Raw genomic sequence first — 288,358 nt, forward strand, 5'->3', positions numbered from 1 at the left:
TTAGAGTGAACCGGCAACCAACAGCGTGGGAAAAATGGTTTGCAATCTACCCATCTGACAAAGGGCTAATATTCAGAATCTACAAGGAACTAAAACAGATTTAAAGGAAAAAAAACAAACAAACCCATTCAAAAGTGTGCAAAGGACATGAACAGACACTTTTCAAAAGAAGACATTTATGTGGCCAACATACATATGAAAAAGTGTTCATCACTGGTTATTAGAGAAATGCAAATCAAAACCACATTGAGATAGCACCTCATGCCAATTAGAATGGCAATCATTAAAAATCTGGAGACACTAGATGCTGGAGAGAATGTGGAGAAATAGGAACACTTTTACACTGTTAGTGGGAGTGTAAATTAGTTCAACCTTGTGGAAGACAGTGTGGTGATTCCTCAAGGACCTAGAAATAGAAATTCCATTTGACCCAGCAATCCCATTACTTGGTATATATCAAAGGATTATAAATGTTCCTATTATAAAGACACATGCACATGTATGTTCATTGCAGACCTGTTTACAATAGCAAAGACCTGGAACCAACTTAAATGTCCATTGATGATAGACTGGGCAAGGAAAATGTGTCACACATACACCATGGAATACTATGCAGCCATGAAAAATGATGAGTTCATGTCCTTTGTAGGGACATGGATGAATCTAGAAACCATCATTCTCAGCAAACTAATGCAAGAACAGAAAATCAAACACCACATGTTCTCACTCATACAGGGGTGTTGAATAATAAGAACACATGGACACAGGGAGGGGACCATCACAACTGGGGTATGTTGGGGGGACGAGGGGAGGGACAGTTGGGGGTAGGGAGGTTGGGGAGGGATAACATGGGGAGAAATACCAGATATAGGTGACAGGGGGATGGAGGCAGAAAACCACATTGCCATGTATGTACCTATGTAACAATTCTGCATGATCTGCACAAGTACCCCAGAATCTAAAGTACAATTATATATATACACACACACACACACACACATATACACACATATACTAGATATTATAGTTATTATATATATCTAGTATATATATGTGTTTATATATATATATAAACTCTCAATTATCTAGGTATTGATGGAAAGTATCTCAAAATAAGAGCTATTTGTGACAAACCCACACCAATATCATGCTAAATGGGCAAAAACTGGAAGAATCCCTTTGAAAACAGGCACAAGACAAGGATGCCCTCTCTAATCATTCCTATTCAACATAGTATTGGAAGTTCTGGCCAGGGCAATCAGGCAAGAAATAAAGAGTATCCAATTAGGAAAAGAGGAAGTCAAATTGTCTCTATTTGCAGATGACATGATTGTATATTTAGAAGACCCCATCATCTCAGACCAAAATCTCCTTAAGCTGATAAGCAACTTCAGCAAAGTCTCAGGATACAAAATCAATGTGCAAAAATCACAATCAATCCTGTAAACCAATAACAGAGAGCCAAATCATGAGCAAACTCCCTTTCACAATTGCTACAAAGAGAATAAAACACCTAGAAATACAAGTAACAAGGCATATGAAGGATCTCCTCAAAATGAAGTACAAACCACTGCTCAAGGAAATAAGAGAGGACACAAACGGATGGAAAAACATTCCATGCTCATGTTAGGAAGAATCACTATGGTGAAAATGGACATATTGCCCAAAGTAATTTGTAGATTCAATGCTATCCCCATCAAGCTACTATTGACTTTCTTCACAGAATTGGAGAAAACCACCTTAAATTTCATATGGAACCAAAAAAGAACCTGCATCGCCAAGACAATCCTAAGCAAAAAGAACAAAGCTGGAGGCATCATGCTACCTGACTTCAAACTATACTACAAGGCTACAGTAATCAAAACAGCTTGGTACTGTTATCAAAACAGATATAGACCAATGGAACAGAACAGAGGCCTCGGAGGCAACACCACGTATCTACAATCATCTGATCTTTGACAAACCTGACAAAAACAAGCAATGGGGTAAGGATTCTCTATTTAATAAATGGTATTGGGAAAACCGGCTCTCCATATGCAGAAAATTGAAACTGGACTCCTTCCTTACACCTTATACAAAAATTAACTCAAAATGGATTAAATATTTAAATGTAAGACCTAACACCATAAAGATCCTAGAAGAAAACCTAGGCAATACCATTTCAGGACATAAGCATGGGTAAGGACTTTATGACTAAAACACCAAAAGCAATGGCAACAAATGCCAAAATAGATAAGTGGGATCCAATTAAACTAAGCAGCTTCTGCACAGCAAAAGAAACTATCATTAGAATGAACTGGCAGCCAACAGCATGGGAAAATTTTTTGCAATCTACCCATCTGATGAAAGGCTAATATCCAGAATCTGCAAAGAACTTAAATAAATTTATGAGAAAAAAAAAAACTACACCATCAAAATTGGGTAAAGGATATGAACAGACACTTCTCAAAAGAAGACATTTGTGTAGCCCGGAAACATATGAAAAAAAGATCATCATCACTTGTCATCAGAGAAATGCAAATCAAAACCACATTGAGATACCATCTCACACCAGTTTGAATGGCGATTATTAAAAAAAATCAGGAGACAACAGATACTAGAGAGGATGTGTAGAAACAGGAACACTTTTACAATGTTGGTAGAAGTGTAAATTAGTTCAACCATTATGGAAGACAGTGTGGTGATTCCTCAAGGATCTAGAAATATAAATATCATTTGAACCAGCAATCCCATTACTAGGTATATACCCAAAGGATTATAAAACGTTATATGATAAAGATGCATGCACATGTTTACTGCAGCACTGTTCACAGTAGCAAAGACTTGGAACCAACTCAAATGCCCATCAATGATAGATTGGATAAAGAATATGTGGCACATATACACCATAGAATACTATCCAGCCATAAAAAATAATGAGTTCATGTCCTTTGCAGGGACATGGATGATTCTGGAAACCATCATTCTCAGCAAACTGACACAAGAACAGAAAACCAAACACCACATGTTCTCACTCATAAGTGGGTACTGAGCTATGAGAACACATGGACAGAGGGAGAGGAACAATGCACAATTGGGTCTGTTGGGGGCTGGGGGCCTATGGGAGGGATAGCATTAGGAGAAATACCTAATATAGATAAGGGGGTGACAGATGCAGCAAACCACCATGGCACACGGATACCTATGTAACAAACCTGCACATTCTGCACATGTACCCCAAATCTTAAAGTATAATAAAAAAGTAACATATACATGATTAAGTTAACATGATGCCAACAAGAACTGTAAAAAATAAAAATAAAAAATAAAAAATAAGCTTTCCTTGCATTGAGGACCTCTAGTGTTCCAGTTTCCCACTTCAGGGACTGCCACCATTACTGAGTTTTATTTTCCACCTATCTTTCCAGAAACATTATAGAAATAGATAAACCACATATTTGCATATCATGCACTGTTTTATATCTCCCACTGTATTCGGGTTCTCCAGAAGGACAGAACTCATAGGACATATGTATATATGAAAGGGAGTTGGCTGGGCGCAGTGGCTCACGCCTGTAATCCTAGCACTTTGGGAGGCTGAGGTGGGTGGATCACCTGAGGTCAGGAGTTCAAGACCAGCCTGGCCATGATGGTGAAACCCCATCTTAAAAAAAAAAAAAAAAGGGATTTATTACGAAGTATTTGCTTACATGATCACAAGGTGAAGTCCCATAATAGGCTGCCTGCAAGCTGGGGAAAAAAGAAGCCAGCAGCGGTTTAGTCTGAGTCCAAAAGCCTCAAAAGCAGGGAAGCTGACAATGCAGCCTTCAGTGTGTGGCCAAAGGCCCAAGAGCCCCGGAGAAACTACTTGTTTAAGTCCAAGAGTTCAAAGGCTGAAAAATCTGGAGTCTGATGTGCCAGCTGCTTTGCTGTAGCCTGGCTGGCAACCAATTGGATGGTGCCCACCCACATTGAGGGCGGGGCTTCTTCTCCCAGTCTATTGACCCAAATGTCCATCTCCTCTTGCAACACCCTCACAGACACATCCCAAAAAAACACTTCACCAACTATCTGGAATCCTTCAATCCAATCTAATCAGACTGACAACTAATGTTAAACATTACACCCATCGTCCCACTGATAGGTTAAAAATATGTTGGAGATTGTCCCATATTATCACATACAGAGATGTCTCATTCTTATTAACGTTTCCATAGTATTCCTGGATGAACTAAAATATGTTGAACCTGTCATCTACTGATAGGTATTCAAGTTGTTTTCAGTCCTTCGCTTTCACCAAAAATGCTTGTACCTAATTGTTAACACACTGATGCATTATATCTAAAGAATAAAATTCCCAGAAGTAAAATTTCTGGTTTAAGGATATTATTATGAAATTTGAACTTTTTATGGGAAGTAAACACACTTAAGGGGAGGGGCAAAAATATATGTGCAGGTTCAGTGAATCATTGCAAATGGTACACTTGTGTATCCAGTGCTTAGGTAAGATTTTTGTCTTCACAGAAGGCCTTTTCCTGTGTCCTTCTGTTTCCCTTCTCTATTTCAATACTACAGTATAGTTTTTCTTGCTTTTGAACTTTACACAATTGATTTACAGTGTGTAATTTTGTGTCTGGCTTCTTTTGCTGCTGTTTGTTAGGTTATCCATGTTATTTCACCTAATTGTTGACAGGTCGTTTTATTGGTGTACATTATTCCATTCAGTGCATATAGCACAATTCATTTATCCAATCTTCTGTAGGTGGACATTTGTTTTCTAATTTGGCTATTTTGTGTAATGCTTCTATGAATACAACACCATTGGGCATATGCCTTTATAAGTGTATTTCATATCACCGGTTCTATGTATGTTTAATATATAATGCTAAACTGTTCTCCAAATTTCTCTCTGTCTAGATGATGGGGTCATTAATAACCCCAACCTCGGCCTCACACAATATACTAATGTAACAAACCTGCACAAAGTATCCCCTGAATAAAGTTGAAATTATTTATAAGTAAATACAACAGTGATATTACTATTTGCATGAATGTAGAATTGTGAAATTCTTATTAATGCTGGCATAAATATGAGTTTGAGAATTGTTATTTGCAACATGAGATGACACAATCCAACAGATCCACTCTCATTCTTATTATTGCCTTCTTGCACCCCACTCCTATATTCATTCTCTCCCAAACTCTGGGATAATTCCTTATATTATTTTTGTGCTCACAGGTAGTCCTCATTCAGGAAGAATTTCTTGACATCCATGATTGTGTACATTAAGTACATAGTAACCTGTGAAATCACTGTTCTTGTAAATTGATCATCCTCTCTGTCTCATAAAATTTCAATGCACTTGAGAGTAAAAAAATGTGTTGATATCTCAATGTGGTTTTGATTTGCATTTCTCTAATGTGATCACTTAAAAATATGGAAACAACAGATGCTGGAGAGGATGTGGAGAAATAGGAAGGCTTTTACACTGTTGGTGGGGGGTGGGGGGTAAATTAGTTCAACCATTGTGGAAGACAGTGTGGAGATTCCTCAAGGATCTGGAACTAGAAATACGATTTGACCTAGCAATCCCATTACTGAGTATATACCCAAAGAATTATAAATTCTTCTATTATAAATAAACATGCACATGTATGTTCATTTCAGCACTGTTTACAATAGCAAAGACCTGGAACCAACCCAAATGCCCATCAATGATAGACTGGGTAAAGAAAATGTGGCACATATACACAATGGAATATTATGCAGACATTAAAAAAAAGAATGAGTTCATGTCCTTTGCAGGGACATTGATGAATCTGGAAACCATCATTCTTAGCAAAGTGACACAAGAACAGAAAACCAAACACTACATGTTCTCACTTGTAAGTGGGGGTTGAACAGTGAGAACACATGGACACAGGGAGGGGAACATCACACACTGGGGTCTGTTGGGGGATGGGGGGCTAGGGGAGGGATAGCAGTGGGTGGGGAGATTGGGGAGGGATAACATTAGGAGAAATACCTAATGTAGGTGATGGGGGGATGGAGGCAGGAAACGACCAGGGCATGTGTATACTTATGTAACAATCCTGTAAAATCTGCACGTGTACCCTAGCACTTACAGTGTAATAAAAAAAAAGAAAAAAAAATATGTTGCATTGATTTATACATTTCAGAGCCTACTTCAGAATAGAAGAGCAGAATGAATTACTAGCTTAACTTGATCTCAAAATAACACATTTTCTGAGGAACCATATCAAATTCAGTACTGAAATTAGGAAATGCTGTCATTATGAAACATTCATTGGCAATGATTCCTCTGCAGCAGGAACTACACAAAGGTAGGGTCCTAAAATTTTGTATCATAAGATCAACTTTACAAATAAGAATTATTGTGAATTATATAGGTATTATTTCAAAACTTTTAATTTTTAAAAAGATAGGCAGTTTACTCACATCTGTTTATTTCAGGGCAAATATCATATAATCACCAGTATTACTAATATGTATCACCATATAAAGAATTCAGTTATTCTATTGCTACTGAATTCAAAATTTGATTAATAGCCAAGTAATAAGGCATTTTCTTTAGTACCACATAAAATGTTCTAAGTCTTCTGTCTTACTTTTCTACATGCTAACTAAAGTTTTATGTCAGCATTCCTCTACCTAGTGTTTCACTCCAATATTTGAAACTGTCTTGATAATGATGACGAAGTATCAGATAAAGGTTGAGTGTTATCAATTTTCTCTGTGCTACTTTTTTAGGAAATTAAATGTATTAAATCAAAAATTTATGCTTATGGTCAGTCTCTGAAATAATTAAGTTTGGAGAGAAAAATAATAAATATTGTTTCCTTAGAATGCAGAGTCCCTAAATCCATGTCAAAATATCACGTGAAAATATATTAACATGTTTCAGTCTTTTTAATTAATGAACTTATGTCAATCCTTAATTTTGCTTCTCTAAAATATGTTCACTTACAGCTATGAAGTATAACACATTCTCCTCTATATTATCTGCATGCTCATTAAGACAGACAATTGCTTTGCTCCACTTTTGAATTTCTCACTCAGTAAGATAAATGAAACCAGCAAGGAAGGACTTTAAGAACATAAAACTATTCACTAAATCCTGAGATAATATTTCAGCTCACATACTCTATAGTTTTTTCCTCCTGCTTGCTGGTATTGGCTCAACCACATTTAATTACTTCTCTCTATTCTAACTCACAGTACCAGGTATGGTGCTGGCACATGTGGTTTTCGTGCTTTCCTTCTTGGACAATACAAAAGATATTACAATCCTCTCCCAGGCCTTTAATAATTTGTCCTCCTCCTCTACCCAATCATTCACTTCAAGTTGAAGTTCAGCTTATTTATGGATTTTTTTCCCCACTTTTCTTAGATATAGCCCACATTAATTCATTAGATAAATCTTTCTGATAGCTCATCAGAAAGAAAGATTTGTGGTTTTTACATATGTTATAGCTTGCTATAATAATCATATATAATTTAAATGCAAATTAAATAACTTCTCAGAAAAAAAAAAACTAATACTTCTCAGGAAAAATAATAGAACACATTTCGAAAATGACCAGGCTCTTAAAGAAACAGTGTCAAAAAATGATCTGTTTTTAACTCTAGAGATCAAACAGGCTTTGAAACAGCAATTTATCGGGTTCTCTGTAGGTATAAGGAGGCTTGCTGGGTGAGCAGATTTGAAACCACACCTTTTCTCAATTATTTCTTAGTCTTTGTTTCCTTTATGGTAAGGAAAAACTATCCTGTTAAGGGAAAACTTCTAGTAAAGGAAAACTACCAATCTGCTAGTAAGACATTTCTCATTATTAAAACTAGTGAATGGAGGTGAGACAGATTTACAAAAAATCTGTGCTTTTCCTGGGTCATAAGGAAAAATGATTTCCTGAGTAGAGGCTATAAACACAAAATGAAAAATGTTAACAGGCCCTGGCACACTCCTGGTTTAACAATGTGCTTCTCAGGACAAAGGAATTTGTTAAACTGAATATTCCCAGTTAACATTGGTCAGGATATGTGCTAATGTCAAGTATACATTTGCTTGCATATAGAAATACACTGAGTAAGCCACAAGTCTCAATATTTTGGGAGTTTCTTCCTAGAGGTATTTTCAATTCAAATTACTCCAAATAGTAGAAAATGTCATCAAGTACTAGGAAAATGTCATCAAATACTAGTTTATTACAACTAAAGTTGTAAAGCTTTTTGTAATGACGGTTTTTGAATTTTATTAGACGACTACAAAGAAGTTAAACTCAAAATTGTTAATAAAGAAAAATGTGCTTATTTTTGTCAAACTAATTCAATCTTGGTCTTAACAGTGAGTGTAGGTACAGAGGTCCCTTGGTGATAGCTAATTAGATACCGGTGGCCTTTGAAGTTTAGTTGAATCTCATTTCTACTGCATATAAGTCATTTGTATTTAAAATAAACAAACAATTCTTTGGGATGTAAAGGACACCCCAAAAAATTGTCTTGAAGAAAGAAGAAAACTTTATTAATCAGAGGAAGCAATTGAATAATTAGAATAAAATACACTTGACCAGAGAGCTTGGGCTATTTTACTTCATAATTATTACTTCAGTGTATGTTGAAGGATAATTTTGTAAGTTTAAGTTGTTGGAATAAATAGTCAAAGTCCTCATCTTCAGTCTTCCATATGACTTTTCTACTAGTTAAATTATGGATTACAAAAATAGCAAGCAACCTTATTTGTGGGTGTTCTTTGACCAGTCACATTGCTAGACACTGGGGTCATAGCAGAAATCTGAACAGTTATTATCTTTGCTCTTAGCAAACTTATAAATCTAATGGGGTAAACATATTTGGTAGTCTAACATTTCTTCCCTCAGAAATTTAATATTTGGTCTGCTTTGATTTAATTAAGATATATTATAGGCAAATATTGAGCATTCACTATGTGCTCTATTCTGTCACAGGCAAAAAAGCACTTTAATCAATTTGCAATTTCCCACTTCCTAAAATGGTGTAAGGCAGCAAGGTTGTTTTTGTTCAATTCATTAATTGTAGCAATAAAGATATTGATTATTGAGTTTTCCCCACAAATATGCCTCAAGTAATAAGTGAATCCCACTATTAAAACTGGTAGCTTTAAAGGTAAAACTGTTTCTGTAGCACCAATTTTAATTAGTTTTTCATATTATTCATAATTTTTACAAAGCTGTAAGTATGGACATATTTTCACTGAATCATTATCAATATATTAGGCCTGATTACTGAAAACAGCTATAATTATTGTATCCTTTTATCTTACAGGTATTTTTGTACATCTGCTATAAACATTTTTAGTTGAAACATCAAGGAAACTTCCAGTAAAGAAGTTAATAATCAAAACAATACAAAAAAAAGTCTTTATAAGCACTGAGAAATCAAAAATAATTCCAAAGAAACACAGTGTCTGTAAAGCTATTTAAGCATAGACTGTCTTACTCTTAAAATTTCTGTACAGAACACCATTCTAAAGAATAATAGTTTATTATTTTCAATTACTTCCTTGTCTTTGTCCTAAGTTCTAGTGGTTGACAGCACTACTGTACAGAGTACAGTTAATGAGAATTTTTGTAAATTTCAAAATAGCTAGGTTTGTAGTATAACAAAAACAAATAAATAATACATGTTTGAGGTGATGGATATCTCTATTACTCTGATTTTCTCATTACATATTGTGTGCCTATATAAATATTACAAGTATTCCATATATATATAACAATTATGTACCAAGAAAAAACATTCTTTCACATTAACTCAAAATGTTCTTCAAGCTTGTCCTCTACTTTTATTTTTAACTTTTAGACTGGAGCACCAAAACTACTTCATAGCAACAGTGCTTAAATTAGTGGTCATTAGAATCCCCTGGAATTCTTAAAATACAAATGAGACTCAGGAGCCCAAAGATATCCTGAGAGATTTTGAATACCAGTCTGCAGGGTTTCCTAGGAAGGTGTATCAGAAGATCCTCAGATAATTCTGTCAGCCATAGAACTACAGGACCACACATACTGCTGTCGTTATTTTCATATTAAGCATAATTCATTGATACTTGCTATGTGTAAATTGACATAATTTGATATGGTTTAAAACCCAAACATTTTCACTAGTAATGACCTTAACTTCATGCTAGTGTCATTAGTAATAATTTATATCATTCTACGTTAAGTAAATATAACTAGGAAGAATGTAACATCTATCTTGGAAATCTTCAGCATGTAAACTGTGTGAGTCCATTCTCACATTGCTCTATGAATTACCCAAGACTGGGTGATTTATAAAGGAAAGAGGTTTAATTGACTCACAGTTCAGCATGGATGGGAAGCTTCAGAAAACTTACAATCGTGGCAGAAGGCAAAGGAGAGGCAAGGCACCTTTTCCACAAGGCAGCAGAAAGGAGAATGAACACAGAAGGAACTACCAAACACTTAAAAAACCATCGGATCTCGTGAGAACTCAATCACTATCATGAGAACAGCATGGGGGAAACCCCCCACCATGATTCAGTTACCTCCACCTGGTCCCTTGCTGGAAACGTGGTGATTATGGGAATGACAATTCAAGATAAGATTTTGAGTGAGGACACAGCCAAACCACATTATTAATATATCTTCACTTACACTTAAAAAAACAGTTTTCTACAAGAATATTCTCTAATTTCTGTTTTTATTTCTCTCTGTATTTAAAGCTTTTTCATATACACAAGTGAAAACACCTGTCATTTATTCTCAAGTTTCCGCATTAGGATTCTCACATGTGTTTATCTAAAGCTATAGCCATTCTAAAACAATATACAACAACTATGTAAATTTTAAAATTAGTCTATAAACAACTAATTTTATTTAGGATGGAGGCTAGGCTGCTATAACTGACAAGCACAACAAAAAATTAAAGTAAGAGAAAATTTTACTTTCACTTAACAGTTTGGTCCTAAGAAGTCCAGGCTGGTTTGCCAGCTCCCTGAGATCAAACACCCAGGCTCTTTTCCCTTGTTCCCATTTGAACCTTCCCCTAGGTTTTGCCCCCATGTGCACAGTCCAAGAAAGCTCATCCTCACATCTATATTCCAGCCAGTGGAAAAGAAGCAGAGGGAGGGGAAGGTGCATATCTTCTTTTGAAGGGCATGACCTGGAAGTTATACATATCACTTTTGTTTCCATCTCATTCGCCAGAATACTGTTACATTGACACACCTGGCAGCAAGTGAAATGGAAAAATCTAGCTTTTAATTGGGCAGTCACGTACTCAGTTAGAAACCTCATTAAGGAAAAAGACCAGAATGGACATCAGTGGGCAGGTAGTAGTCCTTATTCTGCCGTCCATCAAGAACAAAATATGTTAACTAAGTAGGTGGAAAATTAACCCTTTATAGGATCATAAAAAAATAGAAAATAACATCAGTATGATGTTACTATGGTAATTGAACATATTTTCTTGTATTCAAATTTAAAAGTGCTGCTCTATTACTATGTACAAGCATGTTGCTAGGTGCTAAAATGCTCTCAAATATGTATGTTATAGTTATGACACTCAAGGAGTTTGTAATAACGGCTAAGGTGTGTTGGGAGGCAGAAGACAAACACAAATGTTTACATAAGCCAGTCCAAAGGCTGAATAAGTGCTGTTAAAATATGTGCACCGAGGCTAGGGGGGTTCAGAGAAAAATAAAAGTTCAAATTTAGTTATGGGATTCAATAAAGGGTAACACAGCGCTTGAAGAATGAGCTGTAGATATTAAGGCAGTGATGATGGAACAAGCAAAGGCATATACCTACACATGAAGATGGGAAGAAATAAGACCATTTGGTGAATAAGAAAATCCGTGCACCTCATGAAAGTAGTGGTAAGAAATGAAGTCAAATTGCTGGCACTAAGCATATTGTGGCAACCTTAAATACAAGAGCGTTGTTTAAGTCAGTTAGGTGTTAGTGAAAGGTTCACAAAACAAAAGGTAGATTGTAAACGGAAGGAAATAACGTATACAGTGATCATTTCCAAGACAAAGTGCTTTGAATCGGCTTAGGTCAGCCAACTACAGAAGAAACAGGATGTACTAGGCCCCGGCTTGTATAGCTGATGCCTGCCTGTCAACCTCCCTCTCTGCCTCACTACTCCTTAGTTGCCCTCACCAGAACCAAAGACGTTTAGTCTAAGATAAACGTTTACTAGCCTGTAAAATAGCTCATTTTATCTGTCCTTATCAACCTGCCCAGTTACTTAGGTTTTAAGTCAAATACTTGAAAAGCCCATAAGCTAGCCAGAATCGCAGTGCATTGCGAGCCGCAACAAAATGCAGCAAGACAAGCTTTAAAAAACTACCTAAATCCCCTACCTAACAATCAATAGGCAATGTCTGGGAAGATTGAGACCCCATAGTACTCAGCCTATGAGGAACTGGGGGAGGGACCTGCACCCTAGGGGATGAATTGCTTGTTTAAACTGTGCTGGGTGTGCTTGCATATCAAACACCTGATCTTGTAAGACCATCATTAAAAGTCTCACTTTTGCTGTTCTCCGAGTCTCTGAATTCATTCTTTGGGTTTGGATGTGTAAGTTTGTTTCTCACGTAAAACACTGAATAAAGGAAACACTGAAAAGAAAGGACATATCTTATTCGTCTCTGTGTTTCCAGCTCCTAAAGCAAAGCCTCATGTGCAGTACCTGTGAGATAAAACATTTGTGAACAAGTGAATTGGTGATAAGACATGTACCTTCAGGAAATTAATCTACAAGTGATGTGTTGGATGAACTGAAAAACAGATGATAACACTACTTGCAAATTTTTGATTATTATCATCATAGCATCATACTATTAACGTTTACTGAGAACTTTTCCCAGAAGGTGTCCAACACCTTGCAAATGTATCTCAGCTAATATTCACATTAACCTTATGAGGTGAAATACAATTTTTAACCCATTTCATAGAAAAGGAAACAAATCCAGTGTCAGTAATTTATCTAAAGTCATATAGCTTGCAAGTGGTATAGTCTTACTCCAAGCCCAGATCATTGACTTACATTTCCCAGGCACTTAATCACTAATACTGTGCTCCATACCTCTGAAATTTATCTGTCTTCTCACATACAAAGAGTTCAAGCAAAGTAAAGTCAGTCTTCTCACTAAAGCAAGAGGTTACATTATAAGCCAGGTGTGAGTATATGAATGAAGACTTAAATCTGTGGAGAGCGTAAAATCTTGATCTGATTCTATGAGGATTTTATAAGAACAAAATCCTGTTGTACATGTGGCCTAAATGACATAAAACAGTATAGAATCATTTAAAATTCAACACCGATATTTTCTAAAGCAGAAGTTGAATTGCCCTTTGAACACCAGAACAACTGATGTCAGAAAAGAGCATATAAACATTTTGTAAACATAATAGTATTTCAAATAAACTCATTCTGTGTAGGCAAAAATCAAAGCACTATTAATTTTCACATTTGTCTTTTTGAACAACCTGCACTTCCATACATTATACCTGTGCACACAGAAACGTCTATGTATCCACAAGAAAATGTGACCCTTTTGAGCTATAACACAGTGGAGTTTATTTCACTGTAAGCATGCCTTATGCAATTAACTGAAGATGCTACACCATTATTTCTTTCTTATTTACATGAGGATGTTGACACGTATGATAATAAGAAAAGTGTTTCTCACTGCAGGAATGCAATCAGTAAAAACCAGAATGTAAAAAGCTATGGTATAAATAATGCAGTTATTTCAACAAATTAATTGCAGGGAAAGTTAATCACAGAAGGAAGAATCTATAGATTAAAAATGACATAGGAAACCTGACATCCAAATAGAGTGGGTGGACTTGGTTTCCAAATTTATGACAAAAACCTCAGTATCACAGACCACACCCACACCCACTACACACTCTACGTGTGGGAAAAAATAATGTATGATTGTATATATATGATATTTTAAAATACCTAATGTTTTAGATATAATATAGTATTTGGTTTTACTTATTAAAAATCTCTTTTAAACATGCATTGAATATATTTAATAATGAAATAATAAGTTGTATTGGGTTTGATTCAAAAATTATAAAAGCAGTAAAGTGGGTATATAATTTAAATAAAATCGGCCATGTGTGAATGATTTATGTAGCTAGGTTATGGTACAAGAAAATTCATTGCAATATTTTCTCTACTTTTTGGTTAGTCAAAATTTCCCAGAATAAAACATATAAGTACACACACACACACATACACACACACATATGTACACACACACATACACACACACAATATAGCTATGTAAAAACTGAAACTCCCTTATAAAATTCAAGTTTGTTGCTAGAGTTTCTAAAGAGAGATAGAATAAGAATATCTCTACATGGTGTTACCTGTCAGTAGGGACATTACTTTTGAGAAAAGGGATGAGATCATGATGGGGGTAGGCATAAGTGTTCTAGGAAATATAGATATTTGATTTGTGATAATTCATTAAAGCAAATATCATACGTACCTCAGGAACTTTTCTGAATGTGTTTTACCTCAAGTGGAAAATGATTTTAAAAGCATAGGCTTCATAAATTTAACTCAGTTTCTAAAATAATGCATATTAGGTATCCCAGAAGCAATGAATCTATAAAAATATATGTGATACTTTTTACATTATTCTTATAAATACTTTATGGGTAGTAAAGTATGATTTTATGAGAAGTTATTATTATTTTCTCCATTTCACAGTGGGAAATTGAGGCATATCAAGATGTGCTAACTTTCCCGAAGCCACAAAACAACTGATGTAGAGAATAAACACCTCAGGCATACTATGTTTTGTAAATTCGTTTCTTAAAAACCATCTGAAATGGCATATTTAATATTGGAAATTAGAAACTAAACTATTATATAAATCACTTTTCCACAAGCTAAATAATATACTGCACCATAATTGTTTTTCTACAAATGAATCATGCAATCGCTATTTGCAGCTCCACTATGTCCTACAATTTATAAACTGCTTTTAATAACTTTTTTCAAAAAGTTTTCTTCTTTCTGAAAATCTTTAAATCATCTTTCTTTGCTTTCAGCAAGATTAAATTTAAGTCTCTCCATCAACTATGTGACAAACTGGAACCAACTGGTAAAAATACATGGGACAATTAAACAGTCCTTTTTCTGCAGGCATAGGATACACTTTATGTATATAGGAATATAAACTGGGAACTAAAATGGACACCTAACAGGTTAAATCAAAATTCTCCCTATACTTCTGGAGATAAAACATTTATATATTTCAAATATATATAAAATAAATAGAAATTATGACAAAAATAAGACAACACATCTCATAAGGTAACTACGAGAATTAAATTGAGTAATCCATTCAAGGTATTTGACACAGTGCTCAACATAAAAAGCAGTAAAAAAAAAAAAAAGTTAGTCATACAAAGAATGTGTTTTAAGAAATGATTCTTGTATTTGGAGAAAGACGAATAGAAGAAAATAATTTGATAATAAAGGGGTGCTATTTATTTTTGTAGGATTTCATGAGTCCTCCAGTCTCAGATTTCAGAGAGTTTCTGTAGTCCAAGCCATGATTGAGTTTAGCCCTAAATGATTACATTTACATATGGGTGACCAATAAACCTGAACATCATTAAGTAGAAAGAAACCAGGAAAACTAAAGAAGGTTGATTGTGAGAAGTCTGGGTGTAGACTGACAGAAATAGATAACCAAAATTTGGGTTCATTTATTTAATTCTGTCATTCATTCAAGTACAAATTTTTATCTTCCTAGAAATACTTATCTAGACATTGTGTTCACCTTAGCCTTAAAAAAAAAATCATGCCAGAGGATAAAGAGCACAATATGTGGAAGAAAAGAAAGATATCAGGGAGATTTATGAATTTGTCATTGGATCAGTTTTGTTACTGTAATACAGAAATGATACTCAACCATACATTTCCTTCAAGAGGTCAAAGATTCAGCCAGCCTTTTTTAATAGAAACTTCTACTTTAGCACAATAATGTAGTTTGTGAAATAGCTAACTGGTTAAGATAGGTCTTCAAATTTTATCATATTTCTGTTGTAGTTAGTAAGACAGCGGGGAATGAAAGGTTTCACATTGATAGCAGCCAGCAGTCATCATTCCAGGGAGATGATGAGGGCAAAAGAGGGCTTTTAAGTAGGAACCTTCTGATGGTATAAGGCTTCCAATTGATGTCTACTGAAAATAAGTCACGTACTGTGGGGTAAACTATTTCTTGGAATTAACAATAACAGTCTAAAACACTAGAATTAGTCATAGAAAATCTGTCCAGATTCAAGAACAAAATATGAGTAGATTTCCAAAGTAAAGAGAAATGGAATATTATATAACCACTAAAAAAAGCCAATGCTGTAAGACATAAGCAGGTTTTGTAGATAAGCATTTGGCCACAATGATCCTAAAATTGCAACTATTTGAACAAAACTGGAAGCATCATGCCACCCAACTTCAAACTATACTACAAGGCTACAGTAACCAAAATAGCATGGTACTAGTACAAAAACACACATATAGACGAATAGAACAGAACAGAGAACTCAGAGATGAGACACACAACTACAGCTATCTGATCTTTGACAAAACTGACAAAAACAAGCAATAGAAAAAGAATTCCCTATTTAATAAATGGTGCTAGGGAGAACTGACTAGCCACATGCAGATAAGTGAAATTGGACGCCTTCCTTACATCCTATATGAAAATTAACTGACAATGGATTAAAGACTTAAATGTAAAACCCAAAACTATAAAAACCCTAGAAGAAAATCCAGGCAATACAATTCAGTACATAAGCATGGGTAAATATTTCATGACAGAAATGCCAAAAGCAATTGCAACAAAAACAAAAATTGACAAATGGGATCTAATTAAACTAAAGAACTTCTTCACAGCAAGAGAAATTATCATCAGAGTGAAGAGATAACTTACAGAATGAGAAAGAAATTTTGCAATGTGTTTATTGACAAAGGTCTAACATCCAGCATCTACAAGGAACTTAAACAAATTTGCAAGGAAAAAAACAACCCCATTAAAAAGTGGGCAAAGGACATGAACAGATACTTCTCAAAAAAAGTAATTCATGTGGACAATAAACATAAAAAACTCAACATCAGTGATCATTAGAGAAATGCAAATCAAAACCATAATGAAATACCATCTTATGCCCATCAGAATGGCGATTATTAAGAAGCCAAAAAACAACAAATGCTGGAAAGGTTGCAAAGAAAAGGAATGCTCTTAAGCTGTTGGTGGGAGGATAAATTAGTGCAATCATTGTGTAAGGCAATGTGGCAATTCCTCAAACATCTAGAGGCAGAAATACTATTTAACCCAGCAATCCCATAACTGGGTACATACCCAGAGGAATATAATTCATCCTATTACAAAGATACATGCATGTGTATGTTCACTGCAGCACTATTCACAATAGCAAAGACATGGAATCAACCCAAATGCCCATCGATAATAGACTGGATAAAGATGTGATATATATGTACACCATGGAATACTATGCAGCCATGAAGAGAAACAAGATCATGTTCTTTGCAGGAACATAGATGGAGCTGGAAGCTGTTACCCTTAGCAAACTAACGCAGAAAGAGAAAACTAAATACTTCATGTTCTCTCTTGTAAGTGGGAGCTGAATGATGAGAATACATGGATACATGGAGCGAAGACAACACACACTGGGGTCTGTTAGTGGTAGGGATGGAGGGAGGGAGAGTATCAGGAAGAATAGCTAATGAATACTGTGCTTAATACCAAGGTGATGGTTTGATCTGTGGAGCAAACCACCATGCACATATTTACCTATGTAACAAATCTGTACATCTTGCACAGGTACCCTGGAACTTAAGCAAAACAAAATAAATAAAAATCATAATTCACGGCTGGGCGCATGGCTCATGCCTGTAATCCCAGCACTTTGGGAGGCTAAGGAGGGCGGATCACTAGGTCAAGAGCTTGAGACCATCCTGGCCAACGTGGTGAAATCCTGTCTCTATTAAAAAATACAAAAATTAGCTGGGTGTGGTGGCACACGCCTGTAATCCCAGCCTCTCTGGAGGCTGAGGTAGGTGAATCACTTGAACCCGGGTAGTGGAGGTTGCAGTGAGCTGAGATTGCGCCACTGCATTCCAGCCTAATGACAAAGCAAGACTCCATTTCAAAAAAAAAAATCATAATTTGTTTACGGATTCAAGGTGGTACCTATGAGCAGGACAATTTTAAAAAATAACAATATGATTAACACTATTCATAATTATCTTTCGCTTATTTTGTGCCAGATATTATGAGCTCTTCATACATGTTTACTCATTTAAACCTCACAATTATCTTATGTTGGTAACTAATATTATCATATTCATTTTTCGGATGAGGAGAAAGATTCAAATAAGTTAAATGACATGTTCAAGATCACACATCTGCTAAGTGGCAGAGATACGGTACTAATATAGCCAGCCAGAGCTGAAATTTGTGTAGTTAGCCAATATTCTATCTTATACACTGTTTTCAGAGTTGACAAGATCTTTTGGTTCTTCCTTGTTACCACCTCAGTTCCATGCTACCTAATCCTTTCAGAGTGCCATCCTGATCTTGGCTCCTATTCATAATACTGATTTTGGTAGTAGGTTCACCTCCACTTCCCTAAGCACTTGTACATTTTCATTTTTATATTTAATAATTAGCTTGCCTCCACCCTACTCTTCTGGCTTTGCACTCAGGTTTAGTCATGGAAAATTGGTAATTAAATCTCTGCATTATTTTTCAAGTATACCCTTTTCTTCCAGGAAAATAAAAATGTTATTCACCTGTCAAATAAGCTTGTTGGACTATGTTAATTCAAAACCAGCAGTTAAACAGTCTTAAGTATATTTTGTTAACTCCTTATATTCCATAAGAAACCTCATGCCTTCCAAGTTTTAATTAAATTTCATGATTTCCTACTCCTCACAGTATCCTTAGTGTACAATGATTGAAACAAATTTTGGGGGAGGTGCCTTGGTGTGTAAACTTCAGTTAGTATATATATATACATACATAACGTAAATCATTAGTTTTCTATTGGCACATTGCAAGTTATTCCAGAACTTAGTAGTATAAAACAGCAACGTTATTATCTTACAGTTTTTTGTGGACCATGAATCTAGGTGTGGCTTAGGTGGCTCCTCCAGGCCTGAGATTTTCACAAGGCTGCCCTAATCTCAGAGCTTTACTGGAAGGATCTACTTCCTTACTCACTAATATAGTGGTTGGTAAGATTCTGTTCCTGCTGACTTGTAACTAAGGTTTCAATTCTTTACAAGCCGTTGGTCAGAGGCCCCACATATTTCCTTCCACGTGATCCTTGCCCAGAACATCTCACAATATGATAGTTGGCTTCATCAAAACAAGGGCAAGAGTGTCAGCAAGAGAAAGGGAGATGGAAGTCAAAGTCTTCTGCAATAGAATCATGAAAGTTACATCCCATTACTTTAGCTATGTTCTGTTTCTTAAAAGCAAGTTATTAGGTTCTTCTGACATGCAATACAAGGGGATTATGCAAAAACATGGATGTGATAAAGTGGGGATTATTGGGAGCTTCTTCAGAGCTGCCTGCCAAACTAATTTTATATGTAGCTGAATTGAACATTTTTAACCCCTAACTGCTACTTATTGGGAAAATTCTTTTAATGATCAATCTAATTTAAATATTTATTTTCCAGTCATTTTATCAGTTTGCTTAGGTAGTGTTCAGGCTGATATCAAAATGATTAGACCCTCCTATGGCCTGGCCCTTCCCTTGCTCATTTTTCTCTGACATTTTTCAAGAGGGAGGACTGGGGTGCTGTTTAATTGAGACATGCACACGACCTATGTAAACTCAGGGCAGTTAAAAAATGTCTAAGTTATCAGGTGTAGCCATTTTTCACCTCCCTTTGAACTGATGTCTCTTGTACATTAGGGTGTTGCTGCCGTTTCAGCTGAATATTGTAGCTGATGTAATTGGTAAGCTTGTCTCTTTTGACTTAGACAAGAACTAGTAGCATCTCTTTGTTTAATCTGTCTGAGGTCAACTGGACAGAGACCAATCAAATGTGGCTATATCACCTATTAAACCCTGGCTCAACCAGCTTATTATGCAGGGCTTTTATACTACCACCTTACTCTGTGTATGGAGAATGCTGCTTAAAAAAAAGAACATCACCCATGGTGCTGTGTCAAGGTTTTGTGGAACTAATATGGCTCAAGAAGACTCAATGTAGCCATCTCTTTCGAGCTGCCCAACTCACACTGTCCTGCCAAATATACTCTGATGTAGCTGTGTGCCCCAAAAGAGGACTTCCTTGATAAAAAATAAAGAAAAAAGTCTTTCATAAGCAATAATGTGAAAATTAATGAGAATATAAAGATTATCCAGGAGATACACTGGAGACACAAAACTAAATAGAGAAAACAAATTTGATTTGCAGCACTCCAAGGAGCCAGTGCAGAACTTTACATAAGACAATTACACAGATAAGAGATCATTTGTGGCATATTAGATGGAACTGGGAGATAAAGTGATCTAAGAAAAGTTAGTGATGAACAAGATTGAACATACCATGCCACAGGAAAGAGAATATATATATATATATATATGTATCTATATGTATTTATATATCTGTATATATGTATACACATGTGTATATATGTGTGCATGTGTATATATGTGTATATATATGTGTGCATGTGTATATAGGTATACATGTATATATATTTTACATCAACTCGGTTTCTTCACTTAGTTTGATTTCGGTAATAGTGTTATTTATTTTTGAAGGAGAGTCACCATGAAAATTTTAGACTTCCATCAAAGAAAATTAAAATTAAAAGGTTACATTACTCAGAAAAGTCAGTGACTTGTTCAGAAGTACTGAGAAGAAAAGAAAAAAGTTACTAATCACACACTCTCTAGGCATTTAGTATTTCGGCCTCTCTAATTTTTGCTTTTATCAGCCCAAGTTCTTGCCATGGAAATCACAGTGTATTAACTAATCTAATTATTGATAGAACACATGGAACCAACAGGATAATTTCAACAAAAATGTTTGAATCCTACCCAAGTATTAGTAAGCACTAAAAGAAACATTCCATGATAACCACTATTTTATACTTTGTTAATTATGTTAAGATTTGCTATATTTTTAGGGTAAAATGATATCAAAGGTAATTATTTCAGAAACGTAAGTTTAATGATGACTAATAAGCAACACATTAAGGAGTGGGGATGAAGTTCCCTTTTTAACTATGATATCTTTGGGTACAGAATATGAATAAATCAATCAACTTCTATGGGCAAATGTTCTTCCAAAGTAATTGAGTCCTAAATGCCAAACCAAAATAGTTTGCCATAGATTCAATGAAAATGTTCTGTTCTAAAGAATGTTCTGACTGATAATAAATTTAATAACATTTTTAAATGTCAAGTTGAATTTTAATTCCAAGTCTGTATCTTCTAGAATGTAATGTGTTACAAAGTCAATATCATGAGACCATCCTTCCTCAGCTTTTTGGATCTTAGCAACAAGAAATTCAGAGAGCAAAGAAAATCAAGACTTTATTTTGCTTATTTGTTTTAGAATTTCAAACAATTTGTCTGAATTACAAACCCACAGAAAGCTGTTTTAAAATAAAAATAATAAGAACATTTAGATTCATAAAGTCTAAATCAGGCAGCTTCTTAGGATATCAGATAATTCTACTATATTTTTAGCCTCAATCTAGACCAACCATAGGATAAAAATAAAATTTAATAAATAGTAAAACAGCAATATATTGGTAAATGTTTCAACTGTCTACAAAATATATAATTTTCAGTAAATGTTTATCTTGCTTGATAATAAAAAAGTAATTTAGTTAATATTAATGAATTCATAAATGGATGTTTAAATGCCTTAGCTATGTAAAATAATAATTCACAGATACAAGGGGCTGTAGTTTTATATTAACAAAACAATCGATCTTGATAATAATTTAAGCATTTTAAGCACTTATTTTGATGTCTATGTAAATATAACTTAGCATTACTAAAAATAAGTTACATTTGGGCTTGTGTATTTATAACCTATAAAAGATGAGGCTAAAATCTGAAAGGTTTTAGAAAGGTTTTCTATTACATGTAAAATTTAATATGTTACTTGATATATCGAAAGATACCATTATTTGCCAATGCCTCTGTTATATATTTTGTGATCCCAGAGTCATTAACAGCATAACAAAATATCCTGATGTTCCCAGCTCCCTCCCTGCCATTCCCAAAGAAAACAGGAAGTTTTTCTACAGGATTTAACCATTTCTCTTGAATAAATACTCCTTGAATTTTTGCAGGCCTTCTTAGTTGTTCCACAATTCTGAAAAAAAGTTGATTTCAACAAGTTTTGCCACTATTATCAATTGCTTTTATTGAGGAATACATTTTCTTTTTTTTTTTTTTTTTTTTGAGACAGAGTTTCGCTCTTGTTACCCAGGCTGGAGTGCAATGGCGCGATCTCGGCTCACTGCAACCTCCGCCTCCTGGTTTCAGGCAATTCTCCTGCCTCAGCCTCCTGAATAGCTGGAATTACAGGCACGCGCCACCATGCCCAGCTAATTTTTTGTATTTTTAATAGAGATGGGGTTTCACCATGTTGACCAGGATGGTCTCGATCTCTTGACCTCGTGATCCACCCGCCTCGGCCTCCCAAAGTGCTGGGATTACTGGTGTGAGCCACCGCGCCTGGCCAGAGGAATACATTTTCAAAAGTCCTTACTCCAGTGTTCTAGAGGTGCTTTTATATTTGGTGATATTTTAACGTTATTTTTATCGCAATATCTGATTTTTTATTATTTGCATAAAAGAGTGTGATTAAGTTTTATATATTGATCTTGTATACTATTTTCTTGCAAAACTTGCCTATTAATTCTAGCAATATGTTTTTTGTGTATTTTTCACTAAAGTTTCTGCATAGGCAATCATGAATTTTTGCTTTCCAAAAAGCCTTTTATTTCTTTTTCTTGCCCTAGTGTACAGGCCAGGTCTCTAGTAAAATGTTGAATAGAAATGGTCAGAGTATACATACTTGCTTTGATTCTAATATCTAGAGAGGAGCACTGAGGCTTTCACCAATAAATACTGGATATTAGTTGTAAATATCCTTTATCAAATTGAGGAAGTGGGTGAATTTTTTATTTTTTATAAGCTGGATACAGGAAGTTGCCAAGTGTCTTTTATGTATTAAGTGGATCATGTTAATATTGTTTCTCTAGCTATTTTAGCATACTGTATCATTCTATCATTTTACTTTTAACTTGTATCTTTTTATTGAAAACAATATTGTAGACAGCATATAATGGGGTCTTCTTTTTTTTAACAGATCTGACAGTTCATATCTTAGTCTATATTTAACATAATTATTGAAATCGTCTAGTTTAAGTTTGTCATGTCACTGTTTTATTTTTAACCAATCTTTATACTATTTAACTTGTATTCTTATCCCCTTTTAAAACTGAGTGGGCAGTTTAATAATTTATTTTTAACTTTTATGTTGGTTGATATAGGGATCATATATACATGTTTAAAAAAGAACACATCACTTTATGTCATATAAGAACCTTAATGTACTATATTTACATGTGTCTTTCTCAGGCTTTATGCTATTATTAAAATTCATTTTGCTTCTTCATATGTTTCTTTGTGGACAATAACAGACAATTGTGAAAATCTTTTACTTTCAAGAAGAATACTGGAAAAAGAGATATAACCTCCACAGCATAATTACATTTAACTTTAAAAGAAGTTACACAATTGTTAAATATACTTTGAGCTTGGCCAATCTTTAATATACTTTTTTCTTATTAGTTATTTTTGTGATGAAAAGACAAGTATTTGTATTTCTCGTAATATTAAGAACTGCTTTTTCGACTTTGCTGGCTCTCTTTCCAGAAGAGTTTTTTCTCTCTATAGGAAGCTCCCAATTAAATATCAGTTTCTGCAGCATCTCCTTTTCCTTAACACACAGGAAGCAGCTCTCAAACTCTATACCATGTACTGTTTGTGATTATTCTGATGAAGTCTTCCTTCTCCAAGTGATAAAATGCTACCTCTGAATCGTAGAAAGAGTAACCCATACAAATACAGAAGAAATGAATATTAAATGCTTAGCCTTGGGAGGTGCCAGCTTTTCTGGCAGAATATTCATAGCGCTGAAGTTAGAGGCTAGAAGCATGAAAAGCATCGTGTGTTTTAGCTGATCCAATTGAGTTCAACTGATCCTTGCAAGATGTTGGTCTGAACTAACTTCCTCCACTTCATATTCATCTTCTTCCAACTACCTACCCTGCCCACTTATCTACTACAGTGGCATAAGGACAAATTCTTATAACAAATGTATTTTCACATGTAATATATTTATATATCAAAGGTATACAGGTCTATTTATACTGATATATTTCTATATAGTACATTTGTATATATATTTATGTATGTTTTAGGGAAATCGCCTTTGAAATGCTTAATAGAAATATAAATGGAGATCTCAAGTAAGCATTTGAATATGAGAGTCAAAGTAAAGGTAAAGATGTGTATATGTTTACACATCTATCAATATTTATGATTTATATATATATTTGCATATCTCTGAATACATAATTATACACCAAAATCACCTCACTTCACATTGCTAAATCTAACTGTCAATATTCAATTTTTTTCCTTGTGTTTTTCTGTTTATTGTATTTATTGTACATGATCTGACAGCAGAATATGACCTGGATGATTTTTTTCCTCTTTATACACATCACATGGCTTCCAGAAAATTTTATGTGCATTTTTACTGCTTCCCCTCAGTTATGCTTGATAATTTCTCTATCCTTTTTGACCTCTTAATGGTAGAGTGTTTCATGTAGCAGCCCTTATATAGCTTATTTATAATTACTTTCTTGTTTATGATTAGTCCCAAAGTCTTAAACAGTCTATATATGCCAAAGACCCTCAAATTTATAGCTCCAACCTCAAATTCTCTCCTTTACTTTGACTCTTATATGCAAATACTTGAGATATACATGTATATGTCTATTAAGCTTTTCAAAAGTAATTCTTCTAAACTTAACTAATGATAAAACGCCTTCAAATCCATTCCCCTAAATGTTGCCCCATCAATGACAACTTGATAATTTTTAGTGCTCTGACACAAAACTTTAAGTCATCATTCACTCCTTTCTATCATACTTCATGTGCATTCAAACAAGAAATCCTGTTGTTCTACCTGTTGTGTCTATAGTTTAACCACTTCTTCTGCTATCATCCTAGTCAAAACGACTGTCATATTTTACCTGGATTGTAGCAAAAACCTTCTAATGACTCATGTTCATTTATCCTTTTCATCCTACAGTCTATTACCAACCCAGCAGCCAGAGGGTCCAGAAATATGGCAGACAGTATAACTTCCCTGCTGCAATTCTTAAGCCAGCCAAATATCAGGCAATAGATAATGAGTTAAATTGTGTAACTAATATTCTTTATTAAAAATATATATTATGATTGTGGAATTCTCAAAGATTCTGACTAATATAGAATAAAATATTAAGCTTTTGTAAGACAAAAAATATTAACTAGACATAAAGAAAAAAGGAAAAAAAATCTTTATATACTTTTTAGTTGATTTGTTGTATCTGTGTTTTTTTCCAGAAATGTTCATGGTTTTAATCCTTTTTACAATTTTAGTTTCAGGGGGATACATGTGCAGTTTTGTTACATGGGTAAATTGCATGTCTCTGAGGCTTGTGTACAAATTATCCTGTCATCAAGGTAATAAGCATAGTACCTGATAGGTAGCCTTTCAACCCACCCTCTCGTTCCCCCTAAAGAAGCCCCCAGTGCCTATTGTTCCCTTCTTCGTATCCATGTGTATTCGATATTTATCTCTCACTTCTAAGTGAGAACGTTCAGTCCTCAGTTTTCTGTTCCCAATTAGTTCACTTAGAAGAATGACCTGTAGCTACATCCATGTTACTACAAAAGACATGATTTCATTTTTATGGCTGTGTAATATGCCATGGTGTACATGTACCACGTTTTTCTTTATCTAGTCCACTATTGATGGGCATCTTGGTTAATTGCATATCTTTGTGATTGTGGATACCACTGGGATCAACATATGTGTACATGTGTCTATTTGGTAGAATGATTTGTTTTTCTTTGGGTATATACCCAATAGTGGGATTGCTGGGTTGAATGGTAGTTCTGAGTTCTTTGAAAAATCTCCACACTGCTTTCCACAGTGGCTTAACTAATTTACATTTCCACAGTGTATAAGTGTTCCATTTTCCCCACAACTTTGCCACCATCTGTTTTTTTTTTTTTTTTAAGAGCTATTCTGACTGATATGAGATGGTGTCTCATTGTGGTTTTGATTTGCATTTATTTAATGATTAATTATAATGAGTATTTTTTTCATGCATTTATTGGCTGTATAAATGTCTTCCTTGGAAAAGTGTCTGTTCATGCCCTTTGCTCATTTTTTAATGGGGTTGTTTTCTGTTGGCTGATTTGTTTAAGTTTCTTATATATTCAGGATATTAGACCTCTGTCAGATGCTTAGTTTGCAAATATTTTCTCCCAGTCTGTAAGATGTTTGTTTTCTCTGTTTCTAGTTTCTTTTGCTATGCTGAATCTCTTTAATTTAATTAGGTCCCACTTCTCAATTTTTGTTTTTGTTGCAACTGCTCTTGGGGATTTAGTCAAATTCTTTGCCAAGGCCAATGTTCAGAAAGGTATTTCCTAAGTTTTATTCTAAGGATTTTATTGTTTTCAATTTTACAATTAAGGTTTTAATCCATCTTGAGTTAATTTTGTATATGGTGAAAGGAAGGGGTCCAGTTACATACAGTCTTCTGCATATGGCTAGCCAGTTATCCTAGCACAGATTAATTGAAAAAGGATACTTTCCCCATTGCTTGTTATTATCAACTTTGTCAAACATCCGTTGGTTGTAGGTATGTAGCATTATTTATGGATTATTTATCCTGTTCTATTTGCCTATATGTCTGTTTTGTACTAATACCAAGCTGTTTTGGTTATTGTAGCCTTGTAGTGTACTTTGAAGTCAGGTCATGTGATGCTTCCAGCTTTGTTACTTTTTGCTTAGTATCACTTTTGTGATTTATACTCTTTGTTGGTTCCATGTAAATTTTTAGAATAGTTTTTTTTCCAATTCTGTGAAGAATAACATTGGTAGTTTGATAGGAATAGCACTGAATCTATACATCGTTTTGGGCATTATGACCATTTTACTGATACAGATTCTTCCTATCCATGAGCATAGAATGTTTTCCATTTGTTTGTGTCATTTTTTATTTCTTTCAGCAATGTTTTATAAGTCTTCAAGACAACATATATCCAAATCTAAGTATAAAGTGCAAGGGTAGAGACATAAGTATCCTCTTAGTGAGATATAAAATTGCATAATGTAAAAATTTTTAAGTTTTTAAATCAGTGACTCACAGATTTATCTCTAAATATTCTGACAAAGGAAATGGGAAAGTTGGCCAATCACAGAACTCACATAATTTTAAAAATATAAGATGAAGAAAAAAAAGAAGGAAAGGAAGGAGAAAAAAAGGAAAGGGATAGGAATAAGAAGGAAAACTAATATGAAACCATATCTTAACATAAGCACTATTCTCAGCAACACCATTAGAGGAGACATAATACATCATTTTACATACTTTGTTTGCTTTTTTAAATAATTTTTTATTGTACTTTAGGTTCTGGGGTACATGTGCAGATCATGCAGGATTTTGCATAGGTACATACATGGCAAGGTGGTTTGCTGCCTCCATAACCCCATCACCTATATCTGGCATTTCCCCCCATGTCATCCCTCCCCAACCTCCCTACTCCCGCTGTCCCTCCCCTGGCCTCCCCAACAGACCCCAGTGTATGATGCTCCCCTCCCTGTGTCCATGTGTTCTCATTGTTAACACCTGCCTTTGAGTGAGAACATGCGGTGTTTGATTTTCTGTTATTGTGTCAGTTTATTTAATTTTATTTGTTACCTAATAACCCATAATAAAATCTGACAACATTATATCAAAGAAAAACTCATTTAAAGCATGTATAGTCTGTTTAAAAACACATTTTATGTCTTCTAGAATAAACGTAACTGTGGAATATATATATTGCTCTTTCAAGCAATTCTCTTTAAGTTGTCTTTGAGTAGTTTTTGAGAAATAAAGAGTTCATAGCCTGGAAATTCCATTATTGAATGAGAGCTGATAATGCATTTTCATTGTTGCCACTTGAATAGTAATTTATACATTTGATGGACAAAAAAAAAAAAGTGGAGTTGTTAGTTATTGACCACTTAAATCTAAGAAAATAACATATGTCAAATACCTAAAAAATAAGACCAATTGATCTTTTGGATGTATAGATTGTCATTTTGTCTAATAATGATTGCATGATACATGAGTCTGTATAATAATAGAATCATGATGAGTATTAGGACAAATTTCCTGAACTGGTTCAAATACATGTTGAGTTTTCAAGTTAAATAGAAATTAGACCATTAGGCTTCAGATAAGCATTTTAAGGAGAAAAGTAAAGAACATAGTATAAACAAATTGTGGATGGAATCAAGAAGAAAAACAAAAACTGGTGAGTGAAGATAAACATAAATACTAGGTTACAGTACAAAGTGCAAGGAATGGAGTAACAAGAAGAGGACAGAGAATTAGGTTTGGCCAAGACCACATGTAAATGCAAATGTGTGAAAGGCAGCATTTTATAATGTTCAGTAGCATAGATACCAGAGTCAGACTCTTTGGGTTTGAATACGGACTCAAGCACTTACTGACTGTGACCTTGATCTAATTCCTTAACTGTGCTTATGATATTTAAGCTATCAAAAACTGCCTCCCATTCTCTCAGCACCTGCCTCCTCACCCCACAGCTCAACATAACAGAAGCTATACTCCAGGCAGGCAAAGCTAAAAACATAAGACTTGCCATTCCCCAAATCCCAATTTCTATTCTATGATTATTATAGCTCCTTGGGAGGAGAAGACCATTAGAATATTTCACTCATACACCACCGCACACACACACGCTCATGATACATAAGTTCTATCAAAAGCAAGAATAGCTATGAGGTCTGGAGCACCTTACCATCACTCAGCACCCACTTTTAACGTAGAAGTTCTACCCCAATCATGACAGCCCAAGAATGCTAGACCTCAATGTCCTGCACCACAGTGTCCTCATAAGGCAGAGGTTATACAGGGGAGGCAAACAAAGAAGATGAAAAGTCACTGCCCCGTCTATTGACTCTCATAAAGCAAGTGTGTTACTTCATGATAAGCATATCACTCGCCCTACAATCATATCCACAGCAGTGACACAGAGGTTTTGTCAAGTGGAAGAGGCAATCTCTAAAAACAGAAGGCTCTTCTCATAAGGACTACACTTATTTGCAGCAATCGTGGGGAATTTAAAGCTGTGATGGTTAATTTTATTTGTCAATGTGACTAAATTAAGGAATACTTGGAAACTAGAAATCTGGTAAAGCATTATTTTTGGGTGTCTGTGAGGGTTAAGAGATTGGCATGTGAGTCTCAGTTGTCTAGGTGTCGATCTGCCTTCAATGTGGATAGGTACCATCCAGTCAACTGAGGGCTCAGAGAGAACAAAAAACAAAGAAGCAAATATGCCAATTTATTTCCTGGAGCTGGGATTCACTTTTCTTATCTTGTCCTTGGACAAAAATTCCAGGCTCCCCAGCTTTCAGACTTCAGGACTTAAACAATCAGCATCCCAAGTTCTCAGACCTTTGGCTTCAGACTGATAGTTATACCATTAGCTTCTCTGGTTCTCAGACCTTCAGGCTTGGACTAAGCCATGCTACTAACACCCGAGGGTCTTCAGCTAGCATACAGCTTTCATGAGACTTCTCAACATCCACAATCACGTAAGCAAATCCCACTAACAAGCACTCTTTCACACATATATGTCTAGCTTTCTCTCTCTGTCTGTCCTCTTGGTTCTGTCTAGAAAACCTTGACTAATACACAAATTTAAGAGAGATATCAAAACAATGAAGATAAACTCCAGATAGGAAAAACAGAAAGAGATCATTCTCCACAATACACCATATACAAAAGTTGAAAGTCAAAATTAAAAACAAAATCTTAAATCTTTAAATTAAAAGAAAATAATGTGTTATGTACAAAGTAAGCACAACAAGATTAACAGGTGACTACTCAAAGATGACAAGACAAAGGGATAACATATTCAGAATGCTGAAAGAAATAACCAAGAATTTTATACTCAACAAAACTAACTTCCAAAATGAAGCAAAATGAAGATATCCTGAGGTAAACTACAACTGAAATTGTTTGTTATAAGATAACCTGCTTTACAAGAAATATTAAAGAATGTTCTTCAGGCTCAGGGCAAGAATTTGAATCCATATGAAAACAAAAACCAGTAAAAATAATTATGTAGGTAATTATAATTGTACATCATATAATTGTAATATAGTTTTTCTTCTTTTAATTGACACAAAAGCACCTCTATATACATATACAGGAAAGAAAAAGAATGTTCTGTTATATAATGTATACTAATGTGATATAATATATTTGACAATAAAAGCACAATGGAGGCAGCTGCAAACAAAGCTATATTAAGTTATACTGGACAAGAAATGGCAACTTGAATCTCCAGCACCAAATGAAAAGCAACAGAAATAGAAAACACGAATGATAGTAAATACTATATATACAGACTTTTATTTTATTGTGCTTTAGGTTCTGGGGTACATGTACAGATCATGCAGGATTGTTGCATAAGTACATATGTGGCAAGGTGGTTTGCTTCCTCCATCCTCCCGTCACCTATATCTGGCATTTCTCCCTATGTTATCCCTCCCGAACCCCTATATGCCCCACAGTCCCTCCCCTAGTCCCAGCCCCAACATATCCCAGTGTGTGATGCTCCCCCTCCTGCATCCATGTGTTCTCACCTGAGTGAGAACATGCAGTGTTTGATTTTCTGTTCTAACGTCAGTTTGCTGGGAATGATGGTTTCCAGATTCATCCACGTCCCTGCAAAGGACATGAACTCATCGTTTTTTATGGCTGCATAGTATTCTATGGTGTATATGTGCCACATTTTCCTTGTCCAGTCTATCATCGATGGGCATTTGGGTTGGTTCCAGATCTTTGCTATTGTAAACAGTGACACAGTGAATATACATGTGCATGTGTCTTTATAATAGGACCATTTATAATACTTTGGGTATATATTCCGTAATGAGATTACTAGGTCAAATGGAATTTCTATTTCTAGGTCCTTGAGGAATCACTACACTGTCTTCCACAATGGTTGAGCTAATTTGCACTCCCACTGACAGTGTAGAAGTGTTCCTATTCTCCACATCCTCTCCAGCATCTGTTGTCTCCAGATTTTTTAATGATCGCCAGTCTAACTGGGGTGAGATGGTATCTCAATGTGGTTTTGATTTGCATTTCTCTAATGACCAATAATGAGGAACTTTTTTTTATATGTGTGTTGGCCTCATAAATGTCTTCTTTTGAAAAGTGTCTGTTCACGTCCTTCACCCACTTTTGAATGGTTTTTTTTTTTTTCTCGTAAATCTGTTTTAGTTCTTTATAGATTCTGGATATTAGCCCTTTGTCTGATGGGTAGATTGAAAAAATTTTTCCCATGCTGTTGGTTGCCAGTTCACTCTAATGACGGTTTCTTTTGCTGCACAGAAGCTCTGTAGTTTAATTAGATACCATTTGTCTATTTTGGCTTTTGTTGCCAATGCTTTTGGTATTTTAGTCATGAAGTCCTTGCCTATGCCTATGTCCTGGATGGTTTTGCCTAGGCTTTTTTCTAGGATTCTTATGGTGCTAGGTCTTATGTTTAAGTCTTTAACACCTCTGGAGTTAATTTTAGTGTAAGGTGTCAGGAAGGGGTTCACTTTCTGCTTTCTGCACATGGCTAGCCAGTTTTCCCAACACCATTTATTAAACAGCGAATCCTTTCCCCATTGCTTGTTTTTGTCAGGTTTGTCAAAGATCTGATGGTTATAGGTGTCTGGCATTGCCTCCGAGCCCTCTGTTCTGTTCCATTGGTCTATATCTCTGTTTCAGTGCCAGTACCATGCTGTTTTGATTACTTTAGCCTTGAAGTATAGTTTGAAGTCAGGCAGCATAATGCCTCCAGCTTTTTGCTTTTTGCTTAGGATTTTCTTGGCTATGCAGGCTCTCTTTTGGTTCCATATGAAGTTTAAGTTGTTTTTTTCCAATTCTGTGAATAGGGTCACAGGTAACTTGATGGGGATAGCATTGAATCTTTAAATTACTTTGGACAGCATGGCCATTTTCACAATATTGATTCTTCCTATTCATGAACATGGAATGTTTTTCCGTCTGTTTGTGTCATCTCTTATTTCCTTGAGCAGTGGTTTGTAGTTCTCCTTGAAGAGGTCCTTTACATCCTTTGTTAGTTGTATTCCTAGGTATTTTATTCTTTTTGTAGCAATTCTGAAAGGGAGTTTGCTCTTGGTTTGGCCCTCTGTTAGTCTGTTATTGATGTACAGGAATGCTTGTGATTTCTGCACATTGATTAGTCTGGTATACTAAATAATTTAAACATGCAAGACTGTGGCTGAGGTGGCAAGGAGGAGTTTGCCCCTGACTGGTATTAACATGCTGCACTCACAACATTTCTTGGGTCAAAGAATGAAGGTGTCATGTCTGTGGCAGCTGGGTGAAGGGCAACACCAAAAAAAGTAACTGCACTCCAATCTGATGATAAAGGCTGAGTAAATGTTTCCCATAGACCCATTGTGAAGCACTTGGTCAAGATGTAGCTAAAAGCTACTTTAACATTTTCCCTAAGAGAGTGTTTATGGGGCTGAGATATTTTATTAGAGTATGCTGTAAAGCAGACAATGGGAAAATCGGGGAAAGTTGCTGACAGAAGGTAGGCATTTTTTGCATCACCCAGAATGACAGTGGAAGAGTTCCACCTAAGGGAGCCTCCACAAAGCTAACACAGGTCCCCGAAAGTGAAAGGGTCAGCAATTGTCTCTCTTCACCCAGAGGACCCTAAACACCTAGTGTAACTGCCTCTATTATGCATATTTTGTCTCTTTTCATAATTTTATCTCCATTGGCCCTATTCAGCAAGTTAAGAAAGGAAGTTGAATGGAAAGAGATGGAAGGATGACAGGCCTTTTTTTTTTTTATTTTACTTTAGGTTCTGGGGTACATGTGCAGGTCAAGCAACATTGTTGCACTGGTGCATACTATATCCGGCATTTCTCCCCATGTTATTCCTCCCCAAGCTCCCCAACCCCCTGCTATCCTTCCCCTAGCCACCCTCCAAATGCCTCCAACGTGTGATGCTCCTCTCCCTGAGTCCATGTGTTCTCATTGTTCAACACTCGCCTATGAGTGAGAACATGCGGTGTTTGGTTTTCTGTTCTTGTGTCAGTTTGCTGAGAATGATGGTTTCTAGATTCATCCAAGTCCCTACAAAGGACAAGAACTTATCATTTTTTATGGCTGCATAGTATTCTATGGTGTATATGTGTCACATTTTCTTTCTCCAGTCTATCATTGATGGGCATTTGGGTTGGTTCCAGGTCTTTGCTATTGTACACAGGGCTGCAATGAACATACGTGTGCATGTATCTTTATAGTAGAATGATTTATAGTTCTTTGGGTATATACCCAGTAATGAGATTGCTGGGTCAAATGGAATTTCTATTTCTAGATCCTTGAGAAATTGCCACACTGTCTTCCACAATGGTTGAACTAATTTACACTCCCACCAACTGTGTAAGAGTGTTCCTATTTCTCCACATCCTCTCCAGCATCTGTTGTCTCCAGATTTTTAAATGATTGCCATTCTAACTGGCGTGAGATGGTATCTCAATGTGGTTTTGATTTGCATTTCTCTAATGACCAGTGATGATGAGCATTTTTTTCATATGTTTGTTGGCCTCATATATGTCTTCTTTTGAAAACTATCTGTTCATATCCTTCACCCACTTTTGAATGGGGTTGTTTGTTTCTTGTATATCTGTTTTAGTTCTCTGTAGACTCTGGATATTAGCCCTTTGTCAGATGGGTAGATCGTAAAAATTTTTTCCCATTCTGTTGGTTGCCAGTTCACTTTAATGATGGTCTCTTGTGCTGTATAAAAGCGCTGAATTTTAATTTGACCCCATTTGTCTATTTTGGCTTTTGTTGCCAATGCTTTTGGTGTTTTAGTCATGAAGTCCTTGCCTATGCCTATGTCCTAGATGGTTTCCCTTCATTTTCTTCTAGTGTTTTTATGGTATTAGGTTTTATATTAAAATCTTTAATCCATCTGGAGTTCTGCTACAAGTAACCTACATCTTTGAACCTTTGGCTGGGCAAATGAAAATATTGCAGATAAATCTATTTACTTTTGTTTATTATCTGGACCTGGCCTTTTTTTAATTTGTTAAACTGTAATACATGGACAGAGAAGTGTAAAACTGTATATGACATTCTGGAAAAGGCAAAATCATTGCTATAATTAAAAATTAATGGTTTCCAAGCATTAGAAGAGAGCGATAGATAAATATCCAGAACACAGAAGATTTTTAGGGCATTGAACATATTCTATATGATACCATAATTGTGGATACATGTAATTACACATTTGACCAAACCTATAGAAGGCACAAACCAAGAATGACCCTTAATTTAAACTATGGACTTTAGGTGATAATGATGTCTCAATGTAGGTTTAATCAGATTGTAACAAATGTACCACTCTAGTAGGGATGTTGATAATGATGGAGTCCATGCATGTGTGAGGGCAAAGGGTATGTGAAAATTTTCTATGCCTCCCTCTCAATTTCCTGGTGAAACTAAAACTGGTCTAAAGATATAAATACTTAAAAAATACTATAAATCAAAGTAATTCCTTATGGTAAAAGCTGAGATCTGTTGAGACATGTTGGTGTCTACAACTCACCTGACAGACTCTAAGCGTAGTCTCCTATGCCTTGTAATTTTCTGTGCCTAGAATTTGCTGACATTTTATATTGTTTGATCCAGGGGTAGGCTCCCCTTTATGTGAAACTTTAAGTGACTGTCAGAATATCAAAGGCCAAACTTTAAGTGTATTAAATAAATATAAGCCCAAGTTAGAATATGTCTTCCAAAGTTAAGAAGAGAGAATGATTGGCTCTAAAGTACTTAGAATTTTGATAGTTATTTACAGGCAAACTATACACACTGCAAAGAAATTATACTTATTTTTAAAAGGTAGAAATATCAAATAGCAGTTGTTATTTTGTTTTTCTGTTTAATTTACATTAGTACGTAGTCCAAGGACAATGATGAGGTTATGAAGATTTGGATAGGTATTCCACTGCACTGATTTTGACAAGTTGATATGCTCTAAGCAATCTAATAAAGTAAAAGTAATAAGCACTATCAAAGCTAGAAAAAAAATAGTCACAGCGTAGGCTGAAAATCCATTTCCTGTTACACACTATCTCACCATCCAATGGAACTGTGACAAATTCATCATTTAAATCCAATTAATTAGCAGATTTTATAAGCAAGCCACTGTATTTTTAAGTGTGTTAATATTGTAGATGATTTGCACACATATACTTTTATCATGTAATCTACCAGAAGAAAAGCAAAAATTGCCTCAAGAGTTTGAAATTTCTAAACTTAGTATTAATCTTCCATGGAAATTTATCCATGGATACAAATGATATGTCCTGTTATTTAAGAACATTTTCTTACTCATATTTTGTAGCAGAAATTCAAAATAACAGACAGCTTTTTAAAATGCCAATTTCTAGTTTCAAAATAACCACAAGCACAGTTGGATATATAAACTTTCAGTAAATTATCAAGTAGTATCAATGTTTCTAACATAATATTTGCAAAGTATTAACCCACCTAGTTTGCTTTCAAGTAGTTTTGATATACATTTTATATATTTTTAAAATAAATAGGCTTACTTTATTCTGGTAAGTATTCTTAATGATTGACATGTATTAACTCTTAACCCTCACAACAAACTATGTGATAGGTACTATAATTATACCCATTTTACAGATGAAGATGAAGAAAGTGAAGCGCAGATTTAAGTAGCCTGACCAAAGTCATTCAATGAATAAGTGACTGAGCCAGGACTTTAATAGCAGGAATTTATACTCCCGGTCACTTGCCGTGACAAAATGTGCTGTGCTATGCTATACAAAACGTAATGTGGTGACCTCTAGCCATCTGGTTCTCCCAAAAGCAAATATTTTAATAGGTCATTATAATAACCTCCAAACCAGTACATTCACTTTATATGTATATATATAAAACTTCTATCTCTCTCTCTCTATATATATATATATATTATTGTATGTATATACTCACTAATATTAATGTGCTTTGCCATATTCTGCTCCTTTTCAAAACAAAATATATTCAAGGATTGTTGTACATTTAGATCTAAATGATTTTTTAATGGCTTCACAGTCTACTTCCTTGTGAAAGTTTCTGATAATTCTTATTTTAAAAGAAGAAGGAAAGGGTGGATATATAGTCAATACTATTCTTTTACATTTAAAAATGTTTTAAGTAATCGGTAATTGATATGTTTATTCTTTCTTTTTCTGGGTTAAGGTAGGTCATTTTTAATCCTCTGACATTTCCTCTATTAAATTTAGACATTAAGTTTATTTCAGTAGGAGGAATTTTATTCTCTACATAGTGCCTTTTATCATGTCATTCTCATACTGCTTAGCACCTGTAAGCTTCCTATACACTGCTTAATACATATACCGCAGCAGCCTGCAATTTGCAAAGACATGCAGTGTGGTTTTCATTACTGGCATTTTATTTTTTCTTGTAAGAGTAACCTTTGAAATCTGGGGAATTGTATTTTTCATCTCATTACAAATATATGCTTATATGCAATGCCAGAGTACTCACCATTTATTAGATTCTTAAAGGAGTTCATGCCCAAGAAAATTAAGCACTACAGACTTGGGACCAGTTCTTTAAAGCTGCTCACATGAGTCACTGCCCTAGTCTGCTAAGCAAGGAACATCCTTCAAGTTCGTTCTTTTCCATTTATCCTCTACTCAGCCTCTAAACATTTATCTTTACACTCTTTTTCTTTAGAGTCTTCAGTGATTCTCTATTGCTCTGAACTCCTTAGTTCAGCACACAAGACATACGACTCATTCCTACATTTTTTGGTTTTTACCTTTCACCGGCAGCCTTCTACGAAGTTCATGACTTCATATGTAGTGTTTCCTTTCCTTGGAATACCATTTTCCACTAATTCATCCTTTAAGTAATACTATTCCTCCTTCCAATGTCACATTCTTTAGGAAGAATTTCCTCTTCCAAGCCTAATTTAAGTTACCTTATATGATGTTTCTCTATGCATATTTCTAACATAAGCACCTGCCACACCCAAGAACCACAGATTTTACATTTTTTTGTTTTGTTTTGTTTTGTTTTGTTTTCCATCAGCACATGGAAAATTCTCCAAGATAGACCATACATTAGGCCACAAAACAAGTCTCAACAAATTTTAAAAAATCAAATCCAGTGAAATGAAACTAGAAATCAATTCCAAGGGGACTTCAGAAACTATAAAAATACATGGAAATTAGCAACATGCTCCTAAATGATCATTGAATGATCAACGAAGAAATTAAAATAGAAATTAAAACATTTTTTGAAATGAATGAGAATGGAAACACAACATACCCAAATAACTGGGATACAGCTAAAGCTGTGCTAAGAAGGAAGATTATAATGTCAAATGCCTACATCAAAAAATAGTAAGATCACAAATTAACAATCTGATGTGACACTTCAACTAGAAAAACAAGAACAGACTCAACTCAAAGCTGTAAAAAATAATAATAACAAAGATCAGAGCATAACTAAATGAAATTGAAAACAAAAGAATACAAAGTATTAATTAAATATAAAGTTGGTTCTTTAAAAATATAAGCAAAATTGATGAACTGCTCACTAGACTTATCAAAAAAAGAAGAAAGACACAAAAAAAGTAATTAGAAATGACAAAAGAGAAATTACAAATGATACCACAAAAATACAAAAAGATCAAAGACTACTAAAACAACCATACATTCATAAACCAGAAAACCTAGAGGATATGGATAAGTCTGTGGAAACATATAACCTCCCACGATCAAACCAGGAAGAAATAGAAATCCTGAACAGATGAGTAATGAGTAGCATGATTGACTCAGTAATTTTAAAAAACCTCCTAACAACAACAATGACTATGAAACAGATTTAGATGGGGTCACAGCTAAATTCTACCAAATGTACAAGGAAGAAGTGGCATCAATTTTTCTAAAACTCTTTCAAAAAATTGAGGAGGAGAGAACCCTCTCTAATTTAATCTAGAAAGCCAATATCACCATGATACCAAAGCTAGACGAGGACAAAATAAATTTGTAAACTATAGGCCAATACTCCCCATTAACATAGATGCAAAAATCCTCAAAGAAATACTAGCAAACCAAATCCAACAACGCATCAGAAAGATAATACACCACAAACTAGTGGGTTTTATTCCAGGCATGCAAAGACAGCTTAACATATGGAAATTTATTAACAAGTGTGATTTATAACATGAATAGATATTTTAAAAAACCATCATATTGATGTGGAAAAAGCCATTGATAAAATTCAGCATCTTCTTTTGATAAAAATCTTCAACAAACTAGGCATTGAAGGAAAACACCTCAAAACAACAAAAGTCATATACAACAAACTCACAGCCAATAGGGAGTAGGGAATAATTGAAAGAATTGCTGCTAAGAATTGGAACAAGACAAGAATGCTCAGCTTCACCATTCCTATTCCATATAGTACTGAAGTCCCTAGCCAGAGCAATCAGGCAAGAGAAATAAATAAAAGATATCCATATTGGAAAAGAAATAGTAGAATTATATCTGTTTAATGATGATATGATCTTATACCTAGAAAACCCTAACAAATCCTCCAAAAGACTACTCTATTTGATAAATGCATTCAGTAAACTTTCAAATTTACTTGATTTACAAAATTTAACATTTATATACATCAATAACAAGGTGAAAACCAAATCAAGAATTCAATTTCATTTAAAATTGCTACAAAAATAAAGTACTAGGAATACATTGAATGAAGGAGGTAAAAGATCTCCACAAGGAAAACTACAAAACACTGAAGAAATTGCAGATGACACAGGCCAATAGAAAAATATCCCATACTCATGGATTGGAAGAATCAATATTGTTAAAGTGACCAAACTGACCATCAAATCTACAGATTTAATGCAATTCATAAAAAATACAAATATTATTTTTCGGAGACTAGAAAATAACAACCATAAGATTCTTATGGAAACAAAAAAGGCCACAAATAAACAGCAATTTCAAGCAAAAAGATCAAAGCTGGAGCATCACATTACCTGAATCCAAACTGTACTATAATGGCATAATAACCAAAACAGCATAATACTGGTATTAAAAAAGACATCAAGGTTAATGGAACAGAATAAAGAACTCAGAAATAAAGCCACATATCTACAGCCAAATGATCTTTGACAAAGTTGACAAAAATATACACTGGGGTAAGGACCCATTATTCAATAAATGATACTGGGAGAATTGAACTGCCATGTGAAGAATGAAACTGGCCCTCTATCTCTCACCATATGGAAAATCAACTTACAGCAAACCACTCATAAAGAGTTAACTCTCAAAATATATAAGGAATACCTATAACACCACAGAAAAAAAAAGATTTAAAAATGGATAAAGGACTTGAACAGACTTTCCTTCAAAGAAGACATACAAATGGCCAACAGATACATATGTAAAGATGCCCAACATCATTAATTATCAAGAAAATGGAAATCAAAACTACAATGAGGTATCATATCATACCTGTCAAGATGGCTATTAACATATTAACAAACCAAAAAATTAGATGTCAGTGAGATGTGGAGAAATTGGAACTCTTGTACCCTATTGATGGGAATAAGAACTCTAGCAGCAGCTTTAGAAAAGGGTTTGAAGCCTTCCCCAAAAATTAAAAATAGAACTGCCATAATACCCAGCAGTCCTACTTCTTGGTATATATCCAAAATAATTGAAATAAAAATCTCTAGGAGAGTCTTTATTCCCTTGTTTGTTGCAACATTATTCACAATGATCAAGACATAAAAGCAATCCAAGTGTCAATCAACAGGTGAATGGATAAAGATAATGTGGCATATACACACAATGAAATAACATTTAACTTCAAAAAAGCAGAAAATTCTACCATCTGTGACAACATGAATAGACTAAGTGAAGTAAACCAGTCACAAAAGGACAGACACTGCATAATTGCACTCATATATGATATCTATAGTAGTCAAACTTACAGAAGCAAAACATACAACAGTGATCAACAAGAGCTGATGAGTGGAGGAAATAGGGAGTTGTTCATTAGGCATACAGTTCAGTTGTCCTAGATGAGTAATTTCTGAAGACCTTTATAACATCCACCTATAATTAACAATATGGTATCGGGCACTTCAAAGTTTAAGAGGGTAGATCTTAGGTATTCTTACTGCATACATACACTCACACATAGACACACACCCAAAACAAACTAACTAAATAAATAAATGGACACAAGGAAACTTTGAGAGATGTTGCACATGTCTATTACCTTGGTTGTGGTGATGGTATCACAGGTATGTCCAAAGTCATCAAACTGTACACATTAAATATGTGCAATTTTAAAACTATGAATTATACTTTAACAAAACCTTTGAAAAAGAAAGAACATAACCATTTTAATCAAACAAAATCTTGATAATGTCATACTTTACAAATTGGTTTTACTGTCACCTATTGATATGTTAACCATCATTCTCTGAAAAAAAGATTATTTGGCCAAATGTCTATTTGAGAACCACTAAAACTTGACATATTGTAGGTTATTACAGTAACAAAACTCTTCATTTGGTCATTGCTTCAGTTCAACTGTATTCAACAGATACCTAACTACAGTGGCTTACTAAATATTGTTTAGAAACAGTAAGACCCATCTATAGTGACTTGCACAGGTCCACAAATTATCAATTTCCTAGATTCATACGATCATCATTACTTATAATTGGTACAATGTACGTTATTTGGATAATGGTTATATTAAAAGTGCAGACTTCACCATTACACACTATATTTATGTAACAAAAAGTACATTTGTACTTCTTAAATTCATATAAATAATTTTAAAAGATGGCTAGTCAGCTCCTTCTATCTGAATTCCAAGCAGAAAGAATAAGGAAATGCATTTTTCTGAAGTCATAAGACTTTCTCTAAGGTTTTATTGACCAGAACAAAACTGACAACTTATTCTAGCTTACAGGAGGCCAGAAAATGGGTTTTGGCTAATCATATTATTGCTGCAAGAAAACATGTTCTTCTGTTAGTAAAGAAGGTAGGTTTATTTGACGTTGAGTGGGCGGCTATTAGTGACTTCCTTTATCATAAAACCATTGTTTAACAATGTGGAGGATATTAACACATCATGCATCATAATTTGAACAGTCCTAATTGACTAAATTTTTCAACTCGTAGGATAATGGTGCTTTTAAAAATAAATGAGTGACTAACTCTGTGTACTACCATGTCCCACATAAACTCTCTAAAATTATTAAGTGTGAAATATTATAAGGCATAATTTATAAACTCCATTGCATAGAAGCAAAGTAAAACTCTTGGAATAAAATACAAATGGAAACATTTCTAGCATCCAAGAGCCTCTTTAAGATGAACAGAACGATTTTGAAATCAACTGAAAGTTGCTAATAAATTTTATAAAGTATCTTTTAGAAATAATTTTTGTTTAAATTTTGTTTAACCTGTATGTATTACAGGTTTATGATAATGTCAATTCATGTTTTATGTATATTTCTGACACTTGCCATAACACTTTAATAACATAAAATTTAAAATATTCTGTACTTCTTAAGTTAAAACTTTAGAAAAATAATTTCCAAGAATCTTTGCCAAGAGTTCTGATACTATGTAACTTCTTTTTAAAGCACTGGGGATGTCAGACTACACTCTCATTCAATTCTGCATGCACACTTGTGATAATCCTCATAGTGGTGATAACCTGCTTCATGCTAGTCGTCTTTATTTTAGAAATGTAGACATTGCTGTTTTATCCATCGTTGTATCTTCACTATATGATATAGGAGATATTTAATGAATATCAGATGAACGAATGCAATTCTTCAATGAATGAATGCATGTGAGACTCAAATTGGACCAATACAACTGTACAAAGCTAATTTCTTCACTATTGTCATTTGGAATTTTGACTATTCTGAAAAAAAAGAAATCTTGCTACTTGTTTTGACAAACAAAAGAAACTATAATTTGAAGAACTACCACTGTCAGAACACTGTAGTTATTTACATTGTTTTCACTATCTGTAAAAGGGGAGCAATTTTGCCAATAACTTCATATTAGTTGGAAATGACAAAGTTTCTAATTTAGTGGTTTATAATGAAGAATTAACCAAAACTTCATTAAAACTTTAAGTTTTTTAACTTATGATTCATTATAATAACAATATGTTATTTTTCTTATTTACTATAAAACAATCTTTTTATGCCAGAGGGTCAGAAACACGTTACTCAGTCTACAATTCAGAATCCTTCACTGCCCTGAAATCCTGAAATCTTTTTTCCCACCAGTTATCTATAATGATTGAAAGTTATCCTTTGAGTTTAGTCTATCAGTCCACATTCAATACTAAAAATAATTACTTTCTCCCCTTTTTATAGTAGCATATATGAAAGTACTTGAATTATGTTATTACAATGCACTACTTTGAAAAGTTAGTAAAGTTGTGCACCATGAAGACAAGTGGGGTGAGTAGGCAGGGAAGACAGGCATGAAATAGTGCAAGTGGAGAAGAAAAGATAGGTCAGAGAAAATGCTTAAAATAGTTGCACTGGAGTAGGAAGAGACTGGGAAAGACTGATAGAAGACACTGGTCTGTTTTAATTTTCCAAATAGAAGTCAAATAAAACTTTCCATTCAAAAACGAAGACAAATTTTACATATATACCAAAGAATGCAATCATTTCTGTCTCTTACTCCCTACCTTGAACTCAATGTCATATACTAGCCTTATTATCAGTTCAAGAGAAGATGGGAGCAGAGGAGGCAATTTAAAATTAGTCATTTAATCAAATGTTTTTGCTGAAACTTCACAATTATTAACATTTAGTATCTTCATTTGTTTCATCTCTGGTAGTATTTAAATTAATAATATTCTATGTATGAATTCTAATATTTACACAGTTGTAGCCTTCAAAATGAAGATAATACAAGCCAATTCCTCACACTCTAAAAAATATATAATTGTGCAATCTGTTTTGTTATGGGAATATATATCAATATGATTTTGAAACTTGGTACTAGAACATTTTTGTATAATTTTATAATTTTGTTTCTTGAAATGTCTACAAAGCCCTTGAATTTATGTGATTTGGAATCAAAACATTCCACTAGTAGTTGCTCTTCATTTAATTGTATATAGAATAATCATTTCTCAAATTTTTCTGGAAACCATATTATGCATTAACAAACAAGTTTATCATAAATACAAATAATTCAAAAAGACAGAAAAGCTTATAAACATTTCTATGTAGCAGGAATAAATACTAAACTTTCTCAAGGTCTCTGACACACATTATTTAATTCCCAAAGACAACTTTAAATTAGCTGTGAGACAGATAAAATAACTGCATGTCTTATAGCAGTCTGTGTAACCAGTGGTCAACAGCATGTAACAGTATTTACAGTTGAAAAAAGAAACATATATAATCACCCGATGTGTGTTTGTTTTTGCTTTTTTTGTCAGTACAGCTTATCAGAAATTTTATCAGAACTAACAATATTATTGCAGGAAATGGCTATGTATTTGACATAGTTATCTCCTGCTCATGTAATTCATTTCACTATGTGTTCTGTGACTAAATTCCGTCAACTGTATTATATGAATAAATATTATGTTCAAACTGAGGTTAGATCTTTCTTCTGGGTCAATCTAAGGTCCAAATACCTGTGAAGTGACGCATCAGCTGACCCACTACAAGAGATAATCAACCAAAGAATTAAAAAATTGAATTTACATTAAACAAATTGGTTTTATGTTTAGGCCAGGCTAGGTAAAATCCTTTATGTGACCTCAGCAAACCCTATGTATGCTTTGTACTGAAAACCTTAAAGCTGAGCTTTCAATAATGAAAAGTAGCTGCTAAATGAAAACAGTTTTTATACCCAAATTTCGTCCTCCAACAGGGTAAGAAAATGGTCACGATGAATGTGCTTGAAGATGGAAATAATCTTGAACAACAACAACAAAATCAATAATTTCTTGAACAAAAACAGCAAAATCAACAATCTACTTCCAGTTTCAGAAAAATGTAGGTGAGGAAGTAATTACTTCTAATCAGATAGTTTAGATTTATTCTGGTGTTGCTGCTCACTAGCTGTGTGGCTTAAAACAAATTATTGCTTCTTAGTTTTCTCATGCCCCAAAATAGAAATACGCCCTTTAAAGTATTATCTAACGCTTACCTCCTAGTTGTGATGGAGCTATCAGAGACAGAACACATGCAAGGTGGTTTAGAAAAAGGCCAGTACATGAAAATTTCTCAATAAATTCTAGATGCTATTATCTTTACCATAATTACAGTTACCAGTTTTTTCCAAATAATCACTTTGGTAGTTGAAAAGAAACTAACTTGTATTATGTGAAGTCTACAACTAGAAGTTAATGGATCCTCTCTGCTTACTCTGAAATAGTGGTGAAGTTAGAAATAGTAAGTTGCGGCCGGGCGCGGTGGCTCAAGCCTGTAATCCCAGCACTTTGGGAGGCCGAGGCGGGTGGATCACGAGGTCAAGAGATCGAGACCATCCTGGTCAACATGGTGAAACCCCGTCTCTACTAATACAAAAAATTAGCTGGGCACGGTGGCGCGTGCCTGTAATCCCAGCTACTCAGGAGGCTGAGGCAGGAGAATTGCCTGAACCCAGGAGGCGGAGATTGCGGTGAGCCGAGATCGCGCCATTGCACTCCAGCCTGGGTAACAAGAGCGAAACTCCGTCTCAAAAAAAAAAAAAAAAAAAAAGAAATAGTAAGTTGCATTTGACTAATGGACCCATGAAGGCCCATTTGACTAATACCCAATCTCCTTCTCTGAAAAGAGGCCTCAAGAGAGTTAAAAGCACAGGTTAATCAGGGCCAAATAAAACCAAAGCACACTCCAGTAAAACTGGATTTGAGCATCAAACTCTAATTTTAGGAATAATGTGGAAATGGGTTAGACTATTGGCTTAAGTTAGAGGATTTAAGGAACTTCTCCTCCTTCTAGCTCTTGACTGAATCTTGAAAATTAACCATAATTTGACTAATAACTTGGAAGAGGGTAGATGATAAAGTAAGATGGCATGATTACAATTCTTTTATTCCCATAAAACAGGAGTTACTATAGATTGGTCGTATTTAAAGACTCCACTTGGGCGATGGTTGTAAATCATTGGAGTGCCTGAATTAGAAAGCCATGAACAACGATATGGAGCTCCTCTCTGGTTGAGAGAAGAACTAATGAAACTGCAGTGCAATTTTTCTCCCTTACTTGCTCTAGAGGACTATGTAAGAATAAAAGAATTACAATACATATCCCCTGCTCATCAAAGTTTATCATATAATTTAGAATTACTCAAATTACAATTACTGTATAACAAAACACTTCAGAATTTAGTAGATTAAAACAGTTATTTTATTATCACAGATTTTGAGAATCAGGAATTTGGACAAGACCCAAAAAAATATGGCTGGAAAGACTAAAATGCTCTCATTGACTTGACAACCTGGGACTGGAATAAACTGGAGGTTTACTCACTCACATGACTGGCAATTTATACTGGCCATTGTGAGGTGGCTAGCTGAGATTTTTCACATGACCTCTGCATGAGGCCTCAACTTTCTCACAATATGGCTTATGATAAGGGGGAAATAAGCATGTATATTTATAGCAGTAATATTTATTTTATAGGAGAAATCACAGTCTAGTACAACATTGTCATGTTATTCAGGCAACTGGGAAGGTTTTCTTAAAGAGCCAAGATAGGTTTTCTCAAATTTCTCACACTTATAAATATATAAAATATTGATGCCACTTTGACATATACTTTGCTAGCACCATGTACATCTATGTTTCACTATTTTCATTGCCATTATAGAAATTTATTCAGTGGCCATTTTTCCTGTTAAATCATAGGCTGATGATATCCAGGTTCAGGAATATTATTTACTGTAATATTTTAACTGTATAATATAGTGTTTAGATATAGATGGTGGTAAATAGATGCTTGAATTTGAATAAAAGAGTAAACCACAAGTTACTAAAAACAAATACATTTTTCTTGAAGAATACATAGAGAATAGATGAATTTGTTGCTTTTCTGAAATCCCAAAGGGAAAAAGATGAATTTAAAATATTTCCTTAAAATATTAGCTTGCACCAAAGAAATCTAAGCACTAACTATATATGACCAGACTTAATGGCCTATATAGTTTCTCAATGTTTAATAACTAAGCCATGCAACATTTATTGCATTTTGATTTATTGTAGAGCTATTATATTAGATCACAAGTAAAAGTAATTACTTACTTATTTAGCTAACTATTAATAAATGCCCCCAGGATCATTGTCAACTTATATGAAATAAAAATGAAATTAAAGTCCTTACCATACACAGCACATCAAAAATAAATTCCTGATATAATAAAAACCTAAATTTGTAAGATGAACTTCATAAAGAAGACCCAACAACAATTACGAATGAAAAATTAGACGGTTCTACTCATTAAAATAAGAGCTTTTTAAAACAAAGACACTATAAAATAAGTAAACACTGAACGTAACAGTTGAGAGATGTTATCTGTAATACAGGCAACTAATAAGGATTAGAATTACAATAATATAAAGAGTACCTATAAATCAATATAAACAAACACAAATACAAAAACTAATCAAGAGATTTTAATAAAACTATCAAAGATGAATAACACCCAAATGGCCAATAAATGCATAATAGCATGTAAGCATTGACAAGCTATATTGTGATATAATTTTATAACCAAGTGTTTGGCACATATTAAAAAGTCTGATAATATAAACTACTGAGAAAGATTTGGAAAAACTGTAACTACTGTTTACTTCTATGGGAGTTTGATTCGACCTTTTTAAAAAATTCTAATTACCTGGAAATATTTATACTCAATGACACAAGTAATTCTACTTGTAGGTATATATTGCAGCAAATTCTTGTACAAATTCACCAAGATAGGGAAGCAAAGATTTTTTAAATACCAAACTAAAATAAACAAACCACAAACCCATCAACAATATAATGCAGAAATAAATTATGGTTGTGTTAGTCCAATCTCATGCTGCTAACAAAGACATACCCAAGACTGGGTAATTTATAAAGGAAAGAAGTTCAATTGATCACAGCTCAGCATGGCTAGGGAGGCCTCAGGAAACTTAGAATCACTGTGGAAGGGGAAGCAACCATGTCCTTCTTCACATGATGGCAGAAGAGAATCATGAGGCATTTTCATTATTCTATTACCTCCCACTACATCCCTCCCATGGCATGTGGAGATTACGGCAACTATAATTCAAGATGAGATTTGGGTGGGGACACAGCCAAACCATATCATTAGTCTAATAATGAGATACTGCGATATCTTACAGTAGAATAAAATGAATAAATTATGTGCAGCAACATAAGTGAATTTCTAGAATTTTATGTTGAGTAGAAATATACAACTTTCAGAAGCATACATTGATTTCATCAATATAAAATTTAAAAATATTCAACAATATCTTATTTAGAAATAAAAAGAAATTATTTTTAAGATATGATAGTGATAAACAGAAAAATTAGATAAATGATTCATCTGAAAAGGAAGAGCTATGGATGGGATTGGTGAGGGGCACCAAGTAAATGATGATGTTCATTTTCTAACTGACTGATGAGTACATAGTTGTTTGTTGTATTGTGATTCTTTTTCCTTATATGTGTTTTATAAGCATTATTTCGTATCTGCTCAACATTAAATAGAAAGTTTCAAAACAAACAAAAGGTATAGCACATACATATGTTCTTTTAATTGGCCCCAAACTTGTGATGTCTACAACATGATTTCCATTATTATCATCTACCAATGGAAAAGGATGTGTTGGTTTCCTGTGGCTTCTATAACTAATTACCACAAATGGTCACTTAAAACAACAAAAATTTATTCTCACAGCTCTGGAGGCCAGAAGTCCAAAGTTAAGGTGTTGGTAAGATCTCTTTCCTCTGCAGCCTCTGAAGGATACTGTCTTGCCTTGTCTAGCTTCTGGTGACTGTTGCCATTCCTTGGAAGTTTATGGCTACATTACCCCAATGTCTCTCTTAGTCTTCACATCATCTTGTGTATCTGTTAATTTGTCTCTTTAAGGATACACAATGATCTTAAACACAATCATATTTTGCAGAATAAAGTAATATTCACTTTTATACCATGTAAAGTCATATTTACATGTTCTAGAGATTGAAACATAAACATACCTTTGGGACCATTGTTCTGCACATTACAGTGTGGGTTACATTTTATTGCCTGTTCATCTCTTTAAATTTCATGACATGAATGAAATGACTTGATAGATTATTTCAGAGTTAATGAAACTAAGTCAAGAATAACATCCTTAAAAATACTATTTTTTTCCTTATACAAAAATGCTGTCTTAGAGCAACGGAGCTACTATATAGTCAAATAGAACCTGATATTCAAATAGGACTTTTTGAAAAAGAATGATTATTTTACTAAACGATGTGCAGATAACATATTAATCATGGGAAAGAGCATTAACTAGAAACATTTTATTCTACTAAATTAATCATTCATTACTACATTTAACAGTAGCAGAGATGGGAAGCTTAAACATCATATTCCCTTGATGCTCCCATGTGATAGTATATATTAGTTTCTAATAAAAATATTTTACACGTTTTTCCTTAAGAAAAGCTTTATTACATAACTGTGCCATGAAGTTATGTTTACCAAAAATAGAAAGAGACACATAAGAACTGTTTTGGGCTATGCTTCACTAACTACAAAGGAAGATAAAATTCAATTTTGGGCCAAGTTTCTAAGAGAAAATTACTGAGAAAGAAGTGTGAATAGAAAAATAAAGAACCATAAAACATACTCTGACAGCTCTCCATAAGAAACCATAGTAGAGCAGTAAATGTCTGCCTCTTTATAAAGTATCAGTATTTTACAAAACTCTATTTAGGTAAAATGACCATAACAGGAAGAAAACAAGACAGCATAGGATTTTTATCTTAAACAGAAAAAAAATCGGCATTTTTTGTTGAAAAAAATATGGAAAGTATTGCATATTCCATTTATTTTTCCCCACATCTCTTGTATATCAGGGATTTGTATATTCCATTCAGAATTCAAAGTACATACAGACTGTATGCATTTTATTATACAATGCCTTGTCATGTTGACAAGTTAATAGGGTTGATCCTGAGAATATTATAAGGAGGAATTTCACCTTTTTTGGGGTGACAGCATTCTTTATTATCTAGTCTACCCCAAGCCAAAAACAATGAGTCATAAGTTTTGGTATGCTAAAGCAAATTCTGCCATATACGGTGTGCTCTGTGCCCTTTGGAAGCAAATTGGCAGTACTGAGAATGTCAATAACTACACCTGGTAACTTTTTGCACCTTTTCTGCATAACCTTAGACAATTGGGATTTAGATGACTATGACAAATATGTTGTTAAGGGCCTTGTAGTGGACACCACCATATCTGAAAGACTCCTAGTACACTTTCCAGACCTCCAAATGCCTCTGCCTGATGACTGTTTCTTAGGATTGTACAAAGCGGTATTTCTTTGCCTTTTCTTCCTCTGCTAAAAGCTTCAAGTACTGAGAAAGTGTTCTCCAGGAGCATCTCTCAAACTATGACTCTTGAGAATTGGTGCATTATAAAGCAACTTTCTTGGCCCTTTGGACATTTGAACATTTTCCCAGATTTCTTCCATGACAGTAAGCTTCAATCATCTATTGGATGGCATATAGCCTTCCTCTCCTTGTATTACCTTCCCAGCTCCTGTCAGGAATCTTCATACTTTCCAATAAACTACTTACACTCAAAACCTTAACTCAGGGTCTGTTTTTATGACAACCCAAATAAAGACAGGCTTTACTTTCTAGGTGAGGACACAAGAAAATCTTCAGAACATAGGAAAAAGTGAAATAGAAAGTACAACAGAGATGGTTAGTACACAGATCTAACATCATTTCAAGATCAGGTTTCACCACATTCTATATTTGATGGTTTGTGATATAATTTGAATATAGGTTTCTGCCAAATCTCATGTTGAACTGTAATCCCCAACGCTGGAGACGGGGCCTGGTGGAAGGTGTTTGAGTTATGGACCCCTCATGGCTTGGTGCTGTCCTAGCAATAGTGTATTCTCACAAGATCTGGTTGTTTAGGTGTGTGTTTCCTAACCCCCAACTCTCTCTCTCTCTCTCACTCCTGCTCCCACTTTATCTTTTGACATAATTGGAATCTTCCTAAGGCCTCCCCAGAAGCAGATGCTGGTGCTATGCTTCCTGTATAGCCTGAAGAACTGTGAGCCAATTAAACCTCTTTTCTTGTAAATTACCAATCTCAGGTATTTTTTATAGCAATATAAGAATGGTCTAACACAGCTTGTCAACTAAATTTTTGTGGTACAAAATTTCATCACACGATACCCTTTCATTCATTATGAGGCATTCACACTAATATAGTTTGAATTCCTACAATATTTCAAGTGCTTTCTAGACTCAGAGCCAGTATACACAATAATTTTTCTCCCATTTTTTACAAGCTTGATTATTTTCATGAGATTTAACTTAAATGTTTTGATAGACAAGGTAATGGTCCCAAAATGTTCACATCTTAACATTAAGAAGCTGTAAATGTTACCTTATATGGCAAAAGGGACTTAAAAGATGCAATTAAGTTAAAGATCTTGAGATAGGGGATTATCCTGGATTATTGTATGAGCCTGCTGTAACCACAAGGATCTTTATAGATGAAAAGGGAGATAGAGAGAAATTTGATTATAAGAGGTCAGAATTATTCAATGTGAAAACTCAACCTACTTTCAATGGTGTTGAAAGTGGAAGAAGACAGCCATGAACCAAGGAACGTGAGCAGTCTCTAGGAGCTGGAAAATGTGAGGAAATAGATTCTTGCCTAGAGCAACCAGAAACACACCCCTGGTAACACTTTGATGTTCACTGAGGCATTTTTGGACTTCTGAACTACAGAAGTGTGAGAAAATATGTATTATTTTAAGCCACTAAATGTGTGGTTGTTACAGAAAAACAGGGCACTAATATAAATGCCAGTCCTTAAAAGAGCCATTTTCTGATGACCCTATCTAGTAAAGGGTCAACTCTGCCTTACCACCACCATTCCCAGTACCTCCATTATTCTACTACGTACGTCTACTGTCTGTTTCCTATGTTACACATATTATGGTATGTAATTGCTTAATATTATAGACTCCAAGTGAGCAGGAATCTGACTGGTCTTCGTAACGTTTACAACCCTAGCCCCTAGAGAAATGCCAGGCACAGATGGGTGTTGAATGAATATATATTTCAATGTCTAAATGACTAACTGCAATAAATGGAATATTTAATTTTTTATCAAGTCTAGAACTGTGTTAATGAATTTTGTTAGAATTATAATAATTTGGGTTCCTCCATCCCTCAAATGTGACTATGAATCTGTTCAACTGTTAAATTTTGATTATTCCATGAAACAAATGTACATGATTGACTAGGGAGGTGATCTTAATGAGTTAAAAAATGATTCCAAACAGTTGAACAGATTCGTGTCATAAAGATAATTCTAAAGTCTCTATTCTGTTACATAAAACTAAGAACCATTTGACAGTAATATGCTAAATGAAATGGACTTCAATATTTTTATACTAAAATCAATCCACTAAGAGGTTTCCTGAGATCTCTTGCTCAGGTTTCTACTAGAAAATCTTATTGACATAGAACGTTTTAATTAGTTGTAACCTTTTGGAATGATATTATATAGTATTTGTGTATATCAATGTTGTCTTTAATCTTCAATGACTATCAATCACTATTTTTGTTGCTTTTTAATTTTTGCTAGTCTAATTTTATTAAGTTGAGGCAGCAATTAATAGCCTACCAACCAAAAAAATCCAGGACCAGTTGGGTTCACAGCTGAATTCTACCAGACGTACAAAGAGCAGCTGATACCATTCCTTCTGAAACTATTCCAAACAATACAAAAAGAGGGAATCCCCTTAACTCATTTTATGACATCCACATCATCCTGATACCAAAAACTGGCAGAGACACATCAGGCCAATATCCATGATAAACATTGATGCAAAAATCCTCAATAAAATACTGGCAAACAGAATCCAACAGCACATCAAATAGCTTATCCATCATGATCAAGTAGGCTTCATCCCGGGGATGCAAGGCTGGTTCAATATATTCAAATCTATAAATGTAATCCATTACATAAACAGAACAAAAGACAAAAAAACACATGATTATCTCAATAGATGCAGAGAAGGCCTTCAACTAAATTCCACAGCCCTTTATGTTAAAAACTCTCAATAAATTAGACATCAGTGGAACTTATCTTAAAATAATAAGACCTATGTATGACAAAGAGCCAATATCACACTAAACTGAACAAACAAAAACTGGAAGCATTCCTTTTGAAAACTGGCACAAGAGAAGGATGCCCTCACTCATCACTCCTATTCAACATAGTATTGGAAATTCTGGGAGGACAATCTAGCAAGAGAAAGAAATAAAGAGTATTCAACTAGGAAAAGAGGAAGTCAAATTTTCTTTATTTGCCAATGACATGATTGTATATTTAGAAGACCCCACTGATTCAGCCCAAAATCTCCTTAAGATAATAAGCACCTTCAGTGAAGTCTCAGGATACAAAATCAATGTGCAAAAATCACAAGCATTTCTATACACCAGTAATAGACAAAGAGAGAGTCAAATCATGAGTGAATTCACATTCACAATTAATACAAAGATAATAAAACAACTAGGAATACAACTAACAAGGTACATGAAGGACCACTTCAAGAAGAACTACAAACCACTGATGAAGGAAATAAGAGAGGACACAAACAGATGAAAAACATTCCATGCTCATGGTTAGGAAGAATCAATATCATGAATATGGCCATACTGCCCAAGGGAATTTATACATTCAATGTTATCCCCATCAAGCTACAATTGACCTTCTTCACAGAACTGGAAAAAAAAAAGTCTTAAACTTCATATGGTACCAAAACAGAGCCTGCATATCCAAGACAATCCTAAGCAAAATGAACAAAGCTGGAGGCATCATGCTACCTGACTTCAAACTATACTACAAGAGTACAGTAATCAAAACAGCATGGTACTGATACCAAAACAGAGATACAGGCCAATGGAACAGAAGAAAGGCCTCAGAAGTAACGTGACACACCAACAACCATCTGATCTTTGACAAACCTGACAAAAACAAGCAATGGGAAAAGGATTACCTGTTTAATAAATAGTGTTGGGAAAACTGGCTAGCCATGTGCAGAAAGCTGAAACTGGACCCCTTCCTTACACCTTATATAAAAATTTACTCCAGATTAATTAAAGATTTAAACATAAGACCTAACACCATAAAAACACCAGAAGAAAACCTAGGCAATAGCATTCAGGACATAGGGATAAGCAAGAACTTCATGACTAAAACACCAAAAGCAATGATAACAAAACCAAAATAAACAAATGGGATGTAATTAAACTTAAAAGCTTCTGCACAGCAAAAGAAACAATCATTAGAGTGAACTGGCAACCAACAGAATGGGAAAAAATTTTTGCAATCTACCCATCTGACAAAGGGCTAATATCCAGAATCTACAAAGGATTAAAACAAATATACAAGAAAAAACCAAACAACCCCATCAAAAAGTGGGCAAGGGATATGAATAGACACTTGTCAAAAGAAGACATTTATGTGGCCAACAAACATATGAAAAAATGCTGATCATCACTGGTCATTAGAGAAATGTAAATCAAAACCATATTGAGATACCATTTCATGCCAGTTAGAATGGCGATCATTAAAAAATCTGGAGACAACAGATGCTGGAGAGGATGTGAAGAAATAAAAATGCTTTACACTGTTGGTGGGAGTGTAAATTAGTTCAACCATTGTGGAAGACCATGTGGCGATTCCTCAAGGATCTAGAAATAGAAATTCCATTTGACCCAGCAATACATTACTGTGTATATACCCAAAGGATTACAAAACAATTATAAAGACACATGCTCACGTTTGTTCATTGTGGCACTGTTTATAATAGCAAAGACTTGGAACCAACCCAAATGCCCATCAACGATAGACTAGATAAAGAAAATGTGGCACATGTACACCATGGAATACTATGCAGCCATAAAAAAGGATAAGTTCATGTCCTTGCAGGGACATGGATGAATCTGGAAACCATCATTCTCAGCAAACTGACGCAAGAACACAAAACCAAACATCGCATGTTCTCACTTATAAGTGGGTATTGAACAATGAGAACACATGGACACAGGGAGGGGAACATCACACACTGGGGTCTGTTGGGAGGTGGGGTGCTAGTGGAGGGATAGCAGGGCGTGGAGAGATTGGGGAGGGATAACGTTATGAGAAATACCTAATGTAGGTGATGGGCGGATGGAGGCAGCAAACCATCATGGTGTGTTAATACTTATGTAACAATCATGCAAGATCTGCACATGTACTCCAGAACTTAAAGTTAAATAAAAAGAAAAAAGAAAAGAAAGAAAATTTTTAAAAAGTATAATAAAATGGGAGGCCAATTTGCCCTCAGCTTTGCCCAGCTTGAAAGGACCCAAGGTATTTTCCTTTCACGTATGCAATGTGGTAACCAATTACAGAAGATGCCAAGAAACCAAAGAACAAGACAAACAACTCCAGTTTGCTGGGAAATGGTAATTTACTAGAGTAAGTTACAGACAGAAATGTGATCTTCGGTGGCTACAAGGTGGACAGATCTCCACATCACATCCTCCCAGACACAAGGCTTATATATTGGGAAAAAAGTATACAGTCTGGAAGAAATATGTAGGTGGCTCAGAGACTGCTACAGGCATCACAGCCTATGACATATGAATCATCAATGGTTGTTTGGGAGATAATGTGAAACTGACACTACATAGGTGTTTCTACATAAGGAGTGATAAATCAACCAAACATGTTGGAGGCATTCCCACTCAAGGCTTGTCAGGAATCACATATGGATTAGCATCTAAATTAGAGTCACTCTTGTCCCCACAGAACAAATGTGGTATTCTGGAAGACTGGATAATTCATGAGGATGTAGCATATTAATTCTCTTTCATGGGTGCACATATGTGAAAATGATAGATTCATATGAAGACTTTTTTCAGAGACTGCTAAGAGAGAGCAATGCTATGAAAACATGACAGCACAGACTGAGGATACCTGACAACAGAGAAGGCTTAATCCTAGCGTGAGAAGTAAGCCTGAAGCTTCCTCTGATTCACATACATAGTCAGGGAGGGCAAGAACTAACAATTAGTGTCATAGCACTGAAATTCTCCATGAATTCTGTTGTGGCAAAGTACTTTGTTAATGCTTTTATAGTTATAATTATGTTTCACCCTAACTTATTTTATGCTTGGCTGTTTCTTTCAGGCCCTATAGGACCATGTTTGTTTAAAAACATCGTGGAGAACAAAGGAGACAATAAAGAAATATCTAAAACAATATTTTTAAAAAATTATGATTCCAATTGTACCATTAGAAAATAAAATGACAACTTTAATTTATGTAAAATAATAGTGACTAGCATAACTAATAATGACTTAACCAGAGTCACAAAGCAGTGATCTTTCTACTTTACTACATTGCTGTTTCAGAGTCTGTTCTAATGCTGGAAGAAACAAAACACTAATATATAATTCTATATTATATAGTAAATTAGAAGGATATAATAAGCTGTAAGAATTAAAGGATATATTCATCCATTTTCATGATGCTGATAAAGACATATCTGAGATTGAGTAACTTATAAAGAAAAAGAGGTTTAGTGGACTCAGTTTTACATGGCTGGAGAGGCCTCACAATCATGGCACAAGGCAAAAGGTACATCTTACATGGCAGCAGGCAAAGAGCAAATGAGAGCCAAGCAGAAGAGGAAAACCCTCATAAAAACATCAAATCTCATGACACTTATTCACTACTATGAGAATAGTGTGGGGAATCTGTCCCCATGATTTAATTATCTCCCACCAGGTCCCTCCCACAACATGTGGGAATTATGGGAACTAATATTTGAGATTAAATTTAGATGGGAACAAAGCCAAACCATAACATTCTACCCTGGCCCCTCCCAAATCTCATGTCATCATATTTCAAAACCAATTATGCCTTCCCAACAGTCCCCCAAAGTCTTATCTCATTTCAGCATTAACTGAAAAGTCCACAGTCCAAAATCTCATCTGAGACAAAACTTTTCCACCTCTGAGCTTGTAAAATCAAAAGCAAGCTAGTTACTTCATATATACAATGAATATATAGGCATTGGGTAAATACGTCCATTCCAAATGGGAGAAACTGGCCAAAATAAGGGGGTTACAGGCCCCAGGCAAGTCTAAAATCCAGTGGGGCAGTCAAATCTTAAAGCTCCAAAATGATCTCCTTTGGCTCCACATCTCACATCCAGGTCGTGCTGATATAAGAGTTGGTTCCCTTGGTCTTGGGCAGCACTGTCCCTCTGCCTGTGTAGGTTATGGTCTCCCTCCAAGCTGCTTTCATGGGCTGGCATTGTTTGTGGCTTTTCCAGGTCCAGTGTAAGCTGTAGGTGGATCTACCATTCTGGGGTCTGGAGGATGATGGCCCTCTTCTCACATGTTCACTAGGCAGTGCCCCAGTGGGGACTCTGTCTGGGGCTCTGATCCCACATTTCCCTTCTGTACTGCCCCAGCAGAGGTTCTCCATAAGGGTGCCATCCCTGCAGCAAACTTCTGCCTGGACATCCAGGCATTTTTATACATTCTCTGAAATCTAGGTGGAGGTTCCCAAACCTCAATTTTTGACTTCTGTATTCCCACATGCTAAACGACATGTAGAAGCTGCCTTCACCCTCTGAAGCTATGGCCTGAGCTGTACCTTGGCCATTTATAACCATGGATAGGGTGGCTGGGACTCAGGGCATCAAATTCCTAAGCTGTACACAGCAAGGGCACCTGGGCCTGGCCCACAAAACCATTTTTTCTTCCTAGGCCTCTGGGCCTGTGATGGGAGGGGTTCCCTCAAAGGTCTCTGACATGCCCTGGAGATATTTTCCCCATTGTCTCGGGGATTAACATTTGGTTTCTCATTATTTATGCAAATTTATGCAGCTGGCTTGAATTTCTCCTAAGAAAATGGATTTTTCTTTTCTATCACATGGTAAGGCTGCAAATATTCTGAACTTTTATGCCCTGATTTCCTTTTTCAAACTGAATATCTTTAACAGTACCCAAGTCACTTATTGAATGATTTGCTGCTTAGAGATTTCTTCTGCCAGATACCCTAAGTTATCTCCCTCAAGTTCAAAGTTCCACAAATCTCTTGGCAGGGGGCAAAATGCCACCAGTCTCTTTGCTAAAACATAGCAAGAGTCACCTTCACTCCATTTCCTAACAAGTTCCTCATCTCTGTCTGAGACTACCACAGCCTGGATTTCATTGTCCATATAATTATCAGCATTTTGGTCAAAGTCATTAAATAACTCTCTATGAAGTTCCAAACTTTCCCACATTTTCCTCTCTTCATCTGAGCTTTCTAAACTCTTCCAACCTTCTGTTACCCAGTTCCAAAGTTGTCTCCACATTTTCAGATATCTTTATGGCAGCAACCCACTCTACCTGTACCAACTTATTATAGTAGTCCATTTTCATGCTGCTGATAAGACATACCCAACACTGAGTCATTTGTAAAGAAAAAAGAGGTTTAATGAACTCACAGTTCCACGTGGCTTGGGCAGTCTCACAATCATGGCAGAAAGTGAAAGGCATGTCTTACATGGCAGCAGGCAAGAGAGAGAATGAAAGCTAAGCAGAAAAGGAAATCCCTTATGAAACCATCAGATTTCATGAGACTTTTTCACTACCACAAGAACAGCATGGGGGAAGCACCACTGTGATTCAAGTGTCTCCCACCAGGTTCCTCCCACAACATGTAGGAATTATGGAAGCTACATTCAAGATGAGATTTGGGTGGGGACACAACCAAACCATATCAAAGTACATCATGTAAGGCATTCAAGAAATACTTCTTGATTAATGTTATCATAGACTTTGCATTGAACCTATAAACTATTGTGAAAAACTGTTTCATCTTGCTATACCCTTCCCCACTCATCACAGCCCCCTAAAAATAGAGTTTACAAATATGATAAAAATACTTGCATTAAAAATTTTTGAAATAATGCTTTAAGATGCATTCTAAATTGTTTTATTTCAGTGAATGGAGGCTTTGACTGAGAAATACCTTTGTGAGCAAATATTGAGAATACATTAATATAATTTTTCCTTCCCCATTGGATTGTATTACATGGGCTTACCTATGCAGCTATAAAAGACAAATATAAGTGTGTTTTAAGATTATTTTCATAGATTTAGAGGCTGGCAGTGCAATTCTATTACATATATTGCATAGTGGCAAAGTCTGGGCTTTTAATGCATCCATCACCTGAACAGTGGACATTGTACCCAATAGGTAATTTTTCAACCCTCACCTCCCATTACCTCTCATCTTTTGGAGACTCCATTGACTTATTTCCCTCTGTATGTTCAAGTGTTCATATTGTTTAGCTCTCATTTATAAGTGAGAATGTGGTATTTGACTTTGAGTTATTTCACTAATGATTATGGCCTCCAGTTTTATTCATCTTGCTGCAAAAGACATGATTTCCTTTTTATGGCTGCATAGTATTCCATGGATGTATGTACATACACATACATGCATATTATGTGCATACATGTGTATGTATACATTTTCTTTATCCAATCATTCATTGATGGACACTTAGATTGATTCTACAACTTTGTTATTGTCAAACTGCTGTGTTTGGATCCTTCTTCACCTACTGAAATAACTGAGTTATAACACTAACCCTCTTTTAGTCTGAATTTTCTTATCTGTAAAATGATAAAAGTACCTAATTAGAAGTCTTGTTGTAATAAGTTAAAAAAGGAAAGCCTTATAATTATCCCTGACAAATAGCAGTTACTTAATGAATGTCACAAAGGTACTGTAATCAACCAAAATGCATGTAATCTTCCCTTTCTCTGATTTCTATTGTGACCTTACTCAACATATAATACATTTTCCCTTTTAATAAATTTTTTAAATCCTAATGCAGTGCCACCCACACATTTTGGAGCATCTACACTGTATTGTAATGGTGAATTCATTGTACATTTATTGAGGGTATTTAATTTCATTTCCCTTAAGGACAAATTCTGTGCAATATGCATAATTGTTTTTAATAAAAGTTGTTAAATGTAATTAATGACTCAGAGACAAAAGTGCCTACATACTGCTCTAGCTCTAGATATTAAAATTTTAACACCTTGAAAACACAAAAGGGCCTCATTTGGGCCGAGAACTGAGAGGAAATTGTTTATTCTATTTAGTCTCTTCTTGGCCCTAAAATGTTGACTCTAAAACTCAAATAAGTTTCATCCAGTTCAATATCTGAAAGACTTATTTTATGAAGGAGATTACAATTACCATAATATTTGAGAATGTCTAAATCAAATTCTAGCATTTGAGTTACATACAGTTTATTTGAGAATATAAAATTATCAGTGGGGTCTTAATTTTCTAGTCTGATACACAAAAAATACCCTTTACCGAATGTTCAAAACTATCATTTCTACATGTAATCAATATAAAAATGAGATACTTTTTTATATTAAATGTTTAAAGTCCAGTGTGTATTTTACATTTAATGCACATCTCAGTTTGAACTGACCACATTTCAAGTGGCCACAGGCCACAAGTGACTGGTGGTCATAGTGGACAGTACATACTAGTATCTTAATATTTACTTATGTTCTTGCTCAAAATAAAGCCTTTAAGTACTGTTTCCTGTATTTTCTGCCTATTCATATCTACTAAAGTTTTTACCCTGATTCAAGATGATCGGCTTCTTTGCAGTTAATGAAATCAGTTTTGTTTTGCTGAAGTTACTTCTATACCTCAAGATTCCATCTTACCTGTGCACTCTTCTTAAGTGGATGTTGTAGTCTCTAATTTGTTAATTTACACGTTTTGGAAATAAATAATTTTGATATTCAGTGGAAGAAGTACTGACCCAATTTTGTAATAATCTTAGGATGCACTTCTAAATAATACTATTAAGTATTCTCCTGGAAGAATTAGTTGATATTATCTTCTAATCAATTCTTAGGAATAATAAATTTTATCCAATTTGAGTTTCTTCAACTCTTGAAAATGAAAATTAATAACTTGTTTTTCTAATATATTTATTAAAAACGTATTGTGTATTTCTAACCAGTGATTTCTGTTACTAAGGCAGCCCAATCCAGACAGTCTCCTTCTGGAACTGGTCATCAGGATGTCTTACTTTAGGCTACCAGTGCTTCAATAAGTTGTTTCTAAACTTTTGAATGATGGGATTTTTTTATTCTAAACACAGTTTTTAAAGATTAAAATCATATTTTATTTAAGGAGAGAAAACAGGATTGCAATTTACTTTCTCATACTTTTTTCCTCTGCGACTTCAGAGAAATTCTATATGGGATCTCCATGGTGGTGAGTACAGTGAAGAAATGAATGGCTTAGATTAAAAATATTACCATACCCAAATCCTAAATTAGGTTTCTCTTACTTCTTTAACCTCCGAAACTCCTGCACACAAAAGGAAATTCCTTGTTACTCAAAATCCTTCAATACCAGTTGTAGGTACATGTGATTCAAAAATCATATCCCAGTCAATTCAGTATAATTTGATATCAGCATAAAGTATATCATTAAATATAAGTAAAAGCATAACAATTATTTATGTTTCATGTTATGTTTATTCAGAAATTCATACCAAATATCTTGTCTTTATAGAAATAGAGGAAGTTCACAAAGCATTACTACACATTTTTCATACTCTACTTTCAGCAAGCTACATTCAGACTCTTTGTTAGGTACTAACTACAATAAGAGCTATAGCACAAAAATATCTTTTAAAATACTGTATAAGGTAGAGAGATAAGGTTGGCAATAACTAATGCTAAGAATATGCGTTCTGAGATAATAGACTCTAATTTCTTTTTTTAAAAATTGCATTTTAGATTTTGGGGTACATGTGAAGAACATGCAAGATTGTTGCATAGGTACACACATGGCGTGATTTGCTGCCTTCCTCCCCATTGCCTATATCTGGCATTTCTCCCCATGCTATTTCTCCCCAACTCCCCACCCTCCACTATCCCTCCCCTATTTCCCCCCAACAGACCCCAGTGTGTGATGCTCCCCTCCCCGTGTCCATGTGTTCTCATTGTTCAACACCCACCTATGAGTGAGAACATGAGGTGTTTGATTTTCTGTTCTTGTGTCAGTTTTCTGAGAATGATGGTTTCCAGGTTCATCCATGTCCCTACAAAGGACATGAACTCATCATTTTTGATGGCTGCATAGTATTCCATGGTATATATGTGCCACATTTTCCCTGTGCAGTCTATCATCAATGGGCATTTGGGTTGGTTCCAGGTATTTGCTATTGTAAACAGTGCTGCAATGAACATTTGTATACATGTGTCCTTATATTAGAATGATTTATAATCCTTTGGATATATACCCACTAACGGGATTGCTGGGTCAAATGGAATTTCTATGTCTAGGTCCTTGAGGAATCACCACACTGTCTTCCACAATGGTTGAACTAATTTATACTCCCACCAACAGTGTAAAAGTGTTCCTATTTCTCCACATCCTCTCCAGCATCTGTTGTCTTCAGATTTTTTAATGATCCCCATTCTAACTGGCATCAGATGGTATCTCAATGTAGTTTTGATTTGCATTTCTCTAATGACAAGTAATGATGAGCATTTTTTCATATGTTTATTGGCCTCATATAAGTCTTCTTTTGTAAAGTATCTGTTCATATCCTTTGACCACTTTTGAATGGGCTTGTTTGTTTTTTTCTTGTATATCTGTTTTAGTTCTTTGTAGATTCTGAATATCAGCCCTTTGTCAGATGGGTAGATTGCAAAAATTTTTTTCCATTCTGTTGGTTGCTGATTGACTCTAATGACTGTTTCTTTTGCTGTGCAGAAGCTGTGGACTTTGATTAGGTCCCATTTGTCTATTTTGGCTTTTGTTGCCAATGCTTTTGGTGTTTTGGTCATGAAGTCCTTGCCTACACCTATGTCCTGAATGGTTTTGCCTAAATTTTCTTCTAGGGATTTTATGGTGTTAGGTCTTATGTTTAAATCTTTAATCCATCTGGAGTTAATTTTAGTGTAAGGTGTCAGGAAGGGGTCCACTTTCTGCTTTCTGCACATAGCTAGCCAGTTTTCCCAACACCATTTATTAAACAGGGAATCTTTTCCCCATTGCTTGTTTTTGTCAGGTCTGTCAAAGATCGGATGGTTGTAGATGTGTTGTTTTGCCTCCAAGACCTCTGTTCTGTTCCATTGGTCTGTATCTGTTTTGGTACCAGTACCATGCTGTTTTGATTACTGTAGCCTTGTAGTATAGTTTGAAGTCCGGTAGTTTGATGCCTCCCACTTTATTCTTTTTGCTTAGAATTGACTTGGCTATGCAGGCTCTCTTTTGGTTCCATATGAAGTTTAAGGTGGTTTTTCCCAGTTCTGTGAAGAAGGTCATTGGTAGCTTGATGGGGATAGCATTCAATCTGTAAATTACTTTGGGCAGTATGGCCGTTTTCATGATATTGATTCTTCCTAACCATGAGCATTGAATGTTTCTCCATCTATTTGTGTGCTCTCTTATTTCATTGAGCAGTGGTTTGTAGTTCTCCTTGAAGAGGTCCTTTATGTTCCTTGTCAGTTGTATTCCTAGGTATTTTATTCTCTTTGTAGCAATTGTGAATGGCAGTTCGTTCTTGATTTGGCTCTCCTTAAGTCTGTTATTGGTGTATAGGAATGCTTGTGATTTTTGCACAATGATTTTGTATCCTGAGACTTTGCTGAAGTTACTTATCAGTTTCAGGAGATTTTGGGCTGAGATGATGGTGTCTTGTAAATATACAATCATGCCGTCTGCAATTTCAAGAACATTTATTGTTATTTCTTTTCTTCAGAATTTGACAGATGGGTACAGCTGTATCTTCAGTACAGCCATTCCAGCAAGTTAGTACATATATGATTTTGTTTAAGATAATTTAGTCCCAATTTTATGGACCAAAAAATAGTTACAAATTAGGGTTTTAAAAATCATTCAAATTAATAAAATCTTTATACATTCAGGTCATTGAAGAAAACATTGAAGACTTTCTTTTTGTTCACATTATGATATTAATTTAAACACACAAAATATATTTAAGTCACACTTTTTCTACAAAAAAAGTGTTGTGCTTTAAAGGAAAATATCAGAATATAAACTATGTATAAATATTTAATTTATATGTATAGGTTCATTTCTGTTGTGCTTTGAAGGAAAATATCAGAATACAAACTATGTATAAATATATAATTTATACGTACAGGTTCCTTTGAACTTGTTCAACCTCTCATCAAAAAGAAAGGCAATACTTAACGGAATATAAATGATATGAGGAAGAAATTCAAGTTCTGATAGCAGAGGCTTAATAAACAACTTTAAAAAAATAAAACATAGGATAATGTTAATGGATTTCATGTTGAAGTGCTGGCCTAAGCAACCAACTGAAAATTTATTTAGTGTTTATATTATATATTGTATCTCCTATATTCCTAATGCTGAAGAGATGAAGTTATAGAGCTCACTCTCTACCCTCAGGATGATTATAAGCATATTCTTCAACTTATATTTTATGTTTCATTTATAAATATACTATTGAGGTTGACGTTAAGGTATTCTGAGAGCAAAACTAACTTTAACAAATGGGTCTCCCTTCTCTGTGCCCTCTCCATGTCATCTTTCTCTCCTGAACCACACACTTTCTGAGGTCTTCATAGCACTTTGCTCAGGTGGGCTAGGGTCTCTTGTAGTTTCTACTGAGAATAAGTGTTATATTAATCTATGAGAAGGGGCAGTTGCGTTTGGAGACCACTTTGGGAGAGAGACACATTGCAAAGCCACAGTTCACAATCTGAACATGAATATGGTCTGATATCTGCAGGTATCCTTGGGAATAGAATCATATCAGAAACCTCAACTATGCCTAGTCTAGCTCTAAGAAGCCAATTAACAGTTTGAAAAAATTACTGTGATGTTCCCACTCCTTAGGATGGAAAAATAGAAAATAGTATTTTTCCTAGTACCTCAGAGAGATCCAGCTACCACAGTGAGAAAAACGTAAGTAAAAACAATAATATTCAGCAAAATAGATCTAATGTAGGAGGCAAAGATGTGTAATTAATAAGATTTAAGAAAAGTCTGTGGCTTGAAAAAAGTCAATCCATTCAAAGTAAAAACCCAAAAGACAATTTAACTGTTAATTCAGTGCACAAGTTAATTTAGAAGATGGAAAAAGTTAAAAGTTGAGTTAACAGCTTGGGAAATTAAGTTAAAGAAATATCAATATCATAAAACAAAAGTAAAAAGAAATACAAGAGAAAGATTAGATTTTGGGGAATACATTAATGATATATAAAGTAAAAATAGTAGATAAATATTAATAAATATAAGAGGTATACATACAGAGAGGTGAAAATTAAACTAAGAATAAAAGAAAATTTTCTTGATATAGAGAAAATAGACTTGCAGATTGAAAATACTTGGACCAAATTCATGAGAAAAATCATATCCAGTTATGTCATTTCTAGCTATAAAAATTGTTTGACCCTAAAAAAATTAACAGAAATAAAAATCTACAAAAACATTAACCAAAAGAAAAAAAATGACATTGGGATTCTTTACTTATCATAGTGGCAGATAAAATACACAACTGACTACCATCAACAGACTATTATGAATGTAGAATGCAAACATGAGATAAGATGGATGAGATGGAGAGAAAATAAAATCATGGTGAAAGAATTTTGCAATATTTATAAAGTTAAATCAAAATATTCAAAGACAAATAATTTCACTAAAACTGCTAAATTAGGTTTCTTAAAACATAGCTATTGTAAACAGTGCTTCAACATACACAGGAATGCCTAAATGTCCAGCAACAGATGATTGGATAAAGAAAATGTGGTTCATATATACAATGAAGTACTATTCGGCCATAAAAATGAATATCTAGTCATTTGCAACAACATGGATGGAACTAGAAACTATGTTAAGTGAAATAAGCCAGACACAGAAAGACAAATATCACACATTCTCACTTATTTGCAGGTCTAAAAATCAGAACTGAGGTCATGGACATAGAGACTAGAAGGCTGGTTACTAGAGGCTGGGAAGCATAGTGAGGAGTTGAGGCTGCGGGCAGGTGGACATGGTTAATGGGTACAAAAAGTTAGAACAAATAAAGCATACCATTTTATAGCACAACAAGGTGACTAGAGTCAATAAAGACTTCATTGTACATTTTAAAATAACCTTAAGTTTGTAACTCAAAGGATAAATGTTTGAGGGGATGAATACCCCAATTCTCCATGATAAACTTATTTCACATTATATGCCTATATCAAAACATTTCATGTACCCCATGAATATATATGTGTACCAACAAAAATTAAAAATAAAAGAATTTTAAAAACTAAACAGCTATTCTTCAGGGAATATTTAGATTAAATTAAAGATTAAAGTTACTAAACTATCTCAAGAAGTTGGAGTGATGTCAAAGAGGGTATTTAAATTATAAAAGATCTAACACCAAAGGTGGAAAGGAGAGAATGAGAAGACAGAGACTGAATCACACATATTTCCCAGTGACAGTCAGCCAGGCCCCACATAGCTTCCTATATGACAGAAAGATGACCAGATATATGTGTCACCAAACACCAGGGCTTCAATGTAAGTCCCCTTGCTTACCACAGAGAAAGCCAATCATTGATACAATGAGTATTGCTAAGAAAGAAAGTTTTATTATATTACCAGAAAGTTTTATTATATTACCAGCCAAAGAGACAGGAGTCAAACCTCAAATCATCCCCATTCTTCAACCAAGTTAGGTGTTTTTATGGCAGGAAAGGAAAACAGGAGGAGCAGGGTCAAGAGTTGATCAACAGGCAGCAGATGATCAAATGTGGGGTCAAGCATCTCACTCCAACTATGTGTGGTAAGACAGGAATTAGTGGGGTGGAAAAAAAGAAAAATTGGTCCAACAGAATTGAGTGTAGTGATCTAAAATCCTCAGCTCCTTGATATCATACAGAAGGCCTGATGGTCAGTTTCCTAAAAAAAGATGTAAGATTAAAATTGGGCTGGTTTTTGTCTCCCCTTTTATTTATCAGTTTCTAAATCATGGCAAATAAGGTCATCAACATTTCTGCCTGATTCATGCTGAGGATGGTTGTCATAGGATAATGAAACTTACCTAGAGTCCTTGTCTGAGTTCTAAATATTAATTTAAGGCCATTCAAGGATCCATAAGACCATGGTTATCCCCTGGAAGAATCCCAGAGGAGCAGTTTTACCCCAGCTGTGAATCCATGGCTTAACACTGCCTGACTTGACAGATGCGTTGGTGGTCAGCAGCACCTAAAAGGGGCTGACCCCATTGTGGTTGCAGATGACCTTCAGCCTGGTGGATTTCCAGGTCATCATCAGGACTGTCCCCAGGTTTCAGAGTGAAGAGGCACATTGTAGGAAACTAGAGTCTTTTGAAAGAAAACTCAGACTAATTAATGTGTCTCATAGTTGTTTCCTATATAATCTAGCTTGTTGCAGAGGAAGAAAAATCCTCAAGTGACAGGTAGTCCAAGACACTGAGAAATGATCTCTCATACAACATTTTGACGGGGCTAAGAGCCAACCCATTTCTGGGTGCTACTCATTCTCAGCAGGGCAAGAGGCAAGACTTTTCCAGGTAAGATTTATCTCTTGGCATATTCTAGAAAGATTTCTTTAATCTCTTATTTATTCTTTCAGTCTTTCTAGAAGATTGCAGTCTCCAAGATGAACATAGTTTCCAATTAATATTCAATAGCTATGATAATTCTGGAGTTACTTGAGCTATAAAAGTGGCTCAATTGTCACCTTGGAGATGGGAATTATTTTCTTCATTAAAGGCTTTGCTTTGATCGCTTTGGTAGATTACTCAGTCCTGATGGAGTAAGCCTCAACCAGGCCTGTGTAGGTCGACTCTGTTGTTGTATCTAACTCCAGAGGAAATGGGCATAATGAGGCTTGTCTGACCTCTTATCCCATAATAGCTGGGAACTCAGTTTTAAGGTTTTTCTGGAGTCCCCTTGGCCACAAGTAGGTCCATTCAGTCAGCGGCAGGGGACTTAGGATTTTATTTTTACTTTATATTTCCTCCTCTTGGCCAAGATTTGTCACAGGCAGCATCAATGGCTAAGCTTTTATTTTGTTCCATATCATTGCCAGGTAGTGTGGCTACCTGCCCCAGGTCCATCCTGTCCCTTAGTAGAAGCCCTATTGCCAAAAGACTTATAGCCAATTAAATATTCTAGGTCAGAAAAGAATGGAGATGAACAAGTACTCATTAACTTTCAAACCTTTTAAGCAACATAAAAGCCAAAACACAGAGTACAAAAGTAAGTTTACAGAATTGAATTCTAGTCTTAGATACTGACTTGTAGCAATTGTCTGTATGAAACATAAGCATTTTGTTAGATTCACTTCTGTTAAGGAATTTAGCGAGGCAGACTTCCTCAGTCTGTCAGCTGTTTAGGAATTTGTGTGCCCATCCTTGATTTGGAGGGCCTGAACTAATTTTATCCCTCAAAATCAGCCTTTGCAATCTTCCATAACAACCTCTTCTGATGGGACTAGAGGAATTGAAAAGTTTTAGTTTTTGGCCCTATGTCTCATGAAAGTAGTTTGTCATCTTCTCCTGAATTTGTAGAAGAGGCTTTGGCGTTGTCAAAGTTCAAGATTTGGCAGGACCTGGGGCCATTTTTCAGGACTCAGATCCTATTAAATTTGACCCAGGAGTCAAATCCTATTACAGCACAAGGATTAGTTAATAAGATGTTTATCAAAGATGTTGAAAGCCTCAAAACATTTGCTCAAAACAGAATCACAGGTTATTATAAAATAATATTTATTTAACCAAAGTGATAATTAAAATACTTTAAAAGCAATACAGAAATAAAATTATAGTAAAAGAGCATTCTATTGATAATGTGTGGGTAGAGACTTATCTTACAGCAAAGTAGTCTATCTGCAATATAAACGATCAAGTATAATAGAAGCACTTATACTAAGAACAGAAGCCAGTGTTTAATGAATGTTTAGACATTAACATTTAGAAATTAGTGGTTCAGTTTACTAACACTACAGAAAGCCTTATTGTTCCAACAAGTCACAAATTAAACATTGGTTTTGTATCAAGTAGTTATTGCCTCAGCACATTAAACCACTGTATTGAAGTGTTAGGTTCCTCTTTGTTTATGTTCAATTGCTAGCATTCTAGTAACAGAACTGTGCTTTATTTTTGGCCAAGAACCTTAAAACTATTATAGCTCTCTATAGTATCTGATGTAAACCAAACCAATCCATTTTTCAGGGTTGGTATGCTCTATCATTTCTGGAGACTTGACAAAAGTAGCTTATGTTTTGAATGAACAGAAAATAATGAATTGTTGGAAATTATTAGGAAACAAAATGACTATTCAGAGAACCAAATAAAAGTCTTCCACTAGAAACTAAACAGATACTTTACATATGTATATACAAGTAAAACCAGAAAAGCAAATAAATGTGAATTAGGAGCAAAAAATAAAGTTAACCTTAAATTTTCTTCTTAATTTACCTTTGAAGCTACAGTGCTACACAGAGCTTTACACACACACACACACACACACACACACACACAAGATTAATATATTTAAGTCTGCCAACATCATCATACATTTTGTGCAATTAAGATAATCACTTCGGGCACATAACCAGTAAGTACTTTAGTGTTAATACTATATGCAGAATAGCAAATATCGTGTGAAACAAAGAAATGCAAACATTTGTGAAATTTGGCTCCATGCTAAATGTGGCTTCATGCTCAACTATTTTAAAGAATTACCTAACTACCAATGTATTTCTTTACAATATCTACTTTACTTTCATTTTAACTATAAGGAATATTCATTAGCCAAATTTCTCCAGTTTTCTATTAATATTTTGTTAACTTTTTTATGTTTTATTTTTCCTGTATGTGCATGAAGATAGACATACAGAAAAAAATATATACTTATGACTTACTATCTATAATATGCTTGAGCTTTCTGTTTTGTCCTAAATTTTCTCTTCATTTTACTTTAGGATACAAATTTACCAAGATCATTTCTCACACAGAATTATTCTCCTTTCTTTATAACCTTCCTTACTAAAAATACATCTTCATATATTCATAAGTTTCTTCATCTTTCTCCCCTACTTGCTGATTCCTTTCTAGCTTGTTTTTTCAAATAACGTTTCAAAGTCCATTGTTTAAATTAACCTTTAGTTAACTCCTGAGTTAGACAAAGTTATTCTTTCTCTAAATAACAACACTTTTTTGCCATGTTTTATTTACAGGATTATATGAAAACTAGAATTCTTAGTCTCAGTAACCTTAAATTTCAGTGAAGACATAGGAAACAAGAAATCCTGAACTGTCAATTTGATATTAGCATTTATAGTTAAGAATATTGCACAATTTTTGAAAACATGTTTTCCCATGTCACAATCCTTTCTTAATTGGAAATGACCTAAACATACAATAAGCATCAAAATTAACTAAGATTTTAAATTATAAAAGTTCACCTACAAACATTTGCCCATCTACATGCACTCAATATTTTACTTTTTAACAATTTATCTAAATCACTTCTGAGAACAGATATTAGACAAAGCTAGCCATTATTTCGAATTGTTTCCTTGTTAACCATTTTTGTAGCCTATGATTATCAGGTGTTCACCTAAGTAACAACCTTAAAGTTAAAGGCATTTTCAACAATAACTCAGAAGATTCAGCAGTTTCTATTAAATCAACAACATTAGTCTTATTTGTCAAAAGATAACACATAGATCATTTTGTTCTTGACTGAGTTTACAGTCTTAAACCTTTGGTGCCAAACCCTGACACCTTAAAATATCCAGCAAAGAGAAATATAAACTCTAGACAAAAATGCATGCGGATAATTCTGAAGACAATTCTATTTTTATTTTACCAATTATCTTAAAGCTTTTTTAAAGATATACGTAACTCATGTGAACTTGAATATATGAACTCTTTTACTTATGTGCCAATTTGGTACCTTATGAAAACAACACATAACACCAAAGATGCACACATATAAAGATCCAATAGCTTTTACCTTGGAACTCTAGCCATGAGATACTAATACAAAATCACTGGTTTATGAAAATGTTAACCTGGCTAAACTTTGTTTGCCTTGATAGATAATCTAATGAGGCTGTGACCTAAAATTTTAGGTAAAGTGGTTTCCATGTAAACAATGGAGCCAAAGAGCACCGCAGAAGAACATCATGTACTAACCAGGTCTGGCCCTGCTCAGAACAGCAGCATATAATCTGGATACGTGGAACTCTAACCTGCTTTTCCATTCAACAACAAAATGAAGATGGTATTACAATTCAAAGACCTTTCAAGATTAGATGACACCGGGCATGTCCACGGTGGTATGGCCTGCCCATGGCCCAAAACTACGTTCAGATCAACCCTGAAGACGGGTTGGAGTTCTAGCCCACCCTTCACTCGGATAGAACTCCAACCCCCCATGACTACATTGATACACAAAAACAATCAACAAAATGCAATCCAACTGCTGCAGCAACAAACAAACCCCAAGATGCCCACACTGAAACAGGGCGCTTCCTCCCTCTGTTAGGCTTGTTCAACTTGCAAACAGAAATTCCTTTAAAACTTTCCAAGTTTTTTAGAACAACAGATCCCACTGTCTGGGCCCACAAAAGACATTTACCTGTCTAGATGCAGATGTTCTTCTGAGGCAATCAGGAATATAGTTGAGGTCCTCAGCAGCAGGGCCAAAGAGAGACAGAAATCCACGTCTGGCCAAAAACGGTTGGGCAACAGCTAGAAGGGATTGCAAACTCTCTGGGCCCACAGCAGCTGAGCCGATAGCAACATGTTCCTGGTCAGGGAAGCAAAATCTGTTACTGACACCAGTTCAGTCTCAAGCCGTTTGCTTGCAACACAAAAAGGCAATCACTAAGATGAGCGCTGCCAGGGAAGCGGCTTTATTCTCTTATGGGTGGCGTCAACCAGAGACAGAAGCCAAACCTCAAATCTGTCTCCACTCTAATCAAGGTTAGCGGTTTATATAGTAATGAAGGAAAACAGTAGGGGCAACAAGAAGAGTTGATCAACAAGCAGCAGGTGACCAAATGAGAGATCTGGCATCTCATTGTATACACGTGCAGAAGGACAGGAAGGGAGGGAAGGTAAAGTAGAGGAATTGGTCAACAGGCAACAGGTGCGTCCAATTGTTTGGGTGCAGTGATCCAAAAGCCTCAGCTTCCTGATATAGTCCAGGAGGCTGAAGGTCAGTTTCCCGAGAAAAGGTATAAGTTTACAATTGGGTCAGTTTCACCTCAAGTAGCAATATTATATATATAGAATGAAACATATAATAAATAATACATGCACATTAAATACAATAACATGTATTACATATAATTTGCCATGTATCACATAACTATATAACATGTATATCTATTTAAAAAATGCATATATATATAGTTTTATGTACACACATATATGTGAGGAGTTAGTGTATGCAAGAGAAAAACAATTGTATTCAATCATGCTTAAGTATGCAAAATAATAATAGTAATGAATGTCTGTGTCTGGATAGACATAGTGTTTATGAAACCCTAACATTTAAGCCTCATTATGTCTATTACTATTCCATAAATGCAGTCATTGCAAATTGCAAAATAGATACAAATTTCTCATATGTAAGAAGATGTGGTCTGTTGAACTGTGAACTGTGAAATAACCTCTTCTATTAAAAACCACTTTCAAATGGCTATGATAAATCAAAATTTTTAGTTATTATAATATTCAAGCTGCAATAAGAATCTAATTCTCTAAGTGTTTGCTAGCTTTGGTATGAAACTCAGAGTGACGGTCACTGCCTTTATCTATGCTTCTGTTCTACACAATTATAAAAATTCTTTTGAAAATCTTATTTTCTTACCTAATGCCCAGTGTTACAAAAGAATAAATGATGATGACAAAATATTTCCTTGTGAGACCAAGTTAATATTTAAGGATTTTTTTTAAATTATACTTTCAGTTCTGGGGTACATGTGCAGAATGTGTACATTTGTTACATAGGTATACACATGCCACGGTGGTTTGCTGCACCCATCAACTCATCATCTACATTAGATATTTCTACAATGCTCTCCCTCGCCTAGCTCCCCACCCCCTAACAGGCCCCAGTGTGTGATGTTCCCTTCCCTGTGTCCATGTTTTCTCACTGTTCAACTCCCACTTAGGAATGGGAACGTGTGGTGTTTGGTTTTCTGTTCCCGTGTTAGTTTGCTGAGAATGATGCTTTCCAGCTTCATCCATGTCCCTGCAAAGGACATGAACTCATTCTTTTTTATGGCTGCATAGTATTCCACAGTGTATATGTGCCACATTTTTAATCCAGTCTATGAACAGACACTTCTCAAAAGAAGACATGTGGCCAATAAATATACGAAAAAAAAAAAAACTCATCATCACTGGTCATTAGAGAAATGTAAATCAAAACCATATTGAGATACCATCTCATGCCAGTTAGAATGGCACTCATTAAACAGTCAGGAAACAACAGATGCTGGAGAGGATATGGAGAAATATAAACACTTTTACACTGTTGATGGGAGTGCAAATTAGTTCAACAATTGTGAAAGGTAGTGTGGTGATTCCTCAGGATCTAGAATCAGAAATACCATTTGACCTATCAATCCTTTCCATTACTGAGTATAGACCCAAAGGATTATATTTAAGGTTTTATAATCAAGCGCTTACTCACTGTTTTTCCTTATATGAGCACCTGCAAGCTAAACAATAATGACAAAGGAAGTATGTCTTAGAAAGTATTAATATTGTTTCTCTCTATTGTTTCGGCCACAGCATAAGTGAAGCAGTATTTACAAATACTTACTCAGCTTTCTGGGAAGAAGTAAACTACATCTTGGTAACGTACATTTATTTAAATAAGTGCATATTTTGTTGAGCTCAATTCTAAGAATCTTTTCTTGAAAGATATTTTTTTATTTAAAAATATATAAGTAGCAGAAATAGCCAGTAAAAATTTGAGCTGATAATTGTATCACCCACTAACAGGTGAATAAATACATATGATATAGCTATAAATACATATTGCTGTGGAAATTTCTGCACATAGTAAATAGAAGAACATTAAATTTTTGTGAGAAACTAAAAAAAGTGGCCCTCTAATTGAAAAACAGCAATTTGTAGAGTGAAATATACAGCATAGATCCCATTTTTTAGGAAAACTACAATGTATGGGAAAGATTGTATAAGTAAATATATCTTTGTAATTGATTGCAAGATCATACAGAGAGTTATAAAATTATCTCACAAATGGTGAGATTGGCAAGATAAGGGGACAGGAATACTGTGGATGTGATTTCCTATGATAAATTTAAAGAACTATTAAACAATAGAGAAAATAACAGAATACATAAAAGTAATAATATAATTGGCACCAAGTTTAATAAAATGTTCTATTTTTCCTGTTATCCATCTTCAGTAGGATACAGTTCATTGAAGTAGTTTTATGTATATTTCTAAATGCATGTCTATTCAAGCCAACTAAACATTTAATGATGATACATCTTTTAAAAAATTATTTGGCAAATCAGAAACTCAAGGACATGTACTGATATAATCAATAATGTAGAGGACCAAAGAATTAGCATTAGCAATAATACAGGCAATGCCAGATTACCTCAAATATATAGCTTTAAAAAACTCATGACTTGAGAGAAAATTCCTTTGTAGACTATTTTTTTCTGTTAGCTACTGTTGATCTATTTCAGCCAAATTTTAGTGAAGTGATATGGAAAGACTAGTTGTATATTTAATAGGAACAGGGACAGTAAAATCATAAATGTTATGCTCTACAATACAAACATTTATATTACTTTCACTAATGTAGCAGAAAACATTTGTCATCGCCTATTTGTGCTCAGTAATCTTCCAAAATATATTTCTGGAGAATATTTAAGCAGAAAGAAACAGTAGATACGAAAACCAGAGGGAATTGTTTTCTTTTATAAAAGAAAAATACTGCAGGGCACATTGGCTCATACCTGTAATCCCAGCAACTAAGGAGCTTGAGGGAGAAGAATCATCTGAAGCTAGGAGTTCCAGACCAGCCTGAGCAACATAGTGAAACACTGTCTCTAAAAAAAAAAAAAAAAAAAAAAAACTTGTGTTTATTATTTTTTTAAAAAAAAAAGGTTTGGTTTGGTTTGGTTTGGTTTGGTTTGGTTTGGTTTGGTTTGGTTTGGTTTGGTTTGGTTTAATTAGCCAGGTGTGATGGTGCCTTCCTGAAGCTCTAGCTACTTGAGAGGCTGAGGTAGGAAGATCACTTGAGGCCAAGAGTTCAAGGCTGCAATGACCTATGATCATGCCACTGCACTTGCTTGGGTTACAGAGCAAGACCCATCTCTAAAATCAAAAAGAGAGAGCAAGAGAGATACCATTATAGAATGTGTAAAGAAAAGCCCTACCAAAACAAGTCTGTTCATTTTTCTAATACCATTCAATAACTGTCAAAGACTTTTAAATATTTGTGTAACTTTGTATGTAATTATTTTAAACAATTTATTGTTTATTTCCCTAAACAAAGATAGCATTTTCATTTTTAAGCACCATTGCTGCCAAAACCTGAAATTCGAATTAACTGTCTAAAATAAACGTGTTAGGATTTTGGATATGGTTTATAAATATATACATGAGAATTATTCATTAACATTTTATTGTGGAAATGGTTTCATATATACAAAAGTAAAGATAATTGTATCATATATTCCCATGAACCAGTTTTAATATTTACAAATCCTCCAATTTCTCTGGAACATTCATAAAATCACAAACTATGTCATTTAACTAGTAGATTTTTCAGTGTATATTTCTGATATAAATCTTTTTTATATATCACAACCATACCACTATCATATCTAGTAAAATGAACAGTTCTTTAATATTATCTACTATCCAGCCCATATTCAAATCAATTGTCTTAAATATAACTTAATTTATCTAAATACAGGTTTAGAAAAGCCCACACGTTGCACATGGTTGTCATGACTAAATTTTCTATTAGTCTCCCCATCCCTCTCCCTCAATGATCTCTTTTTATTCCACTACTTTAACTGAGAAATCAAGTAATTTGGTATGTTTTAAGATACACATCCTGGAACTTTAGCATTAAAAACACATTTTTCTTTATCATATTCAAGGTTCTTTTTGATCATGTTTAACAGTTTCTTCCTTTGGACCTCATACTTGTAATCCAGGTTCCACAATAAAGAATCAAGAACAAACAATTTTCTCATTGTCATCTTAAACATCTAGTTTGCTTGCATAATTTAATATACTTTTTGCTTATCTCCACGCCTAATAACAGTTTTTTGTGATTGCTCAAATGTCCAAAATCACTATTTAGAAGATTATGCATAGATGACAGGAACAATATTATTTAATATTATTTATGTTCATAATTATCTGTGGTCTTTATACTTTGGTAGGATATAAAATCTTTGCTTCCTTGAATATATTGAATAAATTTCTCCAAGTCTTTACTATTGTGAACAGTGCTGCAATAAACATACATGTGTATGTGTCTTTATGGTAGAATGATCTATAATCCTTTGGTTCTATACCCAGTAATGGGATTGCTGGGTCAAATGGTATTTCTATTTCTAGATCCTTAAGGAATCACCACACTGTCCCCACAATGGTAGAATTAATTTGCACTTCCACAACTGTGCAAAAGCATTCCTGTTTCTCCACATCCTCTCCAGCATCTGTTGTCTCCTGATTTTATAATGATTGACATTCTAACTGTCATGAGATGGTATCTCAAAGTGGTTTTGATTTGCATTTCTCTAATGACCAATGATGATGAGCTTTTTTCATATGTTTGTTGGCTGCATAAATGTCTTCTTTTGAAAAGTGTCTGTTCATATTCTTTGCCCACTTTTTAATGGGGTTGTATTTTTTTTTCTTGTAAATTTGTTTAAGTTCTCCATAGATTCTGGATATTAGCCCTTTGGCACATATATACCATGGAATACTATGCAGCCATAAAAAATGATGAGTTCATGTCCTTTGCAGGGACATGGATGAAACTGGAAACCATCATTCTCAGCAATCTGACACAACAACAGAAACCAAACACCACATGTTCTCACTCATAAGTAGATGTTGAACAATGAGAACATACAGACACAGGGAGGGGATCATCACACAGCAGGGCCTGGGGGGTGAGGGGCTAGGGGAGGAATGCAGAGGGTAGAGGGGCTGGGGGGAATAGTATTAGGAGAAATACCTAATGTCAATGGCAGGCAATGGATGCAGCAAACACCACCATGGCACATGTATACCTACGTAACAGACATGCACGATCTGCACATGTACCTCAGAACTTAAAGTATAATAAATTAAATAAATAAATAAATAAATTGCTGTATTCCATTATAAAATATTATTTTCAAGAAATCTTGTACCTATTTGCTTTCTCCCTTTATAAGTAATTATTCCCCCTGGATTCCAAATGTGTTTTTAAAAATCTTTGACTAGTTTCAATGGATTATACCTTAGCATTACACAATCTCAATTGAAATTTCTGTATAATATTGTACTCTTTCAATACAAAGGTTTAAGCAACATTTTGTTTTGGAAATATTTTCTTTAATTACAATTATTAATCTTTGTTCTACTTCATCTGATTTTTTACTTCAGGGATGCCAATCATACCATATGGGATCATCTTCACCTGTCTACTTTTTCCAACTTTCTCTTGAAGATTTCTTTCTTTTTTTCACTTTTAATTTCATTTTCATTCACAAATATTGTCAGGGGTCATATCTAATAATAGTTCCTCCCTTTGGAATTCATAAATGTGATCCAGTTCCCATAATGAAGAATCAGGGACAGAAAGGAAAAAGAAATGTTAGAAATCGGGGGGAAAATATGTATGTTTCTCCACCATCCCCCTCGCCCTGTTTTCTATTTTCTCTACTGTGTCTCAACAATCTATTCAATTATGAACTCCCTTTATATTCACATATGTTAAGTTTTAACACATTATTCAATTGCACAAGCCATTCTGTTAGTCCCTTATCACGTCTCAATATAGGAAGCAGGTGCTTAACTTGTTCATTCCAATTTTTTATTTTCCCTCTATTTTGTGAATAATCAAGTATGATGTTTCTCAGTTCATTGTCATTGCATCTGCAATAAAATGAGTTCCTTGATCAAATGGCATGTATGCAGAAGGTTCATTTTGAACTATTTTCTGCTGTAGGCATTTAATAGCTTTTTAGAGGCATTTCTTTTTTGGTTCATGGTGCATAAATCCAGATCTAGATTGAGTGTTGAATGTGATCAAGGTCCTTTGGTGTCTACCTAGCATCATGGGTAATGGGTCAACGTAATCCACCTACAAGCTATGGTCAGCCTGGATCTGCTCCAGGCTGCTTAATTTCTGATGGTGCTGTTGACAAACAAGGCAATTGTTAGTAATATCATGAGCTTCTGAGAGAGACAGTATGAAACAGGTTTTTTGTTGTTTTTTTTTTTCCTGTCAGTCAGTTTATTGCTTCATGCCTCCATGGCCATTTCCAAAAGACCACTTTCAAAGAGCCAACATGAGCATTCACTTCTTGGTTTCAGTTCCTCTTTTGCATTTGGATGGGCTTCTCTTGATGGGCATCAATATGCCTGATTTTGATTTCTTTTTTTTTTTTTTAATTTTAAAAAAGTGAATAGATCAATTTTATTTATTTAGAATTTTTTTAATTTTTTTATTGCATTTTAGGTTTTGGGGTACATGTGAAGAACATGCAAGATTGTTGCATAGGTGCATACGTGGCAGTGTGATTTGCTGCCTTCCTCCCCTTCACCTATATGTGGCATTTCTTAAATCCTTAAATTTGTCCATAATCTAGCACCTGACACTGAGATTCCTTTTATTTTTCCAGTTATCTAAGGCTCCTTTTCTAAATATATTACTAGTCTATTGGCTATTGCCTTTAAATAGTAAAAACTCATACCATATCATTATTTCTGTAATTATGTTTTATCTGATGCCATGAGGAAGGCCTCTTAATTATGCCCATTCATTGACTTTATCATTTCCCTCTTTGATTTACATATAACCATCAACTAGTCACAGGATAGATGTTTCTGAAATTGCGTAGTAACTTTGCACTCTTGAGACAACATCTGAACCATGTTGTATTTTTAGTGTCCTCAAATTATTAATTATTGGATGGATCCCATTGAGCCAGATGGTTAGACAAATCCTCAGGAAGATTTAATGAATGACCCAAAAACATAGAAACGACATGTTCATTTGTTATTGCTACCTTTATGGGTAGGAATGTTGCATATTCTTGAATATACCATTTCCATTTAATGAGGAAAGTCTGTGTGTAGTACTTCTCTCCCAGTTGCAATGATAGTATAATATAACCCCGGCTATGATGGGCATTTCAGGCCTCAAAATAACTGTATGACATTCACCAATAGAAGGATTTTCAATTAAAGCCTGTTAATCAGCTAACGTTTCAAATGATGTGTACCTTGAAGATGTATCAGATTATTTCCTAATCCAAAATCCCAGTAGTTGCTACTGGGTGTCAGTAACAGACTTTTGCCAGACTTCAGTAATGTGGCTACACAATGCAGGCACTTCCAAAATCATTCAACTGTGCTGGTTGTGAGGCCATAACCAGCTTGATTGCATTCTGGCTTTCTGAAGCTCAAAGGAAGCCTGTTCTGCTCAAAGCTCCATTCAAAATCATTGCTTTTCCTGGTAACTTTATGAAAACAGGCTAGTAACATTCCCAGATGTGATGTGTTCTCTCCAGAAACTAAAAAACAAAATCATGCTCTCTGCCCTTTGTTTTATTTTTGCATCTGTCAGAAACAATTACTTATTTTATGTTGTCTAAAGAATATCTCCAGTTGTTCCTGTGCTAGTGGGGCCTAAGATATTATCTATTTGCTATAAGCATTGTACTTTGGTAAGGTTGATCATCCTCTGGTGGTCATATGATTATCAAGCGTTTGTAATTCATACCTAGCTTAGCCTCAGATTGAGATAGCAACATTATGGCATCAATATAATGGATAACAGGAATTTTATTTTTTATTTCAACTGAATCAAATCTAAGTCTCTTCTTTACAGACTTTCGTATAAGTAGAAGAATGTATATATTCTTGTGGAGCATAATAAATGTGCACTAGAGCCCATTCCACTGAATAAAAATTGAATTTGCTTTCCTTTTAAAATACAGATGAAAAGGAAGGCACAACCTAAATCAATAATCAAATACCAATCTCCTGTACCTTGCTGCATAAGCATGAATTGTTGATATTATATTGTGCACAGCTACCGCTATGTGAAACATCACTGAATTTAGTTTTCTATAAACCATAGATAAACTCCAGAATCCATCAGCTTTTCTTTCCAATTACATTGGACAAGGAATTGCTGAGTACTAATATCTGCACCAAATAGACATTTAATTAAAACGAATTTTTTTTTGCTTTCAATGTATTCTATACATGGAAAATGGGCTTAGGTAATTTTAAAGATTCCAATCTAGCATGTCCAATTAAAACAGGATGAAAAGCAGATATGCACATTCTTTTCCCAAAAGTTTTGGCAAGGGAAGCTCTTTTCCATTTGGATATCACATTTATTTCAATAATATATTCTAGTAAGCATGAGGCAATGACCACAACATTCATTCATAAATTCCTACTTTGAGCAATACTTTTTACTTAAAAGCCTTAATACAGTCAAATTACCACATGCTGCTGATTCTATTACACAACTTTTTTTTTTTTGTACTTTAGGTAATGGGGTACATAAGCAGATCATGCAGGATGGTCGCATAGGTACATACATGGCGAGGTGGTTTGCTGCCTTCATCCCCCGGTCACCTATATCTGGCATTTCTCCCCATGTTATCCCTACCCAACCTCCTCATCCCCTGCTGTCCCTCCCCTCACGCCCCTCAACAGATCCCAGTGTGTGATGCTCCCCTCCCTGTGTCCAAACTTTTTAACTTTTTCCTAGCCATTTTAGGTATGACAGTACATTGAGCACTGGTGTCCAGCAATGCTATTAAAGTTTCTTCACTACTCCCAGGCCATTTTACCTATACAAATGCAAATGACTTCATGTCAGTTCTCAATGACTCAATTCTTCTAAGAAATAGAGATTAAGTGATCTTTACAGTTTCTCCAAAAAAGAGATTTCTGCATACTTTAAGCTATTTTTTTCTCTCCATTAATTTTATTTATTTAGCCATCCAAAGAAAGGATTTATGAAGATGAAGCATTTAGTTTCTTCTAAGCTCAGGAAACCAATAGAGTATATAAACCATTTTCTGAAGGGTTAGTTCTATAAATAAGCTGCATCAGCCAGGCGTGGTGGCTCACACCTGTAATCCCAGCACTTTGAGAGGCAGAGGTGGGTGGATCACAAGGTCAGAAGATAGAGAGTGTCCTGGTCAACATGGTAAAACCTGTCTCTACTAAAAATACAAAAATTAGCTGGGCATGGTGGTGCGCACCTGTAGTTCCAGCTACTCAGGAGGCTGAGGCAGGAGAATCACTTGAACCCAGGAGGCAGAAGTTGCAGTGAGCCGGGATTACACCACTGCACTCCAGCCTGGGCAACAGAGCGAGACTCTGTCCAAAAACTAAATAAAAATAAATCAATAAACAAACAAACTGCATCTTTTTATCAGTTTTCTCTCTAAGATTTCAGAAAGACAGTTTTGTTCATGGGACTGCAGATAACATTTTTTAATGGTCAGGTAACAAAATGTAGCAACCAAGAAAAAGCAGTGGAGAAACATTGCAAAGACTAAGATCAGAATTTTTCAATTTTAATAATGATTTATTCAAGATTTTTTATCCAAAATTGTTTTAGTTGCTTTCCCCTAACATAGCTAGAAAAAAAATCAGTAAGTCTATTAGTCTAGTATTTCCAGAGGAATAATTTTAAACCTCTGGATAAAGGATTAATAACTGCTATGTAGAATGCAAGACACTGAGCTTGGATTAAGAGTCTGCCATGTACCCAAATGTCCATCAACAATAGAATGGATAAAGAAAATATGGCACATATACACCATGGAATACTATGCAGTCATAAAAAATGATGAGTTTGTGTCCTTTGTGACATGGCTGAATCTGGAAACCATCATTCTCAGCAAACTGACACAAGAACAGAAAACCAAACATCGCATGTTCTCACTCATAGGCAGATGTTGAACAATTAGAACACGTGGACATAGGGAGGTAAGCATCACACACTGCAGTCAGTTGGGGGCCTAGGGGAGGGACAGTGGAGAGGGGAGGTTGGGGAGGGATAACGTGGGGAGAAATACAAGATATAGGTGATGGGGGATGAAGGCAGCAAACACCTCGCTATGTATGTACCTATGCAACAATCCTGCATGATCTGCACATGTACCCCAGAACCTAAATTAAAAAAAAAAAGTCTGCCATGTAGAGTGGAAACTGTAGGCATAATTGTCCAAGGTAATATAGAGTTAATATATATAAAATGAAACTCCACTTGTCACACCACCACTGGAACTCAGAAAGATGGTACAAATGAGAGTAAATGTAGTTTTGTGTCACCCCAGCATCATTGTACTCCTGCTAATTTAAGCCAACAGGAGAAAATCTGCTAGGGACAGAAAGCAACATACCCGCCTTCTCTGTGTCTGGGGAATGGTGGTAGCAGTAGCAGAAAGGAAACAGGCAGTGAAACATAGCATAAAGATATTTTATAACAGTTCTCCACCAGTGCAAATATCAGCGTATGCACACACATGCATGCATATATAGTTATTACTGTGTAAATTATACTCTTGTTCTACTTTATTAATATATAAATTTTAAGATATGCGCCAGCAATATAGAACATGCAGAAAATAATAAAATTAATAAAAGAGTTCCAATATGTTCTTCCACATCCTAGTGACCCCTCTCCAGCACTGCATGGAGTGTACGTACCTCATCGGAGACCAGTGTTATAAGGAAGAGAGGCTAAGATTAGACATACTTATATTCAATTAGATGAAATAATTCCTGGCTTTTAAATGCTTTATAAATGCAACTATCCATGGTAGACTTATAACACTTTATTTTTTCACATTTTCAAACTTTCATACAGTTTTATTTTACATAAACTTAAAACCATTTTCAAAGCCCTAAAAGAATTTCAAATCTAGAGGTTCAACTACCCTTGGAATTTTGTTTTTCCATAAAAAACCTCAAAAATAATGAGGCTATGATGGTTTAAAAATTAATAAAATTCTTTCATATCTCATTACTAAACTGAAACCAATTTACTCTATAGATTGGAAAACAGATTTTTTCTTAAAATAAATCTATAAAATTAAGATTGGAATTTCTGTTGAGAGGGAGATGGAGGAGAAGGCAGAAAGAAGAGAGATTTCCTGCCTTTGATCACATAATTATGTAAACCCTAGACTATATTACCATTAGGCATTTGTCTATAGTTTACTAGAAATCTTTTATCTTTTTCTCTTGAGCAGTTTCATCCTATTAGAAATCTGATTTTCAGGTTACTAATGAACCCATCAAAAGAAATACACTCGTAGGTGTTTTGCTTAAAATGTGGGACATAAGGACTCATTTCCTCATAATCAGTGGTGATATTCAAAATACCTAACTAATATGGTAATATAAATTAAATATAAATAATTTTAAAAGATATTTTGTTTATTTTCCATTTTGTTGACATTTTAGAAATTATCGGTGTTTTTGTTTGTTTGTTTCATCCTGTTTTATCCTGTGTGATGATTCAACATAGAAAAACCACATTAGCCTCTTCCAGTGAATTCCCAATTAAATTGAGGCCAGAGAGCATGGTGATAAAGACTATGGCCCCTGCTGTTGAAATATCTAAATTTTAATCCTGCCTCTGACAATTAAGTTTCAAATTACTTCTGTTATTCAGTTTTCTCATTCATAAAAAAGATATTAGTAATAATTATGCACAACCATTTCTAATATGATGTCATCATAAATGTTCCTGAAAGACTTCCATCCCAGAAAAGAAATTCCATTTTAAAAAATGGGGAATGTGGGGAAAACAGGATTAAAGACATCTCTCAAAATTTATGCAACTAAGCGATAATAGCACTAACAATAATTATGATTAGTACTTGGGGAGATGTTTAGCACGATTGGAGACAGCCTCAGCAGATAATAAAATGCACTAACTTCCTAATAAAAAAGTCATCATTCCTTAATTTGCCAATCACAGGTGCACCAGCACCTACACACGCTTAGAACCTCTGGACCCTGAGAAGCTCCATTTCAATCAACTGGAAAATGTATCAATACTATAAATACTAGTGCAGCCACTTCAACACACCTCCTATCAGCTGTGTAGGCAGCCATGGAAGTATTGAAGTTGTTAATAATTTGTTTATAGAGATTATGTGACAGAAATATTTATGTAATATCATTATTATAATTTTAAATTAAATTTTAAATTATGGAAGAAGAATTTTCATATTCATTTTCAAAGCTATTTTATGTAAATGATTACATGCTAAAATCCTACATGTGCTTTTAAAAATATTTTCTGTGGTCTCATCTTTACCTACTATTAATGAGGCATAAATGTAAGTAAAGATATCAGCACCTTCAGTGTACACTAATTTCTAATTCCTCTTTCAAATGATAGCAAATTAATATGTAGCACAGAAAGTATATACAAATCATAGAATCCTACAATTTTAGGGATTAACTTGATTCAATTAGCATCTACAGAGTTCTTATTTCAAGGAATAATTCAGCCATTCTCCAACCTTCCTCTACATAAACCAGCAGTTCTTACGTTTGGTGTTATGTATTTTAATGAGTTTTGAAAAATTATTTTTCTCTCAATTACATCACCTATACCTATTGAATCAATATGGAAAATCCTATTGTTTGCATACAATCAACAGATATCTTTCCTACCATCCTAGAGTTCCTTGAATGGAACTGTATATTATTTTAAAAAACCCTAAAGTTACTGGAATTGCCTTCATTTTTAGCAAATTTGTATAAATATGTTTATTTCTTTGAAAAATTGTTTCCAAATTATTTTGAGGATAAAAATGCAGATGTGGCAAAATGATTATCAACCTCATTCTATGATTCTACATCATACACATATTTAATTTTCTTAAAGTTCAGTGAATATACTTGAGAAACAAAAAAGGAAAGGAAACAGCTGAGAGATGGAAAGAAAAGACAGAGGGAGATAAATAATTTACATTATACAGATAAAACCCCTTCCCATTTCCCTTCTCATTGATTTAGCATATGTCCTAGAGAGGAGGACAGGATTGGAGACAAGAGTCTCAATTTGTCATTCTCAACCCTCATAGTGTAAAAGTTTTCCATAAATATGATTCTAGTGTTTTAAATGCACATTTTTATACAAGCTGAACTCAAAATACAATATAATCTTGTTCTGAGTTCAGCTGCAGAAGCAGCAATACATTCCAAAATTTAAGACCAGCTATTTCATTCTTTAGGAAATATGCTGTGTGTACAAACTATATTTTAGAGCGGATATACAGGACTTTCAAAGGAAACTTCCATGATATGACGTGCTCTTGCACAAAGGCTATACAAAATACTCCCCATGTAAATCTGTGACTATGTTGTTGTGTGTGTGTTTAGAACAATGTGGTGAGAATGTCAACCAATCACCTTGGAGTCAGCATAGTGGCTCATACCTAGCTCTAGTTCATGGTCTCCATCTTTAAATCATAGCTTCTCCAGTTCTCCTTGTGTTGGCCGGGTTTTAATTCCAAGAAATTGTCTGAAGTTTGCTTGTTTGTTTGCTTGTTGGAGTATTTTTTGATTGTCTTCTAGGAAACATTCATCACTGCTATAAGACCCGAGTCCTTGTATATTTGAAGATGTCTTTCTGTTATCTTTATATTCGAACATGAGTTTAATCAATGGATAAAAATTACTTGGAACACGTTATTTCCCTAAGAAGTTTGAAGAATTTCTCAATTGTCTTCCAATGGGTAATGTTGTTTCACAAAATTCCAAGGCCAGATTGACTTACTAAACTTTTGAGTAATTTGATGTTTTTTAACCTGTTACATACAAAATTATTTCCTTATCCAAAGATCTACTAACATCATTTGAATATATATTGACTTTATTCTTTTGAGTAAATTTTGATTACGATGATTAATGATTAATCTTTCTGAATCTAGATTTAGTTTTTCTTTTATAGGGACAGTTTCTTTTCATGCGTATATCACCATTGAGCTGGGGAGTAGAGGATAGGACCAAGGTATTTTCATATATTCAAATGCCATTAAAGCTCTATTTTTATGATTCAGCTACTTTTCCTTAATTAAGTATTGCTCTCATTGCTGTAAGCATTTTGTTAGTTTCCAGAATTCTGAAAGCTGATCCCGATCATTTTTGTCAGTTTATTGATTTTGTGAAGGGATAGTCTTTTGGAATTCTCTACTTCATTTTTGATGACATGACACTCATATTGTATTTTTGCGTAGTTTTTTTCATTCCATTTATTTGATTCTTTTCAGAAACTCTATGAATGTGTTAGATCACTTATTTTCTGGCTATACTTTCCTTTACAATCTTGTTAAATTATTTTATTTTTACCTACTAAGTTTTGTTTGATAACTTTCAAACCTACCCTTCATGGTTTTTTTTGTTCATGTAATAGAAATCTTTTTATTTCTGCATCTAATATGATTTCATTTTTATAACATTTTTTATTCTTTGGGTTTCATTTAATTGACTACTTCTTTAAATTTCTTTAGTTTTCATTTATTAACTTTATTGGCATTTCAAAGTACTTATTATTTATCTGACATTTCTTTATCATGTCTCTTTTTTCTTTTGTATAAAACCGTTACATAGGTTTTAGTAATTTTTTAATTAATTTTATCTTTGAATGTGTATGTGGATGGAAGTTGTTCTTTCTGAGCCAGCTCCTTGCCAAAACAAAAGGCTAAGTTTTGGTCTTGGTGATGGGAGGTTGGGTATAGTTAGGTTGTTCTGTTACCAGTGAACACTTTCTGATGAACGTCTACTCTGGTGTATGAACTTTTCATGCCTTATAATGAAGTTCCCACCTTTTAATTTATATGTAATAATTTGTCTCTCAGATTTCTTTGGCTCTCTAAACCACCAACTGCAAAACTGACAACTGATTTTACCTTTACTGTAAATCATTACAGAACCTATTCTGGTGAAATGGCTTAAATTCCAATGTCTTCATTTAATTTTACTTCTCTAAGCCACCTTTCATTGTTACGTAGGACTCACAAATGTTCACACAGTCCTTTGGAGCAATCATATAATTAGAGTCTTAGTGCTGTGGTTTGAGTTTGTCCCCACCAAAATTCAGGTTGAAATTTGATTCCAAATGGAGTGTCTTTGAGATGGGACCTAGTGGGAGGTGTCTGGGTAAAGGAGGTGGGTGTCTTATGAATGGCTTGGTAGTAAGTTGGTTCTTGCTGTCTGAAACTGGATTACTTCTCACAGGAGTGTTCCTGCCAAGAATGATTATTCTAAAATCAGGGCTTTAGTCCCTAGGATTTTCTTTCTTCGAATGTTTCCACTTCCCTTTTGACCTTCTTTGCCATGTTATGACACAGCACAAACTTGCCAGAAACCAGGGCTATGCCCTTCAAGTTTTTAGCCTGTAGAATTGTGAGCTAAATAAATCTCTTTTCTTTATAAATTAGGCTAGGGTATTCTGGTAGGGCAACATGAAATAGACTAACTCAGCAGACAATGATTGATTTGACTCCTTTGAGTATCCCATTTATTAGGAAAACTATGAACTCTATCAATTTATTCCCTCTTGGCAGCCATCCCCCTTGGCATTAATACAACATTTGATTAGATGAGCCAGTGCTGCTCTGTTTATTGTAATCTGGACTTGAAATTATCCACAGGTTCCACTGAAGTTTTCTTTTCTATTTCTAATATTTTTGTTTTGTGTTTATTTTTGTTTCAGACAGATGAGCAGAGTGATGACATCTTTGAACCATCAGTTTTAACTAGACAATGTTCATACTTTATTATTTGATAAACATGGTTTGTTTGCTTGTTTTCTTAGAAAAATGGTATGAAAATATGACTAAGATTCTAGACTCTGGTACCATATTTTGGATACAACTATGCCTTCACTATTTCCTAGATACTGTGTGACTTCAGATAACTTATTTAATCTCCTTATGCCTGATTTCTTAATCCAAACATGAGAAAAATAATAATTTCAGGGGACACTTAGGACATATAAATAGGTTAATTAATGTAAAGAACATGCTTAGAAGCCTAGAACATACAAGGTGCTTTATGAATGTTAACTATTATTTCAATAAAATCATTTTCTATTCTTAGGGATTAAACTAATGTAGAAATTATATATGTAGTTCCCATTTAGTAAATATTTTATACAAAAAATATATGGTTCAACACAAATACCACAATTTTACTGAGGATGAAATGGAGCCTAAGAGGAGGTAGGGTCAGTAAACTAAAAAGAGTGAGCGTTTCCAGTCAAACCTTAATCAATCAGTTTCCAAAGCTTGTGCTCTTCACTGTTTCCCAGGAACAGTCAAAAATAAATAATAAACGATGAGATGTTTATTGCCGGATAGGCTTCCTCAAAGCTACAACTTACTAAACTGTAGAACTCTAATTTGATAATTAGTATGTAATGTCTGATTTTGTTAAAATATGTTTTGATATTTTTGGAGCTATTACAGTAATATCATTAATATGTCATCAGATTCATTTAGCTAGTCAGTCCATTAGTAAACAATACCAAAGCCTTGTTGAAAGTAGATCTTCAGGTGTGATTTTTTTGTTCAGTAGGGTGCATATTCTCAATCATAGTAAAAAGGATATTTCTTTCAACTAGCTGTTCAGACTCAAAAAACACTTTCCATTTGTCCCCTTCTTTCTCAACATCAGGGAGTTTCTAAGTCAGATCATCTTTCTTTTTACAATTTATATTTTTTAGTATTTCATTTTAAAAGATTTAAACAATATAAATGTAGAAATAAAGAAATGTGTGCGGATAAAAAAATCAGTCATGAACACAATGCTAACACTGATATAGATAAATGAAGTTAAATATCTTTAACTTATGTTTTCTGTCTGTGAACATGAGAGTAATTTGTTACACAATTGAGGCCAGGGTGGGACCTCCACGCACCCAGAGGACAGAGCATCAAGCCACAGATGATAATTCTAAGGCCCTGAAATTTATTAAATTTTTCCTAATGGGTTGCAAACTTGCTTTAGACCAGCGATCCCTTAATTCCTTTCATTGTCTCCCATTGGGAATAGGAATGTCTATTTTGTGTCTGTTCCATCATTCTATTCTGAAAAAAAGATAACTTGTTTCCTAGTTTCAGAGGCCTGTGCATAAAGAGAAATTTTGCCCAAAGGTGGACTATACCCAGAGTTTCATGCATACCTCATTTAGGTGATGAGACAGGGGAATTTTTTGAGTGGATATTTAAATTTTGGACCCAGAGATTGTGGTGGAGAATGGATTAAAACTTTTGAGAATGTTGGATGAAGTGCATATACTTTGCACATGGGAAATACGTGAATTTTGAGGAGCCAGAGGGTGGACAGTTGTGGGAAGAATTGTGTTCCCCCTCCCCAAAAACTATGTTCTAATACTAGCCACTCAGTACCTGTGAATGTGACCGTATTTGAAAACAGGATTTTGAAGAAGAAATCACGTTGAATTTATGTTTGGAGTTGGCCCTAATCACATGACTAATGTCCTTATGAAAAGAAGAAATGTATACACTGAGAAACATAGGAATGATAATATGAAGAACACAGGGAAAACACCACATAATAACAGAGGTAGAGATTGGAGTGATGCATCTATAAACTAGGGAACACCAGAGTTTGCCAAAAGTCAGGAGAAGAGAATAGAACATATTCTCCCTCAGAGACTCCAGAAGGACTAACCTTGTCCATGACTCGATTTCAGAGTTCTAGTCTCACCAATGGTGAAAAACAAATTTCTGTTGCTTTAAACCCTTGGTTTGTGGCACTTTGTTATGCTAGATCTGTGAAAGTAATGCAAATGTCAAATCATACTGCTACAGAAAGGTCAAGAAAGTTAAGGAAGGGAAGTGACTATCTGGTTTAGCATGCAGGTAATTGGTAGGAGAGTACATTGACTGAAGAGTATAACATTTAGTACTTAAAAATTACACTTCGAGTAAAGCAGGGAAAATATTGAGTTTAGATATGTCGTTAAAGCAGCTCACCTAGGAATGAAAGAAGAGATAAAAGTGGTAATTATAAGGGGATGTGGTCAAGAAAGGCTATTTTAATGTAAATTCTTAGATATGTTTCATTACTAAAAAGGGAGGGGGAAGAATGAGATGTTGAAGAGAGGGAAGAAGATGAATGATTGAAAGAACATGTCATACAAATCAAAGAATGGGTTTTAGGATGGGGAAAACCACTGTAATTGAGATAATAACAAACAATGAAAAGATGGGTAAAATCCACAGAAATGTCAAAATTCTTGGCTTTAATTTTGCAGATCAATTGGAGACAGTATCATTTGCTGAGTATGAGAAGGAAGGTGGATAAGAAAGAGATTTGAAGACTTGATGAGAATTTTGGAACTAGGAAATGATTTCAACTCCACATGGAGAGAGTGTCTGGTGAAGTACAAGAATTTTTAAGAAGGACCTGTCAGCATAATTAAGTGGAGGTGCCTTGACTGATTGTCAGCAATGCTCAGTAGCTTGATTGTAGGACTTCAAAACTCACAGAGTGGAACAGACTGAATAAAATTGCAAAACTACACTAATGAAATAACAAAGGAAAGAAGTATAATGCAAGCATAAAAGGGCTAGACTATGATGATCTGAAATTGGTAAGGAAGAAAAAAATATCTCAACATGGTAGGAAACTATGAACATACTAACACTAAAAGTGTGAGAGAACTGTCAAGTAGAAGATCGTTGTCAGAGACAGAAATCTGGAATTTTGACAAGCTCTTCTTCCTAAAAATAACTCCTCCACTAGCCAGCAACACAACCTCAAATTTTACCCTATTACACTTATTTTTGGGAGGCCTGTTATAATAAAAATTCAAGTATGAAGTATACCACACTAAGTGCCCTGGAGTCTTAAGAGAGAAAAACATAATCAACAGAAGAAAAGTATCCATTTTCTTTACAATTTTTAGTATATAATTGGGGATATTGCCAGTAGGTATTCTAATCAAAATATGGAGAAGAAATACCATTTAGAAGAAATACAGTTTTCTAAATATTATAGTTCATAATAAAATAGACAAACTTCTTGGTCATTAGGAATAAATAGTAAGCAATAGTTAGCATTAAGAATAAATAGTAACAGTAAGGATACAAATGATCATAATTTGTATTATGTAGTCAAACCAATTTAGTTTGCTGTTATCTAAAAACTGTTAACACCTTCTCTCAAGGTATCTATTGTGCTTGACTCATATGTCCTCATACATTTGCATAAGTGCATGCTCATACACACTTCCAAGTTTTAAACACCAGAATCTGGGATCCTACCCTATGCATCATTTTCTCATGTTCTACCATTTCCTTTGCCCTCTCTGTTCCTTCCCTCAGTACTCCAAGGCTAAGATTTTTGGAGATATTATAGTAAAGGAAAAATCATAAGGAAGAATTAGGAAATCAACTGAATAGGCTCAGACAAGAGCAGGATCCAGAACCTGGGGCTACAACAAGCAGATATTCCACCAAATTGTCTTTGTCAGAAAATCTCATCTTCAGGTATGAACTCCTAAACCTTCTCATTCTTTAAGGCATACACTTTTGCTAAGTCTTTCTTTTCGAAATTTCATTTCGTCCTCACACACACAATTTTTTTAATTTGATAGTGGGGATGACCATACTTTTAAATATGAACTTTGCCTGAGAGTAGTGAGCTAAAGCGCTCCGTAGAGTACAGAAGGACATAGTCTGTGCTTAGATCAATCTCAGGATATTTATAGAGCTGAAACTCCTTTATTAGCATCCTGGGGGCATATGTATAAATTAAGATTTAAGCATATATTTAGCTACCTACTGATTATACTTGAACTGTTTGAACCTCTGTTTCGTCACTTAAAAATGATTTTTTAAAAGGAATTAAATTTATTTAAAATATTTTCAAAATTTTATTTTTATTAACAAATAATTTTACATATTCATGGGGTACATATTTTGATATGTAAAATGTATAGTGATTGGATCAGGGTAATTAGCATGTCCATCATCTCAAACATTTATAGGAGAAGTTGGCAGAATCCAGAATCCAGTGGGCACCACATTGCCTTACACAGTTTAACACTCCCATTTTTCTCTGTACCTTCCTATTTCTATTTCTGTACTCACTTTAATGTTAAAAAATACTGCTAGACTGTAGGCTTCATGAAAATAGAATTCATATATAACGGCTTCATTGCTACACTCCCAGTACCTGGCATAGCACCTGGAAAGAAGTATATGAATACATATCTAAGAAATGATAGACAGTGAATTGTAACTGATCCCTCTTGGTATGAAGGGATACTCTCAGTAGGTAAGGTAGATTGAGAAGGAAAGCCATGCCCTGAATCCCTGCCTTCCTCTGAAAGGAATAAACTTTTAAACTTCTTCCATTGCCTCTATTTCCACAGTATTATCCTTAGTACATAATCATCCTTATTTTTCTTGACATATTCCCTCTACTTTTGTATAAGCCCAATGAAGACAAAACTGAAAAAATTAAAATATTCTTTGTAAATATTATAAGAAAAGCAACAATAAAATAACTATTTCTACACAACGAAGTAATTTTCAACTTTAAAAATTTGATCAAAACATGCTTAATTACCAAACCACCACATAACCTATTTTATAATCTTGAGGAAGCAGGTGTGTATCCTACAAAGATATATTTTTAATGTCTTTTTAATTGCATTGGGAAAGGAAGAGGCTTTATTTGTAACTCAAGTAATTTCTAGTTGATGAATTAGAAGAAAGAAGTAATCTTTCAAAAGAAAATGGTTAAACCATCGGATTCTAAGCAGAAAATGTGAATCTTTATTGACTTTGCCTATGATTTATCACATATTTTCACAGGCCTCTCAGAAGAAAAGGAAAATAACATTCGATAATTATCATGTTCAGCATGCATCTATTTTGAAGCAGTGTTGTGTCAATGCTGTGTTAATAACTATCAGGTTGCTTAAAATTATTTTTATGCACTAGCCATTTAGTCATAATAGCTGTAAGAAGGAAAACACTATTCATCACTAGGCACCTTAAGTCCATTTGCTCTATAATCACAGCAGATTCTTTGAAGAACATATTTTAAACTGGAAAACTAAAGAATGCAGAAAAGCCAGGCACAGTGGCTCATGCCAGTAATCTCAACATTTTTGGAGGTTCAGCCCTTTGGGAGCCGGAGCTGGGAGGATTGCTTGAGGCCAGGAGTTGGAGACAGGCTGGGCAACATAGCAAGACCGTATGGCAACAAAAACATTTTTTTTTAATTAGCTGAGTGTGGTGGCACTGGTGGCACATACCTGTAGTCCGAGCTACTTAGGAAGCTGAGGAGGGAAAGGATCACTTGAGCAAAGAGTCAAAGGCTGCAGTGAACTATGATTGCACCACTGCATTCCAGCTTGGGTGACAGAACAAAAAGTTTTCTAGAAAAAAAAGAGAAAAAAAAAACAGAATGTGTACAAATCACAAATTGCCTCCTCTTGATAAAACTTGTTGATCAGATCCATTTTACCTAAACAAGTTTAGATGTAATACACAACGATAACTAGAGGGAAGGGTGTTTCCTCCTGCCTGGTGTTGTTAAGGGAAGTCTGTAGAAACTATCCTGTAATTATACTGTAAATTTAATTCCTTTTAAAAAACCATTTTTAAGTGACGAAACAGAGGTTCAAACAGTTCAAGTATAATCAGTAGGTAGCTAAATATATGCTTAAATCTTAATTTATACATGTGCCCCCAGGATGCTAATAAAGGAGTTTCAGCTCTATAAATTTCCTGAGATTGATCTAAGCACAGCCTATGTCCTTCTGTACTCTACGGAGCGCTTTAGCTCACTACTCTCAGGCAAAGTTCAGAAATCAGGTCCTGCCCGTCTTCCCGGGAAACCCAAGTATTTGTTCATATACGGTGTTCTCATCAGTGTGTCCTCATGGTCAAGCCCTGAAAACTAAGGCACCATATGTCCAGAACCCTGTAACCAAGAGCGTGTATTCACAGTGCATATTGGATATGTTCAACCCAGGGAAATGTAGAGATCTGATCTAAGCACAGCCTATGTCCTTCTGTACTCTACGGAGCGCTTTAACTCACTACTCTCAGGCAAAGTTCAGAAATCAGGTCCTGCCCGTCTTCCCGGGAAACCCAAGTATTTGTTCATATACGGTGTTCTCATCAGTGTGTCCTCATGGTCAAGCCCTGAAAACTAAGGCACCATATGTCCAGAACCCTGTAACCAAGAGCGTGTATTCACAGTGCATATTGGATATGTTCAACCCAGGGAAATGTAGAGATCTGTTCAAGAAAATGTACTCCTTGGTATTTGCGATTTACCCTCCGTGTGCCATGACATTCTAACCTGAGCAGAATCCTCCAGGAGAAACCACAGTCTCCATTTGCTGCTGATAATGAGGTCGGAGGGACCCATTTCTAGTGATAGAAATACAGGAAGAGGGAAAACAGGTGGATGTGGAAAGTGGGAGCGAGAGGAAAAGGGATCTGAGACGAGAGACTATGAACACCAGAGCAGAAAGCTGAACGAAATTCAAACCCCAGGGACGCCTAAAAACGTTTGCGTTTGCGGCTGACGGTGCCCACAACCTGCAGCAGTCTACACTCATGCACACTCTCCAAAAAATCAACTAGGATCTTGCCCTTGCCTCGTGGGTGAATGGTTTAAATCGAGCAAGAAATAACAGCCCCCAATACATGTTTGAGAACAGGGACCTCAGCAAAATATCTTAAAGTTAAAAGAAGGCAAAACAATCTTGGAAAGATGTTAATTACAGCCGAGGGAGTGCAGCGCTCCCTTGCGCAGGTCAGCCTGCCAAGCTCCAGCTGCTCGGTGACGGTGACGGGTAGCTACTGAATGAAATGCGAAAGGCGGGATGGAGAGAGGGAGTGCGATCACAGCCAGCGAAGGGGATGGTCAGCTCCGCGGCCCCGCAACGTCACGGAAGCGTGGGACCCCGTGAGAGTATAAAGCTCGCCTGCAGCGCAGGGTGCTCAGTTCTCCAGCCTGTGCCGGGCAGCTGGGGCTCTTGCTGCGGTGTGGGACGAGACAACCCTTAATCTTTCGGGGATCTCGTTCTTTCTGCCCGCCAGAGCGGCAAGCTCGTCGGAGAAAGTGCGGCTGTTGCTCCTTATCACCTGCCGCGTCCCCCTGTTTCCACTTCCAGGCGTGTCTGAAGACCCGGCACCAAAGTGACCAGGAGGCAGAGAACTTCAGAGGAGTCTGGTCTTGGGCTGCCCGTGGGTGAGTGAGTGGGAAGGTCCGGGACTGCAGACCGGTGGCGATGACCACTCTCCCAGCAGCAGAAACCTGGACAGAGGGCGGTGGAGGCGCGGGTGCGGATGCCGGGAACCTGACTGCCTCGCTAGCTGCCGGGGCGGCCGGGGGGGCGGTTGAGACCGGGTGGCTGCAACTGCTGGTCCAAGCTGGCAACCTCTCCTCCTCCAACTCCGTGCTGGCTTCCCCCGCGCCCTCCCAGCCCCGGGCCAACCTCACCAACCAGTTCGTGCAGCCGTCCTGGCGCATCGCGCTCTGGTCCCTGGCGTATGGTGTGGTGGTGGCAGTGGCCGTTTTTGGAAATCTCATCGTCATCTGGATCATCCTGGCCCACAAGCGCATGAGGACTGTCACCAACTACTTCCTTGTGAACCTGGCTTTCTCCGACGCCTCCATGGCCGCCTTCAACACGTTGGTCAATTTCATCTACGCGCTTCATAGCGAGTGGTACTTCGGCGCCAACTACTGCCGCTTCCAGAACTTCTTTCCTATCACAGCTGTGTTCGCCAGCATCTACTCCATGACCGCCATTGCAGTGGACAGGTGAGGAGAGGACAGAGAGGGAGGAAAGAGGGAGAAGGGAAAGGAAAGAGCTGGGCGGTGGGATAAGATTACAAAGGCAACGGTGACGTAACGGGGTCTACAAGAGTAAAGAGACTTAAGAACTTTTGCTGAGAGGAGGACACTAACCTATTTGTAGCCCTCCAGTGTCTGAACAAGCCTCTGCTTCCTTGGCCTCCAACACTCAAGCCTTAAATCACTGAGCCTTATTAAGGATATCTAGAGGGACTGAAGAAGGCTAATGAGGGACATGTGAAACTGACATTCCAAGTAGGGCAAACTTACCTAGAAACGTTTAAGTACTAGCAAACTTTCCCAAATGACTTTTGAACAAAATTTGTCATCTGTAAAGTGCACTTTTTGGCCTTCCTTCTGTCAGTCACTATTCTGGCAGAGAAGTGATAAAGGAGTCCCCCTCCACCCTTCCCTCTTCATCCTTCCCTATTCCCTAGACTTACCCCAAGGCCAACATTGGTCTGGACCCCCAATCATGGAGGAACTAGAAAAGGCCACACACACTCTCCAAAAGACTACTGTAAACTAGCATTTTCCACCACATCTCAGATTGGATTTAATGTTCAGTAATCTGCAGAGGCTATGAACCGAGTAAACCCTGTGTCTGGAAGTTGTAACCAAATTTTTAAAACCTTTGTGTGCATTTGCCTTCTCATGTTGAACATTATAAAGTACAGATGTTTGTGGAAATACAATGGTGAATCCCTACCTGTTATTGAAAGCTGGCTGCACTTTAATTCAACATTATGGTGAAAATGAGCCACAACAGTTGATTTCAGTCTCAGCTTCGTGATAGGCAGTTGCATGGAGGATACATGAGGCTGATGTCACTTTATCTGGAAGTCTCTAAGTTCTTATTCATGAAAAGATCATTTTTAGACATTAACAAACCCATGTAAACATAAGATGGGGATAAATACTAATTCTTATGACATTTCAGCTGTCATTATGATTTAAAAGATAAGGAAAAAAACAGATTATTTCCATAAGTTCATCCTCTGTGTTTACTACTTTGAAATACTGAGCAGTGAGGTATTAGTAACATATATCTCTAGAAAATATTTTCATGTACCAGGCCCAAAGGATTAAATTGAAGGAGGGGAGGCTACTAGTCACTAACTAGAATAAATAAACACAAAATCACACTTATTAAAAAGCCTCTAAAATTGTCATCTTCCCTTTCTCCTTTATCTCTGATTATCCACACATATGCACCCCTTCATTTCTACTATGTATAGGAGTGCAAATGATGAAAAAAATAGACTCCAGTTGGGGAACAAGTGAAATTGCCTCTAATCTTACTACACCAAGATAGAAGTAAGTGTTCTTTTTGCTCGAGCAGCTTCCTTGTTTGTTTTGCTGCCTTTTTTCTTTTTATTTCTTATGGTATATGTTTTTTGATGTTTTGATTAAGGCAAGAGGTATTAGCGTATAATGTTATAAAATTCTCACAATCTTCTTGAAAGGTTAATGATGTAATATGAACTTTGAAGAAAATTTTAGTGTGTGTGAAATCTGTATTTCAGTTATAAAGGGGGGAAAAAGGTCATTTTTTTCTCTTTTCAATTTCTTCCTGTCAACATTGATGGGTTGTCTTGGAGTTATTTCAAATAATCATTTAGTGCTATCTTATTACAATCACTGCTTTGAATTAATGAATATTATTAATATTTACTATTTCTTTATGGAAAACATTAATCATTAATACTATTTAAAAATTTAGAGTATACAATATGCTATAAAATCTGAAGCATACTCATTTTCATTTCCTTATGTGCTTTTTGTTCTTCGAACCACTCAAATCCGATTACTTTTCCCAACACTATCCAAAGAGCGTCACTGAGAAATCCAGTGGACACTTCAGTCTTTGACTTCTTTGACCCGTGAACAATATTCCTCACAGGTGGCTACTACCTGGAAGTCTCACCTCTTGGCTTCTAGGTTTTCTGATATCCTTCCTCCTCTGCCTCTCTTTCATGGCTATATTTCTGAATGTCTGTCTGTGCATAATGATTAAATGCAGAAGTTCCTTATGCTAAATTCTGGGACTGTTTTTCTTATTTCCTGTCCCCAAGCAATCTCATCCAGAACAATGACTTTATCACTTTGATTAAAGAGCTCTCATTTTTTTCTGCCTAATTGGTTTTCTTCTGGATTATAGACACATAAGAATCCATACAATGAACAGACAACTATAAATGAATAAAAAAATAAGATTGGAGAAAAATACATAAATATAAAACAAGACCAAGTTGTTATATACATGAAGCCATACAAAAGTAAACATGTAAAGTAGACATTCTGGTCAAAGAGTCTTAATTTCTTATAAAAGTTAAACTTCAAATATGTCTGAGTTTCCTGATAATCACATAAAAAAGGAAATAAAATTAGTAATATGGTTTATACTATCTGTAAAGACAGTACATACACACTCCTTAAGTGCTAAATAATTTCTGATACTTAAGGAATTATTTGTATGAGCAAAAAGAAGACAATATCTTCAAGCACACTGTCATAAATGCAAAAGCAGGTTTCCTATGGATTTTTATTTAGCATTTCCCCGAGTGGGCCAAAGGCATGGTACCAAATCAGAACTCAGTAAATGACATTTTCAGGTACCAAACAGGTATCTGAGCAAAGTTTCCAGATGATCTGGTTTGATACAAAGATAAAACTGCAAGAAAAGATAAAGCGTATTTTCTACTGAAGTATCTTTTTTTTTTCTCACTTGAGCTTTAGAGAGTTTGAGAAGTAGATAACTCAAAGTTGCAATATATGGAATCTTGGAATCAATTTTATCCCAGTCCCCTGTCACTGATCCTGATTCATCCTCCTGCCCAGTCTTCCACTTAAACATATTTTTTCTTATTCATTGTAAAAGCTACATATTCACAATAAAAATAAAATAAAAATATATATTAGAAAGTTAAATTTAACTTTTACCCCTAGTTATCCTACCCCCCAAATATCACCAGCATGTGACCCTCGCATCCACATTACAATGCTCCCCTGGTTTTTTATTTTATATATACTTTCTTTCTCTCTCTATGCACTCATGTATAGTACATTATATAAAGAGAAGGAGAGAAAGAGAGCGAGATATATTTTTTGTAATTATTAAAACATAACATTATGTCATTTAAATTAACATGCTGTTATTAAACATTTATTTGACAAATTGACATCATGATTTAGAGAGCTGTTTTATTCTATAAAATTTAGTTTAATTTTTTAATATATAATACATGCATTTGGCTTAAAACTCAAAGAAGCAAATAATTCACAAAGGTAAAATTCCGTTGGTAACCCTTCTTTGATGTGTGGTCATGTATACTCAATTACCTCCTTGACATTTTTACTTGGATGTCTGAAAGGCCCTTTGAATTCCACAAAACTCATCACCTTACCTTCAGATATTTTCCTCTGTCGGTGTTTCAATAAATAGTGCAAGCATCCATCCAATTGTTCAAACAGCTTACAAATCTATTACATTTTTTCTGCCTTTACCCCCACTTCCCTAGTCCAAGTCACCCTCATATATTTTCTGGTCTATAAAATAGCCTAATTAGTCTCCCGATATCCAGGTTTAACCTACCCTAACGTATTCATATTGCAACACAGAAACATGTTTTCAAAACATACATGAGAAAATATTTTACACACCCCTATTTAAAATCCTACAATGTTTCTGCTGCACTTATGAGAAGAATAATATTTTAATCCAGTACAATTTCATTAGATAATTCAACTGGCCTAATCTCTGTTTCAACCACTCAGATCCTCTTTCAAGTTCATAAATGTATGATATTATCTTTTTGCCAAAAAGTCTTTGAATCCACAGTTTTACTTCTCCCTCAAATTCTTTTCTTCCAATTCCTCATCAGTTAAATGTACTGCTCTTTTAGATAACAGTTAAAATGTCACTTTTACAGAGACACCTTCCATATAAATCCTCCCAATACAAATTAGTTGTTTCCTTGTAGATTCTCATAGCACATGCCAGGCATAGCATTTTCATATTTATATTTATTTGTGGAATATAAATTTTATATTCCTGTTTAAGAATATTTGATTGATAGTTTGCTGTAAGAGACTTGTATGTAGCATAACAGCAGGCTTAATGTTCTTAGTCCCCTTTATATTCTTATGCCTGTCATACTGGTTTGAACATAGTAAGGACACACTCTAGATTGATGAATAAATGAATTATAAAAGTAAATAAATGAATGAAAAGGCAATGAAATACCACTTTTATGTTTTAAAAATGATAGAGATTGGTAAGAATGCAATGAAAAGCACATTTTTGACACATATTTTTATGAAATTACAATTTTTATAGTTTAAAATTGTCAATTACTATGTTATACAGTTTATCTTAACATTTGGGTATAAATTGGTAAAAATCTCTTATGTGGGCAATTGTCAATGCATACATCCTTCAAGTCATTTATTCTATTCAAGAATTTAATTTTTAAGAAATAATAATAGATTTTAATAAAAACTCATATTTAAAGATATTTTTCAAACCAAAATGCAGAAAGTTAAAAACAACTAAAATTCCCAAGAAAACGATCTAACACATTATAGAACATCCAAAAATGAAATTTTATGTAGAAATAAAAAATTATATGTTTGAATAGAACCTCAATTCACCCAAGTCTCTGGTCCCTTGTGTTTAAATATGGTAACATTAACATGAATATTTAAATTCTGTTCATTCATAACTTTTACTTATAAACCATTTCTTGCTATGGTGTCCATATTGTTTCAGAGCCCCTCCTGAGGATAGTCAGGGAAAGGATAGTGGTAAGAGTTGATCACTAGTATTCTTTAGCACTTTATACGGTTTGGTTCTGTTTCCCCACCCAAATCTCATTTTGAATTGTAATCCCTATAATCCCCATGTTTCAAGGGAGGAACCAGGTACGAGGTGATGGGATTATGGGGCTGCTTTCTCCCACACAGTTCTCATGATAAAGAGTGAGTTCTCATGGGATCTGATGGTTTATAAAACATTTCCCCTGCTCTTGCTCACTCTATCTCACCTGCCACCATGTAAGAAGTGCCTGTTTCCTCTTCTGCCATTATTGTAAGTTTCCTGAGGCCTCCCCAGTCATGCAGAACTGTGAGTCAACTAAAACTTCTTTGTTTATAAATCACTCAGTCTTGGGTAGCATCTCTATAGCAGTGTGAAAACAAAGTAATACAGCACTTCTACAGCAATGTCAACACTTCCATAAAGAATATGACCTGGAGTAGGAAGCAATCTCCTTTTCCACATTGCTATTTTTGACACATTGCATCCAAATCTGCAAGATTCATGAGTTTTAAACTTTGCCCTCAGCATGAAATTTTTGTGGAGCCTATTTTTATTCCAAGTAGAATTTGGAAGAATGTCTCATCCCTACATTTTGCTTAACGTATTACCAATTTCTTAATACCCAAAGTTCCTTCATCTTCTACTTGCAATTCTCTCTCCATAGGGTTCAGTTCTAAATCATATATCCAGCATGAGAAATTGTGCATACATTTTCTTCCCTATGCCTCATCACTCTGAGAATCATTTTTATTGAGGTCTCCTCATGATATATTAATAAATGCTGTAGAATAGACAACTGGGGTTTTCAGCTCCACCACTTCGTTAGACATGGTCAGATTCTTAATCTCATTCTCAACTCAGCAGGATTTTTAACACGTGAGAAATTTTTAGTCCATGGATTTAACAGTCCAATATAATTTTATATGTGCCATAAGGTAGATATAGATTGAATTTTCTCTAAAGGTTGAGGCTTTGGGTAATATTATTTTCTTGTATACTTTTCTTTTTAATCATCCACAACAAAATACTGTTTTTTACACAAAACAAAATAACTTCAAATAATTATTAATTAATGTTCTGGAGATGAATGATGGTGTGATTGAACAATAGTGTTGTACTTACTGCCATTGAACCGTACATTTAAAATGGTTTAAATAGTAAGCTTTATATTATATATATTTTACCACAATGAATTTTAAAACAATATTAATTAATTTAAATAAACACTTTAAAAATATTATGACTCAGATACATGCAAAATAATCTGCACTCCAAAGGAGAACAAATTAATTAAACTTTGTTTAAATACTTCTGAGGTATATGTTTTACGGCAATATTTTAAAAACACATTTGATATCTGACATAAATTGTAAAGGCAGTTCTGGCAAGAGTCCTGGTAACATCACAATATTTTGTAAGCGTAATATTTTTATGGCAACATTTTAAAAACACATTTTACGTCTGACATAAATTATAAAGACAGTTCTGGCAAGAGAATCCTGGTAACATCATAATATTTTGTAAGCAGTAAAATAATTTTCCCCAGAATTGTATAAGGAGATATCACCTGTTTGGAGTAATAGAAGCCTGCCTGAAGTTACAAGGATAAATTAGCACAGTGTTTGTAGTATTTAGTGTGCTATGTGACACAGGTTTTTAATATTCACTTAAGTTTGCTATTTTGAGCTTCTATCATCATCTATAAGATGTTTTTCCTTCACACCTGCCTAGATATCCAGACTATTTAAAATTATCTGTTATGCACTCTTATAAGTAAGGGAAAGTATGTCTAGGATTATATTACTAAGCAACAGTGGGCCCTGTTGTGTTCTGGAGCCTGTTTATACCAGCTAGAAGGAACTAGTTGTGCACATTTTTTCCCAACTCTGTATTCAATGATGCTACTTTGATAGCTTGAAGTCGTGGGAGAAGTATTTACACCACAGAAATCTGGAAACACTGCAAATCAGGAATTGTATTTTCTGTTGTTTATGCAGGAGGCCTGTGGTTAAATATTTACCAGCACATGACTCACTATTCGTGTATTCACTCACTCAACAGATATTTCTAAAGTACCTTGTAAGTACTAGATGTTATATAGGTATGGGGCACACTGAAATAAACAAAGCAGATATGGCTCATAATTGCCTGAAATTGTATATAATAATTAATACCTTTATTTTAAAACCCTTGTCTGTAACCCAGAGTTTTAAATACAACAACCTACTCAATATCTCCGAGTGTCTGAGAGTCATCTCAGAATTACACATCCAAAACAGAGATCCTGACATTCCTCAAACTTATTCCTACTGCTGTCTTCTGAAGTCAAAATATGAGCTTCAGGTCAAAACTCCAGGAAGCAACATTGGCTCATGTCATCTTTCACACATATCTAATCCATCAGCAAATCTACTCATGTCTACTTTCAAATTACATATTGAATCTAATCACTTAAGACCTCTACTCCTGCCACCTTAGTCTGAGCCACTATCATTTTTCGCCTAAATTATAATACTCACCTAACTGCTTTTCTTACCCCTACTCCTGTTCACCTTTAGTTTGTTCTCAAAGCAACAACCAGAGCGAACCTATTGGCAATGACTCATAATATATCTCCTCTACAAACTACTCAATGGCTCCTTAGCTCTCTCAGGGTAGAAACTGAACTCTTTACACTGACTTATGACAATTTAGACAACTAGCTGGTCCTTTGTTACTCTATAATTTTTTCTAATATTACCCCTTCCCCGCTGTGCTCCACCATCACTGTTCTTCATTTTGTCAGCATAGTAGGCAAGTTTCCACCTCAGGATCTTGCACTCTGTAGGAAATACTCTTACTCCAAACAGCCATGTTGTTCATTCCCTATACTGCTTCTGAATCCTATTATATAAAATTGCTTTATTTTTATTGCATGTATCACCTTCTAAAATATTATGTAATTGGCTCATCTGTAATATTTATTTTTGTCTTGCTTCCCTAGAGTGTTAGAAGTTCCATGAAAACAAGGCTTGACTTGTGTATTAACTAAATAAATGAATAATAAGTGGAGTACATAGTAACTATGAGAACATTTAACAAAGGAGAGTGTGTTTATAGTGTTAGAACAGAAAAACAGAAGTTGTAGAAGTATTTTTGCTTATGTTTAATTTTGAATTATACGGGTACATAATTATATATATTTATGGGGGGTACATGTGATGTTTTCATACAGTCATACAATGTGCAATGATCAAATCAGGGTAATTGGGCATTCATTACCTCAAGCCTTTGTAATTTCTTTGTGTTAGGTACATCTCAATTCCACTCTTTCAGTTATTTTTAAATATGCAATATATTGTTGCTAACTGTGGTCACACTATTATGTTTTTCAGGTTCTAGTAACCATCATTTGACTCTATGAGTTCATTATTAAAAATTTTTAGTTCTCACATATGAGTAAGAACACATGAATTTTGTCTTTTCTGTGCCTGGCTTAGTTTACTTAACATAATCTCCATCAGTTTCAGAAGTGTTTTTAATGTTCTTTATTTTAGAAAACATAGAAAATATCCTCTGATACGTTGTCAGTATTAATAATATTAAATTTTAAAAATCATGTAAATACTCTATATAATCTCATGGATAATGATCACCTTCAAATTAAGGTGAACCATCAATGGAGAAAAAGATTTGAAGCTTTTCAAATGAGCATAAGTAACAATTTTGAAGAAATCAAACAAAAGATGGTAGGCACTTACCCATGAAATTGAGTATTTATATTGTATAAGTACTATTAATGCAAATTCTCAAATGTAAATGAATTAAATTTTTAAAAGTCATAGTACCATGTGTATTAACTTTTATACCTTCAAAATGAATGCATATGTAAAAGTTTTTTTCCAATAGCTAACTACATGTTATAAAATACATTCAAATTTCTTTAACTACTAATTATGATTTCATTAGCTTAAAATGTTTTACTTGTTAAAATTATAAGTTCAATATGTCTTCCACAAAGGTTCACATAATCTAGTTTCATACTGAAGGCAGTAGTATTTCAGAATCAAACAACAGTAGTATAATTAAAAATTATCTTTTAAAATAACAAAATGCAACATCTTTCATACATAAGAAGTTACTGGCAATCCCCATTCACCATTCACAGAGCAATTTGTGATGAAAACCGGTAAGGAGCAGGAGTGAAACAGGACTCCTTGGAAACAAAAAGGGATACTAGCTTTAAAATTTTAGTTCACAATAGAATACTGATGCTAAAGACAGAATAAATATATATTTGCATTAAAAGTTATCAAGTCTAAACATGTACTTCTCACTGCACACAAATTTGGGTTACTAATGTTTAGTTAAATGACATAAGTGTCCCCAACAACATGGCTCACATTTCAATTACCATGTCATATTCACTCACATATTAACTGGGAATGTTTGCATAAAGGACAAGCTGCTAGCTTTTGAGTCTGTGAACCACTCTACAAATAACAGATTAACATCATAAACAGTGACCAATCACATTCCTTCTTTCAAAATCTGTCACTGGTTACTGATCGCTTCATTTGGTTCATGCACAAACAGCAAAGCACATAATTGTATTGCCCAAGTGTTTCCCAGTGATAAACTCTCGTGCCAATTTTTTTATCAAGTCCTGGAGAAGTGCCTCACACCTGTAATCCCAGTGCTTTGGGAGGCAGAAATGGGAGAATCAACTGAGATCAAGAGTTTAAGGTTACAGTGAGCTATGACTGCACACTGCATGCCAGCCTGGGTGACAGAGCAAGTATCTGTCTGAATAATAATAAAAGCTAAAGAAAGAGGAACTAGTCAGCAAAGATGAAAGTAGAGTGAAGAAATGAAAAAGAATTGAGAAGTGATAATGCTGAAAGTGAAATTTGAATCGAATGTCAATGTAGTTATGAGAGAATAACTGATAGAGGGAATGTTGATACTTTTACTCTTCAGATTCTAGATTTGCAGCCCGAGGGAATTAGGCAAGGTGACCTTATCAACCTAAAGGAGGAACCTAGCAGTGACAAAATGGCGAAGCTGTCATAGAGGAAGTGGCATCAGCAAAAATCTTCACATAAAAAAAGAGAGTCTTCAAGAGAGTCCACCACTCTAAAAGTGCAAAGGATAAAATCTTGGAAGATAATTCAAAGTTAGAAAAAAGGAGAATGCTTTGCCAAAGCATAGAAAAGATGCTTGCTCTCTATCATTTTATATGGCAAAAAGGAGGCAAATGCTGTTCAAACTATTTATGATACATTTTTTACAAAGAAATAAAACATTTTATTTTTCAGTGTTTCTAATGTTTTAAAACCATACTCTAAAAAAAGTTGTTCTGTTTTTCATTTCTCTGTGTATTTACAACTGAGGGTAAGGAAGTTTTTGATATTTTGATAAAAATTTTAAAGGTTACAGGAAAACTGTATTTTTTTTCCAGTGATTATTTAGATCACTTTGCATGGTCTCAATTTATATAATCATTTTGATTTCCCAGTACCATTTTGCAAAGCAAAGACTGCCTCTATGTTAAAAAAAAAAATCACAGCTTAATTGCCTAAGTTTGATAATCAATAGGAACTCTTTTCTCAGACTTCCATACTATCTAGCTCGTTGATATAGATCATTCTATTCACCAAACATTATAACTTATTGAAAATGTCTTTGTCAGAGATTAATTATACAGGTTTCTAAATAGAATCAAAAAGAAAAAAAGGAGGAAAGAAAACAGCAACCATAAAAAATAATCTAGAGAGTGTGGTTGGCTGAATACTGAAACTTTTAACACATAATTTCAAAAATATGCATATGATCATCTAAGTAGATTCTGAAATAATTTCAAATAATCCAATACCCACTCCTGACAGAATTCTTGATGAACTACAATATATGGCATTTCTTAACATGATAAACAATATTTATCTGCAAATATAGTATGTGATAACTATATGAAGTCAACTTTACACATACACAGAGAGAGAGAGACACAGATCTATATTCTGTTGTCCCTTGAGCAATGCAGGATTTAGAGGTACTGAGCCCTGCACAGTAAAAAAATTGTGTGTAACTTCTGAACCCCACAAAACTTTACTCTTTACTTCAGTGGAAGCCTTACCAGTAATATAAGCAGTCAACAAATATCTTGTATGTTATATTTATTATATAGTGTATTTTTATGACATAGCAAGTTAGAGAAAAGAACACATTAAGAAAATTACAAGGAAGAGAAAATATATTTACTATTTATTAAGTGAAAGTGGATCACCATACAAGTCTTTATTCTCATTATCTTGTTGAGTAGGCTGAGAAGGAGGAGGAAAACAGTGGGTTGATCTTGCTGTCTGAGGGGCAGCAAAGGAGAAGTAGAGGAGGTGGAAGGAGGAGCAGGAGAGACAGATAGACTCGGTGTAACTTTTACTGAAAACAATCCATGCATAAGTGGACCTGTGCAGTTCAAACTCATGTTTTTCAAAGGTCAACCATACTTGAAAATAGAAAACACATACTGAAAAGATTAAATGGTAAAAGTGTACCAGTTATTTTGCTTCACTGTAATTCCAGTAAAACCATAGTAGAAGCTTAATAGAACTTAAATTGTTAATCATCTAAAAGTTTTCTGATTATAAGCTACTGAGATTAACCAAGAAATGTTTACTAATAATAAAAAATAATAATGAAGGAAATTGTCCAATGAGATAGGAAAATACTATAAAATTATAATAAATGAAAACATTTGGATCTTGAACAAGAATCAACAGATTGTTTGTTCATAATGATAAATATATGTAAATATGTAAGAAGTTTAAATCTAGGATTGTTACGTCTTCCTGTGAATTGATCCCTTTCATCATTATCAAACGTCCTTCTTTATATTTAATAATACATGCCTTAAAGTCTAATTTTTATGATATTTATATAGCAAATCTTTTCTTCTGGTTAGTGTTTACATGGTAAACACCTTTTTCATAAACATTTTAATATCAGGGTTTTCACACATGAACTTCTTACACATATTATAACCAAAATCAAGTTTGGCTGCTTCCTATGTATAAAGCTAGCAAACAAGGATGAAGTGCCGTGGAAGGAAAGTGACTTTAATCTAGAGTCAGTCATGGGGAAACGGCCAAGGCTAGTGCCTAAGAGAAACTATTTCAAACTTTAGTTTGGGGAGAGGGGCTAAAAAGGGAACTTTGAATGGGAAGCATGTGCAAGTTGTGCTAGGTACAAAGTCTGTGTGTCTTAATCCAAGGGCTATCTTGAGTTGCAGTCCACCTGGAACACAGGCTGGCACTATCTCAACAATGGCTGGGTTGTTCACTAACCACTATGAGGTAATCTTCAGAACTTTGCAGTTGGGTCTCCATGCTTCATCTGTCTCAAGATCAGCCCCTGGAACCTCTAAGTAAGCACGTAGATAAGTGTGCATGGTGTAAGCTTCACAAGCATACAGTTAGATAAATGTGCATGGTGTAAGGGAGTGTATGGCAGGAAAAGGAGGGATGTAGAGTTTTAGAAAGTACACTTCAAGGCTGTATTTTAAGACTAAGGAGAGAAAAAAAGCTTTCTGAAGTTTGCTTCAAATCTTGAGACTAGGAGGAAAGGAGAAAAAGAAAAGAAAAAAATTTTTAATGTGTTTTGAACCTAAACATACGTGTTTTGAATCTAAACTGCTTGGTTACAATTTGAGACAATTCCAAAGAAAGTACCACAAACCAATAAGAAAAGCATAATTTCCCAAAATACGAAATTTAGAATATAGCTAATTATTTGGAAATAAAGTTAGAATCCTACTTTACACTGAGCACTAATATAAATATACAATAAACTGTAGCAATAAAATCACAAAAAACAAAAATATTATTAAACTCTTCATTTTACCTAGGAAAAAATTTCCAAACACAAGAGTATCAGAATACAGAGAAAAACATCAATTAATCTGACTATATAAAACTATATAACCAAAGCATTATATAGTTTGTTCAAACAATAAAAAACATTAATGCATAATTAGATGATAAGGCAAACTTTTAAGTATGATTAAATGAAAGACACAATTAATATTTTAACTTATGAGTTCTTATGAATCAATATGAAAATATTAATACAAATATGCAAAAGATGATAATTTTAGAAAAAATAAATGGTTACATAGATAAAAAATATATACATTAATTAAAGACGTGCACTTTTACCTAAAAATAGACAACCATGTTTTATGATAATACGATGATGAAAGTCAGAGAAGTGAGCATTCTAATTTTCTGTTGGAGGAAATAGAAATCAGAACAATCTTTTGAGAAATTATTTTGGCCACTAGTACACTGAAATTACTAATTCTTTTTGACAAAGCAACTTCACCTCTGGGTGTCTACCCGTAAAAACAAAGATGCAAAGAAATATTTTATTGTTTGCACATTTTTAACAATACAGTTTCAAATTAGACTTCAATGTGCATGTTTTAGAATATACATTAATCAGTGATATAAAATAATGTTATCAGGATATTAATATGCAAAAGGACATACAGTAAAATATTAACTTTAAAAGTTGTAAAGAATTACAGATAAAAATATAATGATATAATGGTATGCATTATATATTTGTGTATGTAAAATAAAATAGTGAAAGGAAATGAAAAATGAACTAGGATATTTAGCATTGCTGTCCTTTAGTGGCAGTATTGTGGAGAATTTGTATTTTCTTATGTATGTTCTTCTCTATTTCAAACTATATATTTACTAATGAGAAGGAAAATATAACTTGTTTGTAAAGAAGGATGAGAGTAATCCACTGTTGCATTTTGTACAATGACCTCAATGTTCACATGTTTTCTCATTATGTGTTATCCTATTGGTGATTTATTCATAGAAGCCTGGGCAATGACCCTCCTTTAGCAGTAACCTGGCCCCTCAGAACTCTCACTGAGTTTTACCACATGTATTCATATCTGTGAGTCGCTGGCATTTTGCAATAGACAATATTTAATGACATAGTATTTTCTATTTATTTGCTATCTGGATATGGTTCCACTAATTGGGTTTAATATTTAAGGAAAAACACTTTAGCAACACATGTACACACAACATTTCAAAATATATGGAATCATTGCTATTATTTGACGTGATGGTGATGAAACTCTCTATTACAGCAAGTTGGTTAATCAAGTTGTTCAGATCTTCTTTATCTTTACTAATTTATTGGCTACAAAAGTGGTATATTATAGTGCAACTATGATTGTGGTTTATTTCTCATCTTAATTCTGTCAAGTTTGCACTGCACATCTTGAAGCAATGTTAATTAAAATCTAGGATTGTTCTCTCTTCCTGTGAATTGATCTCTTTTATCATCATCAAACGTCCCTCTTTATATTTAATAATACATGCCTTGAAGTCTAATTTTTATGATATTTATATTGAAAATCTTTTCTTCTAATTAGCGTTTACATGGCAAACCTTTTTACATAAACATTTTAATACTAAGAATGTCTAATATAAGAAATCACAAACGTGATTTCTTAGTAATGAATCATGTAAATTCTAATCACATAATTTTATTTTTATATTCACACACAGTAAAATTTATTTTCATTTATGTACAGATTTAAGATTTTTAATGCCTGGATAGTTCATATAACAACCACCACAATCAGGACACAGAACAATGTCATCACCACAAAGGAAAGCCTTTATGTCCTTTTTTGTATTCACAATCTCTTCCTGACCTAAAACCTGGGAATCACTGATCTATCTGCTACCACTGCAGGCTGATCTTTTTGGGAAAAGGTCATATTAGTACAATTATTAAACAGGTAAGCTTTGAGATTGGATACTTTCATTAACTGCAACATGTCTGAGATTATTCAAGTTAAGCTGTATAATCAAGAGATTGTTCCTTTCTATCCTTGAGGGTATTCCATTGTATGGCTGCCCCACAGTTGTTTACAAAGGACATTTGGGTTGTTTCTAGTTTTGTGTAATGAATAGAGCTGCTGTGAGTATTCTTGTATAGTGTTTTGTGTCAAGAGAAGTTTTCATTTCTCTAGGGTAAGACAATAAGAGTGAGGTTGCTTGGTTGTATAGAAAACACATATTTAACTTTATAAGAAACTGCAGTACCATTTTATATTCATACTAGCGTGTGTAAGAGTTTCAATTGTTCCACATTCTAACCAGCAATTGATACTGTCAAAATATCAAATTTATTTATTTTTTAGTTGACATTATAAAATTGCATTATCTATCATGTGCGACATAATTTTTTTAGTTCTATATACCCTGTAGAATGGTTAAATATAGCTAATCAACAAATACATTACCTCACATAGTTGTTATTTTTGTAGTTTCTCTTCAGAATAAATACATCTTTGTCTATTAAAACTGTTCAGACTTATTTTATAGCCTAGACAGACCTATACTGGAAAATGTTTCATATTCCCTTGAGAAGAATATATATTTTGATGCTGTTAGGTTGAATGTTCTATAAATTACAGGGCTAATAGGTAAATAGTGTGATTAGTGTTCACAACTACACTCTTGCTGATTTTCTAATTTTCTATCTATTAGTAAAAGTGGCTTATTGATGTGTATAACTATTCTTATTGAATTGTCTATTTCCCTTTTGTTCTGTCTTTGCTTCATGTATATTGAAATTCTCTTGTTAGATGCACAGATGTTTGTGTCTGTATATCTTTCTAATGAGTTCCTAGTTTGTCTCTAGTTACTTTTTGTCTTAAAGTCTATTTCATCTGATATTAACATAGCCACTTCAGTTCTTGTATTTTTACTCATTTACTCTCATTTAATGTTTGCATGGTATATTTCACATTCAATGCTTTTCTGTTGTTTTACATTCAACCTACTTGTGTATTTTTAGTCTAATTTATATCTTCATGTGGATTTGAGAAACCGTTTGATGTTACTTTCTTCTGCCTAAAGAACATCCTTTAGTATGTACTTAAGGCAGGTTTAATCACAACAAATTTTCTCATTTATTTATCTTGGAAATTCTTTATTTCAACTTGTTTTTGAAAGGTATTTTGACAGTTTTCTCTTTTACACTTTTAATACTCCAGCCTATTGCCTTTTTCTTTTCGTTTTCATTGTTTTGAATGAAAAGCCATATGTTAATTTCATAGCAGTTCCCTTCTGTGCAATTAATTACTTTTCTCTTGTCAACTGCAAGGATGTTTTGTTTTGTGTTATTTTTTCTTTCACATTCAACACTGCAATTATGATGCGTCTAGATATGGATCTTTGCATTTATCATAATTTGAGTTTGTTGAGCTTTTGAAATATGTAGATTAATGTTTTTCATTAAATTTAGGGAGTTTTCAATCATTATTTTCTAAAAATATTTTTGTTCCTTTTTCGTCTTCTTCTGGGACTCCCATTATGCATATACTTGTATATTTGAGTCTCACAGATATCTTAGGCTTTGTTTATTTTTCTTTAATTTTTCCTTGTTAAATTTTTTCCTTTTTTCAGATTGAAAAATCTCTATTGATCTACCTTTAAGTTCCTGGATGGTTTCACCTGCTAACTCAAAAATATTTACCGGTTTTGTTGTTGTTACACTTTTCAACTGCAGAATTTCCATGTAATTCCTTTTGTAATTTCTGTATCTTTGATAGTCTCTATTTGATGAGTCATTGCAGTATTGCTTCATTATTTTTTAAGTTTTTCTTTAGTTTTCTGAACATATTTATAATAGCTGCATTGAAATCTCTGTCTACTAAGTCCAGCTTCTAGGTCATCTCAAACGTAATTTATAATGACTGCATTTATCTCTGCATATGGGTCATATTTTCCTGTTTCTTTCATGTGTCATAATTTTTTACTGAAAACTAGACATTTCATATAATGTAACAACTATGAATTCTATTTTTCTCACTCCACCTTGGGGATTATTGTTACCATTTTTTGTTTGTTGTTTATTTAGTGACTTGTGTGTACTAATTTTATGGTCTGTTTCTTGGACAGTTTGTGGTCTATGGTACCGTTGCTCAGTTTTTTTCATATTTTTTTTAAGCCTGGTTTCTGAAGGTTTACCTCTGAGTCAGCCTGGTTACTGGTTGTTCAATCAGCCAAAGACTGGTCAGAGATTGTGGTTAAATAACTTGAACAAGTAAGACTCTACTATTTGCCATTAAATCTGTGTCATGGGAATGCTTATAAAATTCAGAGAGTTTACAAGTCTGCCTCACATTCATCCAGGGTCTAGTAGCTCTTAGGACGTCTTCCCTGTCTTTCCTAAGTGGCACAACCCTGTGCATGCATCAGCCTTCCAGATCACCAGGGATTCTAACAGAGCCTTACTTGACTCTCTCTTCCCCTGGATCATCCTGTTAAATTTATAACTATCCTTCAGATTTGTTACTTTCTCAACTAACACTGCTATGTTTTGTCACTGATCGTTTTAAAAACTGAAATGAGATCTCTACTATTTTCAACAAAAATCCTAGGTAAGAGTTTTTCCAACCTTTTCTCTAAACAAAGTCAGCCCCTCCAGCAGGGCAGCAGAGCTAGTAGTTCTTCTTATGGATGTCCCCACCCACACAGAGCAGAAGTTTCACAGGGCGGACGTGGGGAAAGGAGAGGTAGACATGTAATCTACTTCTCTTACAGAGTTTCAGTAGCTTTAATGAATACTTGTTAACTTATATGGCCTTTGTTTAATTCTCAGAGACTTTAAATAGTTAATTTTGGTCATTTTGTCTGTTTTTTGTTTTGGGGGAGAAGATATGTGGAGTTCCTCACACCATCATTCTGGGAGTATATGCTATTGTGAAGATTTTAGAGTTCTTTGTATATTCTGCATATGAGTATTTTGTCAGGCATGTGATTTGCAAATATCTCCCAGACTGTGGCTTTATTTTTCTACTCTTTTTACAATGTATTTTGCAGAGCAAAAGTTTAATTTTGATAAAGATTAATTTACCAATACTGTTGCTTATATGAATTGTGTTTTTGTTGTTATGTCCAAGAAATATTTGCCTATGTCCAGGTTACAAAGGTTACCTCCTAGGGGTTCTTCTAAATATTTTGTTGTTTTAAGGTTTTAATTTCAGATGTATGATACATTTTGAGTTAATTTTTGTAAGTCTTAGGTTGAGCTCAATGTAAAATATTTTTGGCATACAAATATCCAATTGTTTCAAAATATTTATTGAAAAGAGTATCGATTATTCATTTAACTGCCTTTATATCTTTGACAAAAATCAGTGGGCCGTATTTATGTACATCTGTTTCTAGACTCTAGATCCTGTTTCACTGATCTATGTCTGTACCAAGTCCATACTGTATTGATTACTGCTGAACAGAAGTTCTCAAATGTGATAAAGTGATTCCCCCAACTTCAGTCTTTATTTGTTAAGTTATTTTTCTTATTCCACTTTTAAATTGTTTAATATGCATTTCATTTTAGTATTCATTTATTTATTTATTTATTTATTTATTTTGAGACGAAGTCTTGCTCTGTCACCCAGGCTGGAGTGCAGTGGTGTAATCTCAGCTCACTGCCACCTTCATCTCCCAGGTTCAAGCGATTCTCCTGCCTCAGCCTCCCAAGTGGCTGGGATCCTAGGTGTGTACCACCACACTAGGCTAATTGTTTTATATTTTTCATAGAGACAGGGTTTTGGTATGTTGGCCAGGCCAGTCTTGAACTCCTAGCCTCAAGTGATCCACCCCCCTCGGCCTCCCAAAGTGCTGGGATTACAGGCATGAGCCACCATGACCAGCCTTAATATACATTTTAGAATGAGCTTTCATGTATCTATAAAAAAATCTTGCTGGAGTTTTTAATGTAATAGCATTAAACATGTAGATCAGTTTGGAGATTATCAACATCTTTACTATGCTGAATCCTTCAAACTGTGAACATAGGATGTCTTTTTTCATCTATTTAGGTGCTTACTTTTTATCAGTATTTTGCAGTTTTCATCATGCAGATTCTGCGTGTTTTGATAGCTACATGCCTATTTTATTTTTTGACCTAACATAAGTGGTAGCTTTTTAAAATTTAGTTTCAAATCATTTATTGCTGATTATTAAAAATACCATTTATTTAGTCAGTTTAACTTGTATCCTGCATCCTTGTCAGACTCACTTATTAGTTCTACGTGGAGATTTTTGGAGATTTATTGGGATTCATCTACATAGACAATCTTCTGTTGTATAAATGGAAACATTATTAAATTTCATTTGAATCTGTATGCCTATACATTCTTTTTCATGACTTATTGCACATTTAGCACAATATTAAATAGAAGTGGTAAGAGTGGACCTCCTGCATTACTCTGATCACAGGAAAAAATACAGTTTTTCATCATTCAATGGAATATTATTTTAGGTAATTTGTAGATTCTATGTTTGAGATTTAGGACATCCTTTTCTATTTGAATGTGTTGAGAGTTTATAATAAATTGATGTTGAACTTTACCAAATGTTTTTACTGTTATCAATTGATATGGTCATATTGGTGTTTGGGTTAAATTGATTGAATTTTTAATATTAAAAACCAGTCTCAAATAACGTAAACAAATACTGTTTTGGGATGGTATATTACTCTCTTTCTCTCCTTTATTTCTCTCTTTCTCTCTCTTTCTCTCTCTCACTCTCAGTCTCTCTCCCTCCCTCTTTCTCCTGGCTCTTCCACCTCCCCCCACTTCCTGTCATGAATTATGAAGTGTTATCTAGTTTTCAATTGTGTAGTATTTTGTAGCACTGTTGTTATTTTTCTTTAAATATTTGACGGAATTCACCTGTGAAACTATCAGGTGCTAGAGATTTATATTTTGGAAATTTAGTAGATGTAGAACTCATTTTGGGTAGAGTTTTGTAGTTTGCACATATTAAGAAATTGGTCTATTTTATCTATTTATATATGTGTGTAGTGTTATACTCTTTTTGAATGCCTGTTTATCTGTAGTAATATCACTTTTTTTAAAAGATATTGCTTATTTTTGTCTTCTCTCTCTCTCATTTTTTTCTTTTGGTCAGTCTTTCTAGTGCTTTATCAATTTTAGTAAGCTTTCCAAATTGTTATCTTTTGTATTCATTGATTTTCTTTCTATTGTCGCTCCACTTTGACTTGTATTGATTTCCTCTCTCATTTAACTTCCTTTATTTTTCTTGCTTTGGGTGTATTTTGTTCTTATTTTTTCTAGTTTTTACAGATGGAACCTTAGATTACTTATTTGAGGGCTTCTAAATATTTTATGTAAGCATCTAATTCTATAAATTTACATCTAAGTACTGTTTTAGTTGAATCCCACAGGTTTCTAAATTTTGTATTTACATTAGATTTCCATAGACTTCCTCTTTGATCTGTTGTGTGATAGACAAATTTTATGATGATCTTTAGCATCCCTGCCTTCTCATCTTCATTACCTTTATATTAGCCACCCATTGAGTGAAGACTGGACCTGTAATTGGCATCTAACCAATAAAATGTGGCAAGTGTGAGGAGGTGTTACCTTGGTTACTGAATTATATTATCTGAAGTTCCATTTTACTATCACATAGCTCTATATTTTCTCTTTCTTCATTGCTGGCTTAAAAAAGCACGTTAACATGAATTCTACAGCCACATACACACACAGCAGTCTCCCAAAACCTTAGAAAGATAAAAGTGGATCCTTCTCCAGTCCAGCCTCCAGATGACCACACAGAACAGCCAACATCTTGGGTGGTACCTTATGAGATCCTAAGTAGAGGACTCAGACAAGTTTTTCTCATTGCTGACTCAGAAACTGTCAGGTGATAACTGTTGCTGCAGCACCTGGTGGCTCACACCTGTAGTCCCAGTGATATGGTTTGGCTCTGTGTCCCCACCCAAATCTCATCTCAAATTGTAACCCCCGTAATTGCGATGTGTCAACAGAGTGACCAAGTTGGAGGTGATTCAGTCATGGGGGTGTTTCCCCCCAGTCTGTTCTCGTGATAGTGAATGAGTTCTCACAAGCGCTAATGGTTTTATAAGGCAGTTTTCCCTGCTCTTGCTCAGACTCTCTTGACTGCTGGCATGTAAAATATGCCTGCTTCCTCTTCCACCATGATTGTAAGTTTCCTGAGGCCTCCCAAACCATGTGGAACTGTGAGTCAGTTAAACCTCCTTTGTTTTTAAATTACCCAGTCCTGGGTAGTATCTTTATAGCAGTGTGAAAACAGACTAATACACCCAACTACATGGGAGGCTGAGGTGGAAGGATCACTTGAGCCTAGGAGTTTGAGGTGGCAATGAGCCATGATTGCACCATGGCACTACAGCCTTAAAAAAAAGAGCAAGACTCAATTTCTAAAAATGGTAATGACAAGAATTTAAAAGGTATTGTTTTATAGACCAGAATTGGAGTGGGTCAGTAATAATAATAAATTAATTTTAAAAAGCATTAAGTTACTAAATTGATGACCATTTATTACACAGCAAATAAAACTAATAAACATGAATTATTTAAGAGTGTTTTGTGTAATTTCCAACTTTGGAAATTTTTCTCTCTCCTGTTACTGATTTCTAGTTTAATTCCATTATTGTCTAAGAATATCTATTTGTTTTAATTTTTTATACTTTTAAAGTTTTGTTTTCTATTCTAGTATATGGGTCATTTTTGTAAATGCCTATTTGTACTTGAAAAGTATATATTCTGCTATTGTTTGATTCAGTGCTCCATAAATGTCAGTTAGATGCAACTCACTGGTGGAGTTAGTTTTGCTATGTTCTTACTGATCTTCTGTCTACTAATTTTGTAAGTTCTAAAAAGATTATGAAATGCAAAATTATAATTGTGGATTTGTCCATTTAGTTCTGTCAATTTTTGCTTCATGTATTTTGAAGCACTGTTATTAGGTGCATTTAGGATTACTTTATCTTCTTGGTGAATTGATCCTTTAAGCATTAAACAATAGCCCTCTTTATTTCTGATAATTTTCTTTGCCTTAGTGTTTACTTTTATATTAATATAGCCACTTAATATTTTTTTAAAAAATAGTATTTACATGGTAGATATTTTTCTACAATTTTACTTTTAATATGCCTATGCCATTATATAAGGTCCCATTAAGCTAAAAATTTTAAAATCTATAATTTCAAATGAATTATAAATGAGAGATATTATGACACAACAAGAAGGCTATGTCTAATAGATTTCTGATGATATATTTCAGGCCATGAGAGAGACACTGTATTTTCAGATACAATTTTTAGCATCAAAAAGTGAGTAGAATTGAGAGATCCTTCATAATGTGTAGGAATGTAACACTGTATGTGTGTGGGGGGAGGTGGAATACTGTATGCGATTTGACTGCCTCTGAATAACTAAAGTTAAATTTTATCTTGAGTTTGGTAAATACATTTTTTAAATATCCTATTTTAGCAGTTTAAAGAAAACAAGCAAATCTGTTGGGTTTGTATTTAAATATCTAAAAAATATTTTAAAAGAAGGACTATTACCCTCAATTTTCAATAAAATAGTTTATCTTAGCAAGAGAAAGCAAACCTATTAAAATGGAAAAAAATAAGGAAAAAAGAGAAAGCTTAGAGAAAAAAATAATTCAACAGAAATAAAACTACTCCAATAATTAGAGTTTTCTTTTGAAAAACTTGTGAATACTGGTATCAAAGAGGTGGATGTATAAGCATAGCTATCAAAATAATGTTCAGTTTTCTAATAGCCCTATTACCCTATTAAGTGAGAACATAGATGAGATGGGTTATAGTTTAAAAGATCCTCATCATGAGAAAACAAAACTAGAAAATCTATAGTTGTTGCCAATAATTTCATGTGATGAATGAGTTAGGTAAATGATAATGAGACCTGAAAAACTAGACTCCTGAACAGATTTCTATTAGCTATCTGTTAGGGTACAAATGAGAAACTATTCTATATATAGCTCTTACTGCATTTTCACTCAATAATAATGAGAAATATATATATACATATGTCTATCTATCTATCTATCTATCTATCTTTTAAGTGATACATACATCACTTAAATTAATCTGGAAACTTTCTAATGGATTGTTACCAGAGCAAATTTTCATACTAGTTCCTATAATGCATGTTCTCCCATTTTATTAGGTCTGCTCAGATTTTTTTCTTCCAACAAGCGTAAACATTCCTCCTTATCAGCACATGTATGTTCATTGCAGCACTGTTTACAATGGCAAAAATCTGGAACCAACCCAAATGCCCATCGATGATAGCCTGGACAGGGAAAATGTGGCACATATACACCATGGAATACTATGCAGCCATATAAAATGATGAGTTCATGTCCTTTGTAGGGACATGGATGAATCTGGAAACCAGAATTCTCAGTAAACTGACACAAGGACAGAAAATCAAACACCGCATGTTCTCACTCATAGGCAGGTGTTGAACAATGAGAACATACGGAAACATGGAGGGGAGCATCACACACTGGGGTCAGTTGGGGGGTCCAGGGGAGGGACAGCAGAGGGGTGGGGAGCTTGGGGAGGGATAACATGGGAAGAAATGCCAGATATAGGTGACAGTGGGATGGAGACAGCAAACCACATTGCCATGTATGTACCTATGCAACAATCCTGTATGATCTGCACATGTACCCCAGAGCCTAAAGTACAATTTTAAAAAATGGAAAAAAAAGAATAAAAATTTCTACAGATTAAGCACCATTTTTTCTATCTTCCGAAGGTGTGACTGCTGCTTCAATTGTCCAGTTCGTCTTGCTAACAATAAAAAAATATGCATGCTCATATGGGTGTTTTTTTATTGTTAATGTGAACATCACCATGTTTTGTCACATGGGTGTTGAAACCCTCAAAAGCACTCTACTTTTATGTGTTCTCAAGTACTGCACTTTGTTTGAGCACAGTCTAACAGTATAATTTGAGGCACAACAGGTGGTTTCAATTAAAGGATTTAAAAGTACTAGTAAAGAAACATAATTTATATAAACATAATTTAGTAATACAATAATGTGGCTTCTCATTGAGTGGGATTCAAGGGTTAGAAGTCCTATTTTGTCACATCAAACTACTCCATATTGAAAATATATATATATATATAAAATATAGTTTGTATTGTTAGTCTGCCCTAGCTTCTGCATTCTGTGTAGTTCCAGTGTACCTGTTGTTAGAGATAATTGATATCCAATCTTTTATTTATCTACCAATGGAGAGCTTTAATTACAAACCATTATTCTACTTGCCTTTCCTCACAGTTACCTGGAGTCACCATTACATTATGGAATGTTATTACATAAATTTAAATTTGTAGCCTCAAACTAAAACTTTAAATGGAGTTATTTTAAAGGGGATATCTCATAAAACAAGTAGAGCTCAATTAAAAGGATTCATACCATCTCCTCTCCCCTAGCTTACTCAAAGTCAGCAGCTACTCCACATAGGGTTGTTATTGAGATGTCTTTTCAGTGCATATAAAACCTAAGAATGAAAGGGCATCTGATGTGAGAGCTCTTTGCAACCGTTTTAGAAAAACCAAAAGTACTACTACTACCTCAAATATTTATTTGGAGTTATAGTTTATAAAAATCAGATATTATGACTATTCTCAGAATACTTTCACCACCTAACAATTCCAGCCCTGAGGTGTGAAATATGCTGCTATTAAGGTAACCATAACAGCCATTATTTATATGCTACACTGCCAACTCAAAGAAACACACGCAGCTCTACTCAGAAGGTATGACTTCCATTTACCAATTTTGGAACAGGAGAATACAAATTCAGGATTATGACTGGTTTTTACCTAGAAGCAATGCACATGAGTAGAGGTAGGGCCACCAGAACTAAAAATTTTAATTTCCTGTATTTACATAGTAATGCAACATAGAGGATGTCAGTTAGCACTTTATGAAGTTTATAAAATAAGCATAATAATGTTCTTAAATTAATGGAACTGAAATCCACCATACAGATTAATAATTCAGTGTGAACTTTGTAGCATCCCCGATTTGCTTCAGTGGTGAGACATGAAAATGACAGAACTGGAAAATACTTGCTTTTTGAAAATTATATTACTAATAAGTCATTTGTCTCCCATGAGCTCAGAAAGACTTAGAAGACTTACAGCCCTCAAAGAGAAAGGGCCATTAAAATAAAATAATCTTATATTTGTAGATGTGGGGACAGAGAAGCAGCTGTTACAAAAAAAACAAAAAACAAAAAAAAACTATCTTTTTGTTTTCTAAGCGTATCTCATGCATGAACTAACCACTATAAAACAGCAGACTCATGTCGTTTTCCATCCACTTAATCTGTTTTATCTTTCTCCATAGTACCCACTGCTATCTATTTTGTTTACCTTTATAGTGACACAATCTAGAAAAATGCTTTCATTTATTTGGCACTCAATGCATATTTGTTGTATGGATAAATGAATAAATGAATGAATGGAGGTGAGTTTTAAAGTTTTAAAAATCATTTAATAGTTTGTGCTTAAATCAACTTTAATAAGATCATGAAAATATAATTAAAAAGAAAAGTCAACTATGGAAAAGTTTCTGATTCTCATCTTCATTATCTGAATTTTGAAGTTATCTAATACTTGCTTTATTCTACTTGCACTAACTAAATAGGTATTTTCATTTTCACAACTTACCCTTAAGATTTGGAAATCCTCATGCTTGTTGGGCACCGCCATCTTTGTGAATTTAAAGACAGTACACTGGCACTGCCCCAGGCTACTATTTAACTGATTAAAAAGTTGATACAGTGTAGATCCACATCAGACATAATTGAAAGGAATGAATTCCTAGTACACCCAAAGAATTTATAAAGTCTCCAAAAGTCTTTGAATATTTCCATTTGATAATTGAGTCACTGAGCACTAGCTGCCATTATTCAAATTGCACAGAAGATCTCATTACTCTCCATTCAACAAAACTGTTTTAAATGGAGAGATTTAGAAGAAAGATAGCCTATGCTACATCATCTTAATGAAACAGGTTTCTGTTGAAAAGGTAGGGACAATATCAAAGCAAGTTTTATTTAATACTTACATCAGAATTTTCTTTCTATGCCACTCACAACTACCTAAGAACCACTTTTTTATTTATTTTTTTTATTTCTAGCTTTTATTTTATGATCAGGAATACATGTGCAGGATGTGCAGGTTTGTTACATAGGTAAACTTGTACCATGGTGGTTTTCCAAACAGATTACTTCATTATCTAGTATTAAACCCAGCATCCATTATTCTTCTTCCAGATGCCCTCCCTCTTTCCACCCTCCACCCTTCAACAGGCCCCAGTGTATGTTGATGCCCCCTTATGTGTCCAAGCGTTGTCATCATTTAGCTCCCACTTCTAAATAAACAATTTATGTCCCTGCAAAGGACATGATCTCATTCCTTTTAATGGCTGCATAGCATTCCATGGTGTATGTACCATATTTTCCTTAACTAATCTATTATTGATGGGCATTAGGTTGATTCCACATCTTCGTTTTTGTGAATAGTACTGCAATAAATATACACATGCATCTGTCTTTATAATAGCATGGTTTATATTCCTTTGGGTGTATACTAGTAATGGCATGGCTGGGATGAATGGTATTTCCACTTTTACATCTTTGAGGAATCACCACAGTTTTCCACAACGGTCGAACTAATTTATACTCCTACCAACAGTGTAAAAGTGTTCCTTTTTCTCCACAACCTCACCAGAATCTGTTGCTGTTTGACTTTTTAAAAATAGCCATTCTGGAAAAAAAAAAATAGCCATTCTGACTGTATAAAATGGTATCTCATTGTCATTTTGATTTGCATTTCTCTAATGATCAGTGATGTTGAGGTTTTCTTCATGTTTATTGGCCACATATATGTCTTCTTTCAAGAAGTATTTGTTCATGTCCTTTGCTCACTTTTTAATGGGGTTGCTTGTTTTTTCTTGTAAATATGTTTAAGTTCTTTATAGATGCTGAATATTAGACTTTTGTCAGATGCATAGATTGGAAAATTTTCTCCCATTCTGTAGGTTGGCTGTTTACTCTTGATAGTTTCTTTTGCTGTGAAGAATCTTTTTAGCTTAATACAATCCTTTTTGTCTATTTTTGCTTTCATTGCAATCGCTTTTGGCAACTTTGTCTAGGTTGTCTTCCAGGGTTTTTATAGTTTGGGGTTTTGCATTTAAGTCTTTAATCCATCTTGAGGTAATTTTTGTATATGGTGTAAGGAAGCGGTCCAGTTTCAATTTTCTGCATGTAGCTAGCCAGTTATCCCAGCACCATTTATTAAATAGGGAATCATTTCCCCATTGCTTTTTTTAAAATCAGGTTTGTAGAAGATCAGATAATTTTAGGTGTGCAGTCTTGTTTCTGGATTCTTTATTCTGAAGAACCACTTCTAACACACTATATTTGTTTTTGTCTGCAACCTATCTCTACAGCTTTTTTGTTCCTGTGTTAATTTCACTATTATATGTAATATCGGTTAGAATAATTTAGGTTGACAGTCTATTGCATCTGACTTTATCTAGCTCTTTGAATATGTTGTGTTATATAGTGTAATTTTAACATTATTTTAATGTTATATTTGCTCTCTCTAGCAAAGTTAACAAAACTATTTATTCTAAAAACTATATACATGTTGAAGTCCTCATTTATGAACAATTATTCATCTACCTGCCCAAATATTTAACAATCACTTGTTGACTGCTGTGAGCCAGAAGGTGCAAGGTGCTACAGAACACAGAGAAGAATAAGTCAGTGAGCTTTTCTTCTAGTAGCTCATTTAGAACAATGAGGTGAAATCAAATCTAAGCACAATGCCTTTGAAGCACTCAGTGTGCCAAAACTAGCTATGGAAGAATAGAAAGGAAATAATTCAGAGTGATTATTCTGTATGTTAGTGGAAATTAAAGCATAGGTAGAAGTTTGCTAATTGTATAACGTTAAGGTATTAGCAAGAGGGATAATTTCAGTTTTTCAGTTCAGATCTACTCCCTATTGCTTTCTTTCTTTTCACTTCCCACCTCCCCTCCAGTCAGGCTAACAACCTGTGTGGATTGTACCAACAGGGTCCCTTGCTGTCTGGCATTTTCTTGGTGTTGCCTAATGGGAGACGCACAGAGGAAATGGGAGGAAAAGATGAGAGTGGCTTTCGGATGTGTCTACCACTCCTTCCTTTCAGGAGTGCTGCAAATTGGCTAAGCCTCCAACCTGTACCCATATCTCTTATCGGGTGTTTATCTACTAAAGCTTTACATCTTCATTTCAGATTCTAGGATACTTTCATCCTTCATGCCTGGAGAATTGGGGTACCCACTCCCTGGCATTGCTAGTCGTGGATAACATTCATTCCACATCAATTTCCTTGAACTCCACCCATAACTTTGTAAATGGCCTCTTTATTAAACTCTCTTCAGTTTGCGCATTTTTGCATGTCATCTATTTTCCCTAAAACTTTGAGTAACACAATATAGTAGGTTTAGGGGAAAATATAGGATGTCTAGTATCACTGTTGTAAAACATGGGCAAAATTGCAGTTAATCTTCTAGAAAATGAAGAGGCAGAAAAATATTTTTAAAGATAACTTTGGAGACATTGTGAAGAAAGCAAGGAAACAGCCACAGCAGAGAAACCCGTTATGAGAATGTTTCAATAATCCAGGCATTGATAGTTAGAAAAGAGGGAAAGAACAGATTTGGTGATGTCAGAAATTGGATGAATAAGACTTCAACAATGCAAAGGAAGTGAGAAAAAAGGGGGTATTTTAGAATAACTCTGTGTCCCTATGAATAATATTTAGAATAAGGATGCACAAAAAGTATTCATTTTTCATTAGTGAAAAAACACCTATATTTTTATATAAGTATAGTAAGAATTCTTCTGAAGCCATTCAGACTTGTGGAAGGTAGATATAAAATAGTTTACATCTATTTTCACAGAATTTTAATGTTGGTATTAGTTAAGAAAAATGCCTGCCAAAACTAATACCTTGTAGTGCTAATTAAAACATGTAGCTTTGTTTACTTGTCCTCATCAGTTGAATTATGAACATAAGAGCTTGGAACTATGATTAATCAGCTTTAAGACAAGCTCCTTCTGCTTAAAACTAGAATCTCAAAGTTGTGAGGGAGACTACTTCCATCTATTTCCACACTTTATCTGGTAGCTTATAGTTCTTTAATTCATGTAATAAATGGTTACTCAGTCTTCCTGAGGGCCCACAACAACAGAGAAAAAAAAAAAACAAAAACAAAAACAAAAAACAGAAAAACCCCTAATAGCACTGTAGAAAATTCACTGTGCTCTGCACAGCTGTAAGTCATTTTTCTCACAGAAACAGTGTAGTCTTAGCTTTTACTCATAAAGTGTTCTAACACTGTTTTTGTTATCTGTTCTTCACTACAGCCTTTCATATATTTAACCAAAGCTGCCAAGTGTTCTATCTCTTTTCAAGACTAAAAGGTTTCACTTTCTTTACCCATTAACTGCTATGCAATAAGTCTATTGCTCCTACCTGGGGGTTTCTTTCACTCTTATTCTTTCTAATTCCTCCTTGTTTAAGCCACCTTTTACAAACTTTTTATCTAAAACTTCATCCTCTTATAAAACATGAAATGAAATGAAATGAAATGAAATGGTGTCATACACATTTGGAAAAGTGTGTCTAGCTTACAGTCTAACTAGAATATCGTGTATAGCTAACTACATATAGTGTTGTATGTTATCTCTATAAAGCACTGACTACTAGAAATATTATTGATAGGTGAATTTCAACCTAACACATACAGGCATACATCATTTTATCTCACTATGCTTTATTACACCTTGCAGATATTGTGTTTTTTTTTTGTTTTTTTTTTTTACAAATTAAAGGTTTGTTACAATTCTGCATCAAGCAAAACTATTGGTGCCTATTTTTGATAGCATGTGTCATTTCATGTCTTTGTGTCACATTTTGGTAATATTCACAATATTTTTAACTTTTTATTTATTACTAAATCTGTTCTGGTGACCTATGATCAGAGATCTTTGATGTTACTCTGCCAATTGTTTTGGAGCTTCACAAACCACACCCATGTAAGAAAGTGAAATTCATCAACAAATGTATATGTTCTGACTGCTCCACCTGCTCTCTCTTCTTCTCTTTGAGACTCTTTACTCCCTAAGACATAACAATGTTGAAATTAGGTCAATTAATAACCATACAATGTCCTCTAAGTGTGGAAATGAAAGAAAGGGTAACACGTCACTCACTATCTGAGTGAGTTAAGCTAGAAAAGCTTAAGCTTCAGGAGGAAGATATATCAAAAGTCAACACAGGATGAAAGCTAGGCCCCTTGCACCAAACAGTCAAGTTGTGAATGGAAAGTAAAAGTATTGATGGAAATTAAAAGTGCTATCCCAGTGAGCGCATGAATGATTAAAAAAAAAAAAAGAAAAAAAAGAAAACAGCCTTATTGCTGACATAAAGAAAGTTTAAGTGATCTGGATATAAGATCAAACAAGCCACAATATTCCTTAAGCCAAAGCCTAATCCAGAGCAAGGACCTAGCACTTTTCAATACTATAAAGGCTCAAAGAGTTGAAGAAGTTGCAGAAGAAAATTTGTAAGCCAGCAGTTTGGTTTATGAGGTTTAAGGAAAGAAGCCATCTCTATAACATAAAAGCACAAGACAAAGCAGCAAGTTATCTAAAGGACCTAGTTAAAATCATTGATGAGGCAGCCACATTAAAGAATAGATTTTCAATGTAGACAAAACAGCCTTACATTGTAAAAGGATGCCATCTAGGACCTTCATAACTAGAGAGGATAAGTCAATGCCTGACTTCAAATCTTCAAATGACAAGCTGACTCTGTTACTAAGGGTTAATGCAGCTGGTGACTTGAAGTTAAGCCAGGGCTCATTTGCCATTCTAAAAGTCCTAGGGCTCTTAAAAATTATGCTGTCTACTCTGGCAGTACTCTATAAAATGAACAACAAAGCATGGACAATGATACATTTATTCATGGCATAGTTTAATGAATATTTTAAATCCACTGTTGGGACTCGCTGTTCAGAAAAGAAGATCCCTTTCAAAATATCACTGCTCATTGGTTATACACCTAGTAACCCAAGAGCTCTAATAGAACTATATGAGATTAATGTTGTTTCCATTCCTGCTGCCACAACATTCATTCTGCAGCATCTGTTTCTTTTATAGCATCAAAGAGTAATTTAGACTTTCAGGTCTTTTTATTTCAGAAATGTATTTTGTAAGGCAATAGCTGCCATAGTGATTCCTCTGATGAATCTAGAGGAAAAGTAAATTGAAAATCTTCTGGAAAAGAGTTATTATTTTAGATGGCATTAAGAACATCATGGATGACTTTGAGGAGTTCAAAACTTCAGTGAAGGAAGTAACCACAGACGTGGTGGAAAGAGCAAAAGAACAAAATGTGGAGCCTAAAGATATGACTGAATTGCTACAATATCATAATCAAACTTTAAATTGAAGAGCTGCTTCTTATGCATTAACAAAGAAAGTGGTTTATTTAAATTGACTCTACTTCTAGGCAAGATACTGTGAATATTGCTGAAATTATAACAAACAATGTAAAATATTATACAAACTTAGTTGATAAAGCAGCAGCAGAATTTGAGAGTATTGCCTTCAATTTTGAAAGACATTCTACTGTGGGTAAAATGCTATCAAACAGCATTGGATTCTACAGTGAAAGCTTTTGTGAAGGGAAGAGTTATTGATGTGGTAAACTTCATTATTCTCTTATTTTTAAAAACCTATTTGGGATACAGCAAAAGCAGAACCAAGAGGGAAGTTTATAAGAATAAAGACTTACATAAAAAAAAATAGAAGAATTCAAAAAAGAATCTGACAATTCACATCAAGGAACAAGAAGAGCAAGAGCAAACTAAACCCAAATTTAGTAGAAGAAAAGAAATAATAAAGATTAGAACAGAAATAAACAATATTGATTTAAAAATGCAAAAGATCAATATAATGAAAAGTTGCTTTTTTGAAAAGACAACCCAGATTGACAAACCTTTAGCCAGACTAAGAAGAAAGGAGAGAAAATATAAACAAATAAAATGAGAGTTGAAAAATGAGATATTACAATTGATAGCTCAAAAATTTAAAGGATCATTAGATAATGCTATTGTGCAACTATAAGCCAATACATTGGAAAACCTAGAAGAAAAGGATAAATTATTGAATAGGTACAACCTCCTAAGATTGAACCATAAAGAAATGAAAAACCCAAATAGGCCAATAGCATGCAATGTATAGAGCCAGTAATAAAAAGTCTCCCATCAAAGAAGAGCCCAGGGCTTGATGGTTTCAATAGTTAATTCTACCAAACATTTAAAGAAAAACAAACACCAATCCTACTCAAATTATTCCAAAAATATTAGGAGGAGGGAATACTTTCAAATTCATTCTCTAGGGTCAGTATTACCCTGATACCAAAACCAGACAGAGACACAATAACAAGAAAAAAAATAATTAAAAACTACAGACCAATATTGATTAATACATATGAAAAAATTCTCAACAAAATACTAGCAAACCAAATTCAACAACACATTAAAAAGATCATTCATCATGATCAGGTGGGATTCATATCAAATCAATAAACAACACATTACATTAACAGAATGGAAGACCACAAAACAGATGCTATAAAAGCATTTGGTAAAATTCAATGTCATTTCATGAATAAAAATTGTAATCGAACTAGGTATAAAAGAAATACACCTCAATACAATAAAGGCCATATATAACACACCTATAGTGTCATACTGAATGGGAAACTGACAGCCTTTTCTCTAAGATCTGGAACAAGACAAGGATGTCCATTTTCACCATTTTTATTCAGTATGGTACTGGAAGTCATAGCCAGAGTAGACAAGAGAAAGAAATGAAGCACATCCAAACTGGAAAGAAATAAAACAAATTATTCTTGTTTACAAACAATATGATCTTATATTTAAAAACTTAAAGTCTCCACCAAAAAAAAAAGCTATTAGAACTGATAAATGAGTTCAATAAAGTTGGACAATACAAAATCAACATACAAATATCAGTAGCATTCCTATATGCCAACAGTGAACATCTGAAAAGGAAATCAAGAGAGCAATCCCATTCATAATTGCAACAAATAAAATAAAATACCCAGGAATAAACTTAACCAAAGAAGCAAAAGATCTCTATGTTGATGAAAGAAATTAAAGAGGACACCAAAAATGGGAAGGTATTTTATGTTCACAGCCTACCAGACTTAATATTGTTAAAATGTCTATACTTCCCCAAGAAATGTACAGACTCAATGCAACTCCCATCAAAATACCAATGACATTCTTTGCAGAAATTTTTTTAAGTCCTAAAAGTTGTAGATGATCCCAAATAGCTCAAATAATTCTGAGAAATAAAAAACTTGAAGCATTACATTACCTGACTTCAAATTATACTGTAAATTTGTAATTACCAAAACAGTGTGGTGCTGGCATAAAAACAGACACATAGACCAATGGAACAGAATAGAGAACCAAGAAACAAATTCATGCATTTGCAACCAACTTATTTTCAACAAAGGTGCCAGGAGAACACATTGGGGAAAATGACAAGTTTGACAAGAAATGACTATTTAACAAATGGTTCTGGGAAAACTGGATATTCATTACACAGAAGAATGAAACTAGAACCCTATCTCTCACCATATACAAAAATCAAGTAAAAATTAACTAAAGACTGCCAGATGCAGTGGCTCATGCCTGCAGTCCCAGCACTTTTGGAGGCCGAGGCAGGTGGATCACCTCAGGTCAGGAGATCAAGAACATCCTGGCCAACATAGTGAAAACCTGTCTCTACTAAAATACAAAATAACTAGCCTGGTGTGGTACCACATGCCTTTAGTCTCAGCTACTCAGGAGGTTGAGGCAGGGGAATCGCTTGAACCCGGAAGGCAGAGGTTGCTGAGCCAAAATTACGCCACTGCACTTGAGCCTGGTGACAGAGCAAGACTCCATCTCCAAAAACAAAAACAAAAACAAAACAAAACAAAAAACAACTTAAATGTATGACCTAAATTATGAAACTACCATTAGAAAACATTGTGGAAAGACTTTAGGACTTTGGTCTTACCAGAGATTTCTGGAATTAGACCTCAAAAGCACAGGCAATCAAAGAAAAAAAAAATCCATACATGGGATCACACCTGTGAAAAAAAGCTTCTGCACAGCAAAGGAAACAACAGGAGGAAATATATGCAAAGTATTCAACTGACAAGAAATTAGGAACCATAATATATAAGCAATTCAAATACCTCAATAGAAAAACAAATAATCCCATTTTTTAAATGGGCAAAAGACCTGAACAGACATTTCTCAATAGAGAATGTACAAATCATCAAGAATAGTTTTAAAAAACTCAGCATCACTAATTATCAGAGAAATGCAAATTAAAGCCACAATGAGATATCATGTCACCTCAGTTAAAATAGCTGTTATCAAAAAGACAAAGAGTAATAGATGCTGATGAGGATGCAGGCAAAGGGGAATGCTCATGAACTGCTGGACTGTAAATTAGTACAGCCACTATAGAAAACAGTATGGAGGTTCCTCAAAAAACTAAACTAGAAATATCAAATCATTCAGCAAGCGCAATGCTAGATATATATTTTTTAAAAAAGTAAATCAGTACACTGATGGAGTATCTACAATCCCATGTTTATTGTAGCACTACTCACAATAGCCATGATATACAAACCACTTAACTGTTCATCAATGGATGAATGGATAGAGAAAATGCGGTATATTAGGTTGGTTCAAAAGTAGTTGCGGTTTTTGCCATTACTTTTAATAATAGATGCACAATGGAATACTATTCAGCCATAAAAAGAATGAAATTCTGTCATTTGCAACAATATGAATGGTACTGAAGTATATAAATTTTAAGTGAAATAAGCCAAGCACAGAAAGACAGGTATTGTATATTCTCACTCATACTTTGAACTAAAAATAATGTATTTTGTATTCCAAAATAACTAGAGGGGTGGATTTGGAATGTTTCCAACACAAAGAAATGATAAATCCTTGAGCTGACGGATATCCTAATTAGGTTGATCAGATCATTACACATTGTATGACTGTATCAAAATATCACATATACCTCATAAATATATACGACTATATATATATATATATATTTTTTTTTTTTTTTTTTTTTTTGAGAAGGAGTCTCGCTCTGTCACCCAGGCTGGAGTGCAGTGGTACAATCTCAGCTCACTGCAACCTTCACCTCGTGAGTTCAAGCAATTCTCCTGCTTCAGCCTCCCGAGTAGCTGGGATTACAGCACATGCCACCACGCCCGTTAATTTTCTTTATTTTTAATGGAGATAGGGTTTCACCATATTGGCCAGGTTGTTCTCGAATGCCTGACATCAGGTGATCTGCCCGCCTCAGCCTCCCAAAGTGCTGGGATTACAGGCATGAGCCACCACACCCGGCCAATATAACTGTTACGTACTCAAAACAATTAAAGATTAAAATAAAATAAAAAATTTAAGCATTATTACATGCAAACAAAAATTGCAACAGCCACCTCAACCCTCAGCAACCACCACCCTGATCAGTCAGCAGCTACCAACACTGAGGCAAGAATCTCCACCAGCAAATGATTATGACTTGCTGAAGGATCAGATGCTCATTAGTGGTTTCTATCAGTAAGTAATTTTTAATTCAGCTATGTACATTTTTTAGACATAATGCTATTGTACACTTGATAGACTATACATAGTACAGTGGAAACATAGGCTCACCAATTTGGGAGACCGAGGCAGGCTCATCACTTGAGCTCAGGAGTTCAAGACTAGACTGGACAACATAGTGCAATCACACCATCTATAATAAAAACACAAAAAATAGCCGGGAGTGGTGGTACACACTTGTGGTCTCAGCTACTCAGAAGACTGAGGTGGGAGGATCACTTGAGCCCAAGAGGCAGGGGTTGCAATAAGACAAGACCACACCACTGCACTGGTCTGGGTGGCAGAGACCCCGTCTCAAAAAGAAATAATAATAATAATTGGCTAAGAGTTCAAATGTGTCTTCATAGGGAATTAAATTCTCAATAAAGTTGTTTTTGTAAAATTTGTTTCAGTATTTTTTATTTCTTTCAAATGTTTTCCATCTTTGGGGTGGGTTATAAGTGCAGATTTCTTACATTCATGTAAGATAAGAGGTAAAGTGTAGTCTTTTAGTGTACCAGTATTTTTACATTATTATAAATGTATAATAGGTGTACATATTTATGAGACACATGTAATATTTTGATAAAAGCATGCAGTGTGTAGTGATAAAATCAGAGTTACTGAAGTATCCATCACCTCAAGCAGTTAGCATTCTTTTGTGTTAGAAACATTCTAATTCTAGTCTTTTAGTTATTTAGTTATTAAGAAATATACAATAAATTTATTAGTATCTATAAACTGCCCTATTGTGATCTGAACTTATCAACTGATATTTCTTCTATCAATTGTATTTTTGAACTTAGTACCTGTACTTTCTTTACCCTATCCTCTTTAGTAACTGTATATGGGAACTACAAATATTTGAGCTCAAAGTTTTTTGGGTTTTTTTCTTTTGAGACGGAGTTTCACTCTGTACCCAAGCTGGAGTGCAATGGGAGCGATCTTGGCTCACTGCAACCTCACCTCCTGGGTTCAAGTGATTCTCCTGCCTCAGCCTCCTGAGTAACTGGGATAACAGGCGTGTGCCATGATGCTCCACTAATTTTTGTATTTTTAGCAGAGACGGGGTTTCAATATGTTGGCCAGGCTGGTCTCAAACTTCTGACCTCAGGTGATCCATCCATCTCAGCCTCCCAAAGTGGTGTGATTACAGGCATGAACCACCACCCCCGGCGTGAACTCAAAGTTTTTAGTATGTAATTGATAACACTGAAGTGACTTTGTGAAGCAACTCTTGAAATTACTTATGGAAGTGGTTTTCTGAGACAATATAGAAGTGATACAAAATGTCAGTAAATTGGACTTTGAAAAAGCAATTGAGAATTTTATATCTCATGGGTGAAATAATCAATTATGTTCTGATTTTAAAACTACTTATTACAGAGATAGTATAAGCAGCAAAAATTTAGCAAGTTTTATACTGCCACTATAGAGAACTATGTCTAAATCTATACCTGAAATTTTGAGTAAACATTGTTTTATGTAATATTCTCTACTGATGCAGCATTTTTATACACATCATTTTGTGCTATTTATATAAATAATTAAAATTTTAGTATTAAATGACTTACGTGTACTTAGAAGAGTGTATGGTACCTAAGCATTCATGCATTAGCAATTATTACTTTTTTTGTTAAAATATAAAATTTATATTTATAATCAATATATTAATGAAGTCTTGTTTAATACCTACATCTCTGGTTTCATTCAGCACCACTTCTGATTTTTCCCTGTCCTGTATCCTGTGGAACTGGCCTTCCTTAGTTCCCCAAATGCACTATGCTTTCTCCTACCTTGGGACTTTGCTGTTCAACTTTCTTCTCTCATTCCCACCTTCTCCCTAAATAAGGCCCCACTTATTTTTCTAATCTTAATATTGCTTTCTTGTGGAAGTTATACCTAATGTCTTCACCACTGTGTCAACCTATAACCACAATGAGGTCAAATTCTCTATTTTATGCTTTATAATTACTTGTACATATCTTTATATCACACTGTACACAATGGGGAAATTTCTATTCACCAGCATTTCCAAAAGATTGAGCTAGAACTACAGTTAAATGAGGAAGTCAGGGACTGGGTTAAACTTCACAAGAGGTTGTAAATGAAGATTCACTCATGATGTATGTAGGGTTTTAGAAAATTCGGTGAACATCACAAAGAGCACAAATTCAAGAACAAACATCAGAACAAAGAATGGCAGTGTACTCTCCTCCCTCATAAACCTCTAAGTTCAATAGGATTTTGAAATCTGAAATGCTTTATATAAATGAATTTCTTTTGGAAATCATATGTATATTTTATACAATTGAAGAATAGTGACAGAGGGAACCATGAAAGTCAGATTGGTAACTAAAAATCATGGTGGTATGGTACCGAGCACAAAAGCCATTACACTAAAGCCCCAAGGAACATTTAACCAAATACCTAGGAGGCAATGTTACTTCAAGGGACATTTGTGTGATAATTTCTAATCAATTTTGTGACTATTTGAATAATACATTTCTTCTGCATTAGACTCCGAACTCCACAAGGGCAGAAGCTACTTCTATTTTCTTCATCAATATTGCCAAAGAAGAAAATAAAATCCCAGAAGATAGTTGGTATTCAAGAAATTGTTTAAAATAAATACATAAATGAGTAGATAGGCCCAATTCTAACTTTAAACTGAAAGTCTATAACATAGAAACAAATACTTGCACTATTCTGAAGCTGTTTTAACTATAATTTCCTTCAAATATCAGTATATACATTTTACTTATAAAAATCAAAGAATTTGAGTAGATGAACAAGTGATTCGTTTCTTGACAGATAATATCCTATTATATATATATATATATATATTCATATGACTGTCAGCAAATATAGGTTTATTTTACAAAAGTTCATTTAGTTTGAAATGTAGTAAGACAACATTTGTAATCAACTGATTGATTTCTTTATTCTTAAGTTTGTCTAAGACAGTTATGAGCCAGGTTTGGTGGTTCACACCTATAATCCCAGTACTTTGGAAGGCCAAGGTGGATAGAACACTTGAACCCAGGAATTCGAGACCAAGCTGGGTAACATGGAAAATCCTCATCCCTACAAGAAATACAGAAAGAAAAAGAAAACTAGCCAGACATGCACGTGTAGTCCCAGTTACTCAGAAGGCTAAGGCAAAAATATCTCTTGAGCCAGGAGCTGGAGTTCGCAGTGAGCTATGATCACACCTCTGCACTCCAGCCTTGGCAACAGAGTAAGTGCCCATCAAAAAGAAAAAGAAAAAAAAAAAAAGAATAGAAAAGACAGTTATGAAAAAAATAGCAAAATAAAATGTATCTAGAAAATGCAATTTTGACAAAGGTCAGGTATCTCTCAAATGATTTGTCAAAGCAGAAAATACCTTAGCACTGAAGTCCAGAATTTGAAACTTTATGGGTCATGAACAGCTGCTGCAACTAATCTTTATTTTTCACAGAGAGTAGGCACATCACATTTTATATTTGGGACTCAACATACTAGGATATATTCTACTATGACCAGGAGAAAATTGATTGGAAGGCAGTAAAAGTCATATCATTTTAGGCAAGTTATTTTTTGTATAGTTTCTACAGTCAGAGTGGAAGGCTCCACTGTCTTCATTGCAAAACTTGAAAATATATAAAAGCACATAAAAATACAGAAACATCTTAATAAAAATGCCAACAAAAGGAAGCGTTATAGTAGATACCAATAGCAATTACAAAATGGAAAAGGCGTACTTATGGACAACAGGCAAACGAAAGTTATATCCAAAATATCTACTTTTCAAAAGACTTAATAAGCAAACACAAAAGACCTCAATTATATAAGAAAAAAAGCACATGGTAAAGCAAAGTGGTCTAGTATTAGAATGGAACAGAAAACTGTTAAGAGTAGCTCTAAAACTATGAGCTTTCGATAGAGGCTTCTGAGAATTTCAGCTTCTATAAAAGATAATAAAAAGTGACTTTAAAACATGTTTAGGTAGTATGCTAATATGAAGACTGAAGAATCAGCTCTTAGCTGTTACTTATGAAATAATCCCACTAAGGAGATTCTAATGTCTTTAAGACGCTGGTGAAGGGAGAATGGTGATGAGAAGCTCAGCAAAAAACCTTGGAAAAGCTAACGTGATCACATAAAATATATTTTTTATTTAAAGGAATAAAGCACTGACAATTATTTGGGTGAAATTATATCTCAAATCTAATCATTTCTTCTCAAGGTCCAGAGAATGTTTGTTTGGATGAGCCTAAGTATCCATTCTCTCCATTCAAATTATTGTTACTGAAGAAAGTTACTGAATAGAAAATATTGGTGCCCAAATGAATTCCAAATCAACAGTTTCAAATAAGTTTTCATCAGAGCCTGGCAATTCTCCCTATTTCTTTGGCCAACTAAGTGCCCCTTTCTGTAATAGTATTTTGATATTTCTTTATTTTCCTCAAACCATTCACTTAACTCAACCTCCTGTGGTAACGCCCCATTCTAAGAAGCAATCATCTCTGACCTGAATCACAACATTAGTTGGATAATTTAATTCCCTGCTTCCATTTTTATATCTTTTTTTTATTATTTTTTATGAGACAGCCTTGCTCTGTCACCCGGGCTGGAGTGCAGTGACGTGATCTCTGTTCACTGCAACCTCCACCTCCCAGGCTCAAGCAATGCTCACGTCTCAACCTCTTGAGTAGCTGGAATTACAGGCATGTGCCACCACACCAGGCTAATTTTTATATTTATAGTAGAGATGAGGTTTCTCCATGTTGGCCAGGCTGGTCTCGAACTCCTGGTCTCAAGCGATCTGCCTGCCTTGGCCTCTCGAAGCGCTGGGGTTACAGGTGTGAGCCACTGCACCCAACCTTTGCTTCCATTCTTTTCCTCTTCCAGTCTGCAGACTGAAGCTCGAAGCTCTTTTCTAGAGGTAATCTTATTATTCTACTTCTTTCATAAAATTGCCTCAGTTACCTTCCATGGGAAAAAAAAAATCTACAACCTATACTATATCTTCATCTCAAACCACCTTCCCTCTTTACTTTCTGTTCATCAATTGCAGTATCCTGTAATTACTAAAGAAAATGATGCTTCTCCCACCTGTACCCACTGTCTTGGTTTGATAGGACTGCTGTAACAATGTACCACTCACTGGGTGCCTTAAAACAACAGAAATTTATAGTCTTATTATTCTGGAAGCTGGAAGTTTGATTTCAATGTGTCAGCAGGGGACATGCTCCCTCAAGAACGTGTAGGGGACTCTATCCTTGTCTTAACCTGTCTTCTGGTGATTTGCTGGCAAACTGCTGTTTCTTGGCTTGTTGATGCCTCATTTCAATCTTCTGTCTTCACATGACATTCTCCCTACCCGTCTGTTTCCGAATTTTCCCTTTAAACAAGGACACTAGTCATATTGGGTTAGAGACCACCCTAATGACATAATTTAACCCCAATCACCTACGTAAACACTCTATTTCCAAATAAGGTCTGTGATACTGGGTGTTGGGGCCTCAATATATCTTTTTTGAAGGGTCACAGTTCAATCCATAAAAACCCACCATCAGGCCAGGTGCAGTGGCTCACACCTGTAATCCCAGCACTTTGGGAGGCCAAGGTGGGCAGATCACCCGAGGTCAGGATTCAAAACCAGCCTGACCAACACGATGAAACCTCATCTCTACTAAAAATATAAAAATTAGCCTGGCATGGTGGCAGGCACCTGTAGTCCCAGCTACTCTGGAGGCCGAGACAGGAAAATTGCTTAACCCAGGAGGCAGAGGTTGCAGTGAGCTGAGATCATGCCACTGCACTTCAGCCTGGGTGACAGAGTGAGACTCTGTCTCAAAAGAAAAAAGAAAAAAAAAAATACCATCAACATAAGAGTTTTTCATATGCTGTTCATTCTCCCAGAAATCTTTGCAAGCCTCACTCTTCTGCCATCTTGCCTGGTTATCCTTCCAAGTTTCAACCTAGAATGACTTTTCTTAAAGAAAATTGAAATACAATCTAAATATATTTTTCCTAGTTCATGTATACACTTGGCCTTACTTTTGAAATAATTGTCAAATATGTAATTTACATTTATTGTTGAGATTACTTGATAGTATTTGTCTGCTTCACAAATAGTATAGACTTCATAATTAGTGAAGTATTTTTCTACTTCACAGAAAACCATTTCTGCCCAGTGCTGGATCAATAGTGTTTAGAATACCATAGTAGGCATTCAACAAATGTTTTATTAAATAAATGAATCATGGATCAGACCAGCTATGACAAAAAGATATGCCAGAAGTTTCAATGTCTCTACTAGCACTAAAATGTTCATGAGAACTTGAATTATTTACATATAATTAAAATAAAACAATATTCCACCTGTTAGAAATTAATTTCTGACAGGGAGAAATTATTTCAGAAAATAATTTATTTCAGAAAATAATTTCTCTAGCATTAGACTAAATTCGACTGGCCAGAAGAATCAATGAGATTTGCAGTTTACTTTGAATTATCTGTGTTACAGGAGTTGGACAGGGCTTTAAGCCTGCTTGTTTTATTCCACTTCTTTTCATCTCAAAAGATCTGTCTGTCTAATTGCATTCATTAGCTACCAAAGCAAACAACAAAGCAAAAGATTATAATAAGATTTGAGGAATATTCAGTTTAGTACAACAAATTTATTGACAAGCGCTTGGCTTTGAAACCCCAATACAGAAATCATTCCAGTATTGAGATATATGCCACGTGACTTATAATCAACAGGAGCAGAAGCAGAAATGCCCACATACAATTTCTTTATATATTTCACTTTTGTTTTAATGTTACACATAAAGGCTTTTAGATTCAAAAATGCAAAATGCTGCTTCTGATTCCTTGGTGGATATCTCTAATACACACATATTAGAGTATCTCTATACACACATATGTATCTCTAATACTTATATTGTGGATGAGAAAGATATATATGTCTCTTCTAAAATAAATGGTTTTATTTATTTCTCTCCTAAAATAAATGGAATATTCAAAAGCTACAATCCATATCTATATTGTCTTTGAAGACTGGCATAGGTGGCTTAAAATTCTAGCTTTTTACCTTACTATCTGAATCATTATGAACAATTCTTTTAACCCTCAGTTTACTTTTCTGTAAAATAGAGTTAATAGTATTATTCTACTGGTTGGATTATTATGGCTATTAAGTATATTTGATAGATTTAACCCTATTACATACAATATGTACCATAGTTATGGTTAACAATCAATAAATCTTTCTATTATTATCTTCACCAACATAAGCCCAAGAGATGAATTTTAAAGTCTTCTATTTCAAACATATGCATTTTATTTTCTTTGTAGAGTTCACATTGTTTCCTAAACTTAGGTACATTTTTATCATTATTTTTTCTTTTCTCTTTTTGTAAGCTTTATTGAGGTATACTTGATATACAAAAAAATGCACATATTCAACATACTCAATGTATACATTTTGATGAGTGTGGACCAATGTAATATCATCACCACAATCAAGGTACTAAACATAATCCATCACTTTGAAAAATTTCCTTGTGTTCTTATGTGCATATACTTAGTGTGTGTTTGTTTGTGTGTGTGTGTGTGTATCTGTTAAGAACACTTAAGATCTATTCAAGAACAAAAAATCAAACACTGCATTTTCTCACTCATAGGCGGGTATTGAACAATGAGAACACATAGACACAGGGAGGGGAGCATCACACACTGGGGTCTGTCGGGGGGGCAAAGGGAGGGACAGCATGGGGACAGTGGGGAGGTTGGGGAGGGATAACATGGGGAGAAATGACAGATGTAGGTGACGAGGGGATGGAAGCAGCAAACCACATTGCCATGTGTGTACCTATGCAACAATCCTGCATGATCTGCACATGTACCCCAGAACCTAAAGTACAATAAAAAAAAAGATCTATTCTTTTCACATAATAAAGTTCATGATACTTTATTGTTAATGATAGGTACTATGTTATACAGCAGACCTCTAGAACTTATTCATCTTGCATTATTAAAACTTGATAACCATTGAGCCCCCAGCAACCATCATCTGTTCTATACTTTCGTGAGTTTCACTCTTTTAGATACCACATATATGTGGAATCATAAAGTGAATTAAGCCAGTCACAAAAGGACAAATATGATTACTTTTTAAATATGTTTCATATTTACCTAATAGCTGTTATACATAATGAATTAAGACTATTTTCTTTAGGTAAATCATGACTATAGTTAATATTAAAAATATTATGTAGATAAATTTTACAAACTCTTCTGAAGATTTAATTCTGCCCAGTAGTTACAGAAGCAAAGAGTTATAAACATATTGATAAAATATCCTTATTTTGAAATATTTATTGTTAAGGTTGATATTTTTTGGCCTATGCAATATTCATTCTTTGATGAAAGTATTCCCTCTGAAAATTTTTCATAAATCAAAATATATGTACACAAAGTGATCAAAAATAAAATTGAAACAATATAAAGATTATGTTTTATTAAAATACAAAAATCTAATTTGTTTGGTACATATTATTTTTGCCTCTGAATATTAGCTAGAATTTGGCAATTATCCATCCCATATCCAGTTCAAAATTGAAAGTTGCTTCTTTCAGATATATTGTTACTAACTGTATCAAGTTAATAAAGCATGACTCTACTTACCATATTTACAGAGTTCCTAATTTCCCCAGAAAGTTGCCCTCCAAAAGTCATATTTAAGAATATATTAAGTATACTTTTTAGTAACTCAAATATATTTTTCTGTTACAACAAGGTTACATGTAGTTACACATATAGGCCCCATGAAGATGTTCATGATGCAGTATGAATTCAATATGAGGTATAATAGGAAAGCATAGCCTCAATCAAACTTTATTAATCATTGAAAATCTGAACTTGTCTCTTGCTGCTCTTAAACAGATTTGTTGTCTTATAGGAGTTTCTCATCTTTGTCAAGTATGTGGTATATAATCCATATGATTTCTCTAGAATTGTATCTTTAAAAGTTAAGCATACAGAAGATACATGAAGGTTTTGAGTTGTGAAACCAGTATTTGTAAGCACTTATTAAGTGCCTTTCCAATTCCATTCAACAGACATTTGTGAATTCTAATGTGTTAGGCACAGTGCCAAATCATTAATATCTTTCACTTACATCAGAGGTCCCCAGTTCCTGGTGTCAGGGACCAGTACCAGTTCCTGACCTGTTAGGAAACAGGCTGCACAGCAGGAAGTGAGTGGTGGCTGGTGAGCTAGGAAGCTTCATCTGTATTTACTGCCATTTCCCAGGGCTTGCGTTACTGCCCGAGCTCCGCCTCCTGTCAGGTCAGCAGCATTAGATTTTCATAGGAGTGAACCCCATGGTGAACTGTGCATTCGAGGGGTCTAGGTTCACACTCCTTATGAGAACTTAATGCTTGATGATCTGTTACTGTCTCTCGTCAACCCCAAATGAGACCATCTAGTTTCAGGAAAACAAGCTCAGGTCTCCCACTAATTCTCCATTATGGTGAGTTGTATCCTTATTTTATTGGCCCCCCTCAACAGACCCCACTGTGTGATGATCCCCTCCCTGTGTCCATGTGTTCTCATTGTTCAACACCCGCCTATGAGTGAGAACATGTGGTGTTTGATTTTCTGTTCTTGAATAGATCTTAAGTGTTCTTAACAGATACACACACACACACACACACACACACACACCAAATATACACACATAAGAACACAAGGAAATTTTTCGAAGTGATGGATTACGTTTAGTACCTTGATTGTGGTGATTATATCACATTGGTCCAAATTCATGGAATTATAACAGCAATAAAGTGTGCAATAAATGTAATATCCTTGAATTATCCCTCACCCACCACCAGTCCATGGAAAAAAATGATCTTCCATAAAACTGATCCTTGGTACCAAAAAGGCTGGGACTGCTGACTTATATCTGTTGACCTTCACTTTAGCTGGAGAGATGGGTGTTTTAATTTCAATTTTAAAAATAATAAAGCTGAGGCTCAAAAAGTTTAAACAAGTGTCAGAATAGAATTTGAACCTAAATCTGACTGATTCCTAGACTATACCGTGATTACCATTCTATGCTGCCTCTACTCAAGCAAAGTCCTTATCAACTGGTTTTTCAAAAAAGCAGTAACTAACTATTGAAACACCTTTGAAATGCCTTTGAAACTCCATTTTAAACTCTGTCAAAAAGAAAACCAATAAAATGGTTTTGTTTGTTTTTATATAGGTATATGGCTATTATTGATCCCTTGAAACCCAGACTGTCTGCCACAGCAACCAAGATCGTTATTGGAAGTATTTGGATTCTAGCATTTCTACTTGCCTTCCCTCAGTGTCTTTATTCCAAAACCAAAGTCCTGCCAGGTCGTACTCTCTGCTTTGTGCAATGGCCAGAAGGTCCCAAACAGCATTTCACGTAAGTTAATTTTCTATTATGATTTTCAATTCAGTATATCAAACACTTATAAAACTATAGATTAGGAGCAACAACCAAACAAATAAGACACAGACATTTCCCCCAGGGTTCGTACATTATTTGGAAAAGGGAACATATAAAAATACTGTAATAACCATATGATGTATGTGGTCAATAAGTTTGTGTAAGTTACTAAGGTTTTTAATTGGAAATATGAGGGTGTCTATGTGGGATGGCACTGGAGAGTTTCCTGAAGAAACTGATAAAAGATAAAAGCAATGTGCAAAGAAAAGCATGGTTGTTATTGATTGAGAAATGAGTGAGAAGGAAGAAATCAAAGCCTAAAAGTGTTGATTGCTCTTTTAAGAAGCGTAGCTGAAGGGAAGGAGCACCCTAGTAGGTTATCTAATTTTATTTTGGTTTGATTTGGTTTGTGTTCTTCTGCTTGTCTCTAGACAAGTAAAAAGAATTTAAAAACCTGAACACTAGATTGAAAAGGAAATAAAAATGCTATAATATATGGGAAAATTTGGTTCATATTTTAAACCCACCTTAAATAAAGCAAAAAGAAATAATAATGTAATTGTGTACTTGGTTGCATTTTATTTTTAAATTCTAATCATTTAAATTTAATTTCAATAAAATGCTTATTTTTCCATTTTACTGATCGTTTTTCCCTTTAAAAATAACAAATGATTCAAATAATGGTTGTCTTTTAAAGCAGTCATTTTATCTACTTTTGCTCTATGCAAAGTTCAGATTTTTGAATCAAAATGTTAGGAAGCACTTATTTAAGGAAAATCAGACAGCTCATATAAACTGAGTACTATATTCTATTCATTATTATTAATACATCTTAATTGTATGATGTTACCATCTTCAAATTATTTGTTGACTTAATTACTTCCTCACTGACTTTAAATCAATACTTTAAGTAATCTACTAAGAAACAGAAAGGCAAGGATATTTAAGATTCACTTAAAAAAATACTGGTATGGATAAGACTGTTATAACAAACTTTTTAATTAATTTAAAGCCTTCCAAGACAGTGAAAACAACAAAAAAGTTTGTGAAATTCTATTTGACCTATTGTAGTATGGCTTTCTCTCCTTTTTCTCTCTAATTGAGTTCTTATAATTTTGATCAAAAGCTACTAAATACCAGAATTTAATTTGATAATTTACAGCAGCATACTTTTGTTGATGTGACTACTATGTCAACATTTTTTTAGCAAGTTAACAATGCAATCAAATGCACCATGACTTTGGAAAATTACATGTAAATGTCCTTACCCGATTTTTAAAAATTGTAGTAACTTGTGGATTCATTATGGCTCAGAATATCTACTTACCTTTTTCCCTCCATTTGAATCAAAATCAATTTGTATATGTCTGATGTTGCAGGGATACAGAAGATAATCCGACATAGGAGAAAATATATGCCAATTGATTTGTTTATTCCATCCCTTCCCTTTCCTCCAATAATACATTTAATTAGTTTAGCTCAACAATTACCAAGCAGAATACAAAGCAGTAGAAAGTCTTTCATCCTCGACATCTAGACAAGGGGAACATGTGTTTAACTGAGCCCCGTCAACTCAACTATGGTTTTCATATACCAAGTAAACATTGACAAACATCAACTGGCAGAATTTGAAACATAAATATAAGTGACAATAGCATGATATTTTGATGGAATTGTGAGATGAATGTATAAAGATAATGTAGAGATAATTCTTAGTAGTTTTAATTATGATTTAAAGCTGAGCAAATTCAGTCCCTAGTATTTCTTTCCAAAAAGTTCTTCAGCATGTGTTTTTCTTATTCATTGTAGTTACCATGTTGTCGTCATTATACTGGTGTACTGTTTCCCACTGCTCATCATGGGTATCACATACACCATTGTTGGAATTACTCTCTGGGGAGCAGAAATCCCAGGAGATACCTGTGACAAGTATCATGAGCAGCTAAAGGCCAAAAGAAAGGTACTGTTCCATGTTGTTTGCCTAGCGTTTGTATAGGGTATGGTACACCAGAAAGAAAAACAATCTAGTCATGGCATGTTAATATGATATGATCTGATGCTTTACTCCTATTCTTTAATGTTTTATTTTAATTTTTTCTTTTTTTTTCTTAGGGTTTTGTATAACCTACTGGCCACATACTATATCAGTTTGTTATAGAATAGTTACTTTATTACACAATGATTTCTTAAAAATTAGCTTTTGTAAAGTATTCTTACTCTGCTGAAATTGCTGAAATTTCACTGAATTTCACTATTTCAGTTGATTGTATTTTTGCAAATCTACCTTTCTTTGTCCTTGATTGAAAAGAATGCCTCTGATGTATTCTATAATCCACTCAAAGCTTCTTTTATCCCAGAAATGATATCTCTTCTAGAAAGTGCAATAATTTTCCAATATATATCTATCTTTCCTCCATCCCCTCTTGTCTCTCTTTATCCTTCTCTTGCTTTCTCTGTGTGTTCTTTCCCCTGATAAGACACTTTATATATGTGTGTGATTAAAGGATGAGGATTGTATTAATACTATTCTGTAATTTATTGAGTAACACAAAAAAGACTGTTTCTAATTTACGTGAAGCAAAAAAAAACTCTAAAAAATACTATGTCTATATTTTACTATGATTATTTTTATTAAGATTTTTTTTCTACTACCATTTTGCGACTAAATAAGTTACATTTTTTCATAAATTTGTAAAGTTAAAAGGAATCACAGTCAATCCTTTTTTCCACAGTTGGTGTGTGCCTAATGCATCTTGGAGAGGTTTTATCAAATATAAATGAGTCATACTGATTATGCCAATCACTATTATTTGTTCCATTTATGACTACTTACATAGTACTACTAGCAACACATGGACATTTCCTTTAAAAATCACTCAACAATCTTAAAAATACTTAGCTACAAAAACTCACTTAACAATGATCATTCAGGTTTTAAAAATGCAATGGACAAAATGGATTCCATTTCAATAGTGCTTTTTCTCCAATACTGACAATACTAGACCACATCTACATATGGTTAATATTTACCGTGATTTCTAGTATTTGAAAACAAAAAGAATGAGCTTTTCCAGATCAGTTTACTCATTTCAGGTTGTACAAAAATATATCTACTGTATATGTAATTCCATTTTATTTTTCTTTCAAAAAGCTTTTCTTAAAAATAATGTGCACAAACAACCAAATGGCCTCTGGCACCTACAAACGAATCCTAAAGTGAGGAGAGCTTCAAAAACATGGCCCTTTTACATGAACAGTATCTCTCTCCCCTTTGCAATTTCAACCCTCCTTATCTAACATCTTGCTCATGTTGAAAGATACTCTTTACTTGGGATAATTTCTTACAGCTATGTCTTAGGTATCAACACAGTAAGTAACTGATGTTATGTTCTGTGTATTTCAGAATAGTTTCTCTATAATACCTGCTTAGTTTCTGTCACTTATTTTTTTCATATTAGTTTAGATTTTCTTAAACATTTCACTGTGCACTCTTAGACAAATTAAAACGAACCCAGTAATTGTAGATTATAGTTTTTCTTCATATGCATGTAATATTTTTCTAGAAAGAAATAAAAATTTAATCTGAGTGTTCCTTTTATTTTTGAACTCAGAGTCCCAGAGGGAACAAAAAGCAAGAGGGTTTGCCTTTTGATTTCATTACTCCACAATTTCAAAGTATAAATATTAACTCAAACTGGGAGTGTGACCCTTCTAGAATATTTTTTAAAAGTAAGACATTTTAAAGTTCCAGTTCATATGTCTTTGTCTAGGTTTGTATTCTAGGCTGAAATAATACAAAATGGCTCTTTATGTCACGGACTTCTCATAATAAATCTCTTTGTCCTTGGATTTATTTTACAGTTATTGGTATGACCATTGGTATCTAGGTACGAACACTCATATTGTTCAAATAAATAAAATTTTAAAATATAGTTAGCTCTTCTCTTCTTTCTCTTTATTTAAAATTAAAATATTGTTCTGGAATGGCTTAGAATACCGCTATTACTAGTAATCATGCAAGTTTTGTATTTTTCACATGATTACTTAAAACACAGAAGTTCTACCCTGGATGGGCCATTTATTCATATGTTGTCTCCTAGAGAATACACCTTTGATATTACAGACTGGACATGAGATATTAAAAAAAAAAAAAAAGCGTCGGCTACATGAGTGCAAACTAATCATGACTATTGGGAAAAACATGCACTACTGTGAGCCAGTCTCTTCATAATAAAAGACTACACAAGGTGGAACAGGATTGTAAATAGAAGTCTTCACTGATTATCACCCCAGAAGGACACCAATATAACAACTATCTACACAGAAAAATAATCATTTCATATGAACCAAAAATCAGGAGAGCTCTCACAGTATCTGATTTTAACTTCATATAGCTGAAAGAGGCACTGAAGAGTGTAGGAAAGAGATTCTTGAATTGCCATTGATACCCCCATCCCATCCCCAGCAGCAGCCATGTGGCATGCAGAGAGAATTTGTGCCCTTGGGAGAGAGAGCACAGCAACTGTGAGACATCGCATTGAACTCCATGCTGCCCTATCAAAGCAGAAAGCAAAACTGGCCTGAATCCAGCTGATGCCTGTGCATAAAGGGAATATTTAATCCAGCCCTAGCCAGAGGGAAGTCGCCCATCCCAGGGGTCAGAAGTTGACTTCCTCCATGCCTCACCACAGTGGGCTAAAATCCTCTGGGGCTCTAAATAAACTTTAAATGCAGAATAGGCCACAAGGACTGCAACTCCTACATGAGTCACAGTGCTGTGCTGGACTCACAACCAGTGGACCTGGGTGATGCAAAACCTACTGAGAAGTCAGCGGGGCTGACTGAGGGAGTGCATGTACCACCTCCCCACAACCCCTGGCAGCACAGCTCATGGGTTCAAAAAGGACTGCCTCCTTCCACTTGGGAAAGGAAAAGAAAGAGTAAAGAAGACTTTGTTTTGCATCTTGATACCAGTTCAGCCATAATAAGATAGGGCACCAGTCAGAGTTATGAGGCCCCCTTTCCAGGACCTAGCTCCAGGATGACATCTCTAGACACAACCTGGACCAGAAGGGAACCCACTGCCTTGAAGAGAAGGATCCAGTCACAGCAAGACCCATCATCACTGACTAAAAAGCCCTTGAAAGCTTGAATAACCAGTGGCAATACCCAGGTAGAATACCATGGGCCTTGGGTGAGCCTGAGACTTGCTAGCTTCAAGTGAGACCCAGCACATTCCCAGCTGCGGTGGCTACAGGGAAAAACACTTTCTGCTTGAGAAAAGCTAAGGGAAAAGTAAAGGGACTTTGTCCTCCATGTTAAGTACCAGCTCAGCCACAAGGAGATAGAGCACAAAGTGGGCTTTTAGGGTCTCTGATTCCAGACCTTGATGCTTGGACAACATTTTTGGACCTACCCTGGACCAGATGGGAGCCCACTGCCCTGAAGGGTGAATCCCAGTCCAGACAGCATTCACCACAAGCTGACTTAAGACACCCTGGGTCTCAAGTGAACATAGGTAGTAGTCTGGCGGTATTCCCTATAGGCCTGTGGCAGTGGTGGCCACAGGGTGAGGGGCCTCTGCCTTTGGAATGAAGAGAAAAGAGGGAAAATAACTGTTCTTGTGGTTTGAATGCCAGCTCAGCCACAGTACAATAGAACACAAGGTAGACTTCTAAGGTTTTTGACTCTAGTCTCTGACTCCCACACAGCACCTCTGGACCCACCAGAACACCTCTGGACCTACCTTGGAGAACTTACCACCCTGAAGGGAAGGACGTAGCCTGGCTGTCTTCACCACGTGCTCATTGAAGTATGCCAGCCTGCAAGCATAGACAGTAGCCAGGCTTTGGGTGAACCCCAGTGCTGTGTTTGCTTTATGTGTGGCCCAGTGCAGTCCCAGTGGTGGTGGCCACAGGCTACTTGTGTCACCCCACCCACAGCTCCAGGTGGCTCAGAACATAAAATGGGACTATGTTTGGAAGAAAGTGAAGGGAGAGAACAAGAGTCTCTGTCTGGAAATTCAGAGAATTCCTCTGGATCTTATCCAAGACTAACAAGGAAGTACCTCTGTGAGTCTGCAAGAACCACAGCCTTACTTGGTGTGGGGTACCCCCTAACACAGATATGGCTTAGATCACAACACCCAAGTCCTTTTGAATATGTAGAAAGCCTTCCCAAGAAGTCTGGGTCCAAATGGGCCTAGACTCTGAAGACTACAATAAATTACAAACTCTTCAGTGCCCAGACACAAACATCCATGAGCGTCAAGACCATCCAGGAAAACATGACCTCATGCAATGAACTAATAAGACAACAGGACCAATTTTGGAGAAACAAAGATAAGTGACCTTTCAGACAGAGAATTCCAAATTGCAGTTTTGAGAAAACTCAAAGAAATTCAAAATAACACAAAGGAGGAATTCAGACTTATATCAGATAAACTTGACAAAGAGATTGAAATCATTAAAAAGAATCAAGAAAAGTTTCTGGAGTTGAGAAATACAATTTATATACTGAGGAATGCATTAGTAGCAGAATTCATCAAACAGAAGAAAGAATTAGTGAGCTAGAAGGCAGGCTATTTGAAAATGCACAGTAAGAAGAAACAGAAGAAAAAAGAATAAAAACAGTAAAGAACACCTACAGCATCTAGAAAATAGCCTCAAAGGGGTTATGTAATATATACAAAAATCAAATCTAAATGGATTAAAAGTTTAAATATAATACCTGAAACTATGAAACTACTGCACGAAAACATTGGGTAAGTGATCCAGGACACTGAACTGGGCAAAGAGTCCTTGACCATTAAAATTAGAGTGTTGAACCTGAAAATCAGTATTAAAATTCTGTGGCTCCAATGAGCTTAATCTAAGAGTCAATCTGTAAGATTGTACCAAGATTTAAATCACATGTATAGAACTGATCTTTCATAGGGGAAAAAAAACACTAGCAACGTACTAATAAAACTCTTTCTCATATATTTTACAATTTCATAGCACCTTATACACCTCATAACATAACCAAAATCATCCTTAATTTATAGTAATTGTTTTGAGTTTTACAATTCTGTATGTTAAGTATCATTGGCTTTAAGTGTATCTATTGAAATAACAATGTGTCTCTTAAATGTAGCAAAGTATGTAACTTAAGAATCCCTATACTTTAAAGAAAAGTATATTTGACTAATTTCAAAATATAGGATATCAATTGTCACACAATCCTCAAAGACTGGGCTAAGTTTAGTTCTATTTTTTCAATGATAATTGGTTATTAATCTTGCCAAAGCTCTCCTTCAAGAAAAGTATACTATTCAATACATTACTATGATATTCAAGTTGGAAATTGAAATTATAATTCTTCTATAAATTTTAAGACAGAATGCTTTCTTAACATTATCCTGTTTACTGAGCACATTATATTAATGCTTACATTCCAACTTTAGAATAATTTAGTATCTAGAAAAGGAAAGTGATCCTTGTCAACTTTATTCTACTTATTAGTAGATAACCAAAGATTTTGGCTACCTATTAAAACTTTGGCTACAATGCCATGTGTGAAAATCATTATTGAAACTGTTTAAAATTATAACAATTATACAACAAAATTTAAAACTTCTGTCTTTATTTAATTTACCATGGATTTGCATATGAAAAGTCAAATTTTAAATATCCAGTGTTAAACTCACAAACTGACATAAAATACACTTGCAGTTTTAAAAATCTATTCTAGAATGAGAGATCCGAGAGGAATCTAAAATTTCATGAATCCCTTGCCTTGCTCCTATCTGTACTAAAATCGAAGCCTGTATGTGGAGGAGATGAGTAGAGGAGCTAACAGATTTCATATTTAGAATGTTTGATAAAAGGAATTAAATATATTCGTTTTCTTAGTCTTGCCAATGTCATACTGTTTCCTAAGAAAACTATAGATATTTTCTCGAAGTCATTTGTAATGCTTCTTAGAATTCGCATCTTATTTATAGCTCACTAAATCCATATGACTACAATTTGAAATCATTCACTTTGGAAACAGAAAAGATTTGCTATCCATCTCTTCTATACAGTATTTTTATAAATAAAGACTATTTCCTTCCATCTCGGGTTGAAACAAAATGTAGTGACAGTCTCTTATGAAAAATTTTTAAATCCTTGGCAATGATAAACTATATCCCAAAATATAAGTGTGAGGGACACAGATGAATCCCTACTGGCATCTTGGAGTAACTGTCTACAACATTGGCCTTGTACAGAGTAAATGCTACAAGGCCAATGATTAATTAGCAAGATGGAGAATGAATAAATTATACTAATTAACAGCTATGTGAAGTGGAAATAAAATATAGTATTTAAATGATTATAATTATAAAATGTATCAATAAGAAAAAAGAAGTCGTGTCTATATAGAGAATGGAAACGATGTGAATAGTTGTACTATATCAGATCCACCTTCATTCATCAAACGTTATTTATTACAAATTCCTACTGTGGAAATGCAATAGACAAAATTTGTCTGGAATTCAGGAAAGATGTTTTCTAGCCTTCTGTTAGCCTTGGGAATCAGGTAAAGAAAAATTAGCTGGTTTCAAGTTGTATTAATATTGGTTCAATGCCAACACTCCACATGTGTTGATGAAGAGAATTATCTCCACCTGAAAGAAGGGTTCTAAGGACATGCTGTAAAGCTTTGCCATCAATACTAGCATGTTCAAATTTGATCAATACAAAAATATCAATTCTTGGTCATGAAAGTAACTCTATCGATAGAAGCAGACTATTAGATTACTGAATTGGGAACTAGGAAAGCTAAGAGCTCCATGCCATGTGTATGACAGGTTGTGCATGCAGTGCCTTGGCCCCATGGCTAACTAGAAAGAACAAGGTCTTGGATGTGAAAGATCCTCGTATTCCAGTTCTTGCCCTATCTAAGAGTAATCTTGGTCACATGTATTTAACTTCATTATGACTTGTTTACTAAAAATTGCGGAGGTTTAAAGAAGGTTGTAGGTAGGGACCTTTGGAAATTAAAATTTTGGTTCTAATTCCTAGCACTGTATCTTAGACAGGAAGCACTTAGTTCAGTGTGGATATTCGCCTTTTCTGGTACCATTGTGTATCTTTTCCAATATGAAGAATCTCAAATTGGATACAGATATTGATATTAATGTCTGATTCTCCTTTTGTTCTTTTAATTAAGAATTTGTTCAGACGGCTGTAGATTTTATCAAGATTGATAGTCAAGATAATTACATTAAAAGATAAAATCAGTTTCTAAGTGTCCTAAGGTTTCCGATGGTTTTCTGTGCATTAATTGTAACAAGAAATAGAAATGTCAAATTTTCTGTGGCTACATTTCACCATAGTGACAACAGAAGCAACAACCACAGAGGAAATGGAGTAATTTTCCATTTTTCCATTCTCAGATTTAGCCTTTAAACTAAATCTCTTACTCTTAGAGAATATCCATTATAGCAAGATGAACCAAGAATTTGACAGCACATTTCTTTCTCTGTGTTGTAATATTTACATGATATTTTATGCTAGTAATCTAACTTCTGCTTAACAATTGTTTTTCTTTACTACTCTGCTTAGTGATCAATATAACACAATATGTACACATTTTCACATTTTTCTAAGAGACAGCTCACCGTACAGTATCAGCAGTAGTAAATGTTCAAGGTAATTGAGAAACTGCTAAAATGCTGGCTTTGTGAAAGACTGGAACTTTTGTCTGACTCTTTTTCCATACCAATTTATTTATCTTTATGCACTTTGTTGTAATAAAAAATCTTGAAATTACCCATATGACTTAGACCTCCAATATTAATACATCATATAGATGTTCAAGCCCATATATAATACAGTTGTGATTTACCTATTTTTGTGTCCCTCTCTTATTTCTACATTTTCAGGACACATTTCCACTTATTTCCATGAAACTTTCCCTAATAATTTATCATAATAGTATCATTATTGTCATTAATTTTATTATTAACCATAAAATCATAAGATCTCCTTTTAAAAACTAATGTATTCTACTTTCTTTTGTAAAGGGATGCTATATTCTTGGTATAAAACTAACATTTTAATAGTAAGTTTTCTAAAGAAATTAAAGTCAAGAACTAGAAAAAAAGATTTTAATTTCTGTTATGTATTATGAAATATCTTCCCAAAAAAGAAAAAAATACTGTAAGAATTTTATATAGAAATTCATTATTATTTACCAATTGTTTTTCATTCTGATATTTTGAGAAAAGTTTTTATTTTGACTGATGGGTCAATGAATATCACTAAACTATATCTATCTTATACATTCTGAAATTATGTAAGTATTTTAACCCAGCAGTGTATGATGAAAATGCTCGCATTGGTTCTTTAAAAGCATTGCTGTCTTAAAAGAAAAATAGCTAAAAACGAAACAAAGTCAGAAAATACCTGAAACTTCTGATGGGCTTGGGTAATATTACCATATATACAATTCAACTAGTGTTTCTAATTGAAACAGTGAAGCTTAAAGAGAATGAACAGCTCTTTGCCCATTCTAGTAACGTCATCTACCCCACCACATGCTACAACTTGCATTCAGGAGAGCCTTCTACATCTGAGTTGTACATTGATTGCCAGTACCACATGCTTTAAATCATATGATTAAATATTCTTCCATCTCTCTATGTGTGGCAGTAAATTTGAAACATTTTGAAAAGCCTAGAAAAGTTTGTATATGTTTTTTTTCTGGTTTTCTAGTAATATTGGATAAGTGGAAATTATTCCTTTTTAAAAAGATAAACATTTAGGAGGAAATATCTAAAGCCTTTCAGTGCTTGGCAATCATTTGAAATAGTTTCTCTATGAATTATCTCTTAATACTGCTCATTCTGCAAGTACAAGTTCAGGAGAGATGGAATCAGGTTCAGGCATTATGAATTTCTAACAGAAAATTAAGCTCAGCATATGAAATCTATAACAATTGCCATCATTGTCAATACTTCATGAAACATATAGGCACACACACAATTGAAAATGATATCAATTATTACAGATTTTATGCAATCATTATCTAGAGCTTTGACATATATTGTTGTACTCATCTTCACAAAAACCCTGGGAGTAAGGCCTGGTAGAAATTGTTATCCTTCACTTATCAAATCAAGAAACTGAAGCTCTAGGAAAGTGAACGTTGCCCAAACTGACAGGTAGTAATTGTGCAAGTGGAGTTCAGTCCTACTGAATGCAAAACAACTGTTATTTCTACTACTTTGAACTGTAAAGAATTGGTGGCTACCGTTAGGCCTCTCTCTCTCTCTTCCCTGCTGAAATTTCCTGCTTATCATTTCATTCTACATCCTGATTTACTCTAGAACGGTGTTGAACAATAAAAAGTTTTTCAATGATAGAAATGTTCCATATCTGAACTATTCAACACAGTAGCCACTAGCCACATGTAGCTATTTAACACTTGAAGTATGGCTACCACAATCAAAGGACTAAGTTTATTTCATTTTACTTTATTTTGTTCAGTTATGTAAGCTTAAATTTAGCCACGTGTAGAAGTGGCTATCATATTGGTCAGCACTGCTCTAAAAAGTCATAAGAACAATAAAGAAAATCCAGTAATTGTTACACAGCCAGAGTTTACTTTCGTATATTGTGATAATGTAGTAAGACATGAATACAATCAGAAAGTCACCGATAAATTTTAACAAACATAGAAATTCACTTTTTGAAATTTTGTATTGATACATAATTATTGTACATATTTTGGGGGCACGTGATATTTTGATACATGCACACAATGCATAGTAATCTAATCAGGGTAATTAATATATCCATCAGCACAAAAATTATTATTCCTTTGTTTTGGGAGAATTCCAAATCTTTCTTACAGTGATTTTAAAATATGCCATAAAATATTGTTGCATATTTTTTAACCTAGCCACCCTACTGTTATTAAACACTGGAATTTATTCCTTATATCTACCTATATGTATGTATCCATTAACCAATCTCTCCTTAACCACTCTCCACTCTATCTCTCTCAGTCTCTGGTAATCACTGTTCAACTCTGTGCCACTATGAGATCAATTTTTGTATAGCTCCCACATATGAGTGAGTACATGCAATATTTGTCTGTACCTGGCTTATTTCACTTAGCATAACATCCTCCAGTTCCACCCATGTTGTTGCAAATGACAGAATTTCATTCTTTTTTATGGCTGACCAATATTCTCTTGAGAATATACCATATTTTCTTTATTTATTTGATGTTTCCTTTTCATAATTGACAAATAATGATAATTTGTCAATTAAAAAAGGAACATTTTTTCAATTTTTATTCATTTCATAATTGAAAAATAATTATATTCTCTATTCCTTTTTAAAAATGACAATAATTTTATACACTTATGAGCTATAATGTGATTATATATAAATTTATGTATATAAATATATATATATATATATACATATTTTGGAATGATTGAACCAAGCTAATTAACATATCCATCACCTCACATATTTATCATTTTGTTGTGAGAACATTTGAAATTTATTCTCTTAGCAATTTCAAAATACACAATACATTATTATTAACTATAGTCATCACGCTGTTCAATAGACCTTGAAAACTTATTATATCACCTCTCTAACCTTTGTACCCTTTGATGTTGATCTTCCTTTCCCTCCCAGCATCACCTCTGGTAAACACCATTCTACTCTCTGCATCTACAAGTTTGACATTTTTAGATTACACATGTAAGTGAGATTATATAGTATTTGCCCTTCCTTGCCTGGCTTATATAACTTAGCATAATGTCCTTCAGGTTCATCTATGTTATTGCAAATGATAGAATTTCCTTCTTTTTAAAGGCTGAATAGTACTCCATTATGTATATATGCAACATTTTTTATCTGCTCATCCAGTGACATATATATAGGTTGATTAAATATCTTAGCTATTGTGAATAATGTTGCAATAAACTGGGGATTGCAAATATATTTTAATATACTGATTTCAATTCCTTTGGTATGCATACAGAAGTGAGATTGCTGAATCATATCATAGTTGTTTAATTTTTAGCTTTCTGAGTAAACTTCATACTATTTTACACAATGGCTGTACTAATTTACATTCCCAACAACAGTGTATAAGGAAGGGTTCCCTTTTCACCACATTCTTGTCAATGCTTATCTGCCATTTTTTTAATAGCCATTCTAGCAGGTGTGAGGTAATATATCATCATGGTTTTAATTTCCATTTCCCTTGTGATTAGTAATGTTGAACATTTTTCATATATCAAAAGAACAATCTAAAGGCATCACACTATCTTATTTTAAAATATATTAGAAAACTATACTAGTCAGAATGGCATGGTACTGGAATTTTTAAAAAGATACCTAGACCAGTGAAACAGAACAGTGGCCCCAGAAATAAACCCACACATTTGCAATCAGTTGATTTTAACAAAAGTATCAAGAACACATAATTGAAAAATGATAGTTTCTTCAATAAATTGTGTTGGGGGACCTTGGATAAACACATACAGATGAATAAAATTGGACCCTTATCTCATAGTATATAAAAATCAACTCAAAATGGATTAAAGACTTAAATGTAAGCCTTGAAACTATAAAACTACTAGAAGAAAACATTGGAGAGAAGCTTAATGATATTTGTCTGAATAATGATTTTTTGGGTTTGACATCAAAGCACAGGCAACAAAAGCATAAATAGACAAACAAGGTCGCATCAAACTAAAAAGCTTCTGCACAGCAAAGAAAACAATTGATAGAGCAGGGTGTCTGTGCCACATTGGAAGAAAAAGGATTGTCTTGGGCTGTACATTAAATATACTAACACTAACAATAGCTGATGAGCTAAAAGAAAAAAAATCACAATAAAAACTTGTAATGTTTTACAAAAGTGTATGAATTTGTGTTGGGCCACTTTCAAAGCCATCCTGGGCCACATGCAGCCTGTGGACCACAAGTTGGACAAGCTTGCAATAGAGTAACAATACAGCCAATGGATTAGGAGAAAATATTGCAAACCATACATCTTATAAGAGGTTAGTATCCAAAATACATAAGGAACTCAAACAACTCAACAGCAAGAAAATGAGTAACTTGACATTAAAATGGGCAAAATAACTAGACATTTCTCAAAAGAAAGTATACAAATGGTCAAAAAGTATGTGGAAAAAGCCCTCTACATTACTAATCATTAGGGAAAGGCATTTTTTCTCTTTTCTTGATTCTTACAAGGTTAGGATTATTTCAGCCGAATTGTTCACAAGTAAGAATTCCTTTGCCAGAAATAAAGCCTTTTTAAATTTCTTGCATTTCTGACATTATATGTAACAGCACATATACATACATCTCTGCAATACTTTTTAATGGGAAAAGCATAAACTACAGAGTCAGACAGCGTGGTTTGATTCTAGCATTGTCAGTTTCTGGTTTCTACATCTTGATAGCTCACCCTGCATTTTCTTATTTATAAAGTATTAAGTAGTATTTTTCTTGCAATTTTTTGATGAGGGTTATTCCAGATAATATATATGTAAAGGTACCTGGTGCCTCATGCTCATAAATGTGCAAATCAATTTGCACTTACTTTTCTCTATTCATGAAACAAATATAAACCTAATTATGATTTTTAATAAAGAGAATAATGCTATGATAGGTCTAGAAACACAACTAGCATTGATCGGTGCTTATTATGTACCAGGCATCTTATTTAGGTTGTTTAGATAGACTATCCATTGAATCCTTACAATTGCATAAGAAAGACAGCACTGTTATTCTACAGATGAAGAATTAATTAGGAGGGTCGAGTAACTTGCCTATTTTATTTAATGATAGAGTCAGGATTTGAACCCAGAAAGTATGATTCTAGAGAATGTGTTCTTTATCTCTGCATTATACTGATTATTTCTGTACTTTACTCAAGGAGGAAACAATAAATAAGATAAAGCATTAATTAATTAATTAATTAATTTACCAGTACCATTAAATTATATTATTGTATTATTTACATATTCTGAGATAAAAGGCTTTTGTTTGGTAAACCAACCAAAATATGTAACATCATTTCTAAAGAGAGAATATTTTCCAGTATTGGCAATCAAAATTCATAAGTACCAGAGTTAACTTAAAATTAATTCTCAGAAAAAAACTCAAGAGTAAGCTGTGACTGCATGTACTTACCAAAGTGAGATGCACTTAGGTAAAATCTGTGTTTCGATTGATTAACAATTGCAAATCAGCTCAATATATAGTATTTTGTGTTTCTTTTTAGTTCAGATAAGTTTGTTTTCTAGCATTCTACAGCTCCTTTGTTACATACTAAATTAAAACAATACATAAAGCCCCTTACCAAATTCTCCTTAGTTAATTAACCCTAAAGCATTCTGAGAGTAATTAATGGTTTTATTGCCATGAAAACAACTCTAGAATAAATACATTGTTATGGTTAAATCTTAGTTAACACATATAAGTTTAACTGTCTTTTTTAAGAAAATCTGGATTCTTAAGCCAAATGAGCACAAAGGTTTGTGTGAGCATATAAGACACGAAGTAGGAAAAGGGAGGTGAGAAAGAGAAAGAGAGAGAGATTGTGTTAGGAATGAGAGAGATGATACAAAGCAGAGAAAAGGTTATAACACAATGAAAAAGGAACTGAAATTCAGGACTGCTGGGTGCTAGACTGGTACTACGATTCAGTAATATTTTGTTAGAATCATCATCTTTCTCTAGGCTAATTAGCTTATTCATAAAACAGTAAGACAGAACTACCTCTAAGTTCTCTTCCAATTATAAACATCAATGTTTGAGATGCATCAAATATTTACTTAACATCTTATGTGTACCAGGCATTGTGTGCAAGTGATTTTATTTAAATCTCATAAAAGAGTTTATATTTCAAGTGATAAATATTAGTGGCCTAAGCTCACAAAACATTCTTAGTGGGTTCCATGCACTTGATTTTGGTTAGAGTCATAGTTTTCCCTCACACCATTGACCTTATGCAAGTCACCAAAGCGACCCACTTTATATTAAGTGTGGGAAGGCTTAGAATAATCCTTCATAATCAGGCTTTGAGTTGTCTGCAAGTCATGCTTTGCACAGGGGTAGGAGTGAGAAGATGCACAGCTAAGTTCAGTTTAGCATGGAGATCTCTCCACTAAAAAATGAAAGTTCTTCTTTCAATTCATAAGACTCCAGTACTTCCTTTTCTTCAATCTCAGTCATTGCTTCACTTCATTCCTTCCTCTTCTACCCTTAGCCCTATCTAGTAGGGAGAAAGAAAGAATACATGTGCTTTCATCTACATTTAGGCAAATGTTTTATCTAGTGGGAGGTAAAATGTTGATACTTAGAATATTAAATTACACAATGTAATATTTATATGTAGTAGTTTTGTCTCCATTACTCATATAAATATGCATATATGTGTACATGTATAATGTAGGTAATATATTTGTATGCGCAGACCCAGTGCACCAAATGTGAAGCAAGCAAGCCATAATGGAGAATGAAATTAGCTCACGATCTTTGATTAAAAAAATTCCCAACACCACTTCCTGACACCTTACACTAAAATTGACTCCAGATGGATTAAAGACTTAAACATAAGACCTAACACCATAAAAACCAGAGAAGAAAACCTAGGCAAAACCATTCAGGACATAGGCGTAGGCAAGGACTTTATGACCAAAACACCAAAAGCATTGGCAACAAAAGCCAAAATAGACAAATGGGACCTGATTAAACTCCACAGCTTCTGCATGGCGAAAGAAACAGTTAATAGAGTGAATCGGCAACCAACAGAATGGGAAAAAATTTTTGCAGCCTACCCGTCTGACAAAGGGCTGATATCCAGAATTTACAATGAGCTAAAAAAGATTTACAAGAAAAAAACAAACAAGCCCATTCAAAAATGGGCGAAGGATATGAACAGGTACTTTACAAAAGAAGACATACATGAGGCCAACAAACATATGAAAAAATGCTCATCATCACTGGTCATTAGGGAAATGCAAATCAAAACTACGTTGAGATACCATCTCACGCCAGTTAGAATGGCGATCATTAAAAAATCTGGAGACAACAGATGCTGGAGAGTATGTGGAGAAATAGGAACACTTTTACACTGTTGGTGGGAGTGTAAATTAGTTCAACCATTGTGGAAAACAGTGTGGCGATTCCTCAAGGACCTAGAAATAGAAATTCCATTTGACCCAGTAATCCCATTACTGGGTATATATCCAAAGGATTATAAATCGTTCTACTATAAGGACACATGCACACGAATGTTCATTGCAGCACAGTTTACAATAGCAAAGACCTGGAACCAACCCAAATGCCCATCGAGGATAGACTGGACAGGAAAAATGTGGCACATATACACCATGGAATATTATGCAGCCATCAAAAACGACGAGTTCGCGTCCTTTGTAGGGACGTGGATGAACCTGGAAACCATCATTCTCAGCAAACTGACACAAGAACAGAAAATCAAACACCACATGTTCTCACTCATAGGTGGGTGTTGAACAATGAGAACACATGGACACAGGGAGGGGAGCACTATACACTGGGGTCTGTCGGGGGGGAGAGGGGGGGACAGAGAGGGGTGGGGAGTTGGGGAGGGATAGCATGGGGAGAGATGCCAGATATAGGTGAAGGGGAAGAAGGCAGCAAATCACACTGCCACATATGCACCTATGCAACAACCTTGCATGTTTTTCACATGTACCCCAAAACCTAAAATGCAATAAAAAAAAAAAAATTCCCAACTCTAAAACCTTTTGTAGCACAGGCTACACATTATTTTATCTTACACTCCCAATAATATTCAGGATTAGATAGAAAAGGTGCATTAAGAGATGCATAAGTAAGGAAGTTGAAGCTAAATAAACAAAAGGTGAAATGGAAAGGGGTAAATGTAAAAACCTTTGAAAATAATCACCAGAGTTGGGTGACTCGTTAGCTGTGGATACTGAGAGACTGGAAGTGAAAAAAATCTGTTTTAAGATTAATTGCTAGGAAAATGAAGACACTATTGACAGAAAATATAAAGCAATTTCTGTGTGAAAATCCAGCAATTGTTGAAGAAGTTGAATTCACTTTAGGAAAATCCAGCAAGGTGAAATAGTTCATATGCTGCAAGAGGTACTTTACAATTTATGCTGATGAAGATGACATCTGATGGTCATTTATGAGTAGAGGTTCCTATCAATGCATTCTGTACTCTGATTATAAATTTTCATGAGGAGAACAGCATTCTATCGTGCCCTCTAAACGGCAAAATAATAGCTAGTATAGCTGCACCATCTGCTGGGTATTGTGAGCACACATTTCTCTTCTCACTGTTTATGTTCCCTCCTCCCAATCTCTATTCCCCCAGCCTCCTGGAGGCCACATCAGAGGAGCAGAGAAAAATCATTTTGCCAGACTATTGGCTTCTATTTACATTAATCTCATTTGCACTTTTTATTTCTAATTTAGTAAAAGAAAGATTTTTAACCAATGCAGAAAACTCCATTGATATCGTTGATCCTCTTTATTAGAGGTTACTAGTTAATAATGGATTAATAAAATATTCTTTGGGAAAACAATGAATTAGTGACTAACAGTTCATGCAGCTGTTTTTATGCTCTCAAATGTAGAAGGGGTTAATGCCACCTGCCTCCTTCTATTCCCATTGTTTTGCATTATAATTATAACCAGCCTGTATTTATAACAATGTGCAGTATTTTAGCGTCTGACCTTTTGTGAGCAGAAGATGAATTTCTAGGTGCTTATTTCACATGGTGATAGATTGATTGGTTCTGACTCATAGTTATGTACTTTCTTCAGTTTCTATTTTGAAAGACTCGTTTTTTAAAAAAAACAAACTAACTAAAATTGGGAATATCTGTGGTCGTAAAAACAAACAAATAAAACAAACCTATGGAGGAATTAAACTCTAAGACAATGGGCTCAAGAAAACACCTGGCTATTTTCTTAATAATTCAGCCGAAAACAGAAATAATCTCATTTAAATTACAATAATCTAGATAAGATTAGAGACCATTATTCTAAGTGAAATAATTCAGGAATAGAAAACCATACATTGTATGTTCTTACTGATATGTGGGAGCTAAGCTATGAGGATGCAAAGGCATAAGAATGATGCAGTGGACTTTGGGGACTTGTAGGGAAGAGTGGGAGTGGGACGAGGGATAAAAACAACAGACAGGGTGCAGTGTATACTGCTTGGGTGGTGGGTGCACAAGGTTCTCACAAATCACTAAAGAACTTACTCATGTAACCAAATACCATCTGTGCTCCAATAACTTACGATAAAATAAAATTTAAAAAATGATAAACAAAAAAATAAATTTGCAGTAAATAAGCTATCCCATGGGACTCTGTTCCTTTATCCATTTAGCCCTTAGGATTACAAAATCTATGTGCATTTTCCTTGAGATGCTCAGTGTTTCTTTATTGAGTAAATTACTTTTAATTCTAATAAGACCACATAGCTAAGCATTGTTAGTCACATACGTTATCTCGTTTAGTAGTGTCTTCAACACTAAAAGATATTACTACACTTAGTTAACATGATGTAACTAAGGCTTAGAGGGTTTAACTTGCTTAAAATCATTGTGTCCAGTAAGCAGAGGAATCTGGTTTGGAACTCAGTCTAACACTAAGGTCTAGGAACTGCATTGTAATTAATGTCTGAAAAGAGGGACAAAAAGAGGTCAGGGAAATAATAAATAACATAACAATATTATCATACTAACACTTTTTAACCTTTTCTACAGTGTGTACCCAATACATAGGTTTTAAGAGAACAAATTTCTTCTTCCTTCTACAAATTGTATCCCTCTAGTTCTGTTGTCCATGTCACTTAGAGTTATCTTGCCCTCTTTGATTATGAATATTGTGGTTACGTTTACAGACCACTGTTAGATTTTATATTTAATGGTAAAATGATCTTCTGCCTTTTTGTACAGAATCTCTTTTCTGGAAATATATTGGTTCTTGCTCTTCAATGTATTTATTCTTTCTTAATAAGCTTTCATCTAGCTTTCATTGCAGTTTTTAAAATGACAAGATTTCCTTTTCTTTATTTCTTCTAAAAAAAAAAAAGGGGGATACATGTGCAGAACATGCAGGTTTTTACATAGGTATACATGTGCCATGGTGGTTTGTGGCACCTCCTGACCTATCCTCTAAGTTGCCTCCCTTCACACCCCCACCCGCCAATAGACCGTGGTGTGTGTTTTTCTCTTCCCTGTGTCCATGTGTTCTAAATGTTCAACTCTCCCTTATGAGTGAGAACAAGTGGTGTTTGGTTTTCTGTTCCTGTGTTAGTTTTCTGGGGATGATGGCTTCCAGCTTCATCCACATCCCTTTAAAGGACATGATCTCATTTATTTTTGTGGCTGCATAGTATTCCATGGTGTATATGTGTCACATTTTCTTTATCCAGTCTATCATTGATGGGCATTTGGGTTGGTTCCATGTAAAATGACAAGATTTCTATCAGAATTTGTCTCAATGTTTTCTGTCTTATCTGATAAGCCAAATTCCCACAAACATTATTGTCTCTTTCCTCTCCTAAGACTGACGTTCATTTCTAAATGTTATCCATGTTTCCCTATTTTCTCTTGCTTGCGTAATCTTTAATATACACTTAAATAGTTTGAAGGAGGCTATCTGTGAATATTTGGGATATTCACTTTAGTAAATAATAACATATTATCTAATAACTATTTACCACTCTGTAGTTTACAATTAGGCCCCATGTAAAAATAAATTTGCATAGCTACTAGAGTGGACTTAAAAAATGAGGAAATAATAAGATAGATTAAAATTAGGTTGAATTGAAATGATATTTGGTTAAACAAAAAGGAAACTATTTTATCACAAGAAAATTCTAGGCTCTATCGTAGCATACTGAACAAGAGCTGTGCTTTACTCACTGTTGTCTTCTCGGTGCCCAGCATAACGGATGGAGTGCGGATCAACTACCTTCTCATTTTATAGATGAGATAACGTACAGTCATGTGATATGACTTGCTTAAGGTCAAAATTATTAATAGAGAAAGTCAATTCTGGACGTTAGGCTTCTGAAGTTTCAGCATGGTAGTCAGCTCTTAGTCTCAGCACACAAAGGAAAGATTATAATGTGAATCTTCTAGACAAAGTTTATATGTTCAGGACTATATTAATTCCCTCAGAACTGAAAGTAAGGCCTATTTATCTTACTGCTAAATAAATTAAACTTTTCTGAGAAGTTTCCATAGTTCATTAAATATTTTATTAACTATGTCTTAGCCCTGCCACAAATAAAAGTTTTATTATTTTATAATAAAAATGTTTTTATTATACAGATTTTTGATATAGTATGCAGTAAACTAAAAATTCTAATCAGTAAAAAGGATTTATACCATGCATTTATCATTCATTATAACATTACAAATTTCCTTATCCTTATACTATACTGAAAACACCACACAATGCCTGCTTTCCTTCACACTGGAGAAAACTACGTCACTGTTTTGTAGGACTATATTTATCAATATCAAATATAAATTATCTGGCCACGTAAAATAATTACTAGAGAGGTGTAGTTAACAGAGTGATGGATAGCAAGGGGTATATGCAGGCTTAAGTGCTGCAAATCTCCATGGCATATATGCTAGCCTAGCACAGATTCCCACAGCCTCCCATTCTTCCCCAGGCCCTTAGCTGGTTACACCAGCTATAAATCTTTTTCCTAAATACATAAATTATTAAAAAAATTAAAAATAATAAAAGCCCACCTTAATAACAGGCTTTTCTGTCTTAGTGTCATTTTGGTTGACAGCTAAGATCTAGGGGTGACATATGACAAGGCTTTCTCTGCTGTTGTTAATTGGTAAAAGATATCAGATTAGATTAGCCATTTCAGCCACAGAAGCACCTATGTAAATTACACATGTGTATGACTCAACATGGATCTACCGAGGTTGAATAACAATATAAACATCAGTTTATATCTGTCCCATATGATTTAGAGGGTGGTGAAGTGATAGGGAGGGAAAGGCAAAAAAGAGTTTGTTAGAGCTGCCGTAACAAAGTACCACAGACTGGGTGGCTTAAACTATAGAAATTTATTCTTCCACTGTCTCCAAGATCAAGGTGTAGGCTTGGTTGATTTTTCCTGAGGCCTCTCTCCTTGGCTCATAAAAGGCTCTATTCCTCTGGTATCTTCATGTAGTCTTCCCTTCCGGTCTGTGTCCTAATCTCTTCTGATAAAAGCACAGTTATTTTTGGATTAGAGCCCAACTATATGATCTCATTTTACCTGAATTGCCTCTTTAAAGGCCCTATCTTCAAATTCAGCCACAGTGTAAGGTACTGGGAGTTAGGACTTCAACAAAGAAATTTTAGGAGGATGCAGTTCAGCAGATAAGACAAAGGTTATTAAAAGTCTTTAGGTATTGATCCCTTGATCCAAGTCACTTCATAGATTCTGGTAGCTTCCTGGCACCAGGGAGGAATTCTGCTCTGATATGAAGATACACGTTTCCTGGCAAGTGAAAGTGCTACTGAATGAAGGACTATGGTAGAATTCCGTCCCCCATCCCACTCCCACGTCATTCTAACAGGTTTATTCTTTAGCTGAAAGAAAATTGAGGAAAGTGTTTTTCTGCTGGCTTGACTTGAATATTTTACTTCAGTTTTTCATCCCTAATTGGCAGTTTGTTTTCCACTTCCCTGTGCATCTTTACTTCTCTTTGTCTATCCTTGCCTTAGAGGAAACAGTTCATTTCAGAATTATTTCCCCTTTTCATCTGTACATAATCTCTGTAACAAGGAACCAAGGTTCTAATGTGCCCAGCGCAGACACCTGCCTCCCACCAAGAGAGTACTCTGTAAATGCCTCATAGTCTGTACGTGTTTTATACCATCCAGTAGTTCTGAATAATCTGCTGTTTTCATTTATCATTATCTACGTAAACCAGATTTTAACAGCCTCCATATATATAACTTTTTAAAGTTTTTTCATATGTCCTTAATGAAAAATGTAAATTTACTGAGGATTTTGTAGATTAGTCCAAAAGGAGAATTTGTCTCTCATGGCATAAAATTCCTTTCAGCATTTCTTCTGAAGTCAGTTCTGAAGCAACTGTGTGTTTCTTTTTTAATCTCCTACTCTCTTTTCTTCTCCCTCTCTACTTTTCCCTTTCTTGCTGCTCCTCCTTGGTCCATTTCTCTGATCCAGAAAGACCATTCATCCACAATGTTTAAAGACAAATTTAGTATTGTTCTGATAATTCAAACTATAGCCCTATTCCTGTAACTCAAATGATTCCAAACTTGCAAATACTTATCGACATCCATTACCCAACTTAAAAAACAAAATATCCTCCATGTGCCCACATTTCACTCTCCTTCCAGTCAGAAGGGAATTACAAAGAGAAAAATAATGTTTTGTCTTATAAACCATGTTACACAAATGCTTTATTTCTGTAATTCCAATTACAGGCTGTAAATCTTTTTGGATATCTTTCTAATACTATTTTTATTTTTATTTCATTTCAACAAAGATTTCAGAGAGATTTTCTCCTACTACTTTGCTTAAGTTGTAAATTCCAAAATGCTACGAATCTCTATACACCTATGCAGTTTACTCAGCATATTTCCAAACTCATGACTTTGTCAAAATTATTTGTATGCCTCTCAAACCTGTCTTTAATCTTCTTTTATTTGAGAACATTTAGAACTAGTGGAATAATGCACTATGATTGCTTTATCCCTTTTGATTCCCAGGTATTATCTTCAGATTATTTCTGCCTCATTATTTCCTCATTCTCCAGAAGATGTGGCAGCCTTATACAAATCTCTAAAATAGGAATTTCTAAAGCTTCTTGCTGTACCATCTAAACCCAGACAAGGAAAATTATTTTTGCTAACACGCTAAAGGAACAAACATGCTTTGTATACTAAATCTGCAAAGAAAACAGCATCTTAAAAGAAATGAGAACAACACAGAAAACAGTAATTGCATACCTAAAGGGAATAGAAACTCAAATATTAAGTAGAATAAACAATAAGTCCTTCAGATGTTACTGATGCTGATTAGAAGGCAGAAGATCAAGTATGAAATAATGCTCCATGTAAACAGTTTCTCATTAGAAATTAAAAACTGATGGGTGGTGGTCACAAGTTAATATGCCATAGTTAAACTAGCTTGAACAAGGTAGTGTGTTTTACCTGAAAACAAGATATCCTGGAGAACTAGAAGTCACTGTTTTATTTAAATTACTCAGAATATAAGCCAGGTCTCCATCATCCCAACACAAGTCTACCTTCTAGCTGTGAGATTTCATGGAGCATCTCCTAGAAAATTTCATTACCAAGCAAAAAATATTTGCTAGAAAGGATTCTGCATAGAGACCTCTGAATCCAGTACTGTGAGGCAATAAATAAATCAACCTACATTTATTCAGGGATCACCTGTAATACATTGAATAGGAGACCCTATCCCTTAAAATTTAGTTTCTGTTGCTCTCTAGTCTTCCTATAAGACTGCTTAAATCTTAGGCAGTCTTGGGCAAGTTATTCTAAAATAAAGAGTTTAACCCACACCTTCCTTAAGTCCCATAGTCTAAAATGGGATACATAGTTCAGATACATTTTGTTATAGTCAAGTTATCAAATTTTTAATATATATGGCACAAAGGTGACTGTTATAGTCTATGATTACAAGCCAAAATAAATTTTGGCATAAAATAAGAAGAAAACTATTTTCTAGTACATGAAGTTGTTAATTAAAAAAAAAAATGAGTGGAAAATCCTAGAGTTTCTGTCTTTGCACGATTTAACAGCATAGATCAGACTGTCATTTCTCCAAAACATATAGCTTTGCAAATATATTTTAATCCAACTAAATTATATTTTAATTTAAATATTGTATTATTTATTTTAATTCAAATAATACAATATTTAAATTGATACATTATTTTAAATACATTAGGTAGGTATACTCCAGTTAGAGAACAGGTAGATCCAGGAAACGACCTGATGGAATTTTCATCTTTTAAATTTTACCCTCTGATTTATTTTGATTTGAATTTTAATATGCATTTTATTTTATTTTTTTTTTGGGGGGAAGCATAGTTTCTTAAAATTGGGTAAATGCCCTTCTCCAGCCACCTTGACATTGGTTTCCTCTGGGTGTGATAGCTGCTTGCTACTAAGCTCTGTAACTCCACAGCAATGCCATTCTTCTCTGGCACCTGAATAATTCCTAGCACTGAATTTTAGATTCGCTTTTATGTAGGGGTTGGAGGTTTAATTGGTCGCATATTTTTGACTAGACTCACTCTGAACACCTCATCAAGCTTCTGCCAGCTTTCTCTGGTTTCTGTCTTTTCATGTCCTTCATCGACTCATTACCAATATTCTGTATCCTTGGCACTTGCTTTTCAAGAGTAGTCCTCCATCAATGAAACCGTCTATCTTCTGAACCACGACTGGTTTCACTTCATTATGTTCTCCCTCAAAATGTAAGTATGCTCACATCTCTTTGTCTGCTTCTCTTACCAATCTTTTACTCCTCTGACTAATTCTCTGTGGCTTCCAACTTACCATTCCACTGAAACTCCCCTTGCCAAAGTTACCTTTGATTTCTTTATTCCTAAATTCATTGAATGTGTTCCATCCTTGACCAGATTGAAGGAACAGGCAGCCTTTGATCATTCCCCAGTTGAGAAGTCTCCCTGTCCATACCATTGGCTTCTTTTCTCTCTTCAGGCCATTCCTCTTCAGTAGACTTTGTTTTTTACTGTACCATATTTGGGAAACTTGTTTTCATTATTATTGTTATTATTATTATTATTATACTTAAAGTTCTGCGGTACATGTGCAGAACGTGCAGGTTTGTTACATAAGTATATATGAGCCATGGTGGTTTGCTGCACCCATGAACCCATCATCTACATTAGGTATTTCTCCTAATGCTATCACTCCTCTAGCTCATGAAAGGATTATAAATTAGTAGTCTTTTTTGGCTTTTCTTCCTCTAACAACCATTTAAATACTATTCTTTACCCAAAGTCCCATTCTTTATTAGCTTTCATTTAGGATCTCATTTGGATAATCTCATTTCCCAGGATGTCAACAGCCTTACAAACCACCTTCAAATCTACATTTGTATTATGGCCATATCTAGATTTCTTTAGGTTTAGGCCCTGAGCTTGAGATTAAAATTTTATTAATCATCTCTCACTCCAAACCTATGTGTAGTAGACACTTCAAAATAAGCTGGTAAAATTAAATTATCATTTTTGCTCTGAAATATTTTTTTTCCATTTTATAGAATATTCTTAATATCCACACAGTGGTCCAGATAAAAAATCTGGAAATAATATATAACTTCTCCCTTTCCTCAATCAATGTTCAATCAATGATAAGGCCCTTCAAATTAACTCTAAATGTACGCAAACAGTTATTTTTTTCTCTCCTAAGCCTCTTCATTCTTGTTTAGAACTACGTAATTATTTGTATGGATTTATAAAAAGCCTCCTGCCTCTTATATTCCACTCAAATGAAGTCCATTCTATACTGCCTTCAAAGTATCTCTGTAAAATCTGAATTTATTGATACCCTTATTAAAATTCCTTAATGGTTTTTCTGGCCTGTAAACACATACTGCCCTCTCTATTCTCACCTCAATTTGTATCTTCCAGCTTCTTCATCAGCATACCTTGTAGTGCGTGGTACATCCCACTCAGTGAAACTATTCATAGTACTAGGAGGAGGCATGAGTTTTTGTTACCTTATTTTCTGTGATCAGGAGACTCTTCCCTACTTTTCCCCACTGCTTTTCAATTTCTCTCATCACAGACACTTATCCCTCTAGAAGGACTCTTCAATACCTCCACTTCCTCAGTGTTTCCACATTGAGCTTCCACAATACCACACAGCAAACTCTAGCATGTGGCTTACAACATTATGAAAGTAACGTTCACTTGCTTAGCTATTTGTTCCAACAAACTTTACAAAACTGAAGAGCAGGGTTTATGTCTTAGCATCGGACATTCAACAACTCACAAGGTGCATAGCATAATTCAGGAATGGTATAAATGCTTATAAGATTAATGAATGAATCTGTGTCCTTGGAATTTTTCTTTTTCTTTTTTAAATTTCAACTATTATTTTAGAGACAGGAGTATATGTGTAGATTTGTGTGATGCTGAGGTTTGGAGTAGGACTCCCTGTCACCCAGGTGGGAGCATAATACTCAATGGACAGTTTTTAAAATCCAACCAGTACCATCCAGTAGTCCACAATGTATTGTTCCCATATTTATGTCCATGTGTGCTCAATGTTTAGCTCCTACTTACAAGCATGAACATGTGGTATTTGGTTTTCTACTCCTTCACTGGTTTGTTTAGAATAATGACCTCTGGGATTATCCATGTCCCTGCAAAGGACATGATTTCCTTATTTTTTATGGCTGCATAGTATTTCAAGGTGTATATGGGCATTTTTTAAATTCACTCTACCATTGATGGTCACCTGGGTTGATTACATGTCTGCTATTGTGAATAGTGCAGTGATGAATATATGTGTCTTTCAGGTAGAATGATTTATTTTCTCTTGGGTATATACCCAGTAATGGGAATGCTGAGTTGAATGGTAGCTCTAGTTTAAGTTCTTTGTGAAATCTCCAGACTGATTTTCACAGTGGTCACACTGATTTATGTTCTCACCAATAATGTATAAGCCCACCAACAGTGTTCCCTATTCTCTACAACCTCACCAGCATCTGTTGTTTTTTGACTATTTAATAAAAGCCATTCTAACTGGCTTAAGATGATATCTCATTGTGGCTTTGATTTGCATTTCTCTGATGACTAGTGATATTGAGCATTTTTTATGCTTGTTGACCACTTGTATGTCTTCTTTTGAAAAGTGTCTGTTCATGTCCTTTGCCCATTTTTTAAATGAAGTTATTTGGTTTTTTGCTTGTTGACTTAAATTTCCTATAAATTCTAGATATCAGACTCATCAGATACATAGTTTTGAATGTCCTCCATTCTGTGAATTGTCTGTTTGCTCTGCTGATTGTTTTTGTTTTTGTTTACTGTGCAAAACCTCTTTAGTTTAAATAGGTCCCACTTCTCAACTTTTGTTTTTGTTACTTTTGGAGACATTCCTGGAACACAGGCCTGTTTCAACATATGCAAGTTGATAAACGTGATTCACACATAATCAGAATCAATAGCACAAATCATATGGTCATGTCAATAAATGCACGAAAAGCTTTTGAAAATATCCAAACTTTCTTCATGATAAAAAACCTTCAACATACTAGGCATCAAAGGAATATACCTCAAAATAATAAGAGGCATCTATAACAGACCCACAGTCAGCATCATACTGAATGGGCAAAAGCTTAAACCATTCCCCTTGAGAACTGAAACAAGACAAGGATGCCCACTCTCACCACTACGATTCAACATAGTACTAGATGTCTCAGCCAGAGCAGTCAGACAAAAGAAGGAAATAAAAGGCATCTAAATAGTGGCTGGGTGTGGTGGCTCATGCCTGTAATCCCAGAACTTTGGGAGGCCGAGGTGGGCAAATCACTTGAGGTCAGAAGTTCATGGCCAGCCTGGCTGACAAAGTGAAACCCGTTCTCTACTAAAAATACAAAAATTAGCTGGGCGTGGTGTCAGGTACCTGAAATCCTAGCTACCTGGGAGGCTGAGGCAGAGGATTGCTTGAAGCCTGGGGGCAGAGATTGCAGTGTGTCAAGAACTCCAGCCTGGGTGACAGAGTGAGACTCCATCAGAAAGAAAAAGAAAGGAAGGAAGGAAGAAGGAAGGAAGGGAGGGAGGGAGGGAAAGAAAGAAAGAAAGAGAGAGAGAAAGAAAAAGAAAGAAAGAATGAAAGAAAGAAAGAAAAAGAAAGAAAGAAAGAGAAAAAGAAAGGAAGGAAGGAAGGAAGGAAGGAAGGAAGGAAAAAGAAAATAAGCAAAGGCATCTAAACAGGAAGAGAGGAAGTCACACTATCTCTCTTCACGGATGATATGATTGTATACCTAGAAAACCCTGTAGTCTCTGTTCAAAGGCTCCTAAAATTGATAAACACTTTCAGCAAGTTTCAGAGAAAGAAATGAAAATTATCCAAATAGGATAAGAAGTCAAACTATCTCTCTTTGGAAATAATATTATTTTATACATGAAATATCCTAAAGACTCTCCCAAAAGGCTCCTAGAATTGACAAACAACTTTAATAAAATCTCAGGATACAAAACTAACATGCAAAAATCAATAACATTTCTATATACCAGCAATGTCCAGGCTGAGAAAGAAAACAAAAGCACAATCTCACTTAAAATAGCCACACAAAAAAATGCCTAGAAATACAACAAACCAAGGAGGTGAAAGATCTCCACAAGCAGAACTACAAAATACTGCTGAAAGAAATCAGAGAAAACACAAATAAATAAAAAGCGTCTCATGCTCATGGATTGGAAGAATTAATATGATAAAAATGGTCATATTTCCCAAAGCAATTTACAGATCCAGTGCTATTCCTATCAAACTACCAATGTCATTCTTCACAGAACTAGAAAAACTACTCTAAAATTAATATGGAACCAAAAATAGTTAAAGTTACCGAAGCAATCCTAAGCAAAAAGAACAAATCCAGAGGTATCACACTATCCAACTTCAAACTATTCAGTAAAGCCACAGTAACCAAAATGGCTTGGTACTGGTACAAAAACAGACACCTAGACCAATGGAACAGAAGAGAAAATTCAAAAATAAAGTCACACACCTACAACCAACCATCTGAGCTTTGACAAGACTGACGGAAACAAGTCACAGAGAAAGGACTCCCTATTCAGCAAATGGTGCTGGGATAACTAGCTAGCCATGTGCAGAAGGTTGAAGCTGGACTCCTACCTTTCACCATATACAAAAATTAACTCAAAATGGATTAAAGCTTTCAGTGTAGGACCTCAAATTATAAACATTGTGGAAGACAATCTAGGAGATACTCTTCTCAACATCAGCCTTAGCAAATAATTTATGGCTAGGTTCCCAAAAGCAATTGTAACAAAAATAGAATTTTTTTTCTGATAGCCAAATGCCCTCAAAGGAAGACTAAAATCCAGTGAAAAAAAATTATTTTCCCTAAACTCATAGACACTGAATTTTTAGGATATTTTCTGATTTTTCTCCCCTCAATTTTATTTTCTTTACCTACAAGCATCACAGCGTCTGGGGATATTCTTCTGTCTCCTAATCACCTTCCCCTGGGTGCCTGATAAACACGGGTTCTTTCAAAATGATGCTAGTTGAGTTCATTCCTCTATTTGAGTCATTACTTAAAAAATAATTGTTATATGTGAAACTTTATATATGGAGGGTAGAATATTTCAAAATGAATCAAAATTTGCTATACATTTTCTTGCTTGTTTATTGTAAACCATGACTCAAATGAATTATCTTCTAATATTTTTGACTCAAATAAACATTAAATGATAATGAATCATTTTGGCTTGCCGAATCTGGTTTTCACTTTTGATAAGGCAGCATACACCAATTCTCATGTTTATGAGTTGCTAAAAAAAAAAAATAGACTGACTAGAAACAGCAGCAATTGATGGGAACTTAAGACTTGAATGATTTTACTTAGAAGTCTCCCCAAATTAATTTTTTTTCTAGTAATGATGAAAACAAAAGGAATGTTTATTCTAGAGCTATAGTCTTGGAAAAAGATTTGAGATAGGAACAAAATGAATCAAGTATTATCAAGTACTTTTTATCAGTATTAAAATGAAATATTTTATATTGATTTAATGTTATTATTCTAAGATTTCCATTTGGTTCTCTCTTTCTTTAAATACTTTTTATATCTCTCCTAAAATTCTCTATTTTTTTTAACTCATTATAACTACCTTTTTTATAGATACCTTAATATGTTTGTCATACTTATTTAAAGGTCTTCCCTGCTAATTGTGAAAATGTTTGCTCATTTCTTTTCTTGACTATAGATTACATTTTTCTATTTCTTTGCATGTCTCATAACTTTTTGTTGCTCACTGGACATCATGAAGTATCATGTTAAGACTCTGGATAATAATATCTTCATCTGAAAAATTCTATGCTTTCTTCTGTAAGTCAATTAAAATTATTGGTGGGTCATCTCAGATTTGTGGAGATTTGGGTTTTCTAAATATTTATTTAATTTAATATTATTTTGAAATAGGGTCTTGCTCTGTTTACCAGGCAGGAGTGCAGTGGCATGATCACGGCTCACTGGAAACTCGACCTCCTGGGCTTAATCAACACACCCACCTCAGCCTCCCGAGTAGCTGGGAGCTCAGGCATATGCCACTATGCCCAGCTAATTTTTGTATTTTTTGGTAGAGACAGGGTTGTACCATGTTGCCCAGGCTAGTCTCAAACTCCTAGGCTCAAGCAGGTCTCAAAATCCTAGGCTTAAGCAATCTGTCCGCCTTGACCTCCCAAAGATCTGGAATTACATGCATGAGCCACTGTGCCTAGCTAAGATTTGGTTTTATATTTTATTAGGGAAATCTATTTTAGTTTTGCCCTTGGTTCTAGGATTAATCTTTCAATCTTAGGCATAACATTTAAGCATACACCTGGGAAAATTGGTTTTTACTGAAACTCTCTACTTTGGTAGGACTCAAATGTATACATACAAATACATACATATATATACACAAGTATAATGTATATGTGTGTGTCTATAGAGAGATATACAAGCTACTCTTTTCATATGTACAATAACATATATACTATATACTCCATATATTATATATGCATATACTCTATATGTACATATGTAGATACACATACACACATGCACACACACACATATATGTACTCTTCCATTATTGGGAGCCAGAATCCCTAAAATTCTTGTATTGGAAACATCTTTATAATATATTCTGTCTTTTGCTCATATCTTTTGTGCTGTGTAGTGACCCACAAACTTGTATTAATGTTTCACTTATATCCTCTGAGTTTTTCACTGTTCTATTTAGGAGTTTCCTCTAACAAAGGTCAATTTCTGACATTACTGACCTGTGTGAATAACATTTAATTTTCTGGAATATCTGCAATTTTTCTGACATATTACAGGAAAGACTTGAATGCACTGCTTTAAAACGTATTTCTGGAATTGTCAAAGCAGAGGATATTACTCTTTCTCAGAAAACATGATCTAAAGGAGTAGACACATAGATAAGTTGTTTTGTTTTTATCGCAGATAAAATTTATGAGCCAGTACAAATTGAAATCTTAAATGCAAACAGAAAAATATACTGAGATTTCATGCCCTGGTTAATTTTATGCATTTAATATTACAGTTAACAATTAAATTGCCATTAGAGTCTATGTACATTTTTATTTTGTAAGAACATGTATTGTCTTTCCATTGTGAAATTTATATTTTATTAAGTTTAATTTTTTTAATTTTCCAGTACAACTGAAACAAATATCAAGAACAAGACATTTAGTCTTTTTCTTTCTCTGGTAACCATCATACTAGCTTTTTTTTTTTCCTATAGGAAAGCTATTCAAGAAATATCTATCATCTAGTTATTTTGTGGAAATATGCTAGGTTGGAGAAGTAGTAAAGTCATTATAACTATCCAATAGTTAGGCTTGTTATTTTTTAAGTTGCAATGAGAAACATGAATTTGATGCCACTTCCCGAACCCAACCTTTCCCTCTCTTTTCTTTCCTTCTCTCTCTCTCTCACTCTCTCTCTCTCTCACACACACACACACACACACACACACACACACGATAGCAGGAAATATGGTAAAAGGAAGAGCTGCTTTCACTCCTACTAGCTGCGTACTTGCCATTATGGAATTTGACAGAAGTATTTTGCTCTCCAGTGCTCCGTCTTCATGTTACCCACGGTCCCTCAGCCCACTGTCATGGTCTTCTCTTGCCTTTACAAATACATTCATGATCAACTTAGGTTGATTTTAAATTACTAATAATTTAAAATATGCTTATAAGTTAGCAAGATCATGAAAATGAAGTAAAAATGAATATGTTACTGAATATTGAATGAATATCAGGTCCTAAGTGTGTTATGAGCTTGGCATTTACATTTTCATTTAATCTTCACAATACTTGAGTGATGAGCCTTCTCATCTCTTCTTTACTAATAAGACTATTGTGTTCTTGGGAAAATTACTTAATCTTTCTGAGCATCATTATTCTTACTATACCCAATATGCTAAGGGAGCATAGATTTAAATCAAATTTTGTAACTCTATTACTCCTAACACTGCAGTACACTACGGTGCAAAGAAGACTGCCAGGTTTGACTGTAACTATTACATGAAAAGCATGAGCTTAAACGTATAGCACCAGTCAACCATTTAATGATTCGTTTAAAGTCTTTGCCTCAATGCTAAATGGAACCAAGTTCATAAAACCTAGACCTTAGATATCAAGGAAAACATTTCTCTCAGCACTGCCTTAAATAGGTTGTATATTTTGCCTCTCTCCCAATATCACAGGCCAAATATTGAATTGTGGTGTTTTAACATAAATATTAAAACTAATATTAAAGGAATAATGTTACTTTATGGTAAACATCAATAGATAATTATTAACTCAAAGGAAAAGTCTAGAAAGTAATAAAATGAAACACATTCCTAAATGAACATTTGAGAATATATCTTACATTTATTTTCACTAAGAACTGAAATATATACTTCCAAAATTCATATGTTAAAGCCATAACACCCAATATAACTGTATTTTAAAATAAGGTTTATAAGAAGATAAAGTTAAATAAGGACAACTGGGTGTGGTGGCTTATGCCTGTAATCACAGCACTTTGGGAGGCCGAGGCAGGTGGATCACCTGAGGTCAGGAGTTCGAGACCAGCCTGACCAACATGGCAAAACCCCATCTCTAATAAAAATACAAAAATTAGCCAGGCATGGTGGTAGGCGCCTGTAATCTCAACTACTCGGGAGGCTGAGGCAGGAGAATCAGGAGGCAGAGTTTGCAGTAAGCTGAGATCGCCCCAATCTACTCCAGCCTGGGTGACAGAGCAAGACTCTCTCAAAAAAAATAAATAAATAAATAAGGACATTAAAAATGGGGTCCTTATACAATAGAATGAGTATCCTTGTAAAAGGAGATGCCCGAGTGCTCACTTGCGCACACGCTCTCTCTCCCTCTCTCTCTCTCTCTCTCTGTCTTTCTCTCTTTCTCTCTCCCCTTCTCCCCTCCCTCTCCTCCTGTGTGGAAAAAAAACAAGAGGTAATGTGAGCGCATAGTGAGATGGCAGCCACCTACAAGCCAGGAAGACCGCCTTCACCAGAACTTGACCATGCTGGCACCCTGGTCTTAGTCTCTCAACCTAGAGAACTGTGAGAAAACAAATGTCTGTTGTTTAAGCCACCCAATCTATGATATTTTGTTACAACAGTCTAAGCTAAGACAATTTTCATTTTATTACCAGCTATTACAATACAATATTAGCAGGGCACAGTGGCTTATGCCTATAACCCCAGTATTTTGGAATGCTGAGGTGGACAGATCACCTGAGATCAGGGGTTCAAGGAAAGCCTGGCCAACATGGTGAAACCTCGTCTTTACCAAAAATGCAAAAAAAAAAAAAAAAAATAAGAAAAAGCCAGCCTTGGTAGCATGCACCTGTAATCCCAGCTACTGGGAAGGCTGAGACAGGAGAATTGCTTGAACCTGGGAGACAAAGGTTGCAGTGAGCCAAGATTGCACCACTGCACTCCAGTCTGTGTGACAGAGGGAGACTCCAGCTCAAAAAAATAATGATTAAAATTAAATAAATAAAGTAAAATATTAGTTTTGGCAGCTTTCCCTAAGTGATGCTTAAAAGCATTATTTTAAATAATCTTCACACAACCTTATGAGGTAAACCTGATTTTATATCTATGTGAGACAGCTGAGGCTTAATCACACAGATATTTATTAACAAGGTTGGGACTAGAATTCTTGTCACCTGGCTCTTCATCTTTGTTTTTAATCACAACTCCTATGTTTTTATAATTAAAAGTAAGCACTTTGCCTATATGAAGGCTCATTTTTACCAGCACTGTCTATGACTGTTAAAATATAATTAGTATATTGGCCATTTTTTCACATTGCAAAATTATCCATATATTATTTAGATTTAAAATATAGAAAGAGACTCTTAAGGGAGACTATAACAGTCTCTCAGAAGCTCATAAGATGTTTAAGTTGTTTTTTATCTAGGGCATCACAACTCCAAGCCATGTATGAGAATACCAATCTTTCACTTTGGACCATTCAGGTATTTACATATTCATTTATTCAAAAGAGGATTATCATGTGCTCTGGGTATTCTTCTAAGCACTGGAGAGAGAGAGAGAGATGCAAAACAGAACTTCCTGGGCCAGGCACTGTGACTCATGCCTGTAATCCCAGCACTTTGTGATGCCAAAGTGGGCAGATCACCTGAGGTCAGGAGTTTGAGACCAACCTGGACAACATGGTGAGACCCCCCATCTCTAGTAAAAAAACACAAAAATCAGCTGGCATGGTGGCGTACAACTGTAGTACCAGGTACTCAGAAGGCCGAGGTACAAGAATCACTTGAACCAGGGAGGCGAAGTTTGCAGTGAGCCAAGAGCGAGCCATTGCCTCCAGCCTGGGTGACAGAGTGAGACTCTGTCTCAAAAAACAACAAACAAACAAAAACAGAACTCCATTGGATTTGCATTTAAACAGGGCAAAGATACCCCTTAAATAAACAAGAGAAGAACACATTATACTGAAAAAGCTGAAGGAAACAAGCCGTGAAAAAGAATAATTGCAATGGGAGATGTCTTCAACTAGGGCAGTAGGAAATGACTGTTAGAGTGATATTCTAGATGAGTTCCTATCGATAAGAACAAATAAAGCACACAAAAAATTAGGGGAAGAGTATTCTAGGCAAGAAAGACAACATAAGCAATGCCTGAAATAGGAAAATAATTGATGTCTTTAAGGATCAGAAAGAAGTCAGGATACTGGGGCATAAAGAACCAATAGAAGTATGTGATGAGTGAGACTTGAGAATATGGCAGCAAAATATAACAGAAGCTTTGAATGTTCCGTTTTATTTCATATACAATAAGAAAAATATTTTAAGTAGAGGGCAATCTATTTTATGATTTTTAAAAAGTTACTGTAGCTGCTATTTGGAGACAGAGACCAATTAGATGGTTATTGCATTTGTTTAGGAGGGAGACAACAATGCCTTCTCAGAGATTATAGTAGTCGAAATGACAAGATAATAAAATAAATGAGAATAATTTTGATCTCTTGGTCAATAGGATTTGCCAAGAGATTAAATGGGGCAGTGAGAATATGGAAAACTGTGAAACATTAATAAAGCAATTAAAGAGGACACTAATAAGTGGGAAAATATCCCATTTTCTTGGATTGGAAGAATTAATGTTGTTAAAACACCCATACTATCCAAAACAATTTACAAATTCAATGCAATCCCTATCAAAGTACCAGTGAAATTTTTCACAGAAATAGGAAAAACAATTCTAAAATTTTCGTGAAGCTATAAAAGACCCTGAATAGCTAAAGCAATCTTGAACAAAAAGAACAAAGCTGGAGGCATTACACTACCCGACCTTAAAATATACTACAAAACAAAAGTAGTGAAAGCAGCATGGTACTAGCATAAAACAGACACATATAGCAGTGGAACAGATTAGAGGACCCAGAAATAAATCCACACATTTACACTGACTGATTTTTAACAAATGCGCCAAGAACACACATTGGGGAAAGGACATTCTCTTTAATAAATGGGGCTTGGAAAACTGGCTATGCATATGCAGATGAATGAATCTAGACCCCTATCTTTTAACACTTACAAAAATCAACTCAAAATGGATTAAAGATGTAAATGTAGACCCAAAACTGAAAGTACTAGAAGAATGTATCGGGAAATGCTTTATGACATTGATCTGGGCAAGGACTTTTTTAATAAGACCCCCAAAGCAAGAGAAACAAAAGCAAAAATAAGCAAATAAGATGATGTCAAATTAAAAAGCTTTTGTACAACAAAGGAAATAAACAACAAAGTAAAAGGACCATCTACAGAATTGGAGAAAATATTTGCAAACTATGCCTCTGACAAGTAGTTCACATTCAGAGTATATATAAGGAACTCAAACAACTCAATAGCAAAAATAATAGTAATAATAAAATTTTAAAATGGGCAAAGGATCTGAATAGATATTTCTCAAAAGAAGACATACAAAGGGTCAACAGGTATATGAAAACAAAAGGCTTAACATCAGTAATTATCAGAGAAACACAAATTAAAAGCACAATGAGATATAATCTCATCCCAGTTAGAATGGCTATTATCAAAAAGACAAAAAGTAACAAATGCTGGCAAAGATGCACAGGAAAAAAGAATTCTTATAGACTATTGGTGGGACTGAATGTGAGCTAGTATAGCCTTTATGGATAATAACATGGAAGTTCCTCGAACAATTAAAAACAGAACTACCACATGATCCACAATCCCATTACAAGGTACATACTCAAAAGCAGTGGCATTAGCATGTTGAAGAGATACGTGCACTCCTATATTTACGGCAGCACTATTCGTAATAGCAAAGATGTGGAATCAACCTAAGTGTCCACCATGAGAAGAATGGTTAAAGAAAATATGGTTATATACACACAATAAAATGCTATTCAGTCTTAAAAAAGAATTATTTTTTATGATTTGTAACAACATGCATGAACGTAGAGGACATTATGTTAAGCCAACACAGAAAGACAAATACCACAGGATTTCAGTCATATATGGAATCTAAAAAAGTTTACCTCATAGAAGGAGTGAGCAGTTACTTCTCACTAATCACCAGTAGAATAATGGCTACCAGAGGCTGGGGAGATTGGCAGGAGACAGGATGGAGAGAGGTTGGCTAACAGCTGTAGATGTACAATTCAATAGGAAGAATAAGTTGTCATGTTCTATCGCACAGTAGGTTGTCTACAGTCAAGAATAATGTATTGTTCATTTCAAGATAGCTAAAAAAGAGGATTTTGAATGTTCTCACTACAAACAAATGGCAAATGTTTGAGATAAATATTATAATTACCCTGATATGATCATTTCATTATATATATATTGAAACATCCCACTACCCCACAAACATGTACAATTATCTGTTAATTATAAAAAAACAAAACAAAACATAAAAATAGAAAACCAAATGTACTTTTATGTTGTCCCTTTTTGAGTTATTTCTTAGGACAAAAAGCAATTTCTTTTTGCACTGCTGATGTTGAGGGAAGACAACACAAGTTTCTAGAACATATATTTTGACTTACATTTGCTTCAGGGTGTAAATAAAGCTACAATGACACAATTACATTCTACATAAATGTTTGTATATGGGAATAGTTTTTTGGCCACTGTTGAAATAGAATGCAGTGAACAAGGCCAACAAATATCCATCTTTTTCTATTAGTAGCTTATCAAAAATAACTCCATAGCATAATGAAGACTATGCTATGATATTCATTATACTGTGCCATTCCCTATTATATCCTTCATATTTTTGGCCACACTAGCACCAGCCCAATTTCTGAGCACTTTCAATTTTATAGAAAAAATATTACACTTGCTGTTTTGATTACTGTAGTCTTGTAGTAAAGTTTGAAGTTTGGCAGTGTGATGCCTCCGGCTTTGTTCTTTTTGCTTAGGATTGTCTTGGCTATGTGGGGTCTCTTGTGATTCCATATGAAGTTTAAAGTGTTTTTTTCCAGTTCTGTGAAGAAGGTCATTGGTAGCTTGATGGGGGGAGCATTGAATCTATAGATTAGTTTGGGCACTAAGGCCATTTTCACAGTATTGATTCTTCCTAACCATGAGCATGGAATGTTTCTCCATCTGTTTGTGTCCTCTCTTATTTCCTTGAGCAGTGGTTTGTAGTTCTCCTTGAAGAGGTCCTTTACATCCTTTGTTAGTTGTATTCCTAGGTATTTTATTCTCTTTGTAGCAATTGTGAATGGGTGTTCGCTCTTGATTTGGCTCTCTGTTTGTCTGTTATTGGTATATAGGAGTGCTTGTGATTTTTGCACATTGATTTTGTATCCTGAGACTTTGCTGAAGTTGCTTATCAGTTTGAGAAGATTTTGGGCTGAGACGATGGGGTCTTCTAGATATACAATCATGTCATCTGCAAATAGACAGTTTGACTTCCTCCTTTCCTAATCAAATACGCTTTACTTCTTTTTCTTGCCTGATTGCTCTAGCTAAAACTTCCAATACTATGTTGAATTGGAGTGGTGAGAGGGCATTCTTGTCTAGTGCCTGATTTCAAAGGGAATTCTTCCAGCTTTTGCCCATTCAGTATGAAATTGGCTGTAGCTTTGTCATATATAGCTTTTATCATTTTATGATACTTTCCATCAATACCTAGTTTATTGAGAGTTTTTAGCATGAAGGGCTGTTGAATTTTGACAAAGGCCTTCTCTGCATCTATTGAGATAATCATGTGGTTTTTGTCTTTGGTTCCGTTTGTGTGATGGATTACATTTATGGATTTGCGTATGTTGAACCAGGCTTGCATTCCCGGGTTGAAGCCTACTTGGTCGTGATGGAGAAGCTTCTTGTTGTGCTGTTGCAATCTGTTTGCCAGTATTTTATTGAAGATTTTTGAGTCGATGCTCATCAAGGATATTGGCCTGAAGTTTTCTTTTTTAGTTGAGTCTCTACCTGGTTTTGGTATCAGGATGATGTTGGTCTCATAAAATGAATTAGGGAGGATTCCCTCCTTTTGTATTGTACTGGCACCAAAACAGAGACATAGACCAATGGAACAGAACAGAGACCCCAGAAGAAACACCACACATTTATGACCATCTGATCTTTGACAAACCCAGCAAAACAAGCGATGGGGAAAGGACTCCATGTTTAATAAATGGTGTTGGGAAAACTGGCTAGCAATGTGCAGAAAGCAGAAACTGGACCCCTACCTGTCACCTTACACTAAAATTAACTCTAGATGGATCAAAGATTTAAACATAAAACCTAACACCATAAAATCACTAGAAGAAAACGTAGGCAAAACCATCCAGGACATAGGCATAGACAACGACTTCATGACTAAAACACTGAAAGCAATGGCAATAAAAGCCAGGATAGACAAATGGGATCTAATTAAACTCCACAGCTTCTGTACAGCAAAATAAACCATCATTAGAGTGAATCGGCAACCAACAGAATGGGAAAAAATTTTTGCAATCTACTCATCTGACAAAGGGCTAAAATCCAGAATCTACAAAGAACTAAAACAGATATATAAGAAAAAAACAAACAAGCCCACTCAAAAGTGGGCAATGGATATGAACAGACACTTTTCAAAAGAGGACATATATGAGGCCAACGAACATATGAAAAAATGCTCATCATCACTGGTCATTAGAAAAATGCAAATCAAAACCACACTGAGATACCATCTCATGCCAGTTAGAATGGCGATCATTAAAAAATCTGGAGACAACAGATGCTGGAGAGGATGTGGAGAAATAGGAACACTCTTACACTGTTGGTGGGAGTGTAAATTACTTCAACCATTGTGGAAGATAGTATGGCGATTTCTCAAGAATCTAGAAATAGAAATTCCATTGACCCAGCAATCCTGCTATTGGGTATATACCCAAAGAACTATAAATCGTTCTACTATAAAGACACATGCACACGTATGTTCATTGCAGCCCTGTGTACAATAGCAAAGACCTGGAACCAACCAAATGCCCATCAATGATAGACTGGACAAAGAAAATGTGGTACATATACACCATGGAATACTATCCAGCCATAAAAAACAATGAGTTCGTGTCCTTTGTAGGAACTTGGATGAATCTGAAAACCATCATTGTCAGCAAACTGACCCAAGAACAGAAAGCCAAGCATCATATGTTCTCACTTATAGGTGAGTGTTGAACAACAAGAACACATGGACTCAGGGAGAGGAGCATCACACAAAGGGGACAGTAGGGGAGAGACAACAAGGGGGTGGGGAGGGAGGAAAGTGTGGGGAGGGATAACATGGGGAGAAATGCCAGATATAGTATGCACCTAAAGTAAAATAAATTTTAAAATAATAATAATAAATCACTGATTAATAATAAAAAAAGAAAATATATATGATTTAGGAATTATTACATTGTTTTCTAATCAAATTCATTCCTCATCAGTTTAGCTAATGACATTGTTCATCATCTATTAATTTATTGATTTCACAAATATTTATTCAGCATGTTCTATGCACTAGCTATGTCTGTAGGCACACTGAGCACTAGTTATTAAGAAACTAGGAGACAATAGATGAAATTAGATTTCTGACCATGTAACTTGCAAATCCATTTGATATACTCTCTACAATGACACCTTTTTATTACAATGAGGAAATATCCACCTCCCCAAAGTTTGCAGAATCCGTTTGCTCATACTCTGTTAGAAAGCATAAGCTTTCAGCTGTATTTGATGACCTATAGGCTTATTCCAATAGCATTCAAACATCTTTCAGTTTGTTTAATTTTAGAAAATTATCTTTTGATCCTTTACCTAGCTTCCAATCTATGTCCCTCCATTATAACCAATGAAAACATTTAAAATGGTTGTTTATGGATGCTTTCTCCAAATTTCTTTTTTTATTTCAACTTTTATTTTAGATTCATGGGTTACATGTACAAATTTGTATCATGGGTATATTGGGTGATGCTGAGATTTGGGATCTGAATACTATCACCCAGGTAATGAGCATAGGACCCAATAGGCAGTTTTCCCACCCATGCTCCCCTTTCTCCTGCCTCTAGTAGTCTGGAGTATCTATGTTCTCATTGTATTTTATTGTACCTTAAGTTCTGGGGTACATGTGCAGATCTTGCAGGACTGTTGCGTAGGTACATCAAGTGCCATGGAGGTTTGCTGTCTCCATCCCCCTGTCACCTACATCAGGCATTTCTCCCAGTGTTATCCCTCCCCAACCTCTCCACCCCCCACCACCTCTCCCCTAGCCACCCCCCAACATACCCCAGTGTGTGATGCTTCCCTCCCTGTGCCCATGTGTTCTCATTGTTCAACACCTGCCTATGAGTGAGAACATGTGGTGTTTGATTTTCTGTTCTTGTGTCACTTTGCTGAGAATGATGGTTTCCAGATTTATCCATGTCCCTAAAAAGGACACAAACTCCTCGTTTTTTATGGCTGCATAGTATTCCATGGTGTATATGTGCCACATTTTCCCTATCCAGTCTACCATCGATGGGCATTTGGGTTGGTTCCAGGTCTTTGCTATTGTAAACAGTGCCGCAATGAACATACGTGTGCATGTGTCTTTATAGTAGAATGATTTATAATCCTTTGGGCATATACTCAGTAATGGGATTGCTGGGTCAAATGGAATTTCTATTTCTAGGTCCTTGAGGAATCACCACACTGTCTTCCACAATGGTTGAACTAATTTATACTCCTACCAACAGTGTAAAAGCATTCCTATTTCTCCACATCCTCTCCAGCATCTGTTGTCTCCAGACTTTTTAATGATCGCCATTCTAACTGGCATGAGATGGTATCTCAATGTGGTTTTGATTTGCATTTCTCTAATGACCAGTGATGAGCATTTTTTCACATTTTTTGGCCTCATAAATGTCTTCTTTTGAAAGAAGACATACATAAGGCCAACAAACATATGCAAAAATGCTCATCACCCCGTTGCATAGGTGCATGATCTTGCATGTTCTTCACATGTACCCCAAAACCTAAAATGCAATTTAAAAAAAAGAAAAAGAAAAAAAAAGAAAGAAAAGAAAAGTGCCTGTTCATATCCTTCACCCACTTTTGAATGGGTTTGTTGGTTTTTTTCTTGTAAATCTGCGTTAGTTCTTTGCAGATTCTGGATATTAGCACTTTGTCAGATGGGTAGATTGCAAAAAATTTTTCCCATTCTGTTGGTTGCCGGTTCACTCTAATGATTGTTTCTTTCGCTGTGCAGAAATTCTTAAGTTTATTGCCTAAGTTTTCTTCTAAGGTTTTTATGGTGTTAGATCTTACATTTAAATCTTTAATCCATCTGGAGTTAATTTTAGTGTAAGGTGTAAGGAAGGGGTCCAGTTTCATCTTTCTGCACATGGCTAGCCAGTTTTCCCAACACCATTTATTAAACAGGTAATCCCTTCCCCAATGCTTGTTTTTGTCAGATTTGTCAAACATCAGTTGGTTGTAGATGTGCGGCATTGGTTCCGAGGCCTCTGTTCTGTTTATTGGTCTATATCTCTGTTTTGGTACCAGTACTATGCTGTTTTGATTACTGTAGCCTTATAGTGTAGTTTGAAGTCAGGTAGCTTGATGCCTTCAGCTTTGGTTTTTCTTTTCTTTTTTTTTTTCTTGCTAAGACTTGTCTTGGCTATGCATGCTCTCTTTCGGTTCCAGATGAAGTTTAAAGTGGTCTTTTCCAGTTCTGTGAAGAAGGTCAGTGGTAGTGTGACGGGGATAGCATTGAATCTACAAATTACTTTGGGCAGTATGGCCATTTTCACAATATTGATTCTTCCTAACCATGAGCATGGAATGTTTTTCCATCTGTTTGTGTCATCTCTTATTTCCTTGGTCAGTGGTTTGTAGTTCTCCTTGAAGAGGTCCTTCACATCCTTCATTAGCTGTATTCCTAGGTATTTTATTCTCTTTGTAGCAATTGTGAATGGGAGTTTGCTCATGATTTGGCTCTCTGTGTGTCTGTTATTGGTGTATAGGAATGCTTGTGATTTCTGCACATTAATTTTGTATCCTGAGATGTTGCTGAATTTGCTCATCAGCTTAAAAATATTGTTCCCATTTTTATGTCTATGTATGCTCAATGTTTAGCTTCCACTTACAAATGAGAACAAGTGGTATTTGGTTTTCTGTTTTGGTTTTAATTCATTTAGGATTATGGCCTCCAGCTGCATCCATGTTGCTACAAAGGACATTATTTTATTCCTTTTAATTGCTATGTAGTTTCCCATGGTGTATATGCACCACATTTTCTTTATCCAGTCTATCATTGATGGGCACCTAGGTTAATCCCATGTCTTTCCTATTGTGAATAGCATTATAATGAACATATGAGAGCATGTGCCATTTTAATAGAATCATTTATTTTCTTTTAGGTATGTACACAGAAATATTTCATTCACGCTTTAAACCTTTTGACTCCACAACTCCACCAGAGGTGCTCTTGTTCAGTTCAACATTTGTCTCCATGGGAACTGTCATTTCTTATCTTACTAAAACTTTGAGCAACATTTTACAGGACTGGCAATCCTCTCTCCTAAAGGAGAGGAAAACCCTGTATTGATGTTTTTGACCACATTATAGTTTTCTTGTCAAATCTTTAACTACTCATTCCTCATATCCTTTCCAGCTCTTTGTCTCTATCTCACTTCAAAATATCTGAGTTATTTGGGGCTTAGTCTAGACTACTTCTTATTCTTTATTCTCTGAGTAATTTCATTCATTCCTGGGGCATTAAATGTCATCTATAGACCATCAGCTCTAAAATGTATATTTCAAGTTAATATTATCTATATGTACAATCTAAGGATACAACAAATTAAGTAAACAAAAACAACTTTGCTTCTTTATTTAGCCTATATTGTCACATGGCTCAAATGGCTATTCTTTCCAAACATCCCTCCTGCTAAAACAAAAACTAAGAGCAATAAAGATTATTTTATTTTAAATTAAAAGTATATAAAAGTATTTTTGTTTTATTCATTTTAGATAATATTTTTAAGTTCTTATTATGAGCATGATAATGCTAAACACTGGTAAGATATAAATAAATACATAATGCTTCCTGCAATTAAAATGTTCATAACTGGGTCAGAAAATAAGATACCTCCAAAAATCAAAAGATACCTTCAAAATTCAAATATCAAGAACTATGCTAACTTCTGAGGGCACAAAGATGAATAATGCATAAGCCATGATCTGGACTAAAAGAAACAGAAACATGCTTAACAATACCGCATATCTGTGTTACAAAATATAAATATGACTTGCTAAATCTAATTAAGGGTCATTACCTAATGCTGCCTGTCTGAAGAAATTAAAGGAGGTACCAGATGTGGTGTCGGAGCCCCAGGAACAGCAACTGGTTGGCTCACAGGTAATAAGAATTTACCGACTGTATAGGTTGGAAAAGGAAAATTTTATTAAATAGAAAAGAATGCTGCAGCAGAGTGCAGTGGGGCACTTCAGCAAGAAAGGACTGAGCTCACTGTGGTAGATTTTCCTTAGGGGTATTTATGGACCTTAAAGAGAGAACTTAGGGGTAATTCGAACCACATTAGTCACATAGGTTATGGTAAATTATTACATTTGTAGATATTTCGATGTCAGTGTGTCAGTAAGGGTTGCTCAGTGAGTTTCAATGTGCATGCATTCTGGAGATGTATAGAAATTCTAGTTACTTAAAAATTAGGGGGAAAGAACCCTTGTACCAGATGCAGGCTTTAGATAATAAAGAAGTCTAATTACTTCTGAATTCCTCAGATGGAGTTTTGCCTCCACAGACTCTGCTTGACGGCTGGCCACCAGGTAATCTGAACTCTCCTCAAGAAGTTATTTAGAGAGGTGAACCTGAGTTGACCTCCCAAAGGAGGGATAGAGTATTTTGTAAGAAAAAAAAAAAAAAGATATCAGGACACTCCAGGAAAAGGGATAAGCATGTCCAAATCACAGATTTACTTCCTTGTAACTACAAATGAGGACATTGTACTACAAATGAGACCAGTCTGATCAACATGGTAAAACCCCATCTCTACCAAAAATATAAAATCAGCTGGGTGTGGTGGTGCACGCCTGTAATCTCAGCTACTCGGGAGGCTGAGGCAGGAGAATTGCTTAAACCCAGGATGTGGAGGTTGCAGTAAGCCAGATCGCACCATTGCACTCCAGCCTGAGCAACAAGAGAGAAATTCTGTCTCAAATAAATAAATAAATAAATAAAACAAAAAGATGAGTTGTATCAACATATAGCAAAACATATCTCTTGGTCTGACACAGGGTTTCAGCCTGGCCTTTTCTACCTAGCCAGTCATACTTTCAAAATATAAGATCTCTCCCTGCAACTCCCGAGACAGAGAGGAATAAGAGGAATGAGGTGACCCTATGCCATGTTCTCAGTAAGCCGGCAATAGTTTGCAACTGTTTTCTCATTTTTACCCTCTTCTCCAGAAAAGGTAATTAAAGCAGAAGTCCTCTTGCCTTTCTCCCTTTTCATGGATGTCAAAGGATCTTAAATTAATTAGCTATTAATTTGAGACTAACATAGTTCTTTCAGCACACCTGCTTCATTCCAGAGTGGCTTTGTTTGACCATTCTTCATTACAGCATGTGGCAAGATCAGTTTTAGTAAGATTGTAAGGTTTGGAGGAGTGACACCCTTAACTACTTACTAGAAAAAAATTGTTTTCTTTTCTTCTTGCAGGGGGGTTTTGGTTAATTTTCTCCCTCCTGCCTCCTCCCCTTCCTCCCCTCTTTGCATGACTGCTAGTGTAATTTAGTATAATCTAATGAATATGTGAGGTTGTCAATGATTTATACTTATTATCCATTTATCTTTAAATGTATGTCAAGTAAGTGAAGAATGTGGAAGTCGATTGTACCATATGGGCACATATAATATTTAAAGTGCCATGTCCCTATTTCATAGTTTTCAGTTCAGATAAATCTATCTGTATCCATGTAGAGTTAGATAAGTGAGTCTTCAACCTTAAGCTGCCATGTTCACTCCACCATCTCAACTTCTTTTCTTACTCTTTCACCTTCCTGCTTTAGGAAAACATCTCCTCTCATGTAAACTTTAAATGAGCTGTTCCTTAGAGAAAAGATTCTGTGACTGGATATGATAAGTGAAGAAAGAAACAGGGAGTGTTTCTAACAGTCTTGATGTTGCTGGAGGAGTAAAACTGCAGCCAGATTCCTTGGTTCCCACACCAGGAGTCAAACCCCCAGCCACCTGGGTGAAAACCAGAAGTCCTAGCCTCTAGGCCACAAAGGAGGCAGGAACTAGAGACAGCACTTAGGTTATTGGGCTTCCTAACTTGAGGAATGGGGAAAGGTCCCCAGAGGCGGGTGAGTTTTACAGCTGGACCCAGTAAAACCTGTGGACCCAAAGAGTAGGCAAAGTGCAGTTTATTAGGCAGAGTGAAAGGACAGCTCCCACACTTTAGTGGGAGGGGATCTGGAGAGGAATCCATTCAGACAGGGGTGGCTGGAGTTTTAACTCCTGAGTTATTCCCTCCCCATTCATGTTCTCGTCTAATGAGAGGAGTTCTTTCAAAGCTCCATTACTGAATTGGCTACTTGTTTTATAACTGAGTCACAGAGCCCCCTCCTTCAAGAGCCAGCACCGGAAATTCTGAGACAAAGGGCCCTACCTGGCTCGTCCTCAGAGAAGGTGGAACAAAGAACTCTACCTGGCCTGCAGGTGGGAAACAAAGCGCTCTACCTGGCCCAAGGGCAGGAATCTGAACAAAGAGCCCTAGCCCTCTGAGGCGGGAAAACCAGACTCCAGGGCAGTCCCTCTAAAACAGTCCCACGTTGAGAAGCACAATGGATACAAAATGAGTTTTAGCTAATCAGAAATTAGGAAACCTGGTCATCCTAACACTGAACTTGCCTTTGGGATCTTGAGAAGTCACTGCACCTCCTTAAGGTTAAGTTCCTCATCCATAAAATGGAGAAAGTATTAACATATTAATGTAGTCAAAAGTTTAAGGATTAAAAAAGCTCATGTATTTTAAAGTTTTTTAAATGAATATAAAAATATAACTAAACCTTTTACTGAAATCAGTAATAGACATGACTCCACTGACCCATCTCTCGGGGCTTACCTTTAAATATGCCTTTTACTTTACCTCCCTCAAAGAATAATGTAACCATTTGTGTGATTTTCTTCTGATGAATCTCAAAATGGTTGTTAAAACCACCTGGCCAATGTACACAGTAAAGCCCTCCACAGTGCTGAGCATTGCATTCTGTAACATAGAATCAGTATCAACAGAAACTGATGACAGGAAGGTAATAAAGGAAAAGATATGGAAATTGATGGTTGAAAAGTAGGATGAGAAAGTTTTTAAATAAAACACAGGAGGGAAAATTTGAAAACACTGTTATACCTTGTAGAATTTGTAAGATAGAAACTTACAATACAGAGGCAGAAGCATTGACAACAATGTTTCCATTGTTGCCAAGTTACAATGTAACAACCCAGCCCAAGACACTGAACAAAAAATTTCAGACTCATCCCTTCTCAGCCTTTTGGCTAAGATCAAGCATACAAGATTCCAAATTCCATTCCTATTAAAAGACCACTTTGCTACTTTCTTGTAGTTCATAATGAATTAGTATTCTTACATATTTTGTCTATATGTTATGAATAGTACACTCATTACATTTTTGTGTTAATTTTCTATATGTATACCTTTAAGGTAAACCACATTTAATTTTTTAAAAATTCTTTTCAAAATTGGTCTTATTTGGATATCCGAAATACTGGAAAATAAGTCTATTTTTTAACCAATACTTCAGGCATCCAAATAATCTATTATTTTTCTAAAGAATAGAAGTTGTTTTCTGGCTATTTTCTGTTTTAATTCTCTTCTAAAAATAAGTGTAATCAGCTCTGCTCCTTTAGAGGTGAATACCTAAGTGTGATAATTGAGAAGCCTTTTGCTTTAATCAAAGGGACTACTCTTTAGTGTAAGTCCAAGTGACAGATTCAATTGGATTATTGAGCTGTGTAAAACCAAGACAAATCTATCACTTCACTCAGCAGGTGCCACTTTCTGTGAGCTTGTCATTCTTTCTGCTGCAAGGGAATTCACATGAAAAACAGTGTTTGTGAGGAAGACCATATATAACCTAAGAAAGGCTCAAATAAAGGAAATAGTAATCCTGATCTATCCCTTATGTCACTGAAAGCAATTCCGGGCAATCCAAACCATTCTGGAAATCCATTCCAGGCAATCCAAACCATTCTGGAAATCTTCATCTTTACTGGAACTCTGCACAGTATTATGCTTCCTACTTTGCTGGGATTAAGCCCTATTGTGTACTGTCCTTGGCATCTCAAACATTGTATTTGAGATGTCTGTTCGGGCTGCCATAACAAAATATCATAGACTGAGTGGCTTAAACAACAAAAATATATTCACAATTCCAAAGGCCAGAAGTACAAGCTCAAAGCATTAAAAGGGTTGGCTTCTTCTGCGACCTCTTTCCTTGTTTTGCAGAGGTCTGCAACCCCATGTCTTCCCATGTTCTTCCCTCCATGTGTCTGTACTAATCTCTGCTTTTAAACATACCTGACACATTAGTTTAGTGCCCACCCTAATAACCTCATCTTAAGTACCTCTTTAAAGACATTGTAGGCCGGGCGCGGTGGCTCACGCCTGTAATCCCAGCACTTTGGGAGGCCGAGGCGAGTGGATCACGAGGTCAAGAGATCGAGACCATCCTGCTCAACATGGTGAAACCCCGTCTCTACTAAAACTACAAAAAATTAGCTGGGCATGGTGGCACGTGCCTGTAATCCCTCAGGAGGCTGAGGCAGGAGAATTGCCTGAACCCAGGAGGCGGAGGTTGTGGTGAGCTGAGATTGCGCCATTGCACTCCAGCCTGGGTAACAAGAGCGAAACTCCGTCTCAAAAAAAAAAAGACATTGTATCAAAATATAGTCACATTCTCAGTTACTGGGAATTGGGACTTTAATGTAGAGAATTTGGGGAGGCTACAATGCAACCTACAACACTCTGTCCACTCACCCCCTAATATTTCTGTCCTTTTCATGCACAAAATATATTCGCCTCATCCCAAAAGTCTTAACCCATTCCAGTATCGAATCTAAATTCAAGCCTTATTTATATTGTCATCTAATTGAGATATGGGTGAGACTCCAGGTATGATTCATCCTCAAGCAAAATTAACCTACAGCTTTGAACCTATGAAACCAGAAAATTTACTTGCTTCCAAAATGAAATGGTGGGAAAGTCATAGAATAGACATTTCTATTACAAAAGAGAGAAATCAGAAAGAGGAAAGGGGTGACAGATCCCAGGCAAATCTGAATCTAGCAGGACAAATTTCATTATATATTAATGCTAAAAAATCTTTGTTGGCTCAGCCCTGGGCAGCACTCCAACCACTTGGCCCTGAAAGAGGAGAAAGCCCTACCTCACAGCCTGTGTGCTCTGGGCCCATGTTGGCAGCGGCAACCCTGCCAACCTCTGATTCATCTTTAGGGTCATTGTTCTTTTTTCTTGAAGGATAATACATGTTTATAGCTGGGTAGATCTGTTGGCCTGTCCTATAGAATCACAGAAGTCTGGCTGCCTTCTTTAATTTCACCCTGTATCTGTCCCCTTCAGCCCAAATCTGGCAGCATTTCTAATATAATCCCATAATTTTTTCCTGTCTTCTGCAGAGATACTTGATTAGATCCATAGGTCACATTCCTATAATCTCTTTATCAAATGATTATCCACCCATACCTTTAGTGTTTTCTCTAGAACATGCTTTCTCATTTTTTACAATACAGATCAGCTGAAAATGTTCCAGATCTTTAAATTCTGATTCTTTTTTGCTTACAAATGTCTTTTCTTTTTTTAAAAAAAAATATATATATATTTATTACACTTTAAGTTCTGGGGTACATGTGCAGATCATGCAGGTTTGTTACATAGGTATACATGTGCCATGGTGGTGGTTTGCTGCATCCATCCCCCCATCATCTACGTTAGGTATTTCTCCTAATGCTATCCCTCCAATGCTATCCCCCTCAAGCTACCAATGAATTTCTTCACAGAATTGGGGGAAAAAACTTTAAACTTCATATAGAACAAATGTATTTTCAATTCATTTCTTTCCTCTAACAATTTTCTAGAAGTAGGAACCAAGACATACCTCCAACACTTTGATTAGAAATTTTCTCAGCTAAATATCCAAGTTCATCACTTAAAAATTTTACTTTCTGCAAAATATTAGAGCACAATTTGGCCAAGTTCTTTGTTGCTTTATAACAATAATTACCTTTTTTTCAGGGTCCAATAACATTTTCTTCATTTACAACTGAGACTTCATGAGAAGCACTTTTAATGTTCATATTTCTGTCAATATTCTATTTATGATGATATATCTCTGAGACTATAAAAATCTTTCTCCATTGCCCTTGTCTTTTCCTTCTGACACCTCATTAAAATTGCCTTTAGTGTTTATCTTTCTAACAGTCTCTTCAAAGAAATCTAGGGTTTTTCTTACATCTCAGAATTTTTCCAGCCTGTATCAATTGCCTAGTCTCAGAGCCTCTTTCCCATGTTTAGGCATTTGTTACAGTAGCATCTCACCTCTCATGATCAAATATTGTATTATTTTCCAGGGCTTCCATAACAAAATACCACAAACTGGGTGGCTTTAAAAATAGAAGTTTACTTTCTCACAATTCTGGAAGGTAGAAGTCCAATATCAAAGTGACAATGGAGTTGGTTTCTTCAAAAACATCTCTCTTTAGCATACAGATGACCATCTTTCTCTCTGTCTTTACATGGTCTTCCCTTTCTGTGTCTATTTCCTTTTTCCTGTGTCTTTTTTGTATAAGGAAACCAGTCATATCAAATTGGGGTTCACACTAATGGCCTAATTTTAACTAAATTCCCTTTTTAAAGACTCTATCTCTGAATATAGTCACATTCCGAGGCAGCAGGAGTTAGAACTTTGACATATGAATTTTGCAGGGAGCACAATTCAGCCCATAAAAGGACTCTATGAATTTTCATCTCTAAGTATCATGGCATAAAATCAATCTTAATTTTTTCTTTTTGCTTTAATGTGCTTACTTTTCTAATGCCATCAATCTTGTGTTGCTTTTTGTGGTTGCATCTTTACCTTTGGTTTCAGATCATTATAGACCTAAAATCTTTTGGTGCTCTCAAAGATCAAGTTTACAATGAAAACATAAAATTACATTAAAAAGAAAATGTGACCAATGAAATGTAAAGAAGTGCAGCACAAGCACAACACAACACATACACACACACACAAATATTTTTCAATAATCACATATATATGCACACAGGTTTCTTCATTTGCTTGGGCTTGACATAATTTCTTATAGGCATTGCTCTAGGCAAATGTTAACTGAATGTACATGTTAGTGAGATTTGGCAACAGTGGTCAGTTTCCTAGATGACACTCACATAAAGTGCCTATATTTTCACCCAATCCTGAAATTACTGGCCAAATTTATCTTCTGAGTCATCCTGAACACTTTGCAAAGGTATTACTACGTTCTTATTGTCTCATGTGAGACTGAAATTCTTTTGTCTTTGAAACTGAAGCACCAAAAGCCCAACCTAAATAGCCTATGAAGTAATACTTTTAATGTTGATGCTTTTTATTAATTTTTTAAAACATATTACCCTTGGGTATATTATTTTAGTCTGCTAATTTGTACTTAGAATAACATAGCCTGTAATTTTCACTTAAAGGAAAATAATGTCCATTTGAGAATATTTGTGCAAAGGACAGTTATGAACAAGTGGTAGGGTGTGGTCCATGGGACAATTCTTTGAAACATATGCTCTGAGGAGACTCTAATCAAAACAAGTTTTTTTTTGTTTTTTGTTGCACCAAGCTGACCATTTTTATTCCAAACATTTAGAAAGAATAAATCCTGTACCAAAGAATATGACTCCTAGAGTTTTCTAAATAGTTATCAGCACTTTAATTCATTTCCTAGACTAATTTTTGCTTTTACAACCTAAACCTCAAAGTCATCCATACTACACTAATTTAATGTGTTGGTGATAACAGCTGTAGGCATTTTAGTCTAATCTGTATGGTATACAAAAATCTAAGATCTTTCCCCTTCGATACATGAAGGAAAGTTATCCAAAGTTTATTCTCACTAATATATGACAACACGCAGTTCCATTCTGCCTGTGTAGTCAGATTCTTAACTGCTAATAACAGGCACTAAAACTCTGTAGGAGCTACATTACACGTCCCCACTTTCCTTCTTCATCCTGCTTGTAAGTGTCCAAGCATAATAGGTAACTACACACTTAATAAAATTATTAAGATGAGAGATTTGAACCTTCTCTGCCCCAGATTGTCATCTTGCCTAAAAGTCTCATGAATTTCTGAAAGTTACCAAGTGATTCTTTTATCTCTTTAACAGTTCATAGCCTGTCTGCACTAGTGCCATTGTTCAGCCATGCAATACAGTGATAACTGCTTATAGCATCTGCACATCTATCATTGCTCAAGCTTCGTGCTTCAGAGAGCTCTTTTCTTTGGCATTTTATGAGGAAGGTGATTTCAATTTTGTGATTTCAGTATTTCACAAAGCAAGACCATTTTTTCTACCTAAAAAACTGCTTTTATAGGCACATCAAAACTAGGGTCCAGAGAGTTCACCATCTGAAATAACACTACAAGATTTTGTGAGCAGAGAGTCAAGGTAACAGTATTTTATAGAAATCATACAGAAAATATATTATAGCAGTTATTCTACTTTTAAAAATTTCTGTAGGGCATTTTAAACTTTTCTTAAAAATTTTAAAATGTGTTTATAAATCTTTCACAACAAGTCCTCAAGGCCCTCTGTATGTGAGTTAGAAGTTACCTGAAGTCTCCGTCCCATTTTCCATATGCGCTTTAATTTTTCCATGTTTTTCTGAACTTTCTGCACTTCGACAATTGAAATTTATCTAAAAGGACTCTGATAGCCTTAGTAGGTCTTATGCAATTGTCAGAAAGCAATTTTGTGCATAGGGAGTTTGTAGTCAGTCTGTATAAAATGACTCAAATAAAATTTATGTTAACATTCTCATAGATATTTTTCTTGTTCTTAACATTTGCTTAGAATGAAATGTAATGCTTTCATGTGCCCCATAAAAAATAGTTATATTATTTTTGGACTCATTCTCTTTTTAAATGTGTTTGCCTTGAAAGCAGAAATAGCAGTAAACGCCATGCTCATTTTACATACACATGTTCATTTTAAATGAAAAACAAATGATACTAGGAATTGATGACTGAGTAAAATCTTAGACATTACTTAATTGTCTGTATCTTTCAGTCTCTTTTGTTTTATAGTCACTTTCAATTGTTCATTTAAGAAATTTCTGAGTACCCTTTATATATGAAGTCCAGTCTAGGTGCCTGAAATATACAAAGGAACAAAACAAACAGAAAATGCTTGCTCTTTTATATTCCAGCAACAGGAGACACAAAATAAAGAATAAACATAACGAACTTTACATAAAGAGCCAGCTAAGAGGTTCTGGGAGTGCTGGAAGGGCAGATTGCGATTTTAAATCAGTTGGTCAGAATAGTACTCAAAGAAAAAAATGACAATTGTGCAACAGCTTGAAAGAGGTGAGGTACTTAGACCCTGGGAATCATGGTTAGAAGAGTGTTCTAGGTAGAGGAAGGAGCCATGGAGAATAATCTATGGCTGGAGCTTAACTATCCTGTTCCAGAAATAGTAGAATGTTTATTAATTCAACAATGAAACCATCAACAGACCCATTTCATTTAGTCTAATATCCTCTGAGCCTACAGTTAGTAGGCATGTACTGAGTCACTCTAATCTACAATAAACAAGTACATTCTCATAAATATTATTGTAAATTTTATCTGCACATGTTCACACTCCTCACTTTCAATGCATGCATTTTTATTAAAATTGTACTTTTTTTTCATTATATTGTAAACTTCAGGGGAAGGAATTGGTTCTCAATCACTATTTTTCTCAATGTTATATTCTAAACTCAAAAGATATTCAATAGATGTTTTTATCTATAAATAGAGGGTAAAAAAGACTTAAGAGTCTGAGTTTTAAAGAAATAGTTTTCTTAGTTACATGAATCAGAGTGGTCAAATATTTTGGTTTTTGCCTCAGTTTGCTCATGTGCAACTGAAAGACAATTAATTAATTGTTAAATATGTAAAATGTTGCATAGATGTAAATTAAATTATGTCACTTGTTTTTCACAAATATATGAATTATGAATAGGAAATCTGAGAAATAAAATGCAGAAATACAAAAGCAGTTCTTCAGAAGAAAGCAATGCAATTTGAAGAACACTGGAAAAATCAAAAGATGTTATATGGTATGGCCAGTGATGACATTCTGTGAGCTGTTGACCTGGATTTTCAACTCTGATGGCCAATTTCCACCTGCTCAATGCTGGTCACCTGAATGGTACAGTGATTTGGCCCTTAGGGAAGAGCTGCCTTCCACGTTGATCCATTTCATGCTTTGTCTATTTATAAAATCACGTCTCTCCTGACTAACCCTTGCCAACTTTCATCTGAATCTCTAATTTGCAGTCAAATGACAAGTTCATTTCATAAATACTGTATTTTTCTAGTTCTGAGGTGCCTCATAGGCCATTTACATCAGAGCTTTCTCTGATTTGTTTTATTCTGACTGCAGGTAAGCTTCAAAATTATTTTGCTTAAAGTATCTTCTTTTTTAATTTTTACTATTCCCAAAAATCCAAAAGAGCCATGAACATACTTAGCAGATAGATTGTTTCTGAGAAGTATCAAATGAGATACTCAGAGAATATCATTTTTAATACAAAGCTAAGCTGCTCAATGTTTAATATCTTTGATTCTACCTTTCTTATAAACACAGACAGTGGAACAGATTTTATTTCATTTAGAGACACACAAAACATCCTCCATTCAATCTCCTGTTACAAATTGTACATTGCTATTTCTTATTCATCCATTCTGTATATATGTATCCCCAGCTATATACCAGGGACTGTGATAGATGCTGGGAGTAAAAAAGATAAGACATTAGGAATTTTAGGCCTAGTGGAAGAGAAATAAAAGCTGACATCCTACTTTGATTAGACCTGTCCAGGATATTATCATTCAGAAGTATAAAATCAAAGGAAATGGTCTATGCTTACAAAAGTCATAAAAGCTAATGCACAAAACAGTTACATAAACCAATAACCTACTTGCAAATCTGAAGTTGGTATTTTCCTCACATTAATGTGAATATTTACATATAATCACTATTTGGGGAAACCTTCCCCAATATCAGATAATAAGAGAAACCAAATTAATATTCATAAGGTTGCCTAGCGAGCAGGGCATTAAAGGAATCTGAATAGTCTTAAACTATAGTCAGGCTAAGAAAAGAGTACTGATGAACAAGCTCAGCCCTAGCGGCTTAGTAAACCTCCATAGTGACTTAACAGTCAGTTTCCTGGTCATTATGTCTCCGCTACTGTACAATGCAGGCTACACAGCCACATCCCAGCTCCTACCTCTCTCTGCTCCAGGCACTCTAGGTTTTTGTAAACACTTATTTTCTTCAGGCCAATCAAAATATATTTGTCTCTGTTTGAGTTAGCACTACCCATTCACTTAGACAGGTAAAAATGAATAGTGACAGAGCATATTTTCTTGAGATTTATCTTTGGCAACTGTCCCTATATTGCTTCACCATTTTTTAATAATTTACTATTCCCTAGGCATGATGTGTATTTAACTATATTGGCAGAAAAGCATGTTTTGCAATAAGCTATTGTAACTATTACATTTAATGAGTATTATATTTGTCAAAAATGACCTTTTTTTCTTTAAAGGTTGTCAAAATGATGATTATTGTCGTCATGACATTTGCCATCTGCTGGCTGCCCTATCATATTTACTTCATTCTCACTGCAATCTATCAACAACTAAATAGATGGAAATACATCCAGCAGGTCTACCTGGCTAGCTTTTGGCTGGCAATGAGCTCAACCATGTACAATCCCATCATCTACTGCTGTCTGAATAAAAGGTAAAAAAAAACAAAATTATGAAATGCAAGTTGATTGTCACTCCTGCCTTCACTGGAAACATATAATGTTCCAGTTTCTTGGTGCAAATTCAAAATGCAGAAGGAAGAGAAAATTTAAGAATTCACTGAGAGAGGCACAAGGCTTTATCTTTTAAGACCCCCTCCACACACTTTATAAAGCAACCCACCTTAAAAATTACATGCCCCAAACAATGTTTTTGGGGTTCTAAGTGGATTTTTCTATGGGTCAACTTCTTTTTCCAAAACCTCAGAATTTTGCCTACCAAAGAAAAAGAAGTGCCCTCATGATTGAAGGAGAATTGAAAATATGCTCAAATCCTCAAAGAAATTAAGATACTTCCTAGAAATTCTTGAATAATTTCTAGAAGATGGAGAGATGATGGCATATGTGAGTGAACTTTATTTAAAAGGATATGTTGTAAATATATAAACTTCAAGTAGAAGGTTTCATAAAAACAAAAGGAACTCCAATCTTCCTTCCTGCGTTGTGAAGTGAGGTGAGAAAGATAGCATGCAGCCTCTATGGAGATGGCTTGTGAAGAAGCCACAGTGGTCAAGGGAAAGATGTTTATAAAGTTAAAAAATTAAAAGTGAGAATATTTATAGTCAAATGTAAGACTGGAAAAAAAAGGATAAAATCTTCTTTCCAGATAAAAACACCTTGGTTGTATGGTCAGCACATGTAGGGGTAGGGTTAAATTTCATAGGGCTGGTAAGTCCTATACTAAGCCAATATGTTTTGTTTACAAGCAGAAATGGGACTTTATGTAAGTAACTGAATGAATTAAATCCTTAGCTCTCTTCTCAGTTGGGGCTCTAACACACTGTGCCTTAAGTTTGATAAATACTTAATTAACTCTTGCTTTTTGTTTTTCACTAATTGCATAAGCTATATGCCAATTCCCACCACCCCACAAGGAGAACATCCAGTTTTAATCAACTTCATTTAATGATTTACAAAGATAAGGATTTTGCACTTTCATACATGATTAGATAAAACCATCAAGAGTAGCAATTAATTCTAACATTAAATGAGAGTTTATAAATGTGTAATCATTTCTGAAAGAAGCTATTTTGAAATATATCATTTTTAAGTGCCTTAACTGGCCAACCTAATTCAATTATATTTATGTAAATATATAAAATTATGTTAGAAAAGTATGCAATTTCCTTAACATCTGGATTACCTGATGCTATGCGTTTGCTATTGATGACTTCTCACTGACGGGAATGAAATGCTTTTCATTGCTGGGAATCAATGCTTCTCATTAATGGGAAATTAAGATTCAATTCAAACAAGAACTAAAAACTAACAACAATACTGTGCCAAAAATTCTAAGAGTTTGGCTAAAAAACAAAACTCAAAAACTGAGTTGTTATAACTGCCTTACGTAGAACTTTCTGTGGCAGCTGAAACACGTATCTGCTTGAAAAAATAACTTTTTCTTTCTGTGGCCTGCTTTTCCTCAGATTTCGAGCTGGCTTCAAGAGAGCATTTCGCTGGTGTCCTTTCATTGAAGTTTCCAGCTATGATGAGCTAGAGCTCAAGACCACCAGGTTTCATCCAACCCGGCAAAGCAGTATGTACACTGTCACCAGGATGGAGTCCATGACAGTGGTGTTTGACCCCAGCAATGCAGGCAACACTAAGTCCAGTCAGAAGAAAAGAGCAACGCCAAGAGACCCAAGCTTCAATGGCTGCTCCCACAGGAATTCCAAATCTGCCTCCACCACTTCAAGTTTCATAAGCTCACCCTATACCTCTGTGGATGAATATTCTTAATTCCATTTCCTGAGGTGAAAGATGAGGCCATCATCATGCCAGCCTAGGACCCCATTCTCCTATTTATTAGTCCTGTCCCATATACTCTCTAGAAACAGAAGGCAATTTTTAGGCAGCTATGGTCAAACTGAGAAAGGTAAGATATAAAGGTAACAAAGACACTAAGAAAATGTTAGTTTCCACACCAAATAAAATGGGTTTTAAATTTACTATTTAAAAACTCTAAATTATTATATGCAACAAACAAAAATATGTCTGAAAAATACTTGTGAACTCTCCAGTCTATCTCATTTACAAATTGCAATATACATTTGTGACATTAAAATGACATATAGCTTTTCCAAGAGATTAAAGATTCTTTAAAATGTAATATTGTAAATTAAGGAAAACAAAATCTATATAAAATGGACTTTTTGCCTAGAGAAATAAAGTGGGAGGAAAAAAGGTAAATGACTCATTTTCCCACTACAGTAATGGAAAATTAACCTCAAGAAGTAGGAATTGAAAATCTTTGCTCAAGAAAACTCATTTTGTAGAATGTAAAAGTTTAAGGATTTGAAGATTTCTTCCGTGGCATTAAACTGAAAAGAAAGTCTAATTAAATCATTAGGCAAATGTACATGTCATTCTCTTGATAATTTTTTCTGAGAAAGTAAATTATAAAAATTACATACTTTCGACCATTACATATTTTTAAATGCCAAGCTAAAAAGTAGTCAAAGTTAGGACCTTAAAAAATATAAAGGGCCGGGCGCGGTGGCTCACGCCTGTAATCCCAGCACTTTGGGAGGCCGAGGCGGGTGGATCACGAGGTCAAGAGATCGAGACCATCCTGGCCAACATGGCAAAACCCCGTTTCTACTAAAAATACAAAAATTAGCTGGGCATGGTGGCACGCGCCTGTGGTCCCAGCTACTTGGGAGGCTGAGGCGGAAGAATCGCTTGAACCCAGGAGGCGGAGGTTGCAGTGAGTCGAGATCGTGCCATTGCACTCCAGCCTGGTGACAGAGCAAGACACAGTCTTTATCATACACTGGGTCTCAGAAAAAAATGTATTTATATATATATTCCAATAAATAGAGTAAGAATCCTATATGTGTTCTCCTCCTCTCCCCTCACTGAAAATAGAATAAGGACTGGAAGAATGTAACAGAAAATATCTTCAAAGGCAACTCATTAGGGAAAAAACAGTTGTAAGTGTGACAAAAGAAAACGTGGTGGAAAAATGCTAATATATGGTACCTATGACTAAACCAGGCAAGGTGTAGAAAGGTGAGTTACCTCTTAGAAAACAAATCTGCACAATAGTTTGGATACATGTTAACTAATACCAGCTGAGCAAGAGGGTGAGTCTAACATTTATCCTTCCACAGAGAGACCTTTTCTTTCATTTGCTTAGATTATTCAGAAGTCTTACCAGAAAGAAATAAGATAATAGTCCTTAAAAGTATCAATTTTACTACAAGAAGATATATACTAGCACATTTCTGAGACCCATAACATAACAAGAAATACTTTTAAGTGTAAAAAGTATCTTCCAGACCTTAGTGCTTATAGATCGTCTTTCTTTGAATTAGGGATACTGTCAATCCTGCTCAAGAAAGCAGAAACTTTTTGAGAATATGAATGTGTAGTACAGACTTCTCCTTTAAAATACTCAGTTTGATTTTTAAAGATATTTGTGTAAAATAATTCTCTCTAACACTTTATTGTTGTGCCTCCACCAATATTAAAACAAAATATGTTTGAAAAACAGAATAAAAGCAAATATTCAATGACAAATCATGGTCTATTTCTCAAACCTCTTCCCTATTTAGAAGGCAAAACGAGAAATATCCAATTGCTATAAAGTGTTTAAAGTCTAAACAAGCTAACGATATGTGTTCCAGACGAATTTCCTCTGACGATAACAATGCACAAATAGTATCCATTCAATCATCTTATGAATGCAACAACTTCAAATAATTAAAATCAAATACTGAAATAATAAGGAGTCATTACAGCATTGCCATGTGCTCAATAAAGTCTGTGAAGCTTGTGTGCATGTTTTAAATAAGCAAATTCATCATTATATAATATATAATTGTTTGAATATAATGTTTTTGAATGTTCATTGTTAAAACATATGAATGTTTATCATACAATGTAAAAGTGTCAAGAAAAAAGCCTAATGTGTAAAAACAGTTATCATTTTTTCAAATTTATGAATGATGTGATATTAGCATTAATTAATGTTTTAGTCATATGGGACTGTATTGAGCTGTAAAATATGTTTAGCCCTCAAATTTAATGTCATCAGCCACTACCAAAGTATTATACATTTGAAAAATATAACTCCTGGCCTTCACATATTAGAGAAATTTAGTAGAATTTTCTAAGGCATTTATTTCTAAGGAAAAATACTGTCCTTGTCAATTGTTTTGTTGGTTTGGTTTGGCTTCTGTAAATATATTTATTGTTGTGTTGCTTACCGAGCACCTCCCTTCTAGTGTCAAAGAAATACTCAAGGTTCAGACGGTATTTTTTCAATGCTTTTCAGGAAAAACTGGCATCATTCACTCACTACTCATGGCTCTTAAACTGAGACCTATAGGCAGGATTTTTTAAGTTCAAAAATTTTAACAACAATAATAAAACAAGAGTGAAATATGAGAGAGAAGATTTTCACCCCTTTGTCTGCATTTTGACAGTAAGAATTATACAATAATGCACAGGATCAAATTCAGTGGGATTCATTTTAAATAGACATGCCAGTGTTTTCATACTTGCTAAGGTTTGAAATAATTTGCCTTCAAAATTAACTCTACCCTTTGTTTATAAAGTTCAGTGTGAATCTTTCCATTGTTTGAAGGCAAACCCTGGCTCAGACTTCTAGGCAGATGGTTAAAACAGCCCAGGATTTTTAGATTTAGAGCAGCATCAGAAAAATTCAAAATTCATTTAAAGAAATAGGATAGAATCAAAAAGGCTTACATATTTTAAGAATTCTCTTTTAAAAAAAAAAACACGTTAAATTAAAAATAAACATTGCTTACTATTTTGCATCTAGACAAAGTACAAGACATTGAAATTACCTGTATGCGAAAATATTAAAGTGGACATAATTGTTACAGAATCCACCCTCATACTTTGTTATATTTTAACAAGTTCAGTATACTGCTGCATTATTCCATCTTCTAACTTCATCATGGTGACATTTCTGACCCAGCAGCTGAATTCATGTCCTTTTCCAGATACTGCCAATGTCTAAGAAACAGAGAACTGAGCAAATTCAAAGTGACCCCAACCCTTACAAAGCACATAAAGAATACCAAGAAGCTTGGTATCAAACCTATGAAATATAAAATAAATGTGAAAAATAAATGCTGACCAGCTCAACATTTGAATTTAGTTTTTGCTGATGCAAAATTTCCTCTGGAAATTTCTGATTAGTACCTGATAAACTATTTCATCAAATAGAAAAGCAGGAGAATTAGTAAAATTTATCACACTTCTAACAGTAACAATTTCCTACTTATCATAGATAATGTGTCAAACGTTAAGGAAATCCAGCATAACAGGGACCACGTAGAACAGTAAGGTTGGAATAAGTTCTCTTAGGTCCAAGAAGGGATAGAGAATAAAGTTCAATAGGGCTGTACAAGTTCATTAGTTTTGTGTTTTAATATATACACATAGGTAAAAAATCTGTGTAGATAAGAAGTAAATGTATATGAAGTTTGTAGCTAGTGAATAAAGCATTTTCAAGTTGTAGTAATTATACTGAATATGATTAATATATTTACATTCTTTGCATATGGGGTAATGTGTGACAGATTTAATTTCTATTTTTTCTTTAAAAACATTAAAAGTAATATTAAAAGTAAAAGAAGTCTTACTATTTTCCTATTGAGTAGCAAAATATATGTTACGAAGCATCCTCTCTTTTTTAAACACACCCAACCATTCCTCAAAACCTACATGTGCTTTCTTGCTTATTTTTTCTCATAGAAATGTCTAATTTTCCTAAGAAATAAACATTTATGGGGACAAAATACTTAAAAAATTAAATAAGAAATTCTGCTTAGAGAGCTGGTGAATTGGAAGGGAGGGCCAAAAGTGCATGTAGCTAAGTAATGAAGCATAGAATTTTAGAGTTAATTGATATCAATTAAAACTAGATTGTCATAAATTTAAGATGTTAAAGTATTTCCATGCAACTGCAAATAAAATATCTTTTAAAAATAATACAAAAAAGGAAATGAAAGGGCACACAAAATCGTGTAACTACAAAAAATAAATTGAATACAAAAGGAGTCAATAATAGAGGAAATTAGAAACAAAAATGGCCTAAAGCAGCAGAAAACAATTGCAAAATGACTGAAATAAGCCCTTCTTGTCAGTAACTGCTTTAAATGTAAACAGATTAAAACGATCCAACCAAAAGGCAAAAACTGGCATAGTGAATAGAAAAAAAGTGATCCAGCTACACATTTTCTATAAGAAATTCACTTTAGATCTAGAGCTACAAATAGGATGAAATATATTTCAGGTAATACAGTAACTAAACAAGAACTGAGTTAGCTATATTACCAGACAAAATGGACCTCAAGTGAAAAACTATTTCAAGGGACAAAGAAGAATATTACATATCTCTAAAAGGCTCAACTTATCAAGAAGATATAATAATTGTAAATGTATGAGCACCTAACAAAAGAGCTCCAAGATGTATGAAACATATTGACAGAAATAAAGAGAGAAACAGTTCTACGGTAATATAATACTTGAAGACTCCAATGCCCTCCCCTTTCAATAATGGACAGAACATCTAGAGAGACAGTCAATAAGAAAATAGAGAACATACACAGTACTACGAACTAGTCATAACATACACATACAGAAACCGTGGAAAGAGAAACCACAAATAAGGGGGGACTACTGTACATCAGTTTCTTTTCTGGTTCCCCATCTTGTGGATAGCAGATCATGAGACTCTTCAGCCATTATAATTATATGAGCAATTAGGGAATTGGAAATCAAAACCACAATGAAATATCACTTCACATCTACTGGGATAGCTATAATCAAAAAGACAGACAATAACATACTGTGGCAAGAATGTTGAGAAACTGAAAGCATTGAATGTGGATACACTGAAATTGAATTGAGTATAAAATGGTGCTGCCACCATGGCAAACACTTCATCAGTTTCTCAATATGTAAACACAGAGTTGCCATAGGACCTTGGGTGTTCTGATCCTAGGTATCTACCCAAGAGAAATGAAAGCACAAATTCTCACACAGCTTATACACAGATGTTCATAGCAACAATATTCATAACAGCAAAAAATGTGAAAGCAATCTAACTACCTATCAACTGATGAATGGATAAATAAATCACGGAATTTCAAGAAGACAAAATATTATTTGGCAATCCATAATAAGAAATTATATGCTGATTCGTACTATGACATAGACGATTTTCAAAACCATTATGCTAAGTGAAAGAAGTCAGCCACAAAAGATGATATACTGTATAATTTCAATTCTATGAAATAAACAGAGTAGGTCAATCTAAAGAGAAGGAAATTAGCTTTGTAGTTGCCTGATTGCCTAGTGCTCAAGGGGAGAGGAAGGAGTGCAAAAGGGTAATAACTGCGAAGAGGCATGCAATTTCTTGTTGGGATAATGAGAACGTTCTAAAATTAGATTATTGGGTTGGCTGCACAACTCTGTAAATATTCTAAAAACTACTGAATATTTAAACATGCGTAAATTATATATCAATAAACCCATTTTTCAAAAAAAAAGATTTAAAAAAATAGGTTTATTGAGTAAAAGTCTAATTGAGGGTATCAATGACCTATGTCTTTTAAAGGAATCCTAAGGAAAAAAATTAGCAAATCGGGAAGCAAAACAGTTGAACAGAACGAGACCTTAAAAATAACTTACAAAATGGTAAAAGAATCAGTTTCTGTCTTTGTAAATGGAACTGGAATTTTTTTATTAATGTTTCCTTTATTTATGAACATAACTCTGAAACCATACATGAAAATTTCCTTCAGAAAATTCCGGTTCATAAGTAGAATTTACCCCAGACTTAGAAACATGTTAAAATAGGATTCCAATCACAAAATAAAAAATAATCCACTGATTCAGTGTTTTTAGTTGTGAGCAGTATAAACTAACTCAAATAATCTTAGTGGAAATAAATTTTATTTTACTTTTGTGTTTGTTTATTTAGACAGGGCTTACTCTGTGGCCCAGGCTTAAGTATAGTGATGTGATCATAGCTCACTGCAACTTCAAACCCTTGGGCTTGAGTGATCCTCCCACCTCAGCCTCCCAAATAGCTGGGACAACAATCATACACCACCACACCTGCCTATTTTTTTTAATTTTTGTAGAGACAGGGTCTTGTTATGTTTCCCAGGCTAGTCTTGAACTCCTAGCTTCAAGTGATCCTCCTGCCTCAGCCTCCGAGAGTTCTAAGATTACAGGCACGATACTATATGAGGGAACTTGCAAACTTTGAGAGCTAGTAAAACAAGTGTGGGGCCCGGAAGTCACTGGCAATACACAAATCACACCTCAGAACCATTAAGTAGCTACACTGACACCAGAACTGCTGGGCACAGTCACTGCCACTCACAAAATGTTTATCACTAAAATCATGTGCCTGATGCTGCTGCTGAAACTCTTGCTTCTTCTCCCTCTGGATATTGGATATTCCTGCTACTGTCTCTCCATCTCAACGGGAATACATTCTCCTGTGTGTCTTCTGCTTTGCCTCAGGAATTCTCATTCCAAACCCCAGAGGGTGCATATCAAATTGGTACAACCTAAGTTAATGTACTTGTACTTAGCTCTAGGACCAACTGAAAATAAGCCTTGGGTTTTCTGCCTGTAAAATGGGAGGCTAGATCTACTTCATAAGATGGAAATTCCCTAAACACTCACGCTGAGTATTCAACAAGAATGGCAAGTGTCTGTTATAGACACCTTGAGAAAATAGAATACACGTAAATGTTATGTAGATGTCTTTGGTTAGTAAAATTAACAGTTTACAATTTTCCTTTTATTTTTCTGTGTTAGCCACATTTTCCTTAATAAGCAGGTACCACACAAGTAATAAAAATTTTAAAAAGCATTATTCTGAGAAAAAAAGTGAGCATTCTAATTTAATTGAATTCACAGAAATGTCTTTATTTTTTTCCAAAGTTATTGTCACTTTGAGTTGCAGGCATTAAAAATAATTGCTACACGTTTTGAAGTTTAGAATAAGTGCCTATTGATAGGTAGATCATATAACAATTAGGGAAATTAACATAACTACTATCTAGATATAATGTCGCACTCACAAAGGTTTTATATGAATTAAAAAGGAAATCCAATAACCGACAAGTCACATAGGCAATGATCAACAGCCCAGTCTTTCCCTAATGAACTTCAGCCTCCACTTTGTCTGAGTTTTCAGGACAAAGTGAAGCCCTCTTTTGATTACCTATATCTTTTATTTTTATTGATTTGTTCTTCTCAGTTTGCAGCAAGATGCCTACAGTTTATTCTGAAATGTATTGGAGAGGTTATAGAATAGGATACTACTGCATGAATGCAAAGTCATCAGAATATTGTTATATGTTCTAAATCATAACATATAACAATATTCTGATGACTTTGCATTCATGCAGTAGTGTTCTATTCTATACTAGAAATATCCTCTCTGTACTAGAAATATCTACTGTTGAGTTCCCTCTTCCTCCTATTTTCAAATAGCCTGAGAGTGCATGTATGTGGGCAATCCTAAGTGGCCCGAGAGGACAAGTGTATTTTAACGAATTCATCTCTGAGCACGTGTTTAAACACTAAGATGTGGAAAGCACTTAAACGTTTAAAGCTTCAGTTTTGTGCTCTTAAAAGGCAGTGATCCCTGAACACAGTCCTTTATTTAGCAGAGGACCATGAATTCTTGGATATGCAAGTATAGTGAATGGAGAGAGCTGGCAGGATGCATGACTGAATTCATTGATTTCAACATATGCAGTCATGGTAACAGCAAATTCTGAGCACCCAAGAAGTCACTGAGAACCTGAACTAGGAAAGGAGAAATGAAGTGGAACAGTCCAGTGGTGGTTCAGTGGGGATGCTGGATCAGTGAAGAGTAATATGTGGGCTTTAGGCAAGAAAAACTAACTAAAAATGTTGGGTGCTAGTGGCAGAACTGAGGCATCTCAAAGAAAATTTTGCATACTTAAAAGTTGTTTACATATTCAAAGAATGGGTGCTAGAATGCAAATCTTAACTAATATGGCTCAATATTAAAGAATAAAAGGATTTGACTAAAATTAAACTGTCTCTGCCTATACAATAAAGACAAAGGAAAAGACAAAGAGTGTAAATTCCATAGCCAACACTTTAACCTTTTAATCCAAAGCCAGGCCAGAATAACATTGTTTCTTTACTTAAGAACAGTCATCCAGGCTAATGTGATCCAAAAACTTGTGATACTTTTGAGTTACTACTACATAGTTATTCCATCTCACCTTACCTCATTGCTTGTGTTGCATCTCATCCATGCCATCTTATCCATCCCATGCCACCCCTTGCCGAGTGAATGTTCTGCTTTTACCCTACCTTTACAGTATCCCAGGGTTGGTCTGCAATATTAATGGTAGGAACAGCAGAGAGATAGTTGTCTGCAAGCTCATTTAAACCTTTAAGAGGAACATGAGGGACAAATAATTTCTTAGTCCTCTGCAATTTAAAGATCAAGGTGATAGAAGAGAAAACACAAGTCTGTGAGGAAAATACTGAAGTTGACAGCTTAAGTACCTCAATAAAAAATAATTTGAAAAATTAATTGTGCCATCTATCTAAAGACAAAAACTACAGTGGCAATTCAAAGTCACCAAAAAATGAAAGTTAATTTTAAGAAATTGACTTTTAAATGCAAACCCATTTTTTAATAGTTATAGTAATAATCAATTAAATGTATGATGTTAAAAATTTAATACCTTAAATGGTTTATTTTTTACACTAAGCTCCAAAATAAGATTTTTGCTTATAAGGATGTGGCTCTGCTACAAACTCTGAGTCAATGAACTGAACTCTTTCTCCCTTGTGGTTTTGGTACTGTCAAAATCCAACACTCAATGTGTTTTCTTGCATCAAGGCATGAGACAAAAAAAAAAAAAAAAAAAGGCTTAGAAAACGTACACCTAATTCCTAAGTGCATTGCACTGACAATAACTGACATATGATACCATCTAACTGCAAGGGATCCAGAGAAATGTAGACCCTGAGTGGGCAGCTACTTCCCGGGAAAACTTAGCAGAGCGCGCGTGTGTGTGTGTGTGTGTGTGTGTGTGTGTGTGTGTGTTGGGAGGAGGGCAGCATAACTGGTAAAAATCTAGCCTTCTTCTGCAGAGTACCTACCTGGCTACCAAATACCTATGAGCACCATTAATGCCCAACACAGAACATGCCCTGACACACCCAATTGTTGACATTCCCAAATAGCTCCCAGTTACTTCATCCTATTAGCTGGTATGTGGTCTTCTTCATCTGACCTTAATGGGGCTACTCATAGTTCTGTAATCCATGATCTAAAATGCCAAGGCATCTCTCCTGCCCTGCATCTAATATACAATGGTGGAGAAAGGATAATATAAACATAATTACAGACTCAAATTCAGAAAAGAGAACAATGGAAAGCACACAGCCGACAGTGGTTGATAGCAATGACAAAATTCTAGAGGATAGGTATTGCGTGCACTTCCTCTCCTGGAAGCGTGCATTTCAATATCTGATTTTAAATGGCTGCTATATCTGTAAACACATGCATTGCAAAGATATATGTAGATGAAAAAATGTTTATCATTAGCTTCCCTTACTGATAATGGATATTTAAACATAAAATAAGTGGAAATGTTCCTTACATGGATATAAGCACAAAAATGATGTCAGACCATAATTATTTTTCACTGACTATGCAAAATGTTTTCTTGATTTTCTGGTCTGTAATGTTCATAATCCACCATTCAATCACTTATACTTAAATGTGGAAAGGCTTTCTATTATCTTAGGTGTATGAATATTTTAACACTCCTTATATAAAATGGAAGAATGAAACCTTTTAAAGTAGAATATTTAAATATTTTAGAAAAATCTGTGCTCAGGTTTTGTAAATGTGCACACAAGAAATAATTTAGAGAAAGTTTCCTTCTTTTTCCGTGAATTGTGGAAACCTTCTTTTAGACTTAAAGCCCCAAATTCATAGTGAAATAAAATCAAGCAACTACTTTGAAAGTTATTTTGGCCCTGAGTATGACAACTAAAGCATACACGCTAGCTGTTCTCAGGCTGAAGACCTGTCATCCCATCTTAAGTTCAAAAAGATAGCTGCTTCCTCTCAATGGCTTAACATTCCTTAGATTTCACCTCCTGATTTCTCTCAGGAATTGAACAAACTTCCACAAACACAAATCAGCCATTTCTCTTCTATGCAGTTCCATCTACCTTGCATTATAGCAACGTACCTCACATGATAATCTTGTAAACTATGGTTGTTAAGGACAGCCCCTCATAGATAAGAGTGAAAGCAACTAAAAATATCTAAACACTACGTAATTGCATTGTTCATACTCTTAAATATTACATGAAGTTGCATTGCTAAGAATGGGGTTGAGATCATTGCCATATTTCAATCTATCATTATGATCATCCTCAGAGAATGTAAGTGTTATAGAATACAAAGTCCACAGAACATTCACAATGGCCCATAATATTATACCAAGAACAAAAGAGTTTCCAGGTAGTCTTAGAGACTGTTCAATTTATGCATCTTATTTTACCTATTTTTTGTTCATCTTTATTTTAATAAAACTAGAATATGTATAACACATGCATTGCTAGCATGTGAACTAATACACTTAGCAATAACTAAAGCTACAGTGACGAGGTGCAATCTTTACAATGAGCAAGTTTAAAACCTTACATGATTTTTGAAACCTTTTTTATTAACTGAAAATATTACTTACTGATAAAACTTGCTCGAATGTCACTTAATGTACAAGTCACTGATTATGCCAGTGCCACAAAGATAACCATGTTTGAGGATTGCAATGTGCCAGACACTCACTGAATAAAAACACACAAAATTAAATAAAAACTCACACAACAAACATCTGAGAATCTGGACACTTCGTATCAGTGCTTTGAAGTGTCTCATTAATATCTTAAGACAAGTGTATCGAACCCTTGGCATGATTTAATTTCAAGTCTCCAATTTTGTTCTAACTAACATCAGAAAGTTATAGCTATACTGCCAATGCTGGGTCTGCTCAATTTGACTTAAGAGTTTAATATGACAACTGAAAGCTCAGACTACCATGCAATATATAATTTCACGAATTTTCTAATTATTTTACAAACTGCTCATACACCCATGGTGACATTCAACATTCAAGTGCCAGTGTGCTGATACAGTCTTTTAATCAAGTTTCTTCAAACTTTCAAAGAATCGCCTTTAGGCTTACAAAAATAAATATTTGTCAAAAGGTGCAATAAATATTACATAAAACTAGCAGCAAAAAGTATCTAGAAATCTGTTGTGTGCAAATAGTTTTCTTCCCAATGGTCCCAAATAAATTTTAGAAATCTAGTCCCATCCCTTTCCTAGACAAGCTGCATTCAACAATCTTCAAGAGACAAAATAAGATTGGAAGTTTAAAGACATGCACACAAAACATATGTGTGTGTGTGTGTGTGTGTGTGTGTGTGTATAAAAGAATTACTTTGTACAAATTATGGGCAAAATGTACAAAAGCCAAAATCTGGACTAACTGAAATAACACCATAATAAATGACCTTCAATACTGTCAAGTCTGCCTACTTAATAGAAGTTTTAGAACAAGAGACAACACACTTGAAAATCTATTGAACTTAAGGAAATTTTTGCCATCTTCCTATTTCACCATAAAAAGATTGAGCACTTTAATCACCATATTTCGGCCACAAAATTAGCACAAAATTCAAAGTGGCAGAGGCATTTCAGTGGTATTCATTGCTCATCTTTGGTCAGATTTAACATCAACAAGACTATAAATTTAATGGAAACCTATGTAACTAAAACTGTGCTGTAGAGCAGAATTGACACCTTGTATAGTTATGTACACATTTCCAACCTGTGTGATCTAAAATATTTCAGTGTGTTACTATTCTGCAGCCACTTTTACAAAGTATATAGCAAGCCAGTTTAGCATCTCAACACAGCTTAAATAGAGTCACGTGAATCAGCATTTAAAATAACGCCTGCTGCATAATTTTTCCTGTTCATACTCTCTTAACCAAAAATCATCAACACTAGCATGTGTTAATAGACCAAATACCATCCAGGGCCCTAACGAGGGCTGGTCATTGCTGTGATCAGCCATTCTACCATTTCAATTTCATTTATGGCAGGCATTTAAAAAGGCTAAGTAGATCAATTCTCCTAAAAACCGATTTCAAGTTACCAGACATTTAAGCATTCCCTGTAACAGTATGGCCACATTTGGCTAGCTCCTAATTAATAATCTGCCTAAACACTGAAAGGGGAATTGCCATATTTACTTACATTAACTTTGAAAACACTGCTTCGAATGTACGCATGTATTCATACATCACCTCATCATGACTGGAATGGCTTGTTCAAAGACTGTGAGGTTATAAAACCCTATCCAGGATAGAGTGAGCAAATCAGAACCTTAACTTAACAGTTTGTCATACTGTAAATGAATTCCATTAATATGCTTTGTAACATTTGTTGTTTTTCCCCAGTTTTCAAGTATCAAAAAACCCTAGTGCAGACTACCACATAAGTTTGTGCTTAAATATTTATGGATGAATCGATGGTTCCTGTTAAGTTGCATTACACCTACATGCCAAGGTTTGATTTTAGCCCGAGTTCAGTAATTTTGTCAAAACAATTGATATATGGAGCATTATTGAGCCAACAGAACATCAAAATAAAATGTTGTCTAAAGCTAACAGTAACAAACGAATGATCCTCAGTCTCAGAATTATCAATTCAGTCTGGGAGGGAGACAGGAGGGAGGGGAGTTAATCCAAACAACAGCAGTGAAGTCTTCAAACCATTTTCTGAACAGGGCTCTTGATTGTTCTTTTCATTTCTTCTTGCAGAACCTTGAGCTCCCTTAGAAAAAAAAAATTAGTGGAGAATCACAGCGGGTACTGTCCTGCAAGGTCTTGAATCTACAGAATGTATTGTCTGGCTAAGTTACATGTGGTTTCCATATCAGCTTGTTTGGCAGGGTGGCCTACTGCAAAGCAGTTACCCCACCAGTCAATCCCTTGGGAGTTACAATTTCCTCCGTATCCATCAGTGTTGTAGAAGCCTCCATACCATCAGCGTAGGTAATAGCCACCTACACCAAACCCTCTCCTGCTGCCATGGCCACCTCCACCTCTGCGTCTGCTGCTTGTGCGGCTGCTGCTGAGGCTGGAACTGCTAGCACTGCTCTCTGTCAGTAGTCTCTAGCACCAAATCCTCCACTAAATCTGCTACTTGTAGAACATCCACTACTGCTACTTTTGTGGTTGTGTTCATAAGCCATGTTTTCTAACCAAGATGGCACTTGTTGTTTAGCTTCAACAACAAGATCCAACAAATCCTTAGTGATATTTATGTTCCTCTCATTTAAAAATGAGGTGGTCAGACCAAGGTTTCCTACACTTCCTGTATGGCCAACGCCATATACATATTCTTCAGTATCACCTGGAAAGTCAAAATTGATAACATGTTTCACCTTTGAAATGTCCAGTCCTCTTGCTGCTACTGCTGTAGCCACTAGAATTGGGCTTTTTTCTGAGGGTAACTGATGAAGGGCCTCTTCCCTATCCCTCTAATGGTCTTCATAGATACTGGTACATGGCATCCTTCATGGTATAAGAAATCCTGCAGAGAATAAGAACCCTTTTTGGTCTCCACAAACACTGAGGTTAGTGCATCCTTGCCTAGGATCTAGTGGATGTCTTAGGAGGTCAAGCATAAATGATTGTTTGTCTGATTCTTCTACCCAAACTACTTTGTTTGTGATATTCTCAGAGGTAGAGCCAACTCTTCCTTAGGGCCAAGAAGACATCAATATATTCATCCAAGAAATCACAAGCAAGCATCTGTAGTTCCTTAGGAAAAGTAGCACTAAACATCATAGTGGGGTGGACACCCTTTGGAGGCATAGTATCTTGTTCAACTATTCTATGTATCTGAGGCTCAAATCCCATTCCAATATCTGATCAGCTTCTTCTAACACCAAGTATTTGCAAAAGTTTAGTCCAATCTTTCCTCTTTCCATCATATCAACTAGATATCCTGGAGTGGCTACTAACGAGTGGCATCCACGTTCTAAGTCTCAAATCTGCTAATCAGTATCAGCACCACCATAAATCAGGCAAGGAGGAATTCCAGATCAGTATGAAAATTTTCTTGCTTCCTCATTGATCTGTACTGCCAATTCTCTTCTTGGTGCTAATCCCAAGAAGACTGGATATTGTTTGCTGCACCCATACCTTCAATTTTCCTTCATGGCCCTCAAAGCCTCCTTTGGACCATCTGAATAAATCTGACTCAAGATGGGTGAGAGAAATGATGCAGTTTTCCAGGCCCTGTTTCTGCACAAGCCATCAAGTCTCTTGTCTCTTTTATAGTAGGAAGAGCATGCTTTTGCACTGCAGTTGGGTGAGTATAACGAGTAACCTCTGTTTCCCATGATAATTTCTCCCATCTCAACATCACGGAAACTTTCAATATATAGAGGACAGTTGCTGCCTATTGCCTCAACTAGAATGTCATAGTATTTCTCAAAATTAATCCCAGTGTGGCATCCAGAAAAGAGTTCCTGTTCCAAGCGTTCACTTGGTGGGAGTGGTTTTGACCAATCAGCTTCATCTCATCACACCAGAAACTGTTTCCACCGCGTTCAAATTTGCCAAAGCCACTCAGTCGCCACGGCTACCAATGCCATCATAATCACTCCATCCACGATTATCAGATCTTCCCCTTGATCCACTTCCATGATCACTGAAGAAGCTAGACTTCACTCTTGAATCACTAGGAGATCCAAAACTACTGCATGCCTCCTTATCTTCACTGGGACTCCACCCTAAACTGTCTTTAGTAGCTGCTCTGTTCCTTAAATGAAGAGGGATATAGCACCCTTTGCTGGCTGTACTTCTCCCACTCTGATTATCTGAAAGGTCAGGTCTAGCCCAGCAAACTGCTGGTCCAGCCCAAGCACATTTTCCATTGCCACATGACTCATCCCTGAAGAGTACCTAGGAGTCTTCCCCTACTGCGTGAATATGTTTGTTTAACTGTGAAGGCCCTCTCACAGGAGAACTGTGCCTCTATTTTATCCACCTTTAAAAGAAAATATGTGTAAGAAGGCAAAAAAACTATGTTCAATTTAATAACAGGTGTTAAAAGTTAACATTTATTTTGTCAAACAATTTATTATCTTTAATCAGCCTCACACCTAATATTACCAATTTAAGCATTTAGTCAATATTTTGAAAGTCATACATGGCTTATTAAACACAATTTAATGAATTAGGGTATTATCCAAATCTTATAAACAAAGAAACTAGAACAGAAATTTTAAGCATCTTGCCCTAAGTGCAATTTGCTACTCATGAAACTAAGCTTTGAATCCAGGCAGTTTGACTCTAGATCCTACCCATGGCTTTCTCTAGTAGTTTCTGAGATCCGGCCACATGAACTTGAAGCAAATGCTACATTTATCCATCTCTGACTGTCATAATAATCCTGGGAAACAAACAATTGTTTCATGTTCTGATGTTTTAATCTTCAAAGCGTAGATATTATGCATTTCATCTGGTAGTTCTGAAGTAGATGAACTACTACCTCTAAGTGTTTTAAAGCACAAATTGTTTTCAGAGAAGAGGATGATCAGATGAATGCTTAGACATTGTATGAAGCCCGGTTACCATGATGAATTAACCCCCGTTCTAGTTCTTATTCTAAGCCTTAGGGTATCCCAGTATTGATTCCAAATGAGGATAGTTAAGAAATATTAACAAAGTACTCAAGAAACTGGAGAAAATATCAGATTACTGACTAACTAGTATATTGTCTTTCTATATGGAAAGGCAAATTTGATGAACATATAAAAGAATAAGAGTTATTATATAGTCACTTTATTTTATTGAGTTTTTTATATATTGTTCCTTGGATGAAAATTCTAATCTATGCCTGAAAGACTGTTGATTGATATTACATCTGTCCTTGATGAATCCATCTTGTTGAACCATCAAAATGCAAATTAACTCCTAATTACATTTGTGAACAAATAATTTCACTACAATTTAATAAATTATCCAAGAATATACATATATAAGGTGCCATGGAAGCAGGTTGGGGAGAGGACCTCTGACTATCTCAAAGAATTGGGAGGAAAGAAGAGATGAACAAGGAATCATTTTCACAAAGAGATGCTTGAGCTGAATCCTAAAGAATAAATACAAATTCTCTGAAGAGAAGAAAAAAGGCAAGCACAGAGAATAGAGTATGCAGGGGCAAGGAAGCCTAAGTAATACAAAAGCTTTTTCCCACTAACTGCTAAATTACTTTCGAAGTTAAGAAAGCAAATGATATATCATTAGGCACCAATACAATGATCTTGAGATTTGACAATGACAACTGATAAATTTCTTCTGCAAGGCAGAACTAGCTACTTTTATAATATCAATGTAGATTCACACAAATAAAGAAATTCTCATGTCTTCCTCACATTCTTCTCAGGTTCTCCCAGCCAGCCATTAAAGTCATGTGACTGGACACTAATCTGATTACAAATGATCAAAGCCTTTCCTAACTGCAACACTTCAGATCAGACTTGGTGTGCAGTGTTTCCTGAATCATTATTAGCAATGAAAAGAAAATTTTATCACAGCTATTGGAGTTATTGGGTACATAACATTTTGACCCAGCACTACTAATGCAGTCATTTTTATTTCAGGAAGACTTTCGAAGAAATATTCAGTTTTGTTTTATTACCACAATTTTTAAAGCAGATGTGCTCACTTCATGTCTGAGACTTACCATTTCAGATCAGAGAGGGAAATGTGGGGAACAATGAGGGCCGAGTATGAATGGTGAGATAAAGGACTTGAAGTACAAGGAAGAAAGATATTAAGATCAAGAACTGAGTGACACCAAGCTCAGAGTGAGCGGAACAGTTGAAATGAAGATTATGTGTGGACTGTAGATAACGCCCCGTCTCAGATCACGGTCTACAGCTGGTAAGGAATTACTGATACTCAAGACCATGGAACAGCAAAAAGAACTCTGAAGCATTATTCCATTTACAAAAAATCTTCCCATGTTTGTTAGTCATTAACATGTTTAAAGTATATGCAGTGCAAAAATAACAACTAAAATCGATAAAATTTTGCTATAAAACTGTATATAAACTAGTGTAGCATCTGAAATAAAATTATTTTTATATAGTTATTACAGTTTGATGTTTAATGAGATTTTTTAAACAGTGAAGTTGAGCACAGAAGCAAATAATTTAAGCGATACTAATATTTAAACAGAATAATTTCCATTTTAATAAGCTTATCCTATACATAAGGTAATTTTTTTTTTTTGAGATGGAGTCTTGCACTGTCGCCCAGGCTGGGGTGCAGTGATGCAATCCAGGTTCGCTACAACCTTCGCCTCCTGGGTTCAAGCAATTCCCCTGCCTCAGGCTCCCTAGTAGCTAGGATTACAGGCACCTGCCACCATGCCCAGCTAATTTTTTGTGTTTTTAGTAGAGACAGGATTCACTATGTTGGCCAGGCTGGTCTCAAACTCCTGACCTCATGATCCTCCCACCTCAGCCTCCCAAAGTGCTGGGATTACAGGCATGAGCCAGCATGCCCAGCCTACATAAGGTAATTTTTTTAATTGAAATGGATTTCATCCTTATCCCTACCTTTGAATTAATCCCTTCCACTTACATTTATGACTGAGAAGAGAAAATCAAAGGAAAAATAGAAACAAACAATAGTAAACATTCCAAAGTAAATTTTTTCATCTATAACAAAAATAAAAATAAAAAAGAAGAAAAAAGAATTAATAAATTATCTGCCACCTCCCTCAATAAAACCCTCTGGTATTTATTATTATTTTATTTTTTAAATTTATTGTTCACTCCTTTTACACCAGGGCTTGTGCCAAGCATCAGAAATACCACGAAGAATAAAATATACCGAGAGGATGACTTCATAGAATTTATAGTCAGATGAAGGAGATAGTACTCAGATAATTACATGAACATGAAATGAAGATGTCTTAAAGAGTTGCAAAGGGAAACATCAGAATGAGAGTGCATTGCAGGGAAATGTAAGAGATCAGGGAGATCTTATGAGATCAGGGAGACTTCCCTGAGAAAGGGACATTTAAGAAGAAACCTAAGGTGATCCTAAGGTTGAGATTATCCAGAAGAAAAGAGATTATATTTTTAGACAGAGAGAAAAGTATGTGCCAGTGCTCTGAGATGGGAGCTTGTCTTGTTTGTGAAACTAAAAGAAGGTTAGCAAGGCCCCAGCATAATCAATCATGAAGGGTGCCATGAAGGAAAGGCAGGGCCATGGGGTGCTTGTTATACTTCTGCCTATGTCCATAAGCAATTGCGCTATTGGTTAGAAAACAGTTCACAAATTCTTACATCGGCCTGTGAAAGGGAGACCAGGCCAATTTTCTATGGAATTCCATGCTTATCGATTTGCCTTTGATTCCATGCGGGATTATTTTTTACATAGTGTGATTAACATGAAACAGTAACTAGAGGCTACAGACCAGCAGACACCACGAGTTTCAACTAACTATAAGTAAGTACCTACCAAGAACATCCAGTTTCCCACAACTCTACAGAGACTCCCTTGTCAAGGTTAACATGTTGTGAGTCTGATGATTACTTATCTCCTATGACAACTCAGCAGCATTTGTCAGAGAGAATCACTTCCTTCTTGAAATGCTTCTGTCGGCTCATAATACTTGGCCTTCCTGGTTTTCTTCCTATGTCAATAGCTACTATCCCAAGTCTGCTTGATGCTCCCTCGCCTCTGCTCCAACTCTCAATGTTGAAATGCATCTAAAGCTCAATGCTTTTCTCTTCCTATCTACACACTCTTCCACTCAGTCCCATGTTAAATGTCCTTGTCTCCTAAATCTTTACCTCCAGTTCTGACCTCTCATAATTTCAGACGTATGTATACAACATGAAGTCTCCACGTGGATGCAATCTTTACACAGTCATCTCAAATGTAACATGGCCAAAGGGACCTTAATTTCCCTCATGTAGGGTAAGACCTAAAATTTCAAGTGCTACCTTGACATTTTCGAACCTCACAGGGCCTGAAAGGCCTGTGACTCCTCTTGCTATCATCAGATATGCCCCTACTCAGTAGGAAAAGGTCTCTGCCCAGCTAATTCTTCTGTAAGCTGTTGCACTCTATCTACCCTGTCCTCAACCTAACAGATTTCACCTCCCTGCAAACACACACAATAATTCAAGCAAGGCAATCCAATACTTCTGCAGGAAGCAGGGGACACCTCACCTTCCCATTACTAACAAAGCCTGCCTCCCACAGCCCATTCTGGTTCACTCAGCTCCTGAGTGCAACACTTGTGTGGCCCTTTACAGCAGGCAATGTGTTGTGGCTGGATGATCTCATCTGTCCAGTGTCAGGTGTTGTGTGCTTGAACATCTCCTAAAATTTCCGGCACAAGATTCTTCCTTCACCAATGGGATGAATAGGAAGTGGTCATAACACCCCCAAAACTAACTTTTCCTATGATCTGCATCTTAATACATGGTGCTATCATTCAACAAGTTGTTTAAGCAGACAAATTCTCATTGATTCTTATTTTTATCTCTTACCCACATGTAATCAATCTGAAAGTCTTTTCAACTCTGCCTCTAAAACAGAATCCCAAACTATCTGCTTCTCTCCATCTGCATTACTTTCTATGTTTAGCTAATGTTATCTCTCACCAGTATTGCTACAAGGACACCCTAGCTGAACTCTCAGCTCTAACTTTTACCATGAACAATTCACTATTCACATAAAAGACATTTTTTAAAACTCTAGCAGTTTTCTATTACACTTAAGATATGAATTACTACCCTGGCTTATAAAGTCAAATGATTTAATTCTGCCTGCCTTATCTTGCCTTATGCTTCACATCACCCACTCATTTCAAGCACATTCAATTTCTCATTTCCCTAGAACAGGATAAACTGACTCTCATCTTTGGCTTTTTGCACTAGCTGTGTTTTCTACCGGAAAAGAGACTTCTTATCTTGTTATGGCTAGTTAATTATTATCATTCAGATTAGTTAAAATGAGATCTCCTCTTAGATAAGCGTCCTTATCTACATCATATCACCTTCTAGTTTTCTTCATACATGTATTGCCATCTGTTATCTGTTTATTTACTTACTCTTTTACTTGATATTTGTGGCCTCTACCAGGCTGGAAACTGGGGAGAGTAAGCGCCCTGTCTGGCTTATTCACCACTGCAATCTTAGTACCTATAGCCATGCTAGACACATAATGGGAAATTAATATATATGGCTAAAAGAACAAATAAATGAATTAAACAAAGTAACGCAATTATTAAGGCATAAATTTATGATTTATACAGACCATTATTCAAATCCCATTAACTATGTAATCTCTCAGAATCTTAATTTTCTTTTGTCTAATGGGAATAATTATTTCATGGAGATATTAGGAATTATAGTAGATATAATGAGTTTTAAAACCTCTCCTAGAATATAGTACCTACATAATAATATAAACTACTATCGAACAGTTCAGTTGACTTCTCAAAAAAATCAGAAGACAACACAGAAGAGAAAAATAAAATTAAAATCATAAACTTCAATTTACTCAGATCCCTTAATCGCTAGACAGTTTTTAAAAAATTGAACGGAAATTGCATAACTTCCTTGTCAGCTTCTAGTCAACATCTATTGGTTAAATTATAGCAAAAAATCATCTATAAATAAGAAGCATGTAAGATATAAAGTCTTCACAATTTATTTGACTAACTTGTAATCTTGTCTCTCAGGTGTATCTCTCAAACTATGCATGCGGCTCACTACAAGTGTGTGGAAATATACAAAAGTCATAGTACCATTTCTCATGTCAAAATGCTTAGCTTCACGGTGAAGCAAATTAGCATGCAATTTTAAAAAGCTGAAACCGAATTTAACTTGCCTTACCCTTTTGAGCTGTTATACAAATGCTATACATTTTACATTATTGGAAAATAATAGTCTCTGATGGTTATACGTATTTCTCTAGTGCCAGTGATCATATCCCCATTGTTATTTCTAATTGTGTTTATTTGGATTTTCTCTCTTTTCTTCATTATTATTCTAGCTAGTGGCCTATTTTATTATTTTGTTCAAAAAACCAGCTCCTGAATTTATTGATCATTTGAATGATTTTTTCGTATCTTGATTTCCTTCAGTTCAGTTCTGATTTTGGCTATTTCTTGTCTCCTGCTAGCTTTGGGACTGGTTTGCTCTTGGTTCTCTAGTTCTTTTAGTTGTGATGTTAGGTTGTTAAATCGAGATCTTTCTAACTTTTATGTGTGGGCATTTAGTGCTATAAATTTCCCTCTTAACACTGCCTTAGCTGTGTCCCAGAGATTCTGGTAGGTTATATCTTTTTTCTCATTAGTTTCAAAGAACTTCTTAATTTCTGCCTTAATTTCATTATTTATCCAAAAGTCATTCAGGAGCAATTTTTAATTTCCATGTAATTGTATAGTTTTGAGCAATTTTTTTTAGTCTTGATTTCTAATGTTATTGAATTGTGGTCCAAAAGAATGGTTGGTATGATATTAGTTCTTTTTTACTTGCCAAGGATTGTTGTATGTCTGGTTGTGTGGTCGATTTTAGAGTGTGTGCCTTGTGGTGATGAGAGGAATGTAAATTGTGTTGTTTTGGAGTGGAAAGTTCTACAGGTATCTGTCAGGTCCATTTGATCCAGTTAAGGTCCTGAATGAGTTAAGGTCCTGAATGTCTTTCTTAGAATTTTCTACCTTGATGATCTGTCTAGTCAGTGAGGTGTTGAAGTCTCCCACTAGTATTGTGTGAAAGTCTAAGTCTCTTTGAAGGTCTCTAAGAATTTGCTTTATGAATTTGGGTGCACCTATGTTGGGTGAGCATTTATTTAGGATAGTTAGATCTTCTCATTGAATTGAACCCTTTACCATTATGTAATGTCCTTTTTGTCCTTTCTGATCTTCATTGGTTTTAAACCAACAGACTTTAAGTCTGTTTAATCTGAAATTAGGATTGCAACCCATGGTTTTTTTTTTTTTCTGTTTTCCATTTGTTTGGAGATTTTCCTTCATCTCTTTATTTTAAACCTGTGGGTGTCATTGCATGTGAGATGGGTCTTCTGAAGACAGGATACCATTAGGTATTGGTTATTTATCCAGCTTGTTACTCTGTGCCTTTTAATTGTGGCATTTAGCCCACTTACATTCAATAATAACATATATCTAATAAAATTTGTTAACAAGAAGAAGATTAATATTATCAGACATTATTTTCTCCATGAACTTGTATCTAACAATTAAACAAAACATTTATCAGAAATAGATATTGAGCATTTTCTCCAAAATTATTTCCCTCTACACTGTCTCCAATGTAGAACATAGAATATATGACAATAAAAAGTGCTCAATGACTTTAGTTTATAAGAGTATGTCAAGTCCAACAACTTACCATCAAAAATAAAATTCAACATTTGACTCAAGACTTTAAGTAACATTTAAAAGTAACTGCTGTAAACTTACTTTTCTGTGTGAGATTTGAAATGCTGTAAAGTACTCCACTGTATGTATATGTCATACTTTTATCTATGGTTTATGAGAATTGAGGTGTTTTTATGTTGGACTATTACCTGCAATGATGCTATGAAACAGTCTTATATTAGCTTTTAGATGCATTGATCATAGGTTTGTAGGAAACATGCATGTTCAGCTTTAGTAGAAATTGCCAGTTTTCAAAAGTGGTTGCAATAATTTACACTTCCACTAACAGCATATGAAATTCCATTTGCTCCACATCTTCAATGACTTTCATATTGCTGTAATTTTCCATCTTAGCCATCTTACCAGGTGTGTAAAAGGTTACATTATTGTTTAAATTCATATTTTACTGATAACAAAAGCTGAGCACCTTTTAAAATTGCTCACCTTTCAAAACATGTATTGCACTTTAAGGTTGGTCACCTTTTTAAACACTTATTATACAAGATTACTCATTTTTAAAAACACTTATTACAGCTATTGAATTTGATGATCAATGTTGAACATATTTTAAAACATTTGTTGGTCATTTGGAGCTATTCTTTAATGAGCACTTATTTAAGATTTTTGCTCATTTTTAAAATTGGATTACTTGTTTCTTCTAATTGCTACATAAGATATTTATATATTTTAAGTATGAATATTTTATCAGTTATATACATTTAAGTATAGTCTTCCACTATGTCATCTGAATTTTCTGACATTTGAGTTGACTTTGATGAATAATAGTTCTCAATTTTAATATAGTACAATTTACCATCTTTTCCTTTATTGTTAGTATTGTGTCCCCAAAATAAACAATTGCCTATCCAAAACCCATGAAGATATGCTCCTTGGATTTCTTTTAGAATATTTATTATTTTACTTTTGACATGTAGGCCTACATTCTGCACAAAATAATCTCTGTGTATAATGTGAGCTAGGTATCAAGATTCGTTTTTTTCACATCTTTAATTGCTTGTACATCATTTATTTAAAAGACCAGCTTTTCTCTCACTGAATTGAAGTGGCATTTTTGTTTTAAATCACATGGCAGTTTGAAGATGTGCAGGTGTTTTTCTGGATGTTGTGTTAGTACATTGGTTTGTTTGTATTTCATTATCACAATGTCTTGATGACTGTAACTGTAAAGTACTAATGTGTTGGTGAAACTTTTCCAACTCTTTTCTTTTTCCTCTTAAAGATTGTCTTGACTATTCTAAGTTCTACAAAGTTTTGAATTAGCTTTGCATTTTCAACAAGAAAATCTGTTCAACTTTGAATGAGATTGCATTGAATGTAAGAATAAATTTGAGGAAAGTTGACATCTGAACAATATCGACTTTTTAATTCACAAACACTGTATATATGTCCACTTACTTAGCTTTTCTCCTATTTTCCACAATAATGACTGATAAGTTTTCTGTGTAAGACATAATTAAATTATTCATAATACTCCATTTCAGATGTCATATTATTGATATGAATTTTTTATTTTATCCTATTTCCTTTAATATATAGAAACACAATTGATATATGTATGTTGATCTTGAATCTGGATGACTTCTTCTTCATTTATATATTCTGAAAACATGTCCACAGATTCTCTAGGGTATTCCACAAACAGCATCAGTCATCTGCAAATCATGACAATTTTATTTCTTCCTTTCCAATTATTTAACATTTCACTTTTTCTTGACTTTTTTCTTTCTCCATGTCTTCTTTCTTTATCTTCAAATATCCAATAGACAAATAAAGACTGCATATATTGGAGTTGTACAACATGATGATTTCATATACATATATATTATGTACTGATTATCACAATCAAATTAATGCATTCATCAGCACTCATGTTGTACAAGAGATTCCTCAAACTTAATTATCTTATAATGAAAAGCTTGTACCTTTAATAAACTTCTCCACTTTTTCCACACTTGCCAGCCACAGACAATCACCATACACCACTCTTTGTTTCTATAAGTTAGACTTTCATAAATTCCATATATAAGTGAAATCATTCAAAATTTGCCTTTCTGTGCCTATCTAATTTTACATATCACACTGTCTTGCAGGTTTACCTATGTTGTCACAAATAGCAGAATTTTCTTCCTTTTTATGGCTGAATAATATCCCATTATATATACCACATTTTCTTTATCCATACATTTAACGACAAACACTACAATATCTATATATTAGCTATTGTAGATAAGGCTGTAATAAACATGAGGGTATAGATATATCTTCAAGATACTGACTTTTTTAAATATAAACTCAGAGGTGGGATTTCTAAATCATATAGTAGTTCTATTTTTAATTTTTTAAGGAACCTCCATACTGGTTTCCATAATAGCTATACTAATTTGCATTCTCACCACAAACATACGAAGTTTCCTTTTCCTCCACACCTTTGCCAACACTTACTATCTCCTGACATTTTTATATTAGCCATCCAATAGGTATAAGATGAAATCTAATTGTTTCTCATTTAAATGTTTCTGATTATTCATTATGTTTAGCATCTTTTCATATACCTGTTAGCCATTTGTATGCCTTGGGAAAATGTCTGTTCATTTATCCTACGTTGACTTTTTATAAGGTTGTTTGTTTTCTTGAGTTGTGTGAGTTCCTTATACATTTTGGATATTCATTCCCCCTTATAACATACACAGTTTGCAAATATTTTCTCCCATTTTTCAGGTTGCCTTTCTATTTTATTGTTTTCTTTGTTATGCAGAAGCCTGTTAGTTTGATGTAGTACCACTTGTTTACTGTTGCTTTTGATATTCTGTATTTGGGGTATCATATTAAAAAAATCATTAAGACAAATGCCAGAAGGCTTTTTTTCCATATTTTCTTCTAGGAGTTTTTTGGTTTCAGGTCTTACATTTAGATCTTTTATCCCTTTTGAGTTGATTTTTGTATACGCTATTAGATAAAGGTTCAATTTTATTATTTTGCATACGGATATTCAGATTTTTCTTTGTCATTTATTGAAGAGATTTTCCTTTCTTTGTTATGGATTTTTGGCACCCTCATTACAGTTAGAAGACCATATATGCATGAGTTTATTTCTGAGCTCTCCTTTCTGTTCCATTAGTTTATGTATCTGCTTATAAGCCAGTAAGATACTGCTTTGATTGCTATAGCTTTGTAATATAGTTTGAAATTTGGGAGTATAATGTCTGCAGCTTTGCTCTTCTTTCACAAGATTGCTTTGGCTATTTGGAATCTTTTGTGGTTCCATGTGGATTTAAGGATTGTATTTCTATTTCTATGAAAAATGACATTGGAATATTGATAAGAATTGCATTGATTTGTAGGTCACCTTGGGTAATATGGACATTTTAATAATGTTAACTCTTCTCATTCATGAATATCAAATATCTTTCCATTTACTTGTATCTTCTTCAATTTCTTGTATCAATATCTTATAGTTTTCAGTGTACAGACCATTCAGCTCCTTCACTATATTTACTCTTAAGTATTTTATTCTTTTTCATGTTTTGTAAATGAGATCATTTTCTTAACTTCTTTTTCAAATAGTTCATTATTAGTGTACAGATATGCAACTTTTTAATATTAATTTTGTATCCTGAATATCAAAACCAAATTAAGATGCTACAATAAAAAAAATTACAGGCCAAAATCCCTAATGCACATAAATGTAAAAGACCCTCAACAAAATATTATCAAAAGCAAATTCAACAGCATACTTACATGATCATACACCATGATTAAGTGATATTTATTCCTGAGATGCAAGGATGGTTCAATGTCACAAATCAATAAATGTGGTAAACCAATTGACAGAATGAAACACCATGATCATCTCAATAAATGCAGAAAAAAATAATTTGACAAACTTCAACATTATTTTATAATTTTAAAAAACTCTCGATAAATTTGGTACAGAAGGAATGGGCCACAAAACAATAAATGCTATTTTTGACAAGCCTTCAGCTAACATCATACTCAATGATGAAAGGCTAAAAGCTTTTCCTCTAAGATCAAGAACAAAACAAGGGTACACACTTTCACCATTTCTATTCGGCACAATACTAAAGGACCTAACTAGAGCAATTAGACAAGGAAAAGAAACAAAAGGTGACCAAATGGGAAAGGAAGAAGTTAAATTGCCCTGTTTGCAGATGACATAATCTCACATACAGAAAACCCTAAGAACTCCACCAAAAAAACTTAGAACAAACAATTTTTTTGCTATTTTTTTCTAAGAATTCTAGTAAAATACTGAATAGAACTACAGTACATACAACATACAAAATATTTGTTAATTGCTTGTTTATGTTACAAATAAAGCTTCTGGCCAACAGTAAGCTATTAGTGATTATGTTTTGGGGGAGTCAAAAGTCATATATGAATTTTTAACTGTGCAAGGGATTGATGCCCTGACCTCCACATTGTTCAAGAGTCAACTATAATGATAGCGAATGATTGTTTTGCTCCCATTTCAGAAGAGAAGGTTATAATCATCATTGAACATACTGTTTAGGACCCTTGTGATTATATTTCACCCACTAAGCTAATTATTCATTAGCTCATAGTATATATGGTTATTATCAGTTCTTCTAATGGCTAGCCTAAAAATTACAGTATCCATCCTTGACTTATTAATGTAGTATTTCTAGAGAACACAGAGATCTTATCTTAATTTTATTTACCCCAAAGCTGAATTTGGTAATGAAACCTAGGAACTTCTGATGGCTGAGGAAGAGCAAAATCCCAACTTGACAATCACCGATGACTGCTAAAGCAGACACAACCACAAAGGCAGAAATCGGATTGCAAGGAAACTGTACTCCCTGACTTGAATACCTGCAAAGGACAGGGATTGGGGCCCTTACGTATACTACTTTGCATCCAGGAGTTACAAATCACTAACACTCTCAACCATTACTTTTCTGGTGCCCCATTCAGATGTTTTATATGATACATGTAGTTTTCATTTGCTCTGTGACCTTGAACAAGCCACTCTAAGACCTTCATGGTAAAATTTCTATCCTGTCTCACAATGACACTTTAAACTCTTAATAAAGTCTTATATTTTAAATCACGCATACACACACACACACACAAACACACACACACACACACACACACACAAAAGGACATTTGCCCCACTCCTGCTTTTGTGCTTTTGCGGTCATGTATGGTATTTCTTTTTTGTTGTTGTTTTTCTTTTTGTTTTCACTGTCATACAGATATTTATGATTAAAACAGAATCAGAATCTGACCTTCCTGACTTGAAGTACAGGTTTCTGGGTTTTTAATTTGTATTTTGTGTGATTTTTTAAAAATTTATTTGTGTTTTTAATTGACAAATAAAAATTGCATACACATGTACTTCCTGATTTATAATGGGCATACATTTCAAGAAACCTATTGTAAGTTGAAAATAATGTAAGTCAAAAATGCGCTTTTTTTTAAACCTAGCTTACCAAACATCACAGCTTAGCCCAGCCTATGTTAAACATTCTTGAAACACTTACATTAGCCTACAGTTAAGCAAAATCATCTAATACTTAGCCTATTTTCTAATAAAGTTATTAGAAAGGATTTTTATTCAAAATTCAAAATATGATTTCTACTTAATGTTTATTCCTTTCACATCATCGTAAAGTTGAAAAATTATAGGTTAAACCGTCTTAAGTCAAGGAACATTTGTATATCATAACGGTGTACATGATGTTTGGAATATGTATACTTTAATAGCTATATGAGGCTAATTAACATACAAATTAGCTCACATACTTATCATTTATTTGTGGTGAGTACATATAAAATCTACTCTTTCAGCAATTTTCAAGTATACAATACACGATTGGAAGGGTCTCCAGCTAAGTTAGTTTTCTTTCTGAACAGACGTTTCCCATGAATAAGTGCAGAAATTCCCTGTGAACAGGGGAAGCAGTAATGCTGACAACAAAATTTAGACTGGAATTTAGAATAAAAAAGGGCTCATGGTTGACTACTTTGGCCTAGACTTCCATAATCTCTCAAAAAAAAAATAAGTTATTGTCCTCTGGAGTATTTTGATGTAAAATTTTAGGAAGACTTGATAATCTGTAAAAGTTGTAGACTTGAGGTCTTAAAAGATCTGTATCTAAAATCATGTATTCTATAGAAGTTTACTTAATGGCTCCAGGTTTATTTTTCCTTACTTGTGGGGTAAATATTGTAATACACATCTACCTCACAAAGGTGTTGTGAGAATTCAATGATATATTATTTATAAAGAAAGCGAGTATTGATTATCTTCCTTCTGTCCCAGTGATAGATCACAACCAGAGATTATGAAGAGGGCATGGTCGCCAGGTCATTCTGAAGAAAGATAGAGTAAAATAAGGAAGGTGATCGTGTAAAGAGCAATCGCCTGCTATATATTGTCTATTTTTGTTTTTTACTTACTGTTTACATTTATGCCTTCTATGTACAACATATTATAAGCAGCTTGAGTCCAGTGACTATACCATTTAATTTTGGTGTCCTTCACTGCCCTTAGCTTAGAGGAAATAATCACAGCTTATTATTGATTAACTAATTTATTTATTATTTATTAATTAATATATGAATGGTGAACAGATGATTAGCATCCCAAGAAATGGAATTTTATTAATTCCAGGCAACTAGAAAAGTTTTTAACTACAGGGAAATGTTGACATGAGCGACAATTTCATACAGCAAAAAGTCTTTTTTTTGAGACAGAGACTCACTCTTTCATCCAGGCTGGAGTGCAGTGGTATGATCTCGGCTTCAATGCAACCTCTGCCTCCCAGTTCAAGCAATTCTCTTGCCTCAGCCTCCTGAGTAGCTGGGACTAGAGCCGTGTGTCACCATGTCCAGCTATTTTTTGTATTTTTAGTAGAGATAGGGTTCTGCCATGTTAGCCAGGCTGGTCACAAACTCCTGACCTAGGCAATCTGCCCACCTCAGCACCCCAAAGTGCTGGGACTACAGGCATGACCCATCATACCTGTCCCAAAAAGTCTTTATATTTCACTTTAAAAAAAAGATATTGCCAAGTTTGAGAGGGCAAAATGATTTGTTTTAGAAATGTGACTAGTACTAAATCACAGATGACATATGTATAAAAGAACTTGCCTTTGTGGTAGTAACTGGGGCAGCTGGAATAAAGCAAGCGGGGAAAACAATCAGGGGTTGAAGCTTTTATCACCACTTTGTTCAAACATACACTAGAACAATTTTGAATTGTATTAATTTTCAACTTAAACCTAGAATATAATATCTCAAGAATTGTTAGAGAAAGACTGAATAAATATATATGAGAAAGATCTCTGTAATTTAATTATATTATATATTGGAGAAAGAGCTTTATGTTCCAATGTGACATGTGATTCAGGTATACCTCTCTCCTAGAAGAAAATGCAATTCAAGAGGCAAATACTTGATTTCTTTTTTAGTGGGTTGGGTGGGCTAGCCTACACTAACTTTCAAAAAAATCAACTTTTGACCAAACTTCTGCAAAGAAGTTTTAGATTATGACTCAGGATGCGCATGTTAATGTACTCGTTTTAACAGCAGTCTCTCTATAAGTCCCATAACTTAACCTTATGGGAAAACACTTCCTACCACTAAGGGCATCTACTCGATTACTGATATTTTGATCACAGAGCTTTGGGCATGCCACTTCATAGAAATCTGAAAAACAATTATATTTTTCAAAAAGAGTTTTGAATAATGTTACGATAGATTGCATATATGACTATCAACTCTTCGCTTCCCATTGAGGGACTGTATTAAAGGAACTTCCAGGGTCTGCTAGGGGCTTTGTTTGAAGCGCAGGAATTTTCCCGCCTCTGGCCAGCTATGGGCTTTGTTTCCAGTTTTCCCGCCTCTGGCTCTTAGGGACTCTGTTCAAGGGCAGGGACTTTTCCTGCCTCTAACCCCTGGAAGCAGAGGCTCAGTGACTCAGAGTTTTAAAACAGTAACCAATCCAGTAAAGGATTCAAAGATCAATTAATCCAGAGAAAGGTTGAAAAAACCCCTCTCATTGGATGAGAACAAGAAGGGAGGAAATAACTTGGGTAAAAGCTCCAGCTGCCCGATCCTGCAGCAGCTCCCCTCTGAGTCCCCTTCCACGTCATGGAAGCTGTCCTTTCACTCTGCCTGATACACCGCACTGCTGCACACTCTTTGGGTCTACGAATTCTGTTTCATCTGTAACACTCACCGCAATACTGAGGCCCCTTCCCCGTTCTGGGTTGGTTAGGCCAAGAACCTAAGTTCTGGAAAATCTGGTTGCAGCTGATCCGGTTACACCATCAAAGGAGAGAGTCCCTTTATTCAGTCTTTCAATCTTGATTACTCATGTGACTTGCTTGACTCGATGTAACATTAATAAACGCAATGCAAGCAGAGGCTTGCCAATAACTCAGTTCTTTCTAATACTTAGAACAAGAATGGTGCATGCCGTATTTCTGCATTTATAACTCATATAAAGAGATGTGTGGCCCAGTTGTTCTTCTGTCATTTCAGGCAAAAACGAGACACAGGACTGAGGCCATCCAGGACCAGCCAGCCCTAGCCAACACACCAGCTGACCACAGATGTATGAGTAAGCTTGAGACCAGCCAATACCAGCCTAGAATAGAACTGCTCAGCAGCAATAAAAATTAAATAAATTGTTACTTTAGAGCTATTTGAAAGTGTATTTTTGTGCAGCAAACATTTAATAGAAGATAAAGTGTTGATTCTTTATCTTTGTTTTATTGATGTTTTAAGGAAATCATTTCTATTAAAAGGAAATACCTGGTGTTTGTCATGTTGAATCAAGTTTAGCCTAAAGTTGCTTCCTTAAATATTCTGTACAACTCCCACCCCTAAAACACTTCAGATTGTCCCACCTTTCTTGACAGAACCAGGTATATCTTAAATGAACTTGATTGATGTCTCATGTCTCCTTAAAATGTATAAAACCAAACCGTGCTCTGACTATCTTGCGTACATGTTCTCAGGATCTCCTGAAGTCTGTGTCACAGGCCATGGTCACTCATATTTGGCTCAGAATAAATCTCTTCAAATATTTTACATAGTTTGACTCTTTTCTTCAATAGAACTAATCATTTAACCAGTTAAGTAATTTGAGTTAGTTTGGGAATAAATACAAGAGTTTTGACATGGAGCTGAAACAATACTAGTTTCATCAAAAGTTGGTTCTCAGTGCACGTATATTTTCTATTATAGTGAACACAGATAATAATGATGCATATGTCTTTACCTGGATTAGAGAAAGGAAGAGAAAAAAAGAAAAATTTTGGAAATGAGATAGAAAGTTATTGATCTCACTGATGTTTCTGAATCTAAGACCGAACTCAATTATTAGTTGTATTTACTGCTTATTAGATTTACTAAGAAAGTTCTTTAACAAACTTGCAGCCCTAAAATTATTTGCTAATATTCAACAGCAAGGGACTTAAATGTAGTCCTGATTGCTCCATCACAAAATGCCAAAAACCATTAGGATTTTAAAGGAACTACCCAACTAGGTTTAGGATACCACTCAGGCCACAAAAAATGTTCTTAAAACTTACACCACAAAATAGCTAATTGACATATCAGAAACACAAGCAAAAAAGTCACCCTAATTCAAGGCAATTACTTCAGCAACTCAAAATAAAATGTTGAAAGTGACCCAAAAAAAATGCAAAATATTTTAATGACTTTAAATGCCTGTATAATTTCCTCATCACTTCACTTGGCAGAGTTAAGATGGCATTTAACCTAAAATCACATTGTTAATAAAACACACTGCACCATGATGCTTTTCTTAATATGCATTCTCAAATTAGCATAGAGAGAAAAATGAAACTATAATAGAGATGTAAATTAAATTTTTATTTAGGTCACCAGACATTTATTAGCCCTACCACAGGTAGGGCATTTGTGTCTGTTTCTGAATGCTAATTACGTGACCTCAGAACACTAACTTATGGGCTTCATTTATTGAAAAAATATAATGCTGGTTTGATTGTAGAATAACTTTTGGTGTCTAACTTTACGTAGTATATTACAGTTTTCAAAACACTTTTATAAAAACTATTTTTTTATTTGCAGCAACCAGATATTATAGATATTAATGTGTATATTTTACATTTAAGCAAGTTGGAATTCATCCCGTTGAATTGTTTGAAATGTACAAATAGATTGTAGAATGTTTAAAATACATTTTAGAAAATATGACCCAGAAAAAATATAGGCATGGTATCTATCTTACATGTATATTAAGTGTGGATAGTTCTCTAAGATTAGAAGCAAACAGTTGTCAAGCAAGGTTCTGATTTTTGTAAGTCTTGTGGGAAAGAAAGATAATACAAGGTTTCCTTGCAAAGATGTAAAACTACTCTAGATAGTGTAAGCAAAAAGTAATCTAATAAATTGAGTTTTCCAAATTATTGAAATGCCTTGAGAACTAGTTCCCAAGCAGGCCTGGAGAAACGACTCCAGGAACAGTGTTACAGAACTCACCTGCCCAGTCAGATTGCTCTTCTCCATTATCCAGCCAGAGTTCCAGATCAGCCTGAATACTTCTCCTCTGGGAAGATTTTGCAGAACCTCCAGATTTATGCCACCTCTGTAACCTGTATTATATTAGCACAATGCATATTATGTTCTATTTTACTTACAGTCAGCCCTCCATATCTGTGGATTCTACATACATGGATTCAACCCAGAGTGAAATAAAAATATTTGGGGAAAAAATGGATGTTTGTGTCTGTAATGAACATGTAGACTTTTTCTCATCACTATTCCCTAAACAATACAGTATAACAACTATTTCCATAGCATTTACATTATATTGAGCATTATAAGTAATTAGAGATGACTTAAATGGAAAGATGTGTGTAGGTTATATGCAAATACTGTATCATTTTATATAAAGCACTGGAACACCACAGATTTTGGTATCAATGAGGGGTGCTGAAACCAATCCCCCATGGATACCAAGGGACAGCTCTATTTTTTTCAGTGTGTACCTCTCCTTCTAAACTCAGTTCTTAAGCATATAGTATCTTTATAGCTATATACCTAGTGTCTATCACAGACCTTAAACTATGGCAAGCCCTCAATAAATTGTGTTGTTATAGGTAGATAGACAGGCATGAGCAACGCAGGAGAGGGCTCTCCCCCCACCCACTACAAATGTCAAGTGATGTTTCGAAAATTGTCTCACTACCTCTCTAAAAATGATAATTCAGCAACCAGGGGGAGACAATCTCCTGATGGTCCACACTTGTTAACATTAAAGTGTTAATTAAAGGCAGAACCCAGAAAGAAAAACCCTTCTGGGCATGCACATTAAGAGTTAAAAATGATGAAGTATGATATTCCACATACACCCCACTGGAAAAAGGAAGAAAGCTTCCGATGGGCATATGTACACTTCCTAAACACACTGAGCATACTCACTTCTCAAGGGTAAGGAGGGTTCTGCACACACAGGCAGCCCACCGTATGGGAAGAATCTTGGGAAAGAGGTGAGCCTATAAAAGTCCTAGCATCTTGGTTGAAGGGGACACATGACCCCTCTCTTAAACCTTCAAGTGCCTGCTTGGGTCTCTTCCAGCTGCACCTTCCTTTCTTTCTTGTTCTAAGGCTTTTTAAAATAAATTTCCACCCCTGCTCTGAAATTTTCCTCAGTGTTTTTCTCTGCTTCATGTCCCTAAGTCAAATTCTTTCTTCTGAGTATGCAAGGGCTGAAGTTGCTTGCAGATGCATATAGATTTGCTACTGGTAACTAGGGATATCTCAGATCTCTGCCACCACTAACAGTATTAAATCTTTATTTCATATCCGTTATAATATTAAGCAATTCACATGAACTAACTTATTCAACACTCATAATTTCCAGTTGAAGAGGTCTGTAAGGAAAATGGCTTCAGTCAGGAGTAGGCCAAGGTAGACATCTGGTACACTATGACACAGCGGGTTTGGAGCCCAGGCACACAATCCTGTGCATTACATAGTGACCTTATGTGCCTGCCACTGTTACCACCAGATTGCCTAGATACCCACATGACTGGGAGGCACAACATTCCTGTTTTTTCCTAATGTGACAAGCTCCCTGGTGGCTCTATCCCTTAGCATTAACCATCCCTGGAGCAGGTGTCATACTGCAGAAATGCAAGTTATAGCCCTTGTGGAGCACAATTCTCAAGCCTTGAATTACATCTGAGTTGCCCTACTTCTGTTAACAGATAAGGTTGATCCAACCAGGAAGGTGATACTGCAGAACTGGATGGCCTTAGACATACTAACTGCTGCCCAAGGTGGCACTTTTGCTCTTTTGGGAATGCAGTGTTGTGCTTTCATCCCTGACAATCAATAAAACATAACAGCAGCTTTCCAAGGAGTTTCCCAGGAAATCAAGCAGTTGAGAGCCTTATTCATGACCCCCTACAGACATCATGGGTGTCTCTGGGCTCTGGACTATGCTGGACCCTAACAATTATGGGCAGTATAGTGGGAATATTAGTCATGAGTGTTGCTTCCTGTAGTGCTGCTGTGACCTCTGGATCCAGGGTTCTGCCTTGTGGGCATGTCTCTCCACTAGGATAACTCTCTCAGCCTAGGGGGTGGAGTGTAAGAAAAAATGACTGTGCTTCAGTCAGGAGTGGGCTGAGGTAGACATCCAGTACAGTATGACACAGCAGGTTTGGAGTGCAGGTGCACAACCCCATGCATTATGTAGCCATTTAATGTAACCTATTTGTATGAGCTCAGATCTGGATTTGAGTCACTACTGCCAGTGAATGATATAACTGCACTACTGACTCTGTAGGACAGAAAGAATAAAGCCATGTCCCAAATGCCTATGATACCTCGAGAGTTCTTTTGGCTACCTGCCACCATCCACCAACTCCCCTCAGACCCCATCTCGAGTTGGAGCCTGACAAGGTTTCATTTGAATATAGGCAATCTGAATCCAGAGTTCACATGCTAACAGTGCTTTTCCTCATTGTAAAGATAATGTCTCCCAAAGATCACAGCTTTAGAAAGTAGAGAAATAAACAATAAGAAAAACAGATGGAATAAGAGTACATAAGAAGACTGAAGCTCTAAAGATTCAATCAAGCTATAGAGACTAAGTGAACTTAATGGTACTTTGCAGGAAGGATTTAAGAGCTACATATTGATGTAAATAATCATCTATCACAGTTGATTACTTTTTTACAATAGCACAAAGGAAAAGCTAAAGCCTCTTTATAAAGTCTTTAAATATGACACTCAAAATAATTCCGATGTGATAGATCATGATTTAATGTGCCTTTTTAGCTCACCACTCCCTGATAAAAAGCTTAATTAAACAAAGTGCATTTTTGTTTTTGTTTTGTTTTGTTTTGCCTTTTTTACAACTTTTATGTTAAGTTTGGGGTACATGTGCAGATTTGTTATATAGATAAACCTGTGCTATGGGGGGTTGTTTTAAATTTGTGAGTGGAGCTTTGGAGGAGCATTGCTAGAAAATGCAATCTTTCAGGAAGATAAGAAAAAAGGGCTATTGTCTTTTTTAAATAGTTAAATATTTTTCAGTAAATGTTGGGTAGTAAGAGGACTGAAAAAAAAAAGCAAAAATAGAGTAACCAATTCTCTCTTTCTTCATTTAAAATGTGAATCAGTGAGAAATCCCTACAAACATAAGCAGTATGAAAAAGAGGACAAAGGGAAGATGCTGGACAATGTGGACATTGGATAATGGAGACCCAGGGAGTGCTACAAAAGAGAAACTACTTTGCAATAATTTATATTAATTATTCCTTTCAATTGATTTTGTGGAATAGTTCAATATTCCTATAAACCATTCTTTGTCAACTGAAGGCAAAGTGAATGAGATGGCTCAGATATTCCATAACAAGGCAGTGGCAGGTTTAAGACTACTGCTTCATGCCCCTTAATTTGCTAGCCTTTTGTGTGCCTGGTGAGGATTCCTGCCCTCTTAGAAGCAACAAATACCACACATAACAATCACTTAGTATTCTACAATCCAAATGAAAGTACTGGGGAAAAAATCTATGTTCCAAGGATTTTTATAAGCCAATCCTTTAGGCTCAATTCCTTATACATATTTTATTACGTTGTCTCTACTTAAGGTATCAGCATTGTTTTTGGGCCACTAGTTAAAAAAAAGAGGTAAAAAGTATCAAGTTTATTTTTACTTGGCCATGTCTGCCACTAAATACATTTTTATACAGATATAGTCTTAAAATTTCTTCATAGTACAAAGCTACCCACAATATTTGTGTTCAATACAACACACGTATATATACAAGCAAGAAAATGACATGAATAACAAATGGTGGGCTAAAGATTCATTCTCAATTAGCCTTTAGTTTTTATAAAGGGTGTGTGGCTGTTTTTCATGTCAGTCATAATTCCTGTGAAACCTATCTAGTCAGGAGAATGTACCCATAGTAACCATACATAATTTAGGATGAGATAATGCTTTTTATTTTAGTTGTGCATAAAATAGATTTAATTATGTTGAAGATGGTTTATAGAAATGAGTTAGTTACCAAGTGAACTAGCCAAAATTTCAGCATTCATATCTCGTAATTGTTCAACTGTTGCTATTTATCATCAAATCTTTAGTAACTCTCAGGAATCTAAACTCTGAATCATATATAAGAGACATGTATAAGCTCCAGAAGTGTTCACAAGTTTAGAAATCTACTAAACTCTCAGAATATATATTTCCAAGATAAGATGAACTTATATCCCCTAGGACAAACCTGTATAACACTGATTGACTCAGCATTATAATTAGTAGTGCCCTTTCACTATTGATCTGCTCTTTCTAGATGATGGATTAAATGGCTTTCTGGGTCATTGATTATAAGATTCTAACTTACAACCAAATTTTAATATTAAATATTTATCAAGATGTTCATGGACTATCAGCAAAAAAAAAAAAAAAAAGTATATATGGTGGTTTTGACCTTGCCTCTCAATTATTTACGAAAAGACTAAGATGCTCTTACAAGTAAATATCTCACTTTGGTAACGTTCTATTACTAAAACTCCCAAATATCTGAACCTTTCACTCTGTTTCCCTAGACTTCCCTTTCAATCCAATTTATCAGTGCCTGTTCCCAGCCTAACAGAGCAGTTCTCAAAGTGTTAGGGAGTCATCAACCCTCTGTCAGGGGGTACATGACTATTTTTTAAATAAAGTAAATACCATTTGCCTTTTTCATCTTATTCTCTAATGAGTGTCAGGTACAGTTTTCCAGAGGTTACATGATGTGTGATGATATCATCACTCTGATAACTAATAGAAAGTATGATTGTATATTCTGTAATGTTCTAGATGTTTCTGAGGTTTAGGCATAGAGCATAAAAGGGGGCATGTTCAGAGATTAACTCATTTTTCTTCCTTAGTAGTTCTAATGTGTGTTTTTACTAAGTATCTTTCTTATATTTGCTATAATCTGTATAAATTCATTGTCATACAATCAATCATTATTTAAAAATCTCAATGTTTTCCTTATGCCTACAGAGAAACTAGTAGTAACTTTGTTCTTCAAAAACATTTTTAAATTTTGTAAAAGTTTTCTATATTTTAATTTTTATGTGGAGCTGTTATTATCTTAGGATTTTAAAATATGTAATGCCAAAATTCAAAATGCATATTTATTTTCTTCTTTTTCTATCAATTTTAGTTTTAAATCTGGGGTACATGTACAGGATATGCAGGTTTGTTACATAGGTAGACACATCATGGTGATTTGCTGCATGGATCAACCCATGACCTAGGTATTAAGATCAGCATCCATTAGCTATTCTTCCTGATTATCTCCCTCCCGACAGGCTCCAATGTGTGTTGTTCCCTGCCATGTGCCCATGTGTTCTCATCATTCAGTTCCCACTTATAAGTGAAAACATGCAGTATTTGGTTATCTGTTCCTGCGTTAGTGTGCTGAGGATGACAGCTTCCAGCTTCATCCATGTCCCTGCAAAGGACATGATCTCATTTCTTTATATGGCTGCATAGGATTCCATGGTGAACATGTGCCACATTTTCTTTATCCAGTCTATCACTGATGGGCACATGGGTTGATTCCACGTCTTTGCTATTGTGAATAGTGCTGCACTGAACATACATATGCACGTATTATATCTTTATAATAGAATGATTTGTACCCTATAATGGGATTGTTGGGTCAAATGGTATTTCTGCTTCTAGATCTTTGAGGAATAGTCACACTGTCTTCCACATGGTTGAACTAATTTACATTCAAACAACAGTGTATAAGTGTTCATTTTTCACCACAACTTCACTAGCATCTGTTGTTTCTTCACTTTTTAATAATTGCCATTCTGATTGGCATGAGACAGTATCTCACTGTGGTTTTTATTTGCATTTCTCTAAATATTATGAAAATGGCCATTCTGCCAAAGTAATTTATAGATTCAATGCTATCCCCATTAACCTTCTATTGACAGTCTTCATGGAATTAGAAAAAAACTATTTTAAAATTTATATGAAACCAAAAAAGAGCCTGTATACCCAAGACAATCCTAAGCAAAAAGAGCAAACCTGGAGACATCATGCTACCAAACTTCAGACTACACTGCAAGAGTACAGTAGCCAAAACAGCATGGTACTGGTACAAAAATAGACACATAGATCAGTGGAACAGAACAGAGAACTCAGAAATAAGACCACACACCTAGAACCAGCTGATCTTTCACAAACCTGACAAAAACAAGCAATGAGGAACGGATTCCCTATTTAATAAATAGTGCTGGGAGAACTGGCTAGCCATATGCCGAAAATTGAAACTGGACCCTTTTCTTACACCATATACAAAAGTTAACTCAAGATGGATTAAAGACTTAAATGCAAAATCCAAAACTATAAAAACCCCAGAAGAAAATCTAGACAATACCATTCAGGACATAGGCATGAGCAAAGATTTTATGACAAAAACACCAAAAGAAATTGTGACAAAAACAAAAAGTTTGCAAATGGGATCTCATATTTTTTCTTATGAATAATTCATTGACTTCAAAAGAGAGGAATGCTCTCTAAAAGAATTTAAAAACTGGGCAAAACCATAAATGATACACAACAATAGGAAAGTTACCTTTAAATATACTAATAATTTACCTTGCTACATATTATGTAATAACAGGCAACAGAATATTTTAAAATAATATTGTACCAGTTATGCTGCAGTGTCATTTTGAGACTATTCACAGTTTAAAATAAAAGAAATTTAGGACCATTTAAAGTCCAATATAAAAAATGCTGACAAGGATGTGGAGCAACAAGAATTCTCATTAATTCCTGATGGGAATGCAAACTGATATGACCACACTGGAAAACCAGTTGACAGTTTCTTATAGAGCTACACAAACCATTATCATGCAACTTACAATTTCATTAGTAAACAGTTACCCAAATGAAATGAAAATTTATATTGACACAAAAACCTTGTTTTATTCATAATAGTCCCAAACTGGAAATAACTAAGATGTCCTTTAACAGGTGACTCAGTAAAAACCCTGTGATACATCCATGCAATGGAATTCACTACTCAGCAATAAAACAGAATGAAAACTATGAATTCATGCAACAACATGGATAAATGTTAAATACATCTTTCTGAGATGGAGTTTCACTCTGGTTGCCCAGGCTGGAGTTCAAGCAATTCTCCTGCCTCAGCCTCCTGAGTAGCTGGAATTACAGGCATGCACCACCATACCTGGCTAATTTTTTGTATTTTTAGTAGAGATAGGGTTTCTCCATGTTGATCAGGCTGGTCTCAAACTCTCAACCTCAGGTGAATCTCCCCTCTCATCCTCCCAAAGTGCTGGAATTACAGGCCTTTCAAATAGAAAAAAAACCATACCCAAACCTTATGTATTATATAATACCATTTATGTAACATTTCAGAAAAGACACAAAAACCATAGGAACGGGAAACAGATTAGTGATTGTCATGGGTTGGGTGAAGATTCCTACTATAAAAAGACTGTATGAGGGAAATTTTAGGGTCGTGGAATTGTTCTGTGTGTTACTGTGGTGGTAACTTTATGCATTTGTCAAAACCCAAAGAACTGTATATCACATAGAGTAAATTTTAATATATACAAACTTTTAACAATTAACTAGATTTGGGGGATCCAAACCCATTTGTTTCTAGTATTGAAAGCAGACTATGAAAAAAATGAATCTAACTGTATTACAAATGTATCATGTAAAACCTTACTGAAGGGGGCGAGGAAAAATCTGATCTGTATAACTTTTGGAAACAGTGTACCAACTGGGTATTTTAAGACTAAAGATTTGTTTGTTTGTTTGTTTGTTTGTTTTGAGACGGAGTTTCGCTCTTGTTACCCAGGCTGGCATGCAATGACGCGATCTCGACCGCAACCTCCGCCTCCTGGGTTCAGGCAATTCTCCGGCTTCAGCCTCCTGAGTAGCTGGGATTACAGGCACGCGCCACCGTGCCCAGCTAATTTTTTGTATTTTTAGTAAAGACGGGGTTTCACCATGTTGACCAGGATGGTCTCGATCTCTTGACCTCGTGATCCACCCGCCTCGGCCTCCCAAAGTGCTGGGATTACAGGCGTGAGCCACCGCGCCCGGCCCAAGATTTTTTTTAAAACTAGACACAAACACTGTACTCAATGGCAAATTTGATTCTCACAAGAGTACAGTTCAGTTATTCAGAAACTATTTTAGATTTATACTAGGGTATGCATATAAAAAATTATTTATTAATTAAGCAAATTGTACATAATGAGAGTCAGAGTTCTTACTGTCAGAAAAAGAAATCACAATAAATAATAAAGAAATCTAGAATAAACTCTGTGGTGCTGAATTAGAGTTGGATGTATCAGTATATACTCAAACATTTTAATAAACAGACAAATAGACAGACAAATATAGATATATCTATGTACATGGATTTTCTACATACAAATATTTCCTAACTCTCTCTGATTAGAGGCTGTAGAGCCAGTGACACTCCCATAGCAATGAACATGCTCTGTGTCCAAATATTCATTCCCAAATATCACGCTTTACTGAAGTGAACCAGGTACTCTCGGAGAAATAGTTAATGATAGGGATGATGGCAAGGAAAATTCAAGATGTGCTTGGAGGAACTGTCATTCCAGAAAAGATATAGGAGCCAACCTAAAAGGGCTCCCAATTGCCAAAGATGAAACACTTTGAGCAACAAATAATGACAGAATTCAATTATAGTACAAAGACTGAAATAATCACTCATGAGCTCATACTGATATAAACAAACAGTTACATAAATAAATAAGCAAACAACTGTGGAAAGGGAGAACTCTACAAAACAATTTCAAATAATAAATGTGGAGAGATGAAGGAATATTACCATTAGAACACCACAATAAGTGCCGCAAGCAAAATCCTCTGACAAATGCTGTGATTGGTGGAAGACATTTTTAGGAAAAACTGAATATTTACATATCTCTCCCAAAGTATTGTTTAACTAAACTATTGTATTGATATTTCCTTGAAATATTTATTAATGATTTTGATGATTTTATACATACACAAACATTTTATACTCCTCCTTCCAGAAGGTAGAGCTCAATCATTCCCAACTTCCTTTAGTATGGGCTTCACCTAGTGACTTGATTCTAAGAATAGATTGTAGGATAGGAAAAATATTAACTTTAACCGGGTGATCAAGATTAACATCATCAGTAAGAAGTCGTTGAACAAATGTATCACTGATATGATATGAAGACAGCATTTCGTCTCTGTGGTTTTCTTCCCCAAAATGTATAAACTCAGTCTAGTCACTAAAAAAAAAAAATCAGACCAGCCTAAACTGAGAGACATTATACAAAATATCTGATCAATACTCTTCAAAAGTGTCAAGGTCATCATAAAGAAGGAAAGCTGATAAACTGTCACAGACTGAAGGACTGGATTCTAGAACAAACAAAAGACAGTGAATGACAACCAGTGAAATTAAAATGAAGTCCGTAGTTCAGTTACTAGTATTATACCAATATTAGCTTTTTGGTTTTGATAAATGTATCATAGTAACATAAGATGTTAACATTAACAAAAGCTGGCTGAGGGGTATATAAGAACTGTCTTTGCTAACTTTCTAAGTCTCCTATACATATAAAGTTATTTCAAAATAAAATGTTTAAGATTGGACTTTATGCTAAAAACTCAATAAACTAGGTATTGACAGAATGTATCTCAAAATAATAAAAGCTATTTATGACAAACCCACAGCCAATATTATACTGAATGGGCAAAACCTGGAAGCATTTCCTTTGAAATCTGGCACTAGACAAGGATACCCTCTCTCACCACTCCTATTCAATATAGTATTGGAAGTTCCAGCCAGAGCAATCAGGCAAGAAAAAGAAATAAAGGGCAGTCAATTAGGAAAGGAGGAAGGCACATTGTCTCTGTTTGCAGATGACATGACTGTATATTTAGAAGACCCCATCGTCTCAGCCCAAAATCTTCTCAAACTGATAAGCAACTTCAGCAAAGTCTCAGGATACAACATCAATGTGTAAAAATCACAAGCATTCCTATACACCAATAACAGACTTAAAGAGCAAAATCAAGAATGAACTGCCATTCACAATTGCTACAAAGAGAATAAAATACCTAGGAATAAAACTAACAAAGAATGTAAAGGACCTCTTCAAGGAGAACTACAAACCACTGATCAAGGAAATAAGAGAGGACACAAACAGATGGAGAAACATTCCATGTTCATGATGAGGAAGAATCAATAATGTGAAAATGGCCATACTGCCCAAAGTAATTTACAGATTCAATGTTATCCCCATCAAGATATCAATGACCTTCTTCACAGAACTGGAAAAAACCACCTTAAACTTCATATGGAACCAAAAGAGAGCCCACATAGCCAAGTCAATTCTAAGCAAAAAGAACAAAGCAGGAGGCATCACACTACCAGACTTCAAACTATACTACAAGGCTACAGTAATCAAAACAGCATGCTACTGGTACCAAAACAGAGATATAGACCAATGGAACAGAACAGAGGAGGCAATGCCACATATCTACAACCATCTGATCTTTGACACACATGACAAAAACACGCAATGGGAAAAGGATGCCCTGTTTAATAAATAGTGTTGGGAAAATTGGCTAGCCATGTGCAGAAAGCAGAAACTGGACCCCTTCCTGACACCTTACACTAAAATTAACTCCAGATGGATTAAAGACTTAAACATAAGATCTAACACCATAAAAACTCTAGAAGAAAATCTAGGCAAAACCATTCAGGACATAGTCATAGGCAAGGACTTCATGACTAAAACACCAAAAGCATCGGCAACAAAAGCCAAAATAGACAAATGGGACCTAATCAAACTCCAGACCTTCTGCACGGCAAAAGAAACAGTCATTAGAGTGAATCAGCAACGAATGGGAAAAAATTTTTGCAATCTACCCATCTGACAAAGGGCTAATATCCAGAATCTACAAAGAACTAAAACAGATTTATAAGAGAAAAACAAACAAGCCCATTCAAAAGTGGCCAAAGGATATGAACAGACACTTTATAAAAGAAGACATATATGAAGCCAAAAACATGTGAAAAATTGCTCATCATCACTGGTCATTAGAGAAATGCAAATCAAAACTACATTGAGACACCATCTCATGCCAGTTAGAATGGCGAGCATTAAAAAATCTGGAGACAACAGATGCTTGAGAGGATGTGGAGAAATAGGAACACTTTTACACTGTTGGTGGGAGTATAAATTAGTTCAACCATTGTGGAAGACAGTGTGGGGATTTTTCAAGGACCTAGAAATGGATATTTCATTTGATCCAGCAATCCCATTATTGAGTGTGTATCCAAAGTATTATAAATGGTTCTACTATAAGGACACATGCACACGGATGTTCATTGCAGCACTGTTTACAATAGCAAAGACTTGGAACCAACCAAAATGCCCATCGATGATAGACTGGAGAGGGAAAATGTGGCACATACACACCATGGAATACTATGCAGCCATAAAAAAACAATGAGTTCGCGTCCTTTGTAGGGACATGGATGAACCTGGAAACCATCATTCTCAGCAAACTGACACAAGAACAGAAAATCAAACACTGCATGTTCTTACTCATGGACACAGGGAGGGGAGCATCACACACTGGGGTCTGTAGCGGGGAACTAGGGGAAGGACAGCGGCAGGTGGGGATTTGGGGAGGGATAACATGGGGAGAAATGCTAGATATAGGTGATGGGGAGGAGGCAGCAAACCACACTGCCATGTGTGTACATATGCAACAATCTTAACATGTTCTCCACATGTACCCCAAAACCTAAAATGCAATAAAATATATTTTTAAAAAGAAAGATTTGACTTATTTAATTGATAATAAATGGTAAGGAAGTAACAATTAGTGTAAAAAGTCTGATTCATAAATACACATAGAATAAGAAAAATTAATTTTCTTCATTCTCAAATAGAAAATGACAGGCTAAAATCCAGGTGAGTACATCTCACTTAGTTATATAAATTAGAATTGAAATCTTCTGCACAGTTTTATTAAGTCTAAAGGCTTTAAAATAATCCTGTCCTTGGTTTCCCTTAGAAAACTTATTCATATAGTTGGGCTTAGGAAGCTACTAATTTCTTTGAAAATCCTCTCAACTTGGATTTTTTACTTCTACTTAAAGTGCATTATGAATAAACAAAAATGTTATTTGTAATGGCAAAGAATCACATAATCATCAAAATTTTTGTGCCGGTGTCAACATTTCACAAAATTGGAAGAGACTGATAGTGTTGAAAAATGTTTGTATTAAAGCTTTTCATATAGCTTTAAGGTTATAATTATATTTGTAACAAATTTGGTTGCCTGGATTAATACTTTGCAGCTTTTATTACAAAACAGTGATGTTAGTGAACGATGTTTTAGCAATACCAGCAGTCTTGTTGCTTTTCATCTCAAATGAAATTTTTTGTCTTATTTTATTTGTTATCAAATTACAGCATTAATTAATATTTACTGAGCAGCTGGGTCCAAATATTGCAATATTTGCTTCATCTACACTTTCTAAGTTTTATAAATACACTATGATAACGGTATTATTATTACATCATTTTACAGAGGAGAGAAATGAGATTTACTAAGGCCAAACAATGCAAGTAAACCATGCAGTCAGTTAATCAAACAAAAAGCCAGAATTTACACCTAAGTAGTCCAACTGCAAAACTCACATTTTTCATTATTATGCTTTTTTACCTCACATAAATATATTGCATGTCCTTTGACAATTTCCTGGATATAATTTTCATATGTAACTATATGCAAATACAAGATTTTCTCTGTCCAAATAAAGAGGTAGTTTGTTCACCACTAATGTTCATGCAATCTGTAAAATATTCAGTGTGATGCTACAAATAATGAATGACAACTTTTCGCAACTCCTCTGAACATTGACAATGCACGAGCCACTGAAGAAGTGCATCAGTCTCACGGTTTAAGGGCAATTCACTTTGGCAGCGGATTCCCACAGGATAACTATTTGCCTGACAACTGTGTTTAGGGTAGCCAAATGCTTCTATCACCAAACTTTGGTATTTTAAAACGACCTTAGAGATTCTAGAGCAATGCAAGATTCAAAAAGAATCTGCTCCACTTTAAAATTTCCCATTGCATGATATTTACTGCATGAAATTACACCTAGTTCTTAGGTTGCTGAGTGTTTTAACAAGTTTACCCCACACCCTAACTTCTGCCTGGAGGAGCCTTACTCAGAATAATCCAGGTACACCGAAGTGGTGACACAGCCAACAAATCTCAACTCTGTATAAACTAAAGATCTTTTAGTACTTCATTTTTTTTAATCTGAAGTATCTGTAGTTTTATACCCTTTTGCATTACAAAACAGTAACAGGATTCTTTATTCTTTGAAAAGCACATTCACATATATTGTTTCATTTGATCCTCAGAAGTTCCCTGTGAAATAGTTTAGACAGCTAATACAATTCCTCGATTACAAATGAAAAAGAGAGATTCAAAACCGGTAGGTTATTTGCTCAATATTTCACAGTATTTAATAGTTCATGATGTCTTCATCTAGTTTTTAAAATCTGTATCAAATATGGGCAAAAATCTATTACAATTTCTTTTACTTTCTTCTACTTTAACCAAATTTGTTATTCATTATCTTGTATGACTATTGAAACACATTCTACTCAGAAACACCTAATGAATTCTCTAAACAAGTTTATTTGTTTAGAATCCAGCAAAATCTTGAGAAATAAGTGTTAAAAATCAAAGAATAGGAGTAGACACGTTTGACAAATGCTAACCAAATAAAGCAAGGATGAGTATCCTAATAGTCATTTAGTTGAAAGAACGGAAGTTACTTAAGACTCTCAAGGGAATTGACAGGAAATAAACTGAGGCGAAAGAACAAGTGAGTATCTAAAAAGACTGGAACCAACAACCAAAACATGTTTCAGCACCAGGCGAGCATTGCCCTCCACGCTTTCTGGATTGTATGGTCTTTGGTCCTGGCTTCTCTCTGCATGTCTACACTAACCTTCGTTCTCTCTGAACACCGTATTTTCTGGCTTTACCCATGCAAAATTCAAACATAGCCATTTAAGCTCCAGCCTTGCACCCCCTTTCTGTTCAGAGTACCTAGAAAATAACAGATCAGTCTATCTCTTAGCTAAAACTCTTATTAGCACTAGTATTTAATCAGTTCTGACCATGGGAAGGAGTCATAAGGTCCAAGGAGGGCATTGAGAATAGAGTAAGTGGTGAGTGTGAGGTTAATGTCAGTTTCTTCCAGAGTGAGTTGTGTAAGAAAGATGGTAAAAATGAGTTTGTAATGTTTAATTTTAATTTAACTCTAATGTTAAAAAGTATCAGTGTAGACTCAGTCATTTATTGGGTTAATTCAAAATTCCAGTCATTAATGCAGGTGTAAAAGTTAATACCAGTATTAACTTTGTGTATCAAATGAAAGGGCAACCCATACATAAGCAAAATCTTTTAGAAAAAAATAAGAAATTGATAGCTGTAAGATATATTGCTGAGTCGAAATGAGGAAACTGAGGCCAGTGAAGAAAAATGAGAATCCAATTTATTCAGCTCTCGGGCGAGGTTCTGTGGTCCAAGAAAGGGGCCAGAGAAGTCGCAATGGGCTTCTCAGGGCATGGGGTTTTTATAAGAAGTGTAGGTAGTTGATTGGTTATTGGGGAAACAAAGAGCAGACAATTTCATTGGCAAGGAGAGTTGATTGATTATTAGGGAAACAAAGAGCAGACAGTTTTATTGGTTAAGGGGAGTTGAGATACCGATGGGGTGAGTAGCCACTGGCAGTTAGGCGGGGCTAAGGAGACAAAGAATAGACAGGTTCATTGGTGGGGAAGTTTGATTGATTGTTAGGGAAACAAAGAGCAGACAGTTTTATTGGTTAAGGGACGTTCAATGTTAAACTGCCGCCGGACAATTTCCGGCAGGCTTTTTAATTTTTTTCTTGTTGAAAGGGACGAGCGAGGAATGCAGGAGTGGGCGTGTGGAGCCTGCATGGAGAGGCCAGATAGGAGTGTGTGTGGGGAGTTAGCATGAAGAGAGATAAGTGTGTCCGTCTGGCTCTTCAGCGAGGCAGCCGGCCTTACAATAGCAATGATCAGAAAAAAATGTTTCTATATCTCTCTGACATGTGAAATGGTCAATTAACAAGACATAGATTACTTTAAATAATGAGACTGAATTAAAATAAATGTATATATATGCAAAAATGTATACCCTTCGAATATAAACCATATCATCTTCTCAGTTATAAATATTTGTAATAATCATAAAAGTACCACAAATAAAATATCAGCAATTTGTCAAAATTAGAACATTTATAAGTCATCTTATCTCAATACCACCTTGTGATTAAATTAATTTAATTAATTTCAAAATTATGAGTTAACAACAAAAGTATAAGCAACAATATGCACTACTTGAAATCAATGGAGCTAAAGTGTTTCTATTAAAAAAGAAAAGCACTACATATAACAGGTTATAAACTAACCAAATCATAGTTCATGCATGGTACTTTTTTCTGCTTGTTGTAAATATTCTTCATCTGGGGGAAGAAATCATTGTTTGTACATATTTTTACCTTGTTTTGAGGTTATCAGAGAAGTCAATACTGGCTAAATTCTTACTTGCAATGACTGTCATGTTCAGCATATAATAAGTATTTAATATTCCTATTGCGATTGGCTTAATTGATAACAAAAATGAGTAAACCTCTTTTCTGAGTATGTTGTAATAGCTTGGATTTACACCCAAGCATGTTAGGCATGTGCTTTAGGCATCTTCTCCACATCGTATACACTTTAGGTATCTTACATGCTTTAGGACATGTAGGGGACATTATCATTTTAATTTCCTATAGCCAGATAAGTAAGAAACAAATTTAGTTAGGTGAGCCTACAAGTGGGCAGTCCACTGTCTGCTTAGGAACAGACACTGAGTCAGAGAACCGTGAATACATAATAAAGATTATCTTCTCACAATGCAGGTACTTCCCACACTGGCCAGCTGCCTCAGGGCCAATGTAGACCTCCCAGGAAACCTAGTGGTATAGAAATCTGTGGATCTTATATGTGTGTGAAGTTCATTATCATATGAACAACCTACAACCCACACTTTTTATCTTTAATGAAAAGGAAAATAATGAATGTCATTTTGACTGTCTCAAGACTATGTTTCCAAGGAGTATTTGTGCTTGAACTTGTTTTTCTCTAGAGGCTAATTTTCAGCTTATCATACTTAAGATTGGCATGTTCAAATATGGCATGACACAAATAATATAATAGGTAACATATTAGCCAACACTATCACAAACTATATTGACAAAGTACAGTAAAGGTCTGTCACCATCCTTTTCTTTATATTTTGAAGTTGGGGTTGTGGTTACTGTGAACTGCTATGGACAGCACAGTATGCTTCTCACCAGGCAGGGTAAAGACATTTTATGTGTGTGCTGTTCAACAGACTCAATAAACTACATAAAGGGTTAAAATGTTAGTTCTGCTATTGCATACCATCACTATGTTCAATTACTGGAATATTGGTAATTAAAATTGAATGCTAATTTGCATAAAGAATTTAAGTAAGCTACATGCAAAAGTTTATGGATGCTGATAGTTTGAGGAATTAGTAGTTGCTAAAATGTTTTCATTTACTTTAATATTTCAAGTACTTCAAAGTAAAAACCAGTTTTCAAGCTCTTGATAGGGTACAGATTCACAGGACTTTTAATTAGGTTTGCTGCTAGATTATTTTTCCCATTGGATTGTAACTGTTAGTTTTAAAAAATTAAGATGAATGAATAAATGACACTAATAACCAAAGCCAATCAGCTAATTTCTTTGTGTCTGCACCTCAGTTTCTTAACTGTAGTGAACCAAATCTCAGGCTGTATATAAACCAGAAGCTAGAATAATGCTGTCCAAATGGTACAGTAACCACATGTAAGACAAATGTTTGATTTCCAAAGAACTTTTTTTCCACTAAAATTTCCTCACCAGCCTTCTCACAACCAGACTGGTTTCACAGAATTGCTGCATAACACATTACCTCAAATAAGTGAAAAAAAGTTATATGACACACAAAAGTACAAAATCCCATAAAAATGTGAATTTATTATGATTTTATTAAAATATTACTAAAATTAGTACATTTTCTATGTTTGTTCTAACTAGAAAATATAACTGGAAAATATTAATTCGAACAAAATGCATATTGTCATATATGTACATATATTCATGCATACATATGTATTATGTATGTATATATACATACATGAACACACAATATGAATTTAAAATGGATGACTCATATTTCTCACCTGACCCAATACATGAATCTAAATATTACCTGTACTATTCAAATGAAGTGCTATTAGTCACCTCAATAAGAGATGAGATAATGAACTAAAAAACAACTCTTAGACTTGGACTAAAAATGTGTCCCCTTTGGAGAAGTAGAAAACTCATAGAGCTGTTAATATATACTATCAGTATCTCCAAAAGGAATCTAAAATGATGGAACACAGTTTAAGTTAATATTTTCATGGTTAGAAAAGCAGAAAAATTCAGAAGCTCAGTTTTCCTTGATAAAGACAAGTATACATGGACAACTAAGGTAGAAGCTTGAAAAACTCAGGAAGAGATCAGCCAAAAGAAAAGGTCAATGGCCAATAAAGGTGCAAGGAAAGAGAAATGTCACATACAAATTATATTAAATGAAACAGTAGGAAAAATTATAGCCTGTTTTTCCCCCAAGAGTAACATTCTTTGCTAAGAGCAAAACTATTGTTCAAATAGTAATTTGCCAACTTCGGACAACTAAGATGAAAGATCGTCATTAACAGTATATGGATCTGCCTATCAATGCATCTGCATGTTCATGCAATGAAAAAGTGTATGGGTTATTTGGTTACCAGGGTAAATCCACTTGAATGAATGGGGTTATTTTTAGAAAGCTTACAACTAAAAGTCATAACAGAAAACATAAGGATTGGGCATTCTGAAGGAAAATTATGACCATCAAATTATAAGCATCAAAACCAGTATGAATCTGAATTTGCTACATTAAAAAATGATAAAAGGCAACAGTACCCATAATATAATTTGGATGTGTGCCCCTCCAAACCTCATGTTGAAATGTAATCCCCAATATCAAAGGTGGGGACTCATAAGAGGTGTTTGGATCATGGGGGCAGATCCTTCATGAATGGCTTACTTCCCTGCTTTCTCTTGCTCTTTCTCACCATGTGATATGCTTTCTCCCCCCACACCAGCTGCCATGATTGTAAGCTTCCTGAGGCCCTCACCAGACACAAATGCTGGCACCACACTTCCAATGTGGCCTGCAGTTCCTTGAGCCAAAATAAACCTCTTTTCTTTATAAATTACCCAGTCTTAGGTATTCCTTCTTAACAATGCACATGGACTGATACACCCTGACATGATAAACAGTTCTGAAGTTTCTTAAGCTTCAGTTTTGGAATTTTCTGTCAACAATTTTACTTTTTTTGTAATCCTAAGTTTAAAATCATACATTATAATTTCCATAACAGATAGATTTTTAAGAAGGTGACAAACTATAGGGCATTCACATACCTAAAGTCTAATTTAGTTCCTGTCAAGCAGACTTTCAAGGGGAAAATAATCAAAATACATCTTTAGATTAGACTTTTATCTCAGCTGAGTTGAATGCCTGGGGCCACTGATTAAATCAAATGATAAAATAAAACCAGGGTTATTTATTGTTTCTCTCCCAAATACTTTGTAGAAAGTACAGTGTCTTGAGTCTATACTAAGTGGTTTATGGCTGTCTTGAGAATTTTTTTGCTCTTTATAGATAATTTAATAGTCTACCTGCATTGAAAATTAATTCAGAATTAATCAAATTTTCATGTAATTAATTACCTCCCAGAGCACAATGGCTAGCAATTTAATTTCTAGATACAAGCATTGGACTGATGCAAAATTTATAGGTTAATATAATGTAAATAGAACTCCACTATCTCAGAAAAAAATTACACCTTCTACGTAATAACCTATCTACCTTTTTGAAAAAGGTAGTAAGAAGCAGCAGACATTTCAGATCTTTGAAATCCAACATTTAACCTAGTTAAGTACCTAACCTATTGTATGGCATAAATGTGTCTTTGGTTTTGGTTAATGGGTCTGTTTCATGTTTTCTTTCTTATATTTTCAACACAGCCTTGATTCCATAGCTCCAAATGTGCAACCACTAGACAGAGGATGGTTCTGAACTGAGTGCTGATGAAGAAATTTGAAGCATGAAAAATATGTAGAAAATAGACCTGGTGTAATTAGTGTTAGTCATTAATACATACTTTATTGCTTTACACTTTGCACAACTTAAGTCAATTATTATACACTTATTTTTCATGAACATACATATTTCCCTAAGAATTATACAGTTCTTTTAGAAATTTAAGGACCAAGATTGCAAGTAATGAAATTTGAAAATTTTAGTTACCTTATAAAATAATTTTCCATGGAAAATAGAAGAGTATTTTCTAACAGTGAATCAACAGGACATGAGAGCAATTAAAAATAGAAATTACTGAAACAGAAAGCAAACATATAAAAGTGGACTTTTGTATAAATAAAGTGAAGTGGATAAACCCAAAAGATAATTTTGAAGTGGATAAAACCAAAAGAAAATTTTTCAGAAGTTAATTAATGTGATAAGTTCCTAAAAAGACTAATGAAAAACAGCAAACATTCAAATTATCAATAATAAAAAATAAAAATAGGAAATAATCACAGATCCATTAGACATTAAAAATAATAGGAAATTCTTAGAACCATAATTTGTCAAAATGTAGTACTAGCATAAGAATAAACATATAGACCAATAGAATAAAATAGCCCATAAATAAATTTTGACTTAAAGGGACAAATGACTTTTCACAAGGGTGTGAAGACCATTTAATGGGGAAGAAACTATCTTTTCAACAAATGAAGTTAGGAAAACTGGATATATGTGCAAAAGAATGAAATTGAGCCCTTACACCATGTACAAAAATTAAATCAGAGATCTACACATAAGCGCTAAAACTACAAAACTTTTGAAAGAAAACATAAAGGAAAAGCTTCATGAGATTAGAACTGGCAGTGATTTATTGGGAAAAACACCAAAGACACAGGGAACAACAGAAAAAGTAGACAATGAACTGCATTAAAATTTAAAACTTGTGCATCAAATGACATTATCAATGGAATAAGAAGGCAATCCACAAAATGAGAAAAAATATTTACAAATCACAATCTGATAAGGAATTAATATCCAAAATATTAAAGAATGCCTGTATCTCAGCAACAACAAGGAACTCTGCCTTTAACATGGGCAAATCATTTGAATAGACATTTCTCCAGAGAAGATATGCAAATGCCAATGAGAACATACAAGGATGCTCCAGATCACTAGTTAGTCATTAAGGAAATGTAAAACAAGATGACACTTAAGTGCACAATCAAAACCACAGTAAGAAACCACCTCACATCTATTATCTTGTCTATTTAAAAAGAAAGAAAAAGAGAGAGGTAAAGAGAAAAACAAGCAAATCAAGACCAGCAGGCAGGCAGGAAGGAAGGAAGGAAAAGGAAGGGAAGGAGAGGGAGGGAGGGAGGAAATGTGTATTTAAAATATTAGAAGGAGGCCAGGTGTGGTGGCTCACACCTGTAATCCCAGCACTTTGGGAGGCCGAGGTTGGTTGATCACCTGAGGTCAGGATTTCAAGACCAGCCTGGCCAAAGTGGTGAAACCCCATCTCTACTAAAAACACAAAAATTAGCTGGTGTAGTGGCACACACCTGTAATCCCAGCTACTAGGGAGGCTGAGGCAAGAGAATGGCTTGAACCCAGGAGGCAGAGGTTGCAGTGAGCTGAGATCATGCCACTGCTCTCCAGCCTGGTTGACAGAGCAAGACTCCGTCTAAAGAAAAGAAAAAAAAATTGGAAGAAAATATAGTCCACACTAAATTATTAAAGCAGGTGTCTAGTAATGGGGTTTGGAGTGTGTTTTTAGTTTTATTCTTATACTTCTCCTAATGATCTATAATAAGTATTCTGTGATAATTATTAAAAAACAAACACCATATAATCAAGTAGAAGCATAAAGGAAAAAAAGAACAGTGAAGGTGTACTTAGAGAGTGGACTTGTTAGATAATTTTTATGGGTAGGATCCTGCTTTGGTCGTCTTTCTCTAGGGTCCCACTATGTGGGTCTTGATGCTACCCATAACTACTGAGACCAGAATTGTAGGCAGTAATTTATAATATTCTTTATCAAATATATCGTAGCACAAACCATGAAATAGAGTATAATTTATGAGTGAATTAAATTAAATTTATAATGTATTGATTGAACAAATATTTATTGATTACATACTATGTGTCAGTCATTGTTACATATTCTGGGCATATTGTTTGTGTGTGCATGTATGTTTATGTGTAATTGTACATATACGTGTGTGGGTGTAATGATATACATATTTGTATATACATATATTCACCAAATGTCATGCAGAAATAAATCCAACTCATCAAAAAAAAATTCAAGTAGAGAGGGGGGAAAGGGCATAAAGATGAATGGGAAAGACCCTTCATTATTGAATAATGGCATGTCTTAGTATGTGACAGTTTAGAATACCCTGCCCAAGCAAAGGCAGGAAGTAAATAAAAACATCAAATTAGAATGTAGGCTTGTTTGATAACAATGTTCATGTTCTTTGTAACTGTTTCAGGCTAACTAACTATAAAATTTGTTCTCCAAAGTGCTGGAATTACAGACGTGAGCCACCAAGCCCAGGCTCTAAAGGAAAAATTATTTAAATGTCTTTCTTTACATTGGTTTTGTTATATGCTATTGATGCTTACAACACATTGACATTTGAATAAAGAGTATGTCTTTCTTTCACAAAATAAAGTAATAGTCAAATATATTCCCTTAATCTTAGCAAAATTGCTGAGAAGGGATTACAAATTTCTCAAATTTTTTAATATCTTCCTCAATCAAAGTGACCTCTCAAGAAAATAGTACCATCCAGTGGTAGGATTTTTCTGCAAGAATGTTTATATATCACTTTCTGGAAGTAGCAGTCAATAAAGAGATTCATAAAATGAAAACACCAATGACACAGAGGTATCATTCCAGTTACTGATACAGGACAGTTCCCAAGTTGATCAACTTTGTTCAAAATGTCCAAACACATTGTTTAGAAACATTAGTTTAAGTTGTATAGAGAATATTTGGAAATAAGATTATTTCATAAATTGGATTCTTTCATTGTTATGAACTATCTGTCTTTGTAGGTGATATATCTAGAAAACCTCATAGTTTCTGCCTGAAGGCTCCTAGAACTGATATTTTCAGTAAATTTTCAGGATAGAAAATCAATGTACACGAATCAGTAGCATTTCTATGCTCCAATAACATCCGAGCTGAGAGTCAAATCAAGAATGCAATCCTACTCACAATAACCAAAAAGGATGAAATACCTAGAAATACAGCTAATCAGAGAGGTGAAATATCTCTACAACAAGAATAACGAAACACTTCTGAAAGAAATTAATGGAGGCACAATAAATGGCAAAACATTCCATAGTCATGATTGAAAAAATCAATACTGCAAAAATGGCCATACTGTCCAAAGCTATTTACAGATTCAATGCTATTCCTACAAAAATACCAATGACACTCTACACAGAATTAGAAAAGCTATTCTAAAACTCATAGGGAACCAAAAAAGAGGCATAATAGCTGAAGCAATCCTAAGCAAAAATAGTAAAGCCAGAAGCATCCTGCTACCCAACTTTGAACTATACTATAAGGCTACTGTAACCATAACATCATGGTACTGGTACAAAAACAGAAAATGGAACAAAATAGAAAGCCCATAAATAATTTTGCTCACCTATAACTATCTGATCTTCAACAAAGTGGATGAAAACAAGCAATAAAGGAAATAATTCCCTAGTCAACAAATGGTGCTGAGATAACTGACTAGCTATATGCAGAAGATTGAAACTGGACCCCTTCCTTACACCACTCTCTCAACACACATAAATCAACTCAAGATGGATTATAGATCTAAATAAAAACCTGAAAGTATGAAAACTCTGGAAGATGACTTAGAAAATACCACTCTAGGCCTAGGCTCTGGCAAAGATTTCATGACAAAAGCACCAAAAGCAAGTGTAACAAAACCAAAAATTCACACATGGGACTGAATCAAACTAAAGAGCTTATGCACAGCAAAAGAAACCATCAGCAGAGAAAACAGACACTCTACAGAATGAGAGAAAATATTTGCAAACTATGAGAAATTTAAGTAAATTAACAAGCAAAAAACAACCCCATTAAAGAGTGGGCAAAGGACATGAGCAGACACTCCTTAAAAGAAAACATACACACAGCCGACAAGCATATGAAAAAAATGTTCTACACCACTAATCATTAGAGAAATACAAATCAGAACCACAATGAGATACTATCTTGGACCATTCAGAATGTCTACTTTTTTAGTCAAAAAATAACAGATGTTGGTGAGGTTATGGAGAAAAGTTATGCTTATACACTGTTGCGGGGAATGTAAATTACTTCAGCCACTATAGAACGCAGTTTGGAGATTTCTCAAAGAACTTAAAACAGGTCTACCAATCAGCCCAGCAATCACATTACTGGGCATATACCCAAAGGAATATAAATCCTTCTACCATGAAGGAACATGCCCATGTATGTTCACTGCAGCACTATTCACAATAGCAAAGATATGCAATCAACCTAGATGCTCATAAATGGTGGACTGGATCAAGAAAATGTGACACATACATGCCATGGAATATTAAGCAGTCATGAAAAGGAATAAAATCATGTCCTTAGCAGCAATGTGGATATGTGTTAACTTGATTAGGCCATGGGTGTCCAGATACTTGGTTAAGCATTATTCTGGATATGCCTGTCAGGGTGTTTCTGGAAGAGATTAATGCTTGAATCAGTAGACTGAGCAAAGCAGATTGTTCTTCCCAGTATGAGTGGGCCTAATCCCTTTCATTGAAGTTCTAAATAGAATAAAAAATGCCAGAGTGAGAATTCATTTTCTGTGCTTGACTATCTTCAAGATGGGACATCAGTTTTCTTTTGCCTTAGGACTTAGACTGGAAATTATACCACCAGCTCTCCTAGGTCACTAGCCTTCAGACCTGAGCTAGAACTCACACCATCAGTTCTCCTTGGTCTCCAGCTTGCGAGCTACAAATCCTGGGACTTCTTATCTTCTATCTGAAAAGCAATCAGAAGAAATGAGAGGTCTGACATCTCATTGTCTATATGTGATGATCTAGTGAGTTTCAGTCCCTTGCCTGAGAGAGTTTCCTGAAGGAAGAACTCAGATGAGACAAAAGTAAATTTCAAGTTTTAAGACTGGAAGATTCAATTTCCATGTTTAATCAAAAACCCATATATATAATCACTATGGGACAATTAGGTGGGTTTCAGGATGCCTTTATGTCTGCTGGAGTGTGTGTGGGCTCTGGTATCGATTCTAAATTCAATTGTTTTCTTTTTAGTTCTAAAACAAAGTTGAGGTGGCTGTAGATTACCAGGGGTAGTTTCATCCTCATTTCACCCAGATGTACCCAGTCTCCCAACACACGGGTGGCTTTGGATAGGAGAGAAGTCACAAAATTATACAATCTCATGGGGTTTTGCAACTCCAAACAGCTTTGAAATCCTAGTCTGTAGACTTCAGTGTTATCAGAGCTCTTTCAGACTAGCAGTAAGATCTACTGGGGACAACTTAGTCACATGGATTTAACCTCTTCTTTCTTTAACAAATGGAAAAGCAGCCCCCAGTGGAGCTGAAAGCCAAATCTTATTTTGGAAGATGGAAACAAATGGATAAAGAATCATTAATGTAGAGGTTCATTTCTTTGACATATCAAATGATACCAGGCTGTTTAGCATTGTGGGCTCATCTATGGTGGTGGCTCTGCTTTTTCCAGCATCATAGGGCATTGTTTGAGGCATGTCTAGCTGTGTCTAGTGTATAGTTATTGTATTTTTCAGTTCTAGAAGTCCGTTTTTATAGTTTTTAGTTCTGTACTGAAATGCTAACTCTTGAGTTTTAATTTCTTCAGTGTATTAATCACTGTTATGTTAAAGTTTACTTCTGGTGATTTCATTATCCTAATTCTGTGATCTTGTCTTTTGGTCATGACTTGCTTTCTCCTGTGTTGGGCATTTTTTTATTGTCTGTTAGACATTTTTTTAATCAAAAGCTATAGAGAAAATCTAAGCCTATGAATGATGCACCCCTTCAGGGGGGAATATTTTGCTTTTCTCAGCATCTGGTCTGTGAATGGTGGCAATGTCAGACTCCTGAATCCTGCGATCATGGGATCTGAGTCTAGGATTTGTTCTCATTGAAAGCCAAGTTTCTTTCCAGTTTCCAGGTTTCTCTTTTCAAGGTGTGGCTGTTGGGGGTCCCAGCCCCAGAGCTAGATATTTGCCTGAAGCCCTTCTTCTTGGGGAGGCCTCAGCTCTAGGTTTGGTTTCCAAGCTCCATGAGTCTCAGTTCATCAGCCCTCTGTTGCTGGTAGGATGCGGCGCTCCAGGGCCGGAAAATTGGTCCTGGCTCATTTTCCTGGGTTTCCATTCCCTCCTGTGTGTGGATCCTGGCCCTTTACTTCTCCCTGCCTAAGGAGTGGTCTGATTTTATTACATAGATTTAAATGTATACACATTTCTTAATTTATTAATATTTTATAATTGTTTTCAGCGGCAGGCTTGACCTGAAGCTCCCTACTCTACCATTCTCAGATAAAGCACTGTTAGCTTTATCTTTTCCACTTTATTCCTTTATCCACTTAGAATATATTTATCAATGAACCTTACCTCTACCTCAAATCTCCTGACATAAATTTTTTATATAATCCAGCCATATTCTATTGCTTTGTAATAGCACTGTGAAGTCTTCCCTAAAGTGGGGGCTGTGTTGGCTTTCATAACTGAGAAGGGCAGGGGTTGGGGGGTCACCTAATATCTCTATACTGCCGCAACTTAGTGACTTGAAACAACATTTATCACCCCAGTTTCTGTCAGATTAGAGTCTAGGTCCCGAGCCCGGAGCCTGAGGGGCTACAGAAATGGTGTCAGCCAGTGTGTGGTTCCCCTGAGTGCCCTTAGGGTAGGACCCACTTCGAGCTCACTTGCCTGATTCCTGTGGGATTTAGTCCCACCAGGGCTATTGGCTACAGGTGGCTCTCAGTTTCTTGTCACATAGACCACTCCATGGGGCAGCTCACATAATGGTGGCTGGCTTCCTCAAAGCAAGTTAGAGAGAGAGAGAGAGAAAGTTACAGTCTCTTGAGACTTAATCTCACCTTTGCCAGAGTCTGGAGGTTAGAAGCAACTCAGCAGGTCAGCCACATAAGGAGAAGGGATCAGACAAGGCCATAAACTCCTAAAAGCAGCATGTTTGAGGCCATCCTGGAGGTTACCTTACTTCTGGGGACTAGATTCATTTCTAGGCATGATCCCTTCAAGTGCCAAGAGGACTACTGGCAACTCCAGGCTGTAGTTCCACAGCCCAGCATGCAGAACAAGCTCATCCCCCAAGTGTGTCTTGCTGGACCTGGCTGTGTCCAGAGCTCATCACAAGGCCAGGTGAAAGAAAAATGTCATTCAGTCACAGTCCTTGTCCATTTTGGAATCTGACAGAGGACTACCCAGGAGCCACAAGCCCTGATTCAGGAGAATCTGAGTGCTGTTGCCAGGAGGGTCATGGGTTCCTGTCTGGTTTGGGTTCCAGACAGTCAAGCCATTTGCACCAGGTTCCCATTGACTGGGGCTGTTTGTAAGGTTGGACTCCCCTCCAGCCCTCTTCAAAATCTGTTTTGCAACTCTTTAAGATCATGCTCAAAACTTGTGATACTGACTTAAATTGCATTTATCACACAGTTTGATTTGTAATATTAATGTTTTCTGCCCTATAACATGGTAGGTATTTATTCCAATCATTATTGCATCCCTGGGGGAAGTTAGGTAGCTTTCTTCTTGGTTCCGCATACTTTTTATATTGATTGCTCCTGGGTATTCTAAGTGCTTATGGCTATTGTGAAAGAGGCTTAACTTTTATCTTTTCTACTAGTTTACTGCTAATATAAAGAAAAGCTATTGTTGTAATAGTAGTTTTTCTAAGGATTTTCATGAAGGCAAATAATGATACTTTGTTTTTCCTTTTCTAATTGGTGCAGACACCATCAGGAAACTCATGGGATAAGACAGGAATGCTTCTGATCTTTAACTAGTAGTCATGATGCCAGCTGTGCAGTTGAGGTGTACTGTGTGTAAACTCTTGTTCGGTCAAAATGGACATTGACCATATTAAGTGTGCTCCTAAGGCAGTGTATTAGTTCATTTTCACACTGCTGATAAAGACATAGGGGAAGAAAAAGAGGTTTAATTGGACTTATAGTTACACATGGCTTGGGAGGCCTCAGAATCATGGCAGGCAGCGAAAGGAACTTCTCAGATGATAGCAGCAAGAGAAAAATGAGGAGGAAGCAAAAGCGAAAACCTCTGATAAACCCATCAGATCTCGTGAGACTTCTTCACTATCAGGAGAATAGCACAAGAAAGACCAGTCCCCAGGATTCAATTACCTCATCCTCAGTCCCTCCCACAACATGCAAGAATTCTGGGAGATACAATTCAAGTTAAGACTTAAATAGGGACATAGCCAAACCATATTATTCCACCCCTGACCCCTCCAAATCTCATGTCCTCACATTTCAAAACCAGTCATGGCTTCCCAAAATTCCCCCAAAGTCTTAACTAAATTCAGCATTAACGCAAAAGTCCATAGTCCAAAGTCTCATCTGAGACAAGGCAAGTCCCTTCTGCTTATGAGCCTGTGAAATCAAAACCAAACTAGTTACTTCCTAGATACAATGGGGCACAGGTATTAGGTAAATATAACCATTCCAAATGGGAGAGATTGACCAAAACAAGGGGTTACCGGACCATGCAATTATGAAATCCAATGGGGTAGTCAAATTTTAAAACTCCAAAATTATCTCCTTTGACTCCTGGTCTCACATCCAGGTCACGCTGATGCAAGAGGTGTGGTCCCATGGCCTTGGGCAGCTCCATCCCTGTGGCTTTGCAGGGCACAGCCTCCCTCCTGGCTGCTTTTACAGGCTGGCGTTGAGTGTCTGCAGCTTTTCCAGGCACACAGTGCAACCTGTCAGTAGATCTACCATTCTGGGGTCTGGAAGATGGTGGCCCTCTTATCACAGCTCTACTTGGCAGTGCCCCAGTAGGGACTCTGTGTAGGGGCCCTGACCCCACATTTCCCTTCCGCACTGCCCTAGCAGAGGTTCTCCATGAGAGCCCTGCTCCTGCAGCAAACTTTTGACTGGGCATTCAGGCATTTCCATATATCTTCTGAAATTAGGTGGCAGTTCCCAAACCGAAATTCTATGTATCTGCAGGCTCAACACCAGGTGAAAGCTGCCAAGGCTTAGGGCTTCCACCCTCTGAAGCCAGGACCTGAGTTCTACATTGGCCCCTTTCAGCCATGACTGGAGCAGCTGGGCTGCTAGTCCCTAAGCTGCACACAGCACAGGGACCAAGCCCTGGCCCACAAAACCACTTTTTTCTCCTGGGCCTCCAGGCCTGTGATGGGAGGGGCTGCTGTGAAGACCTCTGACATGCCCTGGAGACATTTTCTTGGTCTTGGGGATTAACATTAGGCTCCTTACTACTTATGCAAATTTCTGCAGCTGTCTTGAATTTCTCCCCAGAATATTGGTTTTTCCTTTCTATCGCATTGTCAGGCTACAGATTTTCTGAACTCTTACTCTGTTTCCCTTTTTAAACTGAATGCTTTTAACAGTACTTAAGTCACCTCTTGAATGCTTTGCTGCTTAGAAATTTCTTCCACCAGATACCCTAAGTCATCTTTCTCAAGTTTAAAGTTCCACAAATCTCTAGGGAAAGGGTAAAATGCCACCAGTTGCTAAGTGTATGGTAAGTTATATTGTTTGCTAAGAACAGCGGCAAGGAAAACTGGGGAGGGTCCCCTCAAGCAGAACATTGCTCGGGGTGTTCTAAAGTAGTAAATAGTATATGTAGATCATATACCTGTTAAAACAATTCTTTAAGCATGGGATATGTAACCCTGCCCCCTTGGCTCTCTCATAGAGAGTACTTTCTAGTTTGTCTTTGATCAGTGGTAAGCAGGCACAAATTGCCTGCCTGGTTTATTTTTGTTCTATGAGAAAACACAAAGTACCTATTTGTTAATAATAATCACTGTTCAGAGAGAATAAATACGTGGGTCAGAATCTGCTCAAGGTTCTCAGCCTGGAATGCTGTCAGCTTCCTGGGGCTCTCAGCTCGGAAGACTGTGAACCCCCGCCCCCATAAGTCCTACTTTGCAGTCTATTTCTGTGTCTGTTTCTTAATTCCTTCAACACCGCCTGGGACGAAGCTGGTCTCGGTAACCAGTCTCTTTATTAAACATAACAAGAGTCACCTTTTATCCAGTTGCCAACAAGTTGCTCATCTCAACCTGAGACCACCTCAGCCTGGATCTTATTGTCCATATCATTATCAGTATTTTTGGCAAAGCCATTCAACAAATCTCTAGGAAGTTTTAAACTTTTCCACATTTTCCTGTCTTCTGAGCCCTCCAAATTGTTCCAACCTCTGCTTGTTACCCAATTCCAAAGTTGCTTCCACATTTTCAAATATCTTTTCAGCAACACCCCACTCTACTGGTACCAATTTACTGTATGAGTTTGTTTTCATGCTGCTGATAATGACATACCTGAGACTGGAAAGAAAAGGAAGCTTAATTGGACTTACAGTTCCACATGGCTCAGAAGGCCTCCAAATCATCCCAGGAGGTGAAAGGCACTTCTTTCATGGTGATGGCAAGAGAAAAATGAGGAAGAAGCAAAAGTGGAAACTTCTAATAAACTTATGAGACTTATTCTCTTTCATGAGAATAGCATGGAAAAGACCAGCCCCTATGATTCAATTACCCTCACCCCAGGTCCCTTATACAACACGTGGGAATTTTGGGAGACACAATTCAAGTAGAGATTTGAATAAAGAAACAGCCAAACCATATCAGGCAGTGAGGTCAATAATACATGCAGATTACTTATGTTTATATTTGTGGCTGTGTCTCCAGTTGGCCATTGTGGACTCTTTCAGTGTGCCTGGTGAACATCTACAAGTGAGATTGGTACGGCATTCTTGTTCTGTGGCATCATTTTCAAGTTTTTGAGTCATTATTGTTTTTAAATCTCTACTCTTTCATCCTTTTATTTGGCTGTTTAACTTCATGTTTTCTTACTTGGGCACCTGAATGTCACCTGCATTTCAACTCTGCAACTTCATTGTGGTATTGTTGTTGACCACACATTAGAATTGAACCAGCAATGTAGTGATTTTCTTTTTCAGGGAAGACTAAAATAATTCCCTGCTATACTTAGTTGTTTCTTGCTGTACATCACCATTGTCAACAAACAAGGTCTTTATTAGGTTATTCAGTTTTCCTTCACGATCAGTTTACAGAAAGGGAGCAGAGGTTCAGGAAATTAAGCACAGTGATGAGAAGGCTTAAGCTGCACGGTTTTGGGCATGGAGGGTGAGATCTAGTTCTTATAGGTGACTGTCCCAATGACGTTTTCATACAGAACTAAGTTTATGGAGGGTTCAAGATCCCTTCAAAAATATATTCAATGACTTACCCAGTTGATGAAAAGAAACACGTTTTTTTATGTTATACAGAAAACTCTCGCCATTGCATTAGGTATCTATTGCTGTCAAACAACCCACAAATTTAGTGACTTCAAATGGAAATAAACAATTATCCCTCACAAGTTCTGTGGATCAGGATTTGGGAGTGGCTTGGTTGGACACTTCTGAGGTCTCTTATGTGATTGAAGTTGAAATGTTGCTCTTATCTACAGCCACTGGAAGGCTTGTCAGGGACTAGAGAGACTGCTTTCAAGACATCTCACCCTCACAGCTATGGGTGGGAGGCTATGGCTCATCACCAACAGGGGGGTCTCCAGAGGGCTGCTTGAGTGTCCTCATAACATCACCACCAGATTTTGCCAGAGCAAGTGATCCAAGAGAACAGGAAATGATCTATCTTCAGAAGTCACATTTCACCATTTCCAATCTCTTATGGGTTATAGAAGCAAATTCTGTGAGAAGAGGATGACATAGGCATGACTATCAAAAGGTGGGACCCTGTCTTAGCCCATTCAAGCTGCTATAACAAAAGTACCACAAACTGAGTGACAACAGAAATTCATTTCTCCAATTTCTGGAGGCTGGAAGTTCAAGATCAAAGCACTGGTAGATTCAGCATCTGGTAAGGGCCTCCTTTCTGGATCATAGATAGAACCTTCTTACTGTGTCCTTACATGGGGGAAGGGGTGAGGAAGGTCTCTGGGTTTCCTTTTATCAGGCACTAAACTCATGTATGAGAGCTCCACCCTCAGGATCTAAACACCTCTTGAGACTCCACTTCCTGATACTATCATATTGGGGATTAGGATTTCAACATATAAATTTGAGGGTGGCACAAAACCATTCAATCCATCAAATTTCCCTCCTGGAGAATGGCAACCTCGGCCACATCTTCAGCTGTCATGTGTGTGTCCGTTCAGATATAACAGAAGTCTACCACCATTCAAGGTTATTTCTCAATAAGAAAGCCACCAAGCTCCAGTGCTGGTTTATAAAAAATTTTGTATTACTTTCTTCACATTATCAATTAACGAAAGAATTATAAGAGGCATTTTTGTTTTCCAACTTCCATTGTAGTAAAGAGCTTGCATTTCTTTTGAGATTTTGACACACAATGTGTTATGTAATAGTTATCTTCTGTGCTTGTAAAACTCTCTACATGGTAAGCTAGCCCTGCCACAACGAGTGTTTACAAGTAGCTACAGGAATCCACTGCTTGGCTCCTTTTATGTCAGATTTCCTGTCTTCTAGGTGAAATGTTGCTAACTGAAAATTAGAGTTGAAAATACAGCCAACTGTGTATGTATTTAACTATCATCTTTGAAGAGATCTGTAGATGTCTTAGTCAGTGTAACTCCAGATATCATGCCTTTAAGTCAGTGTTTCTCAACTGAGAGTGATTTTGTAATGTCTGGAGATAATTTTGGTTGTCATGACAGGCGGTGCTACTGGCCTCTAATGGGTGAAGGATAAAAATGCTGCTAATCACGCCTGTAATCCCAGCACTTTGGGAGGCCGAGGCGGGTGGATCACGAGGTCAAGAGATCGAGACCATCCTGGTCAACATGGTGAAACCCCGTCTCTACTAAAAAACACAAAAATTAGCTGGGCATGGTGGCACGTGCCTGTAGTCCCAGCTACTCAGGAGGCTGAGGCAGAAGAATTGCCTGAACCCAGGAGGCGGAGGTTGCGGTGAGCCGAGATCACGCCATTGCATTCCAGCCTGGGTAACAAGAGCGAAACTCCATCTCAAAAAAAAAAAAAAAAAAAAAAAGTGTTGCTAAATGCTCTTGCAGTGAAGGAAAGACCCCCTACCCATGTGGCCTTACCCACCTTATATGAATCACATAGCTTTATTCAGTAGACTGTTACCTTACTAATTGACCACATTAACCACCTGACCTTATTCACTCAATCCTAACTTCCTGGCCTTACCCACCTAGCCACACATACTTGGCCTTAACTACCTGTCCTTACTCAAATAGCATTATGTAACTGGCATTAATCTAGATCTATAAACCTGGATTTATCCACATAATCTTATTAATCTTTTGGCCTCTCTCACTTAGTCTTAAGCTCCTAGCCTCACCCACTTGGCCTTTTACCCTGTAAGCTTTAGCCTTCGGAACTTAACCTCCTGCCCTCACCCACCAGGTGTAAATCACCTAGCATTATTCACCTGGCCTGGACTTCCAGGCTTTAAACTCCTGGACTTAACCTCTTATATCGACTCACCTGGCTTATAACATGACCACCAGATTTTGCCAGAGCAAGTGATCCAAGAGAACAGGAAATGATCTATCTTCAGAAGTCACATTTCACCATTTCCAATCTCTTATGGGAAAGAGTGTCCTGCCTTGCCCAGGACACCCCCTTGGCCATTCTGTTCTGGCTGTACCCCCTGGAAGTAGCCTTCAATCACACTTCTCTTGCCACATAACCCTGTCTATACCATGCTGACATCATACTTCCCATGTCACATAACACCGTCTATACCATGCTCCTAGCTGTAACTCCCAGGCCTTCACCCCTAGCTATACCCACCTGCCCTTATACATCTGCCATTAACCTAACAGCCTTACCAACCTGGTTTATATATAAGGATTACAACCCTGACCTTATACCCCTGATCCCAGCCCCCTTGCCTTACCTACAAAACCTCACCACCTGGCCTTCCCACCTGGTCTTAATCTCATGGCCATAATCTCTCTTTGTAACCTCTTGGCCTTACCTGCTTATTCTTAAATACCAAGTCACCCACCTGGCATTAATATCACAGTCATAACCACCAGTCTGAACATTCTTTAGCTCCAAGGTTATGCCTGTGATTTTAATGCCAGGTTACCTACTGGTCTTGCCATACTAGCCTTAACTTATGTTTGCCCACCAGGTTACCTGCTTGGTCTAACCATATGTATTAGTCTGTTCTCAGGCTGCTAATAAAGAGATACCCAAGATGGTAATTTATAAAGGAAAGAAGTTTAATAGACTCACAGTTCCACGTGGCTGGGGAGGCCGCACAATCATGGCAGAAGGTGAAGGAAGAGCAAAGCCACATCTTACATGACGACAGGCAAGCGAGCCTGTGCAGGGGAGCTCCCCTTTATAAATCATCAGATCTCATGAGACTTACTCACTATCGCGAGAACAGCACGGGAAAACCCACCCTCATGATTCATTTACCTCCCACAGTGTTTCTCCCACGTGGGGATTATTACAATTCAAGGTGAGATTTGCATGGAGACACAGAGCAAAACCGTATCACCATCCTGGCCTTAACCTCTTGGACTTACCAACTTGGTGTTAGCCAAACTTTATTCAACTAGAAATATCTACCTGGCCTTACACACTGATCCTTACCCTACTGGTCTTAGAAAACTGGCATTTAACTGCTGGACCTATCCTCCTGCCTTAATTAATGGTTTATTAACCACCAGGCCTCAAACACCCAATGTTAACTTCCTGCTCTTGCCCACCTAGCCTCAGGCAGGTGAGAACCACTACCATTTGTAACAAGCACATGGTTTATACAGCATTTTTTCTCGGCACACTCTCCCTGATGACTTCCACCTGGCAACTTACATTTAACCCGAAACAAAGGGCCTCAATCCTCTGTAAGGCCTGCATTCCATGGAATAGGCCAGGGATTTCAATATTTCTCATAGTCAAGGAATGAATCTGCAGGTTGGTCAATCCCAGATTCCTTAGCTCCAAACTCTGGACACACATTCTTCTTAGGCCATAGGATAATTCTCAGGGCATGCTTAAGCTAACTTACTGCTCTTAGGTGCTGGCCCTACCCAGTTTTATTTAGCCTTCTGGCCTTACTTCCCTCTGCAATTCCCCTTAACCTTATCCACCTGGCCTTCACCTCCTATCTGTAATCTCCTGGCCTTGTTAACTTCCTGGCCTTATTCAGGAACCTGGTCCTATCTGTGAGGCTTTACATACCTGGCTTATTCACTTGGTCTTACCTACCTAATGTTAACCACTTGGCTTTACCAACTGGGCCTCCTAGCATTACTCAATCACCTTACCTACCTAACTCTGACTTCCTCTCCTTTCCCTCCTGGCTTTCCTCACTGAACTTAACTTCTTGTAGTTAACTTAGTTGCCTTCTCCTTTTGTCCCTATTCTGATGCCATTATCTCCAAGCCAGCATTGCCCTTATGGTCACACCCAACCGGCTTTACATACCTGCCTTACCTATCTGGCCTTATCTATCTGCCCTTGCTCACCTGTTTTTGACCACATGGCCTAACCTCTTGGCCTTACCCAACTAACCTTACTCACTTGATACTACTCACTTTTTTATCCATCTCACCTTACCCTTCTGGCCTCATCTTCCTGGCCTTACCCATCAGGCCTAACCTCCCAGGCCTTACCCAGCTGGCTTGAATCTTGCATCCTCTTCTGGTAATGAGTAACTCTTGGATCTCGTCATGTCTGGAACACACAAGTCCCATCACAGGATTTTACTTCTTGGCCTCTGGGCCATCCATGGTTGGTGACTGGTCACACAGGTTCCCACAGTGGTTATCTTTGCACCACGGCATACTTTTATCAGCTCTCCATGCTGGTTCTATGTCAGGTGTGGTGACATTAAGGGTGCCTTTCAAGTGTGGCCTAAGTGTGCAATGGCAGGCTCCTGGGCATTGCAGAGCCTGTGTTCCTACAACACTGCTAAGGCCAGTGTGATAAGAGACTTCCCAGGAAGCACCTAGACCTGATCTCTCAAAGCCCAAACCGGAAAACCACAGGGCCCTCATGCAAACATCTTGCTTTCCTCCATGGCCTGGCATGCTGGCTGGCCTTTGCTCTGTGTAACAGGTGGCCTAAATGGTCATGAAGTCACCTTCACACCCCTCTTGTCAGGCTGGAAAAGGGCCCATAGCACAGCAAGGCTCAGCAAAGATTGTCTGAAATGGTTTGAACATGTTAGATCCCTCACTGGTGGTCTTTCTAAGTCAAACTGGATATGATTCTGCGATGGTCCAGGAGCTCATGGGAAGCTTTCACTTTCTTCACCCTCTATAGAAATGAAATTTGGAAGACCCTGAAATTTCCCCAATGGCCTTGTTGAGCTTTGAGTTTTGCCCACCTGACTTGTAGCCATGCCCCCAACTCTTCATGACTCCTGACATCCATTTGAGTTCACATCATGAGGTCAGAATGTGTTACCCCAATTTATTCTATGGAAGAATGTACTTGAATGTGTTTGGTTTGTTTCCTTTTATACTCAAATTAATAAACTCCATACCTGCCTCACAGTCTCACTGCCCAAGGTAAATGATCTTACACATTTGACCTTGGGTGTTTGAGTATGTCGCACATATACACACTCTTTGAACTTCAAGCTGCCATGTGGTGTGCCCTAAACATGCACTTCCAGACAGCCTCTGGGGCTTCCTTTTGGAGTGGGACTGTCAGGCCCCTGGTCCTGGAAACTGACATTTTACTAAGAATAGAAAGAAAACAAAAAGTTTTCACTGGCTTTCATGTAGTAGCAGGGTTAGGTTGACAATTCTGATAAGATTCCTTTTAAATGTTTGCCTAATACTCTCTGTGTTAAATATATGTTACCTGTCATTTAACATTCTATTGTAATAATTTTTTCTTTTATTAAAATCTTGATGTTTAATGATCGCATTGACTCTGTAGATCACACCATTTCTCAGTAGCCTGTGCCATTTAGCCATTGGGAGTAACCACACCTTCAACCTTTCTCCTAAGACTGGGTATTCTCCTGGTTGTTGCCAGAGTTGTTTCAGTGATTTGTCATTTTTGATATTATTTAACAGAATCTTTGACAGTGACAGTTTTTTAAACAACTATAGCTTTGTACTCTTTTATATATCACGTTTATTATTGTTGTCGTTACTTTCTGTAGGTCTGTCTAATGGAAGCTAACAGAGAACTAAAGGTCTTTGTAGTTCAGACTCTTAATCTTGGAAAAGGTAAGGGAGCTCATTTTGGAAATAAAAGTCTGTTGATAAATGTAGTAAGTCTGATGGATTTGTGAATTTGTTGACATCGAAGCCTCTTATTAACTATGGAATCTCCCACCCTGGGAGATTTCTTTTTTACTATTATTATACTTTAAGTTCTGGGATACACGTGCAGAACATGCAGGTGTGTTACATAGGTATACACGTGCCATGGTGGTTTGCTGCACCCATCAACCCATCATCTATAGTAGGTATTTCTCTTAATGCTGTCCCTCCCCTATCCCCCTACCCACTACAGGCCCCAGTGTGTGATGTTCCCCTCCCTGTGTCCATGTGTTCTCATTGTTCAACTCCAACTTATGAGTGAGAACATGTGGTGTTTGGTTTTCCATCCCTGTGCTAGTTTGCAGAGAATGATGGTTTCCAACTTATCCATGTCCCTGCAAAGGAGACAAACTCATTCTTTTTTATGGCTGCATAGTATTCCATGGTGTATATGTGCCACATTTTCTTTATCCAGTCTATCCTTGATGAGCATTTAAGTTGGTTATAAGCATATGTGTGCATGTGTCTTTATACTAGAATGATTTATAATCCTTTAGGTATATACCCAGTAATGGGATTGCTGGGTCAAACGGTATTTCTGATTCTAGATCCTTGAGTAATAACCACAATGTCTTCCAGAATGGTTGAACTTATTTATACTTCCACCAATGGTGTAAAAGTGTTCCTATTTTGCCACATCCTCTCCAGCATCTGTTGTTTTCAGACTTTTTAATGATTGCCATTCTAACAGGTGTGAGATGGTAACTCATTGTGGTTTTGATTTGCATTTCTCTAATGACCAGTGATGATGAGCTTTTTCTCATATGTTTGTTAGCTGCATAAATGTGTTCTTTTAAGAAGTGTCTGTTCACATCTGTCACCCACTTTTTGATGAGTTTGTTTGTTTTTCTTGTAAATTTGTTTCAATTCCTTGAAGATTCTGAATATTAACCCTTTGTCAGATAGATAGATTGCAAAAATTTTCTCCCTTCTGTAGGTTGCCTGTTCACTATAATGATAGTTTCTTTTGCTATGCAGAAGCTCTTTAGTTTAATTAGATCCTATTTGTCTATTTTGGCTTTTGTTGCCATTGCTTTCGGTGTTTTGGTCATCAAGTCTTTGCCCATGCCTATGCCCTGAATGGTATCGCCTAGGTTTTCTTCTAGAGTTTTTATGCTTTTAGGTCTTATGTTTAAGTTTTTAATCCATCTTGACTTAATTTTTGTATACAGTGTAAGGAAGGGGTCCAGTTTCAGTGTTCTGCATGTGGCTAGCCAGTTTTCCCAACACCACTTATTAAATAGGTAATTCTTTCTCCATTGCTTGTTTTTGTCAGGTTTGTCAAAGATCAGAGGGTTGTAGATGTGTGGCATTATTTCTGAGGCCTCTGTTCCGTTTCATTGGTCTGTATATCTGTTTTGGTACCATGCTGTTTTGGTTACTGTAGCTGTGTAGGACAGGTTGAAGTCAGGTAGCGTGATGCCTTCAGCTTTGTTCTTTTTGCTTAAGATTGTCTTGGCTATACCAACTGCCTTGCTGGCAGCAAGAATGTCCACCCAGTGGATTTTAGCTTTCTGGGCTCCATGGGGGTGGGATCCACCGAGCTAGACCACTTGGCTCCCTGGCTTCAGCCCTGCTTCCAAGGCAGTAAATGGTTCTGTCTCGCTGGCATTCCAGGTGCCACTGGGGTATGAAAAAAAACTCCTGCAGCCAGCTCGGTGTCTGCCCAAACAGCCATCCAGTTTTGTGCTTGAAACCCAGGGCCCTGATGGTGTAGGCACCGGAGGGAATCTCCTGGTCTGCAGGTTATGAAGACCATCGGAAAAGTGTAGTATCTAGGCTGGAATGCACCGTTCCTCACAGCACAGTCCCTCATGGCTTCCCTCAGCTAGGTAGGAAGTTTCTCCAACGTCTTGCGATTCTTGGGTGAGGCGACACCCCACCCTGCTTCGTCTCACCCTCCGTGGGCTGCACTCACTCTCTAACCAGTCCCAATGAGATGAGCCTTGTACCTCAGTTGGAAACGCAGAAATCACCAGCCTCCTGCGTTGATCTCGCTCGGAGCTGCCGACTGGAGCTGTTCCTATTTGGCCATCTTGCCGGCCGTCCCTCCCTAGGAGGCTCCTTACTCTAGGAACCCTCATCAGTGGAACTGGGACCTCATAACATTTAAAATACATTTTCACATCCATACTTCGTTTTGTTTTATTTTGTTTATTTTAATTTCTGGGTTATATACACTATTTGCAAAAGTTCTGAAAATGTAGAAAACATGAAGAAAATGAAGATGACTTGTATTCCTTCCACCAAAAGATAATAACACACCACCAGCTGTGCGGGCTCTCCCAGGTGTTTCCTCTGCGGCCAGCCGCACTAAGACTCCTCATGACGAAAGAAGGAGCTATAACAGTACACTACGGTAGAATATGGTGAACACCTCACGTGAAGAGGGCATCTGCCCATATCAGTAAGTTTTATGTATAATTTTTTATATGATAAATTGCTATTTTCTGTTTCTTAAGGAATCCAGGGGAGGAAGTAAGGTGGATAGGTTTAAGCACCATTTCTTGAATTATCCTACAGTTTTCAGTTTCCACTTTAGTCCGCAAAAGTGACACTGATGAGCGTCTGTGAAGATGCATGTTTTTTGCTTCCCTGGTTACTTCCTCAGATAAATTCCTAGACATAATTCCCAGATCAAAAAGACACACATCTCTGAAGCACCGATGTGCGGTGCCTGGCCCATCGTAAGGCTGCATTATGGAGTGGTGATAATTTGTGCAAGGCAATTTTAGTGCAGTTTGTTAGATTACTGCTAAAAGACAAACTTGTGGAAAAGCCCACTTCTTGCAAGAGGAATTTGCTTGCAGAAGACCAAGTGAGGCCCCTGCGAGTTCTCTAAGAAGTAACACCCACTTGATTTGTGTCAAGGCTAAAAGTCCAGTGGTCTTGTTACAGCTTTAGGTTCTGTTTATGTATTATTTACTTCTGGGTTTTCTCATCGTTTTCATAAACTTAGCTCTTTTTACTCTTAACAGTGAGGTCCTAATAAGTGATCTCTTGATCACTTGGGAGAGTTTGAAAGTGGAGACCAGGTCCCCCACGTGGTCTTCTGCCACATCTCTGCCTGCGCTGGTTTATTTGTTTCTAGTGCTTCTGGCCAGAACTATTATGGTAGCCTACCCATGCCACCCACACCCCTGTGGAGCCAAGTCCACAGAGAGCTCTGCAGATCCATCCCCATGTCCTGCTTTTGTCTCTTCCCCAGTGAAGGGCATAGGGGTTGAACAGGACTTGACCTCATGACCTGAGCAAGCCTCCACCCTCCCCCAAGCCTCCAGATGCCTGTTGGGCTCAGCTGCTCCAGGCCCGCCATCTTTAGTGCTTTCATGACCCCTGACCCCATGGTGGACAGAGTGCCTGTCACGCTAGCCACCGCCTCCCTCTGGACCTCAAGCTTCAGCCTGCAGGAGGCTCTCTGGGTGTGCTCCCTGCAGGAGGGAGGTGGTATGCTGGCCCTTGCTTTTCTGCTGAGCCTGTTCCTTCCCTGGTTGTTTTCCAAGGATGAGGATTAATGTACAAAGCCCTCTCAGAAATAAGTATTTATAAGCTTTTTATCTTGATGATTTGCAGCATTCACAGATTCCTTGAGAGAAATATTGTCTCAGTGTAACTAATTGAACGTTTAAAATTGTTAGAAATTTCAGCCACTATATTTTTCTATTCAAATGACTAAACAAAAGTAATAATTTTAAAATTCAAAGCTTTGTTTCCTTAGAAATGATAAAGTATCTCATTATATTGTTTATTTTGAAGTCCTTTGTTGTCTGGATACACCCAAATAATCTTTCTTATTATCACGTGCTACTTATCTCTTTTCATTGTTACCAACAAATCTATGTTTAAATCACTACCAAGTTTGATTGTGAGCCAAGGAATAGAGTGGGAGTGATTTGGTAACAAAATATTCTGGTATTAATTCATTTCACGGTTGAAAACATTCTGTATATCAGTTTTGGACTCAGCATGGCACATCCTCATTTTCCCTTTTGCTTAGTCTGTGTATTTCCCAGCTTCAGTTGTTGGTCATGGCCATTCTGCTTCCCTGTGAGCTGTGGTTCAGGTCAGTTCCAACCCTGAGCTTAGTCTGCAGCAGACTGTATGGGCCTCTGAGTGCTCGCCTCTCTGTACTCTTCTGCTTCATCACCAAACACCAGCACTCCCCGCCCAGGCACTCAGGGTTGCTTCCACTTCAGTTACTTTAAACTTACTTACTTTTGAATGAGCATTGTATTCATGTTTTAAAATTTGGCAGTTTATAAAGGTGGACAGTGGTCTGCTCTCAACCCTGTTTCCTGTTTTTCTCCTCTGCCCAAGTAGGTGAGCACCACTGTTAATTTCTTATATGCATTCTGGAGAAATCTTTTTAACCAATTGAACTCTGTCTGTTTGTGGAGTGTGCACTTCTCATTACCACAACAGATGCTGTTCTAGGCAGTGATTTTGGTGTCAGAGGGAGCACCTCAGTCTTGAGGAGCTCCGATGTGTGGACACAATTGCATAAAGGAGACACTAGGCACATAGGGCATGACTCCCACATGGCACTGAGCTGTGGTGCCGTGGTCACCAGACACTCAAATCAGCAAGAACCACTGGCCACCTCTAGAAGCAGCGTGCCTCCTAAGAATTAGAGCCTCTCCCATGTCTTTTGCCTGTGTGTGTTCTCCACCCTGTGTGCTGTTCTCTTGCCCCTTGTCCTCAAGCCCAACACGCATGGGCTCATTCAACTCTCCCGTGCTGTCTTCACTAGCTAATTTTTTTCGCTTTCTAGTTCAGGGGATTTAGGATAATTTTAGGCAGTGTTCAAGCTCATCTGAGCTGCTCACTTTGGGTTATTTATTATTATTTCATCAGGTGGAAGAGCCCAGTGTATCCTGCTGGTTGTCAATATTTGAACATCCTTTGATTGAGCCATCACTCGTGAGTATATCCTGAGTGGAACATGCAAAATGCTTGGGGTGTAGAGTCAGGAGGACATTGGTCCTCATCAGAGCATGCCCCAAGAATCCAGAGTGGACAGCAACATTTCTAACACTGGAGAGACATCTCTTGAGTCAGAGATTTTCTGTCATTTCCCTAAAGACTCAATTCTTCTAAAGTAACCTGTTGCCTGGCCAAGAGCAGGCAAAAATGACTTGAAATAGCTTAGGACATTTGATCATTCAGAGAAAAGTTTCCAAGCCTGTTAAAATTTTTATAAACTATTTTCACAGAAAAACAGGAAAAGTAGGTATAGAAGTATTATTTCCCTAGGTTTTTCAGAATGAAACAGAATATTCACAAAGTTAAGAGCAGTAGCTGCTTTCATTTGAACTACCAGTATTGGCCTTCCACCTTTCACTGAGTCATCCAATGTCATGATTAAACTTTCTTCCAAGTGGGCCTCTGAGAAATTCTCTTGTATTTGCCAGAGGGCACCACTAATGATGCCTTATTTCCTCTGAAAGTCACCCTCACCTTTGTACTTTTCCATAAATGACAAATCAGACTTTTAGCCAATTCTTGACTGTGCCTCTTTACCCTGTTCACAAAAGCAAATGTTGGCATAATGTATATTATGAAATATATTAAAGGTGTGCTCCATAGGGACTGGATGTGGTCATTAGGAAGCTTCTGCTTGGAATTTTTGTCTCAGAACACATGCTTGAAACTGTGATTTAGATATTTTATAGACCATAACTGCTACTAAGACAATCTTTATCAACAGACATTAATTTCCATCCCGTATGTTTGTTTCCATTTAGATAATGTATATATATACTAAGTATTATTTGAAAAATAATTTAATCATTAAATATTTGTGAGTAGATACTATTATACAGATATGAACCCTGTTCTTAAAGAAATAATAGTAATAGCAACAATATTACTTATAAAAAGGAAGACTATGATAATTATCTGTTATGTTGTGCTAAGTGCTTTACACATATTATCTAATTTGTACAATAACCAGGTACTTAAGATGTATATTATATGTAATACTATAGTGTATTATATTCATATTTCGTAAATGAGTAAACTAAAGCTTAAAGGGGTCTATTACCCACCTAAGCTACATAAATAGCAAGGGAAAGATGAAAACTCAGTTTTGATCTTTGATGAAAAACTTAGGCTCTAATTCACAATATACTGCTGCCTCCTTGGGGTTTATATCTGGGGTATGGTGAGCAGATATAAGTAAATAATTGATTCTATTTTAGAAGTATGAGCTTTTGGTTTTTTAAAAGGGTCCAACTTTAGATCGTCATGCTGCATCTCCAGCTGCCACACCACCATCAGCCGGCGCCAAGTGGAGCCCTGGAGTTAAGGATGAAACATTTGTCTTCAAGGAAATGAAAAATAGACTCTTACAAGCTACTGTCAAAGCAAAAACTGCACCAAAGTTAAACAGGTAAAGAAGCTTTACTCAAGTCTATTGCAATAAGGGGGAGAGGCCAGAAATCAGTCTGTGCTCAACTCCACTAAAATACTGGGTAGGATGATTTGTTTTGTTTTGTTTTCGAGACGTAGAATCCATCTCTCGCCCAGACTGGAGTGCAGCAGCGCGATCGCGGCTAACCACAACCTTCGCCTCCCGCGTTCAAGTGATTCTCCTCCTCAGCCTCCCAAGTAGCCAAAACTACAGGTCTGGCAATTTTTTTGTATTTTTAGTGGAGACGAGGTTTCACTGTATTAGCCAGAGTGATCTCGATCTCCTGACCTCATGATCTGCCCATCTTTGCCTCCCAAAGTGCTGGGATTACAGGCGTGAGCCAGGCCAGGGTGGGAGAATTTTTAAGCATTGGGGTGAAAGTGGGGAACATAGGCTATCAGTGTCTGCTAATTGAGCTCACAAAGAAAAAGCAAACCTTCTCTTATCGTCGTGACAGGAGATAGTTTTACAACTTGGAGTCAGTGCCCATTGAAGTTAAGCACTTACTCTCCCGGAGACTGAGAGATAGGGGCACTGTTTTCCTTAATGATAACATTAAAGGAATGTCTCTAAGTCCTTGAGAAAGATACACCTGAATTGTAAAACTGGTAAGACATGTTTAGAAACTCACAACTCAAGTATTAGACAAGAAGAACTTGCAATTATAAGGTATCTGAAATAAATACTCTCTTTTTAAAAAGGGAGGAAAGGAACCTCTGTGATTGGACCATCTGGATTCTCTAAGGGGAGGGAGTCAGATGGGGATCAGGCCTTAAAGGACAGAGGAAGACTGTCTAAAATTTAATCAAGCTAAGGGACATGTTAAGTCTGTCTTGGTCACTACAGAGCCAGTGCATAACCCAAAATACGTATTTATAAATAAAGAGGTTATATATTTTTCTCACCTTTTTCTCAAAATTCCCATGCCCCTTTAAAATTTGTTCCACTTATATAAACTTTAATTTGTATTTTTAGTCATTTCTTGTCACTCTTGTAGCCCTAGATATTAATCTGCAGTCCACCTCTTATTCTTAAGTTTCCCCAGAATGCTTTGGTCTGAGTTTGTAGCAGCAACAAAACAACTTGTCATCAAAGCCCCAGCTGGAACCCTGAGGCTAGTTTCTTTCAAGTACTTCCCATCTCCCTCTGTATTCCCTGCCTTTCCAGTGCCCTTGATCTAAAACCAGCATTGCAAACTCTTCTGTCTAATTTATATCTTCTCCTTCTCAGATTTATCATTCTCTATCTAAATCTTCTTCTACCTCTTTTCTGTAACTACGTAGAATCCCAACCTATTTCAAAGAAACTTCTTTATAATATGCAACATCTTGATTCTTCTCCCTCACTTCTTCCCCTTAACTGTAACCTTTTTCTCCTCTAATAATATCATTTGGTTTAAAAAAAAAAAAATACCCTCAAAAGAAGCTTTAATTCTTTGTATTTTTAAGTGAGGAGGTATGTTCATCTTTCCTTGTTTACCCAGTGCACATTCATTCTCATTATACTTGATAGTCATCCAAAAAGTCCTCCGTACTTGAGTCCCTAAAAATTGAACTACACTCTGTGTTCCTCATCTTCATCCCTGTCGTCAACTCACCTCTACTCCCTTATGCCACACTTAGTGAGGAATTTGGTATCTGGATTGCAGTCTTTCTTTCCACCAATTCTTGTCACTATTCTGAAAGACAGTGTCTTTGTGGGCAGCCATCTGACAAACGTCTCTCCCATTCCCCTCTAACACAACACTTTTGACGTCTATATTCCAGGCCTTGCCATCTTCCAAAATTCATTTTCTCATACAAGATTTGAAAATATAATTCTCACAGCACAATCTCCTCTCTTTACATGTCTATTACTATCTCATCCCACTAAATCTTGATGAAACATTACACCTTCATTAATTAACTAACCCTAGGAATCAGCACTTTGTGGGCATGAACACAGCATGGTTAATTTCCTGTTATTCACACATCTTCAAGGCCTGCTTTGTATATCTCTATCCTTTGAAGTATTACAGACTTGGGTACAAATCAGAGCTTCTCTGATTGCTAATGTCATTTACTCCTTATACCATTTACTTGTACTTTCTGATCTTCAGTTTTCTCATCTATAAAATAAAAAAAAGGTGAAAATATTATGCATTTTAAATGCTAAGCTCATATCTGGATCAATATGCTGTGTCCATTATTAACCATTATTATTTCTAAGATGCATTTTCTTTGACATTAAATGCAAGAGAAAATTATAATAGTTAGTTTTCACTACAAAGCTGTGGTTTTAAACCACAATTGTTTAATGTTATTGAACAGGACATTTTCTTTCTCATTTGTCTCTATCATTTTTCTTTGTTGCTATCCAAAATTGTACCAATCTTCTCAAGTTTTCTTTTTGCAACCTTCTACCCTACTTTTGCACAAATCCTTCATGAAGAAAACCTGATACAAAGTATCTGATTGGCAAAATTTATTCAGACTCTTGAAACTTCTCCTAGGTTCATCTGTGCACTTTCTTGTAAAATCTAGTTTTAGCAAGGACCCCCTACCCTCAATATTTGCTCATCCTTGGTATCCACTGGAGTTCCTCATCTTCCACTGTCTCATGGGTGATGTTTGATCACCGTAGCCTACCTTCAGCTAGAATCCTTCTAGGTCAATTTAACCAGAACCCCCTTTAACCCTGATGCTTCCTCTTAGTCATTTTTCATCCACCAACCCACACCTTGCAACTTGGGCATAAATTCCCACTTGCCCATTCTTTATTAAGATTTGAGCCCAATCTCCCTCCCCTACTGCAAAATTCCATTTTAGTGATCCCTATGCTAATCATGAAAATTTATAATAAAGTCTTCCTTTCTGTGTTTTAACAAATGTAATTGAATAACTATTTCTTTAAAAAAACTAAAGGCTTCAGAGTGGGGTTATATCAGCTTATTTCTCATTCACCTCTAAGCTTATCTATTATTGCACTTATCTAGGCATCCATTCATCCACCTTTCTATGAGTTCAAGAAATATTTACTAAGCATCCTGCTATGTGCCAGATACTGGGAATATAATAAAGAACAAAACAGAGAGTTCCTTTACTCCTTCGTCTTACAGTCTAGTATGACAAACAGTCATTGAATAATTTATTGCAGGTTTTCCAAGTATTACAAATAAGACAACAACTTTCCACAGGAACATAAAACATTCTTAATTCTAAATAATAATTGTCAGCTGAATTAAGAAGGAGATAAAGGTCACATGAGCTGAGAGAACGGCATGTACAAAGTCTTTAGGGGTGGAAAGAGCAATCAAAGACTAAAACCCACTATATCTGGACCACAAAGAATAAAGAAGGGAAGAACAGAAAATGTTGCTGAGACTGCCAATGATTCACCAAAGTTCTTTTCCACATCTTCCGTAGTTACTGGAAATATGATTGCCCAAATGCATTGAATTTCCCAGCCTTCCTTGCAATAAAATGTGTTTTGTTACTAAGTTCTTTCCATTGTCGTGAGAATAGAAATATATTCTACTTCCTTGTTTCACTCATGAAATATATCCATGCATACTTCTGTATGCTCTTTCTTTTTCAGGACGATTGTCAGACCATGCTCAGAATGACCTTGGAAACGAAGTATTAGAGATTACAGATCTCATCAGCTGTGTCCCAGTATGGAGCCAAGCACTTGTTTATCTGAAACATCTACTCTGAACTTTTATAAGATCAAGAAATACATTTTGACTGTATGAACCCTTACTTCTTGGGAGATTTCTTTGTTATAGTGGTTTAGTCTACTGTAATCATAAAAGTGAGAAAAGGATATTTTATGCAGAGCCTTGGAGGCCATAATAAGAATTCTAAGTAACTGATCGATACAAAAAACAGGGAAAAGTCAGTGATATCTTCTATGTTCCCAGCTGGAGCAATAGGATGGAAATGATTGTGCAATTTGCTAAGATGGGAAACACGAGGAGGAGGTCTGAAGAGCAATTTCACCAGTTCAGCTTTACACAGTCTAAAGTTAAGATGCCTCTGAATAATTCAAAAACAGATGTCTAGTTGGTACACAGTTATTTAGTTGTGGGATTCAGAAAAGAGATTCTAGCTGGAAATAAAACAGATACAGAAGAAAGATACAGAAGAAAACTGAAGCCACAGGAATGCATGAGATGAGCTCTTAATGTAAAACGTTTATTTCACTGAGTAGTAAACAGAAATTTGTCTTTCCATTATCAGTCTTTTTCTACTAATAGATATCTCGGTAGCTATATAATTCATAAAGAACCTTTTGGTTCCAATCAGTTCCTCAAAGTAGAAACTGTAACAATCAATCTATTTTTATAAGAATATGAATATCTATTATCAATTTATTAATTATACATATTATGCATCTTCTTTAATAGATAAACAGCAACAGAATTACACTTTACTTCCAACTCTTAATTTAGTTGTAGGAATCCAATGATTGTACCAACCTATTCTCATATATTCGGTTGCTACCACAACAACCTCACCAAGAAGCTTCTTGCATTTTATCTTTGCAGCTAAGCTTTTAGCATTTCACGGTTTTTATTATATGCATAATATTGATCTGAAATACATCAGGTCATTCTTTTTCACTTGAGCAACTGGTCTACAGATGTTTAGTGCACACTGTACCATCTATGGGGAAAGAGAAAGAACCAGTCATTTAGTGAGTGTCTATGTGCCATGCATAGCACTAGGTGTGTGAAGCGTATTATCTCTTTTTATGTCACCAAGTTTCACTGGAGTTGAAATAATTTGAATTCCAAGTCACCTGGCAAATGCAGTGGTACAATTTTAGCTCACTGCAGCTTCTAACTCCTGGCTTCAAACAATCCTCCCACCTCAGCCTCCCAAAGTAGTAGGATTACAGAAGTGAACCACTGCCCGGCCTTATTTTATACTTCGAATAGAACACACCAACGTCAAATTTCATCAACCAGCCAAAGCATCTCTGTCACAGACTAAACACCAAAATAGGACTTAGTCATGATGGACTCCAACCCTACACATACTTTGAAGATTATTATAAGTAACAAAAAACTCCTGAAAACATAAAATGCGGATTGGAAGCTTGTAAGGGAAGGAAAGAGGTGGGGAAACACAGATTCAAGGTGCTGGTAATGTTATAAATCAGACTCCTGGACTTCCTGAGAGTGCTGGTGTATGAAACTACGAGAATTAAACTCTTTGTATCCAACTTTCCATTTAATCATATGTTTGTCAAGTAGGGCCTTTAAATATTAACATGTCCATACCTAAATTGTATTCTTACTTCCAATCCCCAAACTGATTTTTCCCATTTTAGTAAATGTTATTCTGTGTTGCTGCTCAACTAAAAAAACTTGCATCTACGCTTTAAACAAAAATTAACTCAAAACGAATCATAGATTTAAACACAAATTGCAAAACTATAAAACTTTGAGAGGAAAACATGGGAGAAAACCCGCATGACCTTGGGCTTGGTGATGAGTTTTCACACACTCCATAAGCATGAAAGAAAAATTTTCTGTTAGACTTTTAAATTTAAAAATTCTGCTCTGCAAAAGATACTTAAAGGAATAATAAAAAAGTAACAGGCTGGGAGGAAATATTTTAAAAATATGTATCTAATAAAAGATGTCTATCCAACATGTACAAAGTACTCTTGTATCCAAAGTATACCAAAAAAGGAGACAAAATTGAACAATAAGGAAACTACTGAATTTTAAAAGAGGAAAATATTTTAACAGACACCTCATCAAGAAGATATGCATATGATAGATAAGCAGATTTTTAAATGTTTACTGTCACTTGTCTATGGGAAATCCAAATTAAAACAATGAGATACCACTACACACCTCATAGTATAGCTATGATTTGAAAAATTGACAATACAGTAATTCCTCTTTATCCATGGTCTCACTTTTCACTGTTTCAGAGATCAGAAAATATTAAATGGAAAATTCTAGAAATAAACTATCTATAAGTTTTAAATTGTCTCCCATTTAAAATTTTGCACCTGCCCTCTTATGACCTTAATCATCCTTTGTCCACTGTATCCACATTGTATACACCATTTACCTGTTAGTCACTTAGTTGCCATCTTGATTTTCAGATTGACTGTCACAGTATCACAGTGCTTGTGTTCAAGTAACCTGATTTTACTCAATAATGGCCCCAAGGCACAAAAGTAGTGATACTGGCAACTCAGACATGCCAAAGAGAAGCCATAATGTGCTTTGTTGAAATGAAAACCTTAACTACTTGACTTGAAAGAAAAAAAAATATTGCGTGCTGAGTTTGCTAAGATCTATAGAACAATATTTTGAGAGACAGCAGTTACATAACTTCAATTATAATGTATTGATATAATTGTTTTATTTTAATATTATTGTTATAATCTCTTACTGTGCCTAATTTATAAATTGAACTTTATCATAGGTATGTATGTATAAGAAAAAACGTAGAACATAAAAAGGGTTCAGTACTATCTGCGGCTGCAGCCATCCACTGGGGACCTGGAACGCATCCCCCAAGACCTTAACGAGGGGCTATGCTACTAATTGCTGGTGAAGAGGCAGAGTGACAGAATTCTCATTCATTGTTGATGGGAATGCTTACATATTTTAAAAGAAAACTCGAATTTATTTCTCTTATACAGACTGTTTTTAAGGTTCTATCCTTCATATTACTATAGCAACTCATTTTGGAAATCAGAATTTATATACTGTGTACTTTGAGTCTAAACAACGCCACAAAATATAATTGAACTCCACAAGCATATATTCCAAAATACTTATTTTTCTAAGTATTCCTTTAAGAAATTATGACATATACTAAGACAACCTTTTGAGTTGTTGTATTTATGCTCTTACTGTTCATGACAAACAGGCATCACATTTTATTGAGAAATATTTAGTTGTCTTTCTTTCTTCCCACTTATACAAGTGAATTTTATAGAAATGACTTTTTTCTTCTAAAAAATGAATTTATTTAAACTTCATTTTTTTTTTTATTTTTCAGGTATTTTTTTGTTTGTTTTATTGTTTAAAAAAGCACAAAAGTTAAACCATTCGTGGAAAGTAAAAACATTATTTCGGCCAGGTGCGGTGGCTCACGCCTGCAATCCCAGCACTTTGGGAGGCTGAGGCGGGTGGATCATGAGGGCAAGAGATCGAGACCATCCCGGTCAACATGGTGAAACCCCGTCTCTACTAAAAATACAAAAAACTAGCTGGGCGTGGTGGCGCGTGCCTGTAATCCCAGCTACTCAGGAGGCTGAGGCAGGAGAATTGCCTGAACCCAGGAGGCGGAGGTTGCGGTGAGTCGAGATCGCGCCATTGCACTCCAGCCTGGGTAACAAGAGCGAAACTCTGTCTCAAAAAAATAATAATAATAATTATCTCTAACTTAACAACTTTCTTTCTCCCCAGCTATAATCTTGTCCTTGCCCATATGCACTTACATTTCCAACACTTGAAAACATAAAACTTATTGTGTAAATTTTCCATTTCTATTTGTAATTCCTGATTTGTTTCAGCCGGTGTCTGGATATAGTCATGTATTGCTTATCAGATATGAGGACATATTCTGGAAATGCGTTGTTACAGGATTTCATCATTGACTGAACATCATAGTGTCTTACACAAACCTCAATAGTATAACCTACTACACACCCAGGCTATATGGTATAGCTCATGGCCCCTAGGCTACAAACCTGTACAGCATGTTACTGTCCTGAATACCATAGGCAACATTGTAACACAGGGTAGTATCTGTGTAACAAAACATATCTAAACACAGAGAAGGTTCAGTATAAATACAGCATTATAATCTCATGAATCCAATGCGGTACACATAGTGAGTACTAACACCACACAGCCCAGCACTTCCCTGATTTTAGAAAGGAACACGGAGACTGCTAGATGCAGCACACCCTGGAGAGTCACTGAAGAGATAAGAGAATTTGAATGACTGGGAAAGTGGGGCACTGTTTTGTGAGGAAGTGGGCAGCATTGTTGAAAATTTCGGCCTCATAAAAATATTCCTTCTTTCACTTATTTCATATTTATATTTTAATAGTATCCCAAAAGCATTCTTGAAGTATTTTTAAAAGTATAATTTTCAGTGGAATGAATGCTGTTACAGCTCTAAAAATTTTTATTTTAGAATGATTGCTAATACATCATTTGTGTGGTTAACAAAAAAGCTCTTAGAAGAGAACTGGAAAAAACATGAAATGATGAATAAAAACTAAAAATTGTGAGTGAACATTTTTCTTAATGTGGTTTTGAATCCTTCTGCCTCTTGACAATTTCAATGTTAAATAGAGTGTACTAACTCTTCCTTAATTTTCAAAAGTACACATAAAACAAAAATATTTTTTCTAAGAGTTCAAACTTAATGGTTCCTTGAATGGAGCAAACCTATCTCCACAGATATATCTACAAAAAAAAATGTATTTGTATTAGCTCTTAACTTTCTGTTGAAATGTTATTTTATTGAAAATAGTGCATTCTTAATGAATGCTGGCTTTACTTATCTATGGCATTTAAATTTCTTCTGCCAGTCAATAAACAATTTTCTTGAACATCTATTCTATGACTGGTATGATATTAGATGTTAGAACATTAAAAAAAAAAAAAAATGAAACACGGCCTTTGAGCAGACAGTTATTTTATCAGGGAAGTTACTTTAAGTGCAGAGATCTGAATACTGTGCCAAAGTAATCTGAAAGACATAAGCTCCCTTCTTATTGCTACTGAGATAGTTAGAAAATGCTAACCTGCATGGGTAATATGTGAACAATCTTAAAAGATAAGAATTGGTTTGAAAGATAACGAAGAAGGAAGTTTTCTCCTTCTCCCTCATTTTTCATATCCAATCCATCAGGAAGTATCCTTGATTTCTACCTCCTAAACATTTTTGAAATCTTCCATTTCTCACCATCTCTAGTGTGACCACTCTCATGCAGGTTACCATTATCTCTCTACCAGACCAATGTAACAGCATACTACTGTTTCTCAGTGTGTTAATTCACTCCTCTCTCTCTAAAGTGTTCTGCATAATACAGTCAAATCTGATTGTGAAATGTATAATTGTTGCCCATGCTTAATCCCCTTTGAAGGCATCCACTGATGTTAGGGTTAATATTTTTAACCTAGACACCTGTACTCTGTCACTATGCCTGTCCTATCCTTACAAGTTCAACTTCAGTGTCCGTCGCCTTCTCCACTTTATCTCTGTGTTCCATCCACACAAGTTTTCCCTCTATTCCCTTTCTTAGAAATGCCCATTCCTCCATCTCCTACCTAGTTAATTTCCATTTATTTCTCCTATTTTAACCCTTTCTGGCTACCATCTCCTCCTCTCAGGATAGATCAAAAACCTTTTGCAGACTTTCTTATGATGTCATATTATCTTCTTTCAAAGTACTTATCTCTGTTTTAAATTTTGCATTCATTATAGTGATTGTTTGATTTCTGTCTCCCCCACCTCTATATCATAAATTCAGTTCAAGAGGAACAATACCTGCATAGTGTCATCCAATAATATTTGTATTGAATCATCCAGTGAATAAATGAGGAAAAGAACGTGCTTACTTTGGGGACAAGGAAGCATAAACAATTTCAGACTCTTGAAAAAGCCTAACAAGTCTGGGACATAGTAGACATTCAATGCAAGTCGAGTATAGGGATCTAGTGGAAATTCAGACCAGAATAACAAGACATAGGACGAAAATAAAAGCTTGAAAATGTATTCTTAAAAGGCTTAGTGTTCCTGAATCAGTTTTGTTCATAGCTTATATAATGGAGATTAACAGAGGTTTAAATCAGGGAAGCAACAAACTCTGTCTTGGGTTTTGGCATTGTAATTCTGGTGATAGAATAAAGGATGAGCTGGAGAGGGCAGAAATTACTGGGATAGAGATCATTTCGATTATTGCAAGAGATGATGCGGACAACAGAATGGAAATAAAGGTGGAAAAAAGAAATCCTTTATTTGTAGACAACTCTAAGGTAAAATTAGCTTCACCTGACAGTATGTTGATTGTTGGGTGAGAGAAAGAAGGCTTCTAGATAGGGAGACTAGACAGATACCCTCTCCAGCAGCCAAGATAGACATCTATATGGTGATAGTAACTTCCCATACTGGCATGCCAAGTTGGAGGTTCTTATAGTATATCTATTGCAGTTATTCAATAGCAGTATTTGGACATATGAAGCTGGAGGTGATAGGTACAAATCTTCAGAATGCAAGGTGGCAGTTGAAAAAAAAGCGGATTAATTTAGTAAAGGAAACCACTTAGAATTGAATGAACAAATTAAATGAAATAGAGAAGAGTTCGATGAAATAACAGAGCTTGAAAATTTTTAAAGCTGAATGAGGTCCAGGGGACATGCTGGTCTAGAAAGAAAGAAGTCTATAGGCAGTGCTCTACTGCGTCACAGGCTGATGAGAAAGCAAACATAGAAAACACTGAGAATGAACTTCGGATTTGCAATTAAGAAGATATTAGTGCTTTCAGCAATAACAATTTCAGTAGAATAGTAAGGATTGATGTGGATTATTAGGATTATTAGGCATTGAAGGATGAAGTTGAGAAAATAGAGACAGTCACATAGTTTACTCTTTCAAATGTTTGTCAGTGAAGAAGGAGAAAGACTACAGTAATGACTTAAGGAAAGAACAGATCAATAAAATATTTTATTTGTTTGTTATTTTAAAAGCATCAGCAAGATGCACAAATAAGTAATGCTTAAGAGGAAAGGGTGAGTAGTAATATCAGACTAAAGGAAAAGAAGTAAAGATTGTGGAATATTCTTAGT

The 288,358-nt window shown here is 35.4% G+C and overlaps 1 protein-coding gene and 1 pseudogene across 1 annotated transcript; one reads left to right on the plus strand and one right to left on the minus strand.

Moving 5' to 3' along the window:
- The first annotated feature begins 95,506 nt into the window (after positions 1-95,506).
- TACR3 (tachykinin receptor 3) lies at positions 95,507-204,694 on the plus strand. The gene is made up of 5 exons (XM_012436469.3): positions 95,507-96,042; positions 141,854-142,042; positions 143,876-144,026; positions 198,823-199,019; positions 200,511-204,694. The coding sequence occupies exons 1-5, from the start codon at positions 95,507-95,509 to the stop codon at positions 200,821-200,823; spliced, it is 1,386 nt and encodes a 461-aa protein (XP_012291892.2). The 3' UTR covers positions 200,824-204,694.
- A 9,362-nt stretch (positions 204,695-214,056) lies between these two features.
- On the minus strand, positions 214,057-216,125 carry LOC105706259 (ATP-dependent RNA helicase DDX3X-like; annotated as a pseudogene).
- Between the last annotated feature and the right edge of the window lie 72,233 nt (positions 216,126-288,358).

Source organism: Aotus nancymaae, unplaced genomic scaffold (genome assembly GCF_030222135.1).
Source record: "Aotus nancymaae isolate 86718 unplaced genomic scaffold, 86718_ANA_hifiasm-v0.15.2.pri h1tg000033l, whole genome shotgun sequence".
In the NCBI taxonomy this organism is placed as follows: domain Eukaryota; kingdom Metazoa; phylum Chordata; class Mammalia; order Primates; family Aotidae; genus Aotus; species Aotus nancymaae.

Bases quoted from the DNA above. Each gene is read 5' to 3' on its own strand.
- TACR3 (XM_012436469.3), top strand. From the start codon at position 95,507: ATGACCACTCTCCCAGCAGCAGAAACCTGGACAGAGGGCGGTGGAGGC. The intron at 144,027-198,822 runs GTACTGTTCCAT...TTTTCTTTAAAG, and splicing joins AGCTAAAGGCCAAAAGAAAG to GTTGTCAAAATGATGATTAT. The intron at 199,020-200,510 runs GTAAAAAAAAAC...GCTTTTCCTCAG, and splicing joins TACTGCTGTCTGAATAAAAG to ATTTCGAGCTGGCTTCAAGA.